Below are 230,534 nucleotides of genomic sequence, written 5' to 3' on the forward strand. Positions count from 1 at the left end.
GAAAAAAGAAACCTCAAGATAAAATTTATTTGCTACCCTCAAAATGAAGGAAAAGCATAAAGAAATGATTGTTGCTCTGTTCCTGGGTTTGGGTAGATCGGGGACTGAACAGAGAGTCATCCCAAGGTTCAAGCTCTGATTACTACTGGGAAGTAAAGAGTACATGGTGATAACTGGATGGGTGTTAATAAGGGTCTCAGTGTGTCACTCAACAGTAGAAATCTTGCAATGCAACTGGAACAACAAAGCCTTTCTCTTTGAACCGGTAGGATGTAGTAGAGGACTGTTGGCACCTTGGTCCCGCTGCTTTCAGCTGGTCTCTGTGAGGGTAAAGGCTAATAGGTTAGGTCCAAGGTATGAAATGAAGCATGTTTGCATATTGTGTCTGTGTGTTTATTGATGTGTGCAAATACATATATATAAATATTCATTTATGGTTGCAAGCCCTCAAATAATACTGAAAACCAAGTAATTTCATGACTTTGCTTTGGCTGATGAATCTGATGATTGCTTTGCTGTTTTACAGCAAGTTGTAGACTTAGTAAAAGAAAGTAACAAGCGAAGTTAACGTGTACCCTACCAGAAAGATTTGGGCAATCTGTGCCTTTGCAAGCAATCGGGAAGCTTCTGTGGAAGCTCACCCGCACGGAAGGCAAGCTGGTTAGCTTCTCCTGGCACTGGGTGAGGGAAAGAGATAAAAAGTAATTATAGTCTATTTAGTGACCACACTCCAGTTGCAAATGCTCATATGGCTCTAGCTTGCAGATAAATCTTTCTAGCTGGGCTACTCATTACTCTTAAAACAGTAAATATAAACATTAATGAGTGCAAATGTCGACTGTTATGGAAATTGTGTGATATCTGAAAATCTTGCAGCTGCTCTTACTCCTAATTAAGTCCAAGTTCATCTGGAAGGACTGTTGTAGAACTGAGAGTCCATAAGACTTAAAAAAAACCCACCAAAACAGTCTTTTCTCTATCTGGAAAGTTACAGAGCAATCAGCTTGAATGATAACACGGTCTCACCCTAACCTTGAAGCTGATTCTGTGAACACTTAGCGCTGAAATTAGACACCATTTTAGTTGATATCTTTTTAACCTGATAGTATCCCTGTGTTGCAAAAATCCTTTGTATACTGCATATTGGTTTAAGTATTTTTGCCTCAGGATAATTTCCATATCAGGCCCCTTCAAGTTCTAATAGGGAAGCAAATGAATAAATGTACAAATATGCCACAATAAGTATGTAAAGACACTGCCTCTATTCTTGTCACAGAGGGCTCAATCTAAATTTGTTAACATATAGAAATGGAAAACACTGCAATTAGTGTTACCCTGGAACTCGTATAAAAATGTTGATTTTCCATCTAACCTTTCTTTCAAAAGCATTTAATTTTTGATAATATATACAATGGTTACTTTCCATTCAAAGTTTTTCTTTAAAAAAAAAAGAAGAAGAAACATAGTAAGTTTAATCACTATATACCCAAGGGTACTTTCAGTTCCAGTTTTGGTATATTTATGAAAATTCTGGGCTTACCTCACATATCTCAGTTATGTTTTCTCCAGCCTTTCATGGCTGACAGAGTTAGAGATGAAGCTTAGATAAGTTAGTTAGCATCAGGTGGTTAGCATCCTCAAAAAAAAAAAAGAAAAAAAAAAAAAGAAAAAACTTGGGGCTGATGAGCTAATTCTGTTCTAAGGGTAAGAAATAATTTTATAATGAGGAATTTTATGTAAATGATCCAAAATACTACAAGTTGACTCATAGATTTGTATTCTTCATTACAAAATTTTAATTTCATTTAAATGAAATGCTTAAAGTCTTGAAAATAAAAGATCAAAAGAGCTTGGTACAGAAAATACAAAACAATGTAATCTGTTATGTCCTCTTAATATTTCCCCTCTTTATCAAGAAAAAAAGAAAGAAAGTCAGCAGCCTGCACAGAGCCAATTACACAGAGGAATCATAAGCAACTGCAGTTTGTGAAAACATTGCCAGTCACAAATTGACCATGACACAATGCAGAGGAAGCTATAGTTTGAAGACCAAGCTGTCAATTCTGATTTTGGAAGTCTCAAAAGGCATAGTTAAACTTAGCCACATTAGGACAATATTCAAGGGAGATGGCTAAGAGGCATACAGGAACGACCTCATTCTTATTATCTTTCCTAACTTGTGTTTCTAATACCAACATTAAAGGATACAGTGAAATCTGTGAGAAAAAAATCAGCACTGTAGGATTCAATGCAAAGGAGAAACCATAGCATCTGTGTGGTGTGGGGCTGCAGCAAATACGGGCTACCTGGGGGGCTAATGCAATGGGATTTATGCTGTGACTGGGAGGGAGGGAGGGAGGAAGGAAGGAAGGAAGGAAGGAAGGAAGGAAGGAAGGAAGGAACTTCTCACTTAGCAGCACTGGCAGATGAAGTAGGAATACTCGATTTGAGAGTAAGGACAGTAAAGAATTAAGGAATCATTTTGGTTGTAGTGGAGATTTGTACTGATTTATTGAACCTGTTTCTCCATCGCTGCTCAGTCTTTCAAATGACTTTCTGTGTTATTTAGGAACTGCAATAGTATAAAAAAAGATTACTTATTAGAGGGGCATTCATCCCTATTGTATCCACTGTTTTTCCAGTGGTTATAAGGTATTGAAAGTAAAGGGCCTTATTATACTCCCATTGAAGTAGTGGCAAAACCACTGTTGATTTCAAGGGGAACAAGACAGACACTAAAAATAGATTTAGTACCTGAATGTCTTAATTTAAATACCCAGTTTTTAAATACAGCTGGCCAAAGCATGGAATTAGGAAGTATATTTTAAAATTTTAAATATTCATTTTTACTGCATTTTGAATACCATAATACTGTCTTTTAAACATTTACTAGTACTGTATTTTAAATTTAATCATAGAAAATGAGCTGAGTTTCTTCTCCCTCTCATGCATTTTTATTCATGTCCACGCAGAGCATTGGACCCTGTGAACAGAGGCTATAAACTGTATGAAGTCAGCCACAGTCACATGGAACTTAAGACTGAAAAGCAGCTCTGACTCATTACCCTTGTAACAGTGTGGTGTACTGCTAGAGCAAAGGGTTTGGATATTACACTTTTCTTTGCTTCTTCTCTTTCTTGGATAAGGTTCTAGAGAAAACTTTTGGAATAAAAAAAAAAAAAAAGAAATCCCAAAACTTCAGGGAAAATGTTTGTTTTATACAAAGCTGTTCCTGTTGAAAATAGAAAGACGGTCACGTAGCACACACCTATAGAAATAATACATGTGCAAATTGGGACAGCAAAGCAAAACTTCTCTGTTGCCAGGACATCAGCAACAGTTTTAATGGAAATTTGTATTAAATAGACTGATAGGTAAATAGCTAGCCAACCAGACTTTTGGCTTCTCAAAAATACCTCTTCTCAGAAGTCTGTATTTGAAGACTTTATGGCTAGAAAGCACTATCATCGTGATAGTTGACTCTGAGCACGTAAGATCATAACATGGGCCATAGGACTTCCTGGTGCCTTTTGAAACTCAGTAGCAGTGCCTGATTTAAGATTCCGGTTAAAGAATATCCACACCAGTTGTTTCACTGGTTAATTTTCTCTGTCCTTAAAAACCTGCTACTTTGTCTGTAACTTCAAGCTGTAGATCTCCGAACGTTTGTGTGACAGATTGAAGAGTCCTCTGCTAGCTTTTACCGCACGTTGGTTCTTCTAGAGGGTTGAGTTACTTCACTGGTAAGTTAAAGAGATGGCTATCTTTAAAAATAAGCCATTTCCTAATCCTTTCATTATTATCAGTACTCCTCTCTGTAGCCCCTCCAGTTTATCATCACCCTTCCTGAAGTGCAGATAGTTGAATGGGACTACTTTAGTAGTAGCCAGACCAGCAGTGCCAAGCAGAGAGGTAGTAAAACCTCTGTTCTCCTTCCTTACATGTCCCTTTCTGTGTATCCAGTAATCACAGCAGCTCTTCTGGCCCTGGCGCCACACGAGGCGCTCCCAGTCAGGTTAGTTTTCTGCCAGCATTGGCATCGTGTATATGAGTTTCTTTAGAAACCTTCACCTGTCTATTCATTGTTCCCCAAAATGGCACCTCGCATCTAGAAATGATACGGCATACCTTGCGCACTTCAGTAGCCATAGAGATGGTGTAAAGAAAAGCCATCTTAGAATTCTTGAACCAAAAATTTTGCATTTGGCAAGGGAAGCAATCCATATGTCTTGCATTTTCCAACAGTGAATCATGCTTTAAATCCTGAGTAATCCCACTGAACGAAGAGGAACCTTTTAAAGTGTGAAATATTACACAATGCCATGTCAATAGAAACAGGGAACTATCGCAGACTGCACCTACACTGGTCTTAGTCTGAATCAGGAGTGCACTTCTGAAATGAATCTCCTGACTGCCCCCGTGCTGTGCTTCAGTACGCAGAGCAGAGCAGTTTCTGAGCATGAGAACTGCTTTCCCCTTGGGCGAAACTAACCCAGCCGGTGCACCTCAGGAGGGTGTCCGAGGTGCTCCAGCCAAGCACTGCCAGGCAGCCTGTGGGACCAGCCTGGGGCTAGGCACCCCCAGCCCCGAGAGGCATCTGGAGGCTGACGTTGGTGCAGTGCAGATGTTAGGTCCCTACAACCACTTGTTTCGTCCTACCCACCTGCGCTGAGCTACTTGCTTATCTAGACATAGCCACGTCTTGTTCCGCGAAACTCTTGTTGGCTTGCTCTGTGTGTGCACTCCTCGTGTGAGGGACTGGGCTCTCCTCGAGGCTTTCCTGACAAAGTCCCCACTGGGCTCTTTCTATAACCCATATTAACAAGAACTCTTCAGGAGGATTAGGTCTTCTCCAGGGGTAGGCTCCTGGTTCCCACCTCGCTTTAGCCACTTTGAGAAGTACGCTAGCAGGGCTGCTCCTGCTGCTGGCCTCGGAGGGTAAGATTATCCTCACAGGACAAGGGGAGACATCTGACAGCACCGCCACAGCGCTCAGGGCTTGTATACCTCCAGAATACCTGAGCAACTAAGGGAGATGATACCTGGCCAACATCTCTCACATCCATAGCACCACCTCTGCGTAAGTCTGGCTTCTCCACAGGAGATGTGATGCCGCTAGTTCTCTAGGTGTTTCACTCTGCAGCCACCTCCTAGGTAGAACCGCTTTTTCTTCTAAAATCTTTCATGGGAGGAAAAAAGGCCTGAAATCATAAGCTGTCCCAGGCATTAATTCAGCACAGCTGGGGACATGCAACACTGCATGGATGAGGGAAGACAAGGAAAGAGATGATCACCTCCCTCTCCTTTCTATCCCAGACTGGCTGGAGGCCAAACTGTCTCTATGAGTAAATTAGAGCAACATAAAAAAATCTCTGTTCCATCTGAGGACCTAAGGGACACATATAGCTAGCTCAGCCCTTCGTGTCAGCCCACTAAATAGATCAGAGGAGCATAGATTACATACATCAAAAAGTTTCTGATTTATTTTACCTTAAGTAATAACAATTACACGTTCCACATACTAAACAATATCTTCCACATAGTAAATAGGAATGTTTCCCTAACTTATTTAGATTTTTGCAACTGCACTTCAGAAGAATCACTGAATGCAGTCTTATCATCTTATATAAAGAAGCAAAAATACACTCGGCGTAACGCTTACCTAACAGGCAGCGTCCCTGAGCAGCGGAAGATGCGCATTGGTTGTATAATGGCACAGGGAAGAAACTATGAATAGGGCATCCCAGTTTGCAACCTCTCCAACAGCGTAATAGCATCAAAATTCTTATCAGGATCTATTAGATTCCTATTAGATTAGACTGAATTCCTGTTAGAGCCCAAGGGATCTAGATCTTCACGTCTCGATAGGGTGGATGAAAAAATATCACTAGAAAGTGCAGGTATTACAAGCCACCTGAAGCAAACTATGGGGAGAAAAAGGGTAGAGAGGATAGAAGAAGGATCAGACCATGCTTGCTTTGCAAAATCAAAACATTTTTGACAGTTTTGCCTTCCAAAAACTTTGAAACAAGGTCTCCCACTTTGCTTTTTGATTTGTATTAATGTTGTTTTACGGAAGAGGTCTGCTTGCACAAGTGCTCGTGAATTAAGCAAAAGCTTTCAGTCAAGTCCAAAGATGTCAATGAAGTAATATGTGAAGAAAAAAAAAATACCAGTGACGGTCTCAATTCCTGAAAGTATCTTAGTCAATCAGAATTTCCTTTTAAAATTGAAACTCCTGGTATTAACAAGTGGCTAAATGAGAAACCGTTTTTTGATGCTGCGGAGCAGTTGCTCACATGAGTGACTCTATGAGAACATTTATCTGAAAAATATCAAATACTGTAAAGATGCTCACAAAATAGAAATCCAAGCTTGCCTCCACAGATGTGCTAAATAAAAACAACAACAACAATAATAATAATAATGTGCTAAAAGTCTTTACTTTCCCACCACGAATTTCCTAGCGGGACAACTCGTAACAGGAAAGCTAAGCATTTATGTTTAACATACTTCTGAGTGTTGCAGAACTAGTGGCTAACATGTCACATTTCAGTTTCTAGAATATCTATGTATTGCAACGTAAGAATTGCAAGCTGCACCTGTATCCAAATAGTCTGGAGGCGTCGATTCAAGTTAAAACACCGGTTCAGTTTTCACTATCGTGTCAGAAGTTTTTATATTACTTCTCTTAAAACCTTAATGAGATCAGCAGATCCACATTTTTTACATTTCATAACAGGAGTAAATAATTCATCCGTATTTCAGACTTCTTTTGTGAGAAGAATTATTTAACTACAGCTACGTAAAAGTAGAACCAATTATTTATTTTTTAATGATTCACTTATTCAAGAGAACTTATTTTCATCTGTATAGTCAGAGAACAGAAAAACATGGTGTGGGGGGAAAACATAGTTAGAAACAGTTATCAACACAATACAGGATGATGAAGCACTAGAAAAATAACAATGGCTTTCATCTTTTAAAATGCAAAATATTTTGTCTTTATGATCCCATTATCTCCACAGTAGGCCAACCCTGCTAGCCCTTGACTTTGATTGTTTCAGGTTTGGGTTTCCATTTTAATGAGGGTAAGAAACCACAGCTCTGACTTCCTTCGTTTGGAGCTGCAGGGCCGCAGCAGTGCCGCCGATCACCACCGCTGCGTCACAAGTTATGAAACCGAAAAAACCCGAGACTCTTAAAAACCTGGTGATTTCTTTTATATGTGGTCGCTTTGGGATCTTCTCTTACACAAAGGCCAAAATTATTGTAATGGCCAGAGCAGCGATTCCCTCTTCTGTCTTTTACTCTACCGTCACTTTGTAGTTGGGTTTTTTTTTCATTTTAATTAAAAAAAACCCAAGTCTTTCTCATGGGTTCTGTGCTGCTCCCCTAACCAAGCATAGCCTGAAAAAAAACGCCTTCCTTGATAGACTTCATTTTAAGTTCTCGGCAAGCATCACATCAATATTTAACCTCGTCTCCCTAGGGGCGAGCTGCAGCCTGCCTGGCTTCCCGGCGTAGCCGAGACCATGCCTGCCGTTGCTGCTGCTGCTGCTCGGGCACCGCTACGTACAGCCCGTTCGGACCGGCCGTAGGAACCGGCTCAGGGAGGGAGGAGAGGTAGGCGAGGAGAGGCAGGCAGCTGCGGCCCTGCAGACTGGCCCTCTTCTGCTCGGCCTGCTTCCTGCAGGACTAACGCTGCCCTGCTGAGGGGCAGCGGCTGCGCCCAGGTGAAAAAGAGCAGAAGACACTTCATTGTGTCCCTGTGAGGCTGCAATTTAATCTCCCTGCCATCGCCATACCTTCAGGTCCCCGCCACCCCATCTTTCCTTGCCTAGCTCTGTCTCCCTGCCTGCTCAGCAGAAGAGCGCGCCTGGCCGGGCTCTGGCCAGCCTGGGACACGCTGGCCGGGTGCCCAGCTGGGACCCAGTGGCTTTCCGAGTTCAAGCACTGGGGTAGCTGTACGGCCAGAGCACCCAGGCGGCGTAGGACGAGCACGTGCTGCTCCTCAGCAGTGAAAAATCAAACATGGGGCTTAGAAGGCTGAGCCGGGACAGACCTCTAATGCCACCCCGCACCGGAGCCTGCGGCTCAGGACATCTCCCCTGCCCTGCCGCTTGCTGCCGGGCAGCCCTCCTGGGCGCCGAGCCAGCCCAGCCGGGCTGAGCGGCAAGGACCCGGCCTAACAGAGGGGCTGGGAGCTTTCCCTGATTTTACCAAAGCCGAATCACTCTCCACAGGAGGCAGGAGGAGCGGGAAGGGTCCCAGCCTCCTTGCTGGGTGACCAAGCCTTGGAAGCTACGCAAGTCTTGACTTGGGACCGTTGTCTGATGAGTCTGCCTCATTTGTAAGCTCATAGGACTTTAAAAAAAAAGCAAGCAAGCAAGCAAACAAACAAAAAGCACCAGAACTAAAAATTCAATGCCATCTCACTATAAATCTGGAGGGGGTTTTGTTTGTTTACATTGTTAAGTAATAAAAACCTAATGTAGGTTTTGCTTTTGAAAAAAAAGTAAGTCGAGTGGGAGCTGATTTAGATGGGAGACATTTGCTTACACGTCTTGTCTAAGTGCTGATGGCCTTGCGCTGCAATCTCTAGGCTCCGAATATGACAATTAATCACATCAGCCCGCAATAACATTTCCCAGTGTTTCGAGAGTTCTCATTTCAACACATACATGGATGTATGTAGCAATGATCTTTGTTGTGCTGCCTCGGATGACATCATATTTTTCCATAAGAACTCTTGGTGACAGCACATATGTAGGCTTTGGGCTAAATGTATAATGAGCATGAAATTCCCTTTAATGTCAAAATAGAACCAAAAAAAAGAAAAAAAGTGGAAAGGTCATTTGGAAAAAAACAATAATAAATACGACTTTCGGGGCCGCGCGAGTCTCGCCGTCCCCGGGAGGAGCCCACCGAGGCAGACACCCAGGCAGCACCCAGATAATCTCATTATTTGCCCGACATCAGCCATGAGGCCGGGGCGCGGGGGGGGGGGGCGGGGGGCGCGGGGCCGCGACCGCCAAAAAAAGCGCGGCGGCCCCCTGCGACCGGCCGGACCCCCCCTGCCCCCTCCCCCCGCCGTGGGCCGGGCCGGGCCGGGGGCGGGGGGGCGGCACCGGGGGGGGGGGGGGGAGGGGGAGCGGTCCCGCTGCCGGTGGCGGCGCGGCGGGGATTTTGCGTGCGCAGCTACTCGTCGCCGCGCGGTAGCGGCGCGGCGCGGCGGGGCACTGCGGAGCGCGGTAATGATGTCAACTTGTTATTTACTTTCCAACCCCGAATGACGGAGCAGGGCGAAAGGAGAATCAATCAGCCGCCGGGTGACCCTCCAGGCGGAAAAAACACGGGAGCCCGGCGCCCGCCGCGGCCGGGGCGGGGGAGGGGAAGCACATGGAGCCGGCCCGCGTTGCATCATCCGCCCGCCGCGGGGCCGCGCGCCGCTCCCGCCGCCCGGGGGGGTGGGGCGGGGAGCGGGACACGGTGGGGACACGGGACGCGCACGCTGGAGGCCGCGGAGCCGCGGCGTCTGTGCCCCCCGGTGCGGCGGTCCCACCCGCCGGCCGCAGAGCCCGCTTCTGCTGATTCACAGCGATGGAGGCCGCCTCAGCCCGGCCGCCCCCCGCGGCCCCGGGAGGGGAGCGGGGAGCGCCCCGCGCCCGCCGGCCCGGCCCGGCCCGGCCCGGGGAGCGGAGCGCGGGCCTGGGCAGCCCGTCCCGCCCGGGTCATCGCACCCTGCCCGCTTCGGCGGGCGAAACCAAGCGTCGTAGTAACAATAACAATAGTAACAATAACGATGCGTTCCTCTTGTTTATCTGCGCGAGGCTCAGGCGACGCGCCCCGGTGCCGGCCGGCCTCTGCGGAGCCGGGCGCGAGCACCTCTCCGCGCGCCGACACCGGCCCCGCACTTACAAATCACAACAACAACAACGATGTCAGCGCCCGCCGCCGGGCCGGCGGGAGCGCGTGCGGGGGGCCCGGGCGCCGTAGGTGCGTGGGGGAGGGCGGGCGCGGGCCACGCGTGTCCCTGGCGGCGCGGGGCGGCAGGGGGGCAGCGCCGCGCGCCTCGGCGGGGGCTGTCCTGCCTGCGCGCGGGGGGCGGCGGTGTGCGCGCGCGCCGGTTTGTCCCCGGGTTTCCGCTCCGGGGGGGCGCGGGGTGCCCACGCGCAGCCACACCGACACCGCCGCGTGGAAGCGGGCGGCGGGAGTTACCCGAGGGCACCCCGCGGGGCGTTGGCGGCGCCGGGGATACCCGCGGTGCCTCGAGTCGCCTCTCTCGGCCTGTGCGTGGGGCTGCGCGGCACCCGGCGGGGGGAGGGCGCGGCGCGGCAGGTTCGCCCCCCACCCCGGCCCTCCTCGCCCCGCCGGGCTCCGCCGCTCGCCCACCCGGTGCCCCCCCACCCCTTCCCCGCCGCCCGCTCGCCCGCCCTCCCCTCCCTCCCTCCACGCCCGGCGGTGGTGGCGGCGGCGGCGGCGGCGGGCCCCGGGCGCGGCCGGCTCCCCTCAGCGCCGCTCCCGCCGCCGCCGCGCGCCCGCACCGGCCCCGCCAACCGCCCCCCCCGCCCCCCGCCGGCGGAGCCGCGCCGAGCGGCGGCACCTCCTGACCGCCATTCCGCCCCAAAACTTTCCGTTTTCCCCTTCCCACTCTCCGGGACTTCCTTGTGCCGCCCGTGCGCGCGGAGGGGGAGGAGGAGGCGTGCGCGGCGGCGGCGGCGGCGAGGGGGGATTTACAGTCTCCTCGCAGGCCGGCCGGGACCCCGGGGGAAGAGGAGTTGCACCATGCGCGGCAAGTGAGGGGAAAGTCTCCGCCAGCGCCGCCCGCAGAAGTTGAGGCTTTCCCCCGCCGCCCGCCGGAGCGGGAGCTGTGCCTTTAACGCCCGCTGCGCGAGGTGAGTTTCCGAGGCGGATTATTCATCCCGGGGACCCTTTTTTTTTTTTTTTTTTTCTTGGGTTTGTGTTTTTTTTTTTTCCCCTCTCTTAGGCGCGCCGAGGTGACAAACGTCCTTGCCCGGCGCAGTCCCCCGAGCCGAGCCCGGGGCCGGGGCCCGCCGCCCCCCGGCGCCCCCTCAGCAGCCTGCCCGGGCCCGGCGGGCTGGCCCGCCCGGGGCCGGGGGGTCGCTCAGGCGCTGCCTGTTATGACGAAGTTTTTTGAACCCGGGCGTTTTGGGGTCTGTTTGGGTGGGTTTTTTTGCCGAGGAGCTGTGTGTGGGGCTGCCGCCCCGGCGGCGGGTGCGCTTGCATCTGCAGACCGACCCCGGAGCGGGGGGGGTGGCAGTTTCTGGAGCGGTTCCCTACTTCTGAGATAGTATTTTAATGTGTTTTTTCTTTTAAAAAGAAAAAGGAGAAATGCTCGGGGGGGGGGGGTAGGGGGAAATGCGAGGTATTCACGCTCAAGTGTGGAGTTTGCAGAGCCTGGGTGGGGGAGGGGATCCCATTCATCGCCAGGGCTTGAATCAGCAGCGGGCGGCGGGGCCGATCGCTCCGGCGGAGCGAAGTTTACTTCCAAGTAGGTAAACAAGTTCCCCCCCCCCGCCCCCCGCCCGCCCCCCCCGCCCCCCCCGGTGATGCCTGCCGCTGCCGGCCCCGTTACCGGCGCTGCGGGCTGCCGGAGGGGCGGCGGGGCCGCCGGGGGAGCCCCGGGGGGGCCGGGCCGGGCCGGGCCGGGCGGCGGAGGCCGGGCGCTGCGGACCTGTTGCACGGCGGTGCGCTGCGGGCCCGCCCGCCCCGCGCCCCGGCGGCGGCGGCGGCGGGGGAAGGGCCGGGCCGGGCGGCGGGGCGGTGGGCGCAGCCGCCCGGCGGGCGGGAAGCCGGTGGGCGCCGTCCCCTCGGCTTGCTGTCATCTCGCCCAGCCTGTCCCCCATCTTGCGGCGCCGGGTTCCTCGCGGCGGTGGGTCCGAGCCTTCGGTTCGGTGTGGCGCGCGGCTGCATATCGGTGTGGTGTGATGTAAAGCGAGTGACCCTTGACCTATTTGATTATATGGTGTTGGGTTGGCGAGGAGGCATCCTGCACAGCACGAAAAGGGGGGGAAAAACACAAAGCCACACCCTAAAAGTTAGGCTTGCATGTTAATTTCTCGAAGTCGGTGTTCAGACTGAATAAAGGCTTTCCTTTATGTTGTCTTAACATGTCTCTTGCCGTTCTCCCCGAGCATTTGTACGGCTTTTTTCCTTTCTTGACGCGCAAGTCTTAAAGTGTAGATGCGTGTGTGTGTGTTGGTGGGGGAGGGGAAGCGGTCTGTTTGGCGGAGCTCATCGAGTGTTTCGCGAAAAAAGAAAATATTGCAGCGTAATGTTGCAGAAAACTGAAATACTCCATTGGAAAGAGCGCTCCTCGAGTGATGATTTGAATAAAATGGAGTGTAAAATTAAAATTGCAAGACTGGTATTTTAGGCTAATAGTATGAAAACAAATATATTGTGCCGGAGGGAAATCTGATTGTAGGTAATAAATACAAGGTCTTTCCTCGTGACAAATATAATGTCATATCTTTCTTCCTTAGCCCATTTATTAGCAATTCTTTAACTGAGACTGCTTGTGTAGCATGTACAAGATTTAATATAATATACCTTGCTTCCCATGTGGCTGCACATGCTGGATTTAGGCCTCTTCCTGTCCTACAGTTAGTGTACTGTCAAATACAGAGACACTGGGCAGTTTTTGAAGCAAATATATTCATTCTGTGATAGCAGATGTTGTTGGCAAGAGAGCAGGATTGTCCTAGCGTGTTTCGGCATTGGTTTGGGGTTTTTTATTTATTTATTTTTTTAAACAATTACAGATAATAATTGCAACATCTCAACGACAGTGGTAGTAAAAGGGAAGCTTTCCCACAGAAGGTTTGTGGAGGGGGTGGGAGGAAAAAGGAAAGCAAGAGGGGGAGGATGCTATCACATTAAAAATACATTAAACCTTTCTTGGGCTACATGCAATGATGGTAAAACCGGTGGAGATTTGAGCAGAGCTGCTGTAGTCATCTCAGTTTAACACCTTCAGCAAGCTAAGCAACAACCAAGGTTGTTTTTCTTCCCCCTACAATGAAAAAGTGTGTTTCAGAAGCAAAGAGGATTAAAAATTGCACGTACATATAAACACTGGCAACGACACAACTGGCCAAGTCTCATAGGACAAAAAAAAAAAACCACCCAACCCTCTGCAGATAAGTTGTCATCTGAATACATCCTCTGCCCTTCCCCCACCCGATTAAGTAACTCCAGTGTCCTCTGTCATGCCACTGTTGTGAATTATGCTACTTCTTGTTCTTTTCAGCGGGTGGCAAGTGTCCTCCGTGCTCTACAATAGGAGTAACGAAAGAGCAAAAAGAAATTAAATCCGTGATACGGAAGGGGGACGTGTCTGCGCCTGGAATTGTCAGGCTTCTGCCCCGCCAGTTTGTCCAGTTTTGGGCCTCCCATTTATTTACAGATGGGCTTTTCTCGATGGGGCCAGAAGTAGACCTGTTTTCACGTGATGTGTCTGATGTGTCTGATGTGTCGTGCCTCCTGGAAAGAGCTTCCTGAACGGAGGCTGCTCCGGCAGTGGCAGTCATTAAAGGCCTACATCCCCGAGCTTGGAAGGTGGTAGAGGAGAACGTCCTTCAGCGCAGGCGGGATGTGTTTCTTGGTAGCTGAGATAAGTCAGCAGTGCAATACGCTTAGGATTTAGCGATACGCTGAATTCGGTTCATCATGGAGATGAGGCTGGAAAACCCATCCCGGGGCTTTAGCCTGGCGATCGCTGTAGATAGCGCGTGGGTGCGTGCTTCGGTGCCATTAGCTCTTGCTACTTTCTGTTGGCTTCTGTTAGAGTCCAGTGTTAGAATTCATGCTGTAGTCGTTATTGAACCAATGTTGTTTGTATTTTAGTAGTGCCAAGGGGCCCACATCCAAATCAGGGCCATTTTGGGAATATCGTAGACAATGGTTCTTGCCCTGAAAAGGTTGTAATGTGCGTAAGTGAGGGAGCCAAAAAGCCAGGAGGGTAAATGGTGGAAAAAACTGACTCAGGGGAACAGCAGCTGATCGTAGTGCCTTATCTGCGGGACAACAGTGTGACCTCAGCTGGTAGGAGAGAGGAGAGTTGTTAACACCTGGCAGCATTGCTGCCGATAAATCGGGCTGCTCTGCGCGAAGAGGGTGTGGGCATCCTTTCGCCTTTGTGACATGTGATCTGTACCCTGTGTTCTCTTCACTATTACTCTTTTAATTCCCAGTATTATTTTGGATTATGTACACCAGCCTGCCTATAAAACGATCGGGGTTTTGTAACTCTTGAGGGCAGATTCCTTTTTTTCATAATCTTCATTATGAGGCAAGATGGAAGTAATTTTGTAAACTCTTTTTCAGCTGCTAAATTAAACTCCATTCCCGCTTCCCTTCCCTCCTCTTGCCTATTTTTAGTTAGGAGGAAATAGCTGACCTCTTTACAGCAAGAACCCAGACCCCCTGGGTGCCATTTATAGGTTTCTACCAAATGGCCTACTTGGACAAGTTGGTTGAAATTAAACAAAAACATTGGAACTATGGCTCTATATAGGAATAGCAGCCTTCCTGTCAATACAAAATCTGTCATGTTAATGATACTGAAACAAAAGTCCAAAGGTAAAAAATGGGGTTTAAGTCATTTTTCTTTTCTTTGGTAGACAAGAGAATTTTTTTTTTTTTTTTTTTTTTTTTTTTTTTTTTTTTGTGTGTAGCAGTCTGGTCATTAACATCATGGCATTTCATTTAAGAATGACTGACAGTATTTTGTTTTACAAACACAAGAAGCCCCCTGAAGTTAGGACTGTGTAAAAACTAGGCAGAATCAAAGAAGGATGTTCAGTCTCGTAAGACAAGGTCATCGTTTCTTGCCAGTTTTCTTCTTGTGTAGAGATCTTATCCTAGACAGAGATATATAAATAATAGTTACTAGTATTTTAGTAATTCCATAGAAATATAAAACATTGCTTCTGCGAGCTTAACTGAGAACAAGTTTAACTATGGATACGTGGCCGGTTTTGGAGGTTAAGGAGCACAGGCGTCTTGCATCCCTTTTGTTGTGCATGTTTGTATTTAGTTTAAGTGATATTGATGCTTTGAAAATATTGGACTCCAGTAGCAGGTGTTGGATTTCTTCATTTGTTGTTTGAGGAGAGAAGAGTATATGGGTGTACATGCAGTCTGTATATTGCCTCTGTAATCCTCTGTCCAGGTCCCAGCCACCAGTCCCTTTCTTTATTCTGGGTAAATGACTGCAGTAGGAAAAGAGGCTTGGGGTTAGGCGTGTCTGGTGGTTTGGCTTCCATTTTTATAATTTTGTTGACTTTATGCAATAAAAGAGGCATCACAGTGTTTAACCCCATTTCTTGACCTTCTCTATTTGTAGTACAGACAGTCGATACATGTCTGCTTGTCCTGTTTAAATTGGAGTGCATGTAGAGATTCATAATTTTATATGAAGTTATAACAGAATTTTATGCCAAGAACCCTATGGTATCCATTCAGCGTAAAATCATGATAATAGTACTGTAGTATGAAGAAGCAATTATTTTAATATTTTAACTAAGTGCATTGCATAAATACCATTTGGCTTGGGTGTTGAATCTTACTCATTTGCTGTGAGAAGTTACACAGTACACTAAACACGTGGACAAAACAGTGCCTCTTGATGCTTGGATGACACGACTTGTGGCCTATTTATGAAAAGACGAGTAGCACTAATAACATGTAATAATTATATATATTTATATACACTCATCAAAATACTTTTCTCTAATTAAGTGCTGAGTTTTATTGACTCTCTTTGCCATTGGAGGGTGAAACAAGGCTTTTTAAAAAGCAATGTTCTCCATTAATATGTAACGGTTACTCTATACATTGCTCCACTGCCATTCAAAATGTGAGTGTATTTACTGACCTAAATTTCATTTGATCTCCTAATTCTTAGTTACAGTTTAACCTCTTACTTCTATGTAGTGGGTTTAGAATGCATTTTCTCACATAAAATCATAATTTTGTTAGGTGGAAAGATGTGATTTTATTTTTTTTTCTGATTGCAACACAACTTTCCCATACCTACAATAAATTATTGATACGGCAAAGAAGCAGTGTTTTTCCCTTAGGCATTAAAAATACTTGGAAAATATCGTTTGACATTATCTTCAGGAAAACAAAGAGGATTTTCTTTTGGTGGATAGATTCCCTTTGTCATTCTGCAGAATAATACATTTGTTGTGCTCCTTTTTGAAGGCAGCAAACTGCACTGGATGTACAACTTTGGCTTCTGCTGTATTTTGCTGTATAGCACTATCTGCCCTTCATTAATCCTCTACCACTGAATGGAGACTGTGCAGAATATTCTCCGTAGTTCAAGAGTGAAGCCAACGATTTACGATTTATATTTCTGAACAGAATAATCACATTGCAGTAGCACCGCTGAAGGGAAGCCGTTGCATTGTTATGATTAACATATATACAGCTGTTGCGTTTCATGCTTAGAAGTGTCCACTGATGAGTTTGTGCCAATTTGAACACAACCCTGTAGCCTACAGCAAAATGATTGGGAAGACATTCTTCCAAAAGAATTGACAGTGTACACTTAATACATACGTGAGATTTTTATAAAGTGAAGTAAAAATACGGATTTTTTTTTTTTTTTTGCAAATCCGTGTATGTTGGTAACTTACAATTAGGAATCGTTATAACCATATGATAGTTTCAGTGCCATTTAGCAGCTACAAGCTGCTTGTTGTCTATGCCAGTGGGTTTAGTCTGGTTGCTACTGGCAGAGGCTATGTGTGCGTCCAGAGACCCATTAGTACTAAGACTTTTGTTAGCACACAGTCTCAGTTGGAACTGTTGACCAGTTTCACAAATATTAATTGTTTGAAATGAACTACACTAATTGCCGTATGTGTGTGCATGCGCACGTACGTGTACGTAGATAGCCTTAAGGTAGTCCGAAAAGTAGCTTTGGAGAAAAAAGGAGTCACCCTGAGGTTGGAGAATGGTGCTGGAGTGCAATGGATAGGCTCTCAAACCCTGAACTAGGATACGCTCAGGTTTCAAGCCCCAGTCAGCAGCACCTGAGGTTGTGCAGAGCCAGCAAAATGAATGCAGGACTGGGCCAGGCTGGACGTCAGGTTTTGGGAGAAGGCAGAGGGGCGGCACCCTTTAATTATGTGCTTGCTGAAATGTGGCAAAGTCAGGAGTGCATACTGTGCTCGTATGTCTGACTGAACGTGGTGAGACCAGGAGGTGACAACAGGGGTACCGTACGTGGCTGAGGGGTGTTTTCAAACTTCAAAATTATAATAGCTTCATTGTTTCCTCATTTATTTTTTTATTCTGTTAGGTTTTTGATTGCTTTTAAAAGTAAAATTTAAACCCTTATCTCAACAGAGAGATCGAGGCGAAATTACTGTCTTCCCTAGAGTTCTCCCCAGATAGGGTTGAGCTTTGCTTACGGGGTACGACAGAGAAGCCAGGCACGGACAGTGCCTGTTCATATTGTGGGGATTAGTTTCCAAGGATATCTATCTGGTGCTTTTTACAGTCACAAAACAAACTTAACTCTTCTTGAGCCCATTTACATGCACACATGAACTAGACCTCTAGGAATTAATTTGATTACAGAATTGATTGAAACACACAAAATCTTTTCTAAGTTTTCAGAAGGTATTGGTAATGTTGCCAATTATACGCATTCAGCTCTCTTTCATTGTAGTTTAACTTTGACTGCTGGGGTTTTTTTTACTTTTTGGATGGAGTTTTGTCCTTTTTTAATGAAAGAGCTTCTGTACTTCTGTGTAGTTAATATAGTTTACTTTTTAATTTGTTGGCTTTTAAACTAAAATAATGTAATCTGGAAGGCACAGATAAAAGGCAGGCCTGAGGATTATTCTAATGAGGAATGCATCTTCCTTCCTATCCCAGTTCTCAAAAATGAAAGTAAAGAACAGAAGCAGGTACATTTTTAATAACATTGCATGGTGTTCACAAGACAGATTTTGTGTCATTCTGTGAAAGGTACTCAAGGTTTTTTTATTTCCATGTTGACTATTACTGGGTTTTTTTGGGTTGATGGTATAATTCATTAACAATGCTCATTTTTAGATATAGGAATCTGTTTTTATATTAAAAAACCCAAACACGCTCAGCTCTGATACTTCTGCTTGTATCAATAAGTATCTTACATAACCAGTTAATTTAAATGAGCCAATTAGTTTAAAAGTAGTGCATGACAGTGTATCGTAAAAATTCATCCAGCTTCATTCTCACAGGATTTTATGTGCTTGGAAAAAAACATAAGGCAAGCTGAAAGGATGGCCCTAAATACGATATTAGAGTGGAAGGAAAGAACCTATTTATTACATACAGCTCAAATTTACTAAAGCATTAACATAATGATTACTCTCACTGCTGATGAATGAAATCAACTTTTCTGGGAGACCACTATCGTGTCTTTACTACCTAGTCTGGTAATGCTGGGTAGAGGTTAGTTAAAAAATAGAGTGTAGCTTAGGCCCTGATGGGCAGTTTACAAGAAGGAGGAAGGTTAGTGGGAGTAGCTCACCTCAAAAGCTAGGCTCCACTGGTTTTAACCTGCTGACCGTCAAGTAACCAAAAAAATTTTTTTAGGAATTTTCTGAACTGTGTTCAGTGTTATGATGGTAGTATATATGGTATGTGGGTATTTTTTAATGTTAGTGTTATTTTGTGGTTATAGCAATGGCTTTTTGTGTGTGTCTGGTTTTTCTAATGTTTTGCATGTTTCTATGTGTATGTGCTCACAGCTGGATTAAATTTTTTGTTTTAAATTTTGCTTAGGGTAAGCAATATATTCTTCACTGCATCTATTACATTACCAACAGCATATATTTTGGGTTAAAAAACACTCAAAACACGGAGGGGTTCTGTGTTCTCTAACGGCAACATGTTAAATGCAATTATACATTGTCAATTTGATCATACTCAATGAATGGTGGCTTTGTAGATAAGGTTTGTTGTGCATAGCAGGTGTTTATGTACATGGAGTCCAGTGTGAAAGAAAGAAATTTAATTTCCTCTTACTAAAAATACATAGTGACCTGTATCCTGTACATATTTTAAAAGTGTTCAGATAATTACAGTGAACACTTTCGTAGTTGTTTGCTCCTATATTCCTTTTCCCATGAGATTATTTTAAAGTACAACATTTTCCCTTTTTTTTTAAGTAAATTTGAATATATATCTATTAAAAGAAAAAATCTGTTCCTTAACATCTGTACGAGGCAATTGATGGGGCACGCCTTTCCACAGCTGGGTAAATGATTTACATTCCACTTATAGTGGAACCATGGAACTTATAGTGGAACTATGAAGATTTAATTAATGAGTGGTTTTGAAGAATTTTAAAGATCAAAACACATTGTCAATTTATTTTGTTATTAGTTTATTAAAAAGTGTGAATGTAAAATTCTGCTTACTAAAGTGCAATCGCATTTTCCATCAGATTATAAATTAGGATAGCAAAATATCAAAACAAAATTATGAAAAAAAGTTTTGTCTCCCTTTCGGTGGCCAGTTTAGAGTTAGAAGTAATGATTGCTTTAATTTGTTGATCTGTTAATCTGTAAGTTAGTTTCTTGGCTAACAGAGTTGGGTTTAGGGTATTAGATTGCCTCTGAACAAGCCTCTGTTGTTTTTTTCAAACCTCTTTGTAATTGCTTTTAAACACTTCTTTTTTTTAACTTCTGCCCCCCTCTCCCCCCAGTGAAAACGACTGGAGTTTCTAGTGAAGTTTAAGAGGTTTCATTTTAATGGATATTTTCTATGTTTCATAGTTTTTCTTTCTGTCAGCTCTGGCAAGGACAGAGTTGATGATACATTTGTGTTCTGAACATTCAACAAATCCTGTTATATAGCTATGGCCTGATATTGCAAAAACGTATTTGGCGTGTGCAGGAGACTTCTAGGATCAGGCCTTATGTGATGGCAGCATGGATTCTTGACTTATTAAGTAAACATTTCTGAGCCTTTTTTAAGGCGACGGATGATGTGTGTGATTTTAGCTTTAGTCCTGACAGTCAGTGTTCTTGTAATGAAACAGAGATTGTGGTGTCCCTCTCCTTTCCCGTAGCCCACATAAGTAGTCTTTTTTGTATGGCGTAACGTCCATGATCTATTTTGAATACCATTCTTATCTGAATCCTCACAATGTTCTTTGAAGTTTCTGTAGCTGACAAACATGAAGTCGAGATTTAGAGCCCAGTTTCTTTAAAACGTGCAGGAGCTGCATTGGCTATGTTAGAATTTACTCAGGCTTAGTATTTTGCAGTGTAAAGTGTAAGACTTAGCAATTGGAGGTTGCAAACACGTACATTGAAAAGTGACCAGCTTAGGTGGATGGTTGGAACGTATGACTTTTTTCAGTCAAGTGCCCTTAGTTTCTCAGGCCAGCCCACATCAAAGGGTCTGAGAAACTCTAGCAGCAGCCACCCATAAAGCAACTGGCAAGCAGTGGCAGGATGCTCTTGTCATTGCCTGTCTAGATCATGTTTAGTCTCGGAACTATTCTGCCAACTGTGACCTATCCTATAGGAAGCCCAACACGTCAGGTCCGGCACCTGATGCTTGTCTTTTGCGTAAGGATTACAAATGCCATACCCTCTGTCGAGACCACGTGCCAGCCTTCCCATGCAGCGATAGGTACACCGTGCACGTTTTGCATTGGCCAGAGGCTGAAGCTTTGCTTTCTCTAATCCATTCTGCGGTGAATCTCAGCAGTTTGGATCATTGCTTTTGTACAGCACCAAGCCTGCCTCAGCCGACTGGTTAATGCCAGCTAGGCAAAGCCTTCTGGAGGTCCAAGTCCTGCAGCTGGCTTGGTTGACGCCAGGGAGGCTTGGTTGGAAGGCAGAAGCCTGACAGTGCATAGCGCAACGCTTCATCCTTCACATTAGATGCTGGCCACAGAAATAAATATGAAGGTTTCACTGCTCCTAAATGCTAAAAAAAACCCCTAGAATGGGTATGTCTGTGTACTGCTGATGTGGTGTATGTGTTTTATTTTAATTTACTGTTTTTCTCTGGGGTGGTTGCTCTGTGTTTGTCAACAGTGGATAAGGAAAATTATGCAGAAGGAGCACCGCGTTTATTTTTCTAACCTTAAAAATAAATTTTCTGACTCAAACTTCTTGCATTTGATGACTCAAACATTCTACAAATAGTTGTTTTACATAAATATATAATTATTTATGCTGTTAGCATTGTCTTAATCGTTATTTTTGTCTTTGGAAATACATATGGTTATTTCTCTGGTGTCTCAAGTGGAGTGAATGTCTTGCCAGCCTATTTAATGTGCTAACGTATGTGAGAAAGTATGCCCTGTGGCCTGAAGCATTATTTATGTATTTGCCAATTGCCTCAGTCTTTTAATTTCTGTTTGTATGCATTGCATTTGGTTAGGTTGAATTTATTATTGATTTCAACTGTTTGCAAATTTTCTACTGACAGATCGTTTGCTTGTGTCTCCTTTCAGCCAGCATTTTACCCTCATTAGTCTATGGATGTGTTCTTTTGAATGTTAGCCAAATGCATTCATAAAAATGGTAAAATTAAAAGAAAGGAAAAGTACGAGAGCTGTGTGACCTATTATTTGTAAACAACATTATGAAACTGCCTTTCAGTGTTTGACTCTGTACTATACTATACATTTCTTTTCTCCCAAGTTTTCCTTTTTTATTTTCTCAGGTTTTCTGAGCTTCCCATCATACACAGCCATTTGATCAGATGTTTTAATTGCTTTTTTTTTTTTTATGTTCTTGTTTGGTCTTTTTTTTGAAGGCTCAAGCTACTAGGTAAAAAATGGCAGTAATATTTACCAGTTCTCTAATTCTGTAGTTTCAAACTGTGGTTTGCAAGCTGCTAGGGGACACACGGGCTGTTTTTTTTAGAGATCTGTGGGGAAAAAAAAAGGACGCCTATTGTCATTCTGTTCAAATTTACTGTACAAGATATCTTTATAGGTCCACAAATTTAAAGAGATTAAAAAACACTGATCTAATTATATTGTAAACTTCTTAGGATGTGATGATATCTATTTTTATGACTTACTGCTTTGTGGGTATATATATCATTATGCAAGTAATAATCTTTGTTTTCACAGAAGGTAATTTATACCGACATTAAATTTTGGCATCAGTTTTGTTATATTGTGTAGATTTTCATGAAAATATCCCTTCTCTTTTGTAGGGCTGTGATCAGTATTCTCTGATAGAACACAGATCTGGCTGATCTTTAGTTGCACAAAGAATAATTTACAGAGGAGCATTTGGATTCCCTTAGTTTGTGTTTCTCAGGTCTGTCACATAGCAAGCCTGCTCAACTGATTTTTCTTTCTTTTTTGAGGGTCTTATGCAGTACTGGTTTTGTTTTAGACTCAGGCCATTTATATGGTACCGTTGCATTTCAGTAAATCCAAATTCTTGCATCTTAAAATGTCAGGAATTTTGTTATTTGCTGGTACTACATTTTCATTCTCTCCTCTGCTTGAGAGCAGCACTCCGCGCTAATGTTAGGAGGGGTTAGGTAGAGGAGGTGTGTATGGTGAGAGTGGGGGTGGGAAGTAAAACAGGCTCTAGCTGTTTACACATTCCAGGCAATCGTAGATCTGATCTCTTTGAGGCCTGAAATATTTTCCTTTTCACTATCAGTCTTGCAGATCTGGGGTATTTGGGCACACTGCCAATAAAAATAAATACTAATGTGTTAATCTCTTAGATTGAAATGTAATAAACTGTATTTTACCTTTTTGTGTGTGTGCATTAGAATAAAGATTAACAGCACTTTGTAATTAGAATATGACATTTTTAGAAATACTGAAAATTATGACTATTGCTATACTTTCTTCAAGAATTGCCTGTAAGAAGACAAAGTAAATTTGACTCCTTCCTTCTTGCTAGTTTATTCTAAAGGGAAAGTCACATAATCAAAATATTTTTGCTAACTAGATTTTCTGTTTTCAGCGTGATAACCTTTGGCTCAAGGAGCTGACGACGAGTCCCTCTTTCTGATATCCATGTAATGTGTGTATGTACATGCATTTTTTTTTGTCTATTTTGAGGTGGGTTTAGTCTGCTTTGTAGTCTTTCATTTGATCATTCTGGTTTCCAGCGCTTCTGTTTCAGAGCTCTGATGAAATCAGATACACAAAACCATCCACCTGCATGTCTTTTTTTTTTTTTTTTTTTTTTTTTTGAATATTGGAAATTATTTCCTGCAGCCTGCACTAAGGTACAGATTGAGCAGGCAGGCAGATAAATAATGTTTTCTTCCAGGTTCTGCATAATGCAATGAACAGACCTTCTGTTTATTATTATTTATTATCAATGTTTGTATACATGCGATTTCCTTCCCTGAAGCTTGCTTCCTTGGGTTTCTTAAAGCTATATGCTATGTGTGCCATAATTGTTTTTTCCCAAGTGGTGTGGTAATGCCACTTTGTCACTCCAGCAGCTTGCTTTGTCACTGGGACCTGATGTGGCTCAACTTCTTATTGTTTCTGCTTTCTAAACGAAATTTGTTGCCCTCCAGAAATATTACCCTATAATTATGACACAAAAAACAAGACAGTCCCACTGAGATAACAGCTGTTACCTTCAGTCTTAAGATCATCCTAGCACATGCAGTGCAAAAGGTAATTCAGACAATACAGTTTTTTTTCCAAAGGCAGTTAATTGCTTAAAACTTTCCTGCATAGTAGTGACTATGTCATCTAATTGGCGTTTAGAGGCATTAAACTGCTTTTGGAAAAGCTGTAGGCTACTTCAGCTAGACCACCAGCAACTTGGATAAACACATGGTAATCTCTCTCTCTTGACTACATTTTTAGGAACAAAGTACTGCTCTTGTCATGTAGCGACCTGGATCTAAAGCCAGAGGTTGTTTGGGGTTGCTGTCAGGCGAGATCAGACGGTTGAGTTTAACCTAAATGGAAGTAAACACTAAGGTTACCTGCACCTCATTATTTCTGTGCTTTTATGACAGACACTCAAGACTGTTTGTATACTGGCTATGGCTCGCGATGATTATGTTGTTAATAATTTGTGTCTCCAGCACGGTACTAGCTGGCTGCTTTAAGAGGCCAACTTTTTTTAATATGGATATCTAAGTAAGTGGCTTGGTTTTCAGAAGCTTTGGGTAGGTACAGCTCCGATTGAAATCAGAGGAATTAGTGGCTGCTTAGCACCTGGGTAAGTGATTAGTCTTAATACAGGGGTGCATCATGATGTTCTGACAACAGAAGATCACCTGCCTCTTTTTCCCCTAAGTTAAATAAAATAGTGTTTTTAAACGTGTTTTAAAGAAAAAGATCCTACCAAGTGACTACTGCTAGTCTGTATATAGATGGGTTTTTTTCCATCTTCATATGTTTCTTGAAAGGGCAAAATTTGGTCCTGATCATCAGAAGCAGCTCCTCACATTTAAAATACGGGTGACTGTCAAGGTGGTGTATGGTTTGTATTGAAGTTAGGGGGCTTTTACTGTAAGTTGGTAACAAGTTTGTTTCCCATATGTGTTTCGTTTTATTTAATGTAACATTTGATGTAGTGGGAAGATGTACTATTATTGTAGTGGTGGTTTGATTTAGTATTTATTACAAGTATTTCCTACCTTAAAAAACATGAAAAGATGTTTTGTGGTTGAAATAGTAGGAGCTGGGAACCTTGTTCTTTTTTAAACAAACAAAAACCCTAAAGAAACAAGAATATGAGGTATAGTGACCTAATGCAAAAAACTCCCAAATGCTTCTAAAAATTGAACAGATTTACATATTAATTATGTGTATGAAGATCTAGAAATTAGTAGTATCAGATGATGAACTTTACTACATAAGAATTATATGCAAATTGCACAGGCTTGGGGGTTGGTTTTCTTTTTTTTTTCTTCTCAGTAGCTTAGAAATAACGGCAAGCCGGTTGACGAGAGTTTAGTGGAAGATATTTATTAAAAGAAATTTGATGTGAAGAACAAAATGTGATGAACGGTTCCTGTCCACAGGGAAGTTTAGGACCTGTAAAATAGCAGCTTAGACTTCCTCCTCATTTCTTTCTCTTTTTGTTTAGGTTGAGAATGTGGGCCTGTATGAAGCATACTCTAGGCTGTTTAAATATCGACAATTAATTTCAAGCCACAGAAACTATGAAATGAAATTTTAGATGTACGTTTAAACTTTTGGTTAACATCTTTTTTGTAAGTAACAACAGTCTTTGACAGCTGATTGCAATATAACAAGTTTACATTGTTGACCTAGCAAAACACTCTGGGGTTAATTGTTCAAGACTACAGATACTACTTAATTACTTTCTTTAGAATTTTGAATTAGTACTTATTTTTAATTTCACAAAATTTCCTAGAAATCTTAGTTATAAATCTGGCTGATGCAGTAAAAAAATAAAAGTGAACAGTAGGGCCCTGTCACAGGAGCATGCAGCTTGTGATGGAACGAGGCCATTTTAGTACTTCATTTATTTCTTCAACCCCAGTGAGTAATATGTGCATTTACATAGTTGTACCAGCATCTAACTTTGTCTCTTTCTGGATCTCTGTTCAAAGTAGGGAGGAACCCCACCTTCCCAGAATATGTGAAAACATAAAGATAGTTTGTAGTATATCAGTAAGCTACAGTTTCAAGAGATCTTTCATAGTTAAATAATAATAAGCTAAAGAAAAGGACTATAATTTGGTCCTTGCAGGAGGAACACCTCACCCAACTGACAGATTTTTGTTGGTCTGTTGCAATTGCTGTTTCAAAAAGGTTTCTCTCATGATTGGTTTCACAGTTTTTGAACCTGATAGTTTCAAAGCCTATTCTAGGCTAGTCTGCTTCCTGTGAAGAGTGATGTTTAGTGAGGTGTTCGTGTATGCCACATCACGCTGGTGAGAAATAAATTGTGTTTTGATCCTGCAGATCTCACTTCGCTTATTAGATTTTATGTTCCTTTGCGGGGCGGGGAGGGAGCAAGAGAGAGAGGAGCAAACAACAGTGTTGATACGGCACGGTTTTATTGGAGAGAGAGAGAGAGGCACGCATGCCGGCTTTTCCCCAGGTTTGATCTTTTCGGGCGTTCTTATCAGTGGTAGGACTGGCTGAGGATGGTAGCAAAACAGTATCTTAAAGAGGCTGTGATCTCTTGGAAGGTAAGCATTTACACAGCACTGGTTTTCAACCCTTAATTGAGAAGGGGCCTTTCTGAAAGAGGAAATTGGTTCTGCAAGTGTTAATAATTTGCTACAAATTGTCATGTTGATGAATCTTTAAAAAAACAAACAAATGAAAGTCAACTAACACAAAAAAACCCCAAACCCTCAACATCCCTCACCAAACCAAAATTAAGCAGATGACAGACTTGTTAACTGAGCACTGGGGGTTGTCTTAGGACGTAGGTGCTTACATTTTGAATTGATTCTCAGTTGTCAACTTGATGTGTGTGGGAGGTAAAGTGAACTTTTCATGAAAAACATTCTTATAAGAACAGTTGCTATTCATGGTTCTTTTGGTATACTTACGTGTGTTTGGGGAGAAGGGAAATGACATATTAGTGTTTTCAAGTCTTCTACATCAAAGAATTGCCTCACTTTTTTTAAGCAACGCATCTTTAGATCATATCCACTTGTTTGGCTGCTGGAAAGATATACTTAATTTTCCAGTAACTACAGTTTTCCTGTTTTACAAAACTGTAATTTTTTCATTATAATTGCAAGCATTTTAATTAAAATTCTGATGGTAAAGAGTTGATTATGCCTGATGATACAAGATGAAAATTACGCCAAAATTTTGATGTTCTCCATCATGCTTCCTTACACAGAGATGTACGCCTTTATTCCAGTTGTTTCTGTAATAGTTTGCAGACTGTTTCAGGTGTTGTATGATTGCCAGTACTGTACAGGTTGACACTGATCTGAAAAGGAGCTGTGTTCAGAGGTAGGAACTGATCTTTTTACCAGTTAAAAATACATCTCTTTCCTCCTTGAACTTGCCTCAGTGTAGAAGTAAAGTTAACGAAGCCATTTCTCCCCTAATATCTAGCTTTCCAGTTCTTAAACTTATTAATCAAAATGCAGCTAACAGCACTTTGGTTTGATGTTTAAGTTTAATCTTGAAGAGTTTGACTTAAAAAACAAAACAAAACAAAAAAACCCCAAAACTTCCCTTCCAAATGTATTTATGTACTTAAAAAATATTTTTGTGAAACGCGTGTCTTTATTGTAGGCCAGACGTTTCCCTCATATAGGATATGGCTGTAGGTACTAAATATTTATGCTTATACTTAATTGCACACAGAGCAGTTTCATGGAAGTAAACAGCAGTTCTCGTGTGCAGAAAGTTTAGTGTGTGTGTGTGTGTGCGCGCATGTTTGGGACTCGGCCTTAATTGCTAGTTTGTAATCTCTAAGAATTTCCTGTCTGGAGTAGAAACGTTTTAAAATCCATCTTACTTCTACTTTGTAGATTTTAAATGCAATACCCAGTAACTAAAGCTTTCAGTGGGCAGTGAACAACTAGTTGCCGGGCCTTCTGATTTGTCTTTGCTGTTGTACCTCCAGTCCCCTCTCGGCGAAGACTGGGTGAAGGGATTTTTGACTGCCGCCCGCAATGCTCTTAAGGAAGAACGAGTCTGTGAGGCTTCTATGTAAATAACATGGCACTTAGTAATGAGAAAGTTAGCAACTCTGTTAATTGCTCATGAGATGTACCTATGTAGAATTGTGCTTTGAAAATTTCTTTCAGGTAATGTCCCCATCTAGGAGTCTGGATTTTATATATCCACTAGCAATGCAGACTCATTCTGCAATGAAAAGCAAAAAATGCATATTCCAAACATTGTCTAGTCACAGTTAGTTCCTCCTGTTACAGTCCTTAGAGAAGTTAGTGTGCCCCTTCTGAGATGAAGGAGGCCTGTCACCAAAGGAATGAAATAAATTATAGTGGTATTCAAAGGACAGAATAAAAAGACAAGTGTGGAGATCACAGATGAAACTTTAGTCAGATGAAGGAGACAGTTGTAAATACTCAGCCTAGGTCATTATGTAGGAAAAAGGGAACTCATGTAGTCCTCAGAGAGTGTATAGGTAGAGTTAGGTTTATAAATATTTGGGGTACTTTTTCCTTCATGCATTGAACACAGGGTTTTTCCAAGACTTTCTGTCTAAGGTGGGCACTAGACTTCATTTACCAACCGGTTTTGAGAAACAATGTAGATGTTTTTCATATTAAGATACATTGTTTACCATATTTTCCAAAATTGCTCTGCGGTCAGTGGTTTGGGCTCTGTCTCCCAGGGGAGCGCCCCGGCCATGCTGGGGCCCCGCAGGCCTGCCCTGACAGAAGGTGCTGGGCTCACAAGGTGCTGGGCATCGCGGGCCACCTCGCGGCATCACGGCTGGCTTCTCATGGCTCAGCCTCTGAAGTACATACGCATGTTGGTGCACAGAAATCTCCTCTGACTCAGATAAAGCATCTTCTGGGACAGTGTAACACGTTTGATGGAGCCTCTGTGCCTCTCCCCGAAGAGCATGAGGAAGAAAACTTCACCACGGGTGTTTGCTGTGGCAAAATGCGTCTGTCAGGAGATGATGTGGGAAGTCAGGGAGGAGGTTAACAGCAACAATATGAGGCAGCAAGGCCAAATTTTCATGGCATAGCCATATGGCTGTTGAAATAGTACTGTCAAATTGCTTCCCGTTGGTGGGGGAGGAGGGCTGGGGTGCGCCCTGCGGGAGGGCAGGGTGGAAGGTGTCACGCTTCTGGGGGGCGGGGAAGCAGCCTTCTCTGCGTGGTGGGGACTGCATGAGGTGTCCTCCTCCTCTGCTGCTCACCGGCAAGGGCTGTCCCTCGGCTGCGGCTATTGTTCGATGCAATTAGTTTTTATTGACTAAGACGACCTTAATAGGTTTCGTTTATGTACCTTGGTTTTATTGCAATTTAGCCCTCTAAATACCCAGGAGGCTCCTAAAATAACAAATATACTATTAATTAGAAGTTAAAAGGAACGTAAGCTTTAAAACAATAGTTTATTTTCTTTTTTATATCTTTTAATACATGTACGTATTTAAGACTACACCTTCAATCCTGGAGTCTACAATAGCTAAAATGTTTTGACAAGTGATAGCTGAGGTTACTATAAAAAAGAAACCTATGTAATTCTCCTTTCCCCCTCCCCCTTCCCTTTCTGTTTATTTTGCATATTTGAGACACTGTTGTCAGAGTCAGTTTCAGTGCAGTCCTCCAAGGTCACTGTTTTTCCCATCCAGTCTGTTGGAAATTTTACCCAATAATGAGGATATTTTTTAAATGGTAAGAATAACATGAAATTATTTTCAAATCTGTAAAAGCAAACGTAAGAATTGGGACTGGTTTACCCTCTGAAACTATTCTACCCCACTTGTTTGAAGTTGAACAGATTTCACACTGATGGTATCTCTCAAAATGGGGGAAAAGGGAGAGAGAAGTAATAGCAACAGCTAAATGAAGGACCTTACAGCTAAAAGCGTAATGTGTAATAGAATATTTTCCTGCCATTTGTGCAGTCAGCAACAAAAGAATAAGGACAGTACATTGGACTAGAAGCTAAACTCTTCTGGTGTGAGATGAAAATTTATCTGGTTTATTGTAATTTTAAAAAGATATTGTTTGTTTTTTCTGCTAATGAGTGCATGGCAGATTATTGTTTACCAGTTTCCACTCTAATCCAAATCAGAATTGAAGTTGGCAGAACATAAAAGAAATTTCAAGACTGCTAAATACCATCGTCCAGAGCGTCATTTACGGTATATTTTTGTAACTTCAAAATTGCAATAGATCGAGGAACAGGCATATTAGGGTCATCGGCACAATATGGTATTCAGTTCAAATAACTCATATTTTTATGGATTCATCCTATTTAAGCATTGATTAAAATCTCAGTATTACTGCCTTTAAAATTAAAAATCCAATTGTCTATGAAAAATAGAGCTGTTTAGACTGGAATACTAGTATGGACTTCTCTGAAACTTGTTTTTTGCCCATTGCTTTGAATTTAATATTTCTGCACAACCAGTACCCAGTTAACCAGTGGCAGAAACTGAATAGCCGAAGATAAAGTCTGGAGGACAATGACCATTTCTTGCCCCTCAGTGAGGAAGTACATATAAAGCACTGTGCTTTTCCTTCGTGAAATGGTCTGACTGGCGATGGTGGTGTGAAATGTTATGTCACTTAGGTGTTTTGCTCAGCTGACAAGTATAGGCATTTCACTGGCTCTTAACTTGGACTGCCTGAATGTAAGAGTATGAAAAGGTTGAGAGGAAAAAGAAACTGAAATCATCAATTTGTGTGCCCTGGGCATGTTGACAGGTATGGCTAGAGTGGCCTCTGCCTGATTTCAGCACTTACCAGCAGAAGCCAGAGTTTGCACAGTGAAAACTAAACGGTAAGTCAGTCCAGAAACTTTCCTTGGGCAGTACTAATGAGCTTGGGGATCTTGAGTTGGTATGCATCACCTGTCTGTTACTGAGGTTTTCTTAAGAAACAAAATTTGTGTGGTTTGCATTCATAGAATCATAGAATATCTGCAGTTGGAAGGGACCCATGAGGATCATCGAGTTCAACTCCCTGTTCCTCACAGGACTACCTAACACTAAACCATATGACTACGAGCGTCATCCAGATGCTCCTTGAACTCTGACAGGCTTGGTGCCATGACCACTTTCCTGGGGAGCCTGTCCCAGTGACAGGCCACCCTCTCAGTGAAGAACCTTTTCCTAATGTCCAGTCTGGCATTGTGTGTGTCTGTCCATCCCTCCCATAATAAAATACTTGACTCTGTTACACAGCATCAGCCACATTCGACAGAGTCTTAATGCGCTCGGAGATAGGGGATTCCTATAGGCGTTGTGAGAATTAGTGGCTGAGGAGATGAAGGAGCCCAAAGTTATGCTGCTCCCTCCCAGGACGGGAAGAGCACAGCTCTTCATTCATTCTGTGGGGCAGCAACCAACTTAGCAGTCGAGTATGTGCGTACTGACTGGCCAGGCAGTACACGGCATAATTGTCTGGGTTATAGCATAAGTCTGTGAGGCTCTTCAGCAGACATGGGATATGAAAGTGTAAAAAAGCAGATTCCTTTAGTTCTGCTGCTTATAGAACAACATATTTATGCGTTATGTGGGCTGCAGTCTGGTATGAACTTAATTCAAAGGCTGTTGCAAATGCCTATTTGCAGAAGGGGTATGAACTTACTCTTTTTAAAATATGCTTTTGACTGTAATTGTGAAATGCAGATAAAGTTATAAATCCATCAGCGAACTGACTATTTTAAGCCCATCTAGTCTTGTTTCCAGAGATCAGGTTTTTACAAATGAGGTATTTTTAGATGGATGAAATGAGCATATACCACGTGCTAGAGGTATGAAGCAGCTTTATAGGTTGTAAGTTTAAAGCCTTCTGTTTACAATATGATGTTTTGAACTCTAATGGTGTACGGTATTTGTCATGTAGTGTATCATTATAGAAATAGAACACAGTTCTAAATGTCTGCAGAATTGCTGTGCTGAAGTGAAGAATCATCAGATAAATTTATTGTTTGCCAAGCAACCAGAAAATTTATAATGCTAATTAAGACTTCTTATGTAGTTAATTTCTGTAACTCTTGCACGAGGACTTTTTGTTACTAAGCTATGTACAAAAACATGTATAAATTCCTTTGAGATACTGGTGTGTGATGTGCAATACATAACGACTTCTTGGTTTTTAGACCACGTTTTCACCCTAACCCTCAATAGAAATGTGGATTTTCTTTACATTTTTGTCTTCTTTGTTTTATATTAGGGCCCAGCTGGCATTTCGAAATATAGCTTGTATATAACAAAATGCCTTCCTCCATCAGTATGTACATTTTTTGAAATTAATTGTGATATGGTTCTCATCTAGATTGGTCCTAAGAGGGCAAGTTGCATCCTGGGGTGCATCAAACAGTATAACCAGCCAGTGAAAAGCAATGATTATCCCGCTGTATTCAGCATTGGTGCAGCCTCACCTTGAGTACTGGGTGCAGTTCTGGGTCCCACAATCTAAGAAGGATGTGAAGATACCCGAATGCATCCAGAGGAAGGCAATAAAGCTGGTGAAAGGGCTGGAAGACATGTCCTGTGAGGAGCGGCTGAGGACTTTGGGCTTGTCTGGTTTGGAGAAAAGGAGGCCGAGGGGCGACCTCATGGCTCTCTACAGCCTCCTGAGGAGGGGAAGTGGAGAGGGAGGTGCTGAGCTCCTCTCCCTGGTATCCAGTGACAGGATGCATGGGAATGGTTCAAAGCTGCGCCAGGGGAGGTTTAGACTGGACATTAGGAAGCATTTCTTCACCAAGAGTATGGTCAAACACTGGAACAGGCTTCCTAGAGAGGCGGTCGATGCCCCAAGCTCATCAGTGTTTAAGAGGCATTTGGACAATGCCCTTAGTAACATGCTTTAACTTTTGGTCAGCCCTGAAGTGGTCGGGCACTTGGGCTAGGTGATCGTTGTAGGTCCCTTCCAACTGAAATAGTCTGTTCTGTTCTGTTCTATATGGTTCTGTTCTATACGGTTCTGTTCTATTCTTTAGCATCCTTTAGCTGTTGAACTCCTGTTAAATTTTGTTACTAGACCTGTAGAGCTTACTATCTCATAGATCAGGCTGAACATATATCCTATAACCACACAAAACATAGAAGAAAATAAAAAAATACCCAGGCATTCTTTAGACTGGGACTTAATAGAAAGCCTGCTTTGAGTGTGGGGATGTGACAGTTCAGGCATTTTGGAACATCCACTCTTGGCAGTCAAGTCATGGAGTTTTTTACAGTCTGTTCTCAATATTGTTTTCCAGGCATAAGAAGCTTTATGCTTCAGTAATGATGACACTGTAAAAACCAGTGTGGTAGCCTAGTGCCACCTGTGTAGATGGGGCTATTCTGCTAGAGGAGCTGCCGTGGGTTTTTTGGGGGTTTTTTGGTTTTTGTTTTTTGAATTAATTTGTAATCTGTTTAAACCTTGGTCCATTTACGTGTCCTCTTGCTGTAAAGCCAGCAAGTATCAGGTGGTTTGAACCGTGTTATAGTGGATTATAAGACACTTCTCTAGTAATGAGGTGCTTATTCTTTGCAGTGATTACAGAAAATGTAATAGACATAAATATATGACTCTGTGAAGAGTGGGGAAAAAGGGTTTGTGAAATGACAATATAGTGGATGACTGAGCATCTCTTTTTGTTCCATTTCAAGTATAATAAGCAGTGCATTCTGAAAGCATGCAGATCTTCCTGCAAAAAAAATTGCCAAACTTTCATTCTGGAGACAAGAGATTATATTGGTAACTGGAAGAGAGCTCAAGAGACAAATTGATTGTCCAGGATTAAGCTCACCATCTGTGATGATGATCTTTCCTGGACTGACACATCCAGGATTTGACCAGTGCTTGCTTTTGTTTTCTCATCATGCTTAGATTTAATTACCTATATTTAGAATGAAATCCCTTAAAACTGAAAAATCATTTACATTTCATTGCACACTTTTGAAATGCTACACTCACAGCAAGTTATTTCCCTCTTGCTAGGTATAGCAGTGAAGAAATGGTGCTTTAAGTGACCGCACTGTGTGGTTGGATGGGATGTGATCCATGGATGGAAAGGTTAAAACTTGAAAGCCTTCCTTCACCTGCTTTTGCTTTCTATCCATTTCTCTGAGGAATTATTAACAGGTGCTGAAGGCACAAGTGCTGCATGGCCCTGAACTCTCAATGCACAAGGAAAAGATCAAAACACTTTTTTTAAAAAAAAAAAAAAAAAAAAAAAAAAAAGGAAACCACTGGAGTTGGAATTTGTTGTGACTGAGGATTAATCTGACAATACATACTAGATTTTAAGTGAGAGTGAAATATAACTGTTAACAATTGCATCAACTGTTGTTTTTCAATCTATTTTTCATGTCCTACCACAGGGAGGACACTAGCAGAATGAGGAGGGATCAAGAACTACTTTAATCAAACGTTAAGCACTGTTGAGAGAGGTATGGCTGGGGGTGCTGCGCTCAGAAAGAGATACAGACACTCTTCTAAAATAAGTAAGATTATTTTCCCCTCCTTTTTTTCTTCACGTCAGTGCTCATCCCATCCTCCACATCATGTTTGTTAGGCTGAAGATTTTGAAAAGATAATACTTGCTTTCTCTCCATATCAAGATCTCAATCCCATCTGCGTTGACATTTTAGCTTTATGAGGGAGAATGCATTATGTAAAGTTTCCATTAGCCTGCAAAATATTAAATTAAGTGTTGAAAACATGAGTTGTTTTTGGTGAGTGAAGCAGAGCAAGCCACTGAGATGATTTGTACTCATCAAAATTAGATAAAGTTTTAAAGTTAGACAGAGAACTTAGCCTACCACTCAGTTTCCTTCCCTTCTCTTCTCTTTACCTTTGTTCAGAAAATGAAATACACTGAACAAAGGCCAAGTTCTTAATAATACAAGTGAAAGCATAACTATAATTTGTAGTTGGGAATACTGTGAGTAGCATATGTGGCCGTACATTCCTTTGGCAAGATGTTATTCACATTCTCCTTGAACATATAATTATGTATTGTTGCTTAATAAGGAGAGAACTTCTTTGTCAAACACTCTTCTGTAGTGTTAAGCTTTCAAACTGCATATTGTAATAGAATGTTTTGGAAGGTATTAGAAGATTTCAACTGCTGCATTTTTTTTTCTGATGGGAGATAACATTGCTACAGCATTAATTGCAGTCTAAAATAGGTAAAAGTGTAATATGCAAGAGTGCATTTGTGCATAAGTAGTACAGGAATATAAATGAAATCTGTCTTGACATGCACTCATGATAACATTTTTCCAACTTGTTTACAAAATGAAAGAATATCTGTCTCTGGTAGAAAATTCTATGTTTAAAGCAGTCTCCCACTATCCTTTGAAGTATTAAATCCTCCTAGGTTTCATTTTTTTTGGCACAAGAGTAGTGGATGTTTAAGAAGCCAACAGCATTAGCTTGCACAGGAGCATTCCTGTCTTATTTTTGTTTCTAGGTCTGTTTCCTGTGTTGGGGGAAGGGGAATGAGAGCACAGCTGCTCCCAAAGTTCAAGATGAAGCTGTTTCTTTAGTGTGTTTTAAACCTTGGTCACAGTTTCTTACTGGAAGTCTTTAAATGAGCTTTAGTCTGATCTTCAATTGCTCTTTTATAGGCATGAAATCTCCCTCCTTCTCCCCTCTCTTTCCTCACCCTCCATCCCAGTCCCCAGCAACTAAACCCACTCACTAATAAAACAGAAGTCCTGATTATCTGCAAAATAAATATCCAAGAGAACCCTCAGAAGCAGAGCATTTCAACGTACATGTTTCTGAGACCAAGTAGATAATTGGTTCAGCATCAGCTTGACAGAGTGATCAATCAGTATTTCTTCTGAGACTTTTTTTCCTCATTTTCAAAATGTTGATGCTTGCCAGCACAAAAGATTGGCTACTTTGGATGCCAAAGCTGATCCATTTGAACCTTTATTTCTCAGATAAGCTGAACATCACAGAGAAGGCGAGATGAATTTTCTGCCTGGTTATTTATGGTACCTCCAGTAATTCAGGTGGAAAAGTAACAGCTTATTCCTCTCTTACATTTCCTTATACATATTTGAAACAAAGTCTTCTATCTGAATTTTGGCATATGTATTCCCCGATCAGAAACACTTCTAGTTTTTCATAGTTTTACAAACAAATTAAAGCACCTCCTTCTTCTGTTGGTCCAGTTAACATTTTTATTGGCATGTGTTGCCATCACATGTGTATAAAAGGAATAAACCAAGCCTGCCGTGGGAAGAATATCCGTGCTGCAGTTATTTTCTTTCATTCACTGGCGGGACTTTCTGTTGAGGTACCTTTGCTTATATAGACTAAAATGTTTGGGTGAGAAGGAAAAGCACGTATTGTTGGTTGTATTTTCCTACTTGAGAGCAGCTTAATGGTTCGTATAGGAAGGGCGTGTTTTGTTTAAAATATAGAATAATGGGAAATAAAAATGTTGTTGCCTCCCAGAGGCGTATAGCCCAGGACAGTGGGTACATAGATGGAAGTCCAGTTTTCAGTGTGACTGTCTTAAAATCTGGAGGTAGTTTAATCCAAAAAGAGCTGACAAAGGAGTTAGTGTTGAACTCTTACTGTTGATTTACAAAAGTCTTGGCATACCAGGAAAATAATAGAAACCTGGATGAGTGCCAGCGTTGTAGACCAGGTAACCGAGGTAGTTATAGCCTGGATATTGATTCAGGTAAAATGATGGAATAACTGGTGTAGGACTTGGTTAATGAAGGACAGAGGAGAATGACAGGATATCTCTAATGCTTGTCAGCATGAGTTTGTTAAAAATAGGTCTTGGTACACTACTACCCTTGCCATGTTTTCGAGGTGCTTATGCATTGGGCTGTTGACAAAGAAGTCGTATGAAAATACACATTTAGATTTCTGTAAGGTCACTCCCTTGGTGCTATATGGCATTTTCACGAAGAAACAGGAACGATGCACGGTCAGGACACACAGCAGCTGAATCAGACCTAAAGGAAAATGATGACAGTTATGTTTGAGGTCCTTGAGTATCTGTGCGTACCAGCGGGTCGCCAGTTCTCCACGCTTGAACTTTTTTTTATCTGTGCCCTTGTAAAAATAATCACTTACAAAGTTTATAGATGATTCAAAGATTTGAGAAAACAATAATGAATGGAGCAAATTGCTGAGCGACTGTGCTTGTCAAACTGGGCAAAACAAGATTGTTGCTTCAATGTAGCAAACGTAACATTGTGGACCCAGAGACAAATACATAGGATTTCTTTTTAGAGCAATAGACTCCATCCTGGGTAAAACATCTGCAGCCGAAGGGCTGACATGATCTCTGGGTATGTAAGCTAGAAAGTTTGGGAATGGGAAGGGAGATGATACTCTGTCTGGCACTGAGAGGACTAAGGCTGGATTGTTTTCTCTAGTTGTAGTGTCCATAAGTAAAGGAGTCACAAGAATGATTAAAGAGTGGAAACAAGCCTTAAGTAAAAAGGTTCTTCGAGTTTAAGGTCTTGAGCTTAACAAAAAGCTAGAAGGTATTCTCTTTGAGCCTTCGTAACATATAAATCTCTGAACTTCTGGTGTTTAATTCTAACTGGGAGAATAATGGAGCCCCTCTATTCTGATTCCAGTTCTGTCATGTCTTGACAGTTTTAAAAGCTTCATAAATTTTATATATAATAAGGACTTAAGAGTATTCAGCGAAGTAGTTAAATATAATTACCCGATTTTATAGATGGAGAAACTGGGATAAAGTCACATGCTTTAGTTCTGCCTCTGGATTTTTTGTGGAGTACATTTACAGAAATGTCAGGGTAGGGGCATTTTCTAATAGTGTTGTCCATTGAAATGGTTCTGTGAACTTTCCAAATTCTGGGTGATGAAGTCTTTTTTTTTTTTTAAACAGAATTTGTGTTTGTTATATGAGCTCTGATCCTGAGGAATTGTATTAGTATCTGCAATCCTAAAACTGAAATTTAGTGGAAGCTAAGATGAACATGAAAGCTAGGGGGTTTGATAATTATCTGATGACTGCAAAAAGTGAACGGTTGCATGCATAATGAAAAATACATTAAAATCCTTAATAATCCAATGATACACATACATACCTCTATATGGGTTACTCGGAAAAAAACAAACGGGTGAGACTAGTATGGACTATAGCAGATTATAGAGAAAGACTGCAAAGTCAAGAAATGTGTGATAGAGTGAAACATATTGGAAATACACTCAAGGAAGAACAAGTAGTTCTGCTCTTAACTTTTAAAAATACATCCTCTTATTTATAATGGAATCAGTATGTCACCCAGTATATATATGTGTGTGTGTGTGTGTGTATATAAATATATATGTTATTTCTGTGGAAATGAAAATAATTTTTTTTTCTGTATTAAGAAGTGCCATATGCTGATGTTGGAGAAAAGTTTTAGTGCTGTTTCTTACCATTAAAATATATATTAAAGAAGAAGTAATACAACTCCTAAATTATTATTCTAGATTTTGCGTAAATGTTCGTTATGCACTGTCTTTAGAAGTAGCAGGAGACAAATAATGAACTAAATAATTAATGCAGTACACAATATAGTGTTTTCAAGCAAAATGCTTTTGGCTACATAAGGCAGGAAAAATATAAGTGAAACCCAAAAATGTGGAGAAAAAAAAAAAAAGACTGGAACCAAAGGAACAAGGCATGGAAATAAGATCTGAAAGTTCATATGCAAGCAATTTTCATATTAGTACATAAATATATATCTAAACAGAGTTTGACTAATCCATCTCAATTTGAATTTTCTCAAGGATATCTGAGTACTTGCTACCCTATGTCAAATGAATTATTTTTCAGGTATAAACTTGTCAGCAGATGTTCCAAGGATCCAGTCTGCTTCCACCCTCATGATATGATGGGGTGTGGTGCTTCAAAACTTGGCTACTCTATACCTGGGAAGAGTGAATCAACTTTAATTAGGTCAGTCTTTTAATGTCAAAACCCTCAAGCCTTCCACTGTCCCAACAGATGCATGACAAGAAATTAAACCCACTAATCCCAATGCTGTGTGTGTATATGTGAACTCTTGGAACTTCAGTGTTGCGAGAGCTGTAAAACCAGAACTGTTTATACCAACAAACAAATAACACCAGGTCCTGCCTTCAGCCTCTTCTGAACTCCTAACAGCCGAGCAAAAAAGTTCCAAACAAACTATGTATGGTAATAGTCTTTCAAATTATAAGAATATCAAGATCACATGTTTATAAGAAGTGTTTGGCAGATGATCCAATTCAGTGCTGAAGTTTGTGGGTTCAGCCCTGCAGCCTGACATAGAAGTTGTGGCTGAACTAACTTAGCTACCGTGTCAGAATTATGTCATTGCTCAGAGCCTTTCTACCTTGTTCCAGGTGAAACAAGGCAGCCTTTTTCTTTTCTAGTTGTTGTTACTTTAAAAAACAAACCCAAAATATGAACTGAACAGTAATGTTGTTGTCTGATACGTTCAACAGGGAAAATTTTCTCACTTGTGTACTCATGTATAGCTGGTGGATGATTGGGTGTGTAGAAGTTCTTCAGGACTTGACTGAATTTTTCTCTAAATGTTGTGTATGTTTTGCGCTTGTCACAACTGTCAGTGTTCATTAGTATTACAGGTAATAGAGGTGGAACATGTAAATACATTTATGGCTGTGGTTGCACAAGTCTGTTCTAAAATGCCATATTCAGTTGTGTAATACTTCTGAATTAATATGGCTTCCCCCCCCCCGAACTATTTTTTCACACCTAAACAGTATAAACAAAAACAGATTTTTAAATTGAGTGATATGAGGGAGGTTCCATAGAGTCTATATCATTATTTGAAGGGAAAGGGGGGGGAAATAATCCAGAAAGGAATCTGTTTTTTCTCCCCCTTTTTTATGTTCTCAGACCACAGCAGAGTTTTGGATGTGAATAATTCATTTGACGTTGTATGCATTTTGAAACAAAACTTCTCACATGCAGATACATTTTTAATATTCACAGTCATGCTTCTATCCTACTTCTGTTCAGCACTAACCTGTCTCTTTCAGTCTGCATCCTTCCGTGAGATGTGTGCCTGCGGGAAGGGAGGGCGACATACTTTCTCAACTCTCCTGTGATTTATAGCAGTATATGAAGAAAATGGCAGGACCCAATGATACTGCATCATATATAATTGTTGTCATCTTTCCTCTTGGTATACTTTCTCTTCCATTTTTCCTCTTGGTGTTTTCTGGGTCAGAATTTAGGTGTTACTCTAATTTTGCCCCTGTCAGCTGGCTATCCTCATAAATGAAATGAATCCCATTTTTAACCACGTTTTCTTGAAGACCTCTCTCCTAAATTTCAAGGTGCTTGGAGATTAAATCATGATTTATTATACAGAATGTTATCCAATGACTTCCTTCCCATCCATACTTTTTTGGAGGAGCAGGGATAGGGCCAGGGACAGTAATGCCCTCCCCCTGGCTTTTGTTTTAAAATTCAAATTTTTTTAAACCAGATTCAGTCAGACACCGACCACAGGCAATGCTAACATTTTCTTTTGTTTTGGTTTGGTTTTTTTTGTTTGTTTTTGGTTTTTTTATTATTATTATGAACTGAAATGTAAAGCTGGTATTTTAAAATTCAACACTGAAAATGAGGCAACCAAAATGCTTCATTTTCATTCAAGTTATCAGTCTCAATTATCACGTTGATTACTTTGCTTGGACCGTTTCTACAATATTAAGCATGTATGATAGTAATTTAAAGTAAATTACTAAAAATATAGTATGTTTCATGATATATATATTTCAACTTAAATTGCATCATACCTCTTTATAATTATTTTTGCATTTCTTCCATCAAATTTCTGCAGGATATGTTCCAAAAAACATTTATTTTCTTAGGTATTGATGGAAAATGTTCTCCTGTCAAAATTTCTAACCAGATGTACTTAACAATTGTTTTACCAGCAAAATGATTAAATGCTTTTTAATTTTATGGGCATTGAATAACTACTTTGCATTTATACTAGAAATAATAATTAAAAAAAGTATATTCCTGGCAGCAAAAGGAGCCACACACTATCCATCTTATACCTTTTCCTTAAACCTATGTGCTTCCATTGCGGACTGAGATACTATGGAACCTCTTGGTATGTTTATGGGTGCTATAGATAAGTGTTCACGAGGAAATAAAGCTGTCCTATGATTTCCATGTGTCCCGCATGTTAAAATGCATTACAGAGAAAAATAGATTATTTTCTATTATAGGCTTAGCTTTCACACATTTGTGGATGTTATTGCTGTAGGCAGCACTTTAAAAAAAAAAAATCTGACTTCTAATTTTGTTTGTCTAGTCTCATGCGCGCTATTATCTGTGCCCAGTGGATTGAACAGTGAACGATATTAATTCTGGAAGTGGCTTTAGGCCGTTCATCCTTGCTGGTTGTATAGGTGCAGTTCAGTTACCAGGAATCACTAGGAAAATTATCCCAGCTTGTTCACAGGTTCGTCAGCTCCTTCTAGCAGGTGGTCCTGTTAAAGCATAGAGAGCTAATATAACAAGAGAACTTACTAAAAAATAACATAATGTGGCAATGGCAAAGCATCATAAACTTCTGCTTGCTGCAGTTTTGTCTGTCTCCTTAATCCAAAATAAAGTCTCTCAAATGTATCCTTGCTCCAGAATACATTCGTGATGTACAACTGAATATAAAGTCATATCCTGTAATGCACTGACTGCTTCTGTAGAAAGTAATTTGACTTAATATCGTAAAAATCTATATGATTATAGCAACATGTAAAATTTCCATAGTTATGACATGCAAAGCTGGTTTTCAAATTAGAAAGTACTATTGTGTAAGCATTACATACCACACACCATGAGAGCCTGGCTATTACAGAAGCCTAAAGCTTCCTGTACTCTAGATCCATTCATCCTAAAGTTCAGAATAACACACCATACATGCATCCTTGCATAGTAATAGTAATAAGAGGCTGAACTGAAGGACTGCACTTTCAGCACTATGGCATCCTCTGAGTGCTGAAGAGAAGTGTCACTGGCAGAACAGGTTTAAGTGCTTGTGAAGAAGTTGATCTTTCCAATCTTTCAATTTACCTGTAAAAAGGCTACTGTATGTGGTTGTGTGCAGCTATCTGGGAGATCTTTTTGCGATCTTTTCACAAATGGGTTTTTAAATGAAGATGTACTACCATACCAAGGAAGTATGCTTCTATCAAGTTGTTTTCACTCTATGAATGCAGAAACGAGTTGAGTAAAATGCTAAGCACACTAAAATGTCGTGCATGGAAATCAGTCTTACCCTCTTGGTGAATTATCTGGTGTTGCTTCTTTGCAGAAGCCGGTAGTATTGCCATGATACAAGATGCTCCAGGCATCCCATGAACTTCAGCCATCCCTACGGATGGAGCAAGAAGGGTGAAGGTGCCTCTCTGATTTAGCTATTATGTCCCATTTGTTCACTGACTAGAGGGAGAACAGCTGGTCTAAGCTACTTGGAAAAATGGTGTTCTTACTCTTTCTCTCTTAGGAAAAATAAGTTTCTTAATTTCTGCTCCATTTTCTTCTCCCCATCTGATCCTTACCTCCTCAGGCCTGATTGCAGGCATAGGAGGGTACATAAACAAGCCTTGGACCTGTGTTATGCCTCACCTCCATCTTCCAAGTCTAGAAAGGAGAAGTTGACCTTACTTCATCTGTCCTTGATCTCAAAAAAAGGGGCTTTGGTAGACTTTGCCATAGCAGGAGCAGAAATGGTTTGAGAGGCAAGAGATGCATGTGGGTGCAGTTAGCTGCTGATCTGAGCTACAGGCAAATGTAAGGTTGGCAAAACAGATACCTAGTGAGAAATTTGGGGAATAACGGGGAGCTCCGCTACACTGCTGTGTAGCCAGAGCGTAGAGCTGCAGACTGCACTCTGTAAAATGGCAGCCCTGTAACTGCTGTGTCTATTATAGATGCGCAGGAAGAGTTCAGAAGTCAAAGAGGGTTAGAAGAAAACTGAAGTGTATGCTTACAAAAAAGAGGTTAATTTTTAAGTCAAATGTTTCTGATTTTTTAATAGTGTTAGCACTACAAGGGAAAGACTTGTGCACAGGCTTCATGGTAAGCACATCTTTTAGTGTTTTAACAAACCTGATTTTTTTACATACGGTTGGTTTGTTCACTGCTGCTGAGAACTGCATTTCACTTTGGTTAAGATAGAAAAGATACCTGATCTGTTTAGGTGACGTCATGCTGTTGCAATCTGCTCCTTCTACCTTCAGAATGATCAGTCAGTTACTTTTTTGATTAAGATAGGGATGCTTCACAGTTACAGGGGGGTTTTCAGCTCTAGCCAAATCAAGATAGAAACAGATATGACTTAAAAACAAACTGGAAAAAACAGCTAATGAAGAAAAGCCTTTCAGAAGCGTGATACTCAGAACTTTCATTGAAAATGTTATACACATTTTCTGAAATTAGCACTCTGTAACAGTGCTACCTAAAATTTCTAGGCAGTTGGATCTGTGTTGACTTTTTTAGCCAAATACATTTAAATTCATACCAGCTGCTGAAATTTATAAAATCTGTCAGTCTAATAGAAAGCCCTTGTTTATCTTATCCATTGGACCAAAACTAAGATAATTTGATAAAACAAATCTCTTGTTTCTGGTCCAGCCTGATGTTAAAAAATTTTGAGGCCCTCCAGCTTCTCCCAGTTAGTACTTCATTATGAAAGATAAATAAAATATCATTTTGCAGGAGACCACGTAGGCGAATCTCAACGGAAAAAGGAAATATTTAGGGTCTATATGATGACAATGCAAGCCTGTATAATGATGGAAAGGATTTTCACAGCAGTGACAATGCAGCAGCGGTAGTATCTTAATATGTGTCAAGATAATGTTCACAATTGAACAATTTAAAAAATATTTCTCTAAGAATAAGTTTTGCAACTGCAACTGCTGTTCTGTAATCTTAACAGTTATGCAAATACATGTGTGAAAGACAAAGCCAAAAATTACCACAGATTCTGCCCCCCCCCAGTAAAATCAGCAAGACTTACACTTAATCAGTCCTGCTTATGAGCACTCTACCTCTGCTGTCCGGGCCCCTAGCCCTGTGGGTTTGTAATGCGTGCCTTTGTACCGCATGAGGTAGCGGTGTGTGGAGAGGTGTGTTGCCAGAGCCCAGGCTGGCACAACACATGCCGTAACTTTCACACAGGCTGTGAGGTGGCCATCGGGAAACTTGCATGCGTGTATCTGGGATGACAGGAACCGTGTTGGTGACCTCTGAAGTTACAGGCTTCATTAGAATGTTCTGCAGTGTGTTTTGTAAATCCTATTTAAACCTCTACAGATGTAGGTCTACAAAGTTGTATGGCACAATGTTATCACAGCTAAATGGTAAATAACTATCTTTAAAAAAAACCCAACCAACCAAACAAAAAAAAACCCCAAAACATCATTGCCACTGTGAAGACTGGGGTTCTGGAAACCGACACTAGCTTCAGCTTCCTCCTGTAGCTAAAACTTTTCAACAACCTGCACTGAATCTGGAGCTGTGTTTCACTAGGGAGGCAATACTGAGCTTCCCAGCTCCAGTAAAATTGGAGGCAACGCACCTTCCTCCTATCTCTAGAAACGATATGGATCACATTTTAATAAAAAAATAGCAGGATGAGTCACATAAACTATTTTCCTACATCCTTGGGAGGCCATTTACCGATGCTAAGCTCTAGTTGTGTGCCAGTTATGTCACCTGTTTAACAGTATTTTCCTTTTTTTTGGTGGATAATGTAGCAACAACATATCTCAGTGAAAGTAGGACAAAAAATTATCAGTGAAAACAGGAACAAAGACATTTCCCACATATTACAATGGTCTCAACTATTGTTAAGACTATGAAGGGTTTTTTTTAACACTCTCCTTCAATAGGAAGAGCTCTGTGAGACCAGGCAGTGTCACCCAACCGGTAATGCAGTTTTGTTTCAGAGCTCTGCTCATTCTGTAAGGTTTTCCTCATGCTGTTAAGAGAACAAATCTGCAGGTGTGGAGGTATATATGGACAGTATAATTTTTTTCCCTTGCTGCTCTAATGTCTCTTACTTCCATAGTTAAGAACTTTTTATCCAGGAAAAAGTGTTGTATCAGCTTCCCAGAAGATAAAATAGCAATAAGCCCAATTGCAATTCTCTGCTTTGAAGTGCATCCAAGAAAGTTTCTGATACAAGTCATTAATAATAGATGTTTTAGAAGAATTTGGGAATAATACTTTTATTGACCAATGATAAATAAATCCCAGAGGAGACCTCCCGTAGCAGAAGCTGCCTAACCAAACTCGGAAATTAATTGATCTACATACAATGTAAAGAATTAGTTAAATTTTGGTGTAATTATGTTGTCAAGGGATATCAAATCAGTGATCAAAGATGTGCAAGTGACTTTTGTATTGGTAGCCCCACTTTTTTTTAGAGATAAAGTTCGGAGTATAATTTAGTCACTTGTACTGTTTCATTCTAGTTAGAAGGTTAATTGGAGCATTTCCTTCTATCCAGATAATACAGTCAGCTCTCTTCCCTTGTAGGCGTTGCATCATCTAAAAGTTCAGTTGCTTGTCCCTCACTAATTTGCTCATGTAAATGGTGAGGCTGTTTTTCTGTTGTGGCGAAGTGTTAAGTGTCTCCAAAGAGTGATCCATGAAAAGCTCACCTACTGCAGAAGCCACCTAGGACCAGGCAGTGGGAAGCACTGAGCCACAGAAGGTTTGGTCTCTGCTCTTGGATGGAAGGCCGCTAGCCTCCCCAGCCCTATCGGTGCGTGTTTAGGCACGCCTTGTAAGTACAGGCAGAATGTATAGACTGAAGAGGAAGACATGCCTGAGATTAAGTAGTTGGAGTTTGGGTAATCCAGATTGCTTTCTTGGGGGTGAGGGTTGGGTAGCTGTAATCCATTCTAATCCTAATTTATGTGCCACCGTGGGTGTAGTCCTCCTGTGCATTTAAGGAGAGAAGGAAACCTAACAGCAGCTAACCTAGGACTGGGGTAGTGAATGGAGGAAACACAGACAGTGATCACTGTGCTTTCCTGCCTCCAACCCTGCCCTTTTTTGTGCATCACTCAAGGCTCGTAGCCTTTGAGGTGCTAGCAGATTTTAGAAACATAACTGTTTACTCTAAGAGGCTGGGAAGTTGTGTGTGAGTGCCTCCCTCCTTTGGTTGGGGCTATGAGGGAATTGCCAGCCTTTCTGGGTCAGAAGGGGAATAACTGGAGTCCATTTTGCCATTGCTAATTCCCAGTTAGCTCTATAGTCCTTAGCAATTTGGCATGGCTATAGGACAGGGATGAAAAGTGGTGTGTCCTTGGTTTGTGATTTCACATTACGTGCTGTCACTGTAGGCTGGTACCAAAAGGGACATCCTTGTAGCTACCTTCTCGATGACTTTAACACACAAGCCCTGGTGATCACACGGCACGATGGAGAGTCCGATTAGAAGCGTTTTTACAACAGAAAGTTATTCGGTGCGTGTGTGGGAGGGAGTATTTTTCTGTTAGACTGACTGATGTGCCTTGCACTTCTCCTCTCCCTCCTCACTCCCCTGCGCTGCAGCCACGGGGTCACGGGCTCGGAGGCAAGTGAGGAAGAGCCGAGCAACCAGGAGAGCAACTGGGGCTGTGTCAGTGGTGGCAATCTCCAGTTAACTGAATTAGATGCAGAGTGAAAATCTCTTGCTTTTCAGTTCTTAAACCCTATAGTTGCATCTTTTCTCTATGTGCTCTGTATTTTCCTGGTGGTATTTTTGAGGTGGTCAGTTAACTTAGCTGAAATAGCGTTGAGGTACACAGAACAGTTTGGATTTTAAATCATTTGTTCAGCTTCAGCTTTGGGATTTTGTAATAGTTTGGGTTTGGGCTGCTAGCTGGAAACGTACTCTCCAGTGTATTTCCCAATGTGTTAACCTGAGTGAGTCATTTTAGGTCAGGCAGCCTTCCTCTTCCGTGCCTCAGCCTTCATCTCCATCCTACGCTGTGGACTTCCCCTGGGAATTGTAGGATGGAGGTGTAGGTGTCTGCCCCCAGCTCTCTGGGTGACCTCGCTGGTAGCTCCTTGGCTCCCTTGGTTGGATCCCTTTCTCCTGCAGAAAGCCACGAGGGGGAATGATGGAAAGGCCCAGTCAGTCTCCCCCCGAGCTCCCAAGGCAAAACACTGGGCTATGTGTTTAATACCTATCACTAATAATGATGCTTCATTATTTATGAATTTAAAATTATTTATTTTTCTAGGATCTTTTAAGTAAAGTCTACTGTGAGTGTTTGGTATATTGTGTTAGCCTGAATTTTGTCTAATACAGAAGTTTTGTGGTTTTGCTGAATGTGCTGTGAATACTTAAACTTTGTTTATTCCTTCTGCCTTCTTAGTGTGTTAGGGAGAGTGGGAAGGCACTAGCTCGTACTTCTATATAATGTTTTTGAGCAGCTTTTATTTCTTTTTCTTGTTCTTTGAAGTATGTATCTGAGAGAATGGAAGGTACTTTATTTTTTTATGCGAGTTATGTTAAATGATTAGTCAGTGGGTGTTTTCTGCACACAAACACAAATGCACACATATACATATATGTGCAGACACATGTACATGCGTGCACACACACGTATAAACAAACATATATAAGCACCCTAGACCAAACTCTTTAAGAAATTGGTTTTCTTCTGTATTCTCTTCCTGCTTCGCTTTCTAAAAAGTAGTAGCCTCAAAGGCTTTAACCCAATTGTATCTATTTTCTGCATTCTCATGAAATACATTTGCCTAAGTATTAAGGTATCAGCCTGTCCCATTTCTTCTTCAGAGAAGCGTTCTTCACACCTACAGCATTCTTCTATTTTTCATACCAGAAATATTTGCATCAATATTAAACCTTTTCCAAGTCACTGCTGACCCATGTTTCTATAACACTTTATTTACGGTGTGGTTCTCTCTTTTGATATAAAATGTCAGCATGCATACTGGACGGGTTAATTTATTTGAAGAAAGTCATGACATCACTTAAAGAAAGGCTAGGCTGTCAGCTGAGAATATGGTTTAACATAATCCTTACCTGTTATGATTACGCTGGAAGTAATTTGTAGCTTGTTGTAATGAAAACAGTATGTCGGACTGAATTAAAGATTATCTCTGGTACAGGGAGGAATTTCACCACATAAAAATCCTAGCACGTGGTGTTTTTTTGTTTTTTTGTTTTTTTTTTCTTCTGAGACTGAATTAAATATTGCAATAATCAGAAGGCTATTGCTTCAAATGGTAAGTTGAGGCAGTTGGGGAGGAGTGCATTAACTCTTTATGTGACACATTCGTGTTTCAGTATATCTGCTAATGCTCTTGCTCAGTTGTTGGCCTTTTAACTATTTGATAAATAATACTTATGTTCAGTGCTGCTTTACATCACCTGATCATGCTGCAACCAGCTGTGTGCAAAGAAATTCATAAATGGGTCCTCCACCTGAAGGATAGTTGAAGAAACTGTCCAATATAGAGGTACCTGTTTTGGTCTGGCAAATCGCACGGATTACATAGTGCTGTCTTAATTAGTCCCTCTGGTACACTGAAATGCTGAGCTTGTAATACCTCATTGCTCGTGACAGAGTTGTGGTGTTTAGGAGGAGGTAGAAAATGCTGAACGTGTAATCTTCATTTGTAATCACATCAGGTGTATCAACATAAACATCTAGTTTTTCACTCTGTTTTTGCATTCATTGATGGTTTTCCCCTTTTGCCAAATAACTGTTAATGGGCCTTTCTTAAATTCCCTTGCCTTTGTCTCCCTTGATCGTCTGACTGTATTGAGAGGAACTGTTTTAGATGTTTAATCTTTTATGTCTTCATCCTTAGGCATCATAGGGCATTATTGAATGACAATGTGAGTTAGTAACCATGGTAGCCACTGTATTGTATTCCTTGTGATGGTTAAGCATCCTACAAGAAAGACCTTTCTGAATTAGTGTAATTTGTTGGTAACTTCCTTGCTTTGTTAATTTTTGCCCTCTTGCTCTCCGAGTCATAGAGGAATAGTTAGTTATACTTCACGTGTGAGAGGGAGTGAGGACTGGCAGATGTGTGCGCTACCGTCTGTGCGGGTCAGTGGGAAATCTCTGGAAGTGTTCAAGGCCAGGTCGGATGGGGCTTTGAGCAACCTGACTTAGCGAAAGATGTCCCTGCCCGTGGCAGGGGGGTTGGAACTAGATGATTTTAAGGTCCCTTCCAACCCAAACCATTTCTGTGATTCTATGATTCTATGAAAAGGGGTGGCTGGAGGATGGTTCCTCTCAGTGGTCTTCAGAGAATGGAAAATCACCTCTTCGCCAACAGCTAGCAGCAGCAACTGTCCAAGACTCTCTGACCTTGCTGCTCTCCCAAGAAGAAAAAAAGTGCAACAGGCTCATAAATTCTTTCATTAACAATTAATTTGTGTATTACTCCTGATTTGCTTAGCACTTCTGACACAGAAGATATTACCCTTATTTGATAAGGCGGGAGTACCTTATTTTGAGCTACAGGAAAACTACACTGTCATCCCTTGCTAGAAAGTAAGTTTGTGTTCACAGCAAGTACTGCATTTGCTTATTGTATGTTATGTAAGGCCTTCTTTGAACATGATATGTGTGATATTTCACAGGAACACTGGAATATTGTTATTTTTCAGAATGCACCGTCAAGCCATGCAAATAACATCAGTTCTCAAAATCCCAGTTTATAAGAACATAGTATTTTCTGAAATACGCTATTTTAAAAATGATGATGAAGTGGTGACACAAATCAATAAAGTTAGGGGATTTTCAAAGCGGAGACAAGTCTGAAACATCTCTCCTTCAGTCTTCCTGTTGTGCACTGGAACTAGCTTCTGCTCAAGCCTTAGTTTTAGTGTCAGTTCTAATTCTTTTGAATTTATCTGACAGATTTATCTCTGTCAACCACAGGATTTGTATGCCATCTCATACTTTAGTTTCTGGTGTCTGTACTTAACTGATTTGTTTCCTATCTGCCTAGTCCATCTTTTCATTTTTGGTGAAATGGATTTATCTTGTTTCTATGATTAAATGGAAGGAGTTGCTAAGGAATCAGATCTGGATCCTTTATTACATTTTAGCATTGTTCCTTGGAAACCTGATTATATCTTGCAAATTAGAGTAACATCTCAAAGGTAATAAATCCTGCATAGCTTGTTAAATATCCCATTTTTTATTTCTAGATTCTTGCTGAAGCAGAATGATATTATTCCAAACTTTTCTGAGTGTGAAGTGTTCTGCTGTTGCTCTATGTGTTCACTAGTGACTAAGCATTTGCCATTTTAGGACAGAATTATTTTGTCTCAAAGAGTTTACTTTCAGAGTATGATTTCATAACTGTCAGTTAAATAATGACTTTTTATTAATGATATTTAAATATTAATCGCCTCTCAAAACAAACAATTGTGAAAAATCAAGAGAGATACTTTTGTGGACAAATTCAAGTCCATGTCTATTGAGCCTCTGTTTATCTTCCATTTTCAACTACGTGGTGGATACCTGTTTTTTGTTATCTGATGGGCTATAAAACTCACTTTTGTATCTGATGAATCGAAAATGTGCAGCATATACGTATATTTTGTTATTGCTGATAATTGGATTAGAATTTTGCTAGTAATACTTGGTTCTAAGTGTTTATGGTATAGATCAGAGAAGTACAAAGAAGCAAGTAAATGAAGAATTGGTTTTGCCCCACTGAGGGATCTAAGATAGGTTGCCCTCTGTACACAAGCAAGCTTCCAGAAGTTACTGAAAACAGATTTGACAGCAGCATTTTTTACATTTAAATCGGAATGTCCAAGTGTCACGTAGTGAAACTGGAGATTAAAGTTGGGAGACATGCTATTTCTTCACTTGTGGAGCTTCCTAAAAAGAAATGTGGCTTTATTACCATTATTTTTTAGTATAAATTTCAGTAGTTTGAATATAGATCTTTAAATTCATGTCGTTCATACTGAGCATCATTCAAGTATTTTTTTTGTTTCTAATCTCCCCTTCAAAATGAGTGTGATAGACGTAAGGTGCTTTCCTGCCACTGACGCAGGCCTAGCTGAAGGAGCAGATGTACCACGTGGAGAGTCACCACTCTGGGCAGCAAACTCCTCTTGTGCAGTTTCCTTAGTAATTGTAACTCAAAGCAGCCTAAGGTTCACTCTAGTTTATACCCGTAGGATATGTTTCTTAGCGCACTGTAGGGAAAGATTAGTGGCCCAGGGCATCTCTGCCCTGGCTTCTGTATATTCCCATCCCTGCTGCCAGGGGATGGCTGGGGTAGGAGAAGGCTGCCTTGTCAGTTTTGTTCAAGGTGAGCATTCCCGGGCTTTAACAGGGTCATCCTGCAACAAGAAGAGTTTTCAGCTGCCTACTTGCCTTAGAAATCTGTCCATTATCTGTTACTTGAACTCCATGTCAGGATCAGGTCATATTTTAGTTTCTGCCCTGGAGGGCTAGCAATTTCGGTATCCCTGCGTCATGTTCGTGTATCCTGTGTAGGCTCTCACCGTTCTGAAACTGTGTGCTGTTGGTCCATCAAGAGTTGCTAATTAGAGAAGATTGGTGGAAAAACCTCATGTGTGTGTTTCAATTTCCAAGATTCCCTGAACCCTTGGCATATAATTAATTACCAAAACAATTGAGACCCTATGCTCAAAGTGATGGGTTAATATACTGCATTTGTCAAGGCTTGTCCTAGGAAAAGAGGAGACAAAGGATTAAATAACTGGAAGAGGAAAACTTACCTCTTCCTCTTCTCCACCATGGCTTGCTTTGGTTTATTTTTATGTTACGGTCAAGAAAATTAGTCTTTTTTTAGACTTAATATCTGGCTGCGTCTTTTAATCTATAGCGTATGGGATGGCTAAATATACGAATACAGATGCAATATTTATGTTGCTGTGAGACAAAGATATGGTCTTAACTTGGCCTAATCTGAAAATAAAAGCTTTTGTGTCAGGATCCAGAATCCCTATTGCTTTTTTAAAGTTTATAATCACTATGCTGCAGGCCTTAGTATTAAGGATGTTTACAGGTACCTCATATTTCCCTTTTTCCCTTTCCATTTGGGATTAAACTGGTCCCATATAAACATATACTGTGTCTTGATAAACAATGGCGCTACAGTATGTAAAGCAGTGCTCATTTCATATATAATGTTCAAAGTCTCACTCCGTTTTCTGGGAGGTTGCCTTTCTTAGTAAACTGTTGATTCTTAATTCTTGACCAGTGACTGAGCCTGCGTTTTCTCTCCAGATACTCTCCCCGACTGTACTTCTGTTGTTCTGAGGAGCCAGTAAGTAATGAGCGGCAGACAGTGTCTTGCAGGGCTCAACTACCTGCTGTCAAAGTAGGTCACTGGAGGAACTGTGGCTCTTTGCGAGAGTGTCCTCTATAAATTGGGGCCACAGTAGGAAAAGGTGGAACCTGAAGTCAGTGGAGTTCTGCAGCAGCTCTGGAGAGGGATTTAGCTGACATAGACTTTGGTGCAGTACTGATGAAAATGCGTAGAAAGCTGAGCATCAGAGATCACGGGGAATTCTCTGTTTCTAGTTGCCCAGTAAGATCTTAACCACAATACATACACTCTTTCAGGTGAAGAAGATCCCCTTGTTATTTTGAAACTGATTATAATTGCAACTGTAATGTCACATGGTATACCATCACTTTATTAAGGGGTTTTCTTCCTTTGGTTTGCTTTTTGCAGGTGTAGTTAGGGGCTCTGCTTGTGTGTTGCGTGGAAGTCAGCTCACCCATTCTTTCCTTCAAACTGGATGGCGTCAACATGACTGTTGACTGCAAATATTTTGTTAAGGGCTGTTTTGACAACATGCAAAAATACTTCCTGCAAAGGATAAAATAGCTGAAGATGGGAAAAAAAAAAATCTAATTTCCTTGGGACTTAATAGGATAGAAATTTAAAATCCTTGATTAAAATGTCTATCTTTCTGAGCATTTTGCTTACTTTCTCTTTTCTCTGTGTCTTTGAGAGGAGGAAACTTAATCTGTTAAAAATAATGCAGTAAAAATGTTCACAGGTTTTAAAAGAAGAAATTTTAATGGAAAAAACATCGTATCATTGGTAATTGCTTTTACTTCAATAAGTTTCCCTTGAAAAATTTCAGTGTTCTCTGTATGTTGAAATGAATGTGGGTATCCCGGAGTGAAGTAATTTGGACTGAGTCTTTCTGCTCTCTTTTTTTCACTTTTGCCTTTCCCAATTTCAACAGGATTTACCTGAAAACAATACATTGACTTGTTTTTTTACTATCTTTTGTGACTATGTTCGTATTCTAACATTGACTTAGTATCTGAGGTTGGGTGGAATTGACTCAGAGCAGCATCTGGCCGGTAGTCTCCAGTGCAGGTGACATTTCAGGGAAATTAGAAATCTCTCCTTTTTGAAGCTTTCCTGCGTGCAAGTGTCTTAAATTATTTACCGATGTTTTCAGGGAACTTAATACCTGTAAGAGATGCTTTAGTGTTAATTGCACTAAATTGTAGCTCTTTCAGATGGCATTATTTGTTTTCTTGTTGTATATTGATGTTTAGGATAATTGTGATGTAGACTGCCATTAGCATGCTTTGTCATCAGGGAGGCATAGAGGTCCTGAAGTAAATAACTAGTATCTTGCATCCTTTTTCTGTTGCTGTAACTAGATAACATAACCTTTTCTGGCCAATATTTTTTGGAATAGATGTTTGACGCACATGTCATTTAACCACAGACCAAAAACCTAATCCTGCAAACACCAAAGCATGTGTGAAACCTGCTCAGATAAGCATTCTTACTGACACGGAGATTGCTGAGGTGAATAGTGACTCATTTGCCTGTAGTAAGAAATCCATGAGCAGAATCGTTGGCTCTCAGAAGTGTGAAAGTGTCCGACAGTTATGCTTTAAAATCTGTTTTATCTTTATATAAAGAATTACTTCAGGAGAAAGCACTCCTATGTGCCTTATCAGAAACAATAATTCTCCTCCAGTGTTTCTTTTCAAAGCCTTTCAGAAGTCTTTTTTTACGATGCAGAGTATGCCTCTTCTCACGTCTAGACTAATTTTCAGAGGTCTTGACTGGGCTGTTTGGTCTGACATGCACCACAGGAGTCTATTAAATGAAATAGAGATTAAAATTCCTACAAAATTACCTTTTTTTTTATTTTATTTTTTTATTTCTTCATCAGTAGGTCCTACATTAATAATATAAAATTGTATTTTAAAAATGTTTATCCTTCCACACTGATACTTTCTGCTTTTCATTAGATTACCCTCGTTTAATACCCTGGCTCTCATGCACTAACAAAAAATACTGCTCTATTTGGCTGGAACTACATCGGCAGGTATTTAGGTCCAACCAATTCACATTAGGAGTTACACAGTTTCTCAGTTATGGAAATATTTCTACTGATGTTTCACCAACGCTGTAACTTTGTATCTCAACATCCAACTTTGCATGTTAGCTATCAGGTACTCTATTCTGTGGAAACTTCCCTGTACTTTCAATATATTTCCCTATACTCAGCTGTAATGTGTTCCTAAGTGGCTAGATCTACATGGTGTAGAGGTTCAGCATGCTTTGGTTTCAAACTCTGAATGTGCACAACCTCTCTGAACGTCACCTGTGATATTCATTTAATTGCTAATACTGAATATTTTCACTGGGATGTCATGAATGTCCTCAAAAAGATGGGAGACCTAGTGTGTAGTCCGCTGCTCAGTATCTGGGTGGCCAACTGGTTACTCTGTATGGAGAACTTCAATGGGTATGTCTGGTATGAGTAGTTTTAGGAAATCTTAATTGCCTATGCTGTTGCTTTGATTCAAAATGCAAGACAATAAACTGAAGGAAGTAACTCTGGTCTTGTGTGTTTTGCTTTTGATCTTCTGAACAAATTTAAATTTACTGTAAATTGATCAAAGTTAGGAAACGCAAGCCAAAAGTATCACTGAAGCGATGCCCCTAGCAAACCTGGTAAAATACCACTTGTAAAATTTTTGAGTGCTCCTCCTGTAGTTTCTTGTTTCCTTTTTATGGCCATTAGGTACACTGCATTGTTTCTGGTTTGCAGGTTATTATCCCACCTGACACTTGCATATGCTGAGACCTTATCCTGTGTCATATCTATACTTTTTCTCACATCATATGAATACATACATGCTGCATTCACAAAATACATTCATCACAAGATACTCTTCACTGTCTGTTAGAAAGGAGTGTGCTGTAGATAAACATACGTTTAGGAGCTTTAGATTCCCTAAATTTGAACGGAGTTAGGCTCTTTAATGTAGGCATAGGCTCTGTGTTGGGGCCTACGCTTCTTTTTTTCCTTACTCTGATAGTTTCGATATATAAGATTCTAAAGATTAAAAGGTAAGGTGGTGAGGTCAGTCAGAAGGGATGAGTGGGACTTAGTGACTAGAAATGGAAGTACTGATGATAATTGAATCTGTTCAAGTGTGTTGTGATGTAAAAAACCTCTTTCTTTCATGCTAACATCAAAACCAAACAGTGCTCAGATACAGATAATTCGGTATTCTTGAGACATTAATTGAAAGATCAAGCACCATAAGGCAGCAATGCAAACTTCCTTAATTTAGTCTCATAACTGTGTATCATCCCTGGCCAGTACGGGTAATTTACTGTAAATCACTTTAATTCTTGTCCTTCCTGATAACGCCATATCACATTGTCAATTTGAAACACTGCCTGCTCATTTTTGCTTGCAAACTACAATGTTAAGATTTCAGTATGTATTTGTATACATGCAAACTGTATGCCTTATTTGCAAATGTATGTTGGCATATGTATTTTCCAACTAGGAATGCGAGTGGGTTATGCCGGTAGGACTTTACAAGAGGTATATGCATTTGTATTCAAATAAAAGTAATTTTTGAAATAGTCTTGAAATCATGCTGGTTCTCCATATTAGAAATAAAAAATACACTCCTGTTTTACCAGATTTATGGACTCTGAAATTTTAATTTCTAAATATTATTTATGTAGATCCCAACTGCAAACATCAGGAGATGGTTGTCCTGGTTTTCAAATTAGTTACTTTTTGTCAGAAAAAGTCAAGTGTGCACTCAGTCAAAAGTGTGTGTATTTTATATTCCATGTGTCATAGACCAAGAACCTAACCAGAATTGTGCCTGATATTTATTTGCAGTTTCAGTGAAGCATAACCTTTTCCATTATCAAAAACAAAAGGGCCAAAGTGATACATTCACATCTAGGTAATGAGTGCATGTGGCACAGAGCACAGAAAGCCATCTTTACAGCCTGGGGCAAATTGCAGTACTGCAGGTTAATAAAATGCTGGGTGTTACTGCAGCTTCGTATGAGACGGGTCATCATCAGGCTTGGCATAACTGGCTGTATGATGGCTTTTTCATCCCTTCAGTTGTAAAGTAAAAGACATGCGCTTAAGCCAACTTGGAGTTATTTTTTCCCTGATGCTGGGCAGTTACCTAACTGTGAAGAACATCTACCCCTCGTTGTAACCAACTCAGCTCGGCTGACCAGCAGTAACATGCTAGGTCATGTCAATTCAGTTGTTTCTGGTCCATACCTTCCTTCAGTGATGCATGGAAATGCTCTGAAAACATAAATATCTAGAAGGTATATATATTTCATCTGTAGAAGTGATGTAGCGAGTTGTACTAGTCTACAATTTCTATGAGGTGATGCTCGAGGCTTTGCACAGCTACACTCTTTCATTTTAGTGCCGCACTGTTACTGACACTGACTTTTACACCACGAAGTACTAGCAGAAGTAATGCCATCTATCTTAGATATTTGTGAGCTTTTTCCCTTAGCAGTAATGTGTTCATCTGTGGAGGACAGCACATATTACAGATCTCAATGGGAAATGGTTAAGGTGTACATGTGATAATAGACGAAAAAGAGAAACCAAGTCCAAGTATAACTAGGTTATTTATTTTCTGAGAAGAAGTGGTAGTGTGTTGCTTGACTAGAATGCTTGCTTTATTTACAGAAAAAGACTCCCATGTCTTAGCTCAGGGGACAGTGCTGGCTTTGCTAGTTGCTTAGAAGAAAAAGTATTTTTTGGAATGTGACTGCAAAACATGCATGGCATTTCTGAGGCAATTAAGAGATCTCTAGCTTTAAGGGAAAGTAATTCAAGTTCTGTCTGGTTCTAGTGATGTTCATGGTCCAGACAAACTTTTCAGAAAGATAGGTTTTTATTAGTAGCCTCAGGAGTATTTGACTGTGATTGTGACATGAACACAATGATGTAAGTAGCTACAATACACTATGTTGTGTAGGAGCTGCCAAGCTGTGTCCCTGGTACCAATCAGCTCCTTTGTCCATCATTATTCTTTGAATTTGTGCTCTTGCATTTTTAAGTTTTTTTATCTTTTTATTGTGAGCTGTCACTTTCAGTACGATCTGAATTTTAGAACAAGAAGAGCGTTCAAATTATAGATTCAGAATCCTGAAAACATTTTTCAGGAGAATATATCGCAGTGTATATCACAAGCTTTGGTAGAAGTGGCTATAATTGACCAGCTTTTCCTCTGGCAACTAAGAGCAAGTATGTGTGGAAGGAGGTGGCCTAACACCTAGAGGCTTGTCCAGGTGGGATCACCACAAAAAGGCACTTTCAGTGCCGGCTGAGGACATGAAGATGAGAGCAAGCGGTGGGGAGGCCGCCCCCATGTCAAGGTGGGTGGAGGTTTGGCCTTTCTGGGTATCTTCTGTGTGGCTCCTCGGCAGGCTAATGCAGTTACATGGTAGAGGAAAGATGTGGCCATCTATAACCACCCATTTAGAAATGGCTTTTGAATGCAGGCACAGGCATTTGGGGTGGAGTAACAGGAGTACCCTTGTTACTGTGCAATATGTAGTTCATCTGTTTGCTGTTAGTGTTTTGAGGTGTATGTTTAGGATTAAGAATCAGAAAGTCTCAGTTGCTAATTCAGCTCTGAGAGCCCCCAGTGTCTGGTCTCAGACGGGTCATGCTAGACTTTATCTCGATATGCAAATATTTAAAATAAGAAGAACATCTGTTAACATCATAAAATGTTGTGCAGATGATTTAATGGTTGTAGCAGTCTGAATTAGGTAAAGTGCTGTGATAATGCCACTAAGATGGCTCTAAGCCACCAGTATGATGCAGCTGTGAAAAAGGCTAATGTGCCTTTACGATGCATTAGGCATGATATTTTTGTAGAGAGGGGGAGAAATTCTAATAGCATTTCACAAAGCCTTCCCGAGACCTCATTTGGAATATTGTGTCCAACACTCTTGCCTTACAGTGAACAGAAAGATGGACTGAAATCGGAACAAAGACAACTACTAGGCTGATCAGAGTTACAGATTATTTATCTTTCAAAGAGCGAATTAGAAAGTTTTTGTCATTTAGCTTAGTCAAGTGAAGGTTGAGAAGGGGTAAAGTTATTCTTTATAAATAAATCTGTGGGTAAACATCAGCAATGAAGAACTGTTTCAGCTAAAGTATAACTGATTTTTCAGGTATTGATTACAAAATTGCAAAAATACAGTTACAAATTGGTCCTGAATGAACTTGGACAAGAAATTATAAGAACTTTCCTCACCATTTCTTCTGAACAGGACAGTGGGGCAAAGAACCTGAACAGTTTTAAGCCTGAGTTTAGTAAGCTGCACAGGAGATTTTTATTCTGGAATGACTATAGAAAGTTAAGTTATGAGACAAGTCTTTGGATTTGAAGTAGAGGTCTCTAAGGGGTCTGAAGGGAGGCTGAAATTGTTTGTTTTCATTATATTTATTTGGCACTAACAATGTGCTTCAGCGTTTCCAGTGGTTGCTTGTGGATAAGAAGTATGTTTTTTCTGCTCTCTCCCAAACCCTTTAATAACTACTTACTTTGTTTGTCCCCTGTTCTACCCCCCGTCTTCTCACATTCACCATGCAACTGATTACAAGATCTGGGATCAGGAATGAATGGCTCCCCCTGGGGAAATAGAGGATCAAATAGGGATTTTTATCCCCTTTCGTTGTGTGATGCATGGTCCACTTCCTGTGATCGTTCAGGAGAAGTTACCTGGCAATTGTTAAAAACATATACAGCTATTGCAAAGACATAGGATATAGACAGTGCCCTCAAGCTCCATCTCTCCCTCTATGGTATTCTATAATGATAGCCTTTCTTATAGCTATTTTGCCTTTTGTAGGGTATTGAGAAGCATTTTGAGGTGTTTAGGGCACACGGAGAGGATATACTATGGAAACTTCAGAACTGAACATTCCTCGCTTGGTTGCCTGCAGTTGCACATCCATCCTGAAGGGACCGTCCCATGTCTCTGAACTATGCAGAGGCACACATTGAAATGCCGTGTTGGTGATCCAGACGAGACGTTGCATTCTTTCTGCTGCTTAAACTTTGCTGTTTGGTGCAGAGAAGTTTTTTGATCGTGTTGTCTGAAGAATATATGTATTTGTCTTCTCCTGTGCCCCAGAATGATTGTTTTCAGTAAGTGATGCCTTGCAGTTTGGTTAGCCCTCTGCCTTTGCATTTGCAGCATTTCTGTGAGAAAGTGGACTTCCAGGGAAATCAGTGTATCATCAAAGACCTCAGATTGAAAGGTGAAATACGGAAGGAAAATGAGATGTGAAATTCTTTCACAGGCTCTAACTTTGGTATTGAATTAAGTAACCAAAATGTGGTCAGGAAGTAGAGGATGATAAAGAGCAGCGCTTCCATTAGCTTGTCTTGTTTTTCAGAAAGTTGTGCAGCCTGAGAGACGCGTAGTGTTTATAACACATTCATGGCATAGCTGCTTCCTGGTAAGTGTGCAACAGGAAGAAGTGTTGTTCTTAAATTAGTAAGTGAAAAAGCAGCTGGTAAAGGATGGGCTACAGCTTTCTAGATTTTATTCTGGATGGGATTTAAAGAGAAAGTTTCTTTTCAGTGTTTCATTGGAAGGCCAGATTAAAAAGTACAATCTAACTTCTTACATTATTGGTTCTTTTAGGCTCAGGCCATATCGTGCCACCAGACATTCAGCTGACTGCGAAAAGGGCTCTGTGCTTTAGGTGACTATTGTCGTAATAAAAAATTGATTCTTGTAGGGAACCAGTATAATATAAACCTGAATATTTATAAAATACATTGTTGGGCAGTGGAGAACTCTTAAGAAAGTGAACTAAGTAAGATATTATTCCTGCTTCTACCAATAACTTACCATGTGGTTTTATACATATTATTTGAGAAGGAGACAAATAATTTTGAATAGCTCATTAATTTTATAATTGGGGCCAGCTGAATGTCACTTTTGGTTTTTCCCCATAAAAAGACTGTATTCTGTTTTGAAAATGAGTTGAGTTCACAAGCATGTACTTTAACTTTGCTGACTAAATTTAATAGCCAGGCTTTTGAAAATTTTAGCCATAATATTTACAGAATAGTAGACAGTTAAAAAATGAATGTGATTTATAATTTACTTTGAGATCAAACACAAAAAACATGCTAGGGAATACATTTTAATGGAAGGGGCTTATACCGTGGTAAATTTCTTTCCTGTTGAACACCTTATAGATAGTCAATCTGGGAAAGAAGAAAAAAAGGCACCGAGACCTTGTCTTTCATGGACAACTGTGTGACAGCAACTGCGCTGTTTATATTTAAACCTTCGGATTATCTCTAATACTTTCAGATGGTCTGAAGCGAACTTCTAGCAATGCCCTTCGTGATGAGTTCCTATAATTAATGGTTCCTGAAACTACCAGGCCTCCAGCACTTCCTCTCTCCCGCAGCTCTCTGAAGTGTGAAGCTCAAGGATCAAAGAAATGTTAACTGTATTGGCTTTAGGCTGTACAAAGTATAAACCCAGATCACTTGCTTGCTGGAAAGTTCTAGGACTTGCCTGTGTGAGTAAGTTAACTAGCATCAGCCAGACTATAACTGCTATAGCCATAACACTAAAATCCTGTTACTCTAGTCAGAAAGATGTTTCGAGGTGAGCTGGGCTTCTTTTGGACAAAGGTTGTTAAGCCAAAAAACTATTTAATGCAAAAAGAAAAAACACCCCAGACCCCTTCATGGAAGATGTAAACTAGTGCATGGTATGATTCTGTCACCATTATACTGGTAAATTTTCTGTGCCGGGAAACTGTTAGATGGTAAGAATGGTTATTTTCCTCCAGCCATGTGGGTCCTGGGGAGGCAGAGGCACTTGTTGATGTGATGAGGTGCGGCTGCTGAACACAGCCAGTAGCACAGGATGGGGCAATTCTTGGCTTCATACACAGGTAATTTGTAGGGGAAAATGGTGAACCTTTGTTTGTAAATTATTCTCTTGACCTTTCTGGCAAGGAGGTATGTGTGGGTGAAAGAAGCGTCTTTTTCATGTCACTAGTGATGGAAACTAGAATGTGAACACTGCGGTACGAGGGATGCCAGGAGCTTTTGAGCAGGAAGAGAGAATAAACAGAGGAGAAGGGTTCCCTAAACTGAGTGGAGGCAAATACTGAAATTAGTTTTCTGTCTTTTTGGTCAGTTTACCAGTGGTTGTTTTTTTGTTTTTGCTTTGTTTTGTTTTGTTTTTTTTTTTTTTAATTCAACATCAACTTACTACTAATAGTTACAGATATATACACTGCTGTTACCCTAACTAGCAAACAAATGTGAACACGGTGATGAATAGGAGAGACTGAGAGTGCCAACTTTTGAGGAACGTCTAGGATCACCAGTGATAATTGGCTTCTGTATGAGTTACAGCCATTGGATTATTTAGGTTTTGAAGCCTAGTTCTAAGCGCATGATTCATATTAACAGCGCTGCTTCCTGCACGGGATGTGACAGTGGTGGATTTGCAGGGTCAGGCCATACTGATGACTGAATCTCATTCTACCGTTAACACCAGCAGGCAGTATACCAAATCGAAGAACAAGAGATAGTACAACATTACATATATTGGTGTAACTGTTTGAGACCTCTTCAGAAGAAATAAGAATAAATACCACCTTACATTATCCTGACAGGTGCCTTTTAATGTTGAGTGCTTATCAGCAAGATCCAAGTATTTGGAACATTTTTATTTCCCTGTTGGATTTGGGGTCAAATAAAGATAATTAGGTACCACTTTCAGCATTAAAGTGTACTTAACACAGTGTGGCTCAACAGAAGAATGAGTAATTTATTTGTAAATAGTACATTCATCGATGATATTGCATTTATACTTAATTTTTATATATCAGACACACAAAGCATTTGTTGAAAGGCTGCCTTGTTGTCATGTACATAAATATTATCCATCATTTGTTATTTAAATATAAAAAGGAACTTCAGTCTGCTGTCTTTATTTTGGATAAATCAGAGAGTTACTTTTTCTTTTTAGTTTCAATATTGGAAGAATCAAGATGTAATAGGAGTTCCTCTTTAGCAGACACCTTCTAGCACTGAATCATTCATCTGTACTCATTAAGTAAAGTATGCTGGTATTAAATGGCCACTCAGTAATACAGTAGCAGCATAGGAGGGATATGGACTTTCTTCACTGAATCTACATAATTTCAGTGAAGGTTGAGGTTTTTAAATGGAGAAGGACATTCAGTTGCACAGGTTTTATTACAGGCTGTGAGAATCCTAGAGCTTGACCTCCCAGGCTGTATGCGAAAATGTCACCCTGAAGAGGGCCACCTCCCTTCCCCTCCTGAGTGAGCGCTTGCTGCTGCTCTCTCACACGTGCTTGCAAACACATGCGTGCGCTGGTCATGGTCAGCCCCCTGAGTATTTCAGTGCGTGGCACATTGAGGGATTCAGGAGTAAACCCCATTAGTTGTTTGGGAGGAGTAGGATTTTGGATGGCAGCGGAGCACAAAGGTAGACAAGAGAGAGCTGAGACGGTTGTTGTCACCCTGAAGGAATGGGGTTGCATTTGATGGAAGAGGAGCCTGGATCGGCTGCTCTGTTAGAGAAAAGGAGTGATATGAACGACTACTTTTTTATCATCATGAGAAGGGGAAGTATAGTGGCTTAGAAGAAAAGATTAAGAAAAGCTATGTGACTTTTCGCACTATTTAGAAATAGTGCAAATGCTACCCTTGGGAAAGAAAGGCAAGGCTGAAGCATAGAGAAATTTACCAGCACATGAAGTAAAATGGCATGTTAAGTGTGCCATGAAAATGTGACACTGTGTGTATTTGAATAAGGTGGGGCTGGAAGAAGAGGGAATAATACTGAGAATTAGCTGAGGATAACAATTAACAACAGATCTGGTTTTAAATCCAGTGTGACCCTTCTGGATTTTTATTTTTCCACAACTTCTGTCTTCTGGGCAATCAACATAACAGGTTACACCGAACAAGATTATAAATCTTAGGAAGCTAATTGCAAAAATAATGTGAAAGATTAATCTAAAGTTTTCACTTACACCAATTTAGTATTTTCTTTTGCATTCACCTCTCTGATACACCAGTTACGAATTGTATTAAAGCTAAGGAAAAGCTCCTGCAGCATTTGCAGCACATGTGGGTTGTGCCCCGAAGTAGTGATTATACTGTGCAGAAAGGTGACTGCATTCTTCATTATTTGAAATTTGGGTTGTATTTCAGGAAATTATGGGGGAGTGGAAGGAACAAATGTAGGGAGATGAATGGAAGAGGAGGAGGTGTGTGAGATAGGAGAATGTATAAAATATGGGGGAAAAAAAATTGGGTAGAAGGGCAGATTAGCGGGAGACCTGACAGGTTTAGGATACTGATATGTAAATCTGTGTTAGGAACAATCCTACAGCTAGCTGTTAGTTTTCATTGATACCAAGAAGCTGAGGTCACCTAATCTATATTAAGATTTGTGTTACCTCTTCTTTTCAGAAGATGCCTGTTACAAATAAGGGTGATGTCATGCCGTAATCCAAAGACTTATATTTGTGTATTCAAAGGTGGGAAGAATGTTTTTAATTATATTCTCATCATAGTTGAATTTACTACATAATTCTGACTTCTGTTTGTGTTGATTTAGTTCATATTCTGTTGATACAAACTATTGTTACAAGGCCAAATATTGAAACTCTTCTAAAAATAGGACTTATGCAATAAATGTCTTTTAATTTGCTTTATTATTTTACATCTTGGGGGGATCAACCTCTCCCAACTGTATAAAATCATCTTAAATTCAGCCTTAACTGCCTTAAGCCCCTCCTCCACAAAAAAGGGTGCCTGTTTGAGACAAGACAGGAAGATGTCTTTGGTTGGTTTGTACTTTCTGGCAAAAATAGATGAAGGTATGCTGTCATCTACTTTCTTCCAGTGGAATAAAGATAAGCATACTTATCCTTGGTAAACAGTGCCAAGAAACCCCTGTTCTTAATTAAAAAAACATTCCTCCTTCCTTCCTCCAATACTTAATATATTTGACTGAATCAAGGGCTGTTTTTTCTTCCGAAAGAATGGCTTAAAGAGGTACTAGTAACTCTCTATTAACTGAAATGTGGAATGAATTTAGATTGAGATTTAGACTCTATCTAACTTTATTTGGGTTCTTTGTAGAATGATTTTTTAAAAAAAAATTAAAAGAGTAGATGGTGTTATTCTCTTCAAGACTGAAGTACCTACAGTCTGCAAAGCCTTCATAGAGCTACCTTGACATCTAGATATATAGGTGTCTATGTTTTTCAGTAGCAAGGGATTTAAGTGCCTAAAATTCTACTTCTGCACAGACAGCAGTGCTGGTTTGGCTTGTCTTGTGCCCAAGTCCTTCTGGGATCCTGAAACTACGTGTTCCTGCTCATTAGCCCTTGTACAAATCTCTTTAACGCCCATCCCTGGAAGTGAGTTCAGCACAAAGCGTAGCAGCCATGGCTATAGCACACTAGTCACAAAGACTGTAGGAACTAGGAAAGGAAATATGGAAAAGATAGGGAGTTGGTTGTTGAGAATAAATCTGAAAATTGCTAGGGCAAGAGGCAAATGCAGGAGGCTGAGTGGGAGAGTAAAGCAGTGGCAAAACCATTGGAAGGTGAAAAGCAGTGCGGAAGAGCTAACAGATTTGTGAAGGGGACAGAAAGCTGAGAGACGATGCTGTGATTAAAAGGAAAGCTAGTATAGGAGAGCTGGAAGCTAATGGGAAATGGGATTCTGGTTGCGGGGAGGGAGCAATATATTGTATAATGAAGTTGATGAGAATGAAGCAGCTACTCTAAAGAGGCAGGGAGACAGGACTGCAATCAGAAATAGGAGACTGAGCCTGATGACAAGGAGTGTGATGGGGGTGGTGGCACATGTCCCCAGGATTGGCAATGGTAGAGCTTGGATGAGAAGGACAGGTGATCAAGTTTTGAGGGAGGCTCTGGGTGTCTGTACTGAACAAGATGGAGCTTCTCCTTTTCAATGGTTACTGTCTTTAAAAGAGCTGGAAATTAAACCGAGCTCAGAAAGCTGTCTTGAAGCATGTTGTTAGAGTTACAAACAAGCACTGCAAAGCTAGGAAGGTGAAGAATTAAGGTTGCCTAGAATATGTTAACTGAGCTGCCTTCAACACATGCGTTATGATACAGATATGATCTCAGAATTGTATGATCTTTTCTACTGGACCAGAAGTGTATGAAGACTGTGCAGCAAAGGAGACAGGTCTTTGAAAACTTGCTTTCATTTGTTGTAGAAACTTTAAGACAGGTAGTGAATGGGGCAATGCACTACAAGAAAGGAAAGATGTGTCACCTAGTTAAGGCAGATGAATACAGCTTGACCAGAAAATTTGTTTAAAGTATTATATAAGGCCAGGTACTCCAATAAATGAATTTTAAGAATCTCCGGTTGAACACTAAAGTTTGTAATGCTCCTAATTCAAAAGTTTCATTCTTTAAGTTCACAGTCTATCCTACAGAATCATACGACGTACCTTGCAGGGGACTGTAATGCAATCTGTTGTTACCTGTACTGTGACCATATGTAATTCAGTTAATGTGTTGATTTTCAGTACTCTCTTTTCTTCTAGCTACTGTATTTACTGAATGAGGTCAGGGTCCTGTGGAAAAACATTGCATGTCATCACCTAATAAAAAGCCAGGCAGACTGGATAGGAACAAGGGGGCCCAATAAACTCAAAATACTTAAAAAATAAAAATAAAAATTGGGGCTTTTGAAGTGCTTACCTTAAAAATTTGTTATTTTCCACCTCATTGGACACCTTTCTTATTTTAAGATTTTAGGGTTGTGAGGATGTTAGCATTTATATATAGCTTGTTGACTTCTGTTTTTTTAAATGCATGCTTTCCATATATTTATCCTGGATGCACACTGTGAAAAGAAAACATAAAAACTAGAAAGCACAATGTTGTGGTTTAATCCCAACTGGCAACTAAGCCCCACGCAGCCGCTCGCTCACTCCCCTTCCAGTGGGATGGGGGAGAGAATCAGAAGAGTAAAAGTGAGAAAACTCATGGGTTGAGATAAAGGCAGTTTAATAGGTAAAGCAAAAGTTGCGCGTGCAAGCAAAGCAAAGCAAGGAATTCACTTGCTACTTCCCACCGGCAGGCAGGTGTTCAGCCATCTCCAGGAAAGCAGGGCTCCATCACACGTAATGGTTACTTGGGAAGACAAATGCCATCGCTCTGAACATCCCCTCCCTTCCTTCTTCTTCCCCCAGGTTTACATGCTGAGCATGACGTCACATGGTGTGGGATATCCCTTTGGTCAGTTGGGGTCAGCTGTCCCCACTGTGTCCCCTCCCAACTTCTTGTGCACCCCAGCCTCCTCGCTGGCGGGGCGGGGTGGGGTGAGGAGCAGAAAAGGCCTTGACTCTGTGTAAGCACTGCTCAGCAACAATGAAAACATTTTCCAATTATACATTTACTTGTGTGATGGAGAAGATGAAAAATAATTTTCTTTTGATCTGATGTAATTGTCATTGTATTTTAGGGGAACTAATTCCATCTTTGTTTTCTTTCTAATCGGGTTATATTCTGACCATGGTCAAAAGTAAGGCTGCGATTACTATTTAAAGAGACTAGTTTCAGTGGTTGTGTCATATCAAATGCATTGCTTTTCTACTCTGTTATTGTTAGATGGGCTGTTCTAAATTAGGTGGTCTAATTCTGGAAAATTTGAATATGTGCAGGTGGACTTTTGTGTCGGCAAAGCCACAGTTATTTAATTGGAGCTCCATATGTCTGCAAAAATTGATTCCATATGGTTGAAAGCACATTTTGAAAATGTTTCTTTAATTCATACTAGTGCCAGGAGAAAGTAAAATAACTTTATTTTTTGAGCTCCTCCTTAACTAAGTGACAGTGCACCTGTACACAAACCTTCTTTCAATTTTTAAAGTGGTAATTGAATATGCAGGATTTTCTTGTCACATGTTAACAGTTTTAAGGTAGCTTAAATCTGGCTAACAAAGCCTTAACTGTGTTGCTGTCTGTTTGTACTCCTAAAAACAAGTGATGAAATACACCTAAATCATGTAATCCCACCTTCTACTAGGTTGAATTTACATGAGGTTTCTCACAGAAAACTCTTTCATTTAAGGTTGTGCTGAGTCTAAAAAAATATATGTAGAACGGGTCAAATAAAACCCAGTCTTTTTGCAGGAAAAAAAAGCTTTGAGTTTGCTTCTGGTTAAGCAAATTGATGGGAAATAATACTGTTAGAAAAGCTGGATATCTGAATTTTTAAATTGCTGACAATTTGGGGCCCTAAGAGTTGATATAATCAAGAGATGAAGTTACGAGGAGTTATGTAAACTGATTTTTTTCTTTGTTTTTTTACTGTACACAGGTACCTAAGGATAAAACTGGCCAGAAGGGAAAATCTGGGGGAAACTGGGGAGCTTGACTGTTCTTGCACCTGAGTAAGTGACTGCTTAGCTGGAAATCAGCTTTACGGAATGTTAAAACTGTTAAATATTTTTCAGCATCTCCGTGCCTAACTGCAATCTGTAACTTGAGACAATACCTTGGCTTTTGAATTGAAAAAGACTAGAAGTCCTAGGGCTAGCTAAAGGGAATGTTGTATAGACCCTTCAGTGCTTTGCAGTAGGCTTGCTTTTTATTGCTACTCTTAAAGCCTCCATAAAATTAAACATAGATTATATGGAGGATTTCTTGCTATTTTGGTGTTTTGCCTTTTCAGTTATTTAGCTTGAGACTAATTTCTGAGTTTGAACAACGATTCTGTTTCTTAAACTTGATCTTGCTCGTTTGTGATCATAATAAAGCACTGAGATTCAGCAGGACTGAAGTCCTAAGAAGAGGTCACGTTACGTATGAGGTCATCAGAGGCTGAGAAGATGACCTCATGGTGGCCTAATATGGTTGTCTTGGAAAGGGTGAATGTTCATTTCATGTTGCTTGAGACAAAAGCTATTGTCTCAGTTGGGTTTGCTTCCATTAAAATAGTTGGATTTGCTTCCATTAAAATAGGACAAGGACAGCTTTTCTTCATCAGCTTTGACAGGGCATGTGGCAGACATTCCTGGGCGTCTGAAGGTCCCCAACCAGTCCCAAACCCAGCCTACACAGGGTTCTCAAAAGGCAGGAAGAATATTTTTCAGTTATCCACCTAGCTTCCTTTCCTGGCAATGCAAGCGTTATTCTGGTTGCAGTAAATCATTTCACATGTCAAAAAGGTACTTTAGGGCCACAAAAATGATCAGAGGGGTGGAGCACCTCTGCTATGAGGAAAGGCTGAGAGAGCTGGGGTTGTTCAGCCTGGAGAAGAGAAGGCTGCGGAGTGACCTTATTGCAGCCTTTCAGTACTTAAAGGGGGCCTACAAGAAAGATAGAGAGGGACTTTTTAGCAGGGCCTGTAGCGATAGGACAAGGGGTGATGGTTTTATACTAAAAGAGAGTAGATTCAGACTGGATATAAGGAAGAAATTTTTTACAGTGAGGGTAGCGAAACACTGGAACAGGTTTGCCCAGAGAGGTGGTAGATGCCCCATCCCTGGAAACATTCAAGGCCAGGCTGGATGGGGCTCTGAGCAACCTGATCTAGTTGTTGATGTCCCTGCCCATTGCAGGGGGGTTGGACCAGATCACCTTTAAAGGTCCCTTTCATCCCAAAGCATTCTATGATTCGTTATTATTTAACGTATTTATTTATTCATGCATATTCATATATGAAATGCACGTAATAGTAATGAGCAGATAAGTACAGTATAGCATGAAACTTCTTTCTACGGGTAATGTATTTTTAGTAATGGGTAAGTTAATTGAGTTTTCTGAAACAATTGCCAGAGCTGGAGCCTTTCTTCCTGCTGGTATTTATTATGCTAAAAGAATTACGTTTAGTTTTGGAAGGCTTCAGTAAGTTGAATATCCTTACTGGTATCTACATTCAATTTTACAAAGTCTGCTTATCATCTGAGAGTCTTTCGATTTAATCTGGTCTAAACTTGTTATTAGTGCATTTTATTCCAAATCTGTGCTGTGGTTTAATCATATTCTTGTACTGAATGCATGAACTTATAAATTGATATTTGTCACGTCACTGTAAAAAAGTGCATTTCATTCTGCTGTAGTATTTACCTTGTTTATCTCTTTGCAATGGAGTAGTAGACAAAAAAGTCTCTCATTGCTTTTGATATTAAAGAGAATTAAATATATAACTTAAAAATATGCCAGGCTTTGTGAGCTATACACATATAAGACTTCTAATTCATTCAGAAATGCATTGTGGCAGCATTTACCGTTATTCTTTGACTTGTAAGTTAGGTAGCGAATCACAAATAACGCCTGAGACTGTATTACAAGTAACTGGTTGCTTTCGTGTACATTTGTAGTTCTCATTGAAGTGCTGGTTCCTGCAAATACTGTGCCTTGTCATACTTGCACTCATTGTGCATGGTTTTAGGAATTAGGTCTGCGAACTAACGAACAGGTGTAAGGTTTATTAAAGGAGAGTAGTTCAGTATTCTTAAATGATAATGGCATGTTTTGAAATCAAAATTGGCTCAACAGCTCTGTTTGAAATCCAGCAGGGACCTTTGAGAGAGGTTTTTGCCTTGTTCCTTTAAACTTCTCTACTAACACACAGCAAATGTTTTCATTTATTTCCTGCGTTATCAGTCCTACTCTGCATATTTTAGTCTATTGCTTTTGACAGTGATGAAAGACAGGTATTTCCTGACCTTTTGTATTTTGGGTGCCACATAAGATCAGCTGTTCGTTTCGGGAATATTTTCTTCTCCTGTCTTGTTCCCGTTTCCTCATTTGGAAGGCAGAGTTAGGAATTCCAGGTGCAAGTGCAATCTTTTTGGAATTATAGTTTAAATTTTGTGCTTGTGAACATGAGACAGAAGCTTGCCTATACAAAAGAAAAGCGGTGATTCTGCTGGGCTTGAGGATTTGTAGGTCTAGTGACTTCTGCCTTGACAAAGATATTGCGTCAGTGTTACGTTACTGTTTACTTGAAAGTTGTCCTTAATTGTTGTTTGAGGAAGGCAGAAGTCAAGAACTATTGAACTAAGAGATGGGGATAATCCAATTAAATTGTGTAGTCTATTCCTTTATGAATATAGGATTGATCTCCACTTTAATTTAGGTGTTTTATCCAGTTCATTATCTGCCAGTTATTGTAGTTAGTTCATCACCTACAGATTTTCCTCATTCAGACTTGAAATTGAGTATCCTGGGGCAAGATTTTTCCAGTTAAGCATAGAAATGAACTGGCCTTGTTTTTGAGAGCATCCTGCATGTAGCAGTTCTTGTGCCTGGTGTTCTGGAAAGATCAACGGGTTTGTGCAAATCTACATCTGGGTTTGAAGCAAGATAAAACATATCCGTTACGCAACCCTCTGTGTACTTTTTCAGGGATCAGCAGGTAATAGCCTGTACCGTAGCTTAGAGGCTGAAGTGAAGCCAACGGGTACTATTGCTACAGCCTGTTGATACTGTAGGATGAAGCTTTTCAACTTATTTTAGCAGTTCATTTCAGGGAGATTGTTGTTATTTTTGTGAATCATAGTGTATGTTTTCTGACAGTTTTTAAAGATAACATGCTCTGCTGTTCTAGAAGTCTCTGGCAACAAAACTCTTTCTCTACAGTATCTCTCTCACGGAGATCAATTAAGTTTCTAATTAGAGTTGTATCAACTTAGCATCTACTGAAATCCTAAAAAAGTTAATGTTTGACGAGACAATTCTAGATGCTTTTTTAATCTTATGAGAAACATTTGGTTGAAGATTTTTGTTTTTCTATGAGAGGGGTTCTTCCCTCTCTTGTTCGGAAAGTGGTGTTTGAGTAGTGGAAAGCTCCAGTATCTGAAATTTTCATAAAAAGGAACCAACCAAATTTATTTAAACAATTTTATTTATTAAAATGGCTTGTTCTCAGACAGCTAACAGAACTGTAGCTGCAACCTTCCGCCACACTTTCTGTCTTTGAAAGACAACTTATTTTGATCAGACCTAAAATGTTGATGAAATTATATCTCCTTGTTTTGCCTGAAGCCAAGTGTCACAGCCTTTCGTTGGTGTTTGGAAAGTTGTATATCACTACATTTGAAAGGTACCAAAGTCCTGTGGTTGGCCTCAGCATTAAAATACATAGACGTTTGTGCTTTATGAGGCTGTAAACCAGATAATTCATCACTAGTGGGGATCTGGAGGTAGACGTGGGCTTTTAAAGAACAATATGTTATATTACAAATTCCTTTGGAGGGGGAGTGTTTGTTTTTAGGAACTCCTGGAGAGTGGAAGCCTATTATGGTGGTATTGTGTGTGTAATAAATCATGTACTTTGCCTAGGTGGTTGGTTTTTTTTTTTTCTTAAAGGTCTAAGACCATTCAAACATTCTGTCATAACAAGTATAACAAGTAGTATCCTCTCTGCAAACACAGAAGAGGGGGGAAAACAATTTTTTTTTTTGAAGTATAAACATTCTCGCTATATAAATAAATGATAGCGTGTCACACAGTTCACGTGAACAGCAATGCGGCTGTATTGCTGTTGTCTGCCCAAATAACAAGAAATTAGAAGGAAAGAGGGGATGACAAGGGGGATACATATCGCAGATTGGCATTGTGGTATGAATGAATTGACGCTGTGGTTTTATGGGGGGGGACGGGATGACACGGACTCATTACAGGAGGCTTCATCTCTTTGCTGCTCTTCGACATTTAGAAAGCATCTTTAGTGATCCTTTCTGCAAACCAGCTCCTGCAGTAACTGGCAAAACAGAAGCAATTAGTGGTGTAATCTCAATGGGAATCTCAAGCTTCACTTTAAGTGCAATGATTAAATCCACTAAAATGATAACCATTGCTGCCAAGAACTCCTGTAATTGGTCACTAATGTATTTTGTTGTAGCAGTCGATAACTACTGATTTCATGCATGTAATTAGTAATGCATACACGTTTGGTCAGTAAAATTGAAAATCCTAATAACCGAGGCTAGAGGGGGTGGGAAGGAACACAGAGCTGGAGAACTGAAATAGTGCTCTGTTGATAGTACCTAACTAGAACTGTATGCTTCAATAAAACAAGTGTCCTACTGTGCTGGAATACAAATGGTCTGTCTGTGGCAGGATATAGCAAAGACGTTTGGCAGAGAGGGACTTGAAAGCTTCTGGCATAATGTAATTGAATTGGCCATTTCTTTAAAGATACAGCAAATTGTTTGCTGCGGCATTCATCATCATAAGGAAGGTCAGACAGCTTGCCAAACATATGATATTCATAATAAAAAGTAAAACGCTTATATTTAAACACAAATCATGTTATCATATTTGTAAAAGCTGTGGAAATGAATGGGAATATTTTTGGTGGCGCTGAGGCATTAGTAATCTAAGTAAGACTGTAATTCAAGAGGGGAAAAGTGTATAGTCAGGGAAAAGACCCCCAAGGGAATTCAGCTAGCGAGCAACATATGATTCCCCTGACTTGAGAGGGTAGTAGGTGTTTTGGCAGGAGTATTGCCGACTCTCTCTTCTGATCACTTCGGGGAAGATAAGCTTGTATGATCCTATTTTTTCCCTTTCAAGAAAACAAAGGGAAAAATAACAAAGAAGAAGGACTTAAGGTAGTCTTTAAAAAGAGAGAGAGACAAAATCTAAACTGAAGCGTTGCTGGGTTTTGTTAGTCAGTTACATTGTGACAGAACAAGATGATGCAAGAAGCTGTAGCATATCTGAAATTTTTTATGAAATTCTCGGTATTGGTAGACTGGGAAACCCCTCTCGAGTCGCATCCAGAACGCTGAATATAAATTGCATGATGACAGGGGCTTTGGGCCACACAGTGATGCCTCTGCAAATGAGTAGCTGTTAGCTTTTAGGTTCTAACACATTCAGGAGACTGGCATTTTGATTTCTTGCACCACTGCACCACTGATAGGGTTGGAAATGGGAATCAAAATAATTAGATTGGATATATAGATCCCAGCAAACCAGCCAAGAAAGTGGCTGGGCTGGGGAGGGCCGCTCTGAATTCTAAAATGTGCCGATGCTTTTTTTATGAGAGGGCGAGGACGGAAGGAGTAAACTAGAGTACAGGTGCTCGCCATTTATATTCAAAGCATGTGATAAAATAATTGAATATATGCTTCCTCCTATTAAAGCCTGCTAAAATCAGTAATAAAGTACATTAGTGTTATATTAAAAAGGGAGCACAAATTTTCAGGTAATATATCTTAGTTACAGCATGCACAGTGTACAGATAGGCAGACTGGGAAGGGGTCTTTTACATCATTCAAGGCATTCCTCCTTGCTGATACAGGACTGTTCCCATCAGTGCATTTTCTGTTATTTTATCCAGCAGTAGCTTTGGAGTATTCCCTCTGGCAATTTTTTCACAGGCCAACCATTGTTCCCCTCCAAAAAGCCTTTCCTGCTAGTCACTCAATATTTTCCATTAAAAATACCCATCCTTCCATTTATTGCTTGTTGAGTTTCCGTATCTGATAGAAAATGTCTTCCTTTTTCTGCTATGCAGATTCCTCCTTTAGATATTTGTAAACTATTACCCCACTTTATCTTTGCCCCACGTTGCCATTTTTCACCTGTACAAATTTATCTCTCAGTCTTTACTCAAAAGCCAGTTCTTCAAGTTTTTGCTTTTTAGAGACCCCCCCCCCCCCCCCTTCGTTTAGTCAGGAGATTCAGGAGTCCAGGTCGTCCTAAATTTATAGAGGATATATGTTTTTTCTGTTAGCATCTTTTCTGATGCCTTTTTTTTTTTTTTTTTTTTTTTTTTTTTTTTTTTTTACATTGTACTATGTAGCTTGCCTGCCCATAATGTCTTCTACTTCATTTATGGCTCAGTGCACTTTTGCCCTTCCTGCCCTTCCTTCCTCATTACTAATTTTTTTTTTTTTTTTGTACCAAACTTGTATCTTGCATTTTCCCGAGTAATATCTCTTTGTTACTTTCCATTTGTATTTCTATTTCCTTTTCATTGCATTAAATCCCAGGTCTTTCTTGTCTCTGCAACTTCTGATCTATCTAGTCAGCGTTAAGCATCAGTCCAAAATAGCCTAGTGGTTTGTGTGCACGTCTGCGATGAGGAAAGCAGTGGATGCAGTTCTCAGTGTCTCCTGTGCTTTGAAGCCAGATGTACAGGGCTGTGTCTCTGCTAATACTATATGATAACAACACATGCTTAAGTATTTGCCTGCTTTTGCAGAAGCCTGTCCTGCGTCCTGTCCCTAAAACACTGGCTGAATTTGTGCAAATCCAGCAGTTACTGGCTCCAGTTGTAGTCACTGGAAAAAGCTACGTTGAGCTGTTTCTGAACATCCTTGTTCTGAACTAAATACCAGCATTTTTCTCCTATTTCCCTACTCCAGATATTCCAGGCGATTTTAGATGTTAGTTTTCTTGCTGTGCTCTTCAGTTCATTATTTCACATTGCAGTACTCAGTTGTAAAGATAGTGACAAGGAATAACAAAGTGATGTCTTTTTGTTTTGATCTGTGCAAGCCCATAATATCTAAAGCTCCTTCAGAAGTTGTCATTTGTGTATCTTGAGGTGCGCTGCAGCCATACCGTACAGTTTGCATGTAAATCTACCATTCAGTGATAGGACATTTTGATGTAAAATTACAAGACTAACAAATAAAAAGTGTATTTACTATCCATATGGAATAGATGATATTTAACTAGTATGGAGGTGCAGTGGAGGTGCAGTGTGGAGGAGCAGTACTCATACCTGAAGCTCAAAGTGTTTGGATGTATTGGGGAGAGAGTTTGGGAGCTCTGGAGAAGCTCATCTTTCTGGCAGGAAAGTGATAAAATCCAATCTGTTTTGTCAAACAGAGACTGAAATTGTGAGTTGGTCATTATCTGGTAATAAGTGTATGAAGATTTATGACATGAGAAGGTGCTTTTGTGTGGGTTATGGAAATACAAAGATGCGCTGGAAATAAGATAAAGATAGAAGAATTCAAACAGGAAACAGATTTTGTTATTCCCCCAATATTCATACCTATTTTAAAGCTGCAAATTTGTTGAAATTGAGATGGGGATTTGTCCCTTAGCTGAAACTTTTACATCCTGTTCAGATTAATTTCTAAAATACAGATTTCTTTCAGTGTTTCAAAGTTACGTGTAATGCAAGAATTGCATGTTTTGAGTTTCAAAACTTGTGTTATTGAGGAAACCCAGTTAGATAACGTACTGGTCTCTTTTTGTCTTCATGCTTATGAAGGTCTTCAGTTAAGGTTAGGGCTTTCATTCATGCAGATTATTTAGCTGAGATGATGGTGATATGTTTGTGAAGGACAGCTGTAACACAGTAGTTACTGTGCAAGAATCTGAAGAAATAGTTCAGTAATTTGTCCTGCTCCAAAAGATACCTGGTGATGATGCCTTCTGCCCACTGCTGCTATTATGGCAGATAAAACATACAGCCCACTGAGGAGCCTGGTAAGGATTGACTGATGTTCAAAGTTTACTTGAGTGCTTGGCACTGATGTTTTATATAGAGAATTTGGAAAAAAATGTTATTTTGTTTTTTAATAATTTTTTCCTTGACCTTTATCTGCAGTGAAATCATCTGGCAGTATCACAGCCGGTCTAAATGCAGCATTTTATTTATGGCAATAATTCTATAGAAGAACAAATAGAGTTTGGCAGAAAAGAAGAAATGAAGGAATCTTAGCTTTTTTAGGTTAATACTTGCTGAATGTGAATGAATACAAATGCCACTGATTCGAACAAAGAGATCAAATTAAATACCTTGCGCAAGTTCCATAGTGTCTGTCTAAGAGGACTGCACCACTTGACCCCTGTGTTTTGAGTACTGCCATTCAGTCAACAGTATAGTAGTGTATTTTACACAGGCTGTAAAAACAAGGCAGCATGTTACACAGGTAATATTTTCGGTACCTGTTAAGAGTGTTAAATGCTATTAAATGTTTCCCATTCCAATGTATAAATAACCTTCTCTGATATGAATCCTAGGTGATGGAAGTACCTTACATATTTCAGCACCACAGTATAGCATTTGTTTTGTTTAGGAGACCTGCAGATGGCTTTAATCTTCTATTTTAAGTTATTAAAATCATATGATATAAACAGCAGGATGTGCCACATAGCTAATGTGATTGTGCTGTAACTCAGACCAAACCGGGCTGTTTCGTCTTTGTCAGGAAGACTTTTCTATGCTTGTTGTCTTATCCTTGGTTATTGGAACCATGTTTATGTCCTTCTACAGTCATCTTCAGAACTAATTATGTTCAGAGAATATCTTACCCCTTGCAACTTTTCACTACCAATGCACATTATGTGAAATGTCTTCTTTTGCTGTACAACTAACGAACTCAGCTCCTCATTATTCTGTGTTGAATTTGCTTTTGAAGGCCATCTGAAAATAGGTAAAAGAATATTCAAATTCTTTTGGTTTTTCTGGTCTCTTATGCCAACACGTAGAAAGATGGTGAGTGGTCTCCTCTTGTGAGATAGTATACAATCAAGGAGATTTTTAGATTCTTTCTAAACTAGTGGAGAAGTTTCATTTACACACAAACTTAGCTGTGAAGAGGTGCATATAGTTAGTTATTAAAAAAAAAATATCGTGGTTGTGTAGGACTCAGTTTTACCAAAGGATGTGGAAATTAGTTTTGTATTTTTGAAACAAGCCCCATTATTTTTATGTGATCTTAGGGGAATGTGTTTTTGAAACTTGCTTTTTTACTGTAGCAAGTTTTTTAGGCTTTCAATGTATTAGTTCTTAAATTAATAATACCCTTCTCCTGCCCATGTATAGTTTAGAAAAATTAGGCTTTTTTAGGAAATGATAAGTGACAGCAACAGTATCTTAGCTCCCTGCCTTGGGAAGAGCTTCCCTTATTTTCCTTTTCTGTGCCCCTCTCCAGGAACAAAAGCAATACAAAAATGCAGATGTTGAAAGGCACGAAAATGCGTTTAAAGTATTTTCCTTCTGTCTTGGAACAATGGTTGCTGACAGCAGAAGGCTTGCTTGCTTGTTAAAATTAGATTTGAATCATCAGTGTAATAGCGGTAGGAAATTGTAGGATGGAAGGGTGCCAGGAAGCCGATCTATATCTGCCCTTTCAGTACGCGTAAGGTGGGCCCTGAATGACTTTAGCTGGCTCCTCAGCTGAGCAAGTTTGCCCTGTGTGACAAGTCATGGGTACTGGTTTAAGCATCCTGAAAACAAATTACTTTGTACCTGGGCAAAAGCCATTTAGGTGGGATACCAAGAACAGATACAAGCAGAACAATGCAAGATGACTGTTACAACTTCAGCTTCTTAAGTGTGTGTTTCTTGTTGGTTCCTTACATCACGTTTAATTGGGCCCAAGCTCATTACCTCCCAGCATTTTGCTGGACTAGGATAAAAAAAATCTGTGTTTTGGGGCTTGGTTTATTGGGTTTTATGGTTGTAAAAACACGCTGAAGTTTTCATGAGCTAGCTTTCAGTAAATTAGAGGATGATGCGTGCTCTGAAGCTGCATCAGAGTCAGCGTCATTCTGGCTTATTCTGTTTTCTCCTCAGCTGTTTTAAGGCAGTCCAGTACCCAGTTGCTTCCTTGTTACAGTTATTATCCATTGGCTTTGCAGTAACCCAATCTATGGAAGACAGTGACCTCTCTATGCACCTTAAAACCATTCACGGAAATGGTGGTAATTCTGCTGATGCAGAATGCAGCTTCCCATTTAAATCTCTTTTTTCTTGCAGAGGGGCTGGTTATATCTCTGCTGTGTACTGGCTTCTACTTCATTTCTGGTGCGGTTTTAACACTATTTCCTTAAGCAGCTTGGTTCCTGATTACTTCAGGGAGTGCTTTGTGTGATATAATGGTAATTGATATCTGCTGAAGTGCTAAAGCTACCAGTCTCCTAATTTAAATTAGTGCCAGTCGGAGATGGGAGAGCCAAAAGCAGGGTTGTGCATGGGAGAGGAGTCTGCTTTTGGAAATTATTCAGTTTGCTCTCATACCGGAATAAGAATTTTCTGACCTTCAGGTCATGCGGTTATTCTTGTCCTGGGTGGCAAAGTGGAATCAAAGTGGTTGTGAAGGGACGATCAAGGAGGAATTTTGGCTTAAGTGTTTAATGATGTTTAGTGCGTTACTGTTCTCTTCATCAGTGCTATGAATGCAATCAGACATATTTTAAAATAAATCTACATAAATAACTGGCTTATAATAATGCAGCATTGGTTTATATCTTTTTATATCATTTGTTTATATCTACTCTATTTAACACTATTGTATGTATGTATCCATCTATCTGTATATATCTGGAGTTTATATATATTATGTTTATTTATTTTATGGAGACATAAGCAGTTCTACAGCTGGACTGTATTGTTTATAGGTATTATTTAATTGTTGGCAAATATTTGGAAGGCACAGGACCACCATAGTTTCATGAAACTGGTACAGCAAACTTGATTGTACCCAGGAAAAATTGAAAGTGTTGCCTGAGCATGAGAGGCCACCTTGAGTTGACCTGCTTGTGTGTTCAGCTTATAGACTGCAAGCCGTACTCCTCCATGTGCACCAACTGGAAGAACAGTGGGTTACGTGGAAGATTTTGCTGGAAGTTACTGATGTATTTGTGTTTGAAAAAAATCGGTGAGGATTGATCTAGTTTTTTCCCCAGAGTCCTTACAGGCCTGGTGGAATGATGTACTGCCAGGCAGGCTTCAGGTCGCCCAGATGACAGTGGTTTGCACAGCTCCACTGGTAGCTTATTCTGCTCTCCAAGTTGTTTCCAGAAACGTAATTCAAATTTTATTTTCTGTACATTGAGTCCATTATTTATTGTTAGATCTTTGCTGATTAATTTAATTGCTTGTCCTCTTTGCAGTATCCTGTGTCATATTTGTAGACAGTTGTTTGCCATGTTTCTCTAGATAAGGTCAAGAACGATTCCCTAAAATATCCCAGATACTTGCATTATGTGGAACTTTTTCATAAGCGTTCTTCCTATTTGTCTTGTAGGTATCTATAATGGTGTGTAAGTCTAACCTAGAATATTAAGGTTTTTATGGCCTTTCTACTTGTATTCTAGTTCAAGTCAGTGCATTGTGATATTGCATATACTCTTAATCATACTGTTAGCCAGTATCATCTTTAAACATATTCCATGTCCCCTGGGTGTCTACCTACCATCTGCTACTTTATCCCATTCGATTTCCTCCAGATTTCCCATTTTCTCTCCAGCATACTGTGCTGAAAAAACCCTCCTTATAGTTTCCCTTATTGATCTTCCAGTTTAGTCTTAATTACACAGCTAATCAGATTATGGTGACTTTTTCTATTTCTCATCTCCATGTGCTTTCCGGTTTGACCAAAAGCATATAGCCGGAGCTGATTCTCTTGGTTTCTGACACAGGTATTTATGTGCGTGCAGGATGAGAATACAAGATTCTTCTAAACACTGTTTTCTGTTCCATTCGCTGTGCGTGGTAGGTACAAAGACTTACGTGGGGCCCGGTTCTTCACAGCTTCAGCAGCCTCTCGGCCTCCACTTCCTCCTCTGGGCCGAGGGAATCCGACCCTCTGCAGCGGGCCCGGGCCGACTCGAACGCAGCGGCTCCCGAAGGGCCCATCCTGCCCTCCCTCCTCTTCTCCTTGACCCCGCGCTCTCGCTCCCTGGCCGCTGCCGGCTCTGTCGTTGTGCCGCCGCGCAGTGCTGAAAAATGGTTTTATTTGCGAGGTGAGCTTCCAGTCAGATCAACAGCCTGATCCAGGCCCTGTCCCCGACACATGGCAACAGTAGGACCTTAAATAAGCTTCGGCTGCCTATTAATACACAACGCTGAGTCACTGCTGAAACGCTGTGCTTTGCTGTGCACCTTTTTAAAGCAAACCATTGCCAGATCCAGTCTGCCGAGAACAGGCTATAAATCGCCGTCCTGGGCAATTGAGTGATGAGCGGCTGAGCCATGTGTGCGGAGAGGTGAGGTAGGCACGCGTGGAGAATTACCTCAGCGGGTGCCTGCAGCCACCCTGCCTCCGCTCGAGCATCGCTGCCCAGATAAAAACCCGGGGAAATGCTCTCCAAGCAGAGAAAGCAGCTTTCTGTTTTCTGTAAAACCTGTAGGAAATTTAGGATTCTGGGAAGATGTGTGAGAATTATTTACAAACACTGGCGGTCTTATTGCCCAGATGACTGATGTCAGTGAACTCTCTCTTGCTGCTCTTGTTGTTGTTATAGAAATACCTCAGCAGGCTGGAGCCCAGACCTGGTGACAGCTCCAAACAACTGAGAGAGCACCTTGACTGTTAACGGACATTAACCGACATTCCTGCATTGGGGACCGTTGTTTTATAGGGCAGGAAGGGGTGCATTCATTCACCGCTCATTTTTTGTATTGCTGGACAAAAGCTGGGCCTGATAGAACTGCATGTTTTCATGGCTAATGAGCTGAGCCAGGCCTTGGTTTCTGTCCATGTACTACAGGAATTAAACCGTATGGAATATTGCTGTGGAATATTTAGGTTCATTTATAAATACAAAGATTCATGTGTACAAATTGGCTTCAGTCTTAATTGGTTTAGAATACTTGATTAGACAACACAGCTGAGCCAACGTAACTCTTGCTGCCGCCGAGAGAGGTGGTTCGGCCCTCGCTTTTGTCTTCCCTCCCTTCTGGCCATATGGTGCTTGTCTGACTCCTCGCTCCACCGCTGAACTCCTTCCTTCCTGGAAGAGCTCAGGCCACTTCATCGGGTTTGATGGCGTGAAACAGGTGTGAGGAGCTGCGCGCTTCCCTTCTGGAAACTGCGTTTCAGCACGCGGGTTGCAGGTCTAGCGAGAAAACCTCCAGTGCCAAGAGGTACGAGCTAGATCAGCATGGGTTCATTTCTACTTACTGTTTTGATCAAGAGAAGGAGTAGTCTGGTTTTACATATATCTTCTGTGATATATTTTTAGACGTTACCACCTGCACATGATATAATAGTCCTGTGGCAAAAAAAAAAAGAAGAATGGTATTTCCAGCACAGATGGCATGACTGATAGAGCTGTGGTTTTACATACTTTGAATTTTAGTGGAGTGAGGAGACTTTCTGCTCTTAAACTTACGCTATCCTGCATTCCAAAATAAAAGATATTAAAAAATGCCGTGGTGCATGTATACTTGGCAGAAAAACAAGACTTACTACTTTACCCAGTAAAAATCAATGGTCACAGAACAAAAGTGTTCTTCACCAGCTAATCATGTAGGACGTGGCTACATTTCAGTAGTTGTGGTGACTGATGAGGGCATCACGTGTTTGAAGTATGGGTGCTCTACTTGTGTTTATTCAGACTTCGTCTTACTGGGGTTCTGCAAAGCTAGCGAGGGTCACCTTTGGTATAGGGCCATCCTTTACAGTAGCCCCATTGCAAAGCATGGCGTAAAGTAATGTAGTAACTTTGGAAAACAGTTACAGAGTTTGCAGCGTTAGGAATGATGGGTTAGGTACCATCTAGACTTAGAAATGGCCTTAGCAAGCATGTGCGAAAGTGCAAATGCAAAGGTCGCAGGGGCAAACTTCATGCTTGCACTCAAGAGCTGGAGCAGGCACTAGAGCAAGAAATGTCCTTGTCAGTGTTGCCTGAGTTCAGCTGCTGCCCTTGCCCCAGCGTGGGAGCGGCGGCGAGTGGTAGTGGGAGCTGCCCAGAGCCCGGGGAGAGGTCAGAGCAGGAGTGTGCCTCTGGCTGGAGGAAGCAAGGGAGAGGAGATGCCTCAGGCTTTGACAGCTCAGGTGCGCTTTTCTCATATTTAGGGTCTCCACAGTCTTAATAGCGTTTTTGTTTATGTGCCATCTCCTTGGCTGTTCTACTGTTTTCTGTAGAAAAAAGAAACTAATTAAGTGTAATGCTAAAAACACTTAGCATTGTCAGCAGTCCTACTTTTGGGATTTTGCATGACAAAATCTCTTAAAGCTGACCTAAACGAGTACCTTAGGTAGCAGGATTGTACTGCTATCTCTTGTGGACCAGCCACTGGAGGGAGATGTCTGACCTGGAAGTAATGAATTAAATGTGCCTTGCACCAGCCAAGCCAAGCCAGGCGGGTCTGCCAGACCCTCTGTGGGTCGAACTGAGCCCAAGGCGTGGGGACTTTGATGGCCTTGGGGAATCACCTTCTGTTTGTGCAGCCTCCTGGTGGAGAAGGTGCCTGGCGCAGCACACTCACGCCAGGCAAGGAGAAGCCATCGGAGATGGCCAAATGGTGGCATGGCGGCATGTGTCCCCCAACAGTTGGGCTTCCCTCCGGCCCAGCTGGGCGAGTGGCATCGAGGCTGCTGGGGCCTGTCCAGAGCCTGACTTCGTGTTGAGTGTGTTGAAATGAAGAGCCAGGGCTGGGCGAGCAGTGTGCGTAGGGTAGTGAGGGACTTCAGCAGCCGGTTTTTAGCTGCCTCTGCTGACAAAACCTAAGTGGGAATTTTTCTCCCCAGCAGCTTTGAGCGTAGCTAAGTCTGAACACATTTCACGTGGGACTGAAAAGGCATCTCCCTGCGCCCAGGGCTTCTCACTGCCAGATTTCAAAACACTGCTGCAAAATAAGGAGGTTTGCAAAAATGACAAGAAAGAGGATTATAATAGCAAACAGAAGTAAATGTAAGTATAGGTGATGATTATAATAGAAAATGGAAGCAAACTTAAGTATAGGTGTTATAGCTTCTTGCTTTACATGTGGGGACAGCCCTTTATATTCTCAAGTGATTAGCGATTTTGAATATCCAGATTTGTACACTGTAAAGGGTTGGGGTGCTTAGTGGTTTTGACAGTCTGGTCCCCTAACAAATTATTTGAGAGAGGTTATTTACAGCCACGTCGCTTATAAAAATTATGTCATGTTCGTGTGCACATACAGGTGCACATATACCTGCGTGTGTGTCTGCGTGTCTGCCGATTGCACGTAAAAATCACTTTCTTCCCATACTGACCCCAAGGTTTGGAGGCATTTTCACAGCGTGCACAAGGCAGTATCTTAGACCCACAAGTTCTGCAAAAGCAAAATATTTTCTAACAGTGGCAGTTAATTTTTGGAAACGCAAAACCGGGTCCATAAGGTTTTGCAGGGATGAACCATGGGATCAGCAGCTGGGGTAGGGCTGGCGCTGGCCGTGCATATGGATGTGTTTGCATCCAGGCCTCCCCATCCCTCCCCTCCCCCGGCCCCATCTGCGCCGCTGCGCCCTGACTCATACCAGGCAAGTGCAGAAATGGCTGTGGTTGTACCTGTTTGTGGGTGATGGGTTGTTTTTCCCCTCCGATCGCTGCAGGCACGGAAGAGAACAGCAGCTTATCAAGCACTTCAATCTGGTTTGCTGAGCGTAACAGCTTATGAGAAAATGGCTGCCTTGTTTTCCAGAGCTGTCCCAGGGATGACCACGCAAGAGAAAATGAGGATCTGAGCATGAGAAATCTCTCAGCAGTTTCCTGGGCCATTTAGCATTTATAAATACGCGATGAAGGATCCTTTTTCTTTCCAGGTAGCTGCCTGACTTTAGTCCTTGCAGATTTGCCATTCAGCACTGTGACTCTGGCTTGTCTGCTTCAAGGGTGTCTCCTTCTGAGGAGGGCAGAAAGGAGCCATTCCAAACCCTCATCAGTGCTCCTTGGGAGCCCTTCCGAGACGGCGGTGCGCGCGTGTGTGTCTATACGTTATGCATATATACGCATATATAAAAAAGGTGAGATTTTAGGCTTGAAATTTGTCTTCTAAGGTGCTGGTACTGTAGTCACTCACTTTTTAGTGATTATATTAATGAAGTGTTGTTTTCTAAAGTACTTAGTGCTTCTAAAAATTACTTTCTTCATTTTCTCACCTTTTGAGTGACATAACATTGCATTATAAGCAGACATCATCAGACGTGAAATAGAGAAGCATATAACCATTACATTGAAGTGTCTCTAGGCCAAGAAGCTTTTAATATTAATGCAGAAATGATCTGCACAAAGCAATTCCCTCTGAATAACCCACTACAAAATTCTCTGCTGTTGAAGTGCATTATCCCATTATTAGGTGGGACAATAAAAACAATTTTTAGCGAATTGTACTAGCTTTTTGCAGCAGTTTGTTTCCTTCCGTTCTTCAAAGGATCTTGATGCTTTAGTGAATTAATTCTCTCCGTATCCTGTTGAAAAAGGCAGAAATTGTATAAGGAATGCTAAACTCTAAGAGAGCAAGAAAGTAACTTATTTGGAATGTCATGGGAAGTCTTTTTAAAGGAGTGATTAGCTCCTTTGGCATTTGGACTTTTAACATAAACGACTGTCTTATAAACTCTGGTAGATTTAGCTGTGGCGGTTTAAGATGTGACGATTATCTGTTGTACTCATCTGCTGGGCTTAATCCTTCATCGACTGCTCAAGCAAATGCGAGCTGGCCTGTGAGCTCCTGTGGAAGCACTGTGGCCCTGGGCTCATGTAACCCTCTTCTGCCTGGTAGGTCGTGCAGGGGGGCTCTGGGGTCTGAAACAACCAGAGCTCTTAACAGCCAGGCTCATAATCATCCCCATCTGTTTATAGTCATAAGGGAGAGGAAAAAGAGTAAGGAAAAAAAACTCCAAACAAAAAACCCAAACAGAGCCAGGCATGTTGCCCTTAACTGTGGGCTTCCAAGTGGTGTTCCAAAAGTAGCATTTTCAGGTAACTACTAGCAATATCAATATTGTGGCACTAATGTACGTTGGTTTCTGAGGGCTCATTTCTTCCCTTGAATAGGCTTTTCCTCTTCTTCCCTCTCATCTCTTTAACATACTAGTGCAATAAGCCTTTTCTGCAGGACCGATGTTGCTTTTGAGCATAATCACAACCTATGCAGTCCAAATCAGTTGAAGGCAAAAGGTAGCGTACTCCCTTCATTTAGTAATGAAGAGCTGTCGAGAGAGATGTTTTGGCTCCCTTTTTCTCAGTTAAACATAGCACTGCAAAACCTATGCTAGAACACCTCCGATTCTGTGGATGCTGCGCTGCACATCGGTTGGAAACATGGGAGTGCCCATGTAGCTGATTCCCTCTTCCAGAGGTCGGCTGTGCTGCTTCAGTTATCACTGCAAGCCCAGGGAAAACGCTTCACAGAGATCACTGCAGCTGTACCAATATCAAACAGAAGATGTGTTCTTGTGAATCAAACCCTCGCTGTGTTTCCTTTGTATTTTCTAGAGCTGTCTAGATAACCTTTTTTTGTACTGGGGGAAAGAAGGGCTTTTTCAAGGAACTACACATTCAAATTGTATGTGTCTCAAAGGAATAGGAGGTATACTATTTGTAGGAGATATTACAGTTTGCTTCACATTTATTCTTCTGCCACTGTCATTTCTTTTTTAACAATTGGAGCAGAGGAGTCTGAAAATGGAACTGGAAAGAAAACTGCAGGTTTTGTTTTGAAAAGCCCTTTGGAAAGAGTACCTGTTTCATACTGCTGTGCCAGCATGGAAGCTGGCAGAGCTGCTCCTTCCCTCTGAGCAAGGCTCCACTGCAGTGCTTTTTGCAGCAGGCTTGTTACCCGACTGCCTGCTCTCATTATGTCCCTTGTTTTGGATGGGTCCCACAAGGTCTGTGACAACATGAATCCGGGCAGACTGTGACAGTCTGATCAGGTGACTCTAAGAGGTATCCACTTTAAAACAAAGAAGAACAAATTACCGCATTGAAAATGCTGAGCAATGTTTGTTTATTGGCTCTAACGGCACTGCACAGTGTGGGGTTTTGTACAAAAGCCCAAGTTAGCATGGTTAGCAAAACAGTGCGGCTTCTTTAGGGCAGTGCTTTACCTGGGCCAGTTATACTTTACTACAGGAAAAACGAAATAATGTGGAATGTAGTGTGTCTTGCAGTACTCAAGCTAGTACAAGTATCTCCTTTGCAGTGTGGCCTGGAGACATACGCATTGTTTTGTTACACTTTTCATCTACCAGAAGACATCCATCCCGTAGCTCTGATTTTATTCTTAAATTATAACTTCTGGGGACAAGGATTATCTTGTCTCTTGTTTAATCTGGATTTTTCTAGATTTTAATATCATCTTGCATATAAGACTCATGGTTAGGATTCCTAGGCAGCAGCTTAATACAAATAATGATACATTATTATTGATCAAGGCTTCCCGTCTCCTGTTATATCTTGAAAACAGCTGGCTGGATTGGATGCTTCTGAGCTGCTTTATACTGATATTTCCTGGCTTGTAATTCTGAAGAGAAGAATAAATAATTCAGACGAGGCTAGGAGGTTTTGTTTATCTTTTTAAAAAATGTTGCAACAAAATGGTTTGAGCATTAAGCCCATCTAATGTAATTCCAAATATTTTAAAAATAGAAAACGTACGAGATAATGTTATTGATGTTCTGTCTTGCCAAATAAATATTTCAATGGATTAATAACATGGAGCTGCTTTGGAGAGATCTCTGCTGGCATTTTTGTTACACAATGTGAACACTAGGCTGCTGATGTTAGGCCCTGAACCTGACCTACTGTAAAATGTTTACAATTCTGCATTCTCTGTGTTCTAAAAATGGAACAGCTTTCACAGTCTTATTCTTGTATAACTTCTCCCTTTCCACACAATCAAACCCAGAAATCAGCTGCTTGCTTTGCTGGGCTGACATGCATGCTGCTTTATTTTTCAATTTCATCAGTAATAGGCTTTTCCCAGATTGTAATGGTGCTCCATTGGCATAATGATGTTACTCCTTATTCACACCAAAAAATCTAGTGAAGTCTCTCTACAGATTCCACAGTCTTTACAGTGGGATTATGGAAATGAATAAAATGATTCAGATTAATAGCTTTAATTTCTCAGCACTTTATTCTAGCTTTTCTTGAAATAGAATACACATTTACAATGCTACTTTAGGATGCATTGAGCCTCCCTCTCTGATATATACCCCCTCTGGCTTCTGTGTTAGCTGGGCTTTGAAGTGATAGTATAATGCGTGTGTTCTGGCTTCCATAGAGGGGGGAAAGAGAAAAATAAAACTTTCTTCAGGATTTTTAAACCCTCTTCAAGACTATAGTATTACTATATCTTCAGTGATCCTGAAAGCCATGCCCACCTGAATACAAAACAAATACATCTAAATTACAAGGATTTGTTGCAAAATGTGCTTGTGAGCACAATGCTGAAGCCCCTCATAGGGAAGGAAATTTCACTGTCCTCTCTCTTGCATTTGATACCACTTCTGGAGCGTTTAAATGAGGGAGTCTGAAGTGTGCTCGGAGGACCAAAAGTCACAAGGATGTTGTCAGCTCCAACCCACAACAGAACTTGTCTTTAATAATATTCTCATGCAAATGGGTTTTCTCATTAACGTTACCAAGTAAATTCCATGGCGATGCTCGTGTGCGCGCAGGGCTACGTGAGGCCTAAGCAGTCTGCAAATGGATTTTCTTTTATTTCAAATAGCGGTTCTAGATTGAGAACCCCAGAGACAGAGCTTGCTTTCCAGTTTGAACTCTACTCTCTTTAAACGGATGGCAAAAAATCTAATGAAATTATAAAGTATGTGTGTGGTTTGTTTTGTTTTGTTTTTCTCTCTTTTTGGTTATAGGCTTTTCAGTTGCTCTTCGTTTTGTATGCCTGTGTGTTGCATTCTTCAGTCAGCTTTTGAGACTGACAGCACATCCCCAGCGTTGTGTTGCTGCCTTGTTTTGCAGTTCAGTTTGCGGTCCCCTGAAAGCATGGCTGCCCTTTCTGGCTTGATCTGTACCATAGGGCTCTGCTGACGAGGAGTGGACAGGAAAAAGGGGAAAGGGCCCTCCTCAGGGCCAGAAGAAATGCCAGCAGAGGCCCTGTGCCAAACTGTGGGTGCTTCTGTCATTGTACCTAGTGTCACTGGGGAAGAGGGTGGGTCCGTGATGGCGAATAAACACTTTCTGCTTGTATGCGTGGCATCTCTGCTAGGCCAGAAGAGGCTTTCTAATGGAGGCAGGTCCTCAGATCTGAAGGTCAGACCTACTTTAGAAAGTCTGGCTGCCAGAGTTCAAGCTGAAGTGGATATGTTATTCCTCCCTGCCTGTCCATTTTGCCAGTGAAGTACCATCTGGCTTTCATCGTTTGCTTTAGTGGAAGCTGCTTTGCACTGCTGATACCAATCCAAGGCTAAAGGTTATTAACACCTTTTGGCCCCAGCGGCGTATCCATATTAGCATTGTGCTATTAGCAGCAGGTAGCTGAAGGCTTTTTGACTTGTATGATTGTGGGTTCAGACAGGATTAGGCTTTATTATATTATTTGTGTATAAGTACAAAAAGTTTTATTTCAAAAAGATTTATTTCATAAATCTACGTAAAAAGAGGCCACTTTTATTGTAATGTAGCTACTCAGGGTACTTTATTGATGCATACATTTGGGAGAGGTTTTGTTTGTTTGTTGGTACTTCTGTTAGCCCTGAACCTATGACGAAATAAAACTGAATTGTATTTTTTCTGGAGCATAGAGTTTTAAACTAAGGACACACAAGCAAGTTACTGTGGGCTAACAAGGTATTTCTTGTTGAGCAAAGAGTGCTAAGTTAACTTGCGCTACTTTTTATGTGCCATGACGTAGAATATCTGCACAGGTACACCTCTCTATTCCTACGGGTAGTAAGTTACAGGATGTCTACAGAACTGCAGTTAGAAGAAGCCTTAAAATGCAGTTCTGTCTCGGCATCCAACTTAGGGAGTCATACTGCAGTCAGTGATAATCACAACTGTACCCATGCACAAACGGTACAGAATATACAATTTCCCAGTTGTGACAGGGAGCAGAATAAAATATTTTGTCATGGAGGGTCTGAGGAAAGGTATCTACCTGACTTTCTGATAGAGTCGGCAGTTAGTAAGTTGTTTTTATCAGTAAATTGGACAAATTTGATCTGGAAGTAGCAGAACATAGAAAGTGTGGAGCACAATAATGTTGCCACTAGAATCAGTTTTCACATTAAGATTCACAGACCTGGATTTGGCCCTCAGATTCACCAGTGAAAGTCTGGAATAGTTTAATCTGTAATTCCTTTGATTCTCTCCAGACGTACTTCACTGGAACTGAGTGCAGCCTCAGCCAACCCACTCCAGGCTAAATTGTTCACCTGTTTGTTCACCTATGCACGCGTTCATCTGCTCACCCACTGACACAATTTCCTATGAAGCCAAAAGACAGGGGCACATTTTATAAAAACATGGAAATCGTGAAATTCATAACTTTTGACATCCATGACAAATATGCAGCCATATCCATTACCAGTCCCCAGAGTTGTCTAGTATCCTTTCTTTATGTAATTTCTTACAGTAATTTTTTAAAAAAATCAATCTTCTTTTCACTTGTTATTTATTATTCATAGCATTAATAAGAGTTCACTACTTGGCTTTTATTTTCATCGGTGTCTTGGATATTTTAACACAGTAACTGTGCTTGGTTTGTTTCCTTGCTGTAGACGTTTTTGTGCTTTTTTTCACCGTGTGTTTTCCAGTTTTATCATCTGGAAATATTATTAAAGATATTACATACCTTTTCTTCATCCAAAGACATGGTGCATCTGTTGACCTTCAGGGCATATTGCTGGGGCCATCTGGTTTTCAAGGGAAGTGGGGGTCGGCAAGGAATGGGGAAGGGTTTAAGGCAGAAGGAGATATTAGGTTACTTATTTATTATTTGATTAAGGTTTTGTTTTGTCGCAGGATAAAACTGATTGGTACTTTGTTACAGCATTTGACTTTTTGTAGTCTTTGTTTGTTTTTTTTTTTTTTTTTTGTTTTTTTTTTTTTTTTTAATTGTTGTTGTTGTTTTGAAGTGGTGCTGGGCTGGGGAAGCTCTGTGTGCGTGTGCCTGTGTGTATCAAAATAAACAAAACAATGGGGCCCCAAACTGCTGTGAAGTGTTGACCAGTGCTGCTGTTGTAGTCTATTAGAACCAGGATTAAATGGCATTGTTTCGGACACTGTTCCTAGACTGTGTTCATCTCTCAGTAGGAGAAAATGTTAGTGGCCAGTGAGGAATTGGCAGGACAAGGTACCAACCGCATTTGAACCTGGGAAAATTCGTATCTAGAACATATTTGTGTTCTGGAAAAACACTGTTCCCCTAGTTTTTCAGAAAGATCCTGATAGTCTTTTTTTAGTGGATTCTTAGCACACGTATAGGAGATACCACATCATTTCTGCTCTTGTCTTTCCAGAATAAAGGAATCTGACACGCGCATGCGGGTCTCACTGGGGGCTGGAGGCAGAGCAGGAAAAAAAGGAATGTCATCAGCTCTTGGTGTTCCCTGTTTCCAATACAGCCACAGTGATCGCTGTTCAGTGGTTTTGATGTGTGGTTTAACATTAAAGCCTTCACTTTCTTTTCCTTTTCTCTTTTCTCTAGTGCCATTAAGAAACCATTAGTTGGCAATATAGGGTATAAATTGTTAATTTTTCTTTTATTTTGTCAATATATGTCATATATCATATCATATGAAATACACTGAAGTGCCTAAAAAGCTTCGATTTTTATATGCTAAAAGCTGTTACAATTCAGTTAACCAAAGTCTTATACATGAACTGAAAATATGGCACACGCTTTTTTATAAGGAGCAAGAAAAATTCTTTTACGTAAATTTACAGGGTAAAGTATTTGTTTCAACTGAAAACTAGAAACACATTGGTCGTAAGAGAAAAGTTTAAACTCACGTTAGAAATAATCTTCTCTAAATTAACAAAGAGCTAATTTAAATTAAAGCAGAACTTCCCACATCAAAATATTGTGTCTTCATATGTACAAGTTCTGAATGATCTGTTTAAAACCCAGAACAACCATCCCTGGATGGGGGGGGGCGGGGGCGGGTGTTGGTGGCAATCGTAGGGAAAGTTTTCATCCCAGTGCTGCTTCTCGCTGTGTAATCTCCCGTAACTGACCCCCTGTAAAACAAAATCTCCCCTGAGTCCGATGCCTCCTGCCCAGATGCACATCTTCTGATAACCTGTAGCAAACCAAGTGTCTGGATTACAATTATGAGAATATGATAATCTCATCGTATGCTCCTGTATTTAATAATGCCCATAACACTTATAAAATATTCAATTTATTTTCAATCTTCTCAAAGGATTTATTTCTCCATCTTGGCCACTGTATTTTAGGAGGATATAAGCCAGTTGAGTAGTACACTTTCCTTCCAAATAAATCAGTACGTATGGGGAGGAAAGAGTAGAAGAAACAATGCACCTTTGTAATGCTTAATCAGTTCTGTGTGAATTTGGCAAAGTCCACAAATGCTGGGGGACACCCCCCTAACTTCTGTGAGGAAAAAGAAAACTAAGTAACCACATTAGGAAAGTTTTCTTAATCAATTGTAATTTCTTGGGATATTTCATGTTTATTTGAAGTGTTTTATCAGTCTGATGTGTCATTCCAATCTTGCTCCGTGCCTTTTCTCCAGTTTCTTTTAGATAAGCTGTAAATTTGAGAGTGAGGCAAAAGAGTTTTTAGAAGCGTGGTGCATATGTTAAAAGCTTGCTTTGATGTTTTCCTTGTAACCTAATAAAAGCATTGAAGAGATTTACCTAAATAAAACTCTCTGACTGTGACCAGTCTCACTCTTTTTTTTTTTTTTTTTTTTTTGGAGGAGGGGTTAACGAATCTTGATTTTGTTAGCTATTGTGGAACAGCAGAGAATAAAAAGTTAGCAGGCTATTGTCTTTGCCCTGGGATTTCCGATGTCCGTGATCAAAAGCCTTTCTCACAAAGCCATGCATGGGTTCGCAGAAATTCCACCCAGGGCTTGTAGCTGCCCGAGTTAGAAAGCTTTCAAGACTGCGTAGCTTTTCTTAGGAAAACACGTTAAAACATAAACCATCTGTCAGAAGAGCTCTTTGTTTGGAAAGCTTCTTGAAGCACACCTTGGAATTTCCTTCCTTGGTGGTGGTGGGTTTGTGGGGTAAACATGAAATAACCAGGAGTGGTGTCACCTGGGTTCAGCATCTGAGGGGGATGCGAGGGTATTCAAGAGACAGGGCTTTCCAAGGGTTTCATTGTGCCATAAAACGTTGTCTGAATACACCCTGATATAATTACAGTTTTTGCTTTTTTTAACAGCATCCAGTAAAATCAGACACAATAAGAACATGAACAAGGAAGGAATCATGTTGTGTTCAGGCGAGCATACAGTACAAACAGTTTAACACTTAAAATTTTATTTTACAAAACTGAAAGCCCATACTCTAAATTAATTTGTTCATCTCTTATTCTATGGATCGGATCCTCAGATTCTTTGTATTTTAGTGTGCTAAGTTCCTGTGTACTGCTTTTTTATTCATGCAAGAATGCTTATGGAATGGTAAATTATTTTCTGGCTCAGACATCAACTAGATCGTTAACTAAATTCCAAGTGTAGAGCCAAACCTTATCCTGGCTGCCTCTGTAATGGAAATAGAATTACAGCAGGTGTGGTGGCAAAAAATTTTACGTGGAAAATCTTGATTAGTTTGGTTAGCCGTAACAGAGAAAGTCTGTTTGACTTTCAAGTCCAGAATGAATTTGCAGGATGTGAATCTGGAATAACACTGGTAGGCTGAACAGATTCGGTGACAAGTCACTGGAGTCCCTTAACTGTAGCCATTCTTCCCATTCATTTTTGAAGGCATATCTGAAGGAATAAAATGGCTTAAGATTCTATTTGAATTTAAGAAGTGATTATTTTCTCCTCATTAGAATAGCACATTTTGGTTTTCTTGCCAAAGCAACATTTTTCATAGAAAATGTTCATCTTTTCTAAAGTTCAGAAGAATATGAAGGACCTTAGTGAAGTTGCTTGATGGATGTTTATAGGAAACGTTTTCCCAGTAGAAGAGGCAGCATGAAAAGAAACATGAAGATTACTATTTGAAAATGTAGTAAGTAGACAAGGGCACTAACATGCAAATAAGATAAAGGAAGTTAGAGAAGGACTATGAGAGGCCTTAAAAATTAAAAAAAAAAAAAAAATAAAAGCTTGCATTTGAGGTGATAGTGTGATTTAGTGGTAAGTTACTTAGAAATGTTATGCATAAACTTTGTGATTAATAAGAGTTGCATTCAGGTGTTAGATAGACACTGGAACAGGTGGTCCAGAGAAGTTGTGGATGCCCCATCACTGGAAGTGTTCAAGGCCAGGTTGGATGGTGCTTTGAGCAACCTGATCTAGTGGAAGACGTCTCTCCCCGTGGCAGAGGTGTGGGACTAGATGATCTTGGAAGGTGCCTTCCAATCCAAACCATTCTGTGATTCTACAGAAAAACAAACATACTTACATAAGTTTGGAGGTTTTTCCAGATGGAGATCTGGAATAATGTATAGGTTAAAGATAATGTCATCAAGGGTTGCAAGTCTGTGTGACAAACAAGATGCCTGTGATGTTGACAGTATTTGGCAAAAGTAGTGGGGTAGCAAGAAGGGCTGCAGAGCAAGGGAGGAAAGAGTACTGAGTGTTCAAAATGATTCCGGAGTTGACAGCCAAAAGTCCTGATTGCATCAGAAATGGATGAGGATTCTGGTCTTCAGTGGAGAAGAGGCAAGTCTGGAGCACAGAGTATCTATTCATAAGTGATAATTAAAATCACTTTCAAATGAGATTCCCTTGTGAGTGGAGAATAAGGGAGTCAAGGACAGAGCTCTGTGGAATCACCAAATGAAGTATAAAATACAATTAGCCATGAATAGGAACATTTAAAACAAAGTACTTTTAAGAAGAAATTTAAGAAATGAGCAGTTTCTTTTTCAGTTGAAATCATGATTATATGCAACACTCATGTTTCAGTCAATGTATACTACACAATGTATACAAATGGTATACTAGAGTACTTGAGGAAATGCTAGAAGATGGAGTAAAAAAACGTGCCATCTTCTGATATGCGTTTTACATCTGCGGTTTATGTTGATTGCAAAGGAAAAAACTGTCATTTTACCATTTATTGAGTTAAATGATACACTGAATTGAATTACATCTCCATTAAACAGGAAGGAGTTTTGAGCAAACCAGTATATTTACATGAGAAGTTCCATTAAACCCCATAGATACTAACAGTGAGTAAAATAAACTGTGTAAACATGGGAGCAGATTAATTTGGATTTTCAGGGTGATGCTGCCTAACTCTTTTTGTTTGGGAAAAAAAAAAAATAAGTACACACACATTTATATACATACATGAGAAAGAAAAGTAGAAGACTCTTTCTAGTCTCTTAGCTGTATCCCTGTAACCTACTAACATAGGGTCTTTTGGGTGGGATCATCTCACCTCACTTCTCGGGTTACTCAGACCTCAGGTAACAGAGGTGTCTGTCTGCCTCGGAGCCATCCATCACCTGGGCTTAGGTGCTCCTGCCACAAGGCCTCTCTCCTTCTGGGGCAGAGTCTGACCCTTCAGGTGTGTCACGCTCCAGAAGTGCCATTCTCCTGACTTTGAGAGGAGCCTCGCTCGGACGCATGTCTATATTGTACCTGTCAAAAAGACATCAACCCAGCTATTAGTGTCTGATACATTTCACTAACCTAAGTGATTGACTCCTTATTGTTCCTTAAATACTTAGTTTAAAATATAGCTGAGCTTGCATTCATTTTATATGTATTTTTAATTAGCTATGCCTGCTGGCCAAGGTTTTTATTTGTCATAATTGATATCTGATGTTATGATCTTTCTGAAATTAAAGTAACCTGCTATAAGGTACTTGCTAAGAGAAGAAAACTAAGGTAGGTTTTAAGGCAGAGAGAAGACGCTGAAGTAAGAACATGGGTTCACTGTCAAAGAGACCCCAAAGCAAACAATACTGGAAGGGTATTGAGTGAGGTCAGTATAGTCCTGGGAGGAGCTGAGTAGCTCTAGGCATGTTTATAACTAATTTTTGAAATACTACAAGTGTAGCTCACATTATAAATAACCATATGTTCATTAAATAACTGAAGAAGGAAAATCTGGGAAAAGTTTGTCCAGACATTTATAACTTTTTTTAAAGGGCAGTTGATTTTTTCCATATGATTTTCAGACTAAGAAACTATTTTCATCTCTTGAGACTGCTCATTGTTGTTGAGAGCTGCAGTAAAAGAAAAGAGCAAAGTTATCATCCAACCTTAAATGCAAAACATGAAAACATTTGGGATTTAAGCTGACTGTTGGTTGCTTGATATAGCTTTAACTTTATAGCAGAGGTCTATAGCAAAGCTTCATTGAAAACTTAATTTAGCTTTTTTTCCCAAAATCCAAAGTGATGGTTGAATGCCTGAACAGAGAGAAGAATATGCGTTCTGCCCGCCAAACTGAAGAGGAGTTGTTCAATACGTATTATGCAATTCATCATCATCATAAAGAATGTACTATTCCTTTATTTCAAATTTCATATTCAACCATAATATAGATGTATACAAAAAAGGATAAGCTTTATATGAGGAGTACACAATGAAAGTGAAATCATAAAGTAAGAGCAAGCGTAGTGCACAGTGGAAAAAGCTGGAATAGATACAGATTACTCTGCAGACACTATTGTAAATGTCAAGTAGAGTTTGACAGCTGGTAGGTTGGAGACATAATTAAAAAAAATTCCATACATGTACAGACTGCCTTTTAGCGTGAAGAATTGGCACACAGTGAAATAAGAAGGTGAGTGACATATGGGGGATTAAGGCAGCTGAATTCTAGTGGAAACTGGAGGCAAACAAATAGGCCTTCGAGACAAAGACAACTATAGTGGTAGCACTGGTGGTGTGTATTTGTTGATTCATGGCATAGCAATCTACGCTAATTAAAGGAAGGTTTTTCTCATGCCATTTCCCATCCCAGCCAGAGCTTCTGTAATACAGAAAAGAGGAAGGTGTCAGAGGAAAACTGTCTGGAGGAGGGGCAAAGATGCCCATTTAACAGACTGGTCTGTGTGACACTCCATTTTGGTGGAAGGGAGAAATAAGGTCTTTGGATGCTGAGCTAAATTGTTAGACATTATGGTCAGTTGGATTAACTAAAGGCATTTAGGGGAGATCCAGTTTTAAGCAAGAATTAGTATTTCTGTCAAATAGTTTTTTAAAATTACTTTGCGTTTAGACATCTCCTAAAGTATTCATAGAAAATCAAGTTTTGAAGGTGGAATACTTGCGCTCTTCAACTATTATTTCTGTATATATTTATTTTTGGCTTCAGTTTAGATTACAAATACAATGACACTTGGCTGTGACCCTAGAGAAGGAGAGATTAGTTTGGTAATGTAAACTATTTTGGGAACTGAGCTGTGCATTTATTTATGTGTCTTTGTCTTTAGTCTCTTGCTTGGATTTCTCTGGATGCTTTCATTATAGTTGTTCCTACCACTTCCATTTTTTAAGACGTGCTTTTTAATCAACATTCTGCAAGTCTGTCAGTATTGCCTGACACACTGCATCCACTCCAGACGATGGCTGCATCATGAGGAGATTCTGCTGAATCACAAGTCAATACGAATCTCTTAAAAATGAAATCTTTGAGTTTTTACTAGAAACGGAACAGATTTTCTTTGCAATTTAATATGAAATGCAAAATCATGACCTGTAAGTCCTAAGCAGAATAGGGACCTATTAAGTCCTGAATTTATTATTTTCATTGATCTAATGAAAATAATATTCAGACAGTATTTGCTCCTGGAGTTTTAGAGAAAGTCATCAGCTCAACTGCGAGAAGACTCTTAACTATGCACCTGGACCTGGCCAAGGTAGTAAACCCACGTTTGGCAACTGTAGCCTTTCCAGCAGGTGAAGGGCTTTTCTTCATTTCTGCCTATCAATTTAGCAACTAGCTTAAAGATGAGAAACTGCTTGGGAGATGACTAGGCAGGAAAGCCCCTACTTTCTCCCAATTAGTAATTTCATTAGAATACTAAGAAAGAGAGGTTGAGTTCTGTTGGTTTTAAAATCTTGGAGGACATACGGGCCAGAAATATTCAGTTAATTTCGCTAGTTATAGACAATTCCTCTTGTATGTACTGAATTGGTTCAAAATGCAGGACTGTTTTATTAAATGTCATGCACGTTTTACATAAACTTTTATTAACTGGTAAAACATTGTTTCGAAAGATCTTATTGTGTTTAAAAGATGGGGTTTTTTTACATTTTAACTGAAGTTTAATTTTCATTTTTAAAAAAATTATGACCCTGTATATAAGAAGGGGTCATTCATTAGTTTCTAGCTAAATGGTGTGTAAAAACAGTAAATGTGGGTTAGCACAAGTTGTTCCATGGGTATGTATGTAACATAGCTTCATGGTAAGCAAGTTGCAGTACTGAGTTGGTGTGAAGATTGTATTTCATTATATATTAATCAGTGCGTACTAAGACATTCTGAAAAAAATGACTAAAATATCAGTGTTGTAAATGGTTGTGCAGCACCAGAATCTTTTTGGCCAAGATCCAGAAAAGACGTAGGGTGTTGCCTGAAGTGAAGTGGGTGAGCTCTGGGAGGGGGAGATAACAGCAGCAAGGCACCGTTTGCACCCCTTCAGAAGGAGGTTAGGCTGGGCCTACAGCTAAAGCTCAGGGCACATAGCGAAGCCGATGGCCACCCCTTCTGCCTTGCCTCCTTTCACACCCAGAGGTGCCCTGTCCCTCCTCCTAGTGCCTTCCCCGGCCGACTCAGCAGCGTAGATCTGGCACACCACCATCGCTTCTCTGGCTTGGGAGCCAGAAGTTGGCCAGCCTTCCTTGAGGCTAAGCAGTTCCAGGGAAGGGACTGAAGAAACTAAAAAAACCCAGGTTTGTTTGAAGTTGTTTTGCTGTTCTTTCTGTGATTCATGAGCAGGGACTGTGTGCTGTATGGAATATGGTTTCTGAATCGTTTTGAGAGAGGTGCTAGCTGGAGCACACTTCCTACAGCTTGAAGCAAATCTTGGTGAGACGAAAAAATTGAAATAAGTTATAAATTAGATACAGAACATACAGGTTCTGTTCACATTACCAGTAAGATTGGGGGGGAAATACTGTTCTAGTTTCTAGCAAAACTGAATTTCAGCTGAATGCTCCAGAAAGTATAATATCAAGAATAATCAGTTACTTAGTGTTTTCCATTTGAAATGTTGTCTATTCCTCATTACTCAGAGTTGTTATTTTTACAGTGTGCATGGGTTAAAGTTGAATTAGTGTGTTTTATAAATACCAGGTCTTTAAACATGAAACGTAAGAAGCCACCCAGAACAGAGGAGTGTAAAGAGTACACAGTCTTCCACCTCTATGTCGGTGGCTTGATGGCATCATCATCACCATTAATTTATTTATTTAGCCACCTGAAATTGCTGCTGTTTGACCTGTGAGTTCATTTCTTGGCCTGGTAGGAAGTTTGAACTGTTCCTAAATTCAATACTGGAGTATTTCATCAGAAAGGAGGAGTTGTTGGAGGGACGTGGGAACTGCGCCTCCTTTTCCCTGGGTAGATCTGAGTGTAAGCATGGTGGCAGGGCAGCGTTGGGAAAATTTACACCCCTTCATGTGAATCTTTCATTTGTTGGGACTCTTAGCCTAGGATTGCTCTTAATGCCCTATTGATTCATTGCAGGACAAGAAAAGAATGAAAAAATACATAACTTGTGGCCAGTTTAGAGATTCTAGAAAAATTCCTCACATTATTGGAAACATAAGTCTTCCTAAATGTTTTGCACTGAGCAGAATTCAGATAGTATTTATTAAATGTCTTCTTTTGTTTATCTTTCCCTTTTGCAATCACATGGTAGAAGTTTCAGAAATGGTTTAATGCAGTCAAATTTTCCCTGCAAACTGAATACTTTAAATACGTTGATGCTGAGAGTTTTCTTTGATCCCCAAAACATGTGAAGATGGGGAATTTAGGAGAGAATGGAAGGAGAAGTGACTGTTGGTAGCTGTTAAGGTATAACAAATCTCTGAGGCTAATTTGGATTCCCCCGCACACCTGTGTCTGTATTGTGTGTTCACGAGTCTGTGTGGACATTGGTAGGGCGTGTTTTAAAATACATAAAATTAGTCTTCTCTTCTAAAGAGGAGATCTCTTACCCCCTTGCCTTATGCATTCTGCCTTGTGCAACAGTTGCCTAAGCCTAATTCGCTTTTATGTGATATTGATTAACAGCCATGCTGAGTCTAGGACTGACAGAAGGACTGAAGGGTATTTAATTATTCAGCTAGAGTAAAGTGGGAGACAGTGCAGCAGCAGCTGTAACATAAGACACTGGCACTGCATCTCCAAAATATAAGAATTGTTCTGTAATAACCCAGCAATTCTGTCCCCCTGGTTTGGAGGAAAGTCATAAAAGTCTGAAGACTGAATGTTTGGAGAATGTAAGTGAGCAATGGGCTTGTCCTCAAGATCACCGCATACTTTGGGAGTGTTCTTAGGCGCAGTGCCAAGTGATTACACTTGCATGAAAAGAACACCATTTTACCAGAGGCGCAATATTCCTAAAGGCAGATTTTCAAAAAGGAAGAAAAGTGCAACAGTGTTTCTCTGGTTAATTTTTTGATAGGTCTATCACCTCTACAAATTGTACTTTTTTGTACATGTACTTGAAGATTCTACATTTGTGCAATAAATGTTTGTGAAAGTCCCCAGTTCTCAGCATAGCTTCAATGTGCAAATTTATTGTAGAAGTATTTGTGTATTTGGTTTTGGATTTGGGCCAGGTTCAAAAGAAGGAGTTGAATGCTAGAATCTTTTTCATACTTAGAACAAGAAATATAAAAATTAAGGACAGGGTTGTGCTCAACTAGTAGAGTTAAGATAGGTAAAATCCCAGTTAGGTATTTTGCCCCGTAACATTACAATGATACCTGCCACACATCTACAGCAGAATTTTTTCCTGTGGTCATAAATTGCAAGGAGTATGCGTTAATGTTCCACTGGTGTGTCTCGATACTGGAACCATCAGGAGGTCTCAGAGCTGTAGGCTGGCAGGGGCTGGGAGAGTACCACTGTCTCTTTGCTTTGTTCATACATTCTTCATTAGATAGCTACTTTTGCCATGGTTAAAGAAGAGATACTGGCTAAAGTGAATGTTTGACTTGATGTACTAAGTCTGATTTTATGGTCTTTTGATTTTAAATTTGTATTTAAAATAATTTTAAATATTGTGTATATTATGCAGAATTGTGTTTTGTGGAAAATATATTAAAAAATTTAATATGCTTGAAAAGAATGACTTATGTAAATTGGAACACAGATACACTTCTTTTAGTATGAGATTGTAAGTTACATTTTGTCTGGACTGAACTGTAAGAAACCCCTTTGTAGAATATGGTTTCTTAACTCAGAAAATAACAATAGTCTCATTTGGATTTTTGCTAGCGTGTTTTAGTTCAGCATTAGGAGCAGTGGCAGCGGGTCCCAGAGCTGTGTATTTCTGTCTTTAACATCCAAGAGCTTGGATGTGATACCATTCATTTACTAATGAACATAGAAAACACCAGTGTGCTGATATTTAAAGGGTTTTGGTTTTATGTACGTGTGTTCATATTCACTATTCAACTATGGATGGATTTTTTCCCCTTGTTTTGGGGGAGTAGGGTAGAAGAGACAGGAAAAGAGAATCCAGTAGCTAATTCTCAGTTTTTGAAATAATTATTCTTATCTTCGTCTTTAGAAGTAGCCCTCCTTACAGATTAAGACTCATCAGAGCAGAATGAAGACACAGAACAAACAGGTGCTGTGCTTTCCTGTAGAACAGTTTACCGCCCAGTCTTTCCACCTCAGGAATAGATCTTCACATCTTTTCTTCTCAGCCGTGTTAATTTTTTGGAGTTTTTAGGAATGTGGATGGAAGGCAGCTCTCTGCACCAGGGTTAAACCGGACCAGACCATGTAGTTACAAAGCAGAGCAGAGAGTGAGTTTATGGGAAAAATCAATTGTTGGTATGCCGAGTACAAATTAAAGCCAGCTTGTCGCACTATTCATTTAAGAGGTGAACTTTACTGTGACTGGCAAATAGATCACGAACCTAAGTAATGTCATTGTTTTACTCATTAAAGCTGAAGCAACGAAGTAAACAATGTTCCAGTAGCATGGCCGCATGTCTGTGTACGGTCTCTTCAGAATGAGATGAGGTAGTGCTGTTAGAAAAAATAAATTATGTTAAATTAATTCTTTGTTGCTTCCACAACTAGAGCTTAATTAATTGGTATGTGATCAGGGTAACACAGGCCAGTTGCTAAATCTCTAGAGTGGCTGATACCTGTCCTGTCCTATGCTGCCCAGTCCTTCAATATTTATACATGTCTGCATGGACTTCTTTAAATTGGTACTGGACCTACAGTCCAAGGGGTAGTTCTGTCACTTCACAAGCAACATCTGGTCATAGAACAATGTATATAAACCTCTACATTTAATTTGTATTGGATAGCATTTTCAGAACAATGGTTAGAAGTTTCTTAATACCATTTATTTAGTAAGAGTCGCTAAATGTACAGAAGCACTTGGTTCTATGTATAAATTCCATATCATGATAGACATAAGTCTCCCAATGCTGTGCATTTCAGTTTGATTATTATTGCATTTATTGAATGGTTAAAGTTACTCAGCCTTTGGCCTTGAGCCGTTGTAGCATGCCTCAGGTGGTAAGTAAATTGCCTACAAATGCCCTGCTTGTCATGTCTTATTGCTTAATTTATGCTTTGGAATAAGTTTAGTCTCATAATAGGCAGGCTCATCATGAAGCAAAAAAGCATTAAACAGGGACAAAATATTAGCCTTGTAAAGGCCTTCCCAACGTTGAGTCACTTAATCTTTCACAGAAAGTAATAAATATCGAAATTAATGGCATGCTTCTGCTTTAAGGAATTTTGCAGAATGTTTGAATCTGTCAGCAGACTCCTAATGAAGCGCCCCTTCACTAGCCCCGTGGCGGGTCTGCATTGCCATCTGATGATAATATTTGAGCCCCCTTTTCACAGGGAAGAAGTGAAGTGCGTTGGTGGAGGGACGCCTGTACCTGAAAAATCACCATTGAATTAGAACGTATTCATCAACTTTAATGGTAATGACAGTCTAGAGTGCATTTTTAGAGTCACAGAGTCAATACAATGCAATTTTTATGACGGTTTATTTTTAACATGATATTTCTGAAAAGTCACACCAGTGCCTCTTTCGGAACCAAGGTGCTTTTTCCATTTGAAAACACCCTTCAGTTACAGGATTTTGAATAGCTCAGCAGCTCGGGAAAAAAAAAAGGAGAAACAACAAGGTCATTTAACTTCTGCATAGCAAACTTTGTTCTTCCAGAGTATACATTGCAATGCACACAACAGAGAAATCACTGGGATATCAACCATGGTTTATGCTGCTAGAACCTCATAATACTGTTACTTAATGATAGATACCTTGATACCTTGCTCTTCTTACATTGTTTTTTATTATGTTACAGTATATCTTACTATTCTTCAGTGCCTGACTTCAGGTTTTAGAATGAACTATCATTTCGGATGGCACAAAATTATTTGTCGGTTGGCTCTTTAATGAGACTGTATGCTATTATATCTTGCTACATTCAGTAAAACCAAAATGTATTGGTAGGTCTGTATCTCTGGCAATTTCTATGGATAATGGATTCAATCTTATTAAACACTTGGTTTATTTCTTTAAGAAATTTTTAATACTTTATGCCCAGAATGGTAATGTGTACTACTTAGTATCTTTTGATGCCCAAGCCTGGACTACTAGAACATGTGGTCTAAATAAATAAGATAGTATGAAGACCCTTGAAACCTAGTAGAAAATCTTTAAATTTAGTGATGAACTGGAACACATCAAATTTCCAAGTTCAGCATGCTTTTTGGCAGTCCTCATTTCATAGCATCAAATCTTGGATGAGTTTTTATCTTGTAAAATGTGAGTCAGTAGGGCCTGAACCCAAATGAGTTTATGGACTAATTTGCAACCTTAAAATGTGGCAAATATAGTGCACTATTTTATTTGTTCCATTTGCAGTATTTCTTCACAAGTCTGTCTTGTCCGCCTTTTGCACAAACAGCGTATTCAGGTTAGCCTGTTTGAGAATAAATGAAAAGGATTTGTCACTTGCAGTCCTTATTGTTTGGGATTCACGATGTGTTTTAAGGAGATCCATTGGGTGTATGTGGAACAGTGACTTTCATATGGAGCATTTTCCGTATTGCAACCATTAGCAACCACAGATAAATTTAATCATACCACTCAAAAAATATGGAAAGCTGTACAGAATACTAATAAAGTGAATCATGAATTTTTAAGCTCTCAGAGGAGGCTCTAAAAAGAAATTGATTAATCACTGTGTTATAACAATATAACACCTTGAAATAGACTTTTACTTGGGTGAACAGTGTAAGATAGTGGTTTAGTATCAGTACTGGAAGGCAGTAGTCTCCATAAAGCAGTTCTGGCTCGGTAATGGGTTTGCTGTTAATGTTAATCACTTTAGGATCACTTACGATTTCTCTTGTGTTCATCCTCTGCTTAACTTGGTGCACGTGCATGTGCACACACACTCAGCGCGTGAAACCCTACCCTGAATTTGATAGTGTTTTTCTTAGTTCACTCACTTGCGGAAAGAAAACGAAACCTGCTTTAGCTGTTTAGTAAGGAAAATTGACATTGAGACATTTCTCCAGACCTTCCCACAGTTTTCTTTGTACCTAGGGGGAGAAAGTAGTGTTCCCACACTTTGATACAAAAGGGTTGTGTAGAGCTTTAGTGTATTACAGTACTAAGAACCATGGCATATGCCTCCGGAAATCTTAGTGCTGCAGCCAGTGGGCCCAGAAACACAAGCATGGTTTTGCAGTACAGCTTCTGACATGAAAGCTACTCCCATCACTCAAGTAAATCCTGAGCCATCTTGCTGTGGAAAACTGGTAATTTATTCATTTTTACATGTTTTCCCTTTTTTCTTACACTTTCTCTCTACAAAAAAAAAAAAATGGTAGCAAAGCAATTGGTAATTCTTTATGAAAAATTGCGTAGAAGCAGCAGTATGCACAAGCAGCATGCTTACTAGAACTACAGTAAAAAAACCCCATCGCCTGTGAGCATAATATTTAGGGCTTCAAAACAGGTTAACATAATAAGTGGCAATAAACATATTTAAAGAAGTAAAGGATAAATGTAAAATAAATGTTGTGGTGTCTTAGTCAAAATTAGATTTCGCAGAGTACAGTGAGGTAGAATTGTGAAGTCTGAGAGATTGGTTCCATTTGCTGTTAATGTTCATCTCTCACGCGCTGGGTTTTCTGCCCTGAAAGAAAAATACGAGTTCTCTAGAATAATCCAGCTTTTCATTTCATTTTGCAGCCTTGTCTAAACAGATGAATCTGATAATTCCTTAAATGGGAAATTTGCCAGCTGAGAGAAACCTAGAGGGCAACAAATGGGCAGTGATGACAGAATGTCTTGAATGCTGAGAATGTTGTTTTGATTCCAGACTGTTTAAAAATATATTTGTCTAGTGGAAGGTAAAATGTTACACAGACGGATAACACAGGAGATTTCCTAGGCATTGCACACATGCGCGCAAACACCGTATTTGTATTTTTTTTTTTCTGTAGGCTTAACCCAGATAAATTAAATTGCAAAAGCTCTGGATTACAAAAATAATAAATAAATAAGGGCAGGACACAAAGCAGTGACATCAAAGCAACTCTGCCTTAAGGCTGCAGAGATCTCCTTATCTTATCCTGCTGTTTCTAGGTATTGCAAAACATATGGCTCACCTTTAGGGGCAGTCCCCAAACAGTGGGAGATGTTGCATGCCGTCTGTGCTGCAGCAACCGGAGGTGCAATAACAAGGTGAACTGAGGACGCCAAGATGACTGTGTTTAAACTCCTGGCTGGTTTACTGAGGTGGTGTTTGGTGGGGGGGGGGGGAGCTGTTTAGTTTCGATGGGTTTTTTTAGCTACCATATTGATGTGCCTTGAAAGTCTGAAGACGGGTACTGCTGGAGAGGTAGTTGTTTTGAGGAAACTTGGCAGCTTGAATCAGGAATAAGAATTTTAGGGTTTTAAATACTGGGAAAAGAAAAGAAAGGAACAAAACCGAAGAACGAGGGCAGTTCTCTATGTCTCCCACATTTTATTCTGGCAGCAGCTGAATAGGCTGAACAGGCTCGTGTCCCACGCTGTTCACAACTGCTCAGTATTCCTCCCACGAGACTTAGTTGATCATGTAGTCACCCCCTAACCTGATTTGTTCACTATAATCTAGGTTAGTTTAAACACTTTTTAACACCAGCTCTCTGAACTCTTTTAATCAGGATCATTTTGACATAAGCGGTTATTCCACAGATACGGAGGGGCAGCAATGTTTGGCAGGAATGTAAGGGAAGAGTGATTACAAGAAGCAAGGGAATAAGGCTAGACCAGTGAAGCTTCACTCAGAACAAGCAGCATGACTGCAGGCTGAAATTGCACACTACAGTGGATAGAACGGGAAAATGGCTAGACTTACTCCTACCCTGATGAAATTGAACTTTTTAATACCTGTCCTCCAAAATTTCTAAGCAGGGCTTCTAAGCCTCTTAGCCTATGCCTCAGAATTTTCCTAAATAATTTCAAAGGCTCAGGCAAAAAATGACTGTCACACCTTGCATCTCACTAAAACACTTAGATGTAAAGTAAGCAACATCTGTAAACTGAGATGCAAAAAGACTCTTAATGATCCTTTTTTTTTGTTGCTGCTATCGTTGCTATAATTCTTCTTTGACTTCAGTGAATCTTTTGCTATTAGGTCCTTCTTTTCCTGGTGATGTAATGCAAGAAAACCACTCATGACAATGAATACTGAATATTCATACAATCCAGCTTTAGGCATGAGCATCCATATACATATACTTAAATTGGAATCAAAGTTAAATGGCATGAACATCCCTTACATGTACCGTCATGAAATAACAAGGTTCTGTTTCATTTAATACAGCACAATAAAAGCAGATATATTTCTGTGCAAATAGTTGCTCTCACTTTTCATAGTTTTCTCAATTTGCAGAAGGAGAGTTTAGTTTCCAAGATGAAAAGACTGACATGGTTTCCAGAACTGCAGGCTGCTTCCCTTTTGTTTTGAAGTCAATGGTAATTGCACTTCTGAGACCCTGGGAAAAATCACCTTTTAATGCTGACTAAAAGTAACATCACATACTGGCTGCATAAAATTCGGTACTATAAAATGTACATGAAGGCGCAGTGTTATGTTAGGACATACACATATATATATACCAATTTAAGCAGCCTGCATTGTAATTTGGATTATTGTCCTGATCTGTATGACTTTCAGATGTTCTTAATTTCTTACTTTAGCATTTGAAAAAACAGACCTACTACTAATTGAACTGAGCTACAAGAATTTATTAAATAAAATTGATGCACAGGTAAGCATTAAACAATTAAACACTGTGAGACACTTCACGATTCTGGAAGTAATCAAAGCATTTTCCCCTTTCCACTGTTAAGCTCTTTGGTCCTTGCAAGCTTTCAAGAAATGATGTTTGGAGCAACAGAATCAGGACCTTTGGGCTTTCATGCTGGAGTAGCAAGGCCAAGGAAGCTTCAGGAAAAAGGAAAGCAACCTAACTTTGCAGTTTTCTGCATTTAAAGTGTCCTTCTCCCTCCTCAACAAGTTTAACTACTTAGTTGAACTTTCAAGCTTTGGTGGGGTTTTGCATTTGGTTTGGTTTAGTTTTTTTTTTAATTTAAGTTTTGACACTTGATTAAGATTTTTCGTAATGGCTTTGGAACGTTCTTTATGAACTTTACTATATCTGAACATACTATGAGATAGATAGTATAAACCATGTATTGGCTAAATCATTTGGATAACCATTAGCTAATACTAAGATCTTGACTATTCTTTCTGTGTGTCCCTTTAATAAAGTACATACTAGACAGTCATTAAAAATCTGTGAGCTTTATTAGCTAAAATACCTCTTAAAGTAGATGGAAAAATGAAATAAAACAAACCAAAGATGGTTAGATCATACTATTTATGGTATCAGAATTGCATTAAAGCATAGAACATCACATATATTGAGAGATAATATTTTACTGAAATTCATTAAAGGAATTTATCCCAATCTCGTTATACAAACAAACTTTTCTCATGTATACTAGTCAAAATTCTCATATATGCTAGTCAAAAGAGGTGAATTTGGTCTCAGTGTAGAGGTGTAGATACCCTTTTACTCCTATAAGGCATATGATGATGAGACAGCAAGTATCAACTATCAGGTTAATCAGATTAACCAATCAACTGGACCAAAATTTAGGGAAGTTATTTCCTGTAACATGCAAATGATAATTTTGAAGGTTTTTTTTCCTGGAACTTCACTTCTACTGCTGACTCTTACAATATTTTATTAAAAAGTTCAAATGTGGTGAAATACCTAGGTTACTGGCTAGCTCAAAAGACTGGGTTCCCCAGACCAAGGAGGTGCCAGACCAGTGCTCTTTACCACAAAGTCTGTGTGACATTTGTTAGAGGGTTTCTTTGTCTGCATGTTTTGAAATGCTCAGGTTTTTCACAGCACTGTTTACTGCAGATAAATTCATGTTGCTGCTCTTTTTTTTATTTAGTGTATTTCTCTAGCCAGTATTCTCAGCTGCGTTTTTCATATCCAGACAGTATAACCTATTACTGTATGTCATGCATTTTAATTGGGGGAAGATTACAATTCACATAGTTAAACTGTAATTTAATTTAATATAAATAGTTTTTACTCCTATAGCTGTACAGGTGATTTAGATAAAAGGAAGAGGTAATGTTGGAAAGTAATCTGCAGTATAACGAAAACATTCTGTTTCTTTAGTCATCAATCCTCAGCTTTGTTAGAGTTGCTTAACCAGCATAAACTTTGTATGATCAGAAAGAATATCTGATGTTTGATACCTTTAACATCTTAGATCTGTCTGGATTCAATATGCAAGTTTGTGCCCTTACGTTTCTTAGTAAGCTCCTTATGTTCTATGTAAATAGCACAAGAAGCATATGTAATTTTAATATGGAGAGATTATTATTGTAGGATCATAAGATAATTCAGGTTGGAAGGGACTTCAGGAGGTCTCTAGTCCAACACCTGACTCAAAGCAGGGCCAGCTGTGGGGTTAGACCCCGCTGTTCTGGATTTGGTCCAGTCAGGAGTCCAAAGATGGAGACTGCACAGAAGTCGTCTTGCAAGAAAATCCATTATCGTTCTAACGCTGAAGATAGTAGTTACTGAATATAAAAATCTAATTTTCAAATAGATATTACAAGTAAGTGTTCTGTTTGCATATTAATGCATTAGGTCACTTCTGCTGTGCTTTTTAGAACAGACATTTGTTTGCATTCGTAAAACCATCTGCATTTTTGCAGTATCTTAACTGCTTAGCATGCCGTGTCCTTCGAAGTGTACACTTCCTACCATACGAAGTATGCTAGTTAGTGGAGTACGACTCCAGACGTAAATTTTAGTCTTAGATGATTCCTCTCTTTTCCACAAACTCTTTTTTCTGCTTCTATTAAAAAACCCCAAGAATTTAGTGCAACTATTTAACTATAAAGCTGCTGTATATTTGCCCCCGGCTTAAAATAAAGGGAAGAATCTGTTTATGTAACAATTTTGGAAGTGCTTTAAAGAGATATTATTTACCTCAAGAATTAAAGAATTGTCTCAAATAAGAAATAATGCCCAGGAAATGCAGCTTCACTGACAATGTAGCAAGCTTTTTCGTAAAGCATGCAAATGAAGGTAATGTTACATTCCCTGCCTGGCAAAGACTGCTTCTAACTTAGGAAATATGTGACCATGATCTGTTTTATTAAAAATGGCTAAAAGCAGGAGAAGATTTTTCAGCACTTTTTACTTCAGAATGTTCTTTTGATTAGATCTGATGTTTGTTCTGCTCGATACCACTAAAGGAGTCTGTGGAAACACGAGTGCGAAATTCTGCATTTCATGTGAAAGTATGACTGACAAGTGTTGAGGTTCGTATGGTTCGGGGCAGCCCTTCCTCAGGATACTGTCTGCTCTTTTGTAGAAGTAGCAAATACACTTAACAGAGGAGATGAAGCTGGGAAGGAAGAGGCTGGCTTTGAATGACAGGGAAGTTGGCTGGCCGATGTGCAAGTGTCAAGTGTCTCTGGGATGAGTTTTCCAGTTTCAGGCTGGAGGGGAGGAGTGGGTGGAGAGTGCATGTGAAACTGAGATTTCTGCTCCTGGGCTCACATGAAGAAATCTCAAACAGCTCAGTATTTAATAACCTGCTAGGTACTATACCAGGCAGTGTAAACAGTTGTGATTGCATTTTCAAAAATCAAGTCTGGTAATGTCCAAGTAGCTGCTGTTCCTTGGCCCTGTTCTGAGATGGATGGTTGGTCTTGATCCAGAGAAATGCCGGCTGTAACTCATCTTGCTGCTGCTTGATTCACAAGCTAAATCAGTTTCTGACCACTGAATATATTTCAATTATCTCTTTCATTGTAAAATATTTAAGTATAGCTTTTGTAGTCACTCTTTGGAATTGAGTTCATATGGATGGCTGTCTTTCCAGGTAAAAGGATGAGGCCATGGGTTAACTCTAACTTGCAGTACTGTTTTTAAGAGAATTCGTGAATGTTGACTGTCAGCTTTACAACAAGCATATTGGTTAGGCTCACGTAGAAGTAGTACAAGGAGTCATTTCTTCTTGTTTTATTGTTTCGCAACATCAAGATTTTCTGTGCCCATGATGAGAACATCAAGCGGAAATAACCAGATGAAACAACGCTACCGCTCTAGCTGCGGCCTGGTGATTCCAAGCCAGAATATGGATTATTGACCACAGTATAGTGGGTCTAGAAGAAAGGCACCTTTTAAAACCCCTGTTTTTCTAGATCTTCTTACTGGCCATTACCAGCTTTGTCCCTTTTTATTTCCTGTCCCACAACTTGTTAGAAAGGAAGCATAAGAGTATAACATCCTAGAGAAATCTTTTTCATCATTTAAAAGAAATTGATGAGAATTTAATGTTTTTACAATGACTTCATTTCAACAGCGTGGCACATTTGGGAAGACCTTGCCTGCAATCCCCCAAATTTGAGCCCCTGCAGAGGTCCACTTATTGGAACCTGTCTGGAAATAAAAGCCACAGGGATACAACAATAAAATAGTTTCATTACAACATCAGAAAACTCTGCCTAAGAAATTAATTTTTTTCTTTTTTTTTTTTTTTTACTTTTATAAGAATTCTCTAGCAGCTTGCAAAGTGGATAGTTCTGTTGCAGCGTGATGTTCAGTTCATATCTATTTGCGTGTAATTCAAACAGCTTTAAAATTTCTTTTGTCACCTATCGTTCAGAAGGATGTACAAGAAGTAAATAGTATGGAGAAATTTTCGCTTGACAACTGTGGTCAGGCCATCTTCAGGAAGGATACCCTGAAAACTATCCTGGAAACTATGGCTGGAAAACTTCCAAAAGTCCTTTCAGTGTTTGTGTGTTTCCCTATTATTTTTGGCATCATACAGTTCCATAATGCATACAGTTTGTTTCCATTTTCTGCCTGATAGCTGCAGCATTTTATACTTAGTGGGCTAATCAAACAAATAACATTGTTCAGTACTGGGAAGAGATTAATGTGTTCTATGTCTGGTTCTCTCCCCACTCTAAATAACACAGGTTTTTTCTTTGCAAAAATGTACCAGATAAGGAACGAACCAAAATGTTGGCTTGACAAATATTATTAGTAGAGTAGGTCCAAAGTACGAGTGATTCAGTCATCTGTCAGCCTGATAAATGGATTAGTGTAAGAGGTGTTCCAGTGGGGAAATGCAGCCCATAGGGCTTCCAGCTAATTATATTTAAGTTGTTTAGTACTGCTGGGAAGCAGCATCCAGGCAATTACTGAAAGCTTTGATGCAGTGTGCACTATTAGAGTGTGTGTTCAGAAACTCATTACGCTTTCGTGCTTGTGTTGGATGGCTTCTAGGAAGCTGACATGAAACAGAGAGCAGGAATCAATAACTAGAAAGGCATTTTAGTTAGCTTCTGATCCATTTCCTGATTCAGCAGCTTCTAGCCTAGAGTGTTTCATACAATTGCTGTAATGTAAGGGGAAAATGCGACTTAAATATATTAATTACCATATATATGCATCTGGTTACAGCGATGTGTAGCTGAAGTTCCACCCAAGATGGAGTTACAAAAAGGTCCTTTGGGGACAAGCTGCTCCCCAAATCCCCTGTGGCACATCCAAAGTGCCTGCCATCTCTGTTCCTAGTAAGTTGATTGTAGTTATTTCTCCTAAAGCCTGACCTGGCAATGGTTATTTATGCCTCCGCACCATCAAGATTATATTACCGCAGCGCCCATTGTATCCCACCTTCTTGGAAACTACAGCTAATCCAAAACAAAGCTGATGATATTGGCTACGCATGTTAAACCTTGTTTAAGAAAATTGTATGAGCTCTGTCTGCCGTGGGCTGCAATTCACAATACTGATGCACCTCGAGAAAACTGTACGTGCTTTGCATCGACCAAATGTGGGAAACAACAAATCCTTTCACGTACTGCTCTGAAGTTGGGTACCTCCAAGATGCGCGTGCTGAAAGCAATGAGGTATTTGCACAACGGGGGGCCAAAGACTTGAAAGTTCGTTTCCTAGGTTAGAATGACAGATCTACTCAGGGCAAAAGTTACATGAATTAAACTAAATTGTGTGGTTTTCTTTGTAAGCCTGCACTTACTTTTGAATCAGTTAATGGTGACCACTAGTGAAATGCAGAGGAGACTACATTTCTTTTTTTCTGTTTGTTCTTCTATGCTTTTGGCTGAGGTAGAGCTAAATAGACAAACAAGAGGATTACAGTTCAATGCTTCTGAAGGGGATAATTCTTTCCCACCTACCTGCAGTATCACAGATTTAATAATTAAGCGCTTTTTCTTTATGTTTCCATCACAACAGTCCTACACATGCTGTGCTTTTTGTTTCATGTTTTATAAAGTTCAGCAGAAATCTCATGAGTTACTGTCAAGAGAGAAGTATTTTTTTTAATCTGGACTTGTTAATTAGAAAAATAGCATTTGGTTTGCCTGAGGGTTGGTAAAATAAACGTGCTGTTTGATACGTGTATATCTTTCTGATAAAAATTATCAGAATTGCTGTGTTGTAGGCCACAGCATCCATGAATCCATGTACTGTAAAAAAATCCTCTTACAGTACTAAGAGGTTCCTGACAGCTGAGCTTTCCATAAATTCATTATTATTGCTAAAAGTACTGGCCTATCAAATAATGGTAGATAGCTCATGTATCTCCCATCTCTGAAACTATTGCACATGATATTCAGGGAATATCTACTACACTGAAATACACAGCTGAAGCAGAAAAAAGCTAAAGCTGTTGAACCGTCTGTGCAGGCAAAGCGTTGGCTGTGGTAAATGATTTTAAGAGTCCATGCTGTAACTGTGGCTTCCAGTCTGGCTCTAAGACTGGTTGTATTGAGTTACTGTTCGGGATGCTAAGAGTTAATTTATCTCTGGAGGAGCCTGCATAAAAGGGGTGGCAGAATATAGCCAAATTAAGGAGACAGTGCTTCCGAAATTCTTAATTTCATGATGTCCACTAGCTTTGAGAGTTAGTTAAGATGAAACGTGAAAAGAGTTTCCACTTGCAGTTTTGTGTTCCTTCGAGATACTTGCTTCAAAGTGGTAGTCCAGACTCTGTGAGCTGCACCTGAAAGACTGTCGTATTCTGGGGAGAGGCTCTCAAGTCTAAGTATTCTAAGTTTTTCTGGGAAGACGGGTTATTTCTGAGGTTTTTTTGTTGCTTTGGCTCAGATTTTACCATGGGAAGCCTTTTTTGCACTAGTGCTATAATGAATATTTATTTCAAAGTTGACTCTGATTTCTGACTGACTTTATTCCCTTCATCAAATCTGAGCATTCGTCTGTGGTAGATTTAAAATAAAAAAGCTCTCCTAACTTCCTTTAGAGGAGGTGGCTATGGAGGAAAGATAAGATACATAAGTGTCTAGAGAGGAAATTTTTTATCATAGCAAGCCATTAAATAGTATTTATTTACTCTATCAGACCTTAGGGCAAATACATTAATATGTAGGCGTTGCGTGGGTTTTTCTGAACAGAGATTGAAGTTCCAATGGATAGGTACTCTGTGGAAACACGGTAGAGAAACCCAGCACGTTGTGTTGTGTTAAAAATGGTGGTCGTGGTTCTGGCTCCACGTGACTGCAGTGTTATCCGTGATCCTAGTACAGACTAATTGCTGGTCATGCCCCAGGGGTAGCCACAGCTGTGGTTACGCTGCTGTGATTATATTTATATATAATGTTAATCCATAAAGAAACTACAAACCCAGCACATCAGCAGAAGTTTTGCAAATGTTGGAATGTTCTCTTCACTGGTCCGTACACTTTTTAAGAATTGCTTTAGAAGATACATTTTAGGTTATTTTTTTGCAGAAGGCTGGCATAATTATTGATGTCCCATTTGAATCTTCCGTATAGTCCTGGTTTACTACAAGTATAATCCCCCAGGGGTTGTTTGAAAATATTAAAGCTGTTTATCAATTTGAAAGAAAGCAAAATATTCATGTTGTGCACTAGGTATCCTGCATTGCTTTCCCGGAGATGTAGTGAAGGCTCTCAAAAATGCTTTTGTAGTTCAGTTTCTGTTGAAGATGGCCTATTTATCATTTAAACTCTCCTGTGCCTTTAAAAGCCAGAAAGGAGAGGGATAATAAATTAGTCACCCAATTAATGTTCTTTTATTATGCAACAGCGTTAAGAGAAATGTAATGAAACAGAATAGTAATGTCACTGGTTTGGTTTCTCCTCATCTGTGTTGTTTAGTAAAGAGAAATAAAACAATTTAGTTGAAGCTATGCAGAAATAGTATTTAAAGATAAATCAGATCGGAAAAATATTTAAGTATCTAAACCTATTTAGAGGAATTTAGTAGGATTTACAAAAACATCTTCCTACATAATGTAGCTAATTACTCTGAGTTTAAATCAAGAGGAAATCTACTATACTATTTAGGTGCTCCTACCCCTAGCCACCTGCACAGCTGATAATTTCTAGTGCCTCCTATAAATCTGGCCCCCAGTTTCAGTTTCTGAAAGTCATGCAGGTGCCTGCAAAAGGAAATGTACATATGAAGCAGTGGATAAATGTAGTATTTCATCTATGGCCTACTAAGGGCAGCACCAAATTCAGGCCTCCTTTAAGCGAAGGTCACTTTATTGACTTCTCAATGTAAATGGTGCTGGGCGGCTTGGCACTGACACCGAGCTCGTACCCTGCCGTGTCCCGGCAGGCAGCTGCTCTCTGACCGGCGCTGTGGGGACAGGGGTGAAAGGTGACATTGGTATTCTTCAGTTAAATTTGCACTTCTGATATAAGCAGGGGGTTTTGTATCGGCGGCCTGTGTGTGAGTTCATGTCAGGGTTTTCCGTGGTTTTGCTTCATGGAGGTTGTGTCCAATGGAGTAGCTGAGAGATAAGGAGATCGATGGACATATTTGCATTGGTTGGCTGACTTTTGTGGTTTCAGAAGTAGCACAACATCCAAAGTCAAACCGTGTGTACCAGATTTACAGTTAGTGAAAATGAATGAGATTTTTTAACTGTTATTTTTGGTTGATATTTAAACATGGTTAAATTTCCTGGCAGCTTAGCAGCCCAAGGCGTAACAACAGCAGTAACGCTAGCTAAATTGACACGTCCAATATTTTTCCTTACCTTTGCTTAAGGGATGACATTTTTAAGGTTGCTAACTATGAGAGCAGTTCAGTGTAACATTCAGGCCATTTCTTGTTCTTATTTCCTTTTCTGCTTCTGTTCCCCCTTTTGTGAGAAGCCCGCATTACTCGTGTGCCCGGAGTAAGGCTGCCATTGCAGGGAGAGAGCTGCAAGCATGGTGCTGCAGGGTCACGGCAGCACCTGGATTTTAGCTGAGGTGGGGAACCGCTTGTCTGACCTGCTGAAATACCCTGGTAGGAAGCTTCTTCTGCCCAGAAAGCTTACTGCCTGCAGGGACAGGACTGGCACGTAGTTAATAACACAAAGCACTGTTATTCATTACTCCATGCCTGTAGAGCAGAGGCACAGATTTAGAGAGCAGCATTCATATTGCCGGCCTTCGGTCATCTTACTGATGCCCCGAATGACCCGTGTGAAGAGAGCTCCCACTACCACATTCCTGTGACCGAGTCCTTTCAGCTCATGGAGGAAAGAACTGGCTTCCTAAATTAGAAGCCAGAATATTATCTGCGGCAGAATTTAGTCCACCTGTCTCTGGAAGGATGGTTGTAATTCTCTGACTCCACATATGGCCTGAACACACACCCACTCTCTCACTATATGTGTATGTATATGCACATATGTGTCCCTAAGTATGTGCTAGCACCAGCAGCTTAGCATGCACAGTGCTCATCACCATCCAGTGCTTTAGTTACAAAGCTAGACAATTGTTTTGGATCATAATATACTTAATTTATGACCAGGAAGGGATGACTTCATCACCTGATCTCCCTTTCTCCGTATTGCAAACTTTGGCTATATGTATGAAACCCAGTAACTTGTCTATGACTACAGGATAACTTGCATTTTCACAAGAATTCATCTTCTAGAAAAATCCCACTAAACCTTGATATCAACAAATGGAGAATCTCTGTATTCTCCTTTTGATAGCTGTGCTAATGGTTAGTCACAGGTGATGAAAAGCATGTGCTTTATTGCTCATTTGACTTTGGCGTCAGCTTCCAGGTGCTGATTTGTTTTATGTATACCCTTCTTTGCTAGATTAACAAGCCGGTTAGTACTTAGTGTTTTCTCCCCATGAAAATACTTAGGTGCTGTAATCAGGTCATCTGTCTTTTTTCTTTAATAAACCAAAGAAGTTGAACTCTCCAAATATTTCATATTAATGTATTTTCTACAGCACTCTAATCACTTTTTCAGCTGTATTCTCTGATCTCTGGTGGGTTTTTTTTTTCAATTTCTTTCTACGTTGCATGATCTTAAGGGTCTTTTCCAACCTTAACGATTCTATGATTCTATGATTGTGGAGACCTTAATCCTATTTTAAGTAGTGATAGGTTGTAATGTTAATATTACCAATGAAAGTTAAAAAATGAAAGTTTAAAAACCATTTTCTGTCTTTGCATACTGTTCATTTCAAAGCTTATATTAGCACTTTACCTCTGTATGAAATTAGATTTTAAGAAACTCTCTTATTGCTGATTAAAGCCTTATGGGTAGGGGCATCTGCTAGCATGACAAATCACTACAAACATCCACATGTATGCTCTCACCCAATCGTAAGGGAAATCTATGTAACTTTTAAGCATTACTGGCACTTATGAGTAATAAAATAATAATAAAAAAATCTTATCTTTCAATCTCTAATTTGTCTTTTTCCCCTCACTTCATTCTTGAAAATAATTTATTTACTTGGCTCTAGTCTTCACACAAAAAACTTTTTTAGTAGAGAGCCAGTATGAACATTTTTACCAAAAAGTTGTCTGGCAGAGTAACCAAAACCAGTCTTATTATAGGATTCGATTAGGTCTTCCAGCCTGTGTTACCAGTGCTGCCTGTACCGATACCTTCTGCCTGCTCTGTAGTGACATGGGAAGATGAATGGCCTTTAAGTGATCTCGTCACTGGTAAAAGCTACCAGTGATCCAGTATATAAGATGTGTAAACAGAACAAATGAAAACATGTCCCAGCCAATTTATGAGTATAATTATTACAGAAAGAATTAATACAATTTCTTCTATAACAATATTTTAATCTACAGTGCTACAATATGAGTATCTGGTATTCTACAGTGTCCTTTAAACTCCACGAATCTTGCAGAAGCCTCCATCACAGATCAACCAGTTATTTTCCTGGTATTTGTCATCAGAGCAGCCTCAGTATGTGTTAGTTACTGTTGCATAGCATAATGTCGGAGTATTGAATAGAGATAATTTTAATATAATAATACTCTTAACAATTTTCCCATAAGACATGGAGAAGTTTTAACAGAAAAATCCTCTAATTGTTGCTCGGATTTTCAGATTTTATATTTACGCAGTAATGCTTCTTAAGTGTATTATATTTTGCATAAACATAACATGCTCCACAGAAAAATGAGATGGGAGTCAATTCGAAAATAAGATGGAGAGATGACAACAGTCATCTCAGAATGCCACCTGAGAATTAGATAGGTAATTGTATGGGTAGCCAGGTAGATGGAGGTTCATATGCATTCAGTAGACAAACTCAGAAAATCCACGGACTTCTAGCTGTTGTATTGTTAATACTTTGTGATGCTTAAATAGTCATTTCCTGTCCCTTGTATAGTCATTCACCTCTGATTAGAATAGGTATAACTCTTTCTCAGGTGAGTAATTGTATTTGGTTAGATGGTGTACTTGCCTCACAGTGATGTAAATCAGGACATGTTGTAGTACTGCAGACTGAGAATTAGAACTGGATTTGTGAAGGCTTCTCCTGATGATGTGTTTAAATATGTTATTTATTAAATTGATTATATCATAAAATGATCCTTAATGTATATTTTTAAAAGCTGTTAGACATTTGTGTGGAAGAGTATAATTAATTTTAAAAGTCTCCAATGAATATCTCATTTCACTTTACAGCATTTAATTATTAGATTACATAGACAAAAACTGAGCATAAGACTTAAGGCTTGAAATGCAGGGGTAGGAAACTAGTCAAGATACATGGCGGTCGAATGGCAGAGGAGATATGAAATAAGGCTTTACTCATCATGCTCGATGGCAGGCATGGAAAAGTCTGCAAATAGGTTTATTATTGCAGAAGAAAACCAGTCTATCTTTCATGTTTGATTTTCATAAATGCGTTCCTTTAGACTTTCCCCCAAAAACATACAGGAAGGTAATTTCTTTGACCTACTTACTTCTTTTTGCACAGAAGTGACGCTCAATCAATTCCCACTGGAGGCTTTCTCAGGGAGCACTCTCCCACTGTTCTGAGGCAGCGCACTGGCATTTCAGTCCCGTGCTCAGCAGCGGTTCTGGATGAGGTGCTTGCTGATGTTATACTTGACCAAAGAGGCTGAAAATTGTTGAGCCAAGCTCAGGGTGTATTGGGATTCTTCCAGGTTCCTGAAAAAGTGCACGGCTTTGCAAAGCACTCGAATGCTATGAGTTGCTGGGGCTTGCCCTTGCCTCCCTAATTCTTTCTGTGATAGGTGTTGGGTTTTTTCCCCTTACGGTTCTGCCAAAGCTCCTAACTTGGGAGCTAGTACCTTGGCGAACGCCAAAAGCAAAAGGAGTCAAATGCTGGTGTTCTGATGAGGTGACGGAAACTGGCTTGATGGGTACCTCTGTCTCTCATTGCAGCCCCCTCAGCTGTCAGATGCGGTGATCTCCATGGTAACTCAAACCCCCAGACTCTTGACAGCAGCCTGCGAGGAGCAGCATTCAGCAGCTCAAGGGTCTCACGACCAGGTAAGCCAAAAGTAATTGCCAAACAAGAGCTTACCTCGGGTACGCGGTTTCCCATCCGACTGCCTTTCAGGTTTTTCCCTGGTGAAGCCATGCATGCAGTTAGTTTCTGTGCATATACGTGATGACATACTTCTACCGGTGCTCTCATTTAAGGCTACGGCACTCCAGCTCTCATATAGAGACGTTTGACAAAAAGTCTGCGTCTATTCAGGGTTGGTTTTTAAGCTACAGATTGAAGAGCCTCAGTGTAGTGAAGCCAAGAACTCCTGTACGAGTCTTTAAGTGGCTTCAGTGTTAAGTAATTGCTGTGGGAGGACATAACCCCAAAACACATCAGTGGTAAGATCCGTCTTACCGCTGTACCTACGCCACTGTCAGTGCTGCCCAGTCACTAACATTAGGCCTGAGCTCTCTTGCCCTCCTGGAAGGGACCAGAGACTGTTTTTGTGTGCATGTAACATTCATGGGCACTCTGCAGCCTTTTCAGATTGCTGCTGTGCTCTTTTCACATGACTTTCTAAATCCCTCACTGTGCTAATAACAGCATGTGGAGCATTCTGGTTAACATCTTAAGGAGGTACAAAATTCTTCCCCCTTTTTGGTGAATTATGGAGAAGATGTCAAGAAAAAACAAGATCTTTGCCATCTTGGGAAAATAATGCAGGGGCTATATAGCTGTATTCACTCTTCCAGTATCACTAATGCTGTGAATGAAAGTAGTATCTCTGGTCTTATGCACTTATATGTGTGTGGGTTTTATTACTCCTTTTTGTCATAAGGTTTCACTGGCATTTGTATTGAATTGTTTCTGTACCATGAAGATTGTATTTATTTTCTAAGTCCTTGGTTTCTATGCACCATTTTCTGCGTATTACCTGCATTTTCTTTCTTTCTTGCTACATAAGTCCACTTGGCTGTAATACACCGTCCCCATCTTACAAAGCAATCCATATTACTCTGAATAACCACTCTGCAACCTTTATTAACCAGTCTGACATTTTTTGTGCCGTAACTGCTATCAACAATATTTAATTTTGTATCATTGATGATACTCCTAGATAATGTTGAGCTGGTACTGGATGATTTTGTTGGAGTAATGTAGAGCACTCTTCTTCAATTATTATTTCCTGTTAACAGCTACTATTTTATATCTATATCTTACTCACATTTGATGATACTGATAATAGTTTCTTATTCTGAATGTTGTGTGGCTGTAAGTTAAATGCTGTTCAAAAGTCTGCGTGTTTCATTTATGGAGTAACTTCTATTGACCACAGTTTGTAACTTTATCAGATGATTAAATCAAACTTTCTGTTTTACTGACCAAGTTTCGATAAAGTGGTGTTGACTGGCATCATTTTTATTCCTGTAGTTTCCCAGTGAATTTGTAGAATCATAGAATCATTAGTGTTGGAAAAGACCCTTAAGATCATTGAGTCCAACCGTTAACCTATCACTGCCAAGTCCACCACTAAACCATGTCTTCAAGCACCACGTCTACCCGTCTTTTAAATACCTGCAGGGATGGAGACTCAACCACTTCCCTGGGCAGCCTGTTCCAGTGCCTGACTACTCTTTCGGTGAAGAAGTTTTTCCTAATATCCAACCTAAACCTCCCTTGGCGCAGCTTGAGGCCGTTTCCTCTCGTCCTATCACTTTTTACTTGGGAGAAGAGACCGACCCCCACCTCACTACAACCTCCTTTCAGGTAGCTGGAGAGAGCAATAAGGTCTCCCCTCAGCCTCCTCTTCTCCAGACTAAACAACCCCAGCTCCCTCAGCCTTTCCTCATAAGACTTGTGCTCTAGACTCTTCACCAACTTCGTTGCCCTTCTTTGGACATGCTCCAGCACCTCAATGTCCTTCTTGTAGTGAGGGGCCCAAAACTGAACACAGTACTCGAGGTGCAGCCTCACCAGAGCCGAGTACAGGGGCACTATCACCTCCCTGGTCCTGCTGGCCACACTATTCCTGATATAAGCCAGGATGCCATTGGCCCTCTTGGCCACCTGAGCACACTGCTGGCTCATGTTCAGGCAGCTGTCAACGAACACCCCCAGGTCCTTTTCTGCCAGGCAGCTCTCCAGCCACTCCTCCCCCAGTCTGTAGCATTGCATGGGGTTGTTGTGACCCAAGTGCAGGATCTGGCACTTGGCCTTGTTGAACCTCATACAGTTGGCCTCAGTCCTATGATCCAGCCTGTCCAGGTCCCTGTGTAGGCCCTTCCTACCGTCCGGCAGGTCAACACTCCCACCCAACTTGGTGTCTTCTGCACACTTACTGAGGGTGCACTCAAGCCCCTCATCCAGGTCATCAATAAAGATATTGAACAGGACCGGCCCCAACACTGAGCCCTGGGGAACACCACTGGTGACCGGCCGCCAACGGGATTTGACTCCATTTACCACCACTCTCTGGGCTCGGCCGTCCAGCCAGTTTTTAACCCAGCGCAGAGTGCACTCATCCAAGCCGTGAGCAGCCAGCTTCTCCAGGAGAATGCTGTGGGGGACAGTGTCAAAGGCCTTACTAAAGTCCAAGTAGACAACATCCACAGCCTTCCCCTCATCCACTAAGCGGGTCACCTTGTCATAGAAGGAGACCAGGTTAGTGAAGCAGGACTTCCCTTTCATAAACCCACACTGGCTGAGCCTGATCCCCCGGCTTTCCTGCACATGCCATGTAATGGCACTCAAGACGATCTGCTCCATGACCTTTCCTGACACCGAGGTCAGGCTGACAGGCCTGTAGTTCCCTGGATCCTCCTTCCGACCCTTCTTGTAGATGGGTGTCACATTTGCTAACTTCCAGTCATCTGGGACCTCCCCGGTTGACCAGGACTGCTGATAAATGATGGAGAGTGGCTTGGCAAGCTCCTCTGCCAGCTCCCTCAGTATCCTCAGGTGGATCCCGTCTGGCCCCATGGACTTGTGGGCATTCAGGTGGAGCAGCAGGTTGGTGACTGCCACCTCTTCGACAACTGAGGCTTCATTCTGCTTCCTATCTCCATCTCCCAGCTCAGGGGCCTGGAAACCCTGAGGATGATCAGTCTGACTACTAAAGACTGAGGCAAAGACATTAGGTACCTCAGCCTTCTCCTCATCCTTCATGGCAAAGTTTCCCTCCGCATCCAAAAAGGATGGAGATTCTCCCTGGCCCTCCTTATGTCACTGGTATATTTGTAAAAACATTTTTTGTTATCTTTAACTGCAGTGGCCAGTTTAAGTTCTAGCTGGGCCTTCTCCTTTCTAATCTCCCTGGATAACCTCACAACATCCTTGTAGTCCTCCTGAGTCACCTGCCTCTTCTTCCAAAGGCGGTAGGCTCTCCTTTTTTTCTTGAGTTCCAGCCAAGGCTCCCTGTTCAGCCTAGCCGGTCTTCTTCCCCACCCGTTCGTCTTTTGGCACATGAGGACGGCCTGCTCCTGCGCCTTTGAGATTTCCATCTTGAATAACATCCAGCCTTCCTGGACTCCTTTGCCCTTCAGGACTGCCTCCCAAGGGACTCTGCTAACCAGACTCCTAAACAGGCCAAAGTCTGCCCTTCTAAAGTTCAGGGTAGCGGTTTTGCTGACCCCCTTCCTTCCTTCTCCAAGAATCGAAAACTCTTATCATTTCATGGTCGCTGAGCCCAAGACAACCTCCGACCACCACATCAACCACCAGGCCTTCTCTGTTCATAAACAGCAGGTCCAGCGGGGCACCTCCCCTGGGTGGCTCCCTCCCCAGCTGCGTCAGGAAGTTATCATCTCCCACACACTCCAGAAACCTCCGAGACTGTTTCCTCTCTGCTGTGTTGTATTTCCAGCAGAGATCTGGTAAGTTGAAGTCTCCCATGAGAACAAGGGCTAGAGACTGTGAGACTTCAGCCAACCGCTTGTAGGATACTTCGTCTGTTTCCTCATCCTGGTTGGGTGGTCTATAACAGACTCCCACCGGGATATCTGCCTTATTAGCCTTCCCTCTGGTCTTTACCCATAAGCACTTGACCCTATCATTACCGTCATTGAGTTCTAGAGAATCACAAAACTCTCTAACGTATAAGGCTACCCGCCACCTCTCCTTCCTTGCCTATCCCTTCTAAAGAGCTTGTAGCCATCCATTGCAGCACTCCAGTTGTGTGAGTCACCCCACCATGTTTCCGTGATGGCGACCTCAACATAGTTTTCCTGCCGCGCAGTGGCTTCCAGCTCCTCCTGCTTATTGCCCATGCTGTGTGCATTGGTGTAAATGCACTTCAGTTGGGCTATAGATCTCTTCTCCCAACACAGGCATGCCACCCCTAGGCTCATCCCTAGCAAGCCTGGTTTTATCCCCCTCCCCCTTCGCATCTGGTTTAAAGCTCTCTCAATGAGGCCTGCTAACTCCTGAGCCAGAATCCTTCTCCCGCTTTGCGACAGGTGAACCCCATCTGTCTCCAGCAGGCCTGGTGCCATGCGAACTGTCCCATGACTGAGAAACCCAAAATTCTACCACTGGCACCAGCGTCTGAGCCACGTGTTAATGAGATGGGTCTTCCTGTTCCTTTCCATATGCCTCCTGGCTACTGATGGGATGGAGGAAAACACTACCTGCGCTCCTGATCCTTCAAGTAATCGCCCCAGTTCTGTGAAGTCCCTTTGTGCCTCTATCAGCTACCTCATCACTGCCAACCTGAACAACCAATAGTGGATAATAATCGGACGCTTTTACCAGCCTAGGGAGCTTCCTGGGAATGTCTCTTATCCTTATCCCAGGGAGGCAGCAGACTTCCCTATGGGATGGGTCCGGTCGGCATATCAGGCCCTCTGTTCCCCTCAGAAGGGAGTCACCTATGACAATTACCCTTCTGTTTTTCTTACCAGTGGCCGTTGTAGTGCATGGGGCTGACTGGTTCCCCCCAGTCAACCCCTTGGACGGATCACTGTCCGTATCTTCATCCTCCTGGTCCTCGAGTTCCAGAGCCTCATACCTACTGTGTAAGGGCACCTGGGGGGCGAGGTGGGCCGGGAGAGGATTATCCTTTATCAGTTTGCTGGTTATTTTGCCTGAGATTAATAATGGTTTAGAGCTCTTATAATTACTGAGATCGTACCACTTACCATCTTCAAATATTGGCAGAAAAAGCTAGAAGTCCTACTGAATTTTTCTGGTGTTCCCAAATGTATTGAAAATTAGCAGCATTGAAATGATACACTCGCAAACACTTTTAGGACTCTAAGGCGCAAATTATCTGGGTGTGCTAATTTAAAGTCATCTTTTAACATTTGTTTTGCTTACTAATGGCCTCCTTATCTGTAAAAATGTTTTTGTTTCTACTTACAGAGAAAAAAATATATGTTGGTTGGTTGGGGGTTTTTTGCATAGTGTGTTTGTATTCTTTTAAAACATGAATCAGAAGTTGGAGGCCCTCTGCTTTCTTGTCTGTTTTCTTTAGTCCAAAATTTCCTATTTGAATTAATTTCTAGCTAAGTTGTGGGTTTTTGTTGGGTTTGGTTTTTTTTTTTTCATAATATATATTTCAATCTAATTACACCCTTAACCCAGAATTAGAATGTGATTTTTTTGCCACAGGTTGCCTTTTTTGGACTGTTTAATAGTGGCCTTTGGTCCCTGGTGGCAGTGGGGTAGGGAGAGTCCTTCCACATTTTCATGTCTATATTTTCTCCCAAATGCAGAATTTTCCTCTGGTTTCATGGGCCAATGAACTTCCATGCTTGTGATGATTAACTAAACTTTACATATTGAATGTGCAGGTCCAGAGTGTAATTCGCTTTTGGTATTTGAAAAAGTACTCTAGGAATAAAATTTGGGAGCGCCTGATGTGTTACTACTGACTGCATGGCATTTCTAACTTATATCTCTCAGACGGACATCCTTCTTAGTTCTTTTCATGTTTTACAAATACATACTTAAGGAGCAGATCATCCAGTTCTCTGATATGGTTTGGTGGTTTGCTTTATCTCATATTACCAACACTATATCCTCATGGGATCTGCTAGCATATTATCTATATGAATTCAAGATCTTGTTCCCCTGGCTTATCAGTAATTCCGAGAGATAATGGTGCCAGTAATGTAGAGTACCATCTTCTATTTCTTTTTCTCTGGCTCTCTTTTGCTGAAAAGTTAGAAGTACTGATTTTAATGTTTTAGTAGTGGAGATCTCCCCCAGCAGTTTAAAGTGATAGCAACTATACAAAACATCTCCTCCTAAACAAGGCTTTACGGCCTCTCTTGCCTGTTTCCTTGGCCTCTGATTCTTCTCTCCACTCAGGTGTCCATACGTAGGGTTGGGTTTGTATTGCATCTGTTTCTGTAACACCTCCCAGTTTACTTGAGAAGCTTTTTGCTTGCCCTAGGTTGTCCTTATCCAGAGAGTAACCACGTCGGTGAGATGAAGCTTCTTCCCTAAACAGAGCTCCTTCTCGCCATGGATGCGAGTTGCCATTTCAAAGTCCATAACCTCTCAACTTTTCACCAGATACATAACCAGTAATTGATTATGAATCTTTTCACTTTCTGTCACTCTGAAGATCAGGCAGATCTCCGGGATCTCTTTCACGTATTCCTTACGAAACGTGCAGCTGGTCTTACACTAGCCAGAGATTTTGTAACGGGGAGTGACGGTACATGCTTAAGCACTTCTCCGTCTCATAGTAACACTGGGACTTTCCTCTCCACAAGAGAATGTCTCTAACCAGTCTAGGGTGAAGACAGAGCCAATACTGGTAGAAGATATCAGGTTTCGAAGAAGGAAGCTCTAGGAAGTTTTCATGTAACTTACTGGCATTAAATGTAGAAAATCCTTGTTGGATTTTGGAGAGTCGTTAGGAGCAGCGGTGCAGATCTGCTTAGGTGGTTCTGTAACAATCGTTTATCTGAACCAGTCAGAGGAAACCCAGAAGCAGAGAAAAACGTTAGGAATTTACAAAGTTAGTAATCATTTTTAGTGGATTTTCCCTTGTGCCTGGGAATGGACCACAGAAATTTCTTCGGTCCTGTGTTTTACTAGTTTAGTTGCCCGAGCTAGGGAAACAATTTTTACATGATGAGTATCAGACCGCTTTAGTACTTTCTACTAGGTAGGCACCAAAATTATTTCCCCAAGTTAATAGTGGCTTTTGAAAGTCATGGCCAAAATCTCTATCAAGACTAACAAAAATATGTTTTAACAAAATACAGTCATGTTAGTTTTGTCCCATGCATTTTTACTGTTATCATTGTTTATTATTGATATGATGGGGGTGACAATGATAAGATGCTGCCTATATCAAGATGATGTGTGATACGTTGTGTGAATGCATAGGGAATTACAGTATCTTGACTAGAAAACCTTAAGAGTGTAAAAAGCAAGATGAAGCAGAGAGATGAGGCAAAATTAGATGTGGAAACATGAAGAGTTGGGGGAGTTCAGTTAGAAACAGTAGGAGTATGCAGATGATACCTAGGAAGAAACAAATCACCCTTTATTAGGTTGATGTTTATTGTATGAATTAGTGACTTTGAATTTAAGAACGAGATGGATAGGATGTAAGTGGAAGATACTTCAAACATATCAGCTGATAATGCCAAACAGGTTTCTGTTGTTCAGGGAGCTTGGAATGGGTGCAGTTTGAGAATGTCAGAAATGAAATGTGATAGTGCAACTTGTGACTATTTTTGGTAGAAGTGCACAGGCACAGATTAACATAAGAAAATGTCCAATATTCTTTTTGAAAAATATTTCCAAAACAGTATTTTTTCAGAAGCATTCATTTGGTGTGACTGAGAAGAATGTTTCATTACATATAGGTCAGCATTAAGATGGTTGATTTTGATGAAAGGTGTGTCTTCTTTTTACATAAGAACAACATTGCATTTTGTACAAGGAAAGTAAAAAAAAAACTATGCTCAGACAGTTGGCCTGCCAAGTGCATGAGTTTGAAAATTATTATAATATACCCGTGCATACTTGTTCCTTAAAAACTTACAATTTTACAATTAGTTATTTTAATGGTTTGTTTTAATTTATTTAGAACTTCATCAATGGTATTGCACAGGCAGAGAGAGAAGTTTTCTGTATGGTAACAACAGATGCTGTTGGCACTAGAACCCACCAAATCATTTTGTTGGTCAGTTAGATTTATGAACTAGAAAAATCAAACTACTTTTAAACTTTTATAATATAATTCTTGGCTTCAGTTAATAAACTCTATATTGATTTTGATTTCTAAAATTGTTTTTCAAGTATTGTCAACAAATAATATGGCACCTGTGGGCCTACACATGAACTATTCCCTTTGACCACTCAGCATTCATTATTCAGTGTGTTGTTATTCTTAAAAGTCACATGGCATTGTGTCTGTTCACTGAAAAATAGTGAACTGTTGTCATATATTTTTTAAAATAGGCATATTTCAAAATAAAAATAAACATTCTTTAAATTTGCAGCCGTTTCAAGGCTAAAGCAGAGTTTTATTCATATATTCCCTGATACTTCTCTTGCTACTTGGTGAATCATAGTTAAGTGAAGTCTGGTTTTATTCACAAAATATTACTTAATCAGTATTTTTTTACCTTTCAGCCAAGTCAGAAGAAAGTATATCTAGTGAGAACGTGAACTTATCTATTAGGTAACAATTTTTATGCCTTTACATTGTGCTGGAGAGATGAGTAAACTACTATTCCAGTCATGGCCAACTTCTGAGATACTTGCTTTGAGCCTTCCTTTTATACAGTAGCATTTTAAACTACTGCTAGTGGAATAAGATTATTACTCTTTTTTTTCTTTTTTTAAAACCCCTTTTCTTTAACACAGTTAAGGTTCCAAGGAAGGTTTTCGATGATAGTCAAGAGAGGCTGAAGAATGCTAGCATTCCAAAATAAGATGGCAAACCACATTATGCTTTGATTTTTAAACTAAGCTGGTGGTTATTTAAGGCATAACTCGGACCTTTTAGGACTGGGTTGTGACAATCCTGTACTCCCTGCCCTTTGATTTGTAGAGCATATTAGGATTCCACATTCACTGTGCCAGTCACTTGAAAGTGCTAGTAATAGATGTGCGGAGTGGAGAAAGACAATTTTTGTTATAATTGTTAATAAGTGTATATTTACCTTACCTGGAGTGCCAGCTTAAGCGAAAGGTGCATACCTCCATGAGCATACCACCCTGCCACAGGGTGGGTGAGAGTAAAGCTCTGTGTTACCCGAAACTGCTTCTGTGAGCTTGCTCAGCAGAGACTTCATGTGGGCAAATGGTTCTTCTTCATCAGCCTGAAGTCTGCTTTGCCTGTCTGGGCACAACTGCAGAAATTTGCCCAGGTCAGTGAATTCACCTTAGGCTGCGGCACTCTTGGAAAACTCAGGTATGTCCTTGTACATGTACTGTGCAAACACTGTGTGCATAGCACATTCCAGAGACATAGTGTCTTCTGTAAACTGCCAGTAATGAGAGACTAGGTATGTGCAGTAAATCTGCTGCTTCCCACACAGAACTGGGACAGTTTTCCTCTGAAGAATAGGATTTTCTGCTTTTTAAAGGTTGGTTCACTTGAAGCTTCTGTTTTAAACTGAATTCTTTTGTCCCATTATGCTGTAGAAATGGAATTACTACAGGCAGTCTAGTTAAACATACTCCTAAATATCCAAACGTCTCATGCAGTCGTCCCACGCAGAAACAGAACATGTAATATAATTGTTCCTTCAATAAGTTGTTTCTCTATAAATTAAGCCTTGGAGAGGTATAGGATCTGTATTGCTGTTTACATATTTGTATGAGCTGTTCCTACCTGAACTGCTTTGATTTAATGGAACAGGAATATAATTTATGGATAATCATGCTAATATATAGATAGTACGTGCTAAAGATTTGTGCCCAATATACAGATTAACATCAGTTAATTTCAGAAGAATTTCCATCTTCAGGCAGCATGATATTTTACTGTCTAATCTTCACTCTGAATGCTGTAAGTGAAAAGAAATAAAATTACTATTTTTTCTCAAAAGTTTACTTATCTATAGTAATGAGAGTTAAGATGTAGTTCTTTGGTGTGAACTGGTGAGTTTTCAGGTATAATTAATAAAAATGGAATTACCGGCATGTCAGCACTGATGCTACATTTTTACTTACACACCGAGGTCAGAGGTTCACACTTGGCTTTGTAATGGAGTACCTTGGCCCAAGCTTTTTTTTTCATAAATGTGATTACTTTGACTTAATAAAGTTGTTGTAATGGTATAGATGGAGAGTGAATGATCACCACAGAAACAGCTGCGATTGCAGAGCCTGCACCTGAACTGAAAGAGCAGCACACTTGAGTGTCCCTGACTGTTTCAGCGCAAAGTCCATTTCCAGCCAACTCTTGCTGAAGTCTGTTAAAACATACTGGGATGCTCTAACTTTAAAGAATGGAAGGAGAGATCAGGCTGTCTTTTGCTCTGGTTCAGCTGTGAGGGACAGTAAACTCCAGTTAAGGAGCAGAGGCAAACAGCTGCAGCACACCCAGTCTTACATCGGTGCAAGCATTTGTGCAGTATGTCTCAAAATAGTCTTTGTATTGACTTGGGCAGAGCCAATTCCCTTTGAACAATCCATATCACATGGCTTCCCAGGGTTGTATAGTGCTATATCTTCTCCTAAGGAATGGTGCAGGAGATTGGGTTAATATGGCTGTTAGCTACTTGGAAAATATATGGGGAACAGGAAAGACGCTCTTCCAAACAAGGTATCTATTGTAATAAAACAAAGTGGGTTTATAATTTTTGTTATATCTGAGATGGTTAAAGCTTTTTTATTGGTTACTCTGTGAGCTACAATGTAAATTAGCAAGCATCCCAAATCTCTGTAACATGAATTCTGTTTATCGTCAATTTAAATCAGTTTAAATAAGCTTAGTTCAACTGATGCATGCACAAATTCATTTCCCTTTTATCTAGCTTGCTTCCAGTCCTAATAAACAGAATAATCAATCATAGGAGCCTTCTTCTATAGCATCATTGTATATCTCCGATCAAGGAAATATAAAATAATTTCTTTCTGGTCCCTACTCAGTTCTCCCCATAATCAAGGTCTCTGGATTTAATGATTCATCCATCAACTTTTTTTTTTTAGTTTGTATGTTTAAAGAATGATTATATTCAACATTGTAAAACTAATTTAAAAAGTATAAGATATTTTTGATTCTCCACAACACAGAAAAGATGCCAGTCTGCCTCAGAGAATTCTTCATAAACAAAAAGGCAATGATACCATCCTTTGAAGAGTTTGTACTTTAGTGATCTATTCTCATTCTTATTAGTAATAGTGGTCTGAGGCCACTGACATCCTTCTTACTGATTCCAGTGAGTCCAAGACTCTCGCTAGGCATTTTCTCTCTTCGTTGAAATACAAAGTGCCAAGCAAAATCTGAGGTTAGCTTCATGGAAGATACTAGGAAAAAAACCAAAGAAACCCAAAACTATTAAAGCTTCCCTTTAGGTTACTGTTTGAGGGCCTCCTTAATAGATTAGCTACATCATGTACCTTATTCCCACACAGAACTGGCACTGGCCTGCAAATTAAATAATACTTTTCTGCTGAACTATTTGCACTATATATTAATTGTCTATGATATTTAATTATATACATATATAGTATATCACACATTTAATAACTTTTGTCTAGATAGATAGGCAATTATGAAAAATGTGTATGTGAAAGATCAACTTGCAAATTGTTACAGTAGTATTTTACAGCTTCTTAGTGTACTTTTGCCTTTACCAACCAATTCTTCCTTTTGCAATTGCAAAAGATATTAAGGCAAACTTGCATTCTAGCTGGTTTATCTAAAAACATGTGTTCAGAATATGTCCCATTAAGTGTAGCTGACAAGATTAGAAAAACAGCAACCTGTCTTAAGAAGTATTCCTGCCATACTAGTTAATGGCAATTTCTGGACTGCTAGTTCAGAAATACTGTTCCAGATCAAGGTATAGCAAGGAGTTGCTTCAAAATCCTATGTAAATACATCCTGAGCAGTCAAATGCTGCTTCTGGCATTTTAGCTTAAGGATGCTGCTGCTGTTTCTGCCTCTTCTGCTCAACACTGATAGCGAAACAAAATTAGTTTGGAGAAATCTTGGTGTAATTCAAGTGTAGCTGCTGGCTTTTATACAGGAATTGAATCATGTGGCCCATATAACTCAAACTAGACTTTAAACATGTTAATCATCTTGCCTTGTTGTTAATAAGTTCAATGCTAAAGACTTGCTTAGTATTAGAATATCTTCTTATGTCTGTAGAGAAATGAAATGCAGGAAATATGCTTATTTGTCTTTTGAGCTTTCAAGTTATGAACTTTGTTCCAAAAAAGATTTGACATGAATATGTTTTGACACTGAGATGAGTCTTTTCCTCTATATTAAAAGTTGAGCATCATCGTGCAAAAACAATAATCCTTTTTACTTACACAAGAAGGGTGTAGTGCTCCTTTTTGAATAAACATTGTAATTTGGCCTTAAACAAAACCGTGTCTCCTTGTTACTTATGTGATTCCATTCCATGAATACAGACATTAAAAATCTTTGGTCATTTGAGGCTTAATAACTTGCTTCAAAATTTGACCTTAAATGTAAATTAATCCCATGTTTTAAAAATATATTACTTCAGGTTTTAGCACAATAACCTCATTTTACACTGCCAGTTTCATGATTTTTTTGCAAATTCTTTATTTTTTGAGCCAGAAGTTCAGCTGTCATAAAATATGACTAAGGCTAAACTTGGTATCTGATATGCCGGGAGGTCTTTCCAGCCATGTTTTCCCAAAACATTGCTTCAAACCTTTCCAGATTATACAATATCATTCCAATACTTTTGTTCATTTCCTTCTTTTAAACAACTCTAGCTTTACGTTAAACTATTAATCATAGTGGGATGATTCTGTTTTAAACAATTTGAGTTGATAAATCTCTATTTAGTAGTAAGCTGGAGAGGCTCTTTTCCCTTTTTATGTATGCATTGGATTTCTCTCTAGATACTGACAGATCTTTGCAAATTATCTCCTTAAGAGTAAGCCCAAATATTTTTAATTCATCCTAATTAGATAATATTTTGGAAGTCTGTTAATATATACAGTCTTTGCAAGCTCAAAGAGGGAAAGTTCTCCCCATAAGTAGATGTCTAAAATTATGCAAAGGTCATTAAGAAAAAGGGTAACTGTCAGTTTTAAATAAAATAACCCAAGGTCAGACCAGCAAAAGTCTGGAAGCAACCTATCCGTAGTGACATGGATCTGAAGACCGTGCTCCAAGGGATGGGGAAGGGGATCGGTAGAAGCAGTTGGATCAGGGAGGCTGAGTGTAAGGGGAGGAAAGAATGGTCTGACAGCCCCAGCTGGGAGGCTGGAGCCTAGGGATCCTCTGAGTTTCTCCACTCCCGAGATGCTTGGTGAGCTAGTGCGGCCAAAATGAAAAAATGAGGGAAAATTTGGTATCTGTCTGAGGTAGATTAAGCCTGTTATTATTGCCTATTAGCAAGTTTGTGATGGGTATAAATACAAATTTGCCAACTGTTTTCCTTTTTTTCTCTATAAACTAACCATCTTTCTTTCCTTTATATTAACTTTTCCATCAATGTCAATGTTTTGAGAATTTACAAAATCTCCTTACATAGAATTTCCATTTCTCTTGCGGTGCTTATTTCAGTCATTCCCCAAAGCTTTCACGGTGCCGTGTCTCTCAGAGCTCTCTCTTCTTGCTGTGGTCACCCGTCCTGTAACCAATGTCTGCTCTTAGCTTGCATACAGTGCTGTGAGTAAAGAGGATCTTAACTTTGCTGGCGGTTTTTTGAAGTCTAGCCTCTTTGCATATGTTCTTCTCTTGACTCTTAAGTCAGTTTTGGTTTAGAATTTCACAGGAGAGTGAATATTAAGAACTCATTGCTAGGTAATGGTCTGCATCATTATATTATGTTTTGCATTCCTAAAATTTTGACACAAATATATTGGGAGACAAATGAGATTGCATTTGTATTGATTTAAACCTTTGTTGCTATGCAGTGGAAGAATTGCATGTCCCTTTGAAAGAGAGAGCAAAATAGGAGTGGCCTTGTTTTTACTGGGATGGAGGAAATAAAATTTCTGGTACTGCAGCGTGTTCGTTACTACTGGAGTTGATGTGTTGATGAAATATTTTAGGTATATGGTTTCTGCTGTGGCTTTGTCCAAGTTGCTCTAGTTGACCGCTAAACTCGGCCCCAGGGCTTGTTTACATAATTTTAATTATACTTTTCAGTAGATTTAGACAGAGTTTACGCAGCAGATTTCATTCTTCAAGGGTTTCCTGGTGTTACAGAAACTTGCATCGTTCTCTTTGTTGTAGTTGTTAGTCTTGAGAAGTTACTAGCAGCTTGAAATGGGGGATTTAGCTAAAAACTTTGTGAGGACAGTGGATCTCAGTCTCTCTCTGATGAAGGTGTTACCTTGGAAGGCAGATGCTGAGCTGTTTACTACAGTCAGACGTGATCGCTCCGTTCTAAATTAAATCTACCCGTGATGGTTAGCATGGAGCTAATCAAATCACTTGCACTATTTGATCTGGTCCCGTTGCCTTTCATTATCAAAGCTCATTTAAACTGCTTTAAACTAGAACTGAACTGATAAAACAGATAAATTCATGCATCTGTGATCACATTTTCCTGCTCCTGTATTTTGTATTATCTGAGCCTACAGACTGGGCATAAAAAACCCCTAAACCCCATGACAATTTATTTGATGCTATATCTTGTCATCTGAATAGTTCTATTAATTTAACCCCTCTTAGTTTTCTTTTGAACAATGCAGAATAGGGTTTGGTTAGCATGTAGTTTTTAAGTGCTATAGCACATAAAAATTAACATTCTGCCCTTTGAAATTGCCTCCTTTCCTTCTGGATCATCGACAATATATATGAAGTTATTTGGTCATTGCTTTAAAAGCACAGTGACTGTTTTTCCCTAGTAATTTCAATTTAACAGTTGAAAACAACAGTGATTTCCTTATGGATGGTGTGTAATCTCACATAATTAATAGGCTTTTCAGTCCCGAATTGGAATAAAACCAGTCGATGTTATGCTCCCCCCATCCCCATTTGTATTCTACCTGATCTGTTAAGTAAACTGACCTGGGAGCAAAAAGGAACTGGGCCATCAGTAGAATTCTTATGAACTTCTTACTTCCTATGCATTTTTTAAAAGTTATAATTACTAGTTTTGGTTTGCTTGTCAGTGGCATTTGATTGTCTATAATCCTCAAGTTTGGATTCTGCTGTTTGTGTCTGTGCCATCTGCAATACCTTTGATCTGGCAACTCAGGAAATTAGCCCATTGAAGGCAAAATAGCTACTGGGGCTTGATTCCTGATGCGTTTTGCAGGCATTTTTAATGCTTTTTCATCTAATTAGTAAACCACTACTTAAATTAGGCCCACCGAGCTGAAATGGAGGTAAAAGGATGTGGTCAAGACTTAAAAACAAGATGTGGTTACTTACTGTATGCAGTGCAGATGTGACTGGATTTTGCAGCACCCCAGGGCTTGGGGAAGGGATGTCAGGGTGCATCGTTTTTTCCAAGTCAGTTTAAACAACAACTGAAATTATTTACCTCTTGGAACTGACAGAACAGTGGAAGTATTTCCAAATACATAAAGCTTTGGGAAGGGGAAGCAATTGAAACGTGAGGTTTTGTGTCCTTTGCTTAATGGTGTACCATCTTTTGAAATGTTAGAATTGGGTGTTGAACCTCTTGAAATACTGTTATTCCCCTCATGTTTAAAGGGTATTTGGTTATGTTAAAGGCTAAATTATGCCTTCTAATTTGCCTGCAGATTCTGGAAAGTAACAGCGTAGCTTGTAGCTCAGATATCTTTCATACCTTAGTATCTTCACTGCGTAATGAGAACTGATGCTGTCGCGCATAGTAACAAGTGACTGTTCGCTGCATATTTGACTGTTAGCCAGAGTCCATGCTGACAACAGACGGGCAGGTGTAACCTACCCTCCCTGCGCAACAGTCGAATGGTTGAACAAGTTTCGGTCAATTACAGCTGTTCATATCTATCTATGGCAACAATACTGCAAAAAGGGGTATTGGGGCATTGCCCCTAAAGATCTGAGCTAATTTCACTTTGAGACATCTTACTAGCAGCATGTTTAAACTGTGGTTTAACCCCAGTCGGCAACTAAGCAGCACACAGCCGCTCGCTCACCCTCCCCCCGCCGCCCCAGGGGGATGGGGGAGAGAACCAAAAAGAAAAAGTAAAACCCGTGGGGTGAGATAAAGACAGTTTAATAGGACAGCAGAGGAAGAGAAAATAATAATTATAGTAATGATGATAAAAGAATATAGAAAACAAGTGATGCACAATTTAATTGCTCACCACCCGCTGACTGATGCCCAGCATGTCCCTGAGCAGCAATCACTGCCTCCCAGCCAACCTCCCCAGTTTATATACTGGGCATGCCGCCATACAGTATGGCATAGCCCTGTGGCCAGTCGGGGTCAGCTGTCCTGGCTGTGCCCCCTCCCAGCTTCTTGTGCACCGGGCAGAGCATGGGAAGCTGAAAAGTCCTTGACTGGTGTAAGCACTACTTAGCAACAACTAAAACATCAAGTGTAGTATCAACAGTATTCTCATCCTAAATCCAAACCACAGCACTATACCAGCTACTAGGAAGAAAATTAACTCTATCCTAGGCGAAACCTGGACAGAGTCATGTGCAAGAAAAAAAATTGTGCAGGTTGACTTTTGGTTTCCCAAAGTCAATTTTATTCCCGTTGACTATGGGAATAATATGTAAAGCAACATAAGATCCCAAGTCCATAACGCCTTTTGTTCAAATTGCTTTGCAGGCCATACAGCAAGAAATGCAAAACCTCGCCAGCAGAGCCGCGGTGCTGTACTAATTCTGCCCAACCATGGCTGAGCTCCTGGCGGTGGAGTTCTCCCACTCCATAAGTGGCCTGCAGCCACCTGGGGTCACCCGCCGGTGGCAGCCGGAACGTCCCAGGCTTTCTGCTTTCAGCCATCAGGCGTTCATAGGGGTTTCAGTAAGGAACAAATTTCAGGACATATGAATACAATTACTGTACGTCTGAACTTGATCTTAAAGGTCTTTTCCAACCTAAATGGTCCTATGATTCTATGTACTACTTTTAGCTCCAGCCCTTCTACTGCCTACATAACCTGGCACAGTTGAGTTTGAATTTTTCTGTATTTCTTATGCTAAAAATATTTCCAAATTTAACCGTTCACTCTTTTAATGGTGGCATTAAAAAGTGACTGATACCAAAAAGAGGCAGATGATAGTGCTCACCTTTCTTTTTTTTAAAATGTCAGTTATCTGATTAATGCTAGTTGGTGTAGAGGAAGTCAGATGTTGATTTCAGCAGATACTGTAAATGTTGCCAAGTTTAGTCAACTGTGTCTTGGAAATAGAAAACAGCAAAGTTTCAGCCACCCCAGTGTAAATATAACCTTCGTTCTGAATACCCCAGGCCCTGAGGGGAAATAGGGAAATTCTAAAAGCATAACAAAGAAACCATAAGAGACAAAAATAATCATGTGAGGTGACATAAGAAAGAGCGAGCTGAGAAAGTGGAGAAATCCTTTTTTTTTTGTGCACTTACATGTAGACCCCTGCATCCCTTCTCTTCTTCCTCGTAAACTGTGCCTCCAGTAGACCTGCAAGAGATGAGGTTCTGTAAGTACTGTAGGATCACTGCCATGCCCCTGCTTCACTTGAGAGCCATGAAGTCTCATCCTTTACTTTAATAACTCAAGTGGGTTTAGTCGAGAGCTTTAACTGCAAGTTCTTTGGGAAAGAGGCTTTGCCTTTGCATCTCCTGTCAGAAGGACTCGCCATATTGTGCAGTGGTTAAAAAATAGCTAATAATACCAGTGATGAAAACAAGGGGAGCAAAAAAGGCAAGGATGTGTGTTTCTGCAGTTGCTGAAAAATGGGATATACATTTAGCACTTCATTCTCTTCCACTAAGGAAGTGCTTCTGCTTTTATTTTGTTGCTTTTCTGGAAGATGAACAGAGGGAATATGGAGATAAGCAATTGTAAAGGGAGTTTTTAGTTGTCTAAGTACATGGACAAATTAGATTTCCCCTCCCCTGCTTCTTCTGGATATCTGCCAATTAATAATTTGAATTAGCAGGAAGCTGGAAGGTTGAGAGTGTGACGAAATTCAATCAACCTTGAATTCAAAGTCAGGGTTGTTTTTTTTATTATTGTGATGATGATGTATCTTGAAGGGAATTTTTAAAGTGGAGATATGTGGTGGTTTATATCCTTTGATAAGGTTTGCATTATCATCTTGGGTTTCATTTCATTTTTTCTGTAAATTTTGTCCAGCTAATTACCACAAAACACTGGTGAGGTGGATGAATCCTAAGTGAACTACTATAAAGCACTTTACAGTGGGCTGTAAGTAAAAAGATAAAGTTGCATTTCCCAAGGTTGTGGAGTTGGAATTGAGAATCAAATGTTGTCTTCGGGAATCAGTCTTCAGCTTAAACTACTTATTTTCTCTTATTATTTTGAATTATAAAACATACTTCATTAGGACAATATGGAGCAAGCTTGAAATATTTTCTCTTAATTTCAGTGTTAAATGACGGATTTATTCACAAGCACGTTGTGGTTCCAAATACATGTAGTAATTTTCATTACTACAGACATTTTTCTTTCTCTGGCACAAAAATGGCTTAGGGATTATGCAAGACAAAACATAACACTTCATAGCAAAGGATTTTATCTCTGGATAATACTGTTTTTCTTTATGTGTGCAGGTGGCTCTTAGTAAATTTTGGGATAGTTCCGAGCTTTTAAGGCAGGGGGGATTGTGTAGGATATGAAAACAAATATGTGTCTTTTTAACACATGTTTTTAAGCTAATCTAAACAGACTTTAACAATTTGTAATTAGTTGCTGGATTTACCATGAACTCAATTTACCATCCGACTCACTTGTAAGGGTGGTCAAACTACGTTATTTAAGCTGGTAGCTAAAGAGAGATTGTAAAACACTAGCGAGATTTTAGTAAAAGAGAGAAAAATAATTCAGTGTGTGTGTAGGTCTCTTAATATATCACACAATTTTTCGCTTTAATTTTAAGATAAGAGTTACACCTGCATTGCTGCCTCTGCACTGCATTCATATATCGCAGAGATATTTTCAGCAGCAGGACTGGTGCTGTAGTGAAGAGGGCCATGGGAGGAGTCTTTGCTGCTGCCAGATGATACCTCTATTTTGTCATTCACCTACCAAAGCCACTCTACCTCTCGCTGACTGAAGCTGACAAAACACCCCTTTTCAGGTGTAAATCAAGGTCACAAAACAAATCTGTGGTGGAGCCAGACTTCAGAGACAGACATCCTGATTTTTATCCATTTGTTTTTATCAGTTGCTGCTGTTCATATTAAGGTGGCATCTAATGGAGAGCTCAGACTTACGCACCCCGGGATGCTAATGCCCTGCGGGTATGGACTGGAGGCTTGTCACAGCACCTTGTGCTGAGTGCAGGGCAGGTGCAGCTCTGGCACAGCCTGCTCCCGCAGTTAGTGAGCCGGGGGCGGCCCTGCTGGTGCTGCACACCGGGGTCCTTCCCTGCAGGCTTCTCTCCAAAGTGTGTGACAGCTCAGGAGGAAGAGCAAAGCTCTGGAGCGAGACCCACATCTCCTTCCAGGCTGCAAGTTGGGGGTACGCCTAGAGCACATATCTGGGGCACATACTTCATTCTGCCTTTAGCCTTGATTTCTATAGCTAAGCCAACCAAACAAAAATGTGTCTGTGGCTCCAATAATAGTCTATAATAATTTTTTTAACGTGGCCAGCAGGTCGAGGGAGGTGATTCTGCCCCTCTACTCTGCTCTGGTGAGACCCCACCTGCAGCACTGTGTCCAGCTCTGGGGTCCTCAGTACAAGAAGGACATGGACCTGTTGGAGTGGGTCCAGAGGAAGGCCACAAAAATGATCAGAGGGATGGAGCACCTCTGCTATGAGGAAAGGCTGAAAGAGCTGGCGTTGTTCAGCCTGGAGAAGAGAAGGCTCCAGGGAGACCTTATTGCGGCCTTTCAGTACTTAAAGGGGGCTTATAAGAAAGATGGGGACAGGCTTTTTAGCAGGGCCAATAGCGATAAGACAAGGGGTAATGGTTTTAAACTAAAAGAGGGTAGATTCAGACTAGATAGAAGGAAGAAATTTTTTACAGTGAGGGTAGCGAAACACTGGAACGGATTGCCTAGAGAGCTGGTAGATGCCCCATCCTTGGAAACATTCAAGGCCAGGCTGGATGGGGCTCTGAGCAACCTGATCTAGTTGTTGATGTCCCTGCCCATTGCAGGGGGGTTCGACCAGATGACCTTTAAAGGTCCCTTTCATCCCAAAGCATTCTATGCTTCTATGATTCCATTGCCATCTTTATGGGCACAATTCAGCTATCCAAGAGCGGCATTTCTTCTTTTAGTTTGTTCAAGGGGCATTTATTTTCCTCAGTTTTGAGGTCAGAGAGATTAATGTGTGACTCTATTGAGTACCAGACTTGCTTTTAAAACTGTAGAGAGTTTTGGACATGAAGAAGGAAAATGTCAATTCTCTGTCAAAGGGTAGACCAAGGAGTTTAATACTGGAAAGTGTTATTTGAACTTCAGACACCCAGAGCAGAGTTTTCCCTTGAGTCCCTAATGGAGAGAGAAAACAAAGTTCCTTGGTAAATTTTCCTGTAACATTGTACTAAAATTACGAAGTTGTTCCAAGTGAGAGAAAAAAGGCACGTTGCATCTTTTCTGTTGTGTGTCCTGTGGCTTTATGCCTACTGTCACTTTTTCGTTTTATTTGCAGCTCCATAAAATGTTTCTCATCTTCTATATATAAACCTATTTGAAACCAACATGCCACTCATCATCATCATCAAAAACTTTTCTTTAAGTTGTTGTGAGTTGATGTAGTGCCCAGAAGTGGAGCAGAATATGAAAACCAGTCTAGCAAGTGCCCGGAATAGTTGTCTTACAAAGTCGTTATTTGCTGTCTTATTTACAAGTCCAAGTCCGCGAGCCTTTTCTGTCATGTGTCAATACCCCTCATTGATGTGTAGTTTGGTTTCAGTTATGGCCTGGAGCTACACAGTAATGAGCCAAAAAGGGCAGCTGAAGCACCAGGGACACTTTTCAAATTCTTCCCCCATAACTAATATTCTTGGGCAGAGAAACAGTCATCTCTACTTTTGTACAATGGGCTTCACCCTCTCTGTGGCCTCCCAAACTACAGTCATGCTTTGCTGTGCCTTAGGGTCTCAGTAGTGTGGAAGGAGCCTTCAGAGGCTGTGAGCATCTTGACCGCATCAAAATTGTTGGTTTATTGCATGGACTAACACCATTTATGTCCGTTTACGTGAATTACTGTACCGGTGGTAAATTACCCATTTTGTTAAGCAGCAATCTATATGAATAACTGGTTATCCTCAGAAAGGACTGTAATTCCTGGCATGGTTTCTGTTGGGTTTCCTAGAGGTTGTTGGTTGTTATGTTTCAATCATATAGTTTTAATAATGGTGAGGTCAAAATATTTGAATCTGGACTTTTTTTCTTACTAGTTCCAAGGCTATGTGAAGACAGCCTCAAGGGAATCTTTTGGAAGGGTTTATTCAGCAGCGTTGAATATCAATAGTATCTCCAATATAATTGCAGAAATGGGTCATATTGCTGAGTGTTTGCTGTCAAAATGTGGAGCTGGGGTCAGAAGTACCAATTGACTCCTGAATGCAAATGGCTTGTCAGATTTCCCTTTGGAAGCAGCAGATAACTAGAATGAACTGAAACTGGAGACAATATATTTTTTATGACACAAATTGAACTCCAGCCAATGACAAATGCCAAGGTACATTGAAAATAAAACGATGCAGTGCTAGCTGAAGTGCATGACATAACTATAAATAGATGTACCCATGTGCACGACACAGCTCCTACCTTTCTTTGCGTGGAGAGAAGAGTTTCACATGTACCAAGGTCGCCAGAGTGGTTGTATCCTGCAAAGCTCATGTCATGCATGAAAGTACATAAAGACCATCTGGGAACTATAAAAATAGCCTGTCCTGACTAGATGATTTGTGTGGTGGCCAAGGACTGATATGCTCATTCAGGAAATGGCAAAACAATGTCAAGCTTGTTGGGAAATAACCAGGCTCCTTTTCATCCTTGGGAATGGCCTGGTGTCTCATGGAACAAAATCCACAAGGAGACTTCGGACCACACGGTTTCTGAATGCCCTGAAGGAGTCCGTGTGAACTGAAGTGGTTGAGTGCAGGCAGTGGAAATGTTAAGATTCTTCTTAATATTTTAAGGTTTCAGGTTTGGTATTTCTGAAACAGATTGAGAGCGATAGTAGAACTTAACTCACATCTAAAGAATTTTTTAAAAAGTTTTTAAACTTTTAAAAGGTTTTTTTTTAAAGTTTTTAAATGAAGTTATATCAGATTTGTCATACAAGTTACTACATTCTGTCACACGCCAGTCAGCTTTATTCAGCCATCTTGCAAATGGTTTATGTTATGTTCTCATGTGAAGATGGTTTATAAAGCAAGACTGAAATTTTTTAATTGAACTACAGGGATTGCAGTACATACGACTTAAATGTAGGTAACATTGGCCAGACTTTTTTTTTTTTTTTTTTAAAGCCCAATCTAGAAGGAATGATTCTAAACCAACAGGAATAGCCATAAACAGTGAAACTCAATTGCAGGCTTTCCATCCAGGAGAAAAATTAGAGATATTAATGACTGGTTTTCCGACAAGCATTTCCTTGTCACAGGTGATACAATAGCAGCTTTTGAGCACAATTTTAATGAGATGTCATACCTAAATGACTTCTGCTGCAGTCCTTAACCTGAACACTGTAACCTGTGACAAGTCTGTCTTCCAGTTTTTATGGTTAATGGATATGCTAGATAAAGCTATTGAGGTTCTCCAGCCACGTCAGGCAGTCCAGGCACTATTTTAGATGCTGTCAGGACGCCTAAGAGATGCTATTAAGAGAATAGTTGCAAACCACCTGCCTGATCTGGTTTGTTTAACACTGAGCATCTAATTATCACCATACATTTGTGACTTCAGAACTGCCATTTTATATTGAAGAGAAAGTACTAGTGTGAAGGACCTGGTTGCTATTCTATTAAATAGCTTGTGAGTCCTCTAATGGCTCATTCTGTCGCTTATTTATATTACCTGCTCGAAGAGTGGTGTGTACAGGTAAGAAGGTCTGATGTGCCATGTTAATTGAGTAAAAACTAACTACATCTGTGTTATCTTTCACACTTATGGCTGAACTTGGATTGAGATCGGAGATTGAACAGGTCCACGCCATTGTGTCCCCAGTACCTGCAACAGCAAATTTTGTCTGTAAACTGTTCCCTACCATCACCACTCCAGTTGGCCAGCTGGTTGGCTTGCCCCAGATTCAGCCAAAATTTAAGCTGATGTATGGGAAATAGGAACAGCCGGGGAATTCAGAGGGAGTTTGATTTCTGAATTAACACAAGATTGGAGCTGTACTTGCAGCTCTTTGGTCTCCTGTGTGGTTTTTTTATGTTATAATTTTATAAGGAGGAATGATACACTTCTTTCAAACGTGGAAGAACATAGGGGATATATACTCGGTACCACAAGGAACTTTTTTCCTCTTTTTCGAGAGGTGCAAGAATAATGTGCAAGACCATGTTCTTTCTTCGTGCAAATAGTTTGACCTTATATCTGAATGAAGACAGTCTTCAGAATAGTGTATTCACATCTAATATTAGTAATATTTCAGATCCTGCCTCAGGAATATTTACTTACAATATAGTTTTCCATTCTTCTGTGTGTAATCCCTTACTTCTGAAAGTGGCATGAGCAAGTATCCTGCTTATACCTAAAGAATATGGATGATTTCTTGAAATGATTAAAATGTCATTTTACATTGGAGGTATAGTTACAGGCACCAGTTCTGTTAGTGTGAAACCCATTTATTCCACTTGCTGAATACAAGTCTTTTTTCATGTGTGATCTTGGGGGGAGGGGGAAATTAAGGTTGGGTTTTTTTCCAGGTTTTTTGAGCACCGTCGAGTGGTTTCAGTGGGGGAACGTGGTGTGGGTGTTTCAGGAGTTGTGAAATCTTTGGAATACAGACTTGAGGCAGAAGCAGTTGTGCAGCTTTTCTGTTTTATAACTTCACCTGTAATCAAAGTAAATGGTGTTTCCTAAATGCCATTAGAGGGTGAAATTAAACAGCAGGAATTTAAATAGGAAACAGTTTCTTTGCTCTCGGAATGGAGCCTCGCTTCAGCTGGCACTCTCGCCTGTCACGGCTCTCACTAGGCTGCTTCCCGCAACTTGGCAGCCGCCTCCTCCTCCTTCACTGTGCGTGCGTCGTTGCCCTTTCACTGAAACATCTCTTCCACGCCCCCAGATACCTGTATGCGGTCCTACCCATCGGCTCTCTCACCATGCAGTTTGCCATCCGTCCCCTGAATTTAAGCCCCACGGTTCAAACTCTGCTCAGACCTTGCCACACGCGGAAGTTCATGATGCCTCTTCTCTGGCTCAGCTGGCTGGTTCCAGAGAGAAGCTCGGAGAATGGGTTTGCCTTTGCAGAAGAAAAGGCGACTGCTTCAGCAACTGGTGGCAGGAGAGGCCATAGCAGTTAGTAGCCTTTGCAACTTTAATTTTAACAATCACCCGTTGTAAGGTGACTTCATCAGGTGCTATGTCGCTGTGGTAATTTGTGTGTTATATGGTTCTATGTCCTATGGATTAGTGATTGTAGGCATCAAGTGTAAATGGTTTACCCCTTCAGCTTCACGTCATAGGCATTCTAGCAACTTGGTTTTAAATTACTTCGCCTGAGCACAAAATTTAAATGAAAGTGTCCTTATAAGCAAAAAGGATCCTTATTAAAAATTTAAATAGAAGTTGTGCATTTCACTTTAGATAAACCAATTGCCCCAATTTAAACGTAAAGCTGCTGCAATGGAGTATTTATTTAGAAAAGTGATTATAAGAGTTGGTGTGTTGAGACATGCTATTATTCTCTCACTGGTTAGCTCACATGAAGTAGAACAATTTTAAGGGTTTCATTTAATATTAATAGGTATCCATTGCATCTTAGTTGCTCTATATTTCTTACAGAATATTTTACAGATTCAAGGATATAAGGAACTGGACCATATTTAGTGATGAAGTAACAACACTGTGCGTGCATTCACAGGGCTGTTTGATTCATTAAAAACGTTTTTAAATCGGTGATTTATTTGTTATTTACTTCTGCCTCCACACTGGTAGAAATTTATTTGACTTCTTGTCCCCAGGCTTCTCTTTCCTCCACCTCTCCTTGATTTTTATAGTAAAAAATATGCAACTCAGTTGAGAGATCAGTCATCTGGAGATGATCCAGCACTTGAACCTTCACCCAGAGCATGTCGGCCAGCCCCTGCACTAATTAAGAGGTGCTTCGTGGAAGGTCACCGGTGAGGATGGATGCAGCTCTGCTGGTTGCTGTTGCTGATAATGGCAGACAGAATCATCAGGAGCTGAAAGCTATGTTAAAGTAGGACTCGGGGGGCAAGTGAACAGCTGACACATGGGTGAATGTTTCTGATCTTTTTTTAATATGTTGCGTCAGAAGGATTACTCAAAGTCTCTTAAGAGCCATTCTTACATAGTAACATTATTGACAGGTTATGTTACGGTATAACTTGAGGTGGAAGTAGAAAGACTGTGGTTAGTTTTGCTTTTTGAGAAACAGTAGAAATAGTTTTGTGCTTGTTACTAACAGTTGACATCATCAGAGAGGTTAGACGTGAATTTGCGAAACATGTGCTTTACATTTATGTTCGTCACAGATGCACTATGGTCCTTCACTTTGGAAGAGAATGGATGTGGTGACTTATGACCATAATGGTTAAACCATTGCTGACATCTGATGAGAGCCTGAGAAGCTCTGTGTAACACCAAAACCTACACAGAAACATTTAAGGTGTATTAGTTAATGTTTTAAGAGCACTTTGAAAATACAGAGCCATAAAAAGTCATTAATGGTGACACTGTTAACTCCTGAGGTAGAATATCCATCTCTCTATGTCAAAATTGGCATTTGCATGTGCATAAAACTATGCTTTTCTTAGACTATTGTTACCATTATTGATTGTATAAAAACGCCCCATAATGTGTTTTAATTTATTTTTCTGCTTTTTGTATTGTAATCCTTCCAAAAGGAATGCAAATTTTATTACTAATAATAACTGCTTTTCTTTGTCAGTGAGATGTGTCTAAATTATTCCCCACCACCACCCCAACAAAAAGCCTAAGTTGCTTGATTCTGGGTGTATGATAAGTGCTGTATGGGTGTGCCCATGTCAGGTCTTAAAATAAGGAAGCTGAGCGTTTAAGTTAAAAAAAGAAGAGACGTGCTATTATCCTCTTACTGGTTAGCTCACATAAAGTAAAACAATTTTAAGGGCTTCATTTAATATAAGTAGATATGCATTGCATCTTAGTGACCACATGTCTTACAGAGTATTTTACAATTTTTAATTATTGTGGAAGACTTGCGCATAGGTCTGGATTTAAAGTATCAGCAGCTAAAAAGTAAAATTTCTTTACAAAATATCTTTGATAGTACTTTTTCCTTTTCTTAAAGAGAACAAAAAGCTATTGACGTATCAGATAACAGTGATGTATTAGTATGAAATGTAGAATTGGTCAAACCTTTTCCTCTCTTTAAGCTTTCTTTCACAAGATATTTGATTGGAAGAAGGGTCATCTGCATCAGTGTATTTGGTGGGGGAAAATGTCTTTTGGACCTGGGGGGCTGTAAACATTCTTAAACATCAGGTTAAATTTTAAGGCTCCTATTAATAAAGGAGAGAAAAGAATCATATTTTGCATCATCATGAAAGTCTTACGAGTAAATCTTTGCTTCCTTTGCAGACGGTAGGGTTTAGAATATCCCTTCTCTTAAGCTCCAGATCAGCTCTGTACGAGTTGGTAGTGAATAAAAATTTAAGTGATGGCTCTTCACTGATGCATTTTATTTGATCGCCTTTTGTCTAGTTTATAGTACCAAAATATTGCTCGGTGACAGCTAAAAAGACTTAAAAATGACCTCCTCAAAACGCAGCATTTTAAAAGTGGCATTGACAAGAAGTTTTGTTGCTTTTCTGTCTTTGAATCCAGTCCCTGAGAATGAGCATGCATTAAACAGTGTGTGTTTGTGTGCATTTCTGGTATTCAAAGGAGTTGACTAAATATTAGCAGTTTATAAAGAGCTAAAAATTTCTGCAATTTTCAAATTAAATTTGACCAAAGTAAAATACAGGTCCTTATAAGCAAACAGCTATGCTATTTAAGCCTGTTCTTAACGGAGAAAAAACAAATGGGAGAGGAAAAAAATACCATCTACTTTCTGTTGAAAAAAAATTATACTCTCTCAATTTTTTTTTTATAATTCCCTAAACTAGCTAAGTCTCATAATTGAATGCTTGGGGGAAAAATCTTTAGCTCATAAAAATAATAAGAGTAAGATGTTCATAAATACAGCTACAAGGCATTAAAGATCACACAGTCTAAATGTACAGGAATAAACTACTGATAAAAATTAGTATGAAGGACAGCAGAGAAATTTCAAAATCAGTGTTATATTTTGGCTTTAATAGTTTTTTCCTCTGAAATACTTGTTGGGAAGAAAAAGTATTCTCTACTATCTGGAGAGAGATGAGACACGTGAGACTACCAGCTCAGTGGTCCATCAGCCCATAGCCATGATGCCCTCCGCCTTTCCCAGTCCCTGTCCCGTCCCTCACCCTTTCTTCTGCATCAGCACGTGTCTGCTTTCCCCTGTGTAAAAAGACTCTGAGCTCCTGTTGTCTCAGTAGGAAGCAAAGTTAATGCAAGGAAAATATTTTGGTAATTCAATTACGGGCCTCTAACAAACCTGTGCAGAGCGTATACAAGTAGTATTTTCAGGAGGGTTTTTTTAGTCAAATTTGTGCGGATTTTCACTGTGACGGAAAAGGCACTTTGCCACGAGAGCAACCTCTCTGCCAAACATCAAGTCCCTGCTCCGAAGTGTGGAAGCACTAGAGATTCTCATTGAAACAGCTGTATAAATATCGGCAAAACTGGGTTTTCCCCACCTTCGCTATGAAACGACTGAACTATTTTTGCTTATGCCTTCCAGAAAAAATTTCACCTGAGGCAAACGCTCACCGTGGAGCTTTACAGTCCAAATAGTTAAAATGGAGTCAAATTATAAGTGATAATATAAGCTTATAATGTGTCATACTTAAATATAGGTGTTGATGTCTGCTCCTTGCATAATACTACAAAGTCTCTTGAGTTTCGTAGAAATAAGAGAGACCAAAATTACCTTCCCTTAATAAGGTAATGTAAAACATATGTAAAAAATAGTGAAGAGTGAAAAAATTAATGAAAATTCATCTTTGAGTAAACAATACAAGAATGCTCATACTTACTATGCATATTTTTCATTGATGCTGAAAAAATTGAAACGTATATGGTTCATGATTCAGCTGCAAGATACCTGCAATAAGCAAGGGATCATTAAGAGGGGTTACAGATCTCTTGTTTCTTTCCCCATCCTTCTGACTTGTGAGTCTCACATTCTTTGCTCCACAGAGTTTTCGTTTCAGCAGCCTGTAACCAGGTGTGAAGTGTGCTTTCCTGGGAGCTGGAAAATGCAAGTTTGAACCTGCTAATTCTTACATGAATACTTCAGTCTCTTAAATCTATTATACCACTTCCACTGCCACCTTTCTCCTTTTTTTTTTTTTTTTTTTTTTTTTAATACTGCGTCAGTTCTCTACAGCCAAAGATACAAATTGGAGCCTAGATTTGGAGGGGAAACTTGAAGCAATGAATCCCAGTCTCAGACAAGTGTCTAATCCACAGCTACAGGAAAACACATAAATCTTTGAAACAGGCACATAACTTTCCCCATTCCGTGTAGAGGGAATTTCATAGCTAACTAGCCTTTGAGAATTATGTTCCAGGAGCTGGATGACTAAAATACTCACTCGGTTACAGTGTCTTTAGAAGATCCTGTAGGCATGACAGTCTGGAGAGTTACCCAATCTACCTTCCTGCAAGTATTTTTCAGATCCAAATTCTTTTTCCAAACAAAATTAGTAAAGAGGACAATGAGTGAGACTGTTCCAATTTGGAAAAATTACTTCCTTTCAATTAACACCAATACTGATGTTCATTTTAAAGCCACATGGAGGTTTTGCGTCTTTATAACGCTAGTGTAATTTCTCTCTGCGTGAACTAGAAGAAACAAATACTCTGGGCTGTATGAGCCAGAGCGCAGCCAGTCGATCAAGGGAAGGGATTGTCCCCCGCTATGTGGCACTCGTCAGACCACATCTAGATACTGCATCTGGTTTTGGGACCGGACACAGGAACGATGTGGACAAACTGGAGGGAGCTTGGGAGGACCCTAAAGCGGTGGGGCAGAAGCACTTGCCCTGTGAGGAGGGGCTGGGGGAGATGGGACAGCCTGAAGAAGGGATGGCTTCAGGGGTACCGAACAGCCCCCCAGCACCTACAAGGGATCACTGAGGAGGCAGAGTTGGGCTCCTCACAGCGGTGCAGGGCGGGAGGGTGAGAGACAAGAGGTACAAGTTGCAACAGGTTCAGGCTGGGTATAAAGAGAAACATTTTCCTATGTGCTCCCATGGAGAGGGAGGCAGTGGAGCAGGTCGGCCTGGGAGGCTGTGCCATCTCTGTCCTTGGAGGGTTTCAAGCCCCAACTGGTCCAAGCCCTGAGCAGCCTGGTCTGACCCCAGAGCTGGCCCTGCTTTGGGCAGCAGATTGGACTAGAGACCTCCTGAGGTCCCTTCCAGCCTGTAACCCTCAAGCCTTTAGGCACCCAAAATCCTACTAATGTTCAGTGGCTTTTATAATATTTTTGTAATAGCAAACATATGATTGACATCAACTTCAACCCTTCTGATCACCTCTAGCTTCCCTAGAGTCCTTCTTGGAGGGAAAGCCAAAAACTTAGGACCTTTTATTCTCTGATGAAACAATTCTTGTCTAGGCATTAAAACCTTTAAAAGCTTCTCAGACCCTATATGTATGGATTTAAGGCTTCAGTTCTCTAGATCTTGATTTTTTAAAGCAGGGAGTGCTTTTTTATTTAATCTGAGCTAACTAATAACTGTGTCATAATATATTAAAATCCTTCCTGAGAAGTATTCAGCTGAAATTTTTTTATGAAAAACTTAGATTATGTCATGTCTGTCTCTGACTCCCCAAGGATTTTTGAGTTCATCTTAGTTTCTAGGCTATTTAGCTTTTTTAAAAAGTAGGTTAAAAAGTGTTGCCTTTTAATCTATAGACTTTGCTATTTATATTAGGGCTGTGTAGGCCTCCATGATGTTGCCACCAGAAATGTGATGCTTTGTCTTTCTGTGTTGTACATTCTTCACCCATCTACAAATGGAAAAAAAAATATCGAGTAAGGACTGCCAAGTCACTCTTAAAATACTATCTGAATACACAAACCTTACAAAGTGCTGCTGCTTAAGTCTCCTGCTATCCCTAGACTGGAGGAAACCGCAAAATACCATATTGAAATGTACCAAAAATTGATAGAAGACTGGGAGGGGAAGAAACCTTTGTACATTTGGTACCTCCATACATGGCTGGTGATGTGTTTGTAAAAACGGGCAAACGCCCTCCAGCTAAAGAGGAGAAGCACAAACTAGTCCACTGGTCTTACCAGTAAGACAGAAAGCCAGGAAACCTTAAAATGACAGAGAAACGGCCTCACCCCAATGGCCAATTACAGCATGCAAAGGAAGGAGGATGGATGAAAAGGCAGATAATACATGTGATAGTGTTGTACAACTTGAATTATACTACTGGATATGCTGTGCATGAATTATTCTTTGCTCTTTGCAGTCTGGATATAGAGCATATAGAGGAAAAGTTAAAAGAAATAAAGAAAAAACAGTATCTGAAGTTGGCGCTTGAGGTGGTTTTCATAAGACGGAGATTTCTCAGTCTTAATTCTTTGTATTGATTTTTATGGGAAGTTTCTCTATGAAATATTTAGCAATGTGACTGCAGAAAAGTAACTTAGAAATAAGCTTTTACTTCGGTGGTTACTTAGAAGTTTCTGCAGGCATCCTTTGAAAGCAAATTATATCTCTCCATCCTTCTTCCTTCCCCCTCCACCTTCCAACAAGGAAAGCAGTATTATACCTTCCATAAAAATGGAGGCATTTAGTGACCCTTCTCCAGGGCTCAAACCAATATAAGCCAGGAGTAAACCTAGTGAAGCTTGTGTTAAAAAAAACAAACCAAAACAAAACGAGAAACAAAAAAACAAACAAACAAACAAACAAAAAAACCCCAATAAAACCACAATAATGCCAACAGATTTCCAGTAAGAGCTAAATGTTGGAGGTAGAAATACACAGCAGTGAAATATCCTGAATTTGTGTATTTATTTTCCTGTGGTTCCTTTGCACTACCCTATATAATCTTTGTCCTTCCAGCATTTAACATTGACATTCTCTTAGGATTATTCAAGAGAAAACATTAAGTATTTATAGCCATAGTTAATGTCTTTATAAATAGTTTATAATAGGATCTGCCATAATAAAAGTTTGAAATAGTTTCCATTATAATTCTTTGTTTTCACATATTCTAAAATTTACAAAATACTTGTTTTGGGGGGTGAAATTTTCCATGTTGTGTGTCTGAAAAGTATTTTTTCCTCTTTAACTCAGAGTATAATCCTTTCAGCTATTTTGGAATTATAGGCAAATGCGAAAAGTATTTTTTCCCTTTGTACAATAATAATAATAAAAATAAAGAAAATTCTCAGCTATACTTTTTAACAATCCCAGAGGGAAAACAAGTTAAGGTTGAAATATGTGGTAAGATCTACTGCCTTTGCTTGCTCTGAGGGAAAAATTAAAAATAAAGTTATAAATGATGGAAAAAAAACATTAAACTGTTCCCTGTAACATCTGCTAAGCTTATTAGCAGAAACTAATAAAACCCCACCCCCTTAATGACGTCGCTGCACATTCCCTTTGCCTGAGGCCATCCAGACGTGAACTGGCCGGGCTGCCGCGGTCCCGGCTGGTCTCGAGACCTTCGCAGATCCTTAGCGTGGCTCCGCTCGCTGGGCGGCCACGCGGCCCCAGCTGGTGAGGGGTCAGGGATGCGCCTGTCCTTGTCACACCTGCGACGAGCAGCGCTGGTGCTTCTCCTGTCCACTGCTTCTAGGGCTCTGCAGCCGCGCGGGGCCAGCCTGCATGGCTAAAAAAATGTAGGTTTTTTAGCCCAGCACAGACTCCTGTTGTTTTATGTCATCGTATATGTAGAGCTTTGCTCAGTCCAAGGGTTGGTTTTGTCACGCAAGTTATAGGTATTGTCATGAGACAGTACCAGAATGGCTTTCACATGTAGTCTTTCTCTAACTGCACCTGTGTCAAGCTGTCCTAAAAGATACTAAAATAGCATGAAATTCAAATGTACATGGAATTGAAACACAGGTTTTACTGAATATCTGGGCCTTGTGCGAGAGAAGGAGTAACAGACAAACCTACAGGTATGTGGACAAACAGGCCTTTCTGCATGGCGTCGCTGCTTCTTCATGTGGCTGCCCCTTGCCTGGAGACCATTTCCAGCGCCCCACAACTCTGGGGCAAAGGACCAAAATAGGAGATTCTGGATGTGGAAAGATTTCAAACCCCTTTACGCTTACAGCGCATCACCTCTCTGGTGTCGCGGTGTTCGTGTGACACGCCTGCCATGCCTGTCCGTAGCGTGTTGGGTAGTGGAGATAGCTGCTGCTGTAGCTGGCACTAATACCATTACAACCAGTAAGGTGATAGCGGTGTGGTTTTTAAAATGAGGGTTCACCCTCAGGGTGGTATAGGAAGTAATTTATGTAAGGAACATGGTAAAAGCCACATGTGGATGTTTTATCCTTATCTAGGTCTTCAAAAGTAAGGTGCGCAGGCAAGACACAACCCGATTCTGCAGCCTAATTAAAGCGCTCAGACGTTTTGGGAAAAATCAGGATTTTGGCCACTGCTACCAGAGTTGCATCATTTTAAACAGCAAAGTTGCAGGGTAAAAATCAGAAATAATCGAAAAAGCCTTATTCAGGTATTCATCTTTCGGGCAAGGCCTTCAGGCTGTCTCTCACTTGTCCATCCAGGCCCATCACTCTTGTGTTCCTTGCTGTGGCATTGCCTCATTTAAAATGGGCATCATGCCTGCTAACCCCCGCTGCCCATGCAGCAGGTGGCTCGGGGCCTTATTGGAGGTTTCTGGAAGCTCCATGGTGTCACCTCAAATGTTTTATCTACTGGACCTTGGCCTGTCTCATCACAGTTGGGTGTCTGTCTACATCCATTCTTACAGGCAAGCTTGGGACTCAGACACTTCACGTTGAAGTTGTAGTGGATCTTTATTGTTAGGTGTCAGAGAAATTGTCAACAGCTGAAAAAGAAAGTGTCCTTTATTCTGAATATTTGGGGGGATGTTCATTCTAAAAGTTCAGCTCTGTTATTTTACTCACGTCTGCGGTCACAGAAAGAAAATGAAACAAGTACAGCCAGTTCTGGCAGGAACTCATCCCATCATATTCCTTTCACCTCAGGACTCTGTGAATGTGAAGCGTGGGTGAAAAATGTAAATGCTAATGTTTGCTCCTTTTGATTTTGTTGAGGTTTTAGTAAAAATCCAGGTAAATTAAGGGAACAGTTAAATTTGAGGTAGTATTAATACACTGTTCGTCTTACCAAAATTCAAGGAAAGCAAATGCCAGTAGAGCAGTTGCAATCTTCCTTAACTTTTTGGAGCATGTAGCACTACTTGTAAGATTTAAAACACATTTTTTGTTGCATTACATCCATGGAAATGCACACACACACACAGACAAGTAACTGCACAATCAGATGATGGTGTATTTTGGCCTAATTGGTTTGAAATGAGTGGGTACATGCTATTGTCCCGCACTTGGTCCTAATTACCATTTTGTGCTCATGTAAGGAAGAAAATCCTGGTTCTGTGTAGTGGCAGCATTCCCAATTGAATTCAGTTGTTCCAAGTGATGAGGTATCTTGATTCTCAAACTAAATCCAATCATGTGTTTTGATTTCTCAAGCCTTTGTAATTCCTTCCTTTTTTAATTTTAAAACAATTTATTTCATTTAATTTGCAAGTTCTAGAACTATCATCAGTCTTTACCATCAGTCTTATTTTTAGCTTCCTGGAGCTTTCTATACAATATACTAGTATAAACATTATTTTTGTTTATTTAAAAAAAAAAAAAAAAAAGAAAAAAATTAGTTGAAATTGCCTCTTCTTAGAACTAAGCTATAAAAGAGATATAACACAATTGCACTAATTAAGAAGAGCGGTTGGTTTTCTTTGCTTTTTTTTCCCTTAGCAAAGTGCCAAAAAGGAAAGATCAATACAGGAAAACCCATTTCACTCTGCAGCAAAGGGAGCTGGAAAAGATCCACTTGAACTCTTAGAACTGAAATGCTGGAGGCTGGTGTAATTAAGTAAACCAGCTGAGAACTGAAAAATAACCTGATCAAACTAAGAGTTTATAAGTATGAAAGAGCTGATGCACAGTTCTGCATCTTTTGATAGAGGAAGTAGAGTTTGCTGGGAATTTGGTGATGAAAGGCTTGTCTTTTGCTGACAATTAGTTATTTTGCGCTGGAAATTGTTGGATTAAATGAAAAATGTTTGAATAGTATTTGGAAATTGCTGGAATATCTCTTGTTGCCCTTTTTTTTTAAATAAATAGGTGTGGGTTTGGTTCCAAATGGCTTTTCACTTTGAAATGCAATTTATAATTTAAAAAAAAAGTAATATTCATGCTGAAATAAAACTTTCTGCAACGCTGTCCACCAAAGTGTTTAATTGGCCAAGCTATTTTTATTGGTGTTTTAGTATTAGGACTCTTGGTGGGTTTTTTTTAAAGGTTTTGATATTTTAGTGGATTCTGTATTATTCTGTTAACATCTTTTCCAGGGTAGGACATCCACTTCAATAATTTATTGCAGATTTTTTTAAAAAGTATGTACAGTAGGCACAGTTATGCTTTTAAAAAAAGAGGAATTCATCTGTTCAAAAGCACATCTTTATAGGTGTTGCATAGTAAACTGATGTTCTTCCTGAGCAAAGTTTTTATTTTATTTAAATGAAAACCCCATTTTTGTCAGATTTGCCCACACAGCATTTGATTCATCAAGAGTGACCTCTTAAAGACAGAATTGCAGGTTCGTTGATCACTGCCACGTGTCTATAGTTGTCATTCCTTCTACCTCCTCTTTCTTCAATTGGTACCAGATTTTGAACGCTGATATGGTTGAGTCCAGTGATTAATTGTATGAGATACCCTAACATGTCAGGATCCAAGCTAAACCTTTTTTATATCTGTGCCATTTTTCCTGAAGCTCTCAGATACAGATGCAGTTGTTATTTCGTCAGTGTGGTCTTATAGGCAGCAGTGAGAATGCGGATGAGCTGGGGCTCCCTGGCTTTGTTCTGCTTTAGTGTGGCCTTTTTAAAATCAGCAGAAGGTCAGTGTAAATAAACAGACTTAAAAACAAAAGCAAAAGAAGAGCCAGCCTTAACGTTTGGTAATGCAGGTTTTCTGAAAAGCCTATTGCCTTTTCTCTTTGAGGTCCCTGTCCCCATTAAGCTGCTATAAATGTTGGTGACGGAGGTCTAAGAGAGACAGCGCATACTGTACCGCACAATAACCATTCTCGAAGGAGAGTACCCTGTTCTGCAGAATCTCAGCTTTCATTCCCCCAAAACAACAAATTTGTTACTGTGCTTGTGAAGAAAACTTCAAAATATTAACAATATAAGTGATGCAAAGAAGTCTGTAAGCATCTGTAAAAAGCCTAGAACAATAGCTCTGAGAGGTTTGAATTGCCTCATTTGTGTCATTAAATAGTTCAGATGACCTATGATGATCATTTACAGAATGAGGGTAGTTAACTATTTGCGTCCTCATTAAGAAAGGCCAGGGGGATATGGTGCAGGTCTTACTGTGAGCACATCTTGATTTGGGTTCTTAAGTATATGATCTCCAGAAGGGGCAACCGTTTATATTTTAGGTTTAAATTTTTTAAAGCAAGGTGTCAAGTTCAAACCTTGCAAAGGAGGAGTCTAGAAGTCGTGCGTGCACAAGCTGCATTTTGAACAGAGCTAGATGTTATTTTGGTGACTGGCATAGGTGGAGTTTGGAAAGAACCATCATGCGTGCTCCGTACCTTGTAATCAGCAGGAATTAAATGGTCTCATTCCCTTGTCAGGATGCTTGTAAAGAAGACATGTTTTATTCTTCAGCTTCATGAAATGGCAGGAGAGACTGTGAGGGGAGAGGGGGCCGAGTGTGCTCTTTTCCTCTCCAGCAGTTCGGTTTTGGCATTTTGGGAAAGAAGCATACTGGAGTTCCTCCTCGAGAAGAGGCAGCTGCAATAAAAGCCAAGACTGAAGAATGCAATGGTGTGGGCCAAGGAGAGCTCGTTAGCCTTTGGGGACGAGCTGCTGGCTTGCTGACTCTCTTCTGGCTCTGTGGTAAGGAGCAGCCTAGAAATACAGAAGCATAGGGCTCATTGAAAGTTTCTGATGAAAGTATTTTTCAACAGAAAATACTGAGATTGGCTAAGTAAGTGACTCGTTTTGTGAGAATCGGCTTCTGGCTTTGGGAAATGTTGTTTTTCATTAAACTACAGAGCATATGCAAAACAGTAACACATTGATTTGGCTATGCTGTCACGGTGCCTTCCTAGAGTCTATTTTAGTTCTCGTGTTCACATTCTCTCCTCTGAGATGGGGAGACTCTACTGGGTCCTGAGAGACGCGGCTTGATGCATGGAGCCATCTTGGATGAGAAAATGGGAGCACAAGTACGTGAACTCTGGTTCCCATGCGGCAAGGGCATCAATTTGACAACATTAAATATTTGGACTTTCTGGAATGTTTTCATTTTTGTGAAACCTCTCCTATTTGCCTTTTTTTCCCCCCAAAGCAAATACAAAGAAATAGTGCAACCCCTCCAGGGGATAAATGAAAATTTGTGGGTTTGGCATTGGTTTTTTTTGAGGGGAGGGTATTTATTGAACAATAATGACCCCCCCAAAAAATCCTCCCAAGAAGCTGACGACTGCTCAGCACTCAGTTAAAGCAGACTGAAGCTTGCAGATTTCTTCAGGGGGTAAGATGAGGGCCAGACAGCCAACTGATGAATTTCTGTCAGAAGGGCTAGATGCAGAAATGGGAAGTGCCCGGCTTCCTATTTAGGTTTCAGGTTTAGGTTTTAGTTTAGGTGTTTTCCCTAAATGTCTGGCCTGTTTCTGCCTTCCTGAGGGGAAGATTGACTGGTAACTCCCAGTCCCTGTGGATGGCAATGCTGCTTCAAGTATCAAATGTAAACTCCTTTCCTGAAATAGCCTCGGCCATTCCCTGCCCCAGGGTTAGCCTGGAGCGCAGGACAGGGCCCTGGAGGACTCTGTGAGCATATTTTAGAAGAAAGGCAGAGGCGTTGTGCCTTTAGATGCTATTTCAAAGTCGAAAAAGTTATTTTTCCTTAATTCTTCAGCCAGATCTCCCTTATTTATGGCATCAGTGCTAAAATATGCAGGACGAAGGAAGAGCAATCCTTGAGTAAGGGGATGGGATGTAAATAAACTATTCTTAGTCGACCTGGCGAGCTCTGTGCTGAACCATAGCTATACGCAAGGCTGCCTTCTCCAGAGCTACTTGCGTGGCGCATTAGTAAGATTCCCAGTGCTCCAGGAAGGTTTAATTTGAGAACAGTGGTATGTCGGTGCACAAAGCCAAATCGAGCCCGGTGATGTAGTCCAGGAAATAAGCTGTCCTGGTTGCCCAGAGCACAGGGGAGCGTGCTGCAGCGTTAGCTTCCCTGGAGCCAGCTCAGCTCCAGCTGTACGACTTAGTTCAGCAAAAGCCAAGCAGCCCTAGGAGCACAACGGTAGTGTATCTGAGCTAATAACCCAGCTTTTTACCTCTGTATGGGAAGCATTTCTGCAAACCTATCCCAGCAGAACTGAGAGTTGAGTGTTTATTTAAAATAAGCGTTAAATTTAATTTTGCATGATCTTGACAACCCGTCCACCGGTGGGGTTTGAATGTTTGGGATCCGTTATACTTTGGGAAGTGTTAGTGGGCTCAGCTCACATGTTTGGACATTCTCAAATACCTGCAGGATCACAACCCAAATTTTTAAGGCGAGATTGAAGTAAATAGAACTTTCTGTTATGTGTAATTAGGAGCAGGAAAAAGCGTTGCGAGTAAAGAAAGCTCAAACGCATGTTTGAATGCTTTTTGTAAATCCTCTTGACATTGTGAAGGATTAAGATGTTATTGCTGGTTTAAATGTAAAATATCTCCAAAGGCACATCAGTATTGTTTCTAAGCTATAATTTATTTCTTTTAAAAAACTATTAATCTAGGTAATACCAATCTCCACTAACAAAAGGAGACCCTCAATTAGCAGAAATAAATCTATCACAATGATAACTGAAGGTTTCTGTGATTTTCTACGGAAGTTTGCATTTCTGCATTAAAAAAAAATTGTATTGAGAGGGAGGCTAGTTGTTTGTTCCTTATGAATCAGACTTGGAGGTAATCAAAAGGTAAGTACTTTCCTCTCCTCCCCATCATGTCTTCTGTAGCCTCTTTTATTTGGGATGTTTATCTGCGGAGAAAAAGGAAATCAAAAAGAGCGTTAATGAAATCGAGTATGGTCTTTCATAGCTCAGCCAAATTTCTAATGAATAGATTTCTCTGGGTCAAAGCCAAGATCTGTGTATTGTTTTGGACGGGTAAAAGCTTTACAGTTGTGTACCCAATTGCTGCACTGGCATCTGTGGGAGGGAAGAAACCTTAAATGTATGAGGGGGGATCATCTGGTTATTTATGGCATGGTAACAATGTGTATAAAGATATGATCCGACACATATGTCAAAGTAATTCCTGTTGACTGACTTCAGGGAAAATGCATTGTAAATCCAGCTACTCGGTGTGCTTGGGATTCTGATACAAAGGTAGCTGCTGTGGAGGTTTTTCTGGGGCTGTCGGACAATTTATTTTGCAGTCAGGCTGATTTTCTCTGGTTTTAATTCATTTAAGAAAAGTCATCTTTAGAAAAATAAACAAAAAACAACACTCCTTCTTTCCCTTCCCTTCCCTTTCCCAAAGTAACCCTCTGTATGTGGGAAATACCATGTTAATGTCTTAAATTAGCAGGATGCATCCAGAAACAGCATTTGTAGTTTCTTGATTTTTTTTGTTTAATAAAGTTCATTTTACCACAAAGTACGTCATTGCTGAAACTGAATTTTTGTAAGAGGTTTCATCTTTACCAACTTTCCTACCACCAAATACTGAAACTGCTATTTTTAAAATGCTTTTAGAAGTGTTACGTCAGGTGTTTTTTTTTAAACCCACAGTTATCAAAGTTTCTTGATTTATTGTTATCATGGCCTTAGCAGCGATACGGAGGTATTGTAGGTACTCAGACAGGGGTGAAAGTGGCCTTAACTGTTGCCGTGGATGTCTGTCTTGTTCTTCATTGTATGGTGATGAGTATGCACAAAGAGGCACGCGGATTTATTAATTATTCAGAACCAAGGCTGTTTATCTGGAAGAAGTATGTGTAAAGCTATAGTGAAAGTGGTGCTTTCACTGCCTGCAGTCACCAACCTTGGTAACTAAAGCCCTTACAGCCACCAGTGCTTCCAGTCTCCTGATCCTGTGGCAGGGAAACTCGAGCCCATTTTACAGATGAGGGATTGAGGAGAACAGAGACCAAACGACTTCCCAGGGCGATACATGGCATGTGTGACAGAACTGGGTGTTGGATACGGCTGATGTTATCCTCATCGAGAATCTTAGCAGAAAGCGATCATCCTTTCCAAAGTGGATGAAATTTCCCCCCCCACACCGAGACTGCATGGTTTTCAGTATTTTGTTTCTTCGTGTTCTCTGTGAAGTGCAAACTGTAATAAAAAAGACTGGAATACTTGAGGAAGATGTCTCCCAAATTAGCAAGCTATGGTTTCTTATGGAAAACCAGCATCCGAGCCATTGGTGAAATATAGCAGCCCAGGAGAATAAAAGGCTTACCAGGGTTCGAAAGACCTCCATTTACATAAATATGCAGAGACATCTGTTACAGTCATGAGTGACCTGCTGGTTTAAATCATCAGCAGGGGAAACTTGTAGTCGATCAGCATTGCCTGCAGTAGCAGGTGCTACTTTAGGCAACAGGAATTACTGAAGAGGTTTTCGATGAACAAAGACCTTTCTGCTTGCCAAGAAGAGACATACGGGAAATTGAAACAAACGGCACACGCCTACAGTCTTTCATTTGTAATACGCAACGAGAGCATAGCGTGTGCTTCTGCATCCAAATCTTTACATGATTAGTTATAGGTATGGTGTGGCTGACAAAGCTGCAAAGTTTACGTCTGAGAAGTACTTATGGCTTTTCAAACCAAACTACTTAAGTCAGATTCCCAAACAGAAATGAATCATCAAGATTTAATGGAAAATGTTCAAAACAAATTCATCATTTAAAAAACAATGTTTTTATTATCAGAGTATATGCCCAAAATAGTAATGTAAAACTGTCATCCTAAAGGTTACGATTACTTAAGTGAATAATTGAAGTTTAATTCTTGCTCACCATTAATCAGCAGAGACATTATGACATTATAACTTTATATAATGCCAGGATATTTGTATTCCTTGTCGGCACAAGGTATATGGCGTTCTCTCTCTTTTTTTCTCTCTCTCTCTCCTCCCCCTGCCCCATAATAAAATTTGTAATCTCATCTTAAATTTACATTTGTTTCTATTTTATGGGAACTTTATTTAAGTTCTCTTCGTAACATGGTTTTGTAGGGAAAGAATCTGTTTTTTCAGTGGATGAACTACCAGACAGAAAACTAGATTACAAATTTGGGGCTGCAAAAAGGTTATGATTTGTTGTGTTATACATGACTGTAATTGCCAGCAGTTCTGGAAAGAAAATGCTCACACAATAAAAAGGAGTGTCCAAAGAACCTGTAGCAAAGCCACAGAAATAAAAGAGTTGGCATTTGCAAAGGCTTCCAGGATTTGAAATGCTCCCTCTGGCTCTCTCATATATGTTAAATACTGCTCTTTAATTATAATAAAAGGTACAGTACACCTTGAGTACTTGATTCACTATATTTAATGGGTGCCACACATTGGGACATAACAGCTCTAATAACTATATGAGATCTTTAAATATCTTAATAATTCCCACCTCTATTTTGATAACAAGTTTCATACTAAATTGAGATAAAACAAAACCTGTTCTTTTCTTTCCCTTTGAACAGAGCGTGGATCACACTTCTCGTAAACCTCATCATATTGAGGTTGGGCTAAGATGAGCATAACCAGTGACGAAGTGAATTTCTTGGTGTATCGCTATCTCCAGGAATCGGGTAAATTTCCTGTCTTTCCTCACAACTTCAGGTCATAGATGAAATGGGAAAATTGGCTTTTTACATGGTGTTGCTTTAGGAATGTTGCGTTGAGTGTTTCAGACTGATAGACTAAATATTTCTTGCACAAACCCATGTTCTTTGAAATCATAGTCTTGAACATAATAAAAGTGCAAACATACGCAGGTACAAAGTAAACATTGCAGTTAGGCAAAACAAGGAAATAAATAACATTATGTTAACAAATGTTTTTTGTCGAGTTGTATCATCTCAGCCAAAGTCATTTTTGGCAGCATAGGCACAAAGCACATGGATTTTGTATCTTTTTTCTTAGCTACTTGAAATAGTTCTGTCAGATACTTATTAAGTAAAGAGGGATTGTCTAAATTGGTTTTATATTATCTGTAAATGGAAATTTGGGTGCAAGCCTCTGATGTTTTAGAATTTCATAATTATGTATGTAAACTGGCTGCACAAGTGTCAGTGTGGCTCTGTCTTAGTACCACTTCCACCTCTATCTGTTTTCATACCTGAAAATAATGTCTTTACAGGGCTTTTCCTTTTAGAAGGAAAGCTTTGTCTTTCCTTCAAAAAAAAAAAAATTAAATTGAAACTTAAGTTTAGTGTCTGTTTTGTTTTCATAGTCTTGATTCCATTCTTTGACTGCAAGAAGTAGAAGTTCTCTTCACTAACAGAAAATGTTCTGTTAGTGCAGAGATGATAGGGGAGGTGAGAAACATTGGCAAAGGATTTATCGCTAGAATCCCAGTTTACTTGGTACTGGCCCTATGTTCTGGGTTGGTAAAAGTAGAATTGACTAAAAATATTTGGGGTTTTATATGCTGAAACAAAAAAAAAAATTCTGTGAAAAATACATGTCTTCCTGTGAGAAGACTTGACGCCAGTTTTAGAATAAGTCCTCCAGACCTGAGAGGTGTCTTGGACAGGGGACCAAATCCCAGCAGGTAGAAGATACTGGGTTAGCCTGCTTCTGTTGGTCATTATAACTAGCATTCATTATCTACATTATTTTGATTTGTTTCTTCTATTTCCAAGACTATTTCAATCCCAGGAATCCAAACCCCTATGCAAGGTATCTCCACTGAAATTGGGAAGAAGATTTATAATACTTTTTCAGGATTTGGTCTTTTAAAACTGTTCTTTGAGAGTCCAGTTGTGGCCTGTGTTAGTAGCTGTCTTCTCACATTGTATTCTTCTCTCTAATAACGGAGCTTATAAAAAAGTAGTCTAGTTCTGGCATGCAATCAGATGAAAGAAAAATAGGAACTATCTAACTAAAATTTCATCCAGACAAAGTTTATTTTTAAAAATAAGCTATTGGGCACTGCACTGGAAAGGTCTTTTGAACATTAGAGCGGTGTGCAGATGGACATAATTGAAGCCTAAAGAATCCTGAAATTGTTTTATGTTGTTATATTGTATTGTAGGAGATTCTAGATAACAGTGTATTAATACAGCAACTTTTCCTGATGTGATAGAAGAAAACCAGCCTTTTTCATTCCTTTTGATAAATCAGTAGGTGGGTTAGTGTTGGGTAATGATTCAGAAGGAGGCTTTACAAGGTCAATCAAGAATGGTGGTATCAGCCAAATGCCAGGAAAAAGTTCTTCTAGGTAACCCATCTCCCACAAGCAAGCAATCACTTTTGCCATTTTAGGGAGAACTTCACATACAAGTTTTCATATTAATTGCGAGTTGTACTGCTCTTATCTTCTTATGTAACAGGCCAAATGTTTTTCTTACTTAATCCACACATACTAAAGGCATTCACAAAAACATTGTATTTCCACTGTTCTGTCGTATTTTACCCATATAAGAGAGTAGAAGTTGAGGTTAAATATTTGAAGAAATACTCAAATATGCTTCGAACTGGGCATATTGAAATCTAGATGCTAGGTATTGATTTAGGAGATATAGCTGACAGTTTGCTAGTAATTCCATTCAGCAAATAAGAGCTATAACCAATCCGGAATCCACTAATCTATTTAAAAAGCTTCTTACATTTAGTTTGAATCTTCTTTCATACCATCATTGTTTTTTCCAAAGAAATTTTTATATCTGTATTTTCAGATAAAGTAGGGTAATAAGACAGAAATTGTTATACAGCATCTTGCCTTTCCACCTGCTAGTATAAATGCCATAAGATGCGACAGCAGACGGAAGATGTTTAATCAATAGCTTCAGAAATAATGCATGCCAAATTTAAGAGTGCTAGTGTTTAAATACAGTTTAAGTTCAAACCCCTACAGTTTAAGGAGTTTGCTGAAAAGAGGGTTATTACATTGATTATTTATTAACATTAGTTGAACCCAAAGCTTCTAAAAATTATATCAAACACAGCCATAAAGGTTGCTTACAAGACCGTACAAAAGTTCAATTTTTTTTTCTCAGGTATCTCTCCTTTAATCTTATCTTGTAAAACTTCCACGCTTTCCCATAAAATGTAGGCAAATGGTAGGAGGAAATGACAAAAGGAAATACATATGGTGGAACAAGTACATAAAAAGCAGGCTGTCCCTATATTTCAAGCATTTTGCTGCTGCAAGGCACAGCAGCACTGGAGATTATTTGAAACATTATACCAAAGATACTTATGGGTGCTTTACACTTCATTGTGAAAATGCTGGCAGGTCATTCTAGCAGAAGTTCAGCTCTTCAAAAATTCAAGTTAGAAGCAAAATTCAATAATTATGTTTCCTCCTCAATTCTCTGTCAGACTAGAAAACTTGCACAGGAGAGTATTAATAGAGTTGAACTGTCTAAACCATTATTGTTGCTTTTTAACAAATCTTGGCATACCAAGGGGAGTTCCAGTGAACTGGAAAAAGCAAATGTTGTGCCAGAATTTTTAAAGGTTAAACAAGATGATCCAGGTAACTATAGGTCAAGCAAAATCATTGGAAGGTTGAAACTAGATACCTCCAACAAAAAATGAAGAGATGACATCATGCCTAATGCCAGCCAGCAAGTTTTTATGGATAATAGATCTTGTCAAGCAAACTTGATACTGCTTTTTCCAAGATAACAAATGAAGTTGACAGAGATAGCTGTGCTGACAATAATACACTTAGAGTACTTTATGACATTTACTTAGTCTTGTCGACACTGTGGTTAAAAACAAAATGAAATAACAGTGTCTAAAATCAGTGTAATCCAGGGTTACCAAATGGATTAAAAATGGGCTAACAGAAACATCTTGAAAAGTGATTAGAGTTGGGGAATATTCATCTCAAAGGTTGCTTCTAGTGGGAACTCACAGGAATCTGTTCTTGGCATAATACTGCTCAATAGCTTTATCAGTTATCTGGAAGGAAGTATAAAAAGATTCTCAAGTACATTTGCAGATGGAATGAAATGGTAAGTTGTGGCACTTGATGAGTTATACTGACTGATCATGTGGTTTAACAGAAAAAATACAGCCAGGGAGACTGCTTTGAGATGCCTGCTGCTGGAGAAGCAGGCTGGAGAAGATGCCTGGTCCAGGGGCAGTGCAGTCAAATCCATCTAGTATAAGACAGGACTTGGACAAGTTAAGGCTCTAATTGCTTGGCTGCATTAAAATAGGTAAATGAATAATTGCCTCTTCACATAGGTGACTGTCTCAGGGCTTATCTATGTGCAGAAAAAAAAAACAGTCAGGCATAATTTCCATTTCGGCTCCATGGGTATAGGATGGTATAGGAATTCCACCACTAAGGTGGCGAGGCGTTGTCACTTCTGCTGGAGGACCATGAATGCCCCCCTTCTTGAGGTATAAAGAAATCAAGTGTTTAATTTCAGTTTAAGATTGTTACTTCCTATCCAAAAGCCAAGTCTCACAATGTTCAGTTTGCTCCTTTTTGAATATGAGCTTTTTGGTGCACTATTTAAAGTGGCCCAATTCTTAAAAGTGCTGACTACTTCTAAGCTTTGTTCATCTCAGAAGTCAAACTTTTAAAATTCAGGTTATATTTATTTGTAGGTGTCTTGATTTAAAGACTACCTTTAAGTGAAAACGTTGGCCTCAGTTACAAAAATCAGGCTTAGGTTATGTCTACACTACGAGTGTACTACCACTGTGGAGACAGGAGCACACAAAATACTCCTGTGGTGGACGTAGTTATACCAGCAAAGCAGGTGCATTGACAAAAGTGCAACAAGCTTTACCAAAGAAGCCACAGTTCTGGCATCCAAATTTTGTTGATTCAGTTTTGTACCTCTTCAAACTCCTGAGAAGCATACTTTTGCTAGCAGCCATCTTCACTGCTGACATAGTCCTCTTTGTTTTCTTCAGAGTGAAGAGTTGTGTTTCTACAAAACTGTGTAGAATTCAGAATAGAGAGTTTTCCTGGTTTGCTTTCTCTGCCCAAAGGAGAAACAGATAATTATTTGTCTTTTGGAATGAAGGTCAGAGCAGTTCAACACAATGGGAGTAATAAGGATTCCAAGGAAAATTGGGGGGGGATGGCAAAACCAAGGGAAATCAAATCTCTCATGTACCTTTTAATCTAAAATGTGCTGCCATCTCTTGTGAGTGACAAATCCTATCATAGGTCCAAATGCTACAATACATTACCTTCCCTACCTAGCCCAAAATGTCAATTCAGTTATTTTTCAAATTTGGTATTTTTGATGCATTGATCAAATTAAATGTGTTCCTTTTCTAGCACTTACATGCATGTTGCAGTATAGAATCCTTATGAAGATCAGCTCCCCAGCAGTGTGCAGCTCATACTGCTCTCTAGTAGGGCATTTATTGTAGTGGATGTCTGGCAATAACTCGTTAGAGTTAAGGTTGTGTAACAGTTTCCATTTTCGTTCATACTTTTACTATTCAGTTTGAATTTTTCCATGTTTTATGACATACACTTAATAAATTATTCCTCAGTGTACAATCCGTACCATGTCCAAGACAATAAAAACACTAGCTGGATGCTTTTGCTAAAAAGATGTCAATGAAATTTTTAGCTGCTGACTTGGGACAATTTACCATTATACTTTAGAACTGTCATTTGTTTTCTTCCCAACCATACAAATTAAGGCAGCTAATAACGTAGTTGTTTTCCATCTGCAGATTCAGGATGACAGCAGCGTGTTGGTCTGTTTGGTTCATGGTTGACAGATTTTCCTTGTTTTGCTAAAAGATAAGATTTTCTCTCACATTTTAAGCATAGGCTCAAGGGCACATAGAGCATGAAGTATCATAGAATCATAGAATCGTTAAGGTTGGAAAAGACCCTTAAGATCATCGAGTCCAACCGTTAACCGAGCACTGCCAAGTCCACCACTAAACCATGTCCTCGAGCACCATGTCTACCCGTCTTTTAAATACCTCCAGGGATGGAGACTCAAGTGTTTCTGTGAATCACAGCACAAAATCCTTTGTAGCGTTAGGCATGTGCAAACATGGGCCTTTCCTGTTAACCACATCCAGGGCATCTTACTCTCATTCTGCCTTTGGAAATTATGAGATAATCCAAAATATGGGTGTTCTGTAGCTTCTGGGATTTCATCATTGTGATGTTGTCCGACTAGATACTGGTCATTGGAATAGAACTAGATTGCAATTCTTCCAATGCCATTTACAGTTTTTTGAAAAGGAAGCAACAAAATTTGAAGGAAAATATCTTCTTTATGATTCATTTTCTTTTTTAACAAAGGAATTTTATACGAAATGTAAATATTGCCGTTTGCTTGGGTAAGTTCTCAGGCAGTGGGGAATGACTGAAGATCAATATTCTGTCCTTTTGAATTTGTGCCTTACGCAATGGTCTGTACTTACATAAGCCTATGTACTTTTTCTCTGAAGTCCGTATTTTTTCTGCATGTGAGGTACGTTTAGAGTATTTTGAACAACTGTGTATGGCACAGAGTTCCTGAGTCACAGATGAGAAAAGTGTATGTTGAAAATAATTCAGATTAAGCATAGCATAAAATATTGGCATATATAGCTCAGCTAAATTTGCTTCAAAGCTAACTGTTTCCTTTGCGTAGGAAGGCTGCTGCTAGGTAGAAGGGGAACTTACAGCGCATGGGTTTTGCTTAAATTATTCAAGAATAATTCATTAGAAGAATAAATCACTTGGTCAATAAAGGCACTTGTCCAGTGTGACAGTAAAAACAATAGTGTGCACTGATAGTAGAGTCAGCGGATAATGATTTTTCTTTTGCTTTTTTTGTGTTTTCTTCCAGTTTGGCTCACTAGGATCATTGGAGAGTTCAGGCTGGATGTTATCTCAGGAGATGACAGAATCAGAGAATAGCTCAGGTTGGCAGGGACCTCTGGAGATCATCTAGTCCAACTCCCCTGCTCACAGCAGGGTCAGCTGCAGCAGGTTGCTCAAGGGCTGTCTCCAGTTGGGTTTTGAATATCTCCCAAGGATGGAGAGTCCACAGCCTCCCTGGGCAGCCTGTTCCAATACGCGACCACTTTCACATTAAAAAAGGGGTTTTATTTTGTTTCAGTGGCATTTCATGTGTGTTTCAGTTTGTGTCTGTTGCCCCTTGTCCTGTCACTGGGCACTGCTGAGAAGAGCCTGGCTTTGTCCTCTGTGCACCCCCCTCAGGTATTTACGCACATGGATAAGGTCCCCCATGAGCCTTCTCTTCCTCAGGCTGAGCAGTCCAGCTCTCTCGGCCTCTCCCCGTGTGCCGGATGCTCCAGTCTAGTGATCATCTTCGTGGTCTTTTCACTGGACTCACTCCAGTATGTCCCTGTCTCTCTTGTGCTGGGAAGCCCAGAACTGGACTCGTTGTCCCGCTGGCAATGCTTTTTGTAGCGCAGCTCAGGATGGTGTTGGCTTTCCTTGCTGCAAGGGCACGTTGCTGGCTCACGTTCAACTAGTCCAGCCTCCTGCTGAAAACTGGAGAGCCTCAAAGATCTTTTGGAGAACCTATATGTAAAGGTGCTGTTAAACACAGTAGTCACTGGAATGCCCTTGAAGCTGTGTACCTAGCTATGCTCCAATAGTGAGGATGGAGACCTTGTGTTTGCTGAGGGAAAAATACATCATTGAAATGACATTCTGTCAGCCAAAAATAAAACACACATTTTAGTGTTGTTTCAGTAACAATCTATGGCTGCACTATTTGTGTCTATATACGTGTTACCACTGGTTCTTGGGCCGTGTGTATTCTGCCTGCGGTATATGGTAACTGTACTTCATAGACCAAACTCAGCTGCACTTATACAAAGATGCTTGTGTATTTGCTTAGCATCTATTTGCACAGTTACTTTTGTGCTAGTGTAACTGGGTGCTGAACAGGTGTTACTGAGTAAATAAGACAACACACTTTTTAAGGAAATATGTAAAAACTGGGTGTTTAAACCTGGCTTTAAAATTTTTGTTCTTCAATATTCCTGTTTGAAAGTGAGGTTAATACTGTGTATGGTACCTCACAGCAGATGGTAAAAGGCTTTAGTCCTAAAATATATTGAAATCCTCTGAGGAAAGACTATTACAGGTGTGCTGGGACACTATTGAACATTATTTTTGTATTATTTCAAAGTACTATTTGCGAATTTATAAGTGAATATATATATGTAAATGCAGTATGAACGAGATGCTTATTCAGGAGCTGATGTTAAGACTGAAGGCAGCATTTCCTTCACCTTTTCAGCTGTACAATGGCTAGGCTTTGGAGCAATGCAAAATCCATTTTTAATTCTCGTGGTTTAGCACAGATCTGATTTGTGGGCACACAGCCCTATTTATATGATGTGTTATCCTCTTTAGGGCCAGCCTACTCAATTGAAATAAAATGACTTAAGCTTATGATCCAAATCTCTGATATACTGGAAGTTGGATAGAGAACCAACATTTGTGGCCTTTCATGAATTATTTGAGATAAATAAAGCCACAGTGTTGTTCTAAGAGTGGAATATGTGTTAAAGTCACTCTTGGATAGGAACACTTGAGAAATTTGACACCAAAAAAAAAAAAGTTTTGGTTTAAATAAAAGTGTTTCCTAAAAGTCACTCCAGAATGAACATTCCTATCTAATGAGAAACCATCTGTAACTATATATATTGCATATAATGTAACATAATATATGTAACCCCCTAGCATAACCTGTATGTAGTAAAAATAGTGTACTATCAAAAGGGTTTATAAGGCGTTTTATGCGCCTCCTTCTTTTTCTTAATCTCTCCCCTACTTTCTATATTTCTTTTAAACTAGGGAGGAAGTGACTATATGATTCCAGAAACAGTGAGACTGACTCTGAATTTGAAATTATAGTTCATAGTTGGAGGATGGATGACTGCTGAAAAGACAAATCCATTTCTCAAATAAGAACTGTATTATTATGCACAGTTTCTCTCTCTGCTAGTAAGCATGTATTCTCTTTACAAATACTAAGTACATTTTAAGAAAATCAGGGTCAGCATTAGAAGAGAACAAGCATTATTGGGCTGCAGTTCCAAACCCATTTTTTTTAAACTTATCAAAGCTATAGATCTTGGGAAGGATGAAGCTGATAGGTTAAAGGTAAATACTTTTCCCAGCTTCCTTTAAAGATAAGCACATTGGTTTCTAAGCCAACAGCACCTCTGAATTGTGTGAAACAATGCATGAGTCAAAACCACATTGTGTGTTTTTTTCGTAGAGCAGTGAATACGTACTAGCAGTATTTGATGGTCGGCTTCCCAAAATCCAAATTCCATAATGGAGAGGAAAAAATATTTTTACAGCTACAGAAGTTATTGGTTTTGTCATACTTTGTTCTGGTTATATTTTCAAAAGAACGTAATAAGCTGTATGAGGGCCATTTTTATGTGCGTTTATATGCACAGACTGAGAGTTCTGTGACCAGATATCTACTCTATATACATATGTATAAAGGATAGTTGCAAATGTTTTGTGCTGCAGTTCAAGAGGTCCTTTTGAAAACTACTTTCTCTGTGTCTGTTACCCCTATTGCATAACAGCAGCAATATAAATGCCATGTAAGAAAAGCAATACTTGCTGCAGAATTTTTTAAGTTCCTGTGAAGGAAGAAAAATACACTGAGTATCTTGTTCTTTTGCCATTTGCAAAACCCTGCTTACTTGGTATTTCCTTCTAGGTCTCTTCACAGTTTTCTAAACTTGGCTATTTTAATTTTTCTTTGGCCTGAAAAGTTGCTGTACAGCGTTGGATCTCAGACACTGAGCAAACGTGGTGATTTTTAAGCTACACAAACATAAACAATTACACCTTCACAAATTTATTCCATAGCACAGATTTTGGTTCTGATCACTTCACGTCCTGTTTTTTAAAGCTTGCATAAATGCAGTATTATAGGAGTATTAAGAAAATAGTAGGTTGAGTGGAAGGCAGGTATCTATAGGTCAAGATAGCTTTGTTAGTAAAACCAGTGAAGTGCTACACAGTTATCAATTTACTGCTTTTCTTTATGATTCTCCAGGCCCAGTGAAAGAAGCTGTATCGTGCAGCTTTGCAAGTTTTGCTAATAACCTGCCCACTGGGGACTTTCTGCCTGCACAGCTGTGGCAGTTACAAATCACCCCTCCTCACACCTAACCAGCATAGCTGTATTAGGGCTCCGTTTGTAGCCACCATCAGCAGAAACTATCCTGGTGTTGAAGTTCCTGAGTGCCCACTGAGCATCAGCTGTGGTGTCCTACTTGCCACCGCTTATAGGTGTATATTAGAACTGATAGAAGAACATAGCTTACGGGAAAAAAAAAAAGGGAAGTATGTATGACTGTGAAAGTCTCTTCTATAAATGTGATCCTTAAAATGATGCATGTCTCTTTGGATGTTTGGTTGCACGGACAGGGCTAAAAGACAACAGCATCCCATTAATTTAGAAGGAAAAGATTCTTTTTTTTTTTTTTAAGCGTCACGGCCCTTGTAAATTATTTCAAACCTTGCCCGTAGTTGCATTAAATTGCTAAATCTGTGTTGACACTTGTTCACAATTTTCAGTCTAATTTACACAGAGTGAAAAAGGGGATTATTTCAGACCTTGTTTTCAAAAGATTTTTTTTAAGTTCCTCTTTCCATTGCTCGTGTTCTGTTTTCCGTCTGTATCGTATTTCTCTTTTTGTTAATTTGCAGCCCTCAGAAAGGCTTAAACAGTGAGTGCCAAGTACTGCTCATCAAAAGATCATTTCCAAGTTGTATTAATCTTTTCCAACATATTTTTCTGCATGAAAAAGAAAAAAAAACTGCCAAAAAATTCTTTGGCACATAACAAAATAATTTGGGGTAGCAGACATTTACTCTGAATTCTTGGCAGAAGGTGAACAGGTCAGATATCCAAGAAAAAAGGGTGTAAAATTTAATATTAGTGAATAATCGCTTCTACAAAACTTCGGGTAACCAGGCACGCTGTAATTTTGGCAACTGACACAAGCTGCAGCTAGGGATCCTTTCTTTATATTTCCCAGGGACTGTGAAAGAGCTTGTAATACAGGACACATTTCCCAGGGTTCTGGAAATAATTTTAATCGTTCAGCAATCCTAATCTTGAAACAAACGTACCAGCCCTATTGTTCAGCTGATTTTTCTAAAAATATACTTCAACTGCAGTTCTTATTTTAAATTGCTAATGTGTGTCCTTGTTAAGCCCTTTATGTAATTGTGAAGGTAAGTCTTCAAAAATAAGCAGACACTGCCAAAACCAGAGAGGCACTCTAGGATGTATTACCGAGAAAGAAAAAGCTCCACTAGGAGAAGAACCTCAGTCTGCTGTGAATAATAAACAAGATGTGGTGTAGGATTTTTGCCCACCTTTTTTTTAACCGTTTGTGGAATCTTATCAGTGGCTTGAGGCGCCAGACTCTTTATTAACTGCAACTGAACATATTTCAGAGAAACCGGTGTCCTTTTTGTGAAACCTCTGCATACGTACGCTAGGGTTTTATGGCCACGTATTTATGGGCACATAATTACATTTAGACAGAAATGTAAGGAGAAGCAAGGATAGAGATCCATGTTACATTCTCAGTTCTCACGCAGTGCATCACACAGAAGGGGAAATACTAGGCTCTAAAAAGGCAGCTGCAGTCAAGTACAGTGAAGAACATCGTTGTATTCTCTTGGGCAACGGGCAAGAAATTATGTCATTTACCTCAGGAGCTAGATTAGCGTGCGTTAGGCCCAGGATCAATAAAATACAGTTGTTCTAAGTTAAAACTGTTTGCTTCTGGTTTTGCAGTGGGAAATTGCATTCAAATATGCCCGTAGTAGTATGCGTCCCTTGCTTCTCTACACCGGTAAATCTAGACCTACAGAAGTCTTGATTTAGTGTTAACTGTGCTGTTTGTACTTCATTAGTATTTGGAAGAAGTTATTTTGTTAACGGTCCTAGTTCACTCTTCTTTAGTGGATTTTTTTTTTAAACTGCAGTGGTGGGGCTTTAACTTATTTCAGATCACTACATTGCACTACTCTTCCCTTCTTGCCTTCCTGCTTAGATGGCACCCCCCAAGACCCAGACGTCAAACCTGGGGAGATGTTTTTCCTCTGGTTGCATCTGGTTTCTTTGGCAAGCAGCTGTGCGGGCAGCTTTGGAGTTACTTGGGTTTGGTAACATGGTAAAGCAGCTGATGGGACTCTGCGGGGACATCTTCTCCTCCTGCGTGTGATTTTCTTTTGACTCATTACGCCGTAGAATATTTCTACTTGATGTGTCTAAATCTCCCAGGATTTTTGCCCATATACCCATTTATGCTCATAAAGATGACTTCCTTTACCCCATCACAACCATCTTTTTTCCCCTGCAGCCGGTACAGCTGTAGTCAGTTCCTACGTGCCTTTCATTCTTGCATGAATTTTACATCAGTCGAAGTCTCCGCAGTAGTGCCAGGTACAATACTACCTTAAGAAAACAGGCACTCAGGCAGCCAGAAAACTTGAGATTGCCAGTGGATCCCATTATAGCAGTTGCAGGTTGGTTCTACCGAGCCAGAAGTTTTAATCATTTCTAAAACCGTGCTCATTTTTGTGTCCTGTACCTGCCAAATACTTTCGAAGAGAACAGCACGTTACTTCAGAGATGAGGATTGGAAGAGCTAGTATTGGGAATTTCCAAAAAGACAACACAATGTCAGAGAAATCAATGAAATAAGAAGTGTTGATTATTTCCACCTGGCGATGGCTAAATTGTTACAGAAAAAGAAGGGGTTGTCAGATAGTTTATGCCTCCTCATTTTTTTTTTTTCTCTCTTTCTATTTTTCTATTTTTCTATTTTTTTCTCTCTTTCTATTCAGGTAATAACATCACTAATTTAGTGATTTCTGGAGATTGAACCTCAGATCCCTGGATTTAAAAACCTCAATCCAGACTGCTTCAGTTCAAGAAATAGGAAAATTTATTGAAAGAAATGACACAGAACTCCATATGAAATCTCACTATTTTCCAGGACAGAGGGCCACACTGGGCATTAGTTATACAAAGATTTGTAGGAATGGGTTGTTACTTGTACTCAGTGTTGGGATAGAGGCTGTTCATCATAAAGATGCCCGAGATGCGTGTGAAAGGCAATTTGATGTTCATAATTCTTTATTCTCTGTTTCATTCTACAGTAACAAATGTTTCAGTGAAGAATCTTATAGTATGAATAATTAAACTGAGTAATTTGCAAATAACTTGACACTTTTTTTTTTTTTTTTTTAAATTATTTGAACAGTACACTAGTTAGATTTACCAGAGAAAACTTAAATCCAGTTAAGTTTGTTTCTACAAACAGAAAACTTTAGTGGTATTCAACAGGTCACTTAACTGTTGCTAATCAGGGCATCCCCGGGGTAACTCCTGAGTAACCGGGGAAGACTGAAACACTTCAGAAGTCGTTGCTTCCACAGACCCCTCTTTGTCTTTCCCCTCACCTGTACAAACGCAGCAGTAGGTGCTGTAGCTGTTACAGTTTAAGACTGTGATTTAAACAAGACTGCTTTTTATGGTGCGAAAGGGATCGGAAAATGAAAGGAGTACTTAGTGAACGTCAGTTAGCTGGATCTGTGATTGCCAGATGAGCTAGCGTGGGGAATACTCGGCAGCACCCCAGTTGTGTGCCTAAAAGGAAGAATCCTTCACTCCCAGAAGAGGTGAGACACATCTCTGGAGAAGACAAGGCATTCCCCGGGCTGCATGGCTGCCCAGGGCCCCTTCCCACGCCTGCATTTGACAGGCACTTCTGCTGTGAGCCAGGCATATTGCAAACAATTAAAATTGCATAGCCTGCAGATCAAACGAGCGCACAAAGAGCAGTGTTATGTTCATTAAATAAAACCTAGTCATATTATGATCAATGACGAATCTTGTTTTAAGGGGAGGCCATTTTTAACTGAAAAAGGAGCAGCCAAGGGGAAAAAATCTCAATCATCATCTCCATTTTTGCAGTTACAGCAAAATCTATCAGTGAAATTTTGCAAAACACAGCCCTACATATGCATTTTTTTGGCACTGCCTAGGGCAAGAATTCCCAAATGGCTGTGTATGTACCACTGAGAGTATATACAGACACCTCAGTGTGGGAAAAGATACAGCACAGAACCAGGACCTGTTACCACTGTCAGTACAAAAAAAAGTGCAGGCATCTCTCAGTGAGGAATTTCATTCAGTTTTCAAGTCAAAAACACTTGCATAAGAATATTTGGGTTGGGGGGCATCGTTCAAGTAATTTTTTCTGCATTCGTTATATCCTCTATGCTTTTATGCTCTGTAAAATCTTTTAATACCAACTATTCCACAGTTGATAGGTCACCTCCCTTTAAAGTGATCCTACCGAGTTCTGCACTGTTCATTTGGATATTTTTTTTCATGTATGATAATGTATTTACTGGTTGTACATAGTTTGACGGTTTATGTTTTCCCATCTTTTTTGAGGTAGAAAAAACCTGGAAGCCATTCTCTCAAGTCTGCTGAAAGGTGCTGTTTAGGGCACTGGTCATGGCATGGCACAAGTGACAGTCCGGTTCACTGGTACAAAACCGGTTCAGTGTGTGGCCATGCTCTCTCCCCTTCTGCCTTTTGTGTTCATGTCTTTAACCTTAAAAGCTCATGGTCTCATTGCATGTGTCCTCAAAGGGTTTATTACATTAAGATTTTATTTATTGGTGCTATTTGAATAGAAGTTTTTGTTTTACAGAGTGATTATTACTGTCACCGAAATGACAGAATTTATAAGAAATAATGCATATCGACACAGATTTGCAACTTTCACTCATTTCACTGCTAGTACAGCATCTTGAGTTTGGGTCTATTGTAGTTTTATGTCATCCTTACCACATCCTTTCTTCAGATCCCCACTTGCAGAGCACCTTCTGTCTCTGCTCTCACTCCCCAACTGCGTTGGCAGCCTGCAGAGAGACACTGGCGGGGGGGAGGGTGCTCGTGTCTTGGCGTTGTGTTCCCCAGTGTGGTTTCATGAACTTCAGAAGGATGGCCAAGTTAACATTTGTAACACAAACTAACATTTAAAAAAACTTGCCTTTGTTTAATAGAAATAACCTTTTTGTAGGGCTGAACTGTAGAGCTGCAACATTGCTATATAATTCAGTGTACTCAGACACAGGGCCCCAAGGAGAACTGATGACATCTGGTAACTATAAAAGCAAAGCTCAAGTGATTTTTCAGCGTTACCAGAAACCTGACGTGGGTACAGCTTCATTCAGGGTTTTGTTAACTGTGTGTGTTACTTTTAAAACCAGCCGACTTTCATAGGAGCTTTATATAAATGCTACGGTAGTACAAGAAATCAGGAGGTAATTAGCTATCGGTCGGTGGTCTGGTTGAGTTGTTTCTGTTTTTGTTTTTCTTTTAATTGCAATTGTATGTGAGGATTTTTCCAAGAGGGGTGAGGAACATGGTGTCCAGCAGCACCCACTTAAGCAGTTTCACTCTGTTGATTTTCAGTATTCGGATCTTATCAGGTAAGATTTTAGGAAAGTTTGTTACAACTGCTGGAGATGTGTGAGTGAGATTGCTCTTCAGTGACAAAGTAGCCAGGAGGTTTGTGTTTTGTCATCTAACAGGTGCTTTGGTAGTAGTTTCTTAGCATCGAGACAAACAGTAAAATAACAAGATTCATTGCAATAACACCAGTGGGCTTTGTGCTGAGTGGTTCCTTCTCTCACACACAGCCAGGTGAGAGGTGTTGCTCTTTGGGGACGTGGCAGCTCAGTACTGGACGACGAGGTTAGCCGTGTGCCACAGTCATCTGTCTGCTGGCAAAGATGGGGCTTGGTATATGCCAGCAGCCAGCTAAAAAGTGTGCAAGATACCAAATGCAATAATGAGAGGTACAAAGTCATAGTTAAAATTAAGCCTACTGTAGATCCAGAGTAATGATTTTCTGCTTTTTTACATTTTCTGTCGGTGTTTGGTGGTTGCCATTTTTATGCCATCCACCTTTTGATTTAATCGGAGACCGCGTTACAGTTTTCTGAGCTGCCGACTCACGAACTAGCTGCTGGCTTTTTTAGCAGCCAACTTCAGTGCTTCTGGACAACAGCATAATTATCTCATTCTTCTCCACTCTGAAGTAGATATGCTGATCTATCCATGCATTTTAAAGTCCATTCCTTTTCAAGAAGGTATTGTTGTTGTTGTGGTTGATGATTAACTTAAATACACATAAATATAAATTAAGTGGGATCTGATTCTCTAATTCTAGTTAGTTGCATGACATGTTTTTATATATACGTAGAGATTTCAGTATTCAGTGATCAAGCCCTAGATCTCTGAGACACAGGCTGTGTATGCTCAGTGCTTGATTTCTTCCTCATTGTGGTGCCCAGTAATGTGCTTAGGTGTCCTACAAAACTAATAACAAGGGAAAAACACTGCCCTGCAGATCTTACAGTCTATTTTGGATGCAGCAGGAGGTCCAGCGGCTCATAAACTAGACCAGGACATAAAGAGCAATACAGGATAAGAATTGGACCAGGGATTAGATAAATGATACTGCAGTTTTTCAGGTGGTTTTTGCTGTGCTCTATTTTTATGCCTTGTAATCCTACGTAATTCTGCTCATAGGTGGACTTGCCACTTCCTAAAAAGTATCCAAAGCATCCCAAGCATCCCGCAAAACCGGGGGAGTGCCATGAAGGGAAGGTGGGGTCTGGAAAGGACAGAGGCTGTTACCAGGAAGAGGAGAAAAAGAGTGGCAGAATAAAATGTGTAGGGGGAGAGAATCACAGAGAAATACATACCTCGGTTTCACGTGTGGGAGGCATTCTGTTTCTCAGCTTGTTTTTGCTATCTATGTACAATCATAATTGAGCTAGCTGCAAAAAGGATCTTGAAAACAATTTGAGTGAGAGAGAGAAAGCATTACTGTGGAGCGAGCCCAAAATCCCGTCCTCCAGCCCACACACAATTGGACATTGCAGTGGTATGGGGGAAATCCCTTAACGGACAAAACTATAAATGAAACTACTGTTGACAAGGGGAAGAGGCACAGCTATATTTAACGGAAGTATTTTCATTTGAGAGCTGCTTTCTTTTTTTTTTTCTTTTCTCTTCTTTCTTGTCTAGTCGGTGGAGACTGCGAGGGCTCTTCCTGTTTGAGACAGTGCATGGGTGGTTTCCCCAAGGCTTTTAATGTTAGATTAATGCTCTGGAGGCAGTGTGGTGATAAATGGGTTCCTACGGTTATATCTACATCCTGTTCCCCCCTCCCCCTCCCGCATCTGCCCCTGCCTGCGCTCGCTCTGCAGCGCTCGCCTTCCTCCCCAGCAACAGTTTTCAGCAGCTTCAGCCAGCGTTTAAGGCACAGCTCTTTCTTTAAAATGTCCCCAGCAAAATTCTTTAATTTTCAGTGCCGTCCCCTTCCTTATCCCTTATTTCTAGGACAATGACAAAAATGAAATGGGGAAGAGAAAGACTTGTGGTTGAAGGACAGGCCGCCGCACTGGCTTGTTGACTGCTGCTTGGCAGATCGCAATTAATTACTTTTGCTATTACTGTTCACTTTCAGATGATGGGTTTACGGGAGCAGCCTTTCTGTTTTTTCACGTTTTAATGGCAATGCTCTGCACGTCATTTTGTACTCAGCAATAAATGAGCAGAGGATTTGAAATCTCCTCCCTGGTATAAGGGAATGGCTCCCCTGTGTCCGCTGCATCTATGGCTTGATTTTACACAACTTGCACATTGATAGGGATTTAAGTATTTATCTTCAGAAAACACCCACACTAAAATGCCGCAAGGGAAATGAAGATTTGAGGCGCTTTTTTTAGCTGGACTTGCCCTTGTGTCGATTCCTATTTTTTTATGCGTTTGGTTTTGTTTTCAGTTGGTACAGTTCTCTGGTTATTTTTCTCTGCGTGCTGTTCCATTTCTATACGGCTTCCCCTATATGTGCAGGGGAGGGGGATGGGCGGTGGGGGTGGCAGGGTGGTCAGGATGGCTCTGGTTAACCTCCCTGGCTCCAGCCAGCCAGCCCGCGTCCTTCTGCTTACGCGGCCGCGCCTCTCAGATCTCGGAGCAGAATTATTTTTAGACCGTGAAGGTGCATCTGGCTGGTGCATTTAGATTTCATGTCATGGCTTCCTTTTCCTGCTCTCAGGTTTCTCCCACTCGGCCTTCACCTTCGGTATCGAGAGCCACATCAGCCAGTCCAACATCAACGGAACACTAGTGCCACCTGCCGCACTCATCTCCATCCTCCAGAAGGGGCTCCAGTATGTGGAGGCTGAGATCAGCATCAACGAAGTAAGTACCCGTGCCACCGCCACCGCTGGCCCGCACCGCTGGCACCGCTGGCCGCCACCGCTGGCACCGCTGGCCGGCACCCGGGGCTTGCGAAGCGAGGCGTCCCAGCAGCCCGGAGACGCAAGCCACTGCTCCGCGGTTTCCGTTGATCTGGTTTCATTTTGTTCCTCATACTTTGCCCCACCCCCAGCAGAGAGCTGAAAAGCTCTGAGATAGAAATGTATTTCAGTTTTTAGCTGTGGTATTGAGGCCTGCTTTGCGCTGCTTTAAATGGATTTTATGGTGTTTCCACTACCCCAGTCAGCAAATCCAGGGTGCACACATTCTTGCAGCAAACAAGAAAACGCGTCTGTGTTTACAGTCTTGCGTTTTCAAGGTCATAGCAGAATTTGGCAGGAAAAGCCTGCAGTGTAGGTTAAAACTTCATTCCCTGACACCTGCTAGCAGGCAGCATTGCTTGCAAGCCATGAGAGGCCTGATCAAAAATCCGCGGAGGTCACTGGAGAGATTCTCCCTGATTTCAGTGACTTTGGCTCAGATCATGTAAGCCCAGGCATCATCCTCTCATGTACATGGCGAAACAGTTGTGTGTAAATTCTGACCCTGGCTGGGGCACTGGTTGTCTGTGGGGATTGTACGAGCAGCCACAAAGTGTCTCTGTTCTCCCTGACCTGCCAGGGGAAGCAAAGAGGGGATGTGGGAAAAGCCAGCATTTTTGCCCTGCCAATCTTAAAGGCATGATGCTTCGAGAGGGAGTGAAGCATGACAGATAAGCAAGTACTGCATTACAAAATATTTACCATAGATATTCGTAATTGACAGAGATCTGTAATAAATATTAATACATAAAAAGCTATTGCTGTTTCCTCTATAGCTGAATGTAGCATGAGTGAGAACAAAGGAATACAAAATAGAGAAAAGGTGGTGTTGTTTGCAATGTGTAGTTTGGAAACTCATTTGTTTTTATCACTAACATTCTGTATGGTTTTCTTTTTATGACTCGATACCGTGTTTAAGAGTTGCGTCTGTGTTATTTTTTTAATTGGGGTAATGACATTTGACATTCATGCCAAGCTGCACTTTGATGCAGTTGTAATAACAAACCAGTGTTAGGAATCTGTCCCAATTTGCTGCTACTTAACATTTTGCCCTGTGCCTGAAATTGGAGCTACACAGTTAGAAACTTTCAGCCATGAACAGTACCTATCGGTTGAGGTCGTAGGACAGCTGTAGGGGTCTGCTCCTGTGCATCCAGCTTCAGAATTGGCCTCAGTTGAGAGAATTATCTAAAAATAGGCGTGTTGTCACCATTAAGGTTTATGTTGCTCTCATCGTGTTTTGATTCTGTTCAAATGCATGCTGTTAAGTACACTACAGCAAAACAAAAGCCATTCTTGCTACGTCTGAACACCAGTAAGGGCTACGTATATGCGTCTCTATGTGTTACTTCTCTATGTGTATTAGTTAAGAGCGGCAAGTAATCAGTGAGTCTGTAAACTAATGTGTATAAAATTTAAGTATTGTTTGTCATCTGTGGAAGGGCAGTTATGGAAATAGTCCAGTGAGCAGTTTTACAGTCAAAAATGTAAGATGCCAAAATCCATTGGCAAACATTTTTTTCATTGTGTAGCAAGGATTTGAGCCAGGATTCAAATAAATGTCGGTAGAGGCATCTACATAAAAAATGTTGAGGAGAAAGAGCGCTCATATTTTACTTCTCTAATGACTCTTTCCTCCTTTTTCTTCCCCATGAGGAAACAAATATGTATTATCTTAATATTGTAATTGTAAGGGGTAATTCAATGCCTAGTCCAACAGAAGCATACTAGTCAGCTAGGCGACTATTTTTCTTCATTAGTTATTGTTATCTATTGAAAATTATATTGTTTCCCAGCTCCTTCATCTATCCGTAACCTGATCTTATCTCCATTCCTCAAACAGAAATCTTTCACTGCTATTTCAAAGAATTAAAGGGAGTTTGCAGAAGATAGTAAAATGGCACTTTACGGAGGCTACTAAAACCTTTTTCCTATGTTTAATAGGAAAGTGAAAGTGAAGCAAAGCTGAGTAGATATAGCAGTTGTTGACCTGCCTTAAGGTTAACTCAATTGGTTGTTAAACCTGAAACCTAATTTACAGAAATCAAAATGAAAGTCATAACTATTACGAATAAAACTAGCAGAATAAAGGAAAAATAATGGTAAAGCAGTCCTGTACAATCAGCTACAACTGGTGGTGCTGGGCTGATGAATGCCGTGTAAGAAACCACTGAACTTGTGCATACATCTTGTTTTGGCTGAGGTTCATTATTCATCAGCTGCTTCCATTCCTATGCCCCTGCAAGTGCAGGAAGACAAACAATTCAACCAAAGTCTATTTGCCTTTGTCATGACTTTAGCCATGACTTTTTTTCCAAATACAAAACAAAGATAAACTTTCTGTCACCAGTCAGACCTTTTTTTCCCCGCAGAGTAATTTTTTTGCATCTGTAAAGAGTTTATATGCCTGAATTTTCTATAAAATTCCAATAAGTGACTTATTCACTGAACAGATTTCTAAGTAGAACATGAGTACCACCATCATGGATCTGAGAGAGAGACCGTCTGTAGTAATGGGGCACTGTTGGTTAAGTCAAAGTGAAGTATCTTCACACAACCTAGTTTTGTTTCTTTATATCATTACCTCTTTGCTGACCTCAATGGTGAAGATCCTAAACTTGCAGTTTCACTTCTGCTTGTTTTCTCTGCAGGATGGTACAGTATTTGACGGCAGGCCAATAGAATCACTGTCTCTGATAGACGCGGTGATGCCTGATGTTGTTCAGACCCGGCAGCAAGCATTCAGAGAGAAACTAGCTCAGCAACAAGCCAGTGCAGCAGCAGCGGCGGCAGCAACGGCAGCAACAGCGGGAGCAACGACGACTGCTGTTTCCCAGCAGAACACACCAAAGAACGGAGAAGCCACTGTGAATGGAGAGGAGAACGGGGCACATGCAATAAGTAAGCCAACCCTTGCAGCTCCTTGCCACTACTGGGCAATTCGAGTTTCAGTAATACTCTTGTACTTAGTTGGTGTCTGCAAGGCAGTAGAACTCAGTGGAATCATTTCAGGAGGGCAGGGTATTTCTAGAAAGGCTGCTGAGTAAAAACCACGTTTCACGTCACAGTGCTGTGTTTTACTGGTGTCCTCTCAGAATCCAAAAACTTCAGGTATCTTCAGAATTGCAAGTTGAAGACACTATCAAGAAGTGGAGCTGTACGCTCTCTCCTTGGAGCGGGCTACCCAGACTTCATTAATATTATCAGCTTTATAGGTGCTTTTAGATATTTGATAAAAGTTGGGACAAGCTGAAGCCACAGCTGGTCATTTTGGCCAGGCTAGGAGGGAGATGTGTTGCGAGGCTGAGACCAACAAGCCATATCTGTATAAATGAAGCACGGCCAGAGCATAGCCTTGAGCAGTAACTATCCTATGATCATCCATAGCCTTGGCATGGTCCTTGGCACAGTTTGGCCTATTAAAGGGGGCCTACAAGAAAGATGGGGATAGTCTTTTTAGCAAGGCCTGCTGCGACAGGACAACAGGTAATGGTTTTAAACTAAAGGAGGGTAGATTCAGACTGAACACAAGGAAAAACTTTTTCATGATGAGGGTGGTGAAACACTGGAATGGGTTGCCCAGAGAGGTGGTACATGCCCCATCCTTGGAAACATTCAAGGCCAGGCTGGATGGGGCTCTGAGCAACCTGATCTAGTTGTTGATGTCCCTGCCCATTGCAGGGGGGTTGGACTAGATGGCCTTTAAAGGTCCCTTCCATCCCAAAGCATTCTATGATTCTATGATTCTATACCAGCTGTCCATTCTTATACAGCATGGCGAGGCACAGGATCATCCACAGCCTTATTGGCATAGTCATTGGCCCAGTTTGGGCTATACCAGCTATCCATTCTTGAACAGCATTGCCAAGCACAGGACAGGGAGTTGTGTGTGCCAAGGATCATTCCCAACAGACAGCTTGGATGCAGCCAACCTGCAGGAAAGTGTTCCTCCCCATTGTATTTAATAGCACATGCTTAGTCATACAGTCCACTGCAGATATCTAATTGAAGGTCCTGCCTTCCCGAGATTTCCTTAGTCTGTGGGAACAGTCAGTTCTCAAGAGCTCTGAATTCACCTTTGTTTATTGGTGACGGCGGGAGACTGTACTCGTATCTTAGACATCTGAAGTCAGACATATAAAAGAAGGAGTGGACATACCTGCTTGTGTAACTAGATCTTGACGACTGTGCTAAGATTGTGGGGCAGATATGATTAATGGTTCTGGTTTCTGTGTGCAAGCCATATTAAGGCACTGGCTAACTTCTGAAATGAGACCTTAACGCCTGATTGCCTTCCGAGGAAATTCTAGAGGAACGTGCATGGCAGGTTTTGTCGGAAGGTCCAACAGCTCTTTGGCTTAGACAAGTAACAGGTCAGGACTGTAGTCATGCAACAGATTTTATTTGTTCTGCAGTGCAGATACCTTTATCAGTCTCCATCTTCTCTTTGATCTGCATAGATTCCTCTGTGGGTCAGTGAGAAAAATGCTTTCAAACCAGGTTTTTCTTCAGAGAATTCCAGTTAGAGGGGATAGTTTCCCCCAATAAAACTGCAATGATTTAAATTACGTTTTTCATTTGAGAAGGCAATCGTTAAAAAGTTCTGAAAAATGTTAAGATATTAATCTGTTTTTAGATGATGGATTACTTATGTTTTACTTCCAACTGACCCTTTGTTTTAAAATTGAACTTATTTCATGTGTGAAAGGGTGCAAACAGAAATTAAAGCACTTTTAAAGATATCAAACAATGACATTTTGTTTGTTGACACTTTCCTTCGGCTGATTTGTGAAAATTTTGGGGGAATATCTTCCTGTCTCAGGACCAAAAAATTCAAATTCTTAAGGTAGAAAACTGATTATTGGTTCATCGCTAATACAGAACTGCTCAGACTTACTTCCTTCTGATCTGAAGAAACACATATTCTATTGTATTAATAAAGGGAAAGCCTTGCAGATCAGTTCAGATGTGTGACCACACTCTAAGCCTGGATTTCTCAGATCTGCCATTTTATCATTAAAAAATAATAATTCTCACAGCGATTTTTAATAGAAGGATTTTCACAAACAGTTGCAGACCTTTCTTGGAGTGTTGAGGAGGAGAAGTCCTGTGTGACTTAGTATCACCCAATAGCTCTGTCTGGAGCAGGATGCAAGAACATGACACTGTGGTGTCCAGTAAAATTTCACAGAGGTAGGATACGTGTCCACCAATGAGATACTCTACCAGACAGCAAATTTCAAAGCATTACTGTGGCTAAGCAGCCCACCAGGCAGACAAATTAACTGGGCAGTGGCAATGGGAAGACAGAAGGTCCCTGAGGAGTAGCTGGTGAGCTGGCCAGTGTCGTTGGCAGCTTCTGTTGTGCCAGTTGGTCATCCTGGGTGAAGAAGTGAGCTCAGCAATTTAAGGAGAAGGAGGCTTTGGAGAGAAGCTGCTGAGAAATCCAGGGACATCTGACTCTGATCTGTGTGCCTCCCTCGCCTTGGGAGGACTATAACCTTTCTGTCTGAGGCATTTGGAGAATATCAGCAAGGTGGTGTAGCACAAATGCAGATGAAGATTATACATGGGAGATGCACACAGAACTGCAAAACCAGCATTCTCACCCTTGAACAGACCTGTTTAAATAAACTCCGAGAGATCTGCCTCTGTAGTTATCAGAAACCGCTAGAAATATAGACTAACAAATTTAGCTGGCAATGTACTTCATGGGTCTGATTAACACTCCTTACAATTGTATTTTCCTCTCTTGTGGTAAAATTGGAAACATACAGTTACATTAATAAATATCAAAAGGGTCATACCCTTCCTTTCCATTGCTTATGCAGGGCAAACTGTATATCCAGCCTTACCTTTTCCCTTACCACCATGTTCAGAGAGTCTGTTTAGTCTAGGATAGACTAAGACGAAAGATCTGGCAAGAGCTTAGCTTAGGACAAAAGGTTTAGGGTAGGATTGAACAAAAGTTTAGGATAGGATGTAAAATGGCTTAGATAAGGACAAAAGTTTTAGGATGGGTAGGACAAAAGTTTAGGGTAGGATGTAGGATGGGTAAGGTGAAGGCTGGGAGACCTACTGGGTAGAAAAGACTGCTGATACAAAAGGTGTGAGAAACTTCCCAAATCTTCGTTTTCACTGTTGTTGGATTCCACCGAACTGGCATATACTGGGATGGGTTTGGATGGTGTGTTAGTCCTTAGTCATAACCTGGAAGTCTACCCATATATCAACCTGTCATAAAAAGGCGAGATGGGGGGAGCGGGTGAAAGAGATGTTTTTGGGAAGTTACCTAGTTTGCATTTATTCTGACATGGAGTTCTCCCTGACACCGTAAGTCTTCCCAAAAAAAGTGTTAATATATTTAATATAATATGATACATTTTTGTATATGGTGTTATCAATATAATATGATAGGGTGATTTGGTTTAAGGGAAGAGACAGAAAAAAATCTAACAATAACAACAGTTTGAGGTGCAGATTCAAATCCTAAGTAAATAAAATAGCTGCCTTCTCTTGCTGCTTCCTGAGTAATGTTTTCAGCTTTGAGTCACTTTAAAAGTTAGTAGAAAAAAGAAAAATCGGCATGTAGAAACGGAGCCAAACTTTGCATTGTTCTCCAACTCAAATATTTTTAGTGTTGTTTGTTTCATTATATTTGCAAGGATTGGCTTTGGTTTAAGAAAAATAAAGCTCTGGAAAAAAGACTGAGCCCAGTTCCTTTATTACAACTACAGCCGTAAACTTCAGTGAAAGTCCTGTCAAAGATTTAAGTAAAAAAACCACATTTCCTGAGAAAAGACGGGGTTAGCACTAGTAAGATCTTAAAAATACATCTTTTTAAATTTGGAGGAGAGAGAAAGAGAGTTAATATTACTCATTGGTATGTTAGAATTATATTTTTTAAAAAAACTTAATCATAATAGTTTGGGGGAATATGACTTAATTTCCAGTGATTTGGGATTTTTAATACGTTTGAGGAAAAAAATTAGAAGTAAATAGCATTGACTTAACCAAAGATCCTCTGGCCTTTAGAAAATGGTTTGTGTTAACATTGGGGCAGAGTCCTCCACTATGTGACCTGCAGACTTAAATTTTTCAGCTATGAGGGTCTGTTGCACTTGGCAGAACTGCCCTCTCTTTCAGAGACCCCCTCAGAGGCGTTCTTTGTGCAAATGAGGTCTTAACCCAGAGCTTTCTGCTCTGAAGATACTTTAAAAAAGAAGCAGCCTATTCTTGATGGTTACTGCGTCTTACCTATTTATTCTTGTTCTTCATGCACACATCATAGCTGCATCCATAGGAAAGCCAAATTTTCAGATGAGACCAGGGCTCACAAGAGCTCGTGCTGTGTAAGGGAACTCAGCACTCTTACGAAGGTGCCATCTTGTGCTCAGGGGTTTCTGCAGTTTTCTGTTGTTATCGTAATCGTATCCATTTTATGTTGCTAGTGTCTGTCTGAATCTGAGAAGAGCCTGAAGCAGTATCGCAGAAGCATGAACTGTCCTGTTTGTTCCATGGGGCATTTTAAGTTTTGTGCTTAACAGTAACACTCTAAATATGAACCTTCCTGACTATTGATGAAAATAGAAAGAAAACACATATAATGTGAACATTTGTGAAGAATTTCTGAAAGACTCCGCATCTTTCCCTCTCTTTTCTCCTGAACCACCAAAGCTGTAGTGTCAAAATCGCTACCAGAAGACAATAGCAAATAATCCTGCAGGTATTTCATTGCTCCCAGAGGCTAGTCAGTCTTGCATGTACTAATGCAGGTATCAGCCAATCAAGGTTTCTTTTTCACAGCATGACTATTTATAGGTTTTTTCATAGCAGTTAATAACGTTCAAAGTGTGTATCTAGGTTCCTCCATCTGGCCATGTACAAACAAAAAATATTTCTAAGTATCAGATGGCCTTGCTCTGATAGCACCTCGTAACTCTGGGACTGGGCAGTAATGCTGCTTCCAAGCTGTCATTTGGCTTTATTCAAGAGTGAAAAGCAGCTCTGCCTTTAGAGTCAGGCAGGTAACAGGATTGTATGTGGTAAGAGTAGCTTCTCATTTCAATTTTTCAAATTAAAACACTTGAAATATCTTACTTCTGGATTTACCCCCAACTTCCAGCTCACACTGTGAACAGGACACAGATGAATGCATAGCCATTACCATGCTGCTGTTTTTCTCATGAAAATATGCTTTAAACCTGGTGATTCTGTGCTGTGCTGAGAAATAGAGGATTGCAAATTCTAGACTCGTATGTTCTGGTGGGTTTTAATAGAGCTTTGCTCTTCATTGCCCTGATCGTATCAAAGTTCCCACCTGCTAGTGTCAGGCTAAATCTCAAGTACTAGTATATCTTGAGAGTATTAATTTTAGTAGTTATACACATAGGGAATTATCAAGGAGAATGCTTAATGTAGGGACTCAGCATAGGTGTAGATTCTACAAATAGGCATTTGTAATATGTTTAGTTCTTTGCAACAAGTGTGTAGGTAATAAGTATAGTTAAAAATATAGGTATTTTGAATTAGAAATGTGAGCTGTGAAACTACTGTTCATTGTTTTCTAATTTTGATACTCAGTGCTATGCAACTGATTGAATTACATGTGAATTCCGTTCCATTCCATCTGTGGTGTAGATGTGGCACAGACGTAGTTAATAGGGTACCTAACCAAATATGCAATGAGAAGTGCTGTTTGTGTGACCCGGCATAAATTAGGCAGAGCAAAACAGGGTATTTGAAAGGCTGGGTAAGGGTAGAAATCTGGAGATCTTCCTTCCGATGGCAGTTGTGCAACGTCACAGTCTGTTTTGCTGGTTGATGGGCAATAGCTCAGCAGAGCTTGAGTATCAGGACAGATGGCTGATTTTAAATGCCATAAACATGTGGCAATAAAGAAGCATAATTATTCCACTTGCGAACCTATGGATCTCCATATGTGATTAAAGAATGACTAACTAAAAGACTTAACCCAGAATGGGAACTTGGATTGTGATCAATCAGAGCAGATCAGCTGGCCAAGACATTGATGAGATAACATGAGGCTGCCTCTCCCCCAGCCTGCCAGCTATCTGCTCTTGGATGTGCTTTCTGTGAAATGGGCCACACTTCTGTGTGTAACATCTGCTGTCAGCTGTTTCAGTGTGCTACCTGTCCTTGGTTGGTGTCTTGTTCGCAGAGGATAATAATCTGATGTTGCTGCCAGGAAGTGTAGTGTGAGCTGAATGAGGAAGATTTATACTGAAGCAATGAAAATCTGGAGCGGAAAACATTGTTCATGATGCAAATTGGAATGAATTGCTGCCACTAAGAGAAATTCATCATTTTAAATTCACTTTTTTTCCTTAATGAAATCGAAGAGCTTTATAAAAACAAAGTTACTTAGACTGCAGTCTAAAGAACCCCAGAATTACAGCATGCAGGTTAAGTATATCTGTGCCTCAGTTGGTACCTTTGCATATATTATAATGTCCTTGAGAAGGTGATCACTCACCGTTTCACTGCCATACTCAGGGAATGAGGCCCTCACTCAGTATATTCTTCATCTGTGAGTAGCACACATGTTACTTACAGGACACTGTGTAAGAAAATGTATGTGCTGTATGTTACTTCTTTAAAAGAACATCATAAAGCTTTTCTCAAATGTAGCAATCTGCTATTTTAATAGATCTGTATGTCATTTTTAATGAAGCCAGCTTCAAAAAAAAAACTATACTGAAATAACTGCTATTTTTTGAAGAAAACCTACGTGTATTTATACAAAATATTTTGGAAAGTGCTACATTTTGAGGAAATATCATAAATTTGAATCATCATAGGGAGGAAAATAGAATGATGTGGTCAGTGACACAACACAGAATATTATTTAGAGTGTATACGTTGCTGTAAGCTTTAGGCCATGGGTAGCCAGCTTGTTTTTAAAGCAGACCTAACAGCATCTTGCAAACTACTTATTCCGATATATCTCCTTACAGATAATCATTCAAAGCCAATGGAAATTGACGGGGATGTTGAAATTCCTCCTAACAAAGCAACAGTCCTTCGGGGCCATGAATCAGAGGTGTTCATCTGTGCCTGGAACCCTGTCAGTGACCTGCTAGCATCTGGGTAAGACCATGACTGAAACCAGCTGCTGCAATTAGAGTGTATTTAGAGATGCAAGAATTTGCGAGTGCATACTGGAGATGAATGAGTATTCTCTTCACTGTGTTTTCAGCCTGCAACTGTTTTTTTCAGCAGTACTGTACCTATGTAGGAGTTAAGTAATTATAAGGTGACGCAGAATATGAAACATTTGCACATTTAAGAAGTGCACTCTGTGGCCCTGAATACACATAAATTTTCTTAAAGGTTTTTAAAATAACTATGGATAATTCTCAGACTATTTGAAGTTCATGTAATCTACTCCTACTGCTCTTAGTTAATGGTTCACATTGAGGTCTCAGAAAGTCTTTGGCATCCATGTTTTCTTTTTAAAAGTACGGAGACTCTAAAACAGAGTTCTAGTTTGTGATAGGGTCCCTGGGTGATGCCGTGGTACAGACAAGAGCAGTCATAGAGGCCCCGCTCCTATGCCATGCATTTGCTGTATTTTCTGCTAACCGTATTCCTCTACCCACTCAGTTTTCTAGCGTCTCAAGCAATATTGCCTGACAGTATTACTTATCCCTAGCAAATGATTATTATTAAGAAGGGAAGTTCTGATCATTAAGATCAGTCACCAGTTAAAATAGGCAAGCATAAGACAGTTATTTCACACAGATTGTCCTCTTCCTGGCATACAGTTGAGTGAGCCATAAAAAGACATTTATTTAATGTATAAATAAATAAAAATTAGGATTGACAAACATGGAAGAACTGTAGCATATGATATTCCTTAATTGTCCTGGCCCAAATCTGAGAGGATGTTTTCAAGCAAAAAAAAAAAGAATCGAGGGAAGGCAAAAAATCTGTGATGCTCATGAAATGTTACTGCCTACATAGCAATTTGTAAATCAACATCAAATGATACTGAACAAACATGCTTCTGTACTACTCCTCTAACTTTTCCATGTATACCTAAATTCTTTGACTACCCGTAAATGTTAAATCATGACCTAATAGTGAAGAAAACCTAAAAAACTAAGAATTTAGTTAACCTCATTACGTTGTTTTCATGGTTGTTTCTTATTAAAATGAAAATCTAGAGAAGGTTTCATAAAATCTGGAAGAGCTTTCCCATAGTGGGGGCAAACTTAATTAGAATTTCATGGGCTGTCTTGAGATCAGCAGCTCACAAGTACTTTATTTAGGATCATTCAAATGAAGGGGCTGTATTTGTTGGTACAATAGATGTCCTTTAGCCCTAAAGGACATCCTAAACAATATACTCTTTAATAGTAAACTTATCCATTATGTTACTCATTTGAATTATATGGAGAACAGTCTTCAGGTGATCAGTTAGCACACCCACATTACTATCTAAAGGAAAATCGGTGGGGAGAAAGGATACCATACAGAATTATTCTTTAGGGACACCTGGTGGCACCTGAGATGAAGTGAAGAATGCTGCTTTATTCTGGAGAATATCTGCACAGCTGAAATTAGGCATCTGCTCAAGTGCTCTGTCCCTCTGCAGGTACCTACATCTCTCAACTCATTATATAGGGAGTTAAGAATCCTAAGTATAGGTGCTCAGACCTCATCTGTTGGCTTTAGCATTGGTAACTACTTCCCGGTATCTGACTCACCTCTCTGCCAGTGCTTACCATACTGTACTGCTTCCCTAGGATCTGTGATTCACAGCCCTAGCGTGCATAGTTTAAACTGTGGACCATTTAATAAACTGGAGTATGTACTGCAGTTACGGAGCAACCAGTGGGTGTTTAACTTTGCTGCAGGGTGCTAAGCACTGGTAGATGGATCCCTGGGACACTGATACCTTACACAGCTTCAGGTAAACCTGGAGGATGATAATCAGAACCATTAGTCAGATGTCTAAGATAGAGGAGTACCCTCTCACTAACCCTTCAATTAAGCTTTACCCTTCAGTGTAATAGGTCTTATTAATAAGCTTTGCTACTGATTTTGGAAGCACATAAATACACGCATGGCTAGAAAGTACAGTCAGGTACTGTGTCTCATGCAGACTAATGGCAATGCAATGAAAATGCAAGTAATTTAGATTCATGTGCAATCCTGATCAGATTTTAGCCTACTCATAAGAAACAAAGTATATGATGCAGTTAGTCTTCAGGTAATGCAGCAGTGAGTGCCTGATGAAGCTTGCATGACTGAAATGGCATAGAATGCACAGAAAAAAACTAAACTGAAGGAAGAGAGCTGATGGTCTGATTATGCCATTGCACAAAGAAGTGTTTGAGATGTCTGGTGTAATAATAGTGCAAGCTATCATCTACAGGGAAACTATATATTATGGCACCAATTAAACAAGGGGGAGAAATTCCCCAAAATCTACATATGCTGCAGTTGTTTGTCCTTTACAAAGTAATGCTTCAAAAGAAGAAAACTGCAGTTAATCTGATGTGCAAACACCAAATTGTTAGATTCTATAATAGCCATATTGTGCTGCCCAGTCCATAGTTTTCTTCTGTTTTCCCATCTGCCTGATTGTACCCATCTGTTATCTTCTTAAAAGATACATATAAAAACCTAACTATTAAATAAGGGAAATAACACATTTGTCCTGTTTATACAGTGCCTAGCATAATCGAGTCTCAATTCATGGCAAAGTCTTTTCTTCAAGCCTTGTTATACAAGCAACAAATTTTTCTAACAATTAGCAGCAGTTTAGACAGCAACCTGACGTAATCTTTAAAACACTAAAAGAATAATGTGGGTTCATGACCTAATCTGAAGCAAGATGGAGCTATTTTAAAAAAAAAAAAAGCAGAGACAGGAATTTCTCTGATCAAATAGCCAGAAAAAATGTATTCTGCAGCTGCTCTTCCTCCTTCACCACACCCATAACCCTTGAAGTGGAGGATGGAGAGGACTAGAGATACCAGTAAAGGCTGTCAAAGGCATTACTGTCACCAGATGCTTATGAGAAGAATGCTTAGATGTTATGAACAGAAGCATTATAATAGTACAGTAAAGTGCATGCATACAGTCATGTAAGAGGATTAATTACCCCTTATGAAGGAAATCAACATTCCAAAACAAATAATTGCATATATTGTTTTGGACAGGTTAAAAAAAGAAAAAAAGTAGGTGCTTGGCCAAATGTGACGGTTTGGTCATTCCCAGGCATAATTCTGATTTTGCTCTTAAAATCCAGTTGTCCTCCTCTTCAAAGACTGATTTCTTCCATGAGACATCTTTCAATATCTAAGTTTTAGTTTTATGACATAGGTAAGTTACTACAGATGGTTATGTTCCCTAGGTAGTGCAGAAACCCATTACAGCTACGTCCACGTTGGTAAACTAACCGTGCCTGGGAATATTCCTAGGCACTGAGGCCAACTGGCACAGAATGGTCAGTATCTGTGCTAGCAAACTGTCCTGGCTGCCAAACAAACGGCACATTGGGAATTGTCCCTGGACCGCTGTAACCACGAAGCCATGCCCAGGAGTTATTCAGAGAGAACATCAGGGCCCCGAGCAAGAGTGCTAATTAAAACAGGCCAGAGTCTGGCCAGGGAATAACTTATCAGTTTGCTAGCATAGGTGGTCGTGGTCTAGTGACCCAAAATGTTCCTGAGCGTGCTTGAATTTCCCAGTATGGATGTATACCTGTGAATGTCAAGGTTGCTGGAGCCTTGAACTCCAAAAGCTTTGCTAGTTGAATTCAGGATGCTCTGTCTGCATGTTCAGCTGCTGCTTCCAAGGGCGTGCTCAGTTCTGTTACATCCAGCCATGCCCGTCAAGTAATTCTCATAGCCACGAAGCAGAGGGACCTGGCCTCATTCCCAAAACCCAACAATAGGTTTCTTTGCTTATCTTTGCTGATCTACACCAGCGTCTTTCACACGGGGAACTTTGTCTCTTGCAGAGTGCTCCATGCACCTTCACTCTCCCTAGTCAGCAAAATAATGAGCCGTAAAAGCTGTTGTCCAAGATCTTTCAGTTACGGCTGTGTCTTTCAGAAGCAAGAAAGGATGATTCTAGGCCATCTTCTGTCATCATCTCTGAGTTTTATATAATGCTTTGATTTCCTGTAGTCCTCATATCAGTGGTTTAGGATCCATTGTGAATTACCTTTCTGAATAATCCTTTTAAATTACCAGGTTGAGGGGGTTGATTTCACCTCCCCAGACCATGCCAGGTGTTAGTTCTGCTAACTCTAAGTGCGTATTCATTAGCAGGTGACTTTATTGGGGCCAGTTTCCTCATTGCATCAAATCCATTGACACAAAGCAGTCAGCTATTAGGTGAGGTCTATTGGAATAACCTGAGGCAGGGAGCAATGTAGAGTCAGTGGGACAGACATCTCCCTCTGGGTACCTCCTTGGCACTTCCCTCTACTGACTGCCTAGGAAACATAAGCACTTACTTTAAGAGACCTGCTTTATTTAGGAAAAGCTAGGTATGTAAATTATGAGGAGGAGTTTCCTTTCCTTTATGCTTTTAACAATAACTTTTAAAATAAAATAATAAAAAGCCTAACCTGTTTGAGCCAGAAGTGTTAAATACACATTAGCAATACTGCATATTGAAATAACGGTGATTATAAGAGTTGCAGCTGAAGATTAGAAATACCAAGGATCAACAACCATCTTTTACAAATTTCTCTACCCAACTGCAGCTGTTTTAACCTCTCTGCTGGCAGTTAGGGAATGGGGATTTTATATGTCACAAATAAAATTCTGCAAACATTTGTCCACCTTGATTCATGATTATACCGGGGCTGGAGAGCATGAAATAAAATTCTTTCAGAACTAAGCCTTCCTAAAATTTGGCAGTACTCTACCATAGTGCAGAACAGTATACCTATTACTCAAGTGTTCATGACTTGCATGTTGGAATGAGCTGCTTTATCATGCAGATAGAAATGCTTCTGTGGACTAAGGAGATTAAATATCTTTCTGAATTGTGCTTGAACTATGGTCCTCTAATAAGGCAGGGTTCACTGAATCATTCAACAGAAATCAGAATACTCTCCAGAGCAGAGAATACTCTTTTTTTTTTTTTCCCAGCAACAAAAGGGAAGACACACAAATACCCCTGCCACACACTGGTAGGCTTATAAAGACTCTCTGCAGGGACACATAATAGCTTATGTAGCCTTAGGAAGAAGAAAATGGAAAAACAAAATTAAAATACTGGAAAATAAGATTGCCCGAGCATCGCCAGAAAACTGACTAAATAAAACTGTTGAAAAACAAAACATAACCCTTTTAGAGCTAGCAAATAGCATATTGTGTTTGATAGCCAAGTGGCTGAGTACTTCATTCACAGGGTCCAATAACAAACTGGATTATTACAATGAGGGCAGGACTGGCCCAGAGTCCTATGTAGTGGAGAAGCCAGCACTGCAGGAATTTTCTACTTAGCATGTTAAGCAATAACCAAAGCCTATGAAAGAGTTATGTTCCCATTATTGTAAATTATCACAACTCAAAATGTTCCTTAACTTCTGAGCCTCATGATTAACTTCGTTAATTTTCTACCAACATGTGCAAAATTGTTGTTCAGTTTTCCATACCTCTGAAGAAATAAGGAGTTATATTACAGTCACACCTCGGTATGGTGGCAAAAATTATCCTGATTCAAATTATTTCATAATCATTAAAGTGAAAGATTTGTGCCAAAAATTAAAGAATCGCTGTACAGCAGTAGCTTGTGGTGAGGCTGGCAAAGCCCTGGCCAGCCATCACATCTCAGCTTGACACAAAGGGTTCAGAGGAGATGGGGGCACATTCCCCAGGCGTGTCAGGACCCAGCAGAGCTCAGAGCCACTGATAGAGGCTGAGAGATTTTTGCTTTTACAGTTGAACTGTTCTTCATGTAAAATTTGGCTAAATTATTGGTAAAATAATACACAAAGATCAATCAAGTTCGGTACTTGATTGGTCAATATTTGCACTCAAAGACATGTGAAGTGTTTAAGATTTGCCCAGTACTTTTAGTATGAATAATTAAAATGTTTTATTAGTAGACCAGAAGAAAATTGAATATTCTCTTGTGATGGATTTCCTTTACAGTAAAACATGGCTTATCAAAGCAAAAATGGATCTCAGGTTTTTAGCCTTCAAAGAACGACTTTTTCTTCTTGTTAGTGTATAGGAAAGGAAATTTTAGTCATTACTTAAGGGAAATCATCAGTTATATTGACAATGACATTTCATCTTGACTGTATGAATTCTTGGAAATATAAGAGAGATCGTAATTCTGCTTCAAGATTCTACTTACTGCATGTAAATGAAAATTACCCTCTGGACAGAACAAGCAATCCAGGGCACTTTGATTGTTTGGGTTGTTGTTGTTACTGATTGTTTAAAAACAAGGGGGGTGGGGGGGAGCGAGAGACAAATCCCAATGAACTAGAAAGTGTAATATCTTCCACCCCGTTGCAAATTGATTTCTGACCTCAGAGATATTTTTTATTGAAAGAAAGATTTATACAAAGTGAAAATAAATGTATTATTTACGAGCAGATTACGATAAACTCATCAATTCCTCCTCAGAACTTTTTCTGGACAAAATCAGGGTTTCAGTCTGCAATAAAAACATCTCCCTGGAAAATATCCGATCTATAAAATAGCTTACAATCCTGATGCAATCTTTGTCTTGCTGGCTGTCTCTCACCAAGAAAAAATACTCTATTATGTCAATAGTTATTTTGCAACTTTTTCAAACAATGTGAGCTAGGCAGCCAAGCTACAGGCAGCAAAGGACACTGTAGACAAAGCAAAATGAATTTAAATTACCTTTCTACTTTCCTAATCTTTAGGTTCTGTGGCTTGATTTAATGCTGAGAGGCTGTTTTGCAAACACCTTCTGTCAGAGGCTATGTTCTGGTCTGTCCTGACCAGAAGTACCTTATGAAAGGGCCATGGCCAAATTAAAGGCAGCCTTAAGTTCACCTCCTGCTCCCACAGCAGCTGTCAGAGGAACCTGGGCAGGACCAGGGAGCCGGCCCCTCAGCACCTCCATCACGCTGCTAGCGGTCCCTTGCCCGAGGCTGCTGCCGAGGTGACACTCCGCACCTCTGCAGGCGGTGACCCTGCAGGTCCCGTCCTGCGTGTTGAGAGTGTGCAGCAGCTCCAGGGGAACACCAGGGACTCGGCGAGCCATTGGGAGCTAATGGGACTGTGCACACTTTTAATGGGAGGCACGTGGGCACAGCCTTTGTGTTTCTGTCCTTATTTGGATCTCCACAGTGTTACGTTTGTAATGTTGAGTTCCCCCAGACTATCTCAGTTACAGTGATACCAACTTTATGTATCGAGTGCAAAATGTAGACAGCAAGCAAATGTCTTTTAGGTAAAAATTTTCTGAATAAAGCAAATGATGATGTGGGTTCAGATGATATGCATAATTTAAATATGTGTTAACATTTTTTAAAAAGTATAGGGAGCGCAGGAAGGGCGGAATTGGAAAGAAAAATTACATTTTAAAGGCTGTGATGTTCTCTCAATGAAAACAGAAGCAGAGGGTTTTACTTTGTTTGCTGGGTCGACACCAAGAGGAGTTCTCATCTCTGCACAATTGCTTTTATAGATCCGGAGACTCAACGGCCAGAATATGGAATCTCAATGAAAACAGCAACAGTGGTTCCACTCAACTAGTTTTGAGGCACTGCATAAGAGAGGGAGGACACGATGTCCCCAGCAATAAGGATGTGACTTCATTGGACTGGAATGTAAGCTAACTTCTAAGACTGTGTATGTTTTCTAACTGTCTAAATTTAATTTAGAGGCAATTACAGCTGCTGCTCCATATCTTTTATATCTGAGGTGACCAGAAGCTCTGTCCTAACCTACTGACCTCTTGTTTCAAATACTCATAATAGGCTGAACTCTCTCCTGTATGCTATAATTTTCCAGGACTGTTGCCATCTTCAAGCTTAATAATGATGTGTTTGTATCTCTATTTTAGGAACATGGGTAAAAATAAACTTAGCTGACTTTAAGAATGAAGATTAAACAAGCAATCTATGTAGTAGTGAAGCCTGATTAATAATGTATTTGCATCTCCTAGTTACTTTATTTTGGCATGTGAAGAGATATAAGCACCAGCAAAGCTTTTTCTGAGGTTGGACTGTCAAGACCCTCTCCCATTTGAATTATGCTGTGCACAGCAAAACATGCTCGCATTATCATCTTTATCTTGGTAGGAGCATGTGTAGTCATTCTCTCTTTACCTACCCACCTTCTGGTTGGAACTGTCTTGCCTGAACCTTTTTACTTTCATCCTGCAAAAACCTTGTATCTTAGATAATATGGTCATGCACAGAGAAGACTGAGGTGAGCAGAGAGGGCAGGTATTGTTAAGAATCCCCAGTGTCTGGGCAGTGTCTTTGGGCAGCATTAAGGCTGCTTCATGTCTCCTTTCTGCCACCCAGCATTGTAAAAAGAACTTAGAAAACCTTGCAGGAACCTTGATTGATTTTGAGATCACTTGCATTCCCTCCCCTTTGTTGATATTAGTACAGAGCGATCACATTAGTCTTGTTTTCTTAGGAAAATAGTTTAAAAATTAAGTACCAGAAAGGATTCTCAGCAGTTACATACAGTCTCAGTTGCTGGCCAGAGACCAAGATTCAGTTAATCTTTACTGCAATATTATTGTCCTTCAGGTGAGCTAGGTGCTTCACAAAAGTAAAAGATAAGGCCACTGCACAAATCAGCTTCCCCTATGTATTGTATATTTGACACAATGAAAGAAGTTGATGAATAGTGCAGAAAGCACAGGTAGGTTAACAAAGCAAATAAAGATGAAACCCAAGAATGTTCATTACTTGTTTCGTGTGGATAGCGCAGTGAAGAAAAACAGTCGGGAAAAACTGAATTGAGGAACAGGAAAAGAGTAATTGAAGGAGGAAAACAAGCAAAGGTGCAGAACAGTTATGAGAAAAGTTGTCCAAAACTTATAGGGCATCCTCTAGTATTTCCTGTAGTAGTTCCTTACCTTTCCAGACTTCACTGATCACTGATACTTCACTTGCATCATGCTAGTACTTAATGTAAGGAAATATTCCTAATTTAAACAGCTGACGTGCTTCCACCTTATTTTGAGTTTTCCAAAGAATGTGAATTATCACCAACAAATTTGGATAAATTGTACATCTCGTCCCTTTGCTTTCCTTCCCTTTTCCCTTTTTGGTCTTTGTTCTCATCAGTGGTCCAGATAAATGTATATCACAGTGAAGTTGGCTTAGGTTTTGATATTTTTCCCCCTACGTCATTATACGTCTGAGTTAAATCAAACAACTGCTTTGACTCACTGTTTTTGGAGGGTTGGAGTGAACATCTTTTAAAGGATTATCTTATGCTTTTCCATAATTTTCTGTTCATGATGCTAGAAATGCTATCTGCCGTTATTGTTTATTTAGAACCACAATATTGATTATATTTCACTCTGAAATTTTCACACTGCTGATATTAAATCGGTTCTTCTCTGGTTTATGTGATTTATGTTATAACAAGAAAGGTTATTTCTAGAGGCCATGTTCAGATCATGTCCTTTGGTACCAAGGGTAGGATTCATCTCTTAGATTAAACGATCTAGACTAGTCATCTAGACTCCCTCTAAGTCAGCAGAAGCAGAGACTTCGTGCTGGTCTGGGCAGAGTCTAAAGCAAATGGGATCATGAGTTACACTCCAGAGGTGGGTGATGCTGTTTGTTATAGAGGGAGATTAGGTTACTCTCTTAAACTAACTCCTGACTTCTGGATGTCTGGAGATAAATGGGGTGAATCTCACTCCTAATCCAAGTGCTGAAATGTTTAAAGACTAAACGCCCAGCTCCAACAGTACCCGTCTCACCAGGTTGCAGAGTCAAGTTCCTTTTTAGTTATTCTCATTCTGGCCCAATAACTCTAGCACTGTTGGCTGCACAGGAGATATCTTTCAGAGAAGGTCTCCCTCCAGCAGAATACATGTAATTTACTGATTATGATTCCTGCACTTTTTTTCTCTTAATTGGGACCCATTAATCCAAGTTTTCTCAGGCTATCCATCGTGGTACTGTGCCTCTGAGCGTGTGTGGGAGTCTGTGTTCAGACAAGTAGGAAGCAGCTTCTTTGTGGTAGATAGCAGTCGAGGTGTTAACCGTGAGTGTAGGTGGCTTAGGTGTTTAGGTCCTTCTTTCAAGTAGAGGTGCCTGAATGTCACTGAACTGGGAGTTAGTCAGGAGTTAGATGATCTGTTGATGTTTAATAGGCTCTTTATGTCTAAGAAGTATTATCTGTTTGTTATCTGGAAGAATCCCATAGAATTTGTTACATCTTGTTTTCTTTTTCTAATCCGTTTGATTAAATTACTCTTATCTGATGGGTAGCCTAGTATTTCACAGTATGTTAGAGGGTTTTATTTCCTCTTTGCTGTCTGCAGTAATAACCTTTAGTTTAAATCATAGTATAATCTGTCTCAATGTGTGAACTCAGATTTCCCATGAATCGCAATGCAGAAACCTTAAAAAAAAAAAAGTAAAGAAAAGAAAAATGTTGATTGAAACAGATTTCATCTAGTATTGACCTTTGCCATTTACATATATCCTAACAGAGTGACGGAACACTATTGGCTACAGGCTCGTATGATGGTTTTGCAAGAATATGGACAGAAGATGGTAAGTCAAAGAACATTTATTGTTCTTAAGCATTGAACAGCAGTGAACTGTAATTTGGCTAATTTGTAAACATATTGTAATATTAACCTTTTCTTTATTCCAGGTAACCTTGCAAGCACCTTAGGTCAACATAAAGGTCCAATATTTGCCCTGAAATGGAACAAAAAGGGGAATTATATTTTAAGTGCTGGTGTTGATAAAGTGAGTTTTAAAAATACATCATTTTAACCTATAAATGTGCTGACTCAGTGTGCTTGTGCTGCTGAATTCCGTAGGATTATTTTCTTCCCCTCCAGGCATCCTGGAGAGTTTACTTTTCTTTAATACCTTTTAGTGTATGTTGATTACATTTTTGAGGCTGCATAAATGTGTACTATTTTTATGTAAAAGATTTTATTTAGAAAAAACAACTCCGCTTGCCCCCTGTGTAAAATTGCATCTTAAATGTTTCTCGGTTAAGGAAACAACCGCTTCCACTACTTATGTTTATAGTTTTACCAACTATTTCCAGGAAGGAAGTGATCTTAAAGATACTTGACCTTTTAGCTCATCTAATTATTGAAACACTTGTATTTTAATAAAATATATATGGCTTCCTATGCAAATATGCAAAAAAATGGTAGTTCTGAACTCCAAGTCAAGCAAAACATGGTAGTTTCAGCTGAGTGCATATTAGAGATTAAAATGAACAGATGACTGCTGACGATGAGCACAAATCCATTAAAACTGAAACTGGAAAGTACACAGCATTCATCTTGCCTAACTTTCGATGTCTAAAAATTAGGTGTGTATGTCATCTTTGGCTTCCTTTATAAAATTCAGAGAGAAAAATGGCACTTCCAAGTGATGGGTTGCATGGCCTGTGTTGCAGTGAGATGCCCTGACAGCTACTGACAGAGGGGAGTCTAGGGAAACTAGCTCAGGCTTGTACATCTGATTTGTAGGCTTGATGAATGCCTATATTTTCACATACTTGTGAAAATGGAAACTAAGGGTTTTTTCCTTTTAATACTGGCTTATATTCAGCTACACTTGTCTCCATTATTCTGGGAAACTTATGTTCCCAATAGCAGCAGTGATTCTTTAAACAATCCATTATCAGCAAGGTGAGGCATCCTTATTTTATTTTCTGGAAGCATATACTCCCAATAAATTGACAATTCACTCAGAAGGTGGTATTGAGCTCTACAGGGGAGTTGCTTACCTGTGCTGTGAGTATGGATTAAACCTGTAGTAAGCAAATTACACTTTACTCTGTTCCACCACAGTGGCAAGAAGTGATATGTACTCTGCTGCTACATAAACATTTCACTTAGTGGTTTAATTGTTAGAAATGTAGTATCATGTAGTTTTGGAGTAGAATTCAACTTGCATCTTTGAAAAGGGGAAAAAGTCTTCTTTGAAGAAGATAACTGAAACAGCTGTAACAAAATGCTTATTAAAAATGTGTAGTGTTGTCTTCTAGCATTATTCAGAGCGAATATGCCCATTCCTAGTAGTTACATTACTTCCTCTGTAGGCGTGACAATTCTTTATCTACACTTAGATTATTACTCTGTAATATTTGGAAGTTATTTCTGTTTTTTCAGCTGCTCAGCACACAAGGCTCTCTGCAGTCAGTAATTTTATCAGTCCGTCTTTTAGAATTGCTCCTCAGTGAGGGTGCTCTCTGTTTGTTTCCTCTGAGCTCAAGAGACACTAATCTTTTTTTCCCCCCTTCCTTCGGATGCAGACAACAATAATCTGGGATGCTCACACAGGAGAAGCTAAACAGCAGTTTCCTTTCCATTCAGGTAATTTCTACATAACTCTTGTTAGTAAAATAAAATGCATTTTAAAATTTCATCAATGTAATTTAACCTTTTGTAAAAACCAATCCGCCAGAGAGAAGTCTGAACCATTTTTTTTGTGCTTTAACTATCCTGAGTATCATGGCTTGGGGGTTTATTCTTTTTTCAGAAAGATGGGGTTCTGTGAGAATGAGCTTTGAAAGTCAAACTGATTCTAGGAGAGGATTTATACACCAGCCATGTCTACCTAGCTAAATGATTCTGTTGTTATCTATGTGCTTGAATAGTACCAACTGGTGATTTATGAAGAGCGTTTTCGATGGAAGTTTCTGGGATCTCTTCCACTCTTTCTGCTCCTGTTGCAATGAAGCTGACTTGAGACAGCAGCAGACAGATCTCTCATGCAGCTTGCATTCACCACTGCAAGCATGAAGGTCCTCAGGAATTTCTTAGCTTTTAATTTTGACTTGAAGTTCCTCAGTATTTGCGTTCTCTGATTATCAGAAGTCAGTTGCCAGCCTTGAGTTTCAAAACCTTGCTGCACCAAAACCTTACTTGGATGGTCGTTTGCAGATCTGGTCTGCTTCAAGAAGACAGATGTCATCACAGATACTAAGTAATCTTGAGTAACAGGCAATCATTGACGTAATCTTAAATTCACCTAAGACCAGACTTGTAAGATGATGACTGAATTCATGATCCAAACTGGATAAGTTGTCATAGTGAAGAATTTTTAAGGGGCATAGTCAAACTGTGTTTAAAACCACCAAAACATTCCAGATTCTGATGCTAGAAATGTTCATCTTCCTGTGTGTTCACTGCAACTAATCCATTTTTAAATACAGCAGGCTCTGGCAAGGTGCTTAATGGTGTTTAAAAACACATATTTTACTACTAATTTTAAAACATTCATTTGCATATGCTTTTCGGCTCAATTCCTAGTTGTTCTCATTCTCACATTTTCACAGATGTTATTAATATGCAGTAGCAATTGAAATGGTTATTCAACATAAGACAAAAAGTATGTCCATGTGCACAGCAGATCCATACTCTGCATTTTTGTCACTCATCTTGCTTATTAATACAACTGTCAGTTTGGAGGAGTCAGTGTCTGCTGACAGATCTTCTCACTGTGGCTTTTATTGATCTATCTAACTGTTCCATAAAAGCAAACTTTGCACTGTATAGTGATGTAGTTAATGAGACTCTTAAGCCTTCTGGTCCCTAACTATTGGTCTAAGTAGTTGCCGATTCAGAACTTGGTTGCCCCTTCAGAATCATGTTCATTGACGTGCAGCTGTCTTAGCAGTGATGTGCATCAAGGACATATCACTCCATTCCCCTTTTAGCAAGTTAAAAACTTAACTACATCTTCCAATGCAATACGCTGATGTCCATCTTCATTAATAGAGTTTTTAAAAAATTTTTATTACGCATGCTGTTTGTCTCCAGAACTGAAGTGGAGATGTGGAGAGGCTTGATTTTTTTTTTTTTTTTTTTCATTATTTCAAACATGTTTTCATAGTAAAGCAGTTAGTTATTAAGGAAATTGTTGATAGGCCAAAAGCATATGTACTACAAAAAGCCCCTTAAAATCATCTGGAGTCTTTGTCTAAATAGGTCTAAAGCCACAAGTCATAAGTCTAAAGCCACAAAGACCTCACCTTGTCCTCTTTGCATCACTTATTCACCAGAACAAACTAGCCCCAAATTCCTTTCCATATATGGAATCTGAAAACCTTGTCTGCACAAGGATTAAAGGTGGAATTTTAACAATTAAAAGTCTAGTTTAGACACAGTACAGTTCCTTTAACACATACTTGTGTGGCATACTTCTTTGAAGTCTGGAGATAGTTGGCCTGGGGATAACATAAATTTTTTACTCTCGGCTGCTTTACAACAACTTGTTTAGTTTACACCCATATGGACAAAACTGTCATCTTAAAATACCTAAGGAAGACTCCTTTGTCTAGGTCTTGAAGGCCTTTATATCATTGATGTTCCCATGTAACTTTAAGGTTTTGTGGTCAAAATACGTAAGTATGTGGATAAGTAGCTTCTAGGTTTTCATTATTCTTTGCAAAACTGTGAGTCATGATAGGGCATTTGATCAAAATATGTATTCACAAAGCTTATTTCTTTAAAAGGGAGTGAAATAATGCAATTTTCACATCTTCTGATAGATGTGGACTGATGTCTATGCATGCAGGAACAAACTGGTTAAGTGATACCGTAAGAGGTATTTGTATGACCTAGTTTTAGACATCTAAGTGCTGTGAATCACTCCCTGCAGACACTTAACTCTGTCCTCTTCTGAGCTTCTAATTCTGAATCACACCTAAATTTGTTCAGAAAAAGCTTAAATTAACTGATAATTATTGTAACACTTTTATTGTTGGGATTTATTTTAGCTGCATTTCTTAAGGATTTGTTGCTGCTTTTATTAGATGACATTCTAATTGTTTTTATGCAATTGGCTAGTGTCCCGTGGTTTTGGAGACACTTTGGCAATTCGATTACTTGCATCCAAAACCACGTTTGGTTGGTTTTTCCAGACCATTTTATGTAGTTACTTATCCAGTAAACATATGATTAAATACACCAATAAATGAATCAGAATTAATTATCAACACTCTATGATTCAAATTATGCTGCAACGCAAATCTGTCGCTTTAGGAGCCAACAGCTCTCAGAAAATTACGTTTCAACTCATACATATCATACTAGATATTAGCCCTGAAGGCGTATTTCTGTTAATGAAGATAGATTTTTGTTTGCTCTGAAACAGTAATACAAAGCTTGCAGCATAAAAAGAAAGACAAACAGGCAGTTAAAGAAACAAAATCTTTTACTGTTGCCTAATCCCCATTCATGTTCATTGGAAAACTCAGAAGCAACCGGCCTTCCTCACACAAATTTCCTTTATATTTCTTCAATGTGGAAATTCCTTACCTGTCACACAGAATTATTGAGCTTTTTCATTAATATTCTAAAAAATACTTACATTAATATTCTAAAAAACAATTTCAGCCCTCCATTCTCATTTAGAGAGCTACCTGATGATTCGGAAGGTGATATGGATCAATTTCATTTTGCAATTCATAAAAATTATAACAGGAAAAAACATATTTAAATGTAATAGGCTTGGCAGAACAGATATCTTTTCACCTCTGTATTGCAAAAGTATTTTTCTGAACGTATTTGAATAATGTGTTTCTTGGTTTCATTTTAATGATAAACTTGTATTGTTGCCAGAAGGAGATTCAAACTTGCTTCCCATGTGCTGCTCTCATTCTGACACACTTGCTTCTCACAGAAGTGTGCTGAGAATGAAGATTTCTATATTTTAGCAAGTCTTATGTCATCCTCTGGAGGGCAGCTAAACTCTTTCCTGAGCAAAAAAGCAAGCAGCAGTCATAGAAACACAAGCAAGCTGTATGTCAGGAGTTTGCTCCTACTCCTGTGCATGCTTTTAGTCTGCAGTGACATGCTGTAAAAGGGGGGGTTTTTTTGTTTTTTCCACACTTTTTGCAAAGTGTGTGTGTTGCCCACAGGCACTAGTGACATGTTCATGAGCTATCTGCATACAAAGTTTCGTTAGTTCAGTCCTAGTTAATGCCAAACCTCTACAGAAACTCTGGCCTACAGAGGAGTGAATGATAGAGATGGCCCCAGAGCAGTGTGCAGCGGGGAGCGGGGAGCGGGGAGGCAGATTGTTTTGTAACTTAACCCAAAAGATTCTCATAAATAGATGCCAGGCAAAGCATCCAGATTATCCACTGCAAGAGAAAAATAATTTACACCCTTCAGACAGTCCCTATCATCCCTCTAACTGGTAGTAGGTGATGGTCCAAGAAGTAGCTTTTAGTCCATTTGATCCAGGTGGGTGACGGGAGGAAAATGTTTCTGTTTCTTTGCTGTGTTCCCTGATGTTCCTTCCGTTGTTTGTACTTCACAGCTCCTGCTCTGGATGTAGACTGGCAGAACAACACTACTTTTGCCTCCTGCAGCACTGACATGTGCATTCATGTATGCAGACTTGGCTGTGATCGTCCCGTTAAAACCTTTCAAGGACACACAGTAAGTTTCAGAAGTCCAAAATGTTAAGTGATAAAGTCACCGCAGCACATAATGATGATAGAAGCTGATGTGTTTGCAGGGTGTGTTCTAGCACCAAAGGTGTTATATCCCATTGCTTCCCCGAAACCGTATTCCTCAGGAGTGACTCACTGCCTGTGAGAGGGATAAACTGTTCTAAATCGCCGTAGGAGGCAAAACCTGCAGCTTAAACAGAGAGGCTATTTATATGTAGCATGAGCTGTAGACTAAGGGCACATTAATAAATAAGATTTTGTTTTCCACTGGCTTAATTTCCTTTAGTACATGAGAACTATGAATAAGGAGAGAACAGTCTACTTCCAGCCATTGTTCGGTTTTAGAATCAATTTAATAAGATTTATTTGAGATGTATTTTCCCCCTCTTTTCCTAGTGGTATTTAATGACCGTCAAAAGCTAGTTTTTCTAGCTTTCATTCATGAGAAAACTGCTGTCATATACTGACCTGTAATTTAGCCTACTAACTTCCAGAACTTGCTATTTTCTCACTGAGGAAAAATTGTGCATTTGGAGACCTTTATCTATTCTGTGGTTAAACTGATATTAAACTGATATTTCATGACAGGTTGTACATTCCTACCAACAGACTGGTGCTTTTTATGATTATATGAAATGCACCATTTTGCACATAATCCAAATTTTTAGTTCAAACGTCTGTACAGTTCCTTTTAATTGTGACTGAAACATGTAAAATGGATAAAGCAAAATTTAAATATTTTCCAGGATTATTTTCGCTGAGACCCTGAGCCAATTTGTTTTTAAAAACCAATCTTTCCCTTTTATGGAATGCTTTTTCCCCCCATGTGTATGACCCTCAAAAAAGCACAGAAAACTTACTGATTACCAAGGGGATACACTAGGCTTAGTTAATTACAAAGTGCTAGAAAGACTGATAGAGAAAGCATCATAAACTACTCAATATTCCATCCTGGCTTTCATTTACACATACACCTCTGTTTAGAGAGACCAGCATTGTTGTAGAGCTGCAATACTAAGAATTACAAACTCCACAAAACTTTACACCCCACACATATTTTCTATTTAAATTTGTATCTCTGAGATCAACAGAACATTAACCGAAGAAATACCTCAATTTTAAAAATAAGTTAATGCTGTATCATCAGTCTGTCTGGTTTGAGGGTTTATTTAAATCCTAGCATATGAAGAAAGAGTATGAGACACTTTGTACCAGAACATGTATCAGAAGACTGATTGTGTGTATTGTTCACAAACACAAAATGGTTACCATTCCTAAATGACACTTAAATAGCGTGTTATGGAGGCAGCACTGCTTTTGTTCACCCATAAAGCAACCAGAGCTGTAATTTGTGGTTGAACTTGTTGCATGCATAAACCTTGAGTGCCCTCTGCTGGGTGCCCAGTACAATGCAGGTAACCGGAATATGGACTTAATAAAATCATTCTTTTATTTCAGAACGAGGTTAATGCAATCAAATGGGACCCATCTGGCATGCTGCTAGCATCTTGCTCCGATGATATGACATTAAAGGTAATATAATTTCCATTCTTGCTGTTCAAAAAGTAAAGACAAAAATAATGTCTATTTTTTAATCTTCTCCCGAATGCTGGTATTGTATCACTTAAAACTCTGCATGAACAATAGTTTCATTTTGTCCCATATTTCTTAAAGCCAATGTGAAAGATTGAACACAGAGAAGCAGCCACTGGGAAAACTGAGACATCCGACCCAAATAAGTGTTAAGTGACTGATTTGTCACTGTCACATAATAGTCATAGTTTAAATACACACACATATATATACACCTGCTTGTCTGTCCATAGAGGTACAATCCCTATGCTAAGAAGCAGTCTATTCATTACACTTTGAAAAGAATATAAAAACAAAAGAGTTTTCCCTTTGGAGTTTTTTTTCTGAAAGTAATTTCATTGGAGCAGTTTGATTTTTTTTTTTAATACTAAGCAATGGGACAGGACATATAAATTCAGAACCCACCAAAAATCTGAATTGCTCTCTGAAAATGCCTATCTTTATCCATTCTCTGTATGGGAAGCCTAGGGCAGCTACGCTGCTGATGTGCATGCCTCTGTTAGGTGCCTGAAGTGAGATGGAATGAGTCTGGATTCTGGCTCGCAGGCAGCACAGGTTGCTTTACCAGCACACCTGGGCCATTGCACTGTACCAGCGAAGTATTGCTAATACAGGGAGAGTCCGGGCTTGCAGAAATACTTTTCACAATAGAGCTTTTCCAGCCCAAACTGCTCTCAGTCTCATTGTCGTGTCCCAGCCACACTGAATGAAGGCTGTGACCATGTAGGAGTAGCTGTATGTTGTAATAGCAAAGCCCTCCTGCTGGGCTGTTGCTTTGTGCTGGTTCCTTGAGCAAAGCAAACGTCCCAGGAAAGATTTGCTTTTCTGGATAGAATTGTACCAGTGACACAGATTCCTCATAGTATAGTTGTGTTAATTAAGGCTCATACCTCTTTCCACTGCTGATTGACACAGCTAAAGAGATGTTTCCAGCATGCACACAGCCTGTGTATAAGAACTGAAACGGAAAGAGCAACAAAACTTGAAGACCTAAGTGAACGTCAGCATTACGAATGTTTCCTCTTCATAGGCAGCCTGAGTTCTGCTGAATTCTACTCTGTCTTTGCCGCATACCCACTTGGGTTTTCATCCCTCTGGATTCTAGATGTATTATTCCGAAGTGTTCACAGAACTGAAAATTTACAGAAAACAGGGCTAGGAGAGACTGAAAGAGAGCACCTTGTCTGTTACGCTGCACAAAGCAGTATGGTAGTAGCCAGTATTGCTCTGTTTAAACATCCTGACCCAGCGGTAGTACATTTTTTTGGTGCCCGGTTGTGTGCTATGTTTTAAAAACCACTGTGGCTCAGTGTTGTTGGTGATAGTTAAAATTTCTGACCACTGAACTTGGCACAAGAGTTAATGGTTTGCTATCCCCGGCCTCGCCTGTTTTTAAAAACCTTCGGTGATGGAGACTGCAAATCCTCTTCAGGCAAATATTATTCTTGTTCCTTTTCCTTTGGAAATCAGTCCTTTCTGGCTTCTTTTTTTTCCCCTTTTTTGGAGTTCTTGGTATATTCCTACAACTTCTTGGAACATATGTTGCCTGTTAGCCATAGGACAGGGCTAAGCTTTGTGTAACATTTCCAACAGCAGACTCAGGTATGCTGATGAAAATTCAGCACAAGAGTACATCATTTCCCTCATAGTGCAGACTTAAAACAAGTGAGTTAAATCATTACTACATTTATGGTATCTCTCTGAAATTTACTGACTAAATTTGAGTTATTTTCCCTGCTGTGAATCAGCTTTATCTTGTTTTCTTAGCTAGCTGAAGAAAAGATGTGCTAAATTACCTGTCATCTCTGTTGAGCAAATTCTTTATCTCACACTGAAGTATTTGGCCATGTAACATGCATAAATAGCTGATCTTGTTCCATGGTCTGTGCTGTTAAAAACATCAGGAAAACAAATGGAGTTCAGGAGGAAAAGGAAAATTTGATGTGGCTCTTGACTGGCATAAGACAAAATTATTAGGTTCTAAGCAGTCATTGAAACTTTATTTTCATTCTTTAAAATGACTGCTGTTGCAATGTGTGACTTAAACTTCAAGTTAAACTTCTCTAAACAGAGCAACTTAAGCTTCTGCATGAAAATACAGTTACAGGCTATGGAACAAGTACAGCAACTATGTAGTTCTTCTGATCTATTGAATAAATACCATTAAATGTGTAGCTCCTTCCCCTAACGGGGCTATTCTAACATGTGTGCATCGTAGGTGCCAAACTACTGCGTTAATAAACTTAAATTATATTTATGTGTATGCATGTGTGTCAAGATCTTAAGTAAACAAATGGTAAGAATAACGTAGAACTGAAATAATTCAGCTGAGATTAGTAACGTTGCCGTTTTTCCCCTTCATAATTGCTCTGACTTAGATTTGGAGTATGAAGCAAGACACCTGTGTACATGATCTTCAGGCTCACAGCAAAGAGATTTATACTATCAAATGGAGTCCTACAGGACCAGGCACCAGCAACCCAAACTCCAACATCATGTTAGCAAGGTAAAAATACACCTCTTTCTGTTCCCTACGAAGAAGAAGAAGGATCATCTTTCTGTAACTCTACTGTCACCTTGTCGTCAGTCTTCCTGCAGACAATTCCAGTAAAAATTACCTGCATTTGTAAATCAGGTGGATGGATACAAAGGGAAAGGAATCATGTTTGAAAAAGGAAAAAGAAAGAGAAGGAAAATTGAGTCATATGATATTTAACTTTTCAGCTGTCTTGATAAAAGGATTGTAAATCTGGCATTGCACCTTCACATCGGGCATCCGGTTGGCATGAATGAAGGCACCCGGTGAGACAGGTGGCAGCCCATTCAGCCAGGTGGAATGTGTTCTAACCAGGGTCGTGCAACTCGCCGGGGCAGATATTGACAATTTTTATAGCCTTGTGAACTAACAGAGAAAAGCTTGGATAATCTTTAAAATTCCACTTGAAAATCTGTTCAAAATTCTTCTTTGAGTTTAGGAAATAGGTTTACTTGTAGAATGTCAATTGATGGTAGTACCATGGGGTTACCAAATCGGTTCATGGTGTATTCGGTTTTGGGAGGAGTTGTATCAAAGCTGTTTTATTTATTTTACTCCTTAGTCTGGGAGTGGACAGAGAAGAACTTCACTTTCTTTTAATATTGTTTTTAATACCAATTATTTCCCTTGCCTTTCTCTAAGCCCACCGTTTGGGATTTAGATGGATTGTAGCAAAAAACAGCACTGAAGCAAAGTGAACCTCAGTTCTAGAGAATTATGGAATGCTAATTCATTAAATAATGCAAATCCGTTAAGAATAAGATCTCTCTGGAACCATTTATCCTATTAATGACAATATATATTTGACCTTCCTGAATAAGAGCAGGTAGAATCTCAAAAGGAGGTAGCTTGGCCCTCTTAGGGGTAGTGATCTGATCCTACCCAGCACCCTAGGTAAACTCAAAGGGTCCGCATACAAGAATTCAGTTCTGTAGATATAGTTCTTGTCATTAAAAACATAAAGGCTGTAGTGAATATTAGCTTTTCTGTTTGAAACATTATTTCTTGCTTAGCTGAGGGAAAAAGCCTGTGGTATTCTCTTAAAATGTTTACAGTATCAAACTACAAATTGATTAACGCCTGAATTAAGACATGCTTCTGTTTGAATGCTTCTTGCAGTGCATCGTTTGATTCCACTGTTCGGCTGTGGGACGTTGACCGAGGGGTCTGCATCCATACGTTAACAAAACATCAAGAGCCTGTCTACAGTGTAGCTTTTAGTCCCGATGGAAAATATCTAGCCAGTGGGTCCTTTGACAAATGTGTCCATATATGGAATACTCAGGTACTGTGAAGCACGTCTGGTTTAGATGACACATTAATAGCAAAAGCCTAAATGGAAAATATATGTACCTTTGTAGCGTTTGACCTGGCAGCCAAGGTGAACCTGATTGTATCGACTGATACAAATCCCAGCAAAACAGTTGAGTCACTCAGGTGGAGTGAGGTGACTGTCCAGAACATTTCTGCTCAGGCTTCATTGTATGCTAAAACACTAGCATGCATGAAAATAGGTGCATCATATTGTGCCGTCAGCTTTGTGAAGCAAGGGTGTGGATTGATTCTTAGAAATAAGTGATGCTTTTATTTAGTAACAAGCTGAGTTCAGTTGTGAGTCCGATGCACCTGGCTTATACTTTGTGATGAGGACATGATAGATACAAAGGGTGTACAGGCTGGGGACAGGAGATATTCTGGAGAAAAGTGGGACATCATAGTTCCACAGATTTAATTCTGGGTACTGATGCCTCACAGCCTGAATTAACAACAAACTTTAGAAGAGACTGCCTCAGCCTAACTCCCCAGGCTTTTACTGTTAGAAAGTTGACAAAACCAGCTGTCTAAGAGCCCTACACTAAATTGCTTTCTGGAGGAGCCTGTTTTTCTTCATTATCAAAGACCAGTTTCCTAACTTCAGTACCTTATGGAGATGACCATAGTTGGGAGATGTGAATAGCCCCCTCTCGCCACCACTCTTCTTTTTAACGTAGTGCCACGCGACAGAGAAAAAGAAGGGGAGCTTCTGTATCAAATGTTTGCATGCTGTTTTGCTTTGTAGAGTGGAACTCTAGTACATAGCTACCGAGGCACCGGGGGCATCTTTGAAGTCTGCTGGAATGCTAGAGGAGACAAAGTGGGAGCAAGCGCATCAGACGGATCGGTAAGAAGCTCTTACACATTGTAAGTGTTGGGTGGAGATTACTCTTCTGGAGAGTGTCAACAAAAAAACGTACATGCCATACTGCCTTCTCTGGACAGAGCTGAAGGGTAGGCAGCTCAAGACAGAAATAAGAAATTCTGTGAAGTACAGTAAAAACTCTCCTGCTTGGAAAGTTTTAAATACTAGGAGGTGGTGTTCCTGTTGGAAATGAAGAATGCTTGTGGAATAGGTGAATATTACTGAAGATGGGAATGACTTTTAAATACATATTTGAGAAGAACAATGGTAGTGCTGTTTCTATCATTATTTATCTCATCCGTCAATTTTTAATGAAGGTCAGGTCACAGCAGTCAACTCTCTAATAAACAGTTGTCCTGAAGCTTTCTAAGTTGTATCCCAGAGAAGAAGATCGCCCTTGAATAGTTACTAAAAGAGGAATTTTTCAGGTTGATGCCCAAAGATTTCATTGTGTGGTAAAGGAGAAATATTGCCATAGAGATACTGATTATTCATTACTATTTTTGCTGTTAATGTTACTTTAAAAAATGTTCAATTGTAGCATGATCAGCTTCTGAAGGACACACATGTTATAACACACTCTACAGCTTTTCAAAATAACTTTTCTGCATGGCTGGCTGGCATAACTACTTTAGAGCAGTATTTTTCAATTGGTTTTAACAAAGGGTACACCTACGACATGATTCACTTGCTTGAGCTTAGTTGTGCCGTTTGAGATGGTGCCATGCCTGGCTTCCAACAGCTGCTCCCAAGGGGCGCGTGTCCACTCTAGGTCCTGTGTCGTGCCCGCCAGGCCTGTGCATCTATTTTGGATATATTGCAGAAATCGAAACGGACGCTGTATTCAGGCAACTAAATAGAGCCCGTAGTCTTATCCGGGATGTGCCACCAAAATGTTTGTTTGTAATGCAACAAAAGCCCAGCTAAATGTTAAACAGGTGGTTTTCACGTGGGTTTTCTCCCATGTCAGGTTGTTCCCTTGCTTGCGTGCATGGAAACGGGTACCTGAGACAGGCTGATTTGAAGCTGGGGAGCGTAACATAGAGCTGGCTGATCAGCCTGCGTACGGAGCCGTCTATGAATAGGACTTCCACATCACCTTCCAAAATGGTTCTTAATGCTGAGTCTTTTCTCTCCAGGTTTGTGTTCTAGATCTGCGGAAGTAAAAGTGAAATGTTTAGAAGAAATTTCAAATGGACCAGCAGTGAATGTGTGGGGAGAAGCACTCTTCAAAACTATTCTTAACAGCTCCAGAACTGTACGAACTTGAACAAAGTTAGAGTGTACCGTGAAACCAACTCTCCCTGGCCACAGGTGTCTAGTATTTTGTCCGTAACCTTCATCAAGGAGTAAAAACACAGTCACGTCAGAGGGGGAGGGAATGGTTTCCACCTGGAACATTCAGCCTTGGAAGCATGAAGCCACCAGCTAGGCATTGCACTGTTTGGTTTGCGTCTGAGAACTTGCTCTGATGGCTGGGAAAAAAAAGCTGTGCCAAAAAAAAATTAATAAAAAAAAAAAAAAAGAAAAATGCTGTGATAAACCAAAAGGGAAAAAAAATCCTCCTCCATGCGGTGTTGTATTTTTTCCTTCCAATTTGGACACTACAGTTGCTCTCCCAAAGGACGTTCAAAGACCAGTTTGTACTGATGAAATGCTCAACTTTGTAATCACAACACTTTCTATTTTCTAGACTACTTTTTTTGTTCAGTGGTTTTTCTATCAGCTGGAATATTACAGCCTGGAGGATCCCAGGCTTAGGATGAAACTTTTGTTTTCCTTTTATTTCTCCCTTCCACTCCCAACTTCTCCTTCCTTTTTTTTCTCCTCTTTCTTGTCCCTTTTTTTTTCTTTTTTCCCTGTATGCCCATAGTAGATGCAACCAGGTGGACATGACAATGAAAATTTTTGACAGACTGCTTCTCCTCTCTTCTCTCTCTTCCTTTTCCTTTCTTTCTCTCCGTTTAAAAGAAAAAAAAATCCTCCATGCTTCAGATCTTAGCGTCTCAAGGGCACTTTCAGCAAATTGTGTAATAAGTGCTTTATATAAGAATGCAGTGCTGGGGAAGATTTTTACAGGAGAAAGATGACTTTTAACAGAAAGAACCCAGTGTATTTTTGGAAAAAAAATATTTTTTATGTTAAACAGTTTTAAAAGCCTAAAATGGCCACCAAATGTAGACCAGTTGTGTAATTCAAGCAAAAAGAATGACACAGAGTCCAAGGAACATGAAAGGTGCAGTATCCTTTTTCTCTTCTCTCTCAGAAAGTGCTGTAAGAAAAAATGCCATTTGATACAATAAATGCCAGTCATTTGCTAAGAGTCCTCTTCCAGCAGCCAGCCATTCATATAGTCTCATTTCGTTGTTGTGGCTGTTTGGTGATGTACATGTATTAAAAGGGATTCGTAAGTCTGAGACTATAGATAGAGCATTCATTTTCTTCAGTCCATATTTTGGTTTATCCTTGGTAACCAGGTGAAAACAATTGTGTATCTTCTTTCCTCTAGCAATAGTTCAGATGTCATACAGAACACGGGTTTGGCTGCCCGTGGCCTTGCTGAGCAGCGCTGTCCTCCGCTATTCATCCCACTCAGCTGTTTCTCTTCCAGTAAGTCAGTGGGATTTTGCCACTGACTTAAGGGGACCGGTTGGACCAAGATCTATTGACTGCATCTGTCATCGTTGAAGAACAGACTCTTGCCAAGCTGCTGTCCGTCCGTGGTCGGCACACACCTAGAAGGGCTCTTCATCGCATTGGCAGTATGTGGTGCTGCTGTCACCCTCAGCCGCGTGCGGTCTGCGTGCTGCAAGGAGAGCTCTGGCTCCGCACTGGGAGGCTCACTGTCTGCCCAGACAGGGCGTCCTCAGTGCGGTGCTCAGAAGACAACGTAGAACTCTGCATTAGGTGAGGACATGATAAAGGATATATAAATTCTATCTCAACGTACATACTAGTAAAAAGTTACAGCGGGTGAAATGATCAGAATGACAATAAAGACTTCCAAAGCACCACCTTTTCACTTCGGACATGATTTCCTCTGCAAGCTATACATCTGCAGTGATGCCTGCTGAAGACTACATTACTCTTAAGAGCAAGTGATGGATGCAAAGAAGGATGCATAGGTAGAGTTTACTGAGAGTACTGCAAACTACAAGGCAACTTCGGGGTGGTGGCAGCCGTTATTTAGACAAATCCTCAGAACTGGCTGAGTCAAACAGGTGTCCTCTCTAGCCCACAGGCTAGGCTAGGATTTGTAGGAGAGAGAAAAACAAACAAGCAGAGAAGCCCCTTAACATCAGGTAGTACCTTCCTGCCTAAAGTCGCTATTTCTGTAACACAGGGTCTTCCCTTTGATTTGACCACGGCTGCTGCACTGGTGATTTGATCTGAGCAAAACCAAAACCAGAGCCCTAGTGCTGAACTGGTGGTGCAAGACCCGCCAAGCATCATGGCATCATCACGGAATCCCTACCTCATTTTTTCTCCTGTGTTTTCCTCTCTTTACGCTTGCATCTGGACAGTGTCTTGGTCCTTCTGGTTGAACTAGCCACTGTCGGCTTCAGCTGCATTTCTTAAAGATACACATTTGGGAAGGAGAAAAGAATGAAAAGAAATAACTGCTAAAAGGGTTACTCAGTCCTGAGGTGAAAACAGTTACATGGGATTTTGGTTATTAATGACAGTTAGGCTTGTTTATAACTTACATCAAAGAATTGGACAGTGGAAGGTATCAAGGATTATTTTTGGTGTTAAATACGTTCACATATTGGTTTTAGTTTTCTGCTCCAAGCGCATGGGCTGTAGATGATCACGTGACAGTTTTGCACTGTTTTATAATAACCACGTGTACCTACTAATTTAAAGTCACTACTTAAAAAAAAAAAAAACAGAGTCTTTGTTCGAAGAGAGACTTGAATTTGAATACAAAGGTTTAACGTGGTTTTATAAAGCACGGTTGGGTCGATGATTTGATTATAGTCATTGCACGGACATGATTAACTTCCTAAGCTGCTTTGGGTGGTGTTCCTGAGAACAGCACGCAGAAGCTCCCGGTCGCAGGCAGTGGAGGGCAGCGTGGATGGGGCGCTGGCCTTGCCTCTGGCCCTGGAGCGACGCTTGAATAGGCCAGGCCTCCGGACTGAAAGAGGTGAGGATGCTCAGTCCGAGCTCAGCGACGCCCCATGGCTGGCTGGCTGCATAGCCCGTGTTTCGTGGTTGTTCCTGGGACAGCTACTGTAGATAACTCGGCGGCGTCCATGATGCCCGTTTCTTTTTCCTTTCGCCTTTTCTTAAATTGTCAGAACACCACCTTTCCTCTGCCCGCCTACACGGAGGTAAGAAGCCAAGAGAAACAAAATTTGAAAAATAGTTGGTTTGCAAAGCCTACGCATGAAAGAGGCTGCTGGTCCAGAGACTTTTCCATACAAACCATCAGATTTGAAAGCAGCGTATGCGAAAAGCTGAGAAAATTCACCTTTCTTCCCCTCCCCAAGACCCTAAAGACTGGGAAATCCTCAAAGATATTGTAGTAGATAGTTTTCGGCTAAAATGAGGGCAGCTATTAAGGAAGGCAGAAGATGTAGTTGCAAAGGCTAATCCTAGCCGAGCGGGCTGGTTTCGTTAGGAGGTGGGCAACGGGGAGAGAGAGGCTTTTCCAGGCTGGAGTTCAACGCGGGCGTCTAAGCCTAGACCTGCAGAACCGCCCTCGTGGGAGCTCTCGCTTTCCTCGGCTGCTGCGCGGCATCCCCCGGCCCGCCGTGCCTTCCTGCGGCTCCCCTGCGACAGAACAGCATGAAGCAACAGGCTGGTCGACTTCATTTTTTTCATACAGTATGTTTGGATAATTTTGTTTATAGTTCTTTGTAACAGAAGAGAAACTGAAAAGCTTAAGTGGCCAAACAGGATTGTGAAAGCATCGAGAGACTTACTGGATTTTTATCATTGCTGGCTGGCTGGAACGGGCCTTGAAGTGAAAAAAAAAAAAGTTTCTGAAAAACCACTCGACTCTGGGGGTTAGAAGGATACTGAATCTTTTATGTAGAAAACACTGGGTCCCTTACGGGGCACTAAAGCGCCTGACTTACAGGGTTATACACACATTAACCCCATGCTACATCTTAGAAATTTCCTTTTAATTTGTTTAAAAAAAAAAAAGAAAAAAATAGCTAATTTTAGAGCCAAGTGAAGTGCACTTTGTCAAATGTAAGGGTCTGCTTTGTTTTTGGGTTTCTTTTTTCTTTTTCCCTCTTTAATTTTTCCTCCTTTTTTTCCTCCTTTTGCCTTTTTAAAAGATGTGGTTCTTTGTCAATTGCAGAAATGTTCTTTCAGCCACTCACTGAAATTCTGAATTCTGGCTTCTGCAGTTTTTATTGTCTGTGTCAGACTTGCAGCCAGACTTGGTTCTCATTTCAGCATTTCCTAGGTTCTGTTGAGACAACATCACCCCTTATTTTGTTTCTCCCCCACCCACACTTTCTTCAAATTCACCTTGTGTATTGTAGCTCATTTGTTTTAAGGAGAGAATCAACAGATCATATTCAGTGTCTTGAATAAATTGCTATATTTTGATATTAGAGAATTCTGTGCGTGTTGTTCCTTATTCTTTCCTGGCTGTTTTGCATCCTGCGCTTAAGAGCTGGGGTTGGGTGACTTAAGCTGTAACGTGGTGTCACGACCTAAAGGGTTACCCGGCCTCCGGGTGCGTAACGATCGAGACCCTGGGGTCGCAGGGTTTTGTAGGACACGAGGGCACGCAGGCTTTTTCCTCTGGATTTCTCGGCTTTATTACAGACTGCCACAAATACCACACCAATCACCTCAAGCGAGAGTACCTATGATTAAGAAAGCGAATATATATATATATATATAAAGCTATTACAATTAATATCAGGAAGCAATAGTATAGCAACAATGAGTGCTATAGCAGCGATCAATTCTAGCAACAATCAATTCTAGCAGTATCCAATAATAGCAGCAATGAAGTGTATATATATATATATATATATATATATATAAAATACTACAGGTTACCAGAAAGTTAATACCAGTGAAGCAAACGCATCAATAATGTACCAGCAGGTATACTTAGGGTAGGTTACTTACATGTATGTATGTGGCACCAAGCGCATGAGACAGATCTGGGAAGGGCCCCAGCCATGGCAGAGGTGGGAGGACAAACCAGACCGGCCCCAGCCCTGGGCTCGGGGGGCAACACTAAAGCAACAGGCAGAGTCTCACTTCAAAGATGGTCCATCTCGCGGAGTCTGGCGTCAGCCAGGCGCCCCAGCGAGGGTCCAGGCTCTCGCAGAAAGTTCCCGCAGACCTGTTTGGGAAAGGGACAAGTATGGGCAGCACGGGAAGAGAAGCCCCGTTTTGGATAGAAAGTCGGGTTTGTATCATAGAGATCTAAGAGGCTGTAGGACACCAGCACTTCGAGCAGCCAATAGACACTGTTAATACCTGGTTTTCACCTGGGACAGCCAATAGATGATGATGATGATGATGTCTGTTCTCTCGGACCAATTTTTATTTGGGGGGATTTTTCCTGTTCTTGCAGATAGACTAGCCCATGGCAGTTACTCATTCTTGCTTTCTCAGGATGTTTCCCCCTTTTTCCAGTTTATTTTTCACCTTTTCAGACAATAAGTTGCCATTACAGCTCCTTGGTTTCGTGCTTATTGAGGGTATCTCAGGATGTCTCCAGTTTCTAGGTACCCAGCTGCACCTCAAAGATGCTGGCTGCGCTTCTCAAGGATGCTTCTGGTTCCCAGGCTCGCAGCTCCCAGGCTGGCAGGCAATGTCTCGTGCAGTATTTCAGCGACAGCTTCTGTTCAGTACTTTTTCCCTTCTAACCAGGTCATCTATAAAGGCTGTTCACATCACATGTGTGTTGTTCAGTTTTATTTTCCTCCTGCGATGCATTTATGGGAAATCTATACAGCTGGTCAGGAACCAATTTGAGTAAGATTGGGTTGAAGTACTTTTTAAAAAGTTTCCTTAAAAAAGTTTCCTCAAAAAAGTTTCCTCAAAAGGAAGTTTCTCCAGATAAAATAAATTGGACTGTAGTTCCAATCAAAGTAATTAATAATTTGTCTTGAAGCTAGCAAGTTTTAAATTCAACCTTGCTTGAGCAGTTGGAGGTTTTTGAAGAACTCCAGAATACTCCAGCTGGCGCGATGGGGACGCAGGCGTCCCCGCTGGCAGGAGCGCCCGCGGGCACCGTCCCGTCGCTCCTCGCTCTGCCCGGGGCTCACGGCACTGACACCTCAAAGGGTACGGTGGGGGTTTTTTAGTTTTAACAGGCTGAATGTTGAGTGGGTTTTAGCTGGGTTTTATTCCACAAAATGGTATCCGCGGTACTTAATGGGGGGATTCAACATGAAACGTGGGATTTTTGCTTTGTGACCGTGTAACACGCTGACCATTCCCCTAAGCCAGGGCTGAAAGATTGTCAAAAGCCTTCAAAAGGAATCAGCGCTCAGAAGAGACACAGTCTTACGTGTCACTTCATCTAGCTTTTAGGTATTGAGGGCCCTTGAGCATTCGGTTAGGGTTGATATACAACAACTGGGAAAACTCAAGTGCTAGAATAACTGGTATGCTGATGATGAGCACCTCACCACACCATCAAATACTCAAAAAAGAGCAACTATGCCCTTCCGTGCCACTTGTCTCAGTTCATGCTCTGAAATTTGCACAGCAGTAATGTACAATTAATTCCCTGTAACTGTACGAGCTGAAAGCCATAGGACAAATAAGTTTGTTCAGCTCTCACAAGACCAGGAACCACCCGGAGTCTTCATAACGGTGAGAGCTAAGGCGGCAGCCACGGCGGGGCCAGAGCTTTCAGAGGCAGCGCTGTATAAAAGCTCTCACGTTACCTGCTTCTTAAACAAGCGCGATGCGATGGTGCTATTTTCAGTCACGTCATTTCCAGGCATGTTTCAAGAAAATGTACGACTGTCAAACTAAAATTGTAGTTTAGTTTTCCTTTATTTATCCTATAAATATTTACTTAGCCTGTAAACTATTTGACAAGTAACACTGGAAGCACTGAGCAGTCCTAAACACATGCTTCTCACTTTTGTCAGCACGTACCACAATATAAGGATATTTGTTAGAGCTATTCTGGGAAGATGTAACATTGCAGCATCTCACTCAAAACCACGTATTTCCCTGCCATCTTTCTATGTATCATTTCCCGTCAAGGGAAAGATCAGCTGCGTCCATTAAGAGTGCATACAATTTCATATCTAAGCTCCATGCTCCGAAAAGCAATTTTTAAAGCTTTGAAGTCTCTTAAGTGAAGAAATGACTCACTTGGCAAGGACTTTATCATCCTTGCTGACTCCTTTCCCAACAGGAAGGAAGATCTTTGCTTCCTTAGAGATAGGGTTCTTTCTGCTTCCTTTTGAATATATTCAGAAAACCAAAAGAATGCCAAACCTAATAACCACAGGAAAGCAGCTCTAGCCTCTTTTCCTGCTGCAAGGTCTAACATCTTCTACCTTCGCAGAAGCAGCCTTGACTTCACCGTGTAAATCATTAGTATCTATCTTAATACAAAAGCTCAAGAAAAGATTCTGCTCATCTCTTTCCAAGTCCTTCCCATTACAAACCAGGACAAAGCTGGCATCCCTGTCCTTCGCTACAGTAATTCATCACAGTAAGAAATGCACACCAAAGGAGACAGGAGTTAGTTGCAGAGCCCTGCCATTCTGCAGTTCCAACACTCAGAATTACCTTGCTAGGCTTCTGGAAATCAGCGGCATCAAGAAAGCGTCGCGTCCTTACACGCTGTGTTGCAGTTCCTGAAAAACTCTCAATGTTTTGTTTGAGGGCAAAAGAGAAAGGTCAAAGCCTTAGAAGGGTTTTTGAGACTTTCTGCAATCCTTACAGCCACGGCGTCCTGCCACCAGGCGGACTGAAAGAGATGTCGAGTCCCCGCAGAGGCTACCATCAGTGAGGACACCGAGGGTGGAGAGGATCAGAGACTCCTGAGAATAACAGAAACCTGATGGGAAAAGTCCGCAACGTGGTGTTGCCATCTTTTAAGTCCTGGACAATGGCTGCTTGTCGGCTTCTTTCCCAGAGGCTAGTTTGGGGAGAATCATGAGAAATTTCTGCGCAATGAGACGACCATGTCTAATCATCCCACCCACTCGCCTTCCTCCACTGAAGATGAGGCAGGCAGAGAGCCTGTGGGTCGGTCAGCCCACACAGACACCCAATTTTTTCATATCCACATTAAAGTCCAGGTCTCGTGACTCGATCAAGGAACACAGATCAAAGGAATAAAAAAAAAAAAAATCAAACCTTTCTAATCTACCAGCTTTTAGAATGGCATTCCTACTTGGGCCTGCCTCAGTACAGAGACATTGCTGAGGACTGGAGTAAGAGCTATAAACATCTTTTCACGGACAAGAAATATCAGCTTTTAACAGAAAATCCTAGATCTCCTAGACAGAGCAGTTAAAAAAAAAATGTGTCTCGGTACAAAAAACGCTCTGGACTCTGTGCCAGAGTCTGCAAAAGATCCATAGATTCAGGTGTATTTCTCCAGGTGCAAATCTGGAAACTGAAATTTGGTATGGGAACAACCACCATTTCTCACCACTGCAGAAGTTCCACCAGCCCTCCTGAGACTGGGGAAGCTAACAGATGAACTGCGCACATCACTGCAGACCCCTTACGACAAAAAAAACATTTCTATCAATACGAACCAGCGAATTTCTGCCTGTTTTTTTTCATTCTGCAGCGTCAAGGAAGCGAGCAGAAATTACCAGCGCTCAGGTGGGGAGAGAGGAACCAGTCTATGCGCAAGGCGAGAACGTGTCCCACAGCTTTCCCTGCCAAACCTTACATAAAACTTACTTACTTTAAAAAAAAAACAAACAAAATCCATCCTGATCCATTTCTTGAGCCCAATCTGTTCCAGTAGGAACTGAACTCACAGCAGCACCTTTAGCAGAAAAGAAATAATATCTTATTACATATTGTCACTTGGTCACTCCTTTCCATGTTCTGAACCACAAAAGGTTTGGTGCTCATTCCTCCTTCGGTGGAAGGATGAGCTGATCGATTCCAAAATGAAATTAATTTAAGAGAATGAGGAACATCTTGCTTTCTGCTCTACTATTTTGACCTACTTCATTAATACTGTCTTTCTCCTTGCTATGCCCTGTATGTCTTGGGCTGGGGAGATATTATTGCCCAGAAAGAGCTGTTTCTCTGGATTCTTTTCTAAGATGGACTTTCCCTTTGGGCTTGCTTCTCCTGAGCAAATATCCTCCAGTAGCCTCTTGGAGGCCCATGTAATGGATTATTGCTTGAGTTGGCTGAATGAAACACAACCAACCGAACACCCCGGCTGGCATTGGCAAACGGCCCTGAAAAAAATGCGGAGAAGACAAAGCAGTGGCAATTTAATGAGGAAATGTTGCTGGATTTTTTGATGCTGTCTTTGAAGGATATTTGGGGGCATTAGTGAATTGCATGTTGAAAATTTTATTTCAATGAAAATTTCAGTTTGGGTAAACAGCAAGCTTGTTGATCATTTGAGTAGTGTCTTCTGGGGAGCTTCTTGTTGGTTTTTAATAAAAGGTATTAAGATTTGGGGGAGAACCACCAAAAAAGTTCTAAAACAATAAAGAGTTAATAGTTTACCCGTCACCAGAAACTATGAAGTTATAGTGTTAAAACCTATGGAGTACTTACATGGGTACATGTGTGTGTTTCAATGTGTGCGCGCGCTGACATACGGGTCGCTTGTGTGATTGTGCTGGCATATTTATCAGTTTCTTTCGCAAGTGCCTACGGGAGCAGGACGAGCGGCAACCCCACAGTTTCGCAGGTATGATTGGAATCTCACCTGGCATAAAATGAATCCATTAACTGGGTATATCTACAGCACGGTATCTTCATAAACTGAACTAAAACAATACATACCGTTTTTGTCTCCCAATAAGGTACCAATAAAACTACTACCCAAAACAGGTAAAAAACATTTTTTTAAGGTTTTACAGCCCGGTAGCCAGCGGGCTAGTGCTCAGGCAGCTCTGCTGACAGACACCAGCGCCGGGGGCAGGCAGCACCCGGACCATCCCTCGCAGCCCCAGCCGGAGCCCTGAGCAGGGGGCCGTGGCTCCCTGGGGAGGATAAATGCATCAGAAGAGAGGAACAATTCCCAGACCCTCGTGGCCGCCTTTGTGTCGTCAGCTCACCCGCTCGTGCCTTTCACAGGTTTCCAGTTATTCAACATCAGCCTCACTACCATTTCAGTCATAAAGCTCACCAGCATCAGACCCCAGCAAAGGAGTAAGGCCTCTATTACATTTAAAGGTATTTATTAAAAAGTCTTTTGTCTTTAGTGAAAAGCATTTTGTTAATGTAGACGTGATGGGTTTTCATTTTAAATTCAAACATCACATTGAAGGAATCTGGGTATACCAGCTTCCAGACTATAAAATCCCTGGGAAATAAGGAAAAAGCCTCCTTATCTAGCCTTGGCCGTATTGCTCTGGGTGTAATTGCATTCCTAGGGGATGGCTGACTGCCGGACACGGGGCGTTAGCAGAGCTGGGTTGTTACCCAGAGCACTTAGGATGGCTGGGGGAACGCCTCTCAGCCTGGCAAGTCCTGGCTGGTGCCTTGGGGAACGGGCTGGGGAGAAGAACGCTGTGCTCCCCGTCACATGGAGGCGCATGACTGCGGCAGGGCGGGAGGACGCCGTCTCACTGCCACGTAAAATGTGCTGCTTGCTTGAGTGCTTTAGCCTAAGGAGAGAGTTGCGTTGCTTGCTTCTTTCTTTCTTTCTTTCTTTCTTTCTTTCTTTCTTTCTTTTTCTCAAGGAAATTCACTCAAGATCTGCTGTAGCAGGCAAAACAGGAGCAGATGCTATCACGTGGCTCCAGCTGCGATGAATGGCTGCCAGCGTGCTTCTCCTGAGCCTTGATGCCCTCTGAGTGGGGAGGACACTGCAAGGACAACCCAACCCACACAGCTGGTTCCTTACACTGCGCAAAAAAAACCCCACTGCATTGTTTTAAACCCATGTCTTTAAAACGTGCCTTTTTAATCAGCACGATAAAAGAGGTCATGTTTGGGTTTACACATTCTGAAGACTTTTCAGGAGGCTCACAGATGCGTGAGTGGGTGGGTCCCCCTCCAGAGGCAGCTGGAGAGCAAGGATCCAAGGCCTCCGTTTACCCTCTGCATCCCTCTCGGCTATGCTGTGTGAAAGCGTTCAGTAGGTCACGGGAGGCAGAGGAAAGCTGGTGAAAGGCCTGGCCAACAAAGGTTGTCTTTTTTAACAGACATGCTGTCTTCTTCTCCAGAGGGAGGGAACCCATCTCAAGCCACCACGACTCTTTTCCATCCTGTAAGCCCCAGGTTCCTTCCCATGGAAGTGAGGGCAGAGATTACCTGAATCTCAGCCCAATACGACACCAGGGCACGAAGAGAGACTCACGGTCCCCTCAGGTGCTGCGACCCACAGCAGGACAGAGCCACAGGCAATAGTGAGCTGCCACCTCGCCAGCCTCCCCAGGTCAAGGCCCTGGCTTTGCAAAGAGACAAATGTCCCCTATGGAGAAGCCTGAAAGCTTAAAAGGCTTCTTGCCACCCCAAAATGCAATGAGCCCCAGTGACCAAGCAGTGAAGGAGCAGCACAAAGTCTTCCCATCACTTTCATCACTGGATGGTTTCCATGATGTCAGTGTGCTCGATCCCCACTCCTCCCTACTGCCGGGGATGGGAATGCGGTACTGCAGCTGATAAACCCCGGTGAAGTAACCAGGTCAGATGAAAAAAGTGCAATAAGACCCCCTTCTGATGTTACAAAAAGAAGTGCGGTCTTCAAAGCTGTCTCAGGCTTTTCTTAACCGTAGATCTTTTCATTTATGAACAGACGATAAAGCGTCCTTTTATACATCATCACACACCTTTTCCAATGGTTGCTCAGGTGGATTTCATGTCTATCTTCCTATTCCATTCAGGCAACACGAATTATTTGGTAGGCTTTTTTGGCATACTGCCTTTTCTTTTTCAACTGACTGGTACAATTTCTCAAATTGACTGGGTTATTTACATACAAATACTATTTTTACCTTTGGGCAAGAAAAGAATACCCAGTTTCTTCTATTGAAGCTTCCCAGGGCAAATTTACCTGTTGTAAGTTTTTATGCAGATTAACATCATACCATACTCATATTTGTAAATATAAATGACGGGATGATTTTCATCTGGAGGCTTTATAGAGAGACACACGGCTGTTAGCCATAATGGTTTCTAACCACAGCAGACTAACACCTCCAGCTGGAATTCCCTCCCTTTCCAGAGATGGCAGCCATCATGTGACGTGCAGCAAAACTGCCTGCTCCCTTGTTTTCCTGAGTGAATTCAGTCTCCGGATCCCTCAAAAGTCTCAGACTAGAAAAAGCTCCACGCATGCTCCCAGCTCAGAAACAGTAACGCAAACTTCTTTAACATCCATTAGTCTGTGCCCAACGCCTGACCAAAAGGCCTCACAGGGTGAGGGTGAGAGCCCAGATCACAGGAGGCTTTGAATCACAGGCTGGTGGAGGTGGGAAGGGACCTCTGGAGGTCACCTGCTCCAACCCCCCGCTCCAGCAAGGCCACCTGGAGCCGGTTGCCCAGGATGGTGACACGGGAACTGGACATCAGGCCCAGGCACTTCCAGGGCAGCTCCTCCAAAACGGATGGCTGCATTTTGGGAGCCAAATTAAGACTACAAACTGTTTTCAGAGAACCCAACACAGTGACACCAGATGACAACAGGTTTCGATCCCCCACTAATGTAAAACGGGATTCATACCAGCGCTGTGAAGCTCTTCTTAACCCTCGAATGCCTTTCATAACAGAGCCTTCCCTTGGTCTAGCCACCAGGTTTTTAACTTGTTTAACCAAACAAAATGGGAACGTGAATTCAAACCAGCCCTGTAGAGCTTGCTGTGTAAAAGCCGCACTCTTCTCGCAGAAGGTTTTCCATTACAAAGCAGCAGGAGAAATTCCAAGCTGGGTGGAAAGCTGGTGTCTGCTGGGGAGAAAAGCAATCACTTTTAGACTATTTCTCTATACCTCTGCTAAGGAACTGCAAAATACTGTGTGCTGTCCGCCAAACTCTCAAGCAGCAATAGATCACATAATGCTTCAGAGGGATTGAAATAAATTTCAGCGATCATTCTGAGTAAAGGGGCTCTCGCAGCTTCTTGTGGCTGAGACTTTCTGTCTGCAAAATCCTAATCTCATCTGGAAGTTGCCCAGAATATATCCCTCACGCTACATCATAGGACATTTTTATGACAGCGGGATTGCTCATTTCACCTTCATCAGAAGCAAATTCATTTTGGAGTGAGGAAAGAGAAAGTTAGGACACTTCCACTCTGAAGTATTTGTTTCCTCCCCCTACACAGGGAACTCCCGGCTGGGAACTCTCCCTCGTTATCCTCAGTCCCTATTAACATCAACTAACATGCGCGGTGTGAACACCCACACAAGCCGGCGGTCCCACGTCCTACGCAGTCATGCTGCTTTCACAGCACGCTTCTGGCTCGTACACAGCCAAACTCCAGCTCTGACTCCATGGACTGGTTTTGTGTTAGTCCAACTTCCCAGACACATTACAGCTTGTTCTAAAACTAAGGGCATTATAGTCATTTGGCCACAGAAGGCACCTACCATAATATAGATAACTAACATATCTTTTTCTAGTAGTTCTTTAACACAGTATTGCATTTTCACCTCTCATTCTGCTTGTAAAAGGTACTTAAAGTAAAAACTGAGACAAATGTAGGCTGAGCTACACAGTCCTGCAGAAGCACATACACCTAACAACATATTCGCGTCAACTCGATGTCATTATAAATGATAACATTAACTAATGCTCCAATAAATACAATTGACCTGAACCTGCTTTATTCCATACTAACTTGTGAAAACACACATGATGTATGAGACACAAAAGGACCCCATCAAATTTATTTTGTTTTGTTATCAGCCGACCTCTTCACAAAAATCATCACTCCTGCAAAACACAGAGAAGCCTGAACTAATTTCCAGGGCTCTAAAAACTCCCTAATCCTGAAGACATTCAAATTGAGATTTAGAGCTAAGCTTTCTACTTTTGAGTCATAAATCTTCCTATTTTAATTAGAAACACGGGCTTTTCTATGTGTGGATGCCACATTTGGGTCTCACCAATGTTTCCATTATATTGCGTTTGACCCAGTTCAGAGGGTCCCGTTGGCTGCGGTGGGTTCCAGCAAGGTCACCCGTCCCTTCGGCCTTTCAACCCTCATTCTAGCGATGCCATGAACAGCAAAACGTCCTCTCAAGGCTTTCAGTTACACAGCACATACATACAAACACATCCCCGCCCATGCTGCTCCTTTCTGTAGACTGAGCCGTGCAAGTTCACAGCCCAGCAGGTCCTGGCCGTACCACAGATTTAAACACACCGAGCAGGGGCAAGGGTAAGCTGGCTGGGAACACACTCTGAACCATGGGGCTGTCAAAGGTCTAGGGATGGCCACAGCGGTTCTCTTCCTAGGTACGATGGTCTGATTTCTTTTCCAGGACTCTTTCAATCTTGTGTAGTGTGAGGACACAGAAGCTGGGGAGAGCTAGAAAGACACCCATTCTTGTTACCTGCGTGGGAGAAAGTGCTTTAGTTTGCTTTGGGGTTTTGTTTTGGGTGCAAACTCAATGCTTCTATCACTCAGTGAATTTTCTCAGCCTTTTGAAAACTTTACCTACAAATCCCCTAATGAGTTTAGCTCTCTGAATGTGTAAGAATTTGCTTAGAGAGGTGCGGTGGGAGAACCAACTTTCCATACAGCTCACAGCGTACCCTAGGGAATATAAACCGCCCAGGAAAACAGATTCAAATGCATCCCTGGATATGACTGTGCTCCCTATTTTTCTCTCAGTAAGACTGCATCTGCTTCAGCTGCCATCTTCAATGTCCACACGATGTGTGCCTGTTCCTAAAGGATGAGTGACCCAGACATCATCTGACCTGTCTTAAAATTACGTTAGCTACAGTGTGGTTTAGTGAGTTCCGTCTGGGCTTACTGTAAACTTGAGGAATCCGTGAAAATTAAGAAAATGTAAGAAGATCAGATAACTTTTCATCATGAATACACAAGGACAACTTCTGAATTACAAGTCAAGTCCTGTTGTATGAGGGATACGGGGTAGGGAAGAATCACATTTACCATTTCACTTTCTAGCTTTCTCCCTGTATTTGGTCCACAAGCCCAGAGGAAGTGCTTAATGAGAGGTGTAGTTAGGATTTTGGTATTCAGACAGATGCTGGACATCATAAATGCAGAGCTTTGGTATGCAAGAAGTCTGCCTATTCAAGTAGTTTATGATTTTACTAGTGCTCACATTTCAGCTTTGCAATTAGCCTGCACATCTGGCCAAATAAAATAGTAATTAAATGTATGAGACTGGCAGGTCAAATACAGTCCCATGCATCCTCTTCCACCAACGGAGAACACCTACGAGTGTTTAAGAAAGTATTACAGGATGAGAGGACACTTTTCCTGGAAGCTTTCATTTCATCTTTCAGGGCTTAAAAATAAGTTTTGTTGAATACAGAGAACACTCACTGTGTATGGCTGGATTTAATAAGCTGGCTGGGAGGCGAGGAGGGTGTTAAATAGAGGCAATTCCACTGCACTGCCCTGTGTGTGTAGATATCCTTTTCATGAGATTCCACTACAACAATTTTATTTCAGTGCATTGATTCAACTTTTGTTTTTTTCAATTTACCTTTTTTTTTCCCCTTCAATAGATTCAGGAAGGCTTTATTGTGCTCTGGTATGCCCAAAATATACGAAGCTAAAACTGACAATTGCTGTACTCTCAAAGCATAGTACTTTAGCTACACGTATTTTATTAGACAATATCTGATCTCGTTCCCTATTTACTTCTCCTCTCAGTCACACCTTGCTGTTCCAGAGAAACAGCTGCATTCCTGCTCACAAACTGGAGAGCTGTGGGACTGTGGAAGAGACCCCCTCCCACGGGCAGTGTAAGATGAAGGCCATAGACTCTGACTTCATCTCTGGACTTCAGTATTGACAAGATCTTTCCCCTATTAACCCAAGCTACGTTTGAAACACACCTTAGAAAACAAATATTCAGGCCAGAGACAAGCACTTCCCACGTTCACCAGAAGTAGCCTGCCAGCACGCTCCTAAAAATAAGCATTTTTGAAGCAACCCTATGTACCATCATAGGCCAGAAATCCAGATGCAGAGATGAATGCACTATGGTGACTATGCAGATATCAATCATTGTCCAAATGAAAACCCGAATGTTTTCATATGTGCTGATAAGCACAAGGCTCCTTATCAGGAGCGGGCGGATGGCACATTTAGGAAGGCAGTGTTTAGGTTGGTGTTACAGCTGTACTGTCCAGCACACGGTGCCTACAGCGTGCCCTCGCTGACCCTTGGAGCACACTCAGTTTCCCCCAAAATGTAGCTGGCTGCGGCAGGCCGAGGCAGCCCCGTGAGGTCCGTGCAGCAAGCACGGGCAGCGGGGGCAATCGGGAGATGCACGCTCCTGGCGGGAAGAGACGGACACACCCTGCAACACTCGGAGAAGACAATGCTTTGCTTGAATTGTTGAATGGTGAGGCAAGAACAAGGTCCGTGCGGGGTGAAATCAAGTACAGTCATGGTTACACATGAGCAGAATCAATTGTCACCCCATTTTAAGCCATGGAGGAATGTCTCATGTACATTCACCAGAGGCTGGGAACAGCAGGTAAGGAAACTCTCCTCACACCTCCTTCTTCTGCAAGTTAAAAACCGTTCTTAGTTTGCTCTGCCATGCCCCATTTCATGTTCTCAGTGCATCAGCATTAGCTTCCTTGTCTCTAAGCTCTCAGATGAGTCCTAATCTTTCATGATGACATCCCAACACAGAGACACACCGCACACATCCCAAGGACAACCTTGAAAGAACAAGAAAAGGCGGGGAGAGAAGTGCAGCCCTTGCGGGAGGCTGCCCCAGCGCAGGGGTGCTCCAGCGCCAGCAGCCGCCCGGCACTGCTCAGGGACTGCTCACAGCCTCGGGGGCCGGGGCTGGGGCATCGCGTCTGCCCCGTCCCCCGTCTGTCCCTGTCCCACGTACACCCCTGTCCCACATACGTGCTGGAGCAGCGAAAGGAAGGAGGAATTAGTTGCTCAGTCCTCCCACAGGGCCTCTTGCTGCAGCCTGTCACCTCCCAAGTGCTTTCAAGCCACATGATTATTCCTGTGAAGCCAGAGGCTGTTTATTTGGTTTTAGGGTTTCGTAGCTTGGCCCACACCCTAGCATCTGAAAAGGTTTACCAACAATTCCACCTCCGCCTTTTTCCTGCTCTTTTGAACCCTATTGTGATGAGTATTGCACCAAAAATGTGGTCTCTATTTCATAAGGATCAATATAATCTGCTCCCAGGTCCCTGTGCTTTCTCTTCATATTTGGCTAGGAAAGAAATGACTGTGATGAAAAGAAAGGAGCTGGTGATCTGCCAGTATTTCTGACAACTAGAACAGCAATATAAGGCCATAAAACCACAAAGGTTTCTACAGGGCACAGCGTAAAAGATTTGCTACAAACCAACCACATCTCTGTAATGATCTGCCTAAATAATTATCGGATCATTGTTTAACACCTTTGTATCAAATGATGAGTTCAAGAAGGTGATTTATTTAAAATAGCAAATCAATATTTCTCTGTGTAGTTTCTGCTGAGCCTGCTTCTCTAACCAGCCTGGGACTCCCCTGAGTAGCACAGCAGCTTAAGCTTCATGTTATTATTGCACTAACCTTTCAGCTGTCTTTAATAATATATTTATTGCTTTTACAATAGCTGGAACTGAACTGGATTGGAAAAGAAAGGTGTGGACAGCCAGTGAAGTTCAGCCAAAGTGGATGTGAACAGGGTTTAAAAAAATCAGGGTTTTTTATGCCCAGCCCCAGCCACATGTGGAAGGAAGAGGGGGAGGTTACCTGGGGTCAAGGGGCTCCTCCTGTGCCATCGGTCAAACGGTCTTGTAAACAGCTTCCAGCACAAACAGCCTTTAATCATATTACTTCTACTTTTGATACGAAGTTAAAAGCCTGGGGTAGACACAACCATCATTTTTTCTTAACTTTCAACCAATCCGGGGAGTTGTTTGGATATAGGTACTTAGTGCACTGCACCGAAAGAGGGATGTATCTGAGAAGATAAGGAGCATGGATTTACTATCTCTTCAGTCAGCAGATGAAAATATAAAATAGAGCACGCCTCAGAGAAAGGTCTATTGATTCTACTTATTCAGGTTTTTGATGAGCACTCAGATCATCCAGGTGTTTTTTGCAAATGTTATCTCTTAACGCACCTGCCCCTAACAGTTGTAATCCTGTTGGACAAGTACCTATAAGGATCAAACTGAATCCATACTAAAAAATAGTTTGAAGGGTTATTTTTGCTTGAATCGGGACTGAACTGGAACCATTATTCTGAAGTGTTTATGGAGCCTAGACTGGGCTTGATTTTTTTTAAAAAAGGCCTTTCAGCTCCCTAGAGAAAACCAAACTGAAAATTCATATAAACAAGCTAAAAGAAGACTGCGTCAGTGAGGTTCTACACAGACAGGGAATATTTGTGCTTATGTCAAAGTTTGCTGTCACTAGTATTCTACCAGAGTGTCAAGGCTGGAAATGGTGTCTCAGAAATCCTAAAGCTGTAACTCTGGGTGAGGAATTTTATGCTGAGCAAGGGAAGCAAGGCAACACGTTTAAAAACCCAACATATTAATAGTTCATTTATTTAAACAAAAGACTCTTCTATCATATGGACGTTACAAGAGAGATTAAACCAAAACGGATGAAAATGAATCATAAGTAACATATATCTTTGCAGAGAGATCCTCCTG

General features: G+C 40.5%; 1 protein-coding gene across 8 annotated transcripts; it reads left to right on the top strand.

Annotated features, from left to right (window-relative positions):
* Nucleotides 1-10,566: 10,566 nt before the first annotated feature.
* Nucleotides 10,567-216,127, top strand: TBL1X (transducin beta like 1 X-linked). 8 transcript variants are annotated; one of them, XM_082337750.1, is made up of 18 exons: nucleotides 10,567-10,898; nucleotides 38,429-38,551; nucleotides 67,356-67,428; nucleotides 118,266-118,373; nucleotides 159,785-159,892; nucleotides 177,417-177,562; nucleotides 180,312-180,561; nucleotides 187,638-187,770; nucleotides 195,328-195,469; nucleotides 198,334-198,397; nucleotides 198,501-198,598; nucleotides 200,130-200,190; nucleotides 204,146-204,267; nucleotides 205,740-205,814; nucleotides 208,253-208,380; nucleotides 209,530-209,695; nucleotides 210,470-210,571; nucleotides 211,729-216,127. In XM_082337750.1, the coding sequence occupies exons 5-18, from the start codon at nucleotides 159,835-159,837 to the stop codon at nucleotides 211,753-211,755; spliced, it is 1,572 nt and encodes a 523-aa protein (XP_082193876.1). In that variant the 5' UTR covers nucleotides 10,567-10,898; nucleotides 38,429-38,551; nucleotides 67,356-67,428; nucleotides 118,266-118,373; nucleotides 159,785-159,834; the 3' UTR covers nucleotides 211,756-216,127. The 8 variants fall into 8 exon arrangements, with proteins under 8 accessions (XP_082193876.1, XP_082193874.1, XP_082193878.1 ...); XM_082337748.1 differs by lacking the exon at nucleotides 38,429-38,551; XM_082337752.1 differs by lacking the exons at nucleotides 38,429-38,551; nucleotides 118,266-118,373.
* Nucleotides 216,128-230,534: the final 14,407 nt, after the last annotated feature.

The sequence above is a fragment of the Platalea leucorodia genome, assembly GCF_965183815.1.
Source record: "Platalea leucorodia genome assembly, chromosome: 2".
NCBI lineage: Eukaryota > Metazoa > Chordata > Aves > Pelecaniformes > Threskiornithidae > Platalea > Platalea leucorodia.

Excerpts from the sequence above, each read along its gene's own strand:
- TBL1X (XM_082337750.1), top strand. The coding sequence starts at position 159,835 with ATGAGCATAACCAGTGACGAAGTGAATTTCTTGGTGTATCGCTATCTC. Across the intron at positions 180,562-187,637 it reads GAACGGGGCACATGCAATAA|ATAATCATTCAAAGCCAATG; the intron begins GTAAGCCAACCC and ends ATCTCCTTACAG. Across the intron at positions 195,470-198,333 it reads TGACTTCATTGGACTGGAAT|AGTGACGGAACACTATTGGC; the intron begins GTAAGCTAACTT and ends ATATCCTAACAG.